The 271,719-nt window shown below is 40.0% G+C and overlaps 2 protein-coding genes, 1 long non-coding RNA gene and 1 other non-coding gene across 4 annotated transcripts; 3 read left to right on the top strand and 1 right to left on the bottom strand.

The window, feature by feature from the left end:
* The first annotated feature begins 12,847 nt into the window (after positions 1 to 12,847).
* LOC134478566 (uncharacterized) lies at positions 12,848 to 24,367 on the top strand. Its single transcript, XR_010051281.1, has 3 exons — positions 12,848 to 12,962; positions 14,920 to 14,977; positions 24,003 to 24,367. It is a non-coding gene; the product is annotated as an uncharacterized LOC134478566 (long non-coding RNA).
* Positions 15,624 to 99,004, bottom strand: Gxylt2 (glucoside xylosyltransferase 2). Its single transcript, XM_063260252.1, has 7 exons — positions 98,621 to 99,004; positions 79,238 to 79,430; positions 73,977 to 74,108; positions 36,926 to 37,177; positions 35,340 to 35,463; positions 26,869 to 27,041; positions 15,624 to 20,347 (listed from the first exon to the last, which is right to left on the bottom strand). The coding sequence occupies exons 1-7, from the start codon at positions 98,890 to 98,892 to the stop codon at positions 20,165 to 20,167; spliced, it is 1,329 nt and encodes a 442-aa protein (XP_063116322.1). The 5' UTR covers positions 98,893 to 99,004; the 3' UTR covers positions 15,624 to 20,164.
* Positions 47,072 to 47,208, top strand: LOC111757886 (small nucleolar RNA SNORA2/SNORA34 family). The gene has a single exon (XR_002792143.1). It is a non-coding gene; the product is annotated as a small nucleolar RNA SNORA2/SNORA34 family (small nucleolar RNA).
* A 33,389-nt stretch (positions 99,005 to 132,393) lies between the features above and the next one.
* Positions 132,394 to 253,972, top strand: Shq1 (SHQ1, H/ACA ribonucleoprotein assembly factor). Its single transcript, XM_003473366.5, has 11 exons — positions 132,394 to 132,634; positions 145,989 to 146,053; positions 147,877 to 147,999; positions 148,737 to 148,897; positions 154,471 to 154,583; positions 161,337 to 161,461; positions 171,920 to 172,074; positions 174,804 to 174,857; positions 179,809 to 179,932; positions 207,460 to 207,580; positions 252,653 to 253,972. The coding sequence occupies exons 1-11, from the start codon at positions 132,492 to 132,494 to the stop codon at positions 253,224 to 253,226; spliced, it is 1,758 nt and encodes a 585-aa protein (XP_003473414.1). The 5' UTR covers positions 132,394 to 132,491; the 3' UTR covers positions 253,227 to 253,972.
* Positions 253,973 to 271,719: the final 17,747 nt, after the last annotated feature.

Here is a 271,719-nt window from a genome sequence, read left to right as displayed (position 1 = left end):
TTTCAGTCTCCTCTTGTTCTCCCCAGCTCCCGAGGGTATCCGCTCCTCACATCACAGAGAATTTCTCATCATTCAGGAATTTTCCATGGCTTGTGCTCACTCATATGCCGCTCCTTCCATCTGCAACGTGCTTCCCCCAATACTCCCTTAGGACTCTGTTCAGCTGTTATCCCTGCTGCGTTGATGTCTCTAGTTCCTGACATCAGCTAGAAGACTGCTCCCTTTTCATTGGATTGCCTAAAAGAAGGGCTTGAATTTTTTTTTTCACTAGAACCTATAGTAAAAGATTCATTTTATATTGCAACCCAATAAACATGACATGCTGAAATTAAAATATGGGTTTATAAAATAATATTTATAAGAGAAGTTGAAGGGTGGCAGGGAAATGAGAAAAAAATCAAACTGTATCATGCACAGGTGCAAATTCTCTTAGGAATGGGGTCATTATATATACCTAAAACATACCAATAAATTTAATTAATAAAAAATGAAATAATATTTATTTTCCTCTGCATTTTGATTTAGTCTATTTCTTTTTTTAAATGTTGACTGCAAATTTTAAATTACCTGAAAGCACAGCTGTAATGTACTTTTATCATATCACACTGTATTATTTTTATAAATTAATTAAATAATTAAAAAATAATTATAAATTATTTTTAAAATTACCTCCATGATTCCATTTTAGAATTGCCACAATTGAAATGTAATCTATTTGAAGGCAAGACTGTGTCTTATTTATCATTACTTGTTGCCAAAGTCTATTGGAGATTCCAACACTGTTATTCACAAGCATTTTCTGAATTATAACGTATAAGGGCTGATTACCTTTGAATTTCCTTATCCAGTTATTGACTGAAGCATTACTACCTAGCTAAACAAAAATCACCTGGATCAATTGTTGAACCAACCAGGTATCTGTACAGAAATCTTTAGAAGATCACCTGGATGACTGTCCTTGAAATTTTGGTTTTAGAAAAATGCCACCAAGCCAGTATGGTATTGTACAGAGTAGTGATATGGTCATTTCATTACTTTGGTAGGTTGAGCAAGACAATTGTGAGCATAAGACCAAAACCGGGCAGTTCAGTGACTAGGAAGATCCTGCCTCAAAATAAAAAGGACTGGGTAATGATGAGAGTATTTACGTCACAAAAATTGGCAAATGCTAAAAACCAGCTTCAGTGATACAGAGAGCCCTCAGAAAGGGACTTACTAAAAATTTATGAGTACAAAGTTATTTATAATTTCTGTAATCTTAGGCAATTTGAAATGTTCAAGGTAGTTCACTGCTTTAAATTGCAATTTTTCAAAATGGGGGTGCCCCAAAGAAATGGACTGATTTGGAGGAACACAGGGTTAGATGATGGTAATTGAAGTCAAGAAACAACTTAATGCTTCTATTGTTTGATTGACTTTGCAATAAAATAAAATATTAAATTCTTAACATGTACTATATATTTAGAATAAACATCAACATTTTCACATCAGCTATGTATTTCCTTACGAAGCCTAAAAGATAACATCAGACATAAATTCCTGTGTGAACTACAATGAAAATATCAATAGAACTCTACAACAAAAATAATCTATGCTTCAACTGTCACACCCACAGCAGTCTTCACACACTACAACTAACATGTTTCATATACACATCCCATATGACAGTGCACGGCTTACTTTCCTTTCATGTATGGCGAGTCATTCTTGTCACCTCTGGGGGTGGTGGTCAACTTAAGCACCAGCTGAACTGGGTAGGTGTGGTGCTGAGAGTGGAGGAGAGTTGCCAGCATACAAAAAGATCTAGAGAGGAAGAGTAGCACTGTGACTTCTCCTAAGTGTTGTTTTTTGGAGCCATTGGTTTCCTGGAGGAGCTTGTCATGCTGATTTCCCTTATATGAACTCAGCTATTATCACCAAGAGCTTGGGACCTAGCTGCTGAGAATGGCTGCAGTTCCTTTTGGGGGAACTCTGATCCTTTGAGCATTGCTTCCCGGCTCTGGAGAAGATGTGTGCTGTTTAATCTCCAGAAGTTTGTTACACTGGCTTCCTGATATATACTCAGCCGTTCTCATTGTCAGAGGAGCTCATTACCTCATTGTTACCGAGGATGGCTGTGGTACTTTTCAGGGGAGTCCTGGTCCTAATTTTAAGCATTACTTTTTGGCTCCACTGCAGAACTCTTGGCCTGCTAGCACAGATCCTTTACCCCACTGTCCTAGACTTTCTAGCTCCACCATGGACCTTTGGGCCTTCCAGCGCAGATTCATGGGATGGACTTGCATGAATCATTGTCATGGGTTCGCGGTTTTCAGCTGACCTCATGCAGGTTGTTACCATGGGATCCAGGCCCTCAGCTGGATTTTTTTAGGTCTTCAGTGCTGTGCACAGATTTCCTGCACTTTATTTGTATTCTACTGCTTGCATTAACATTATAAATAATACTATAAATTCTGTATTGTCTTATTCATCTTGCAATCTCGGACTACAGCACCTCTCTTGTCTTCCTGTTTCGTCAGAAAATTCCTACTACACTGTACAATGTGCACTTAGCAGTAAAATAAGCTACCAATAAAGTAAAATAACTACATAATGACTGCTTAGAAAGATATCAACATAGGGATTTAGCTCAGCAGCATAAGTGCCTGCCTTGCAAGCGTGTGGTTGTGAGTTTGATCCCTGGTACTGGTTTAAAAAAAAAAAAACAGACAGACATCAACATTTTCACATCAGCTGTTTACTTGATTAAAAAATCTAAAACATCAGAAATAAGAATCTATATGAACTACAATATAAATACAAACAAAAGTCTACCACAGAAATCTTTGCTTCAAATTGACATTTGAAGGCAGTCTTCACAAATGAAAACCGTATGTTCCAAATACAAGAATCATTTACACTGATAGGACATATGTTTTGTTTTCCTTTCCTTTTTTATAGAGCAAAGTTGACATCTATTTGGCTTTTCTGTTGTAGTAGGTCTTTGTGATGTTGCACTTCTCTAGTTACCTATCAGATTGCCAGAGTGCGTCATAATTTTTTTGCATAGTTCCCTGGGCAGAAACATTTTGTATTTCCTTGTTGGAATTCATTTCTTATGAGTTCCAGTCCCAATCCTCTTGAGCAAATTTCTCCATACAGTTTTACACTTGGTATTTTTTTGTAAACTATCAAGTTATTTATGCCACATATGTTTAGGATCAAGTAAAACATGACCGTTGACCAATTCTTTCAATTTGGGTGACATCATAGTTGCTGCATAACTCATAACAACATCTATTCTGCCTTTGGTTTTGTTGTAGAAAGTTACCAACCCAGGCTTCTACTCTGTTGAGGTTTCCCTATCGGGTGTTCCCATCACAGTGCAATGTTGACATCAGCAGTACCAGTTTGTTTTTCTTTGCCATATACCAGGAGAATATTATATCTTTCTGAAATCTAAAGATTTTACTGTACAATTCTCTGTTTTGAAATTACAGTGTTTCATTTGGAATTTCTGCTTTCTGTGTACAGTTCCTGTGCTGGTCAACCTGTGCTCTGTTAGAAAATGTAACATCAGTTGGAAACTGATAAGTCAATTGATAAATATCACATTTCAGTTAGCTTGGGAAATGGGAGTGATAAGTCTGTTCCCAACATCATTTGGTTTACTATTATATGAATAAGGGCCTTGTGGCTGAGTTTCAGGGTAAATTTCTAAACTGAAAGCATAATAAGTCTTCATATATACAAGGACATAAATTTTTATGCAACATTTTGACAGATTTTTTGGCATATACTGCCTAAAGATATAGCCACCGTGAAACCACTGCAAGATGTTCATCAAGAACCAGGTATTTGGATTGTGTGTGAATTGTTGAAGAATTAACCACATACCTCTGAAACAATGAGCAGGATTATCAGTTCTTTTTCTTTCTTGGCCAGTGATTTTGTCATCAAACCTTGGGCAGTTTGGAAGGAAACCAAATGCCTCCATGTCATTTTTATTCTACAAACCTCAGATTCTCAACCATCATTTTTCTATAAGTCTTTTACATTACTATGGTTATCATGTGAAAACCCTGCTAAGTACAGTGCTAAGTATAGTACCTGCTAAGTAAGTGGATGCTTTTGGTTCATCTAAGAAAGTAGCAAAACAAAAACATTTTGAGTATTCATATTGGTGTACCCAGAATGTTTTACTTGTATTTCAGCATTTGTGCATTTCACTTGTTACATTTTCAACACTGAATGGCATTGCTGGCATTCTGTCCCATAGACTTCACTCTTGCCAAGATCCTTCAGAGCTAGTTTTAACATTGGATCATTCTGTTTTGTGTGTGATCATTTTGTATCATTTCAACTAGTCAAATATGCACACACATTTTTTTCTTCATTTGAATCAAGGAGGTCTGCATTTCCTCTGTCTGTATTGGTCAGTTTTTGCTGCATTTCACTATCATACGAACTTTGGCTTACGTGGTCAGTGACAGTCATTATTATCTTCGTTATCCATGCGTGAGTAATCTGATGATTCATTTTCCATCTACTCCAGAACTTGTAAATCTGGTTTTTCATGTGCCAGTGTACCAAATTGGGCTACTTCTTTAACCAATTGCTAACTCATTTGTTCACTATCTGGATGGGGCAACAAGGTCTTCTAATACTGTCCTTCTGAAACTGTGCACAGGGGTAATTCCAGAAGCTCCTGAGCTAGCAGTGTCTGGGATACTAAGGCAAAGCCATCTTCCAGGACCTCGCACAGCGCTCCCTTCCCACAGCACCGCTGGCACGGCGCTGCAGAGGCTTCCCTGGCCCCTCAGATCCAGGCCCTCCAGCACAGAGGAAAGTCCTCCCTGGGGCCTGGCTGCAAGGGGCAGCCGGGGAGGCCGGCCCAGGACGCACCTCACCGTGCCTCCTGTCTTGCTTTTGAAATCCAATATTGTTCTCGTTTGTGTGTGTGTATGTGTGTGTATGTGCCATTTCATTGTTTTGCTTTATTCCCTTTAAAATAAAAAAAAATTAAAAATTGGGAGGAAGCTGAGCAATCTTTAGATTTCTAGTCTGGAATTTTTTTTGCAATGTAATTGAGAGGTTAGTTTTGTTGTATACACTGATTTGTAAGAGTTCTCATATTTGTAATATCTTTAAGAATTAATGTTTCATCACAATTGTAGTAACTGTTTTTCTCTGATTTGCCTTTTAACTTTTTTTTAAAATAACTTTGTGAAAAAAGAAGCTGGAGACATAGCTCAGTATAAAGGCCCAGAGTTCAATCCCAGTACTGCCGAGAGAGAGAGAGAGAGAGAGAGAGAGAGAGAGAGAGAGAAACCACCCCAAAATCAGACAAGCTACAGACTAAAAAAAAATTGCAATATCAAAGAACTCATATCCAGAAGATGTAAAGACTCCTAAAGTTCAGTAACGTGATAACCCAATATTTCTGTTGGGGTGTGTGTGTGTGTTTGTGTGCTGGCCAGGCAGGCACCTATGGGCTAAATTCCCAGCCCTACAACCCAGTTTTTATTTTTATCAGTACCGGGGATCAAACTCACGACCATGCACTTGCAAGCAGGCACTTATGCCGTTGAGCTAAATCCCTAGCCCGTTTGCTTGTTTTTGAGTCTGGTTTGTTTGTTGGTTTGTTTTTGAGACTATTTAGTTCAGGCTGGCCTTGAACTCATGTTGTAGTAGGGATGGCCTTAAACTCCCAGCTCCTGCCTGGGTACTGGGATTACAGGAATGCACCACCATGTCCAGAGAAATACTTAAGAGATTCAAATATCAAAGACACAAATATCAAAATCAAATAAACAAGCAAAGGAAAGTGAACACCAGAGATTAAGAGTAGAAAGATTTTATTGAAAGAAAGCTTCTGTCTGAGGGGTTAAAAAAAAGGGGGGCCGCAAGAAGGTGGGTTGCTCCTCAACCCTGCTTCTCAAGGGTATTTTATTGAGCACAGCCACGGGGTGAGGTGGGCTTAAGGCGAGAATTAGTCAGTAAGGTTACTGAAAGGTTCTTGCCCTAGTACAAATTACTGTACAATTATGGCGGTGCTCTAACATGGCGGAAGGCCAAAGCACGAACTCTTACCACTTCCTCCTTCTTCTTCTTCAGCTCTAATTGCAGCTCCCTTTCCTGTTTGCATTCAAAGAAAATTCCAATCAGTTCCTCACACATCATCAATGTCTGCCCCATGCGCCACTTCGATCAGAGTCATATAATCTCTGTATCCCTTGGAAGGAGATAGCCCAACCTCCACAGGTTGTGTGCTCCTTTCCACATCCTCAATAAAACTGTTCTTTTCTTTTCTTCCTTTGTGCTTCTCTGTTGCACCAGAAAACTAACAGTTACATGTATAGTCACTTAGATAATATTGATCCAATGGCAAATCATAGGATGGATGTGAGTTGGGACAAAACTGTGGTCAATCAGTAAGTATACAAGAAATATAGTCACTAGGGTAATAATGATTAAACAGGCAAATCGAGAAACAAGTCACATAGCAAGTGCAATTGAGCAGACAAGGGCCTTCCTGGAAGCGCTGGGTTAAGGAGGTTTTGTCCTCTTCCCCAAGGTGAATGATGCCCACTTAGAGTATCAATCTCTGCCATTCATCCCTAGAGGAAGTATATGTTTGAGTAGTGCCTCTTTTCTAGTCTTCAGTGAATGTGCCTCCAGTCAAGGTTGCTATCTGCGTTGACTTCTCCAGGGCCCAGCCCTGTCTGAGTGCCTACAATATTTCTATCTCTAATTTAGCTATCTGAAATAAAAGGATGCTCAGCTTAAAGCCACAATGGCACGCCATGTCATTCTCATTGTTGGCTAAAAAATTAAAAAACACTGGTATGTGAAGCTACTGTAACTGTTTGTGAAAATGTAAATGGTACCACCAGTTTTTTTTTTTTTTGGTCTTGTTTTTGTTTTTAAACCAGGGATCAAACTCATGACCTTGCACTTACCAGGTAAGTGCTCGAGCCATTGAGCTAAATCTCCAGCTGTACCACCAGTTCAGAAAACAGTGTAGAAATTTCTGGAAAAGTTGCTCTCGGCTTTTGTGCCATCTTAGAAACCTCTGCATGATGAGAGCCAAGTGGAGGAAGAAGCGAATATGTAGGATGAAGCATAAAAGAAGGAAGATGAGACAGAGGTCCAAGTAATCTTATACACCCACGGAGGCCAAAGGAGCAGAAATAAGGAACGCTGGAGGCTGAGGACGCTGGTACAAGTTATTGGACTGCGTGCTGTCTAGAATGTTTCAGGGCATTACAAATTCATTGACATTGACAGCAAAGACCACCTCAAAGAGATCCACCTTGTTGATGACTAAAGCAGTCCCCTCCATCTTTTGCCCTGGAGCTGTGGCATTCTGGACTACTTCTGTTCTTACTTGCGGCCGAGTGTAACATGTGCACAATAAATCAATAAATCATCTCTTTTGTGTTAGCTGAAGAAAAAAAAAGAAATTTCTGGAAAGGTTAAACATATATCCTGTACTAGTCAGTCATTCCACTATGAATTTTATCCAAAAGAAATGGAAATACACATTCAAAGACTTGTTAACAATTGTTTGTAATAGGTTTATCTGTAATAACCAAAAACCAGAGATAAGCAAATATCCCTCAACAGAAAAATGAGTAAAGAAATTACAGCCTGTAATCCTAGCACTTGGGAGGCTGAGCCAGGAGAACTATAGCAAGTTCAAGACTAGCTTGGGCTATAAAGTGCGGACAAGGCCAGCCTGAACTGCATAGTGAGACTCTGCCTCAAAAAGAAAAAAAAAAAATGAAGAAAAACAAGAAAGAAAGAAAGAAAGAAAGAAAGAAAGAAAGTGAATTCTTCCTTTTCCTGTAAATGGTCTCAGGTGATCTCTGAAAATGCTTCTTTGTTCTCTTTACCCAGAAAAATCCCATAAAATTATGCAAAGCAAGAATATCAAATCTTGCTTTGCATCTTAAGCACACTTAAGAACACTTAAATCTTAAGAACACTCACAAAACTTCCCAGGGTATCAGTGGTATGCATATCCAAAAGGCCATCAAGAATCTGAAGGATGTCACTTTAAAAAAGCAGCATGTGCCGTTCTGGTGTTACATCATGGAATTGGTCAAAAGTGGGGCTGGATGCAGAGTTGATGACTATGAAAGAATGCTGAAATTCCATTGCGCATGCTCAAAAATGCAGAGACATGCTGAACTTTAAGCTTTAGGTGTAAATTTTCTGGATTTGAACACATCCAGGTGAACAAAGCTCTCTGTGCTGCCATATTTACAGAGCTCAGAGACACGTTAATTCATCATGAGCTGCCCTTGCCACAGTGAGATGATCCTGACTAAAAGGAGCAAATTGTTCCTAAAGCAGAGGAGAAGGTGAAAGGGTTTTGTCCTGGAATAAATTATAGGACATTATGGTGGTAGTTCTACATGGTGGATGGCCAAATTAGGGATGCTTACTCAGATGGCCACTTCTTCCTCCTTCCCCATTACAACTTCTTCCTTTCCCCTCCTGCGCAAAGAAAATTCCAGTCAGCTCCTGGCCCATCATCAGTGCCCACCCAAGTACCACGTCCAGTCAAAGGTCACATATACCCCCACACCCCCATATCTGGTCAGAGGAAATAGCCAAACCCTTGCTGGTTGTGGGCTCCATTCAACATCCTTTAAATAAAGAGGCCACTTTTACTTTTTCTCATATTCTGCTCCTTTATTGCTCAGAGAACCTAACAGGAGGTTGCACAACAGAAAAAGATATCCCAGAAGAAAAGGAAACAACAAAAACTTATGGCCTAGGAGAAAATTAAGCATAAAATAAATGTAAATAAAAGTTAAAAAAAATGAAATAGCTAATCCATGGGAAAACTTTATTACCTAATAATAAAAACAACTATTGATACAAGCAACAGTGTGGATAACATATGAAGCCAGGTCAAAAAACATGTAGTGTGTGACTCCACTTATGTAGAATTTTATAACACGCAAAGCTCATGGACAGTAATAGCAGTTTATGAGTTAGCTGGGAACAGATGAAAAGGATGAATTTAAACTGATATAAAAAGCCTTTTGTAGGTGATAGGAATATTTATTTTTAATGTGCAGATTGTTTCAGATAAGCCAAAAATTATCTAACCATACCTTTGAGCTCTAGGTAGTGCACTGTATTTCAATTATGTCTTCAAAAGTTGTACGAACATGTTAACAAGTAGCTAAACACAGAGCTATGTAAAGAAATAAAAGACACTCTAGTCTAGAACACAATGCATTTAAAATATATATCTTAAATCCAGGCACAGTGGTGCACCCTTGTAATCCCAGTACTTGGGAGGCTGAGGCAGGAGGGATGTTGTGAGTTCGAGACTAGCCTGGGCTACAAAGTGAGCTAAAAGCCAGCCTGACTATCTCAAAAAGAAAAACACCCACCCCAAACTCACATATATATGTACATATACATGTATATGTACATATATATGCCTTAAAGGGGAAAATAATGGACACTAGACCTTAAAATACTTGAGATTCTTTGGGCTGAAAACAAATCACCTATGTTGTTATTCAAAATATGGTTGAAATAATTGCTTTAGATAGAAGGGTACATGTTATAGACGTTGGATATGTAAAAGAATAATAATAAAATCCAGTGTCGAGAGAAGAATAAATAAGAGAGTATGAAAAGAATGCTGCTTCCCAATATTTTGTGTGTGGAGTAAATTTGGATTCTCCAAAATGGAAACATTTAGAATAAGGAGGAGGGCTGAGATGTAACTCAGTGGTACAGCACATGCCTGGCATGTGGGAGGCCCTGCATTCAATCCCTAGCACTGAAAAAACAAAATGAAGAGGAGAAATCCAAGGAAGGAGAAATCAGAGGGAAAGGCACGGAAAGGGGAGGAGGAAAATTATCTTCATAATTAGGAAACTAATATAGCCATATTACTTAAATTCAATCTTTACTCACATAATTTTACCAATAGCAGGCGATGAGATAAGGATCTGGTACATGCGTCTTCCTAGTGGTCCATCCAAATCTAGGGAAATGTTGGCAGCACAGTGTGGAGGAGAGGCAGGCAAGGCAAGAGGCCAGCAAAGAATGTACGGCACTGTCCAGGGAGTTGCTAATGAGGACACTTTGAGCTTCCTCCCACTGGGGAATGCTGAGACACAATTCAGAACCTGACAGCAAAGGAACCGGAGGTGTGTATTTACCAAGTATAGACAGTCAGTGGTGGAGGGCTGCTCTCAGAAAAGGTGTGAATTTCCCAATGCTTTCACCCTGCCCATAAGCATGTTGCAATTGAAAATGAGACCCTTCAGGCAGAGAGGAAGGAGCAGGGAATTAGAGCTGGAGCTGGTGTGCTTGGAAATATGTCTTAAGATAACAAGCAAGGACATTCTATGCTGATCATCTATTCATTATATGCTGGAAGTTGCAAAGTCCAAAAACACAGATGGCAGATTTGAGCAGCATAGACTCCAAAGTGCAACAAACCAACTACTTTCTTAATTAATTCTTGACTTCATCTAAATTCTTTTTTATTTTCTTTTTACTTTTTTTTATTTTGAAAGTAGTAAAATACAACAGAACAAGCCAATCGAGACAATGAAGTGAAATTGGTATAAAACTTCACAGCAGGTTACCAGGATAACAGTAACAAGTACCATAGTGTATCTCATTATCTTCACAATAGTTGTCCTTTCAATCAGGTATAGCAAAATCACACCAAAAACAGAACATTATAAAACCTATCAAAACAGAATATTGAATAGAGCAAAACAATTAATCAGAACAAAGCAAAACAGTGAAAACAATGTTGGCCTTCAAAGAGAAGACAGAAGGAAATCCCCCATATTTGCTATGTTGCATACTGTCATCCTCCCAAGAGATCTGGGGGATGGGATGTTTGATTCTCAGCTCACATCCTGGTAGGCTCACGGAAATGCTGACTGGTTCTCTTCCTGGCTCGCCCACCGCAGCCGCTTACCACGAAAGGAGGTGTGCGCTTACCAGGAAAGGAGGCATGGTGCCTTTTTGCTCAGCACTCTAAGTTCCTAAATTCTCTTTTTAGAGCACATCTTTTTAGTTTTGTTGTCTCCTATATAAACAGACACACATTCAGAGTATCAGGAAAATTTTATAAAAACTAGTGATTTTTTTTTTTTGGGTCTTTTTGAGACAGGGTCTTCCTTATGCAGTTCAGCCTGGCCTTGAGCTCACTTGTACCCAGGCTGGTCTCGATCTCACAACAATCCCCCAGCCTCAGCCTCCCTAGGGCTGGAATTATACAGCAACTATCGAATTTTAAAATCTAATACACCAAGGCGAATATCAACCCTTTTATTTTCCTTTAACTCTATGTACTTGTAATCATTTCTAATAATGACACTTTAAATGAAGAAAAATCCAATTTCCTAATATGACATTTACATTTGCTTTGTCATTTGAGCCAAATTAGCAATCATGAAAAAAGGAGGTGTTGCTGTTTTGATTAACCTTAACTGGTCGGCATGTAGGCAGACACAATCTGTATGTTATATACATGATATAAATTCTATTCAAACTAGGTGTGGTGGAGCACACCTGTAATCCCAGCACTTGGGAGGTTTAGGCAGGAAGATGGAGGATCACCATGAATTTAGATCCAGTCTGGGCTACATAGCGAGACCCTAACTCAACCAAAATAAAGAAACAAGGAAACAAACAAACCTTTTTGAGTATAGAAGTATGTAACTTCATGATTTTGACTATCATTTCTGGGAATCTATGGGAGTGTGGATCTGACTCTTTCAAGAGATCATGTTTACAATCTCGAATCCTCCATTTATATAGATCGCTGAATTATTTCCACTAAGGTCTTTATTTCTTTCTTTTTAAAAGTCGATGGTACTTCTCGAGAGAGAAAATATATATTATAGTTGTTTCAAAACAAACACCAGGAGAGCAATTTTCTTGCTGCTTTGACCCAATTGGCAATACAGTTTTTCATCTAAACATGGAGACAATGTATTTCTTCTAGGATGTAATGATTCTTTTGAAATGACATGGGATTTTAATAGCTAGAATAGAAGAATGTATAGTTTTAAATAAAACATTCATAGCCAGGCATGGTGGTACATGCCTGTAATCCTAGCACTTGGGAGGGAGGCTGAGACAGGAGGATGGCTGGGAGTTTGAGACCAGCCTGAACTACAGAGTGAGACCCTGTCTCAAAAAAGACTAAAACAATCATGAAAAAATTTTATTAAAATGATACTTTCCCTTTCCATCATCTGAGCCTTTGAATCCAGAACTATTTCTGGACTTTTCACTCATGAGTCAGTCCCCCTTTTTCCCCCTACACTAGCTGATCTGTGTTGTTATCATAATTTAGGCAGTTTAAGCTGTAGTAATTGGTACCAAGAGTACAGTGGTTTCCAGGCAGCCGAATTCCCAACAATATCCACCACAGAGCCATAAAGAACAGATTGTGGAAATAGTGTTTAAACACAGAAGAACTTAAATATCATCTGACCCAGCCATGGGTAAATAAATAAATCTCTAAGAAATTAAGTGACTCATTATACTTTCCATAAATGAAACTGCATAGGATATGCTGTTAGAGCTTAGTAACACCATTTACAGGAAAAATAGTTTTCAGGAATACTCAAGATCAGTATATTCTGTTATGAAGCTTCACTGATAAGCACTGGTCCTAGTTTGGGATGCAGTTGAATCATTTCATTTATACATTGTTATGGTTTATGTCTGTGGTCCCCAGGCCTCATGAGTTTGCATTGTGCATTTGTGATGATTCATTGTCTAGTGCTTGGATTGATGGTGTCAGTGCTCCACTCACAAAGGGGTGGAGCCAGGATGTGATGTAATGGCAGGAAGAAGGTGTGTCTTGCTCTTTGCTGGTTCCTGCTTGCTTTTTGCAGCCACCATGAACTGTGGCCCAGCCATGCCCGCCTGCCTTGGATCCAACTGAGTGTGGACTGAAACCTCCCAAAACTGTAAGAAATAAACCTTTCCTTTCCCAACTTGGGCTTCAGGTATTTTGTCTCAGCGATGAGTAAAAAGTAACTAAGACATACATTCCTTAAATATTCCCTGAAAATTAAAAATGTTAGTCATTGAAGCTTTGAAGTGTAGAGCAGAGAATAAAAGCGATGGAATTCTGGTGTGGCTGAAAAGATAAGAAGTATGAAATATAAATGACCTTTATTTTAAGAATGTGGGGAGAGACCCCCTGACCCTCCGGGGTCGCCGGGGGCTGGCATTCTGTCGGACACGTGGAGTGGGGGCATACATGTAGCTTAGGTTTGGGGTGGTGCCTAAGGGGCATTAATGATGCACAGGTAACCAATTGGTATTCATTTCGCGCCACAGGTGAATTCCTAGGGGCAGGGAAGATAACCTCAAGATAGAGCTTCTTGGTTCAGCCTCCAAGGCTTTACCAGCTACTGTGTCCCGTCTGGGCCAAAATCTTTTCAAAAAGATGACGACTGTACCCCGAAGGAACTTTGTGTATACTGGGGAAGGTAACCAATGGACTTAAAAAGTTTTATATAAATAAATAATGTTTCAATAGATAGTACCTCCAAAAGTAAGTGCAGGGAGACACGTACAAACAAATATAAGAGGAAGACCTGCCCTCAGAAGGTGGGCCAGAGGAGGCATCCATAAGGAAATGAATGACATTTACATTGGGACCTAACACAGAGTAGACATTTGCTAGGCAGAAGAAAGTAAATGGTGAGGTGAACCATTGCAGAGATGTGCAAAGCCCCGTTGTATGAAACAGCTTCATTTCATCAGGGAAGAGAACAAAAAGAAACCAGAATATATGGAAATCAGTGAATTGTGGCGGATGTGAGCTCAGACAATAATTCAAGATGTGGTCAAGGAGGTGGAAAGGAGGTTTTCTAGACATCTACAAGTGAATCTGGCCAGGGGAGGCAGTACATGCATGTAATCTCAGCACTAGGGATGTTGAGGCAGGAAGATCACTGTGAATTTGCGGACATCTTAAGCTGTAAAATGAGTTTGAGGTCAGTTTGAACTATATAAAGATATTCTGACTCAAAAAAAAAGAAAGAAAAAAGAAAAAAAATTAATTTAGCCAGTATTCAATATTCATTATTCTCCTTCATATGTATCACTATAAAGTTACAAAGGCAAATTTCCTTACTTCAAAATACAGTCTTAAGAAAACAATCATGGAATAGATATTAAGGACTAGTATATGTGACATTCTCCTACATTCTTAGAACCAAACTTCTTTTATTTTTTAATCTCCTAAACATTTTACCCTCACTGTAGAACTGAAATGAATTTTGGAGAATATTTAATCTGAACTCAAACACAAGGAAAAACAGATTCTCTACTATTCTGGAGGTTACCAGCCACGACAGGACCAGCATTTGTGGGATCTGGACTGGTCCAAGCCAACAGGTTTCACTGTATCACAGCTTCCCAGCATAGCAGACAGGTTCCTGTAGTAGGAACATAGGCATGCTCAAGCAACAAGTGACATGTATCCCTGGACAGCTGGTGGTGCAGCCCCACATCCAACACTTTTAACATCATCATGTGATATTCAGTGAATTTTTTTCATGACTCGATTGTGCAGGGCTCAAGCACGGACCATAGAGACAACAGAGTGCTGTGTGGGGAGGGCTCAGTGCACTGCTAACTTGGCTTTCCGAGCCTGCCCCACACATTTAGCCAGGCTCCTCATGTATCAGACACTAGTGCAGGTGGTGAGTAAAACGCAGTGATTGCTGATGATAGCATTTTAACCTACCTCCATGTGTGTGCATCTGTAAGTGAATGGCATTTATTGTTATGGAGTAGATGTGTGTTTTCTTTTTAAATGCTTAATCTTGGACTTGTATTTTTAAAATGCTATAATAAAATGTGAAACAGTTTATTCATATATGTTAACTAAAAAATATATTTTATATGCAGCTCAAGACAATTCCTCTTCATTCGGTGCAGCCCAAGTAAGCCAACAGGTCGGACACTAGTGAGTATATTGCGCATTTACCACATGTCAAACACTTCATAATGTCATTTGATTTATTCCTCATGTCTGTCTATGGAAAGGGTCATCATCAGCCTTATTCCAGCAGTCCAAAAGGGTCTGGAAAGGTAGCCTGGGTCTCACACTCTTAGAACACAGTACAACTAGGATTTAAGGTTGGTTTTGTCCAAATGGATGCAGTACCTTATATACACCTCCACAATAATCTGAGGTGGGACCAGTTATTCTAGAAATCCATTTTCAAATACCTTTGCATTTAAAGTTTTTGTTTTAATCGTATAGGAGGAAACACTGTAGATGAATTGAGTGACTTGTTCTGATTTAAAGAAAAGATTAGGGCAGAGAAGGCAAACTCTTTAGAGCTTTCAGTGATAACATATAGCCCACCACAGCATGTCACAGGTTTGCCATCACTGGACTTGGGATTTTGGGAAGAAACATTTATATCAATTCAAAAGTCTTGGCACAGTTTAGGTAGTTTTGAAAGTATACTAGCTAACAAGTCAGGCTTAATTTTATTAAACATAATGCAGGAATGGGGAGGACACATTTTCATATTCTTCAAACTTTTTATCTCAAACACAAAACACCATTAAAGCCAAATAACATAAACTTTAAAGCATAGTAATTTTAGGAACAAAGCAAAACTTTAATGATTTTTAAAAAATAGACTAAGCTACTTAACTAAATATTTATTCACTTGTCAGGTTTAAATATCACAATGTCACATTATAATTTTTTAAACTTGAAATCTTACAAAGAAAAAAAATACATGATTCCAGAACACCACCAAAAGACACATATTTAAAGCTTTTAATTAAAAAAAAAGACAAAAGGTAAAACAGGAAGTGACATTTAAAAAGACAACACAGTAATTAAATCATACTTGAGTTTCATTTCATTTGCGGTAGTAACTCATTCTTTGGAGTATTCTTTTTGATGCTTATGTTTTTGCTAACAAAAATCACAAAAATAAAGTTTTCCAACATAAAAAATGCAGTAAGGGTCTCCTTGGGAGCTATAAACATGGGTACAGTTTTTCAGTGACAACATAAACATGTAAACCTGATGAAGCAGAAACTGCACCTGATTCTTACATGTTCACGCATATGCTGATACAAACATAAGTGCTTTATCTTGAAGACTCAAGAGAATTTTTCTAGTTTTGACCTGTGAAAAATAAAAACTAGGACAAAACTGTGTCTCTAGCAAAGAATGCTCCAGCTTTAAATACAAACAACACAATTATGCAATGATTTGACTTAAAGTTTGACTATAACTCAGTTACAGGCATGACAAACATTTGTCCAACTTTTTAAAAAATTTATTTATTTTTCGTCTTTTTGAGACAGGTCTCACTACAGTTCAGGGTGGCCTTGAGCTTACTTTGTAGTCCAGGCTGGTTCATCTTTTAATAGGAATATGGTGTGTATGTATGTACTATGTTGATTGTTTTTTTAAACTTCTAAAATACTCATCATGAAAGATCTGATCTAAATAACAGAAATTAGATCTGGCTCCCCAGGGATTCTCCATGTTGTATCACTGTCACTGGAGCTTGCATTGTAAACAGAAAGAGAAAGGTGGAAATGAAAGGGGAATATGAAAAAACAGAAGAAAAATAGACAGACATGAAAAAAGTTGCCTGCCATTCTAATAAAAAGGAGATAATGTGTATTTGCAGGAAACTCAACATATTTCTGAATTCAATATATTTCTGAGTTTGGTCCTGACATCATGTTTACATTGATTTGCCAAATACATGCCATTTGTCTTTTATATATAAATATCAGGCAATATTTAAACATAAACCTAAATTTGAATGAATGCTGTCCTGTTTGCAGGGTAGATCAAAATGATCATTCAGTTACTCAATCATTATTTGGTAATCGATCACTGTAAATTATAATACAAATAGCTTGGTGTTATTTGGCTTGCTTATTTTTGCTTACGTTATTGTCACAATAAAAGAAAATCCTCTTCAACCTCCCTGAGTCCAAGTAAATACTCATTTCAGTATCAAATTCAGCAAAAGTCAAATCAGTTTGAGATAGAAGGGATGACTATGAAACAATTTCATATAAATAGTAATTCTTACAGTATTAGGCCCCAAATGCTAAGTTGTCATTTTGGAAGTAGAAGAAAAACTCAGGGCAATTTTGTAGGCATTTATTTTTTAAATATTATCATTTTCAATGGAAGTCACACAATTTCTCAGATTTGTATTAGAGAGAGACTTAAAAAGCTATCAGCACTTCTAGTGGCTCTACTGTTGGAAGTTTCAACCTCCATGTGTACAAAATTACCAGCACATTTTGCTATTAGAAACTTCTTTCATCTTCCAATGGCGCTCCATAGTTGTACGGGTGAAACAAAATCTTAGACCAAATGAAAATGAGAGGAGAGAGAGACAAAAGGGAGGAGGTTAGGGAGAGTAAGAGAGGGAAAATGAGAGGAGGGCAGGACAGTAGGTCAGGACAGAACTAGCTCTCATTTTCCTCGCGTAAATTCAATGCACAATCTGAGGTTGTAATACAGCCAACCTCTGGCAAACTTCAGACCACAAATTGCATGTTTTAAAAGTCAGTTGAATTAAAATTTGTGGCTCCCATTTCTCAAAGGTGTTACCTTCTAAAGGTGTTTGCTGAAGATACCCAAGGCAGGGAAAACAATGACTCATGTAGAAAATAATTAGCACTTCCATGTAGAAGGCGTTGGTAAAGCAAATTTTCCACCAAACTCACCTCAAGTTTCAGGACATAGCAGGTTTATGATTTATCATTCTAGAATGTTCCAGAGTTCTATCATCAGTTGTTGGCAACCTTGCCTGCATATTCAGTGTGAGTAATCCTGGCTCTCATTTTAAAAAAGGAAAAAAAAAAAAAAGGAATTGTATTTGAAGTCCTTAAATCCGACTCCAAGTCTTTGAATTCACCAAAGGATTAAAGGAAGTTCTTTAAATCAGCCAGAATGTCTGAGCAACATTTGTGGGTCACTGGCCATTATGGACAGGTGGAAAGAAAACCATGCTCATATCCTGGCTCTTTCACTAAAACCCCACTTTTGAATATGTAAGATATATTTTCTCACAACAAAAGATAATTAAAAATTGCTCTGTATCCTCTGTGCACATACCATGGACACAAGGTCTACCACAAAAGATATAATGGATGATGTCACTGGTATGAAATGAGAAAACAATATGACAGCAAAGTAAGTATTTCACATCATAATGATAGATTCATTAACAAAAATAACCAAACACAGGCCATCCAGGTGATCAAAAGGAAAGTATGGGCTATTACCCTAACATTTTAGATTTAAATTTGTCATAACCATAATTGTGCCACATAATAACATTAGCTGATATTTATACATTTCTATGTAGCACTCAGATTTTTATACACTGCACTTTTCTCAGAGTAAGAGATTTTCTTTAATACAGCACCTATGATAGTCTACTGTATTCTGTATATATATTTACAAGAACAAAATTGTACTTTTTATTTTATACTTTCAGATTGCTTTTAATGTATGATAAAACATATTCAATACTTTTATTTTCTGTAAAATAGGATGCATCTCACACAGACTTTATAAAAAAGCAATTATACTCCTATAATTCCAGTACTCAGGAGACTGAGGCAGGAGGATTCATACAAGGTTGAGGCCAGTCTGGGCTCCATAGTGAGTTCAAGGCCAGCCTGAACTACATGACAAGATCCTGTTTCAAAAAAAAAAAAAAAAAACAAAACAAAGAGAAAGGAAGGAAGGAAGGTAGGAAGGAAGGAATAAGAAGAAAGAAAGAAAGAAAGAAAGAGGCAGGCAATGGTAGAGTATGTTCAATTCTTGTGTTACAATTTCCTTGTTTACCTAATGGAGATGACATAGACCCCTGCTAAGTTCACTAGGCTGTCAGAAATATGAAAGAGGTCATTTATGCAAAAGTAATTTAAGATAAATAAAATATGCAAAATGCCCCTATGCTGTACCAACCTTCTGAGTAACTAGGGATTAAGTCAAGACCCTTTGGGGAATAGAATATAGAACTTCCTCTACTGTCCTAGGTGATAAGCCCTGCAATGTTTCTTTGCTAACAGCTCCTAGAGGAAAAAGACCTTTCTCAGGCTGGTAAGAAATTCAAGTTTCTTGCCAATGGAATTAGCTGTACTATTTACTTTGAACACATTAAACCTGACGTTAGTCTGTAGATTTTTTGACCTGTTGTCCAAGAATTCAAAGGAGAGAAATGAGTTCTCCTTTTGGCAGCACATTTACTAAAGGAGAGAAATGATCACTCATAGCAAGGACTTAAGAGATCAAGTGTTTTTGTGTCAGGACAAACATAAAATCATATCTCTTTGCTAAAGAAATTTCTTGGATTTGATAAAATTATTGAAATTTTCTTTCAGATGTTATTGTTGTATAGCAACTTCTGCTGAAATAGTCCTCCGTGAATTTAAACAATTTTCGTGAGAAATGCCCTCAGATACATGCTTTATCTTTTAACACTGTCCAATTAGCTGAAATTTGAATGCTTGTCCCAGATAAACATAAACATAATGATCTTGTCAAGCTTTTTAATCTTCTACGTAAGAAAAAATCTCAGTGTTGAGGCATACTTTTACTGAGACTGCCTGTTTTTAGTATGTGTTATAATAGGAGATACAGAAGGTAGGAAAAAAAGATGTGGGGGTGAAAGGAAATACAGTAAAATGGTAATAATCTTTTCCACAGATTGGTAGAATTATGATGGCCCTAATCTTGACTTTGGCCCCTGATCTCTTTGTATTGATTTTAAAACAAAGGTGGGAGAGAGCGAGTTGCACGGAAAGAGCCTCAGGAGTACTGGAGAAATATAACACCCTGGGTACGGGTGAAAGGGTCCCAACACTGAACAGGTTGGAAAGCTCTCAAAGCTTCCTTTTCATTGTGAGCATATCCTGCTGGAGCAATGTGAAATAGGTTCTTTAATTTTTTTTTCCAAAACAGAGTTAGAAAAAAATGAAGGGAAAACATTCTCTTCGAGGGGCAACTAATTCAGCAAAATTTTACCAGTCAGTACTCATGAACACCATAAAATATTCACACAGAAAGATCCTGGTTGCATAAAGATTAATGTTTCCTTGGTCACGAGATGTCTAATTGACTTGCAACAAGACAACATATTCAGTGCATGTAGTTGGGGCCGACGTGGACGATGACGTGCCTCTCATAGGCCCTTTTCATTGTTTTCTCAATTTGCTTCAGAAAAACCTGTGGGATTCGTCCACAAAGAGTGTGCACAGTTTCCAAAAACTTCAGCTGGAGAGGGTAATACATGGATTGAAAGAGATTGTCTTGAAAGGGAAACTGTATGATGATTAGAGAGAGAGAGAGAGAGAGAGAGAGAGAGAGAGAAATTTTTAGAAAGTTTATTTTACTCATTGAGATGCCACTGAAAACATGAATCACTTTTACTAACAACACAAGTGCTGACTGAAAGCATGTAGGCACAGTTTTGCATGCATTAATGAAAGGATTTCTAAGGACCTAACTTCAAATCTTCACCGGGCAGTACAGCCTCACACAGTAATTTAACCTCTCTGGATCTAAATTTGTTTACCACTTAAAAAAAAAGAAAAGAAAAGAAAAGAAAGAAAATAAACAAAGATGAAGCTGGGCATAGTGGTGTATATTTGTAATCCCAGCACTAGGGGGGCTGAGGCAGGAAGATCCCTGTAAGTTCAAAGCCAGCCTAAGCTACATAGTGAGTTCCAGGTCAGCCTGAACCACACAATGAAACCCTGCCGCAAAAAAGGGGCTGGGGATTTAGCTCAGCAGCATGAGCACCTGCCTTGCAAGGAGGCAGTCATGAGTTCCATCCCAGGTACCGATTAAAAAAAAAAAAGAGAAAGATGATGTAGTTGGGTTGTTAAAGTTCTTAATATCTGAAAATAATGATATCTCTAAGGGGGAGACAGTCTATACAAAACAAGTTTATGCTGAGCAGAAGCAAAACTCAGGTAAACACTCACTTGACATTGACTTCTTCCTATTTTTTGTTGCTGAGGCAATCTTTATGAAGCACCTTTAGGGTACATCTATGACTATCTCACAAAGCCCAGAGTTTAGCAATTGCTAGTGAAATTCATTGGCAATGATTTTTTTTTTTTTTTTTTTTTGAGACAGGGTCTCTCTATGCAGTTCGAGCTGGCGTTGAACACTCTTTCAGCCCAGGCTGGTCTCCAACTTCTACCAATCCTTCTGCCTCAGCCTCCCAAGTGCTGGGATTACAAGCATGCACCACCATGCCTGACTGGCAAAGAATTTTATTTTAGTAATTCTGGTGCCAATTTTTGTTATGTTTTATTTTGAGACAGGTCTTATTATTTAGTTCAGCCTGGCCTCAAACTCACGATGATCTTCCTGCAATAGCTTCCCTGAGGACTAGGATTGTAAGTGTGTACTTTCAAATCTAGCTTGCTGCCTCCTTCCTCCTAGCATTGGACATTTGTGGTGTTTTTGTTTTAATCCTGCTTTCTCATGGGCTACATCTATGAGGCATATTTTCCAAGACAAATTCCTTGTACTATTTAGTCATGAGCACATGTCAAAATTTATCATATTTTGGGGAAAAGCCACTAGGACATGAAGTCAAAGATTTTATTCTTGGCAAAGACATTTTACAAGGAAAGACCAGAGAGGAAAAAGAAAAAACAATAGTTAAAAAGCAGGACATACAATAGCCTGAGAGCAGAGTGGGTGGGTATCTGATTTCCTAGTGTAAATTTTAGGGCCTTTAAAGGTCATCAATCATTTCAGGAAGTTTAACAGAAATGCAAATTTCTTCCCAGAGATTATGTATGACTCAAGAAAGTTCTGTCTCCTGATTAGGACTGGGACACTTTTTCTTTTCTAGCACAATCTACCATTCATAACCTCACCCCACCCCTCACCCACTCAAACCAGGCTGAAATCTGTCATTTTCACCACTATGCCCCCAATAAATGGAATGCAATGAGTGGAAAGCACGCAGCCAACTCCTTTGCTCTCCTATCCCCAGCCCATGAGCAAGCCTTGGAAACTCTGCGACTGCCTTCCCAGAACTTGCTTCTCTCTCCTCTTCCCAGCCCATCTCCACCAGCACCGCTGCAATTAGTCTAGCAAACCCCCTCTTGCACCACTTCTGCCAAGTTATAAAGGGAATATTTTTCAAGCATAAACCAGAGCTTGTCACTCCCTCTCATTTGTTCAACTCTTTCCTTGTTTTGAAGGCTAAAGCGACCCAGAAGGTTCCCCTCTTTTCTTCTTACCTAGCCAGCCATTCCAGTCATGGTGGTCTCCACCAAGTGCTTTAGACACGACAAATTCATCCCTCCTCAAGAACTTTCTGAGGAGTTATTTCTTCTGCTTCCATGATCTTCTTGGGTTTCCTCAATGGCTACCTCTGCCTAAGTCCTAAACCTCCAGAGGTCTTTCTTGATGGCCCTCAATATAGGGACATGAGCTCTCCTGGCAATCCCAAGACTCTGCATCCACCCCTTGGCTCATCTCACTCCTCCTTAATATCTTTCACTATCTGGAGGGATTTTTGTTGTTCTTTGTTTATGAGTACCATCTGCCTTCCCCCACCAGCACATTCTTTCACGTTTCATTTCAAGAAAATGGGATTTGAAGTGAAGGCGTCTAGGCCCACAGCCAGGCTCTGACGGCTACACCACGGGTCACAGGACTGTAAAAGGCGGGGAAACATTTTGTGATGAATCTTTTTGTATTCACTCATATTTCAGTTTTGGAATAGCGATTTTCCTGATTGAAAGGCCTGAATGAAAAAGATCTTTTTAGGTTGATCTGAGGAACACTGATTAAGCAGAATCACACACATAAACATACACACACAAAGTTATTTGACCCTCTTTCTGATCCCACAGAAAACAAGATGAGTTGTATCTCAAGACCCACAATTGCTCAATTCCAAACTAGGGCTGACACATTACAAAAGAAAACAGAGAGTGTTTGACACACTCACAGCTGCTACACATTTACTTACCCTCCCCCTGTAGGCCTGAATGGATTTCCCCTAGAGTCACTGTTTTAATATTTAAATGTAAGAATACCACTGAGTACAGAACACATTTTCTATGCAATTTAACCATCTAGCCTTTGAAAATCAAACAGTGGGAAATACAAGAGAAGAAAGAACTGTTAGCATAGATGTGTACTTTGTTCTTTACCTGAACAAAAGACAACCCTGGGATTTCCAGAGCTGGAATCCCCTGGGACTCTCCCTAGCAAAATGTACACAAAAAATGTATTAGTAACCAAGGTATTCACCCCACGCCTCACTCAGGACAACCCTCCCTGTGAAACCCCTAGGTCCTTAAGAAAAAAAGTCTCTAATGAAGCCAATACTTTATGTTAGAGATTTGCAAACTTTTTCCATAAAGGGAGCCAGTCTAAGTACAGTGTGTTAGACTTTGTGAGCCCTCTAGACACTACCATAATCAATCATCTCTACTATTGCAGCACCAAAGCAGCCACAAAGAACACATGAATAAATGTGTCCCATCATGTTCTAATATGACTTCACTTATGAATGCAGAAATTTGTATTTATATCCTTTTCTCATGTCATAAAATATTACTCTTATATTTATTTATTTATTTATTTTTTGTACCGGGGATTGAACTCATGACCTCATACTTGCCAGGCAGGCACTTATGCCGCTGACCCAAATCCCTGGCCTTCTTCTTTTAATTTTTTCCGACTTAAAAATATAAAAAACATTTACGTCTATGTCTTGGAATTACAATTTGAAGAGAGTAATCAGTGAAAGTGCCTGCTCTTCATCTTCTCTCAGCATCTTAAGGGAAAGAGAAATGCTGCTGTAAGTGTGGGAGGCAAAGCTTCAGAGGTAGCACTTGACATGACTTTAGGTGGTAAACCAAAGTAAAGTTCTTTCACTTCCTATTTATGGCAAGAAGATATTTCACATATGTCTCTAACTCCTCCTTAACACTTGCAGGTCCGTTTCTTCAAAGAAGTAAGGGTGGCCCACGTTCTGAGAGGCCCCACTCAATGCCAAAAGTTTATACAACAGCCTTTCTCCATCTGTGGGGGATACATTTCCAGACTCCTAGTGGATGCCTGAAACCATGGACAGAAACAAATCCTACTTGAATGACTGAGAGGCAAGTAAATATATGCTGTGGATATACGTGACAAAGGAATGGTTGGCATCTTGGGCTGGACAGAATGGCTGGGGTGAGATTTCATCAAGCTACTCAGAGGAGCATAAATTTAAAACTCATTATATATTTACTTCTGGAATTTTCCATTTACTATTTTGGGCCATGGTTGGGCATGCTAATTGAAACTATAGAAAGCAAAACATGGGTAAGAGGGTACCACTGTATTTTATTTCCCAGATCCAACAATAAACTATTATAGGCCTTGTCTGGAAGGCCTTGAAGCTGCCCTTTGAGGTCAGATTTGGTGGCTAGCCAGTGTACTGCAGTTTTTTCAAGAGAGTTGCAAATGAGGACATAGGCCTCTGCCCCACACCAGCCACCATCAAACACAGATCTGCACTTCTAGCCCAGGTTTCTACATCTGGAAGTACTTTTCTGCACTTTAACTCAGTACTTTTCTCCTCCTATCCCTTTAGCCTCCTCCAACCCCAGCCTTATCCCATGGGTCCATAAAGATGCCGTGTAGTCTTTTGTTTGGGGCTCCTTGTCAGTAAGAAGATTCCCACAGTCTGTGCTGCATGCACTTGACCTCACCAGTATTCCATTGAAGGGAGATCCTGGAATACTGGTGTGATACTTAACTGTGGTGTCAGTTTGAATAAGAAATGACTAGCAGATTGGTTTAACACAGTTCTGGGTGAGTCTGGATGACTGACTGATGATGGAAGATTTACCCCGGGTACAGGTGGTATCAGCCAATAGGCTTGTAGCCTGGTTGGAATAAGAAAGGAAGTTTCACTTCTGCTTCTTTAGAGGAGTCCAGTCTTCACCACTGCCTTTGGATGTCCATCTCCAGGCTTCCAGCACAGGCTCTTCAGCCTTCCAGTTTAGACCCTTTGGCTTCCCTCATAAATACAGGAGTACCAGGTCTTCAACATTTGATAGATCCTCTGTGTCTTCAGTGTGCAGATGGCCCTTTTGCATTCTTCCACACTAACTCTGCAGGCGGCCAGTGAAAGGCTGCCTTGTAAAATTATTTATCTATCTATCTATTCATACATACATAAAAATATGTACTACACATGTAAATATATTTATAATATATATATTTTTAAAACATATAAAATAATGTGTATACATACACACACACACACACACACACATACACTCTTTTCCTCTAGTGAACCTTAACTGATCAAACTGTGGAGCAGAGTTTCTTTTTGTCTCATGCTGCACTGTTGCAGTTACACAGATAAAGACTTGATCACTAATTTCCATCTGGCTTCTTGTTCTAATTGGCCACCTTGACACCTGATATCTCAAGGGTTTGGAAGCTGGCAACCAGGCAACATCGTTAGCTTGAACAGAATAATCTCTTTTTGTTTTTATTGTGCTTGATTCTACTGTGGCAAATGATACTGTTCTCTTTCTGATATGAGATTTCCTCCTATTTGATAAAAAATGAGAGGTTGGTATGAAAATATTGAGTGGATTTACACTGGAGATGGTGGCATGTGCTTATAATCCCAACACTTGGAAAGCTGAGCTAGAAGGAATATGTGGTGGACTGATAGCTGGTGGTCAACTTGTAATGCCCAGCTGAACTGAATTGGCATGGTGCGGGGCGTGTAGGGCACACCTGAGGATTGTTGCCAGTAACATAAAAGGTGAACTGGAGAGGAAGAAGTAGGTACTACTGGTTCTCTGGAGGCCCCTGTTGTGCTGACTTCCCTGATATGAACTTGGCTGCTCTCATCCTTGGAGGAGCTTGGGATTCTGCTATCCCTGAGGATGGCTGTGATGCTTTTCAGGGGAGCTTTGGTCTTTACTTTGAACATTGCTTCCTGGCCTCAGTACAGACCCTTCAGCCTGCTGACACAGACCCTTCATACTGCTGGTACAAACTATCTAGTTTCCACCAGAGCAGAACTATGAAACATACTTGCATGAGACATTGTCACGGGCTTTAGGTTTTCAGCTGGACTCATACAGGACACTGTCATGGGATCTAGGCCCTTAGCTGAATTCTTTGAGTCTCCAGTGTGGAGACAGATTTCCTGCACTCTTTTCTCTTTGACTCTTTGGATGACTATTATAAATAATCCTATAAATTAGGTGTCCTATATTAAATTGTTCTCCTTGTGAAGTCAAGAATGGTCTGGACTAGGTAACAAGACCCTGTTTCCAAAATAAAAAACCAGGGGCCAGGGATTTAACGATTTAGCTCAGCAGTACAAGTGCCTGCCTGGCAAGTGTGAGGTCATGACTTCAATCTCTGGTACCAAGCAAAACAACAACAACAACAAAAACCAAGCCAGGCCTGGTGGCTCACACCTGTAATCCCAGCACTCTGAAGGCTGAGGTAGGAGGATCCTTGCAAATTTGAGACCAGCCTGGGCTACCAAGTGAGCTCTATGCCAGTTTGAGCTGCACAGGGAGACCCTGTCTCAAAGAAACAAAAACAAACAAAAAAAAACCCAAGCCAAAACCAAAGCGAACAAACCCAAAAATGATGAATGTAGGACAGAATTAGGTGCTAAGTGGCTCTAGTGATGATGATACAGGGGACTGATGATGGGCAAACTGGCATAGCTCATAGCTTTGGGAATATTTGGTCTTAAAAGGCTTGATGTTCAAAATATCCATACTGGTTCATGCTGGTAAGCACACGTGTGAGAATGGTCTCAAGGGCACACTTACGTCCCGAATGGCTTCATAGAGCGCTCTGAAGGTTGGCTGCTTGTCGTCATGGTACACGCCCCGGTTCCCGTGAAGGACAGACACGCCCTCCCGCTCAGCCTCCTTGCAGTTGCTCCCATACATGCAGTGATCGGGACGGTAGTTCCACTGGCAGGGGAACACATAGAGACACTCTGGGGGTGACAACACAAAGAGCCACAGTCAGCGCTGGCTCTCATTCGTATGTCTGGCAATCACACTTAATGTTTGCATAAACTGCACCATATGTGATTCCAGTGCACCGGAATGTATGACTCAGACCAAATGTTGTCACTTTTGCCAAAATTTTGGATGAAAGAGGATAAAAGGTAATCAAGTTCCCCCAGGAGAATATAATTATCATGTATCACGAACTTACAGATTCCTTTAAATTCTGAGATCAAGAACCTATTATTAATGATGTAGAGTTTATATTAAAATAATGACAACAGTATATATGACATGAACACAGACCATTATATTAAAATAATGACAACAGTATATAGAACATGAACACAAACCAGGGTTCAGACAGTCTGGGTCCAAAGCCCAACCCTCTCACTCAGAAACAGAAATCTAGGTAGCCACTTTGTGTTCTGTGCTTTCATTTCTTCAACTATAAAATGGGAATAAGAGGACTTCCCTCTTATTTTGATAATTAAATTTTAAAAATACGTGGAGAATGTAGCAGTGTGTGTAGCACACATTAGGGTTTAATAGTGTTAATATTCATACTCTGCAAGAATTTTATGAAATGGGCAGGGCTACAAAATAGGAGTCAAGATGGAAGCAAAGATTTGTGTTCAGATTAAAAGCAAAAATAAAAACTAAAACTAAAAACATTTATGATAGCAAAAGGAAAAATCCAAAGTGAAAAACAAAAAAACCCTCTGACATGGTGACTTATGCACTGTGCTATGTGTGTGCGCACATGTGTATACATATGTGTTTGTATCCCTAAACAAGTGTTTCTTTTCTTCAGTATGGAGTACTTAACCCAGAGTCCTTGTCAATGAGCATATCCATAGCTCAAAAGCCATATATGGCTCAAAAGAAACTATATCCCCAGACCTTCTTTTGAGCCAGGATCCTGCTAAGTCACAAAGTTGCCCAGGCTGGGCTCAAATTTGTGATCCTCCTGCCTCAGATTCCCAAAGTGCTGAATTACAGGCATGCACTAACTTACCTAGTACAAGAGGTTCTTAACCCGGAATGTTCCATCCCCTCACTCATACCCCTGAGGCTATTTAGCAATATTTGGAGGGGGACACTGTTGGCTATTGGTTGTTATACATGTGGCAGGCTGGGACTGGCACCTGGTGGGTCCCCTAAACATCCTAGAGGGAGCAGCGGTGCTCTCTACACCCTACCATGAACAAGACAGCACCCCAGGACAGTTGTGCTGACACAACTCTGCTTTAATCCTACTGGACTCGGAAGATGTCTTTGGTGACTAAGATTACTCAGCAATAAATTCACCCTCACCAACTGTTTCTGGGAAGATAATATGTAACCTATTAACTGGTGATTTCTTACTGTATATTTTTTTTCTTGAAATTCTCTATTACTTGTACCCTTTTACTGCTTTGTTTTTTCATGTCCTTTCTTTTTTTCTCTTTAAATAAAAAAAAATTCACCCTTACCCCAGCTTACTGGCTCTCCAGTTTAATAACTTTCAGGGACCAGAGGAGACTGGATCAAGGGTCTCTACACACATGTCACTGATCATGAGAAAGATCCAGTGAGAGAGTACAGGAAGATTACAGCAAAACAATCACACTATAGGAAACAGCGCTTCAAGATGTGCTTGTTTGCAGGGTTGCAGGGTTGCAGAAAGCTTCAAATGGAAAAAAAAATGACAAGATCATCACATTTCTCCACAGATTGCATATGATGTTTCTGTGGATCATTCTTTCACAAACCTGAAGTATCCAAGACCCTTCTATTAAATCCAAACTGTCCACAACACACTGAGATTTTCCTCTTCTTGGAAGGACTCCATCCCAGCACTCTTCTTTTACTTACCTTTACCTTTTCATTCAGAGACACATAACGTAAGTGGAACAGAGTAGTGGCCATCCTCAAGTCACACGAGCTAAATTTGAACCCAGCTGCTCTATTAGCTGTGTGACTTTTCGGCACAGGGAGTCAGTGTGAGGACTAGAGTATCTCAAATTGCTTTTAAACTGTCTTTTGTATGCCAGTAGCTTCTTTTTGCATCCAGATGGGTTATAAGACCCCTATATGATACTCATCTGGATACCTGCAAAAGTTCCCCACTAAATAAACTGTCTTGGAATGAATTTCTGTTTTTATAAATATATTGATAAAACCAAAACCATTTATTGAGTGCTGACTATGGGTACTATGTACAAAGCCAATAATGAAAAAGTCCAGTCCTTGCTTTTATGAAGCTTAAGGCCTGGTAATGCAGGTTTTTGTCTCTGGGACTGTATAACAGAAGGAGACAATTTCTCTTTCTGCAGCAGCCCTCAAGAAATGAGCCCAGTAATGGACATTCAATAACAGAGGACGAAGTAGAAATGGTGTAAGCATTGGAATCAAACAAATATAGGTTTTGATTTGGCTTCTATCCCTTCCTAGCTGTATAATCTTGGTGAGTTACTGAAATAATTGACCCAGATTGAGAAGCAGTACAGAAGGCAAATTCTCTAGACTTAAACCCCAACTTCCCCATGTGTTAGTTATGATGCAACAACAAAATGCCCAAGATGGCCAGCTCTAGAGTCAACCCGTTGGGTTGGGAAACAGAATGCTGTCACTACCTGAGTCTATTTAAATTAACATAATTTTTCTGCACTCCGGTGTCATCACCTATAGAATGGGAAGAATCAAACGTATTAGCAGTTCATCAGATCTGAAGAAGTATTAAGTGAATTCATTAACATACATACTTGGAAGAGTGCCTGGCACATAGAAAGCACAAAATAAATGTAAGTAATGATATTACTATACTTATAACAAGACTATTGCATTAGGTTGCTGAAAGGATACAACAAGATAATTTAAGCTAAATGGGTCTAGCATAGTTTCTGTGATAAATGTTCACTCTAATTGCTTCCAGACATGCAGGCAGCCAGTCATTCTGGGCTTTTTATGGGTCAGAGATCTCCCTGAGAATTTAATAAAAGGTTTAGACCTTGACTTTAGGAAACTACTACTGGGAGCATATAAAGACCTTCAAAGAACATTTGCCTACAAGTTCAGGGATTTATAGATCCCCTAAAGCCCAGCTGAGAAGCTCAGCTGTTGAAACTCAAATATGAAATAGAATTCAAGACAATTCATTTTCACACCCCCTTCTAAATTTCGCACAGCAAGAATGCAAGCTATATAATCAAAACAAGTATTTGTTCACCACATTACTGCAAGGTGTTGGTGTCTCAGGTTGATAAGGTGCTGCCCAGCCCTCAAGGGATTTACGCTTTTGTAAGGGAGATAGTATGAAGTGTGGCCAAAATGAACATGTATTATCAGGGCTCGGAGGAAAGAGAGTTCATTACTGCAGGTGAGATGTAAAATTTCATTTAAACTCTGAGTTTTAGTAAGGGCGAGGTTCTGACAGAAGCAGAAATGTGGAAGAACATTTGGGGAGGAGAAAATAGCCTGATCAGGGTAAAATGTCTGGAAATTACAGTGTCTTTTAGAAAAAATAAGCTATCTTAGTTTTGCCAGAGCAAAGCCAGTCTCTTCAAAGAGGGTATAAAAGTTGACCTATATTACTTTGGCTTAAAATATTCAAGACACAGAAATCTCTATCTGGTGGCAAGTCATTAACTCTGGTTCTAGATTATGAAGAAAAAAAAAGGTGGAGGAGGTTTCTTTTTTGAAAGAAGATGGGATAGCTCAAAAGACTGGAAGTACAACTGATAGGGGCAGGAAGCAGGACAGTTCCAGAGCTCCAGGGACCTGGTGACCTCATCAGGAGCCTCACCAATGTCAACTTTTCAGTGCTGCTGTCTGCATGAACTACCCTTGAAGTCCACTTTCTGCTCTTGAGCTCCCAGACCTAGGCTCCCAGGAGATGGTCTGACTGGTTTAATAGGAGTTATGGGAGGGCAGGGCCCAAGATTACTTCCAATGGGGAAAAAGTAATTTCCCTAAGGACAATGGGGCGCTGCTCGTCAAAGACAGGAAACCAACAATGCATAACTAAATGTGTCTGATATGACTTTAATTCACAGATATACCCTGCATGGGATGGCCTTTGAAATCCTCATTTTATGAACATGTTTGAGAGGTTGGGCAGAAGATGGAAACCTATACAGATCAGCTAATGAACATGAAAGTGGCCAAATGATGGTCATTTGGCATATGATCTATTAACCTGTTTTGAAATGAATCTGTTTTAAGCACGATTGTCAGGGATGCCAAAGCTTGCTATTTATTTTTATTTTACTGTATTTGTTTTCTCTTGTTTTTCAAGATAGGGTTTCATTAGTTAGGCAATTCAGACTGGCCTTGAATTCATTATGGAGCCCAGCCTGGCCTCAAACTCACTACAATCCTCCTGCCTCTGGCTCCAGAAGCTGGGATTATAGGCAGCTGTGCCTTACCATGCCTGGCTAAAATATCTGTTTAAAAAAGATAGCAGCTGGGATCAGTGGTATACACTTGTAATCCCAGAATTTGGGAGGCTGAAGCAGGAGGAGGATCACTGTGAATTAGAGGCCAGCCTAGGTTACATAATGAATTCAAGGCCAGCCTGAATCACACAGCAAGCCATTGTCTCAAAAGAAGAGAAAAAGAGAGAGAGAGAACACATGGAATTGTTCAGGTTGTTTTACTGCCAATGAAATAATGGTTTTAAAAATTCCCAATCCCCAAAATAAACCACTACAATTTCTTAAAAAAAAAAAAAAATGAAGTCAACCCCTTTTGAGGTCCTTGGTCTTTGCTATTTTTCTTCCAGTTGTATATAAAGAAACTCAGCTGATTATCTGTATGTCTGAAGTTCCTCAATGAGACCTGTAGCAGTCTACATTTATTTCTAGAGTTTGCTTGCTAACTGCAAATGTGAATTCACTGCTCCTTACCTTTCTGATTTTTTTCCACTCTTGGTGTATCTGAGATTAAAGAAAGGGCGCCAATGATCATGAGAGAATGAGAACAAGACCATCACGTAAGGCCATGGCAGAGACTTGTCCCACCACATGACTGTGGGACCTGCTGCCTGTGGTCCCTGGCTCCCGCCTCCCCTGCCCCCGACAGAACTTTACTGCTTCTACTTGGCCTCATTATCTACACTTGGCTGGCTTCATTTTCTCCCCTACCCACAGCCCATTTTTCTAGAAATTGCCTCTGAAGAAGAAGCATATGTTCATTTTTTGAGAGAGGAAAATGTTAAATAACTTTGCCCCTCTGGTCCCTTATGCCTAGGTGAGGATGGTCTTCACAGTTGTCCTGAGCTGGGCCAATGGGTCTGTCTTTCTCTTGCCAAGAATATGAATTAGGAAACATCAGTGCACTATTATTATTGGTTATGGACTTGCACAGTTGTATTGACTTGGGACTGATAATTGGGCTAGGTCTTGGGCAAAGGCTGAGAATGCTGAGAGAGACAATGGAATCAGTCATTCAGAGAAGCAAGGAAGATAGAACATGATGTCTCTGAAGGCTGAAGAAATTGCTTTAGTCCTGAGCACCTTCCCATGACCAATTGTCACAAAGGTTGGCTTGGCCTGATTGGTCATGTGTGATCCTAGACTCTTCTATCTAATCTCGCTTAGCTGGTCTGAATGGAATTTGGATCCCTGAAACCTAAGCACATTCATGCCAATATATCTTCCTAGAGAGAGTTCTTTCTGGGCTCTTGTTAGATTTACCCCTTTTATAGAACTCTGATCTTCATTCAATCTCACCTGTCAAAATGTGAGCTCAGAATTTTAGCTTGGGTGAGATTCCCTGGGTTGCCTTCCCAGAAATATCCCACAGGACAAGCTACTTGCACAGCTCTCATAGGCTTTTCCTGTCTCCTCTTGAGTCTGTCTGTCGCCTAGCATTGCAGTTGTATACCCACACGCATTTACTACCTAATTATAGCAAGAGTTTTAAAACATTTTTTAGTTAATGACTTTTAAACACATTTTATGAAGCAGTGTTAGTGGCTACAGAAGACTAATAATAACATTCCAGACATGTGCTGCAGGTTTTAAGCACATTGCTTCATCCATAGCAACCCAAGGAATCATAACAATAAACATGTTTATGTCCTGTGTGCCAGCCAATATTGACTCCCGCTCTCCTTGCCAAGGATAAAGGTGACAAATCTTCTTTTTTTTCTTTTCAAATATAGGTGGCCCTGGGTTACAAAAAGTGCTCAAAAAATATAAATGAAGAAAAACTTTAAAATGAGATGGTATCACTGGCTTTTCAGTTCCAAAGATTACACATTTAATAAACTACCTGGATAAAGTGTGAAATAGGAAAATCAAATATAACCATACAAACAACAATTAGTAAGTTTACCAAAAGCTGATCTAAAATTTGGTTACTTGCTTGTTACAACCATATAATTATTTTAGAATATATTTTACCTAGTAGGTGCAGAAGCCATCAAACTCAGCAGAGGTCAGCCCCAATCACAGGCAAGGGCTTGTGTCTAATTGTAAAGCTGCCCCAGAAGGCCTCTGAGCATTATTTACTCACTGATAATGTCATCCTCCAATAATCTGCAACAGCCTAAGAGGATTTCTGAGTAAGCAACCGTGCGAATCTTTTGAATGCCTCAGTCTGGGAATATGGATGGCAAGGCTTATATCAGGTAGCTTTAGCTATACAACAGAGAGAAAAATGCAACATTAAAAAGAAAGAAGGACTGTAGCGGAAAGCTACACAACCAGGTACCTACCTGGCTCTCTGGAATCCCCCTTTTCATCTCTAAGTTCCCTGTTCCCCAATTTGGGCAGGAGGTGGAATGTTCTGGATTTATAACCCTGCTTCAACACTCATTAGCTGTACTGCAAATTATTTAACTCTTTGTCTTGGTTTCTCTGTCTGTAAAGTGGAGATATTCTCAAGGTCATTATGAGGACTAAATAAAAGAATGATTAGACTGGTAGCTGCCACTTAGTAAATAATAAGCATCAGCCATTATTTCTGAGCACGTGCTCCTGGCCTAGCTGAGCTTTGCTGGAACTGTACTTCTCCCCTGGGAATGTGGGAACTGGTTGTTCTTTGTGGCTGGACTAGTGGTAGAAACCTCAACACTGTGCTTCTAGACCTAGTGGGCAGAGAACCACAGTCTCCAAAGAGAGAAACAAACATCTTCAGTGGGAAGTAAATCCCACTCGCTTGCCATTCTCCACTTGTTTGCTTATTTAAAAGGCATCCTTTGTGCTTAGACTAACACAGTTCCCTCACTTTTGCAGCCAAGGATCCTAACCAATATACTTATACTTAGAAAAATGGTGAAATTTGCTTAAGAAGAAAAGGAGGAGGCGCAGACTAAATTCCTTGTTACTGTCAGAAGAAAAGAGATGAAAATACACCAAAATGAACATCTCAGACATTCTCTTTGTCTACTTAATTAGTGTTGAGAGTCTTTCCCAAAAACTTGGTATCAACCTGCCTCTTTTCCTTTTGATCCAGAGACACACGAAATTAGGTGTATAATTATAGCAGAATTTTTGTGTATGCGTTTTTTCAAAGGTCCATAATAGATACTTCAAGGGTGACATGCCACTGCAGGCAGAAATCTTTAATCAACAGGAGTCTCTCACTTTTAAAGACAAAAGAAAAGTCTGAATAGAGTAAGGATTACTTTTTTTCTCTCTCTAAAGATTTTTCTCAAGGAGAAAAACATGGTTTCTATTTTAATGATATTAAATAAGGTTTTAGCTAAGGAGGAAGTTTTCTTAGCTTCAGGTATTAATATGAAAGCATAGACCAGAACTTTTCATCTCCTGCCCTCCTTCAGCCTTACCAAACCACCAGCTTAGCAATAAAAACACTCCTTTTGTTCTAGATAGAAAGAAAAAGGGATTTGAAGACCTAGCTCTTTATTCTAGGTTTCTCTAGCCCTGTCCCAGTAACTTGACTCCAAGGACCCTGTGAACCAATTTCCTTCAATTTGGCAATTGTCTAGGCTATGAAGGGTCTCACCCCTAGATTGTACTATTTGCATTGAGTTTGTGCCTTATATCAATTTTGACTCTACTTCTTGGAAGAATAGTATGGCAAAATTGAAAAAATAGTCTCCAAAAAATGGAGCCCAGTGTTGGAGGTTTCAACATTTGGCCTTTTGTGTCAGTAGCCAAGGAGCCGCCTCCATCAGATACCCAGGGCTGTGGATAAAAGGGCACGGGGGCAGCAGAACACAGGGCCTCTGTGTGTCACTGAGGCCCGTCAATAGTAGCCCAAGTCTGGAATGTGCTCTGTGCAATGAGGTGGGCGTACTCCCACACAAATGGCATTCTGGAAAGAAAACCTACCTGGGTTGAAGTAAAAAATAATATTTAATAAATCCTGGTCTCCCCACGTGATGGCATTCTTGTACTTCTGGTACAGAGGGTACAGCATGTCCTCCCAAGCCAAGCCTGTTGGACCCATGCTGTTCTGCAAAAGAGAAAACCATCAGCACAGCCAAAGTACAGCAAGTGCCTCCTGTCTACTGAGAAGCAGGGAAGGGGACTGGTTTCCTTGTCTTCCAGAAGAGGAGCTGGTCCTGCTCCTTTGGTGCATAGGACAAAGCAAACATTAGGGTTGCGGGCTGAAGAATTTTTCTGGGTATGCCTATCTATGGATGCTGGATGAATGCAAATTAGTGGTTGAACCTATAGTTTCTACTCAGAAAACTATGCCCCAAAATAACTTCTTTGTTAAATTTATTTCTTATCTAGAAAGTGAAGAGATAAAACATAGAGAGCAGGATTAAGATATCTTAGGGGAAAACATATTTCCTTGTCTTAAAACAATGAATTACTTAAAAATAAAAGTGGCTGGGAGTGGTGGTGCATATCTGTAATTCCAGCACTCGGGAGGCTGAGGCAGGAGGATCCCTGCAAGTCTGAGGCCAGCCTGGGCTACAAAGTGAGTTCAAGGCCTCTGAACCATATAGTGAAACCCTACCTAAAAAAAAAAAAAGTGATCTATTGATAGACTTAAGTATTCAATCAGTATATAAACATAACAAGTTAAAAAACAAAAGTATTTCTTCCTCCATCTTCCTCTAAATCTCATTCTCAATTTCCCCAAAAGCATCTAGAATGAACAATTAATTGTCTTGTAGGTACTCCTCTGGAGATTTCTATAACACAAAAGGGAGCACATTACTGCATCATATACTTGCTTCACATACTTTTTTTTGGCTTTGAGACAGGATCTCACTATATAGCCCATATTCATGGTCTGGCCTCATATTCATGATCCTCCTGTGTCAGCCTTTCAAGTGCTAGTAGGATTACAAGGTATGTATCACCACACCCAGCTGTAAACTTTTCTTATTAAAATATTTTTGAGATCTTATTATCTCACTTACAGATTAACATATTAATCTTTATTGTTTATTTTTTTATGTTCCTGTAGATCAAACTAGGGCCTTGTGTAGTCTAGTGAAACACTAAGCCACTGAGCTACACTCCAACCATGACTAGCTTATTTTTACTATGAACTGATGTTCTTTCAGGATCTTTCCATTTCTTTGCTGGAGTAAAAAATGAGACCCATGAATGTCCTTGTACCAATATTTGTGTACTTACATAAATACATTTCTAAAGTACTTCCAAGAAATTTTACATGGTATTTGAAGACTTAAGAGATTCACAGAGTTAAAACATTTTGGAATTCAGAAATGCCATGTAATATTCCTAAATGGTAACTCTCCAAAACTTTAAATTGCATAACCATCTGGGGTTTTCTTGAACAAATGAATATTCCATAACTTTGCAAATGTTGTCCCCTCAGGTCCTTCCCTCCTCACATACAGACCTCCACTGCATTCTCTAAATTTATACACATCAACACTCTAGCCGTATCGCTGTTGAAAGCACTTACACAAGGATTTAAAGCATTTCATTACCTTGAACTGGGTGCTCCTTATCCGAGTTAAATTCATTAACATGACTCCTGAGTTAACTCCTGCAGAGCCATAGAAAGGATGCCGGGCAAAGCGACTGTACCAGCCGATCTTTGGGATTTCGTGCTCGGGGGCCATGGCTGCAAGCTGTGTAGAATTAAACTGCCTCAGAAGCTTCCAGATGTCATCCACAGGTCTCAGAAAAAGAACGTCGGTGTCCACATAGAGAAGGGAGTCCACATCCTTTAAAATCACCTTGGTGTGCAAGGGGCAGCAACAAATTAAAAAAAAGCAGGTCAGAAATAAAGGCACTGGCCTGATACGAAAATAATGCCACTAATTTTCAATGATTAAGGTTAAATTTTAGAAAGGAAACCATTCATAGCTCCCAATCTTTCCTTTTTTGACCTAACAGATGAGTCAATCAAAAAGTACAGATTTCAAATGAATCGACTAAATTGATCCAGTCCCAGGACTGTGGACTATACCTGATATTGGTCAAACTTTCCAAGGGATAAAAAGAGCAGTGAATTGCAATCCCTCTTTTTTCTTCCATCCTCTAAGATGAACACCTGTCTTTCTGTTTTGGTTTGTCCTTGGAACAGTCAGACATTAGAAAATTTGAAGTGGACTCTCTCTACCTCAGGTTATGTTGGGCTGGGGCTTTGGCATCTATTTTTTCTTGTGTTGATGGATATGGTTTAGCATCTTGCTAAAATGGCATAAAAATTTTAGCTTAAAAGCTACAATTTGGGCTTGAGAATAGGCAAAGTAAGTCACTGGCCAGCTTTGCCTGCAGATGAGACCTGCAAACTTTTTCCTGTGAAGGGGCAGACATTAAATATTTTCAGCTCCAATGGGACTACCCAACTCTGCTGCTGTAGTGTGCAAGCAGCATGACAACACGAAAATGAGTGAGTGGCTTGGTTCCAACGAGCTGCCCTAAGGACACTGAAATGTGAATTTCATGTCATTTTCAGATGTCACAAAATACTCCTGATTTTTTTTGCCAACTATTGGAAATGTAAAAGGCAATCTTCACTCACAAGCTTGAGTTTGCCAGTCGGGCTGTTCCAGATCGCTTTAGCCAGCATCGCTAAGAAGAGGACTCCCTGCTAACTGCAGGGTTTCCATGGCTGTGCCCTGTGTTTGACACCACAAACCCTGAGTTTATAATAATGTTCTTCACCTTGTTTTGCCTTGGTTTTTGAAACATAGGAGTAGTTTCACCAAGAAAGAAACTGAATCCCCTTGAGTCTCTGGCCTCACATCCTGCTGATACTATAATAACACACGTTAAGAACTATTTGAGTTCCCTCCAAGTTCATACGTTGAAATCCTGACTCCTAAGGCCAGAGTTTGGATGTGGGGCCTTCAAAAGACAATTAGTTTTCGGTGCAGTCATGAGGGTGGGGCCCTTTGGATGGTGTTTGTGCCTGGTTAGAAGAGGCACCGTAGAGCTTTTTCCCTTCCCTGTGGCATGTGAGGTCATAGAAGGTGGGCAGCCACGTGCAAGCACGGAAGAGAACCCTTCCCTGGACCTAACCCTGCTGGCGCCTAGATCGCAGGTTTTCCGCTTCAGGAACTCTAGTAAAATAAAAATTTTGTTGTTTAAGCCATCCTGTCGATTATATTTTATTATGGTAAGCTGAAAAGATGAAGATAATACTTCAGTGGGTAGCAGATTAAGATAGTATTCCACTGAGATCCTCAATATTTAAAACTAATGAACGAAGGTATCACAGCACTTCAGACTGGAGTAATTTTAAAGCCTACATGATTAGCTGTGGAGTTTAAATTTCTTATCTGCTACAGGAATGGACTTTACAAATCAATAAGATAAAATTAAAAATAATGACTACCAATCATTTCATAAAAGAAAATTATCCTTACTGAGGATTGACTCTAGAGTCTTTGCACTGAGGTACATCCCCAGCCCTTTTTAAATTTTTTGGTTTGAGGCAGGGTCTTGCTAAACTGCTCACTGAGTTTGAATTTTGTAATCCTTTTGTTTAGTCCTCCAGCCCCACCTCACCAAGTGCTGGGATTATAGGAATGTTCCTCTACACTCAGCTAAAAACATTATCTTGATATCTATTTTAACAATTTGAATATCTGAATTCCAGAATAAGGATGATTTTTTTTTTTTTTTGGTCTTTTTGAGACAATATCTTTCTATGCAGTTCAGGTTGGCCTTGAGCTCACCTTGTAGCCCAGGCTGGTCTCGAATCTGTAGCAATCCTCCTGCCTCAGCCTTCTGAGTACTATGATTACAGATCTGTGCCACCATGCCCGGCCAGAATGAATTCTTTAATTGAACACATAAATCTTTTTAAAAATTACCACATTCTCCTTGTTTTTTCATCTTATTTGAGACAGGGTCTAACTACGCAGTTGAGGCTGATTTTGAGCTCACTTTGTAGCCCAGGCTGGTTTTGAACTCGCAACCATTGTCCTGCCTCAGTCTCTCAAGTGCTGGGATTATAAGCGTGTGCCACTATGCCCGACCTTCCTATTTTTTTAAATCTTGTCATGGAAAGGTAAAATCTTTGTCAAAGATCAAATAATAGAATGTACTTGTAAATATTTCTGCTTCCTTTATTCTGCTTCACTGATTTTCATGATATAGGGTAGAAATGTAATTCACAATCTGCTAAAGGTCAGATCCATGGAGTTCATGTTCCCCAAAGTCAAAGAATGAATACAAAGGAAGAAGGGAGGTCAAAAGTAGGAAAATTTACTAAGGAATAGGAATAGCTCCTGAGAGACAGGAGGGGTCCTGAATGGGCTGCCAATGATCCCACTTCTTTGAGAAAGTTTTATGGAGCAAAATCACAAGGTGGGTACAACATGGCTAAAACTATAAACTGATAAACTACAGTCAACCTAATAAGATTTACCAGTATAACCAGTTGGCTATTTTATTTATTTACTTATTGTCTTTTTGAGACAGAGTCTTGCTATGCAGTTTAGGCTGACCTTGAGCTCATTTTGTAACCCAACCTGGTCTTGAATTTGCAACAATCTTGCCTCACCGCTTGGCTGATATTGATCCAATTGTAGCAAGGGCATATGGATTTCATTATTAACCATGGTGGATAATCTAGTCTTGTCTTTAGTCTTAGTGTCTTTTTGATAGGGCCTTGTTATGTAATGGAGACGAACTCACTACATAGCCCAGGTTGATCTCAAACTTGTGGTGATTCTCTTGCCTCAGCTCCCTAAATGCTGAGACTACAGACAGAACCTGACTAGTTTTAAGTTTTAGTAGCCTTAGGGTTTTTTTTTTTTTTTTTTGTCTTTTTCCTTTTTATTGGTACCAGGGATTGAACTCATGACTGCCTGCTTGCAAGGCAGGCGCTTTATGCCACTGAGCTAAATCTCCAGCCCCTAGTAGTCTTAGTTTTAGTGAGTGGGAGAAGATGGCCTATCTCTAAAAAGATACTGGCTTATTGTATGGGAAATTAATCTCAAATTTCTGTTTATCCCCTAGGGAAGTATGTAAATCTGGCCTGTTGGAGACCACTATGAAGCAGCTCTGAGCAGGATCTGAAATTAACTAATTGGTTTTCTATGTTTATCTGTGAGTCTGTCCTAGGCCTCGGCCCCTTGCCTGGCGATGGGAGCCTCTATGAATCACTGGTCCTGGCTGAGGACTGCAGTGGCCTCTGAGGCCAGAGATACCTCAAAGGGCAAGGTAAGACCACAGCTGCAGACACTTGGCTCAAACATCCACTAAGTAGATAGAGACTGCAACTGCAGGAATTACTCCTACAGTCTCACTTCTACCATGTCATCATGAAGACGGTTCTATTAAGACGATTCATTACTTGGAGATGTCCTTGAAGTGACTCCCAAGGTCCGGCTCATTGCCTGCACTTTCCTCAGTTTCCCTGCCCCTTGTTGTTGGACGTAATAAAAATGGGCAGTCCAGAGAAGTCTTTGTCGTAGCCCTCAGAGTCTCGAGCTCAGCTAAAGGGTTTTGATTCTCCTGGAGCCCTAAAATCACTTGTCTCATTTTATTTAAGCCTTTGCCGTACACTTGTTTGGGAGATTGGGGATCTAGGTCAGGACCCGATACTGGCCATTATGATTTTAACTTTCTTAAGATGCACCTCCAGCTACAGTTTTGATGTATTCTCATCTTTTGTACTGATTTCCTCAAGGACCTTGAGGACCTAGCCCTGTTTGACCGCCTATAATATTTTTATCTAACTTTGTCTACAACATTCATGTCTGGTTTTGTGCTTGCATGCTGATTTTTTTTAATCACTGTAGCTTTGTAATACGACTTCAAGTCCAGGATTGTGATGCCTCCCACTTTATCTTGTCCCCCAGAACTGCTCTTGCTATTCTGAGTCTCTTCTGGTCCCGTATGAATTTAGTGACTGTTTTCCCCACTTCTGAGAAGAATGCTGTTGGAATTTTGTTGGGATTGCATTAAATCTGTTTATCAGCTTTGGAAGTTTGACTATATTTGTTTCACCTATCTAGATATCAGACTAGAGTAACAGGGGATATCTTTCCATTATCTGATGTCCTCTTTGATTTTTCATAGCACTGTAGTTTCCATTGTAGAGGTCTGTCACTTCCTTACTTAGATTAATTCCTAGGTATTTAATTTTTCTTGGAGATACTGTGAACAACATTTTTCCCTAACTTCCTTCTCAGTGGGTTCATTATTCATGTATAGGAACACTATTGATTTTTGCGGGTTAATTTTGTATTCTACTATATTATTGAATCTGGTTATTAATTTTGAGTCTTTTGGTGGATTTTTGGGATCATCTATGCAGAAGATTGTGTCATCTGCAAATAATAATTTAAATTCTTCCTTTCCTGTGCATATCTCTTTTCTTTTTCTTGCCTAATTGCTCTTATTAATGTCTTGAGTTCTATGTTGAACAAGAGTGGTGAAAAAGGACATCCTTGACTTGTTTCTGGTTTTAGATTGAAAAATTTTCCCATTAAAATGGCACTAGATATTTTTGGATATGAAAATGGATGTGTGTGTGGAATTCCTTTTTGTATGTGCACGATGCCATCAAACTAGTTTGCTTTTTAAACTAATTGTAGGATCTCCTCCACATCAATATTATAAAACTATTCAGATATGACTCTTCAGCACCTGTCTGCCACTACAGGCATTTTTCTCAACTCAGCACCAATGTCCTTGGCAAACACAGGTGTTGTAAAAGAGATAATTTGGAGTAGTGAATCTCCCCATACACCTGGACATCTGAAGACACCCAAACATTTACATCAGATACCTGAAGAATTTTGCTCAATGAGGCATGAGTCATCCAGAGAACTCTGACACTGAGGGTTTCTAAGATCTTCCCACTTAATGTTCCTTCAGACACTATTTTAAAAAGCCCACTTCTCTTTGCTCCTTATAGATGGCCTATTCACCTTCTGTCCAGATGCACACAGGCACAGTAAATTCCATATTCCATGCTTATGGCCCTTACACAAGCCTGGTCTCTGCAACATGTCGTTACTTACAAGTATATAGAGATTTGATTTGTTGTCTTTATACTTATATAATATTCCATTCTGTGTACCTATTATATATATATCATATATATGATATATATCATATATATTATATATAATATTATAATACTATATATAATAGTATATATGCATATATATATATATATATATAAAATACTATAGCGCCCACATGGGCTTTCCCCAGCAATGGAAGGGAGAGCCTCTGACTTGTCACTTTCACTAGCGCAGACAGTCCCACACTCCGGAGCCTGCTAACACGGAGGCACACCACAGAGGATTCTGGCCTAGAGTCATTTCAGATAACCCCTGGCAGTCTTGTCCTGCAGTGTAACTGGGGGTGGCCCAAAGCTGGCAGACAAACAACAAACACTGAACCTAGAATAACAGCGCTGGCTCTTCCAGGAGGGCAACCACAGAGCCCCAGAAATCCAATAATCATGGGCGGAAGCACTCTGCACCACCTCTCTTGAACTGTTCTCATTCCCTCCTCTGGCAAGGTTCAATTCTGGAGACATACTTTTCTGAAGGAATAAAGAAGAAAAAATTTAGGGCTATAGCTTTTAAAAAACCTGTAAGTCTTCGTTTAAGGTGGTGTTATCATTGCCATGTGGTTTGTCTCCCCTAAAACTCTTGTTGAAATTTGGTCCCTAATGTAAGAGTGGTGAGAGGTGGTGGGTGAGACCTTTAAGAGGTCATTAGGTTCCTAGGAGACAGTAATGCCCTTCTTGAGAGTGGGTTATTAAAAAGCAAGTCTGGGGCCGGGGGTTTGGCTCAGGAGCAGAAGTGCTTGCCTGGCAAGCACAAGGTTGTGAGTTTAATCCCCATGCCAAAACAACAACAACAACAAAAGTCTGTCCCTCGTGCTCTGCCTCTTCTATATGCTTTCTTGTCTTTTTTTTTTTTTTTGCTTTTCTGCCGTAATGATAGCAGCACAATGCCTTCCCCACGCTCTTGACATTCTAGCCTCCAGATCTGTGAGCCAAAACAAACTTCAGGTCTGTAAAAATTACTAAGTCTGTGGCATTCTATTTTAGCAACAGAAAGCAGACTAAGAGAGATGTGAAAATGGCAAATTAGGGGCCCGTGGGTCAAATTCAGCCCACAGATTAAAAACATTTTGGGGGAATACACAGCCTATTTTTAAAACATGAGTTAGTCACTAACACTTTTTCCAATTTCTGAAGAGTTCATACAAGTATTAGAATTTCTATCCTTTGTGCAGCCTGCATACAACAAGAGAAAACTCTGCTGGTATTGGCCACAGGCACCCGATGTGTTCTCTGTTCAGTCTATGTAATAAAAATTTAGGGAGGGCTCTCAGGGGCCAGATGTGACCAGTGGTGACTGAGACAAACATGTCTGCCCTTACAAGAGTTAGAGAATAAACCAGAAAAACTTACTGATTACAGAGTATGTAAAGAGGTGGACAACTAATGCAGGGCCTTCACAGTGAGCTACATCTTTTTTATTTTTTGAGACAGGATCTCAGTAAGTCACTAAATTGCCCCAAATGGACTTGAACTCACAATTCCTCTGCTTTACCTGGCACAGATTTGTAAAGCCTGGGATTAAAGGCCTATGAACCACACCCGGGGAGGTTGTGATTTTAAGCCGCACTGCTGGGGAAGTGCTCCCTCTGGAGGAGGTGGGAGCTTTGTGGCTAAGGCAGGAGAGTGCCTGGAAATCTCAGAACAGCCCAGGGCCATGTGGCTAGGCCACAGGGACCAGCAGGAAGAGGAGCTGGAGGGGTAAAGAAAGGGGTAAGGTGGGCAGGTCACCTAGAGCTTTGTGTGACCTTGAAAGAGCTTGAACTTTCACTGTGTGATGGGGGCCACTGGAACCTCTTTAGCTGAGGAGTGGCATCACCCTGTTAGGTCACTCTGCTGAGAGTAGACTGCTGAGGGACACGGAAGAAGCCGGGAGATCAGTGAGGATGTGTCTTTAAAATCCAAGTGCGATGGAATAGCTTGGCTCAGTAGTTACAATCCAGGGAGTGAAGAGTGGTCAAATTCTAAATGCAGTCTGAAGACAGAAAGGCAGGATTTCCTGATGAACTGAACATGGAATGTGAGTGAAAGAGAACAGTCAAGGGCAGCTCCAAGGATTCTGAGCAACAGAAAAACAATGGAGCTGCCGTTAAAACAAACTGAAAATGCACTCGGTCTCTCCCATTCCTGTATCCGTTCATCCTAGAAGGTACTGGAGTTTGCAGCCAGCAAAGCCTGGCTCCCTCCTTTCTTCTCTTGTTCTCTCCTTAAAATATGAAGATGTTCAAGGTGTTGTCAGATGGTGGTGCAGTGATCAGTAATTTCAGAGTTTTTGTTGTTGTTGTTGTTCTGCCCAAGGATTGGTCAGGACAAGCAATGAATAGGAAAATGAGACTTTTATTTAATATGAAAGAAGAGGGTGAGGGATAGAAAAAAAGAGAAGCTAAGACATATCATGGATAGGTACAAATTCTCTATGATGAATGTGATCATTATGCATATCTAAATTATACCAGTAAATTCTATTATAAAACAGTTGTAGCTTGGCATAACTGATGCCACCTTGTGCCCTGTATTCGACTGGTGCCCAGTATTTGACCCAGAAGAGTGAAAAAATTATTCAGGGTACAAATCCCATGAGAAAAGCAGAATGAACTGCACCCATAAGAGAGAAAAAATAACCTGCTCAACAAAGAAGCAGGATACAGATGTCAACCAAAATTAATGTAAGATTCCACCTAGATTGTTTCCAACAGGATGTCTTGCTTTGCGGCTTTTTGCTTTGAATGCCCTGTGACCCTTCAGTTCAATGCCACTGGGTGGGATTCTGAGACAGCGGTCTATGCAAGTGGTCGCTGAGCTCAGCTAATAAAATTCCAAATTTATCAATTGGGCTGCTTGGATTCCTATATTGTACATGAACCCACTTCAAAAACAATAAAACAAAGGAAGAAAAAGAAAGAGTGAAGAAGAGAGAAGAGATGTCTCCAGCAAACAGAAAGAGGACAGCAGAACAGGAAGATCTTGGTAGTGGCGAAGTCAGTGGCTGTCCGTTTTTACACCTACTCAGGTCTGGTCTGTTGGTGGTGTTCTGTCCTCAAATCCAGGCTGTGATTGACAGGTTACATCTTGTTATCAGTCTCTGATTTGGATCAGGTTACATCTTGTTTTCTATCCTCTGCTCCAGATCTTCATGACTGACAGGCTCGGGCTTGTTTTTCAGCCAGTCTGTGATGTCTTCATCTCCTGTCTCGCTGGGGTGGGACACCCTGATGGGGAGGTCTGACGTAATGGCTGTACAGTTTAGTTTTTTCTCTTTTTTTCTCTTGGTATTAGGGATTGAAGCCAGGGCCTTCGCACTAAGCTACATCCTAACCCTTTAAATTTTTTCTTTTTTTAAATTTTGAGATAGGTCTCACTAAGTCACTAAGTTGCCTTAAAATGGGCTTGAACTTGAGACCCCCTTGTTTCAGCTTTCCAGAGCGCTGAGACTGAAGGTGTATATCGTTATGCCTGCAGTTTAGTTCTTGGCCTTAAACCTGCTACACAGGTGTGAGCCTGTTAAACTAAGCACATACATTTTCAGAATGTTCTTTATGCTTCCCATATTTCAAAAGAAATACACAAAATTAGCTCTAATGGTATATCACATCTCAGAGATGTGAGAGAAGACCCTGCTATTCCTTTTTCAGGTATCTTCCTAAAAGAGTTAAAGATGTCACACTCCAGTAACACAGGCGTGCCCATGTTTATTTTATTTTATTTTGTCACGGCAATTTTTTGTCAATGGATAGTTTTTCTCAAAACACAAAAAACTTAGGTAGTGCACTTTTCTTTGTGGTTTTTTTTTTTTTTTTTTTTTTTTTTTTGAGGCAGGGTCTCACTAAGTAGTTCAGGCTGGCCTTGAACTCACCATGTAGCTCAGGCTGGCCTCAGACTCATGGTGATCCTCCTGCCTTAAACTGTGGGGTTATAGTGCTGGGATTACAAGTGTATACTACCATGCCTAGCCTGGGTACATAATTTTAAATGGTGCTATCAGCAATATTTGCAAATAACAGTTTCCAGTGTTCCAACTTGGGTTTAATTCACTTTTACCCAGAAATTGGGACTGGAGCCTCTCAACATATGTTCATGTTTATAACCGCATAAATTTTTCTTCGCTTTTTTTTTTTTTTTGAGGCAAAGTTTTGCCTTGAACTCACTGTGAGGCCCAGGCTGACCTCAAACTTGTAGCAATCCTCTTGCCTCAGCCTCCCAGTGCTGGATTACTTGCATGTGCCACCATGCCCAGCCTATCTGCAGCACAATTCATAAATCTAAATCTTGGAAGTGGACCATATATCCATCAACAGATGACTGGATAAAGAAAACGTGGTATTTACCCACAATGCAGTACTACTCTGCCATAAAGAAAGATAAACGAGTCATTTATAGGCAAATGGATGTACCTTGAGACAATGACATTAAGTGAAATAAATCAGACACAGGAGCTTAAATGTCACAGGATTTTTTTCCTTCTTTTGTATGGGTATCAAACTCACAATCTTAGGCTTGTCAGACAGGTGTTTATGCCACTGAGCTAAATTCCCGGCCCTAGGATTTCTCTTATATGAGAAATTCAAAGTATAAATAAAGAACAAATCTGGCCCTGAATCAAGGCCGGCAGCTTTCTATGCTGTTGGTTTTAAGCAGGAGCGTAAAGAGATTATCTTTCTATGATTTGTTGGCCATTTCAGAAGTTGGGCAGTGAAATGGTCAATTCATTAGAAAGAAGCAGCTTGAAGCAACCCCCACCCCCACCCCCGCACTGGTGAGTAGCTGTGAGCGTGACAGGCTGTGGCAGCCCAGAACAGGAGCCACTGGTGTTTACTGAGACCCATGCCATGCTGGGACCTGGAATGCTGCAAAACCAAGCAACCCCTCCCCCCTTGCCTGTTTTGTTTTGTTTAACTTAATATACATGAAAGAAGGTACAGCTATTTTGAAGAGAATGAGAGACTACGACAGTCATTAGTGACTTCCCTATTGTCTGGTTTTGAAGACCTAAAATGCCTTCCTCATTCTGTTTGGATCAGTTTTATACTATATTGTTTTGTATGAATTCTCTGTATGCAATGACATGGACAACTATTTGGAAGAAAACAAGAGACAATATGATAGACAGTGAAGATCTCAAGTCATCTAGCTTTGAAATTTATGTGTCTTACATTGCTTTCTTATGTCCCATTTTGTTCTGTTTTGTTGTGTTTAATTTTACCCCCTTTAAAATAAAAAAATAAAGAGCAAAACAAAAGATAACAGGAAGTAGGGAGACATCTTTTTCAAAGGGGAAAGGGATCAAGAGAGGGAGACAGGAAAGAGGGAGGAGGGAGGGAGGGGGATGAAAGAGGAATTGCATTGTGTATGTGGACCAACTCCACACAAGGAATGTAAACACGTACTACAAACATTTCAATAAAAAAAGACACAAAACACTTCAAAAAAATCTCACGTCTGGTGTTTCTGAGACCAAATCCTGGCAGCACGAGGCACCATTTTTGTCACTTTGGCTAAGCCACCCAGCCATTGGGGCCTTGGCATCTCATTTGTAAGCAGTGGGGATCACAAGGATGTAGTGGGCACCCGAACACACAAGCTATACGGCCGGCAGGGCGGCTGTGTAAGAACTCAATAAGCAGCGGTTTTGGCAAGTGGCTGCAGAGTTTCCTTTTAAGGCATCACGTGTCAGCAGTTACCATGGGCTTCAATGCCCACCGCACTTTGAACCACAGTAAACCCTTTACGTAGTCAGTCAAGCAGAGAAAAAAATGAAGTTTTTGAACTTAATATCATAATCCACTTACTATCACCACTGGAAACAAGTACATAAGGCTCTTTTACTTTTTATCTGAAAAAACAAAAGAAGAAAAAATCACTGTCTATAAGATCGCATCTCTGGAGGCTAATTATGTAGCAATTATTGCTGGTATTAATTTGAAGAGGATCATTTTGGCTACATTTTAATGGGAAGAGGAATATTTACCGAAAGGATAATAAATGTAGCTATTCTGATTCCTTTATGTAAATTAATTAGCACTAGAAATGAGGCCTTTGTTTTCTTAGAGGTAGGGAGGGGGCGGTGGCACACAATGGTGGTCTATTTCGGGAGGCTGCAATGGGTCTTCACGCTCCTGTCCCACCCACTGGCCCAATCTGGCAGCCACCTCCAGGGAGACCTGCTCAGAGGTGTGCACGTGGCAGATGGACCACAGCCTGGTAAGGGGGAGCAAGATGGTGTGGGATCACCAATTCACCTTCCAGCTCACTGGGTTTCAATCCTGGCTTGGCTTTCGTAGTTCAACTTCCTGCTTAAAAATTTGGGGTTTGGAATCTGACAACCTGTGTTCCAAGTCCATTTCCACCACTAACTGTGTGACCTTGAGCACAGTGCTAAAGCCTCCTACACCTGGGTTGCTTCACCTGGAAAGGGAAGTTGGAGCCCATTTCATAGTGCTGCTGGGACGATCACATGAGACTCGGAGGGTGAAGCCTTGGTGCACCCAGAGCAAGGGCCTGGTAATGGTGCTCATTATCACCCCTGCCTCCTGAGGACTGACTCAGGGCCAGCTAGGCAGCGATTGGCTATAGCAGGTGGTGGCAGCAGCAAAAGAACAAGACGCACTTTCTCTTCTCAGAAGCTTTGATAGGGGAGAAAGAAGAGTGACGCGAAGTGGGGTGCAGGTGGTGATAGGTAGTACAGCATGCACAGAAGGGCCCCTAAACCATCCAGGAGAAATAAAGCCAGGGAGGCTCTCCATAAAAAGCAGCATCTAAGCTGAGGGGAAGTGAAGAGCAGGGCCAAAGTACTGCAGGTAAGAGAAGCAACATGAGCAAAGGCCCCCAGAAGGGGGCTGAGATCAGGAGAGGACTATGGGTCCGTCGGCAGGCTGGAAAAGGATGACTGAGATGCAGGGGCAGTGAGAGGTTCGGTGAGAAGCCCCCCAGAAGCTAAGCAGACAAATCTGGACTTGTGCCTGGGAGTACCGGGAGCTTCCGTGAGACACTGAATAACTAGAGCCAGAAACTTCAAGGTTGTCCCTGCTTCCTCCTGTCCACGTCAGCCACATGGGTCCTCAGCAGGCCCCACAGGTTCCACCTCCACGGAACTGAATCTGTCCTTCCTCTTTCTCTCTGAAGTCCTCACCCGGCACTAATCTACCCTGACTGTTTCTCCAGAAGCTTGCACAGTCCTGTTCACTGGGCTCCTTGGGTCCACACTTGCCCCTTCTAGCCCACTCCTCAGAGAGCAGCTGGAGGGAATTTTAACTGCCAGGGTGATCTTGTCTTTGACCCACTAATTATTTCCAAGTCTCCTGTTTAATTGCTAAATATTTGAGATTTTCCAAATGCCCTTTGGTTACTCATTTTCATTTTTTTAAAAATCCATTTTATTCAAACATAAAAGGAAAGAAGAAAAAAAAAAACCTAAAACTAAATTTCAAAGCACATCAACCAGGGCTTAACAATGGTACACACAAGTGCATTGTCATCCCCAAATTATTCACTCAGAACACAAGACATCTGCATTTAACTGTCTGAACAATACCAGTACAATGCTTTCTCTTCAGTGAACTTAGAGAAATCAGTCGTATAACTATCTTAAATATTTTTATGTACATAGACATACACATATACATGTTTTTTCTTTCAGCTTGTACAATAATGAAACAATATGATGTTTACACGTGTGTGTCATATTTATTTCACTAATGAGTATGTTCTCAAGGTGCATCCAGCTTATCATTCATTGAGGCTTAGTAGTACTCCATTGCATAAAAATACCACATCTTTTTTATCCATTCCTCAGTTGATAGGCATTTAGGTTGTTTCCAAGATCTGGCTATTATAAACTGTGCTGACATAAACATGGGTGCATATATATCACTGTGGTATGATGTTTTTAATTCTTTTGGGAAGATATCCCGAAGGGGAATAGCAGGGTTGAATGGGACCTCCAATCCTAGTTTTTTAAGGAATCTGCACACTGATTTTCACGGTGGTTACACCAGTCTGCATTTCCATCAACAGTGGAGAAGCGTTCCTTTTTTCTCCACAGTACCTCCAGCATTTGTTATTGCTTGCGTTCTTGATACTAGCCATTCTTTCCAGGATAAGGTGAAATCTCAGTGTTGTTTTAATTTGCGTCTCTCAAATGAGCAGTGATGTTGAACATTTTCCCACCATTTATTTTCTGTTCATATTTCTTCATCTGAGAAGTGTGTATTCATCTCAGATGTCCACTTTTGGACTGGGTCTTTAAATCTGGGAGGACTGATTTTTTTTTTTTTTTTTTTTTTTTTTAGTTCTTTGTACATTCTCAATAGTAATGCTTTGTCTGAGGAAGGGCTGGCAAACATTTTCTTCCACATTGTGGGTTGTCTCTTCACTCTGTTGGTAGTTTCTCTTGCTGTACAAAAGCTTTTCAGTAAGGTAAGATCCAAGTTGCTGATTGTGATAGTTCCTACAATCTGGGTTTTGTTTATAGTCTTTGTCTTCAAGAATTTACCTACTCTATCTCTCTATCTTCTAGAAGATTTCATGTTTCTGTTTTAATATCAAGATCTTTGAACCATTCTGATTTTAGCTTAGTATATAGTGACAGATATGTCCAGTTTTAATCCTTGTAGAGACAGTTTTTCCAGCACCATTTATTAGAGACTCTCTTTCTTCCAGTGAATGTGTTTGGCACCTTTGTCAAAGACACCTTTGTAGTTGTTTCTGCATCTTCTCATCTGTTCCACTGATCTTTGGATTGTGTTGTTTTTATGCCAGTACCACACTGTTTTTTTTTTTTTTAATCACAGTAGCTTTATAGTATAATTTCAAGTCAGGAATTGTGATGCCTCCTGTGTTGTCTTTATTGCCCATGATTGCTTTTGCTATTCTAGGTCTCTTCTGGTTTCAGATAAATTTTAAAGTTGTTTTCTCTAATTCTGTGAGATATGCTATTGGAATTTTGATTGTGATTGCATTGAATCTGTAAAATAGTTTTCAAAGTACGCCCATTTTCACTGTACTGGTTCTTCCTACAAAGAGCATGGGATATGTATCTCTCCATTTTCTAATATCCTCTTCAATCACCTTTTCCAGAGTACTATAGTTTTTAATGTAAAAGGTTTTTACATTGTTTGTTAGATTGATTCCTAGGTGTTTCATTTTTGGGGATGCTTGTAAAAGGTATCATTTCTCTGATTTCTCTCTCAATGAGTTTGTTATTCGTGTACAAGAAAGCTACTGATTTTTGACTGTTAACTTTGTAACCTGACACATTATTGAATTTGCTTATAAATTGGGAAGTCTTTTGGTGGAGTATTTGGGGTCTTTTAGGTAGGGTATCATTTCATCTGCAAATAACGATAGCTTAACTTCTTCCTTTCCTATCTTTATTCCTTTTATTTCTTTCTCTTGTCTAATTGCTCTTGCTAAAGTTTCCAGGGCTATGTTGAATAAAAGTGTTCCTGATTTTACAGTACTCATTTTCATTTTAATTCTCTTGTAGACAGGCAAACATTCTTTGAGTGATTTCAATGCCTTTATGTTTAATGAGTCTTGTTTTATGACCAATCAGATGATCTGCCTTGGAGAATGTTCTCCCATACAATTGGAACAAACATTTGTTCTTCAGTTGTTAGGTGGAGTGTTCTATATATTTATAGTTGTCCATCAGTTCATCTGGTGAGAGTCTGTAGTCAAGGTCTTCTATACTCTCATTGGCTTTCTATCTTGTTATAACCACACAAGTTCCATGGATATTTGTTGCCACACACAAATAAAGTGAGGTGAAGGAGACATGTAACATGACTCCAAATTCACCTGCAACACCAGATATGATTAACATTGTTAATTGTCATATTTCTTTGCCTTTTCTTTGTGTCTGAGAAGAAAGCTCCCCAGAACTTATATGGTTTATAAGCAACTTCCCAGGGCTGTTAGTAAAGGCTACTTAAGGGTTCCCACACTCAGGCAGAGTCATGCACTCACCATTATCTGATACCTAGTTCTGACTCATCCTTTCTCAGAAAGGTTTTCAGGAGGGCCCCTCTCTTTCTCCTCAACAGTCTTTGTCACACCACAATTTCCTTCTTCTGCAGTTTCACACAATCTGTGGTCTTGTAAAGTTACTTTCTCATTTACTATTTGCCTCCCTTAACTAGAATAGAAGCATCACAGGAGCAGAGACCTGCCATATCAGAGTAGCTTGTAAGGGCTGTATGCCTCTCGGGCTTCTAATAAATAGCAACATAAGCTAAGGAATTCAACCAGTGAACTGTCTCAGAACTACTGTAATTTTAAATATATTTTAGGATTGATTGTAGAAGTGAAAGACAGGACTGAGCTATGAGGCTGGTGAACAATTGAAATATGAGTCAAAGTCCTGAATAAAAACCAGTATAATGCCTGCCGTACAGAATATCCTTTCATTTGTGTGTGCCTGCACATCACCCTCTAAGCCTCATAGGTCTTAAGAGCATAATTTAAATTTCCTCAACTCTTGATATGCTATAAATACCCCCCCCACACACACATACCAGGATGGCTGTAGTGGGATTGTTACAGTTTGTGTCTGGATGGCCCCCCAAATTCTCATACAGCCATGGGGAAAGGCTTCTAGAGTTTGTGATTAATTCATTGTCTAGTGCTAGTATTATGGACGTGAATGCTACACCTGCCCTGGGGTGATAGTCTGCACGTAATATGAAGGAGAGAAAGAGGCTTGCTCTCTCTCCTCCCTTTTTGCTCTTGTTGCTTTTGCTGTCTTCTGGCCATCAAGAACTGTGCTCCTCTGCCATGCACCCTTCCCTGGAGCCAGCTGATTATGGACTGAACCCTCTCCAAATTGTCAGCTAAATAAATTTTTCCTTCCTTAACTTTGAGTGTTGGGTATTTTGTCTCAGCAAAAAAGTAACCAACACGGGTAGATAAAAGAACTTTTAGGAGACTGGGCCATGTGGGTAGTCCTTAAATCATGGAGGCTGCAGCCTTGAAGGGGGTTGTAGGAATTTGGCCTCTTCCTTTTCTCTTCTGTTACCTGGTCATCAAATGAGCAGTTTGCTCTATCATGGTACATTGCTGTGATACATTTTTAAACCAATGGGCACACACTATCTTGAACTGGGACCTTTAAAACTATGAGCAAAAATACGCCTTTTCTCTTTATAGGTTGACTACTTCAAGTATTTTGCTATAGTGATGGAAAGCTAACTGACACTCTTATGCTTTTCTAAAATATTCTAAAAAGTAAAACAATGAAAAGCGAGCTTGGGAAAGGAGAGAACAGAAGTAACAACAAAGGAAGCATTCAGGTCCAAGGAGAATTGATCTCCAAAGTGAAGAATGCTAATGATAACTAAGAGAAAGGGAAAAATATTTATGGAGATAAAAACAGGAGGTAAAAGCAGGAAAAAAGACAGGACAAGGTTTCAGAAGAAAAAAAGAAACATTTCCTTCTTGCCAAATAAAGACATTTACATGTATGAAAGACTTTTTGTGCAGAAAATGACTGGGCATTCTGTGGACCAATTTCAGTGGACCAGTCTCTCTCTCTCTCTCTCTCTCTCTCTCTCTCTCTCTCTCTCTCTCTCTGAGACAGGGTCTCTATGCAGTTCAGGCTGGCTTGATGTCACTCTGTAGCCCAGGTTAGCCTGAAACTCATGGCAATCTGGCTGCCTCAGTCTCCTAAGTGCTGGGATTAAAGGCTTGTGCCATCACATATGATTTGAAAGACTTGAATCAAAGTGAAGTAACAATAATTAATCTATAGATAATCAGAAAGTCATAGTTTTGATATCTGCTCAATCATATTATGGCTAAGGAAATGATGCTGCCAATAGAAAAGTAAATACAGACACTGTCTCAGCTTGGGAAGATGAAACCATCTAAGAGAGTGATGGAGCCAGTCACGGGATAGTGTGAATACGGTTAAAGCCATAGTCTTCAATGCTTTAAAAGGGGGAAAGTGGTATGTGTTATGTGCTTACACTTTGCCACAATAAAAAATGAGATAAAAGAAATATAAGCATCATCATTAATTTTTCATTTAAAATAAAGTTTATTTTACACAAATATATTCCAGAGAACTATTTCAAGATAATCTTTAATTTCCATACAGTGGGCTCTTGACTTACCAACTCAATTTGTTTGCAAGAGCTGGTTGCAACTCAAGTTGGCTGTAAGTTAAGACTGTTTTTCCCATAAGAAATAATGGAAATACCCATAATGCATTCCAACCCGCTTTAAGCACTCTCTGTTGTTACTAGCCTTTTCAAATAAAAAGGAGTTGTATAATATATGTAATTTACCAGAAATACCAATAACCTTCCTAGTGTATTCAACAAAATGTTACAAAATGTTCTTATTTTACCAGAAAAACAATTTCATATTGTAGTCACCATTCAAGGTGAATCTTTGGCTTGTAGGAAGGGAGGATGACATGGAAGGTGGTTACTGTTTGGAAGGAGAGTCCCCTTCCATAAGAACATCAGGAATGTGCTTATGTTCTTTCTCTCCTCGGGAGAGTCTGTAGCCCATTAGGACCTGCTTCTGGATCAGTATGTCTTAACCTTTTCAGAACTAAAAACTGGTATAAGATTTCCATTTCTGTCTTTTCTTTAACATTATTCTGTAGTATGACCTGGCACCTTCATTAAGCAAGTGAATGCAAGATTGGCTTTTTCTTTGTCCAGGTGAGTTCTCTACAAATGTTTGTAACTCTGTCTACTTTTTAAAGATTTCCAGAAGATTTCAAGATTTTCTAGAAGAAAAACTTTGCTTCACTGATTGCTGAGATTCCCCCTCCTCTTCAGAAAGCTCCTCAGCTGGCATTTGCTGTTACTCAGTCAGAAATTGCTGGAGTTTCTCTGTAGACAGTTCCTCTCAGTGTTCCTGTACCAGTTCCTTGACATCAGCACTATCTACCACCATGGACTCTGCTATCGTGGCCATGTCATTAACCACAGGATCAACTGAAGGCTCAGGCTTCTCTATATAGCCTTAAAAGTCTCTCTTCTGGATAATGTTTGGCTGTGCTTTCTTCCAGGCAGATTTCAATGTCCTTAGAGACACATCAGTCCAGGACTTCTCAATTAACCCCACACAGGAAAGGCTGTTGTAACGTTCCTTCCAGAACACTCTAAAAGGTTAAATCTGTACCTGAGACCATCTGAAAGCACTTCAGGAACTTTTCTCTGGGATACAGCTTCTTAAAGTTAGCTATAACTTCCGGGTCCACAGGCTGCTATAGAAGGGTTGTATTAGATAGGAGAAACTTTACTGAGAGCCATGAGAATTCTTCAGTCAACTCTTCTTTCAAATCTCATGGGTGAGCAGAAGCATAGTCTACGATGAAGAAAGCCCTGAGTGGTAAACCTCTGTCCTCTAGGTATTTCTTAACAGTAGGACATAAACTTCCCTGATTCACTCAAGAAAAAGTACTCTGGTTACTCTGGCTTTTGGGTTAGATCTCCACATGAACCCTAGACTATTCTTCATGACTTTATGTTTTATGAACACTTGAGGGGTCTCAGAGTGACAAACCAAGAGAGGCTTTATCTTGGGTCACCACTGACATTGGCACACAGCAGTAAGGTTAGCCTATCCTTCCTAGGCTTGTGGCCTGGGATTTTCTTTTCTTCCTGGGTAATATTTGTTCCCCTGGGCATTTTCTTCCAGAAAAAGCCAGTTTCATCAGTTGATGAGCATAAAAGTCATTTCTCGGTGTCATTGTTTCAAAGTGGTGCATGTCATTTTCAGCACCCTTTTATCAGCAGGGCTGTATCACCATGACTAGTTACGTCATGAACCCCAGTTTCTAATTTAAAATTCTGAAACCTCTTACTGGCACGAAATGTCTCACCATTAACACTCATTGATGGGTTAGCCTTTATGAGATCTGCATTGATAGCCCTAGCTTTTTCACAGATTACAGATTCAGATAGGCTCTAACCTGTCATCTGCCTTTCATTTATCTACACTAACAGCCTTTTTACTTAACACTGTTGATTGTGACTGACTAATTTGAGTAACACCTTTAACAACACTAGCTTCCTTATACAAATCTTTTCTTTGTAAGATTGTCAAGATGGTAGATTTCAACATGCTGTACATATTAGCAAAATGGGTCACATGAATGCCATTTTTATATTTCTTCACAATTTTCTTCTTTTTGATTATGATTGCTTTATTTTTCTTTCCTTCCTTAGCTTCTTTTCTAGCTTTTTTTGGGGCCATTCTCATAGCAGTAATCATAGCAATTATATAAAGCACCGATTTAAATCACAACCAGAAACGTGCTGCTGAGTCCTGATTGACGGTTATGTGGGCTTACATACACTTTTCTGGCACTGCAGGCCTTTGTTAACAACTGCAAAAGCAGCCAGCATTATGGGTCGTAACTAAGACTCGTCATAAATTAAACCTAAATTCTGGTTATAATCCAAGTTGTTTGCATGTGAGGCCAGTGTAACTCGAAGGTCCACTCGTAATTATAGCAGGTTCTTGTCATTTCTTCCTCCTTTTCTTGCTTGGAAGCACCAATACTTCCCGGCACACACCAGCCTCTAAGAAAATGTCTGGCCCAAGCAGACAAGGAGACAGTGCTTGCCAACAGAGATGGAGATACAACATTCCCTCTTCTAACCTGTTTCCTCCCTGACAGAGCTTTTCCTGTGGGAGGTTCTGGGGAAAATGTTCAGTGTCCCCTGCTCTTTCTCATCTACTAAAGGTCACAGAATGGGGTAGGGCTCATAAGACAAGGTAGACTATTCCAGAGGTAATAACTACTGAGCAAAGGAAGAAAGCCAGGTGGAAATGTGCATTTCCATGGGTGGTTGGGGACCTTTGAGGTCCTCTAGTAAGCAGATGAAAACTGGTAAGATGGAAAGCTAGAATCCAAAGAACCAGTAGCTCAACTCTGCAGCATAAACAATAGTCCCATAAAACAATTAGGCAGGGCCAGGGATTTAGCTCAGTGGCTAAGTACCTGCCCAGCAAGTGTGAGGTCACAAGATTGATCCCTGGTGCAAAAACAAAAACAACAACAACAACAAAACATCAGGCAGTTGTTATGGTTGGCTCTTAAGTTGTGCTTTAGTAGTTTTGTCCCCAGCTGTTGGCATTATTGGAAAGTGACAGAAACTAGCATGTGGGCCTGACACTGGCGCATGCTCTTCAGGGCTGTATTTTGTCCCCAGTCCATGGTTCTTTCTTTCCGCCTCCTGTTCATTGTAAGGGGAGCAGCTCTGCCTCACCACCTGCTTCCTGCTGTGTTTACCTCACCACAGGCCTCAAAGCAATAGAACAAAGTCACCCTAGACTGAAACCCCAGCAACTGTGACTCAAAATTAACCTTTGCTCCCTTCAATTGTTTTTCTCAAGTATTATGTCACAGCCAGGGAAAGCTTCACAGTAGATAAGATACTATTTCAACCAAATAACTGTACTGATTTTAACCACTGGCATGGAACTTATGTGCAGCTTTGTCATATTAACTCATCCCGTCCTCACAACACCTTCATGAGGTAGTATTACTGTTATCTCTACTTTATAAAGAAATGAAGATACACAAAGGTTAAATAACTTGCTCGAGGTCACACAGTTACACTAATATATGCACTCATCAAATGATTTTGTCAATAAAATCTTACTAATGTAAACCAATAATAATCCCTTTCATTTATTTACCATCTGCTATGTGTGAAGCACAATCCTTGGCATTATCAGTGCCCCTGTCATCCTGCTAGGGTGGTACCGTTCCATTCATATAGGAGAGGAACCTAAATAGCTTGCCCGTGGTCACCCCCGTAAATGGCAGCACCTGGACAACATCAGGACTCTGTGACCCCAGAGCACATGCTCTTTCTGCTCTCATTCCCACCTGTTCTCCAACCAGGGACAGTACACACTCACTGTGTGAGTGACAAAAATGTGATCAGTGTCAATGCGATTGTTCTTAAACTTCAGTGGACTGGAGACTCACCTGAGAAGACACCTAGGCCCTTCCTCTAGATCTTCAATTATGATGTTTGGCATGGGCCAGAGGAACCTGAAAGCACTGTGCATGTACACGATTTCATGTTTTCATTGTGAGATCACTGTGGTTCACAGAAGACTGGTAGACAGTCCCCAGCATTTTGGACACTCATCATCCTGCTTCTCACATTACCTCCTACTTAACCACAGAACAGTGACCAAATTGAGACCTACCCTGCTGCGATGCTAGCCCTACTCGACTCACGCGGGGGTCACCAGCACTCTCATTAACCTCTTCCTTCTGTTCTAAGGCCCACTTGAGGATCTCCCCAGGCACCTAACTGTCAGGGCTCCCTAGTTTCCTCCCATTTGTGCTACTCAGTTATTTGAACCAAGTCCTTCAATTTGGGAGTCTGATGCTTTCTAATGATTACACGGAGGCTGTGCATTATCAAGAAGCGCTCCATTGTGGGGAGGCACTTGTTGCCATGGTTACTGGTGACAGCAGCTCTGATCCTTTGTGAAGGGGATGACTACCAGTGTATACCATGGTAGACTCGGTATTTTCTCCTTTGTAATTACTAATATTTTGGAAGAGATACTTAGAAACCATGCAAATATCCTGCTTCTGGTTAAACCTTCATGTACTAATTTTAGCATTTGCAGAGAAATCTTACCTGGAGTAATTATTTCTACTGTGTTGTAAGGAAGATTTCTCTCTTTCTACATGTTTTAATTTTTTCTGTAAAGAAGTAGTGTTGCCAGGTATGATGGCACACACCTGTAATCCCAGCACTCATGAAGCTGAGGTAAGAGGACTGCTGTGAGTTCAAGGCCAGCCCAGGTTATACGATGAATTGAAGGCCAGTAAAACCCAGTCTCCAAAAAAAAGGAATAAAAAGTGATGTCACTTATCCCCATTCATTTTTTAAGTTTATATATTTTTTTGAGTCCATTTTATTCAAACATAAAAAGAAAGAAGAACAACAACAAAGAATTTCAAAGCATATCAATTGGGGATATTAAATTTATATTAGTATGGACTTATGAAAATGATTTTATTTGGGGGATTTATAATCTAATACACTACTATAATTGTGAATTTTCCTGCTCAAGTTGCTCTAGATCTAGCTCTTACAGTTTGGCCTTTCTGCCTTTCCTGTGTGCCCCACCATCCTTTAACAAAGATGTTTCAATCCTTGTTTTTTGTTTCTTTGCTTGCTTGTTTGGTACTGACAAACTCCCGGGCCCTTGTGCTTGCCAGGCAGGCATTGTGCCTCTGAGCTATTTCCCCAGCCCTTTAACAAAGAGTTTCGTTGTTTGAAAAAGATTATTTTAAGCACATCCTTGGCCCTGATATCCACAAGTCCTCCAAAGGTCCCTGGCTTCTTTTATTGAAAGATAGTTCACAAACCAGAATCTGCACACAAAATGTGCTCATTCTGCTGGGCTGTCACTGCTTATAACCTCTCTTGGTGGACAGAGCTAGGAAATATGTGTGTACAGACACATTGATAATTATTCTTAAATCTATATGTACATATTCTTTAAAATTTAAGTCTATTTTGGTATTGATGTCAGGAGCCTGTGAGTGTCTTTGACATATAATTTATTAAAGAGAAAGAAAAATGTGGCCTTAGATTATTAGGGTATTGGGATAAGTTTTGGTTTTAATAAGTGAGCTGGAGACGGGGGAGTGGCATGGCGGGTACTGTCTATGAATGACACTGTGGAGAGGATTTATACGTGTACAGAAACAAGAGAAGACAGTGGCCAACTGGCCTGGTCCACAAAAGAACAGGGCTTCAGGAAAATTCTGGTCTGACTCACCTGCTAAGAGTGGCATTCAAACCTCCAAACTCCAGGAGTGGCACACAGAAGGGAAAGGACACAGGTGGAGAGAGATAAGTTAGCAGGGCGGTACAATAATGCTTTTCTCTGTTATCACCATGCTCACTTTTTATATTGATGTCAACATCCTGAGACCCAGCACACTGCCCTGAGAAAGGCCTGTGCCTTCATGGATCTGTATTTTGGTCTATCTGTGTGTCCCTGCAAATGTGAACAGAGAGCTTGCGCATATTATGAAAGAGAAACTATTTAAATTCCCAAACACACAAATTAATGTTTTGGTGTTGTGAAAATGAACAAATAGTTCAGCAGCTGACAGAGTCAGAAGCAGAGGTTGTTATCTCCAGCCCATTCCCGACCACCACTCCGCCCTCAGCCCTCTCCGTCTCCCTAACAGTTCCGTGCACACCACCCTGCCTGTTTCTGCACACACAGCCACACGCAGAGTGGCCAGGGGGTCAGATCTCAACTCAGAGCTGCCTCTTTGGAGATCTTCACTCCTATCATTCTACACTCTTGCATTTCCCTCATTATTCTTATTACTACCTGAAATCAACTTACAATTTACTTATTTTGTGTTATTCCTCCTTAACTTGGGAGTGACTGGGGAATTGGGGTATCTTAATCACAGTTGCATTTCCAGGTCAGTCACATGCTTGAGGCTCAATCAACAGCGCTGAATGAATGATTCCATGTAACTTTTTTTCTGGCACTGAAGACTGACTCCCACTGAGCTAAGTGCACAGTCTTTTTAATCCATGTCCTGCTGAAGCAAGCACAGCCCACAGTCTTTTTTTTTTTCTTTCCTTTTTTGAGACAGGACCTCAAATCTAGTCTTTTTTTTTAAATGTGTTTTTTTATTTTTTAAATTTTGAGTCAAATTCTCATTAAGTTGCCCAGGCTGGGCTGAAATTTGTGATTCTCTTGCCTCAGTCTCCCAGACAGCTGGAATTACCAACATGTGACACCATGCTGGCCATGTAATTTTACAAAAATACATACTATGTATATTACAATATATTACATACAACATATGAATATTATGTTACATATATTAAATATACTAGACTTTTAAAAATGCCAATAAAATCATACTATGTATCCTTTCTAATTTTCTACTTTGAGATATTTTAATATGTGAAAAGAATAAAGAACTTTCTACATATTACTGTATATCAAGCATCCTTTTTGATACTGTTAAAGCCATGTAAATGAAGAGAACAATGGAAAGTTGGATTTGTATCTATATAATGCTTTCTTTCCTATCTTTTAAAATACATGCAAACATAGAGAATTTGTATGAAAGTAAATATGTATTTTTGATTAAATAGTGTTCTACCATGTAAACTTTTGATTTGAGAGTTTAGTTATTTCATTAAATTAGCTTAAAATGAGGTGGTACAGGAGAGAAATTAAAGCACACCAGTTTTTATTTTTGCTTCTATTGTGCCCCCTTGTGGAATTATATATAATTTACATACTCATTTTTGTGACTAACAGTAGTCTCCCAGCGTCCTGGCTGTATTTTATACACGCTCCCATCTGGTTTGCAAAGATTAGAATAAACTCTTAGTAAACCATTCTAATCCGTTAACCTTTGCAAACAAGATGCAGTTCGTCTCTCAGTTTGGCATATCTATAATGGGTTTATTCAAAATGCTTTTCCTAAAATTTTGGCTCATCAAACTTCTGTTTGGTCTTTGATTTCATCATCTCAGCTGTGTGGCCAACTGTTGGGTCTTCATGAGGGATGTTTTCCGCAGGGCTTGCATAACTGCAGGTCTCTGGTTTCTCTGGCATGTTCTGAGAGAATAGTTCCCTCAGCTCTCCACCTGCTTCCATGTTCCCTTTTGGCTTGTGTCCTCCTCTGATCAGGTGTTGCAATCCCAGCCAGCAAGTACACAGTATCTTTCCTTGTTGGCTATAGACATCGCTTTAGCCATGACAACTGTCAGTGTAAGCAGGCTAGTGTTTATTCAGATGGTGCCTCCCCAGAGAATGTGTTTTCTGCTAGAGAGCTGCTGAAAACCAATAAACTGATTATAAGGAACTGTAACCCTTCCCTCTAATTGGACTGATTACTAAAGAAGGTTTCCCTTTTCTTTATATTTGGTAATGAAATCAAACTAACATTTACTGAGTAGATCCCTGGGTTCAAGGCTTAAAACTTTTATTAGTGTTACATCTTTAAGAAGGAAAAGATGGAAACTAAGCTTCTATATATAAGGACGAGAAGAGCAGCTGAAGGGAGAGTAGGATAATGGGAAAAAAAGAATTAAGTTATAGCATGTACAGATACAAATTCCATGTAACAAATGTGATCATTATGTATACTTTAAATGTATCAATAAGCATAATAAAAACATATAAGCAAAAAAGGTGTTATATTTTTAGATCCTCTCTGCCACCATTTGAAGTAGTTGTGAAGTCCTTTTATAAGACCATCCATCTGTCTGTGTATCCATCCGTAGTCCCAAAATATAAAACATAAGTAAACTGTGTACAGCCTGACTTAGAAGGTAGCAGAATAAGTGATAAATGAAGCTGAGAGGGGAGCAATTACATCTACAACAGCCACATTAACATGGGGAGCCTGAGCAAAGACAAACGCTCTATTCTATACCCACCTAAGAGGAGAGGAGTGGGAGGTTCAGAGAAGATGCTGGGGACACGTTAAGAAAGTTTCCAACAAATATAGGAGAAAATGGTAGAACTAATAAACGCAAAGAGTAGGGCAGAATGACTGTACTACTGGAAAAACTTGGGCTCCTATCCAGGCTGTATGATTTACTCCAGGAAAATGATTTGATTTCCCTAAACTTCAGTTTTGTCATTGATAAAGAGGACGCAAGTGAGCACATTCCTCACTGTCAGGAAGAGTTAAGGAACTAAGGGATGCTAGGATGGGATAAATGTGTCAGACTCTCAGGGGTCTTTGGCCACTCACCGTACATTTCCCTTTGCGGTGGTATGTCTTGAAGATATATTTTGTAGCAATGCTTCCTAAATAATTTTCAATTATACTTCACAACAGGAAATGCATTTAATCACAGTTTTAGTACATGCATAAATACAGTGGTACCCTGGTCCACGAATTTAATTTTTTCCACAATTCTAGTCCTAAACTGAATTGGATAAGAACTGAATCAACACTGGATCTAACCACTGAATTTGATTTGGTCCTCATCCAACTCAGTTTGTGACTAGAATCATAGAAAGAACTGAGTTCATAAACCTAGGTACCACTGTATATAGAACAGAAAAAATACAAAAATAGCATTTCTCTTTATTATGTGCAATTTATATCCATTATTTTCTATCCTATTCTGTTTATTTCAGTTTCTAAAAACTGACAGTAATTCACTGAAGTGATTTCAAGAGTCACTGGTGGGTTATTCTGCACAGTTTTAGAAAAACAAGATGGTTAACAAAATCTCGGTTCACAGATAGGCAGATATGTGGACAGATAAGCAGAAACAACTCTTCTCCCGACTCTCTCGTGTGGTATTCCCTGCTTCCTGGATCCCAAGGCCTCATTTTTCTTAGTGTATTCAAGCACATTATCCAGTAATTCCTTGATAGAGGACTCGAAGGAGGAAAATATTTTGAAACTGTGCACATCTGGAAAAATTTCGATTTATACATTTGACTGCTAGTTTGGCTGGGTATGGAAGTCTGGGTTGGAAATCATGTCTGTGAATTTTCAAGGCATTGCTCCAATATTTCAACACTTCTAGCACGCCTGTTGAGAAGTTTGAAGCTCTTTTGATTTCTCGTCTTTGAACAGGACCTCTCCTGTGCCAGCTGTCCCCTCCCTACCTGATTTGACATTCAATAAAATTTATCGTGTTCTGAAAGTTAAAGTCAATCTGAGGATCTACAAGGCTTTCCATCAAATGTGATACACTTTTGCGGAGTCTGTCAAGTCAGAAACATGCCTCCTTGTTTGCAGACATTTTCTTGAATTAGATTGACTGTTGATTTTGTAACTTTCGGACTCTATTCTCTTTCCAGAATTCCTAGATTCAGAATTTGGACCTGTTCTCTCATTTCCAATTATTTTATTGCTACTTTTCATTTCTCTGATGTATTTTTCTTTACTTTCAGAAAGATTTACTCATATTTTGCAATTCTTCTACTGCATCATTCATTTCTGCTATTATTTTATGAATTTATAGTATAATTGTTATCCTCTAAATATTTCATTTCTTATAGAATCCTTGCCTCTCTCACACAAGTAATATCTTATTTCTCTGGGAATACTAATGACAATTCCTTAAAACTTTTATCCATCACTTTTTTTTTTAAGGCAGGGTCTCACTATGCAGTCCAGGCTGGCCTTGAACTTGCGGTGATCCTCCTGCTTCAGCTTCCCATTACAGGCATGTACCACCAAGTCTGGCTTATGTTATTTTTTTCTAGGTAGATGCTCTCTCTTTGTTTTGGGTCTTATGTATCTTATTAGAGGATTTCTTCCAATGTTCAGAGATTGCTAGATCTCTGATTTTATTAGAGTTGTTTGGAAGTATCTCCTCAAACTCCCATAGATTTTTCTTCCAAATTTCTGTCTGGGGTATACAAGAGAAGAAAAAGGCACTGGATCTGAACATTCACAAGTAAGTTTCCGATTGAATCTCATGTTTTCAACATGATGTCCTACACTGTGCCTAGATATGCTTACTCTAAAGACCCTCCTTTTACCTTCTTTGGACAAACTACCAACATTTCCCCTAAGGAGGACAGACGGAGATTTCCAGTTAAATGGTATGAAACAGGTAAGTTAGGAGTCCAGTTGCTTCTCAGAGATGCTGGGCTTGTCACAATTGTTCTGTGTTGATTATGGCTTATTGCTGTTAACCAAGATAAATTCCTTTTTGGAAAGTGATCTCAGCACTTTCATGCCACATGTCAGTTCTAACAAAAATAGAAATCATAAAAATAGAACTAATGTTTACTATGTCCCAAGCACTGTTTCTTTTTTAAAATTAATTTATTTTTTATTTTTATTAGTACCTGTTTGCAGCACATAAGGATTACATTCTCCACGGGGAGCTGGTACATCTACCTAGCATTTTAATTCTTACTTTCTCTTCCCTTCCTTTTCCCTCCCCTCTCCCTCTACATCTTGGTCCCCTCTCATTTCCTTTCTTTTATTTTTTAACTTTTTAATTAATTAATTTATTGGGTGGTACTGGGGATTGAACTCAAGGGCACTGTACCACCAAATTACAACTCTAATCTTTTTCTTTTAAATTTTGAGACAGAGTTTTGCTAAGCTGCCCAGGCTGGCTTTGAACTTGTAGTCTTCCTGCCTCAGCCTTCCTCAGTTCTGGGATTATAGGAATATGTCACCCTGCCTGGCTCAGGCACTATTTCTAAGGGTGCTAAGTGTATTAAACTAATTTGAATTTTCACAGCATTATAACATAGGCAATGCTTTTATCTCATTTTAGAGATGAGTAATTTAAAGCAAAGACAAGTTGTTTTCCCAGGTTGTAAACGTTAAGCAGCAGCAGCAAGGTATGAACATACAATATGCAGGCTGCTTCCAAAGTCTATAGTCATACCTACTATACCCACACTGCCTCTACAAGGCTCTAACGTATGTCTCCACCAAATGTTTCCTAATACCATGGCTATTAAAATTGGAGGCTACACTTCATATATTATCTTATTCTCCTTGCCTAAACATAAAGGGCTTCTGTGAAGGCTGAGAAGAAATGTTAAAAACCGTTCATTGTCAAGTCTATTATTTGTCCCCCCCTCCCCCCAGTATATCTTCTTCCATCTTCTGGAAAGTGCGAGTCGCCTTCCTGTGGCAAAAGTCTAGCCATGTGGCTCAGATTCAGTGGGCGTTATCCTTTGGAAGAGAATGTTGGTTGGTCTGAACTTCCTGCCTTAATGATTAGTGCAGGGCTGAACCATGCCCTTAGGTTATGCAATGGTTTCTCAGATACGACATCAAAAACTCACAAATAAAAGACAATATCTGTTAACCAGAACTAAGTCAAAATTAAAAACTGTTGCATTTTAAATGATGCCATCAAGAAAGCAAAAATATAATTCACCAAGTCCAAATTTGCCCATTTCACCTAAGTGATCTAACTTAGTGGCACACGCTGCTTTGTAACACTTTTATTTTGGTGATGTTAGTGGTCATGTCCCCACCTGCCCCTCTGGTTTTAGCAATCTGAGTCTTCCTCGTTTGTCCATTTTGTTGATAATTTCAAAGAACAACTTTTGGTTTTGTTGTTATCTTCTATTGTTTTTCTTTTTTCCTCCTGATCCATTTTATTTCAAGGATAAAAAGAAAAAAAACTGAAAAGAAATTTCAAAACACATCAATCTGGGGGCAACAATGTGCATACATTGCATATTGTCACCCCACATTTCTATTGCTTTTCTGATTTCTATTTCATTACTATTTAATCTTTTGTAGTATTGATCTTCTGCTTGCTTGTATTTAGTTCATTCTTTTTCATGTGTCATAAAGTATAAGGTAAAGTTATTGATTTGATATCATTTCTTATTTGCACTATTGCAATTTACAAGTGTAAGTTTTCTTTAGAACTCTAGCTGTGTCTCACAAGTACTGATATTTTTGTGTCTTCATTTTCATGCTAATTTTCCTGTAATTTCTTGAGTTATTGGTTCTTTAAGAGTATGTTCATCAATTTCCATATAATAGCAAATTTTCTTCTAAAATTTTCTCTATAGCTGACTTCTACTGTTATCCTACTTTAGTTAGAACATATCTTGTACCACTTCAAACTCTTTAAGTTTACTGCGGCCTGTTTTATAGCCTATGAGGGCCTATTCAGGACAGTGCTCCACATGCTCTCAGAAGGGTGTGGCTGGCGTCTGCTGGCATGATTGTAGATCACGTTAGTTCATTTGGTTTAGAGTAGTGTTCATGTCCTCTATGTACCTGTTAGATCTATCACTGAAAGTGAGGCACTGAAGCCTCTTACTATTGATGAGGTGCCTAGTTCTTTTTGCAATTTTGTCCATTTTTTCTTCATGTAGTTTGTAGCTGTTTGTTGGACATACGTTTATAACTTTTATACATTCTTAATACATTGATGCTTGTATCATTATAAAATTTCCACATTTTTGTCTCTAGTAATGTTTTATTTCTTCTGTAAATTTCTGTCTTCTCTGATACTAGTACAGCCAGCTTTCTGTGGTTGTTGATTGCATGGTGTATCTGTTTCCATCCTGTTACTTCCAACCCATTTGTTTCTTTGACCTTGAATGTGCCTTCAGCAGACAGCACACAATTGAACTGTATTTTTTTTTTCTTTGTTTTTTTTGAGGTAGGATCTCACTATGCAGTTCAGTTTGGCCTTGAGCTTACTTTGTAACCCAGGCTTGTCTTGAACTCACAATGATCCTCTTGCTTCAGCCTCCCCAGTGCTGGGATTACAGGCATGCACCACCACGCCCAGCTCTTGAGCCACATTTTTTATCAAGTGCCTCTAACAATCCCTGCTTTTTGAATAGGCTGTTCCTTTGCTGTCCTGAGCTAATCCCATTCTCTGTACATCATACAAAAGAACCTGGAAATTGTCCCAAGACTCCATCGAACGTGCTAACAGAATGAGGGTTGCAAGGGCCTGAGAGACATACCCTTGATGGCACTGAGGGAGCCCCTAGATCTAGCCATGTTTGGAATCGACCATCTCACCTGGACTTTTCAGTTAGATAGGCCAATAAACTAATTTCCTTCTTTGCTTTGCTGGAGTCAAGTTTCATATTAACCAGGAATTATAACTAATATTTTGAATGGCAAATCTTTACTAGTATGTGAGTAAATGACAATACTGTAGAAATCCTGTTCAACCAAATTGTTAGCTAGGGTCATTTCACGCAATCATTTGGGTAGCTAACATTGACTCAGTCATCATATAGTCAAAAGGAAACAGAGAATCCTGGGGCTTTGCCTGATACTCATTAAAAGCATATTTGTGTTTTCTTCTGGGATATTCAGGGATTTAAAAGCTATTTTTGCTATAAGCCTACAGGGGTCCAATAGTTAACTAAAAGTAAAACAAAACCCAACCTTCATTTTGTATGCTTGGTTGTTATAAACCTGGGATCAGATCTCAGCTTTGCATAGAGGTATGTTTAACATTTAGGGAGCATTATCTAGAAGCTGGCCAGATTGGGTTGTTTAGTCCTCAGTTTACATGTTCTCTTCCTCTTCAAGACCTTCAAAACTGAGGACACCAAAGGTAAGAAGTGACACATACAGTTACATCCACATTCCTCCAGCCACTGTCCTAAACCTGTAATCACCTGATTCTAGGAAAGCCAGGAATCCCACATGATTGAGATGACCACAAACAGAGATGAGCCTTACCTAAAGGAGCCTTCTCTCATCTGTGAGGATTCTAGAGCTATGACACTAGAACTAACAGAATGAAATGATCAACTGGATCCCAGTCCCCCAGCTAACCATTGAAAGTAGGTCTCCTGCCTTACTGAGTGGGCTGGTCTGAACTCCTATATCAGAATGTGTCCCCTCCAGCTTAGGTAAACTCGAGTCCTTTCTTATCTTTCCTCCAGTAGTTCAACTGAAGTTTTTTCCCCTGTAAATTCATGTTTTTTTTTTTTTAAACTGGGAATTGAACTCAGGCAGGCACCATGCCACTGAACCATACCCCTAACCCTCATGCTGTAGTTTTAATTACCATTTCTATTGAACTGAAGATCCAAGATAGCTGGCAACATAACTTATGGCCTGTTGATGCTTGATGAAAATACAGACATCATAGCCAGGTATGGTAGTGCATACCTGTAATCCCAGCACTTAGGAGGCTGAATTAGGAGATCACTGGGAATTCGAGGCCAGCCTGGACTACATAGAGAGTTTAGGGTGAGCCTAAACTACAAAATGAGACCTTGTCTCAAAAAACCAACAAGCAAACAAACAAAAATAAAATATAGACATAATTTATGATTATTCTAACTAGTGTTCTTCTTAATAAGGACTATATATATCTATTAATATTGGTTGATATCCAAATGGTTGATTCCAAGGATTTATCAATGTTAATTACCAATGCTAAGGTGCAATATTAGCAATAATGTAGAAGTCAGACTTTAATTATAAACAGTTCTTTAAAATTTGGATATGCTACACCTTTCCATTAGCGTACAGCTAACTTACTACAATGCCTCTGGTAAGCATGTAGATTTCCAAACACTTGAACCAGTTACAAGGCCTGTTAGCACACTGTAAGTGAAAAAGGGAAGATTATATATATTGTGACATATAAAATGTGATATGCAAAATAGATTTTTTATTTGGTAAGGGATTGCTTTGAAATGGTAAAGGATGTGATAAATTTCTTGGAAATAAAAGTCAGAAAACTCTGATGATAAATTTACTGATAAGGCCGTAGGCAATTTTCTTCTGTCTGTTGATAATATTCCTCCCTAACTCCCTCCTTGAAATGGATGTTCTGTGGAAAGTAATGGCAGCAAGAAAGACATTAGACATTATTATCCTTTTGGAGCTCATTAAACCTTGGTGACAAACAAAACTGTTCTCTCTGCTGAAGTCTGTGTAGCAACTAACTCCACCTATTGTTACCACCCACATTCAGTGACACTGGCCAATAAAGTCTGAAAATCCTGCAATGCAGTGATCTCCATCACAGCTTTTAAAATCTCTAAGATCTTCAGGTACTGAGGAGGGAAGTCTTCATAATCAAATAGCACAATGTGTGGCAAAATATAGAGATCGATTATACTGTCTCACTGGTAAACAGTGCAAAGGTGAAATCAATTCATAGAACTCAATTATTCTTGTAGACGGAATGGCTTCTTGGCCTTTCCTAAGGAAAAAGTCTCCCAGGACCCATTTACATGAACAAATTTGATTTGTTTGTAATTGGCATATTGCTTTAAATACTTTAAGCTTCTGAAGCATCTGAAAACATGCATCTTACAGAACTTAAGCCATCTGCACTATAATTTACACTAATACTAGTCCTGGCTCCTAGGACCAGTATGCACAGAAGTAGAGTAAACATCCAGTGGTTTCTAGGACTTCATAAACCATGCACTGGTGTAATCTAAATTCCCCTCACTGTACTTGAAAGTCTGATTAGGCCGTCAAGTGGAAAGATGTGTGCCGAGATACCATGGTATTCTTGTGGTAAAATCTTAGTTAAGAAAGAGTCTCTCCTGCATGACATCACCATCTGCTACACTGTTTGCATTTTAGATTTCCATTATCTCCAAGCTATACACTTGATTTTGTTTCAGAGAGGTGAAGTTTAAGGAAATTATGACCTAGATCTTATTTCCAATTACTCTGAAGATCAATGCATCTCAGGCAATGCCCCTGAAATTTCATGTTCATAAGCTGCTGTTGTGATACAGGACTGGGAGAAGGTAAGCGTTCTGTCATCCACAATCTCTCTTTATTATTTTTAAGGAGGGTTAGTTTCCATTATCGGAAGCAGATAAGGAATGCCAGCTCCCATTTATCATTCAGAACAGAACACTTACTTAGTGGGGAATGAATGAAAGCCATGTGGTGGGTGTGTTTTTTATAATAGTGATAACAAAGTCACAAGCCAAGGTCAGGAAAAATTCAAATGGGATTCCACTGGGTTACCAACATTTTATATAGGTTAAGGAATTTCCCAATATGAGCTTTAGCTTTCTAATATTTCTTTTTGTCTAAAACAGAGACCAGAATCAGAAACCTGACCTTTTCCCCTCACCTCAAATGATAATTAATTTTTACATCAACAACTTAGAGATTTTAGTTCCATTTAAAGGAAGGTAGTCATTTGCTATGCCCATTTTTATGCAATTAATTCTATTTTATTAAGACAGACACTGCCACTGGGGGTTTAGCTCAGTGGCGTAAGCACCTGCCTGGAAAGTACAAGTTTGTGAGTTTGATCCCTGGTACAAAAAAAGAAAAAAAAAAAAAAAGACATTGCCATAAAGATAAAGGACAAACTCATAGGCTCTCAACCTGTTTCTCACTGAAAGCATAATTTGTGGTTTTCCCACCCCTGGGATTGTCAGGGATTTGAAAGCTGGTTTTGCTAAACAAACAAACAGCAGTGACTCTTCACATGAACCTATAGATGTCTATTCAGTTTTTCTTTTTCAATCAGTTTCTAAGAGCAGAACAAAGATTGCCCTTGACTTTGTATCTGTCTCCTTCACTGCCTTAAAATTGAGTCAGATCTTTGCTCAGTTCTGTACACAGCATCTTAACTATTTATAGAATGTCTGCTTAAAAACTTAAGATTTAGTAACCCTAAATACATATAATCTATCAAGTCCCCCTTCAAGATATGTCTTCAGTCATTTTCTTAAACCTATAGTCATCCTCAGAACCTCTACAAAACTGATACTGCCCAAGCAGAAACAATCATCTCAGGGAGACCCAATGGTTCTCTTAAGCAGTAAGTATTTCTGCAGAGTCATCATGCAAATTCAGAATTGAGATTATAATCAACCAGATGCTGTCCCACTCAACAACTTTTTAAAGCTGTTCCTTCCAGGCCAATTTGATCTTTTTCATCAAAGTGGTGCCCCTTCACCTCCTCAAGCTGAAGTCCTTTCCTATTCTCTTTTACTTTCTAACTCTGCCTAAGGAGTCAGCCTCTGCCTCTCACTGATGTGTCCTGAAATGCTTTTCTACAACCATACATCAAGAATCTTCCAGGGTCGAAATGAGGTCCCCATCCTCTCTTTAGGGAGATAACCTGGTAACATTATAACATATCAAAAACAAAAAAAGTCTGCAGCATGCGAAAATGGGTCATTAATAACAGAGCAAAGCTGGGTGTGGAATTCATAATCGCAGCACTCTGGTAGGCAAAGGCAGGAGGATCCAAGGGTCCACCCGACCTGGGCAAAGCAATTTACCAAGATCTTGTCTCAAATAATAAAAGGTGGCCGGGGATTTGGCTCAGCAGCACAAGGGCCTGCCTGCAAACTCAAGGTCATGAATTCAATCCCCATAACAACAACAGAAAGGGTTGGGGGTGTAGTTCAGTGTGAAGCCCCTGGCTTTCATCTCCAGTGCCAAAAACAAATAAACAAACAACCTGAAAAAAGTAAGTGAGACTGGGCTGTTCTATGTGTCAGAAATGCTCAAAGTACTACTCACCATAGGCTTTCCAGATCAATAGATGGTAAGAATCTCCCTGCTTGGCTGTCCCCAAGCATTCCAAAATCAAACATGACCAGAATTAAACTCATCTAGGCAAAACATTTCTTCCTCCAGTCTTTTGCATTGCTAAATGACATCATTAATCACTTCTAAGTTGAATCATATAAGAAATTGCATTTGCAGGTCATAAATCGTTAGATCTGAGTAATTTAAAATGGATCAACCTTAACAGTGGCTCAGATCAGAAACACAGACGAATCAGAAACAGATGAAATCCTTTTATCTCATCCCCTTCAACTTTTACATGGAGCCGACCATGAAGGCTGGTAAGTTCCTTTTCTCAGGAAACTGAGAAACTGTTCAGGAACCCTGAAACTGTTGCTAAGACCACCTTCACAGCCCAAGCTGAACTGTCCACACTTAACCAGTAAGTCCTCTTTCAAACACAAGTCAGGCCATCACGCTAGGAATCATCCAACCACTTCCCACTTGCCCTTAAGACAAAGAGCAGATGTCCCAATAGTGCCTACAGAGTCTATAGGCTCCTTCCCTTCCCACCTCCCTCTCTATTTCTCTAGTTGCTGTGACCTTGCTTTATTTCCTCAAACATGCCTCATTCCAGCCAAAGGCCTTTGTATATACCATTCATCTACTTGAACCCTTCCTGTCTCTCTTAATCCCTTGGTCCTTGTCATTCAGTAAATTCATTCATTTATGTCCTTAGCTTAAATGCAACTGCTTCAGAGAACATTCTGTGACCTCTCTCAGGCCACACCAAACACCACATTACATATATCCATTTATTCTCCACCTCAGCCCTGATCATAGTTTAGTTACTTGCTGAATGCTCTTTCATCCTCAAGGCTTAAGGGAGCAGGACCACAGTCATCTGAATAACCAACTATCACCATTGCTGGTCAAGGGCTTGGGACCTGACAGGTGTGCAACAAATGTTTACTGAAGGCACTGATATGAGGTTGCAATTCATGATTCATGGTTGCCCTCCATGCTCAATGATACTCTATTTTGTTATGCCTTATTTTACTATTTTAAGGATTTTAAGAAAGAAAACAAAAACACATAATTTAAAAATTCCTAACTGACAGAACTCCGATCCCTTTCTGAATTATATCTTAGCATGGTTACATCTAGTTGTAGTTATTGTTAAAAGCAACAATAATGGAAGATAACATTTATTGAGAGCTGACCATATGCCAACCCTGTGGAGTTAAAGTGAGAATTTTGGAAGTTGGGGTATTTTTCACATAGATAGAAAATGGTGGAGCCATAGCTACAGAGATCCTTAACCCAAGCCATGATCTGGCTGCTGTCAGACCCTCACTCTTAGGGGATAAAACTGTGGGAACACAGGAACCCTCTCTCGCTCCGCACTGCAGTCAATGCATCAACTACAGAATCCAAGGAAGGCACACTTCTTAGCTGTCTGGAAAGGTTTCTAAAGACTTTTCTCAGCTAATTTCATCATGCTTCCATGAGCAAGTCTTCTAAGGTGCTGCTTACAAAAAGCAGGTGCTCCTACCGGGAGAAAGAGTCTCTGGGCAGCACAGGGTTTGAATAATTTCTTCCACTCTTGAGAGTTTCCAACGGAGAATGTGATAGGGTAGATTCTGTGTTCAAACTTCTTCGTGTAAGAGTCAGGCCACTGTCGTAACTGAAAAACACCAAAAACATGGAAGGGTGTTTAGACATCAAGATGTATAGAAAACACCCGGGAGGCTTCTGGACAGTCAAAGGAAAACTGTTCAGGCAATTTGCACAGCAAATCTAACTCCATCACCACTGTTAATGTTCACTAAATGAGACCATTTTCTCTTATCACAATTGCTAGGATTTGAAACACGAGGCGTTCACAGTTGGCAAGGGGTTTGAGAAGCTGACACAGACACGGAGTCACCAGGAGTATGGATTTGAATAAATTGCCAAGAGGGTTATTTGGAAACTAGTTACAGCAACAAACCCCAAAAGACAGAGGAACAAAGCATGACCTAATTCCCAGTATCAAAATTTGGGAACAGTCATAATATCCAACTTCACGGAGCTGGGAAAATAAATCATGATAGTTATACCATGGAAAAGTGTATGGTTAGTCTGTATGGAGATGTGATTATGATGCACACTTGGTGTTCAAGAAAAGCAAAGTACAAAAATGTTTATAATATTACTCTGACAGGAAAAATATTTGTACGAAAAGAAAAATGTGGACAGATAGATATCCAACTATTAAAAGTGGGTTCCTCTAGAGGTAGTAGTGGTGATTTAATTTCCTAAATTTTCTTTTTGTATTCTGTAGAATTTTTTGTGATTATAGATATTAAGTTTATAAACATCGTTAGTAAATTCTATTATTTTACAGCCATTTTCTGTTTATAGAAAAACTGGGCACAAAGCATCAACAGCACCCATCTGCACTTCTCTTTCCCTGCCCCACAACTGCTTCTGCTGTTGCTATCTTACAGTAGTGTGTTCAATGCACACGATGAATCAATACTGATATACTATGATGATGATGATGATCTTTTGTTTTGTTTTGTTTTGTTTGTTTTGAGACAGGGCCTCACTATGTAGTTGAGGCTGGCCTTGAACTCACTATGTAGCTCAGTGATGCTCCTGCCTTCATAGCGATCCTCCTGCCTCAGCCTCTGAAGTGCTGGGGTTACAGGCGTGCACTATCACGCCTAGCTTTGATACTCTATTATTAACTAAATCTTTACAGTAGGGTTACATTATAATTTATATTAGGTTTACATTAGGGCTAGCTGTTTGTGTGGTATGCCTCTATGGATTTGGACAAATTAATGTATCACCATTATGATATAATACAGAATAGTTTTATACTAAAAATTCTCTGTCCCACCTATCCAACCTTACCTTTTTCCATCTTCCTCAGCTCTTGCAATCACTGGCCTTTTTATTATCTCTTTAGATTTGCTTTATCCAAAATATCATATAGTTGGAATTACATAGAGTATAGCTTTTCAATTATTTTCTTTCACTTAAAATTTGTATTTAAGCTTCACTTAAGATTCTTTCTGTGGCTTGATAACTCATTTTTTTATCATTTAATAATACTCCTTTTTTTTTTGTACTGGGGATCGAACTCATGACCCCACGTTTGGCAAGCAGGCACTTAACGCCACTGAGCTAAACCTCGGCCCCAATAATACTCCATTATATGGATATACAATGCATTATTTCTCCATCCACCTACTGAAGGACATTATGGTTGCTTGCAGTTGGGGAAAATTATGACTCAAGTTGCTATAAATATTTCTGTGCAGGCTTTTTAAAGTTTTTAACTCATTTGGGTAAATGCTCAGAGTTGCAACTGCTGCATCAAATGGTAAACCTACATCAAATTCTAAGAAACTGCCAAGAACTTTCAGTGTGGCTATATCCTTATATGTCATAATTTAAAAAGCTTGTGCTTTTAAATGTCTTTTTTTTTTTTTTAATCGGTACCGGGGATCAAACTCACAACCGCCTGCTTGCAAGGCAGGTTCTTATGCCACTGAGCTAAATCTCCAGCCCCAAAGCTTGTGCTTTTAAAACCTTCTTCTGGCCTTTGACACTCTGGTTTTTGCGCTGATATGTGTACTTGTAGATTTTTTCCGATTTATCCTGATGAGGATTCATTAGGGTTCTTGAGTCTGTAGACTGGCCCACCATTCCTGTGCGGTTCTCGCCAGTCACGTCTTTACATACCACCTGCCTTCTGACTCTTCTTTCCTTCTAGAACTCATTTGCAGTGCACTGCCTTTTGACGGTACCCTTCATATCTCTTAATTCCTAGCTGATATTTTCCATTTCTTTATCTCTCCCTGCAGCATTCTGTGTAATATCTTTCAGTTCATGATTTGTTTCTTCAGCTGTCTTTTCTGCTGATTAAGTTTCACAGAAGCCGTATAGCAGGCTCATAGCCTGGTATCACGGCTCCCAGAGATGTCAGACTCTTGTTCTGACTTAATTATGCAGTTCTATGTTCAAGAAAGTAGTTAGGCTCACACTTGTAACCCCTGTACTTAGGAGGCTAAGGCACAAGGATTACAGTAAGTTCAAGGTCAGTGTGGGCTACATAGTGAGTTCAAGGCCAGGATGGACTACATACTGAGACTGTCTCAAAACCAAAGCAAACCAAACCAGATAAACAAACAAAAAAGAAAGTAGATCTCAGCCTGGGGAAGCCGAAGGTGACAGATACCTACTGCACTTTGTAGAACTCTGTACTACACAGAGCTGACCATGCACTCCATTCTGTGTACCAGAAAGTGGGCCATCACATATGCACTGCATACTGAGAACCATCACACACTAAGAGGCCTTTGTCTCACACAAGGTGCTCTGTTGGCCTTGGAGGATTTTTCAGACTCATCCAGGTGTGTCTGTGCGTGGTCCCCCTCCTATTCACTTGTCAACTTGATGGCTGTACAGTCTTTAGGGAAGTTTTTGAATTTTATCCATTATATTTCATTGCTAAAGATTTCTGTCTCCACCCTCACTCCCTGTGCCTACTCAAATTTTCTCTCTCCTGCTATAAACACACTGCATCTGCACTCAATCAGCTCAACACCCAAGGTTCACTTGCTCCTGCCATCTCTCCTAGTGCTTGCTTCCTTCCATGACACATGACCTTTGCTCACAGAAACTACATGTTGGGGATTTTTGCTGCCTGGGTGGAGAGAGTCCCTCCAGGGGTATGTGCTTTTGTCCCTGGAGGTGGGAGGCCCAGAGGCACAGCAAATGCCCTGGCTTACTTCGTTCCAATTCTCTGCTTGTATTTTTTAAAAAGGCCCCCACAGATACTTGAGTTTCAAGTTCTGAATTCATCTGAGGAATGATAATGTTCACATGTTTTTGAGGGAGAAAAGACTAAAAAAATAAACTCGTTTAAAACTTAAAGTCAACATGCCGTTTCTTGTTCTCAGATGCTGGGAAGTTTTTATTTTTTAATTTGGCACATCTTTTCCCTAAAAGAGTAGACTTTAATAGGTCCCAGCTTTTTATGAGGGAAGGTGGTGCCATGGGTTGAACCCAAGGCTCCATATGTGCTCAACAAGATGCTCAACCCTGAGTGGCACTCCGAGCTGTGCAAGGTGTGTGTGTTCTCCACTCAGTCTGTGTCTGCTGCAGGCCTTGAGCCACTCCCAGGACCAGGGGCCCAACTGAAGAGGACTTAGGGCCACTAAGCACCCAATGGTACAGGGCTCACTTACCTAGTCATCTTGTGCTTTCGCCATTAGCAAGTAGATGCTGACACTATGCCCTTGAATCTCCAGAACTGTAAGTTAAATAGACTTCTTTTCTTTATAAAGTTACCCAGCCTTAGATATTTCATTACAATAATGAAAAACTGTCTTAAACAGGAACACAATGGTCCCCTATTGCAAAGGGATGTTTTGAGAAGTAAATGAAATGAAATCATTAATTATAAGTTCTCTGCATATATTACATAATTTATTTTGCAGCTATATATTACCATCATTATTATGCTGCAGTTAACTCAGAGTGTTTCAGTCTTCTTCAGTCCCCTTTTTAAAAATTGAGGATTTTACAAAGCATTTCTTGAATCAATTCCAAAGCCCTAAGATTGTTGGTTTCTCTGGCTTCTCTTGGTGAAGATGCTAAGGGTTTTTTGCCTTAGAAAACATACCACACTTTCTGTTTTCTGTTGTTAGCCTTTCTTAGCAAACATGCTGCTCTTGGCATTTTTATTAGCACAGCTGTCCTGGTGACAGCACACAGCACTGTTGACCAAGTCAATAGGAATAAAGCATATTTCTCTCTGCATCATTCAAGAAGTTTCTGCAAGAGAAAACTTTCAAAGAAAACAGAGCTCGGTCTGCCAAGACCATGTATGCACCTCCACTAGGGGAAAAAGCCTTTCCGGAGCTCTTCTGATGTACTGGTAAAATTCAAGATGGGAATAGTGGAATAAATTGTGACCCAGAGCTGGGGACATAGCTCAGCAGCACAGACCCTGCCTGGCAGGTGCAATGTCATCAGTTTGATCGTCGGTACCAAAACAAAACAAAAATTGTGACCCAGCTACATAATAAAATATTATGTCATCACCAAAAAAGGATGAGGTAAGGAAGCAACAGAGTGCTGACCAGGATACTGCTGAAGAAATGTTCCAAGTGTAGAAAAGTAAGAACCACACCATCTACGGTACAACTCTGATTTTGCAAAAGAAATACATTTAAGTCTGCACATGTACACACATGTCTATATAGGTATATGTAAATGTAAATGTGTACATGACTAGACACATGTCTGTATATGGGAACATTCAGACACAAGCACACCCACCTGTAGATGCAAAACCATATGCAAAAAGCACTCAAAATTACTAACTCTGACCATTTGTTATAGGAAATGAAGGGTAGTGAGGAAGTCTATCCTTTATCATCAGTATCACTGAATTTATTTCAATGAATGTATATTGCTATTTTATATACATATACATGTATGTGTGTGTGTGTGTGTGTGTGTGTGTATTTTTCTCTTATCTCCAAAAGACAGAATAATGTTGATAACCCTAACAAGGATTGAGTTCTGTATCAAGTGCTTTAGGGGCGTCATTTCATTGGAACCTTACAATATCTTTCTGAGGTGGGCATAATTTACCTCTATGCATGAAAATGATAAAGCTCAGAGTCAAGTGTCCAAGGTCACATAACTGAACATCAGTAAAACACGGGTGGGAGCAGGTTGTGCAGTGTGTGTAATGCAGTCTGGGCCTGCCCTCAGTAAACGCTGTGCCATTCACTGTCGCAAATTCACCTGCTTATCAAACTCCGACTGCAGAGAGTCTTCGGTGAAGATGTGAAACTGGATCTTCCTGTGGCTGAACAGCACGGCCGACTTGAGCATGACCAGCGTCTCCTCCAGCCGATTGCCACAGGCCACCACGGCGAGGTGGATCCAGAGCTCGGGTGGCAGCACAGCATGGAAATGCCTAGGTTCTCCAGGCCTCCTAGAAAATAAAAAGCAAATTAAAGCCATAACAACAAACAAAAAGCTAGTGAATGGTTGGAACATTTCAAAAATATGAACAGGCACAATCTGTTATATTTTATAAAGTGATAAGCATTTTGACAATTCTTCCTGCTCACAGAAAAATACCATTCATCCCCATATTTATCCTGGCAACAGCGGGGTGAGTCACTGTTTGGACTGCTATAGGTGTCTGGGACTTTCTCTGCCAGCTTTTAGCTGTCTAGTGCCTGCTGGCTGCCTGCTGGCCCATGTTTGGAAAAATATTGCTAAACTTCAACAGCTGACACAGGGTTGTGGGGCTCCCACTTGCACAGGCCATGAAAATTAGATTTGAGTGCAACTTGAACAAGAGGAGGGTGGGTTGTAGCTTTCCCATGTGAAATGGGCAACATGATATTGCCGTCATCTGGATGTTTTTAGGTTGCATCGGAATGCATGACTGCCGAACCAAAGGAATATCACGCTATGTGGGGGGTGAGCAAAACAAAACCTGGGCCTCCCTCCTCCCTCCCATCTCAGGGGAGTTGTGAAGAAACAGGTGTTAATCCTAACTGTCTCGCCAAAGACTGGTGGAGTGATGGGCATGAAATCCAGCTTCCAGTATGAAATTCCTATGCACGAGAAACAGGCAGGAGAGGGACAGGTTAAGCTGCAAGCAATCAAGGTATCAAATATTCAGTCCACAGCTGGGAAGGGAATAGGGTCCAAGAGTCCAGGATTACCATCCAACTATTTCCTAGCAATAAAAGATTCGTTCCAGACAAGGAGACACAGCCAAGCCTCAAACACACCACTGAGAAACATTAGCAGGCAAGTTGGAAGAAGTTGGCCTGGAAAAGATGTCCTGAGACAAATGAAACTAATTTACTTGCACAAAAGATCTGGAGACCAGAGGAACTTGGATGTCAAGTGCTATCTGCCTTCCAAAACCTTCGAGTTCAGTCCCCACACTGCTCCATTATTCTCTGCTCTGGTGGACAACGGCAATCTTGCTCTGGATTTCTTTCACCAGGAGGAAAGCCGAAAATGTGGGTGGAGCGCTTTGGAAAGCTTTCAATTTGATTATTTCAGATCATGCTTGATAGAAGCACAGCTTCATGGTTCAGCCAAGGCCAGATGCAGTGAATTATTTGGTTTCTACTTGGGGGATCAAGAAAAAGATGGTACCTAGGGGAAATGTCCACTTCTTCATCCTGCCACTGCCTGATGTGGCTACTGTCCCCCTTCACTTCACTCCCTGTGACAGTCCTGGTGGTCCCCTGGCTTCTCATCTCATCTTTAATTCCCACCATATGTGTTCTCTTGATTGGCGCCCGAGCGGATGTTCTAAAATGCAAATCGTGCTATTCCTTGGTTAAAATCATATAAGGTCTTGGCACTGCCTTCAAAGTCAAGTCCAAACTGCTAATTATGGCTCCTGCTTTTATCTTTTGCAACTGCCCCCAATACTCCACTGCCCAGATGCATGGCCACCCACAAGCAGACTCACTGTCACACTGCATTCCCAATCTGTTTCATTTCTAGTTCATGCTGTTGGTTCTAAGACTTGACACCTGCACATTCATTCATTCGTTTTCACTTCTTACCTCTATTTCTCTCTGAAATGCTCTTTTCCCTCTCTTCCTTGCTAACTGCAGCCCAATTATTAATGAAATTTTTTACTAAAAGCCAATCGTGTGCCAGGCACAATTTTGGAAAAGACAGCAGTGAACAAAACAAAGATACCTGCCCCTGCAGAAGTCACACTCGGCAAAGGACGAAGGAAAGACAGAAATAAGTAACAGCAAAAGGGGTGGTTCCTAACTAATTCACACAGAAGATGTGAACCTCATAGGTGCTATGAAGGAAATTTGTGGCTGGGTCCCAGGGGCGGCAGTGGGCTGGTGCGGGATGCTATAGTACAGAGTCTAGAAAGGCTCCCCCAAGAAAGAGAGCTCTGCCAGTGGCTTGAAGGAGTGAGGGAGGGAGCCATGAGCATCTCTGTGGCAGGAGCCCAGCAGAGGGCACAGGCACTGAATCAGGGTGAGCCTGGAAGCTCCGGGAACCCCACTTGCAGAACTCACCTGCCCATTCTCTCCCTAGGATTCAAGTGTGTGCTTTCATTCCCACTACAGAGCAACTCTCGTTTAACTGTTAAAAGGGGAGGAAATATTAGAAATAGTGCTGAAGTGACAGTCAACTACCAAATCATGGTCGCCAGGTGGGTGGCGCATGCCTGTAAGCCCAGGACTGGCAATGGGGGTAGGACTGAGGCAAGAGAATCTCTGTGAGTGCCAGGCCAGCCTGGGCTACATGGTGAGTTCAAGGCCAGCCTGAAATGTATCGTGACAAGCTGTCTCAAAAAGACAAAAACAAAAACAAAATCAAGAGGACGGCCAAAATATGCTACAAAAAGATTCAGCGTTTAAAATTTTGCCTGATATTCAGGAATACAAGTGTGATTCAAAGGTACACACAACTCAGACTGGGAATGTAGCTCAGAGATACGACACTTGCCTAGCATAATGGAGGCCTTGGGCACAGAAAAACATACAACATAAAGCAAAGCTGTTCATAATGAATCCAATCAGTTAGCTATCTTTTTTCATTCTGTTAGTTTTATTTTGGTTTTTTGGTATGGAGGATCAAACTCATGATCTTGCACCTGAAAGGCAGGCACTGTGCTGCTGAGCTATGTCCCCGGCAACTTGGTTATCTTAAACAGGGACATTTGCTCCTGCCCGCTAACAGACCAGTCCACCTAGTTTAGCTTTACATATTGAGCTTCTGGATGAGTAACAGATTTAAACTTCAGTAATAAGGGAAACACACATTCAAACAATAAAAAGATTTGATTTTGTCCTCAGACTAGCAAAAGTTACAGAACAAGGTAAAAGTGTACCTACAGTGTGCATATGGGGGAGGAGACAGCTCAGGTACTGCTGGGGGCAGTGGAAATTGGCCCAAACACTTGGTGAGCCATCAGGCTACCGATGCAGGAAGACAGTGGATAACATGTGCTCCATCCCTCCGCGTCTACTTTCACATTCAGAATCTGAGGAAGCTCTTGCAATTTTGCACCAGTTCCATCAAGAATGCTTATATAAGCTCTCATTATGATAATGAAAAACTGGAGATAAACTTTGTCTGCAATAGAGAAGCATGAATATATCTGACCCATTTAAAGAGTGAACTACTATACAGCAGTGAAAAGGAATAAACTACAAAGGCACATACCAACAAAGAGCCAACCAGGAAAAAAGGGAAAAAAGCAGCTATAAGGAAAACAGCAATAAAAAAATTAAAAGAATTTTTAAAAGAAAAACAGCAATCAGATCATATTATTTAGCTAATGTTAAAGAGGACTGTACTGAATTTTTTTGGTGGGTATATGCAGTAAAAGTCAGATCTACACATAAGAATGAAAACCATCAATGCAAGATGTAGTTATTTCTTTGGATTTAGAACTGTATTCCTTTAACTGAGTGCTAGGTATGCAGAGATTAACTTTATTGCAATCTATATTTTGTCCAACTATTAGACAAATATTCTTGTTTCCACTGAAAAGATTACAGGCTGTGGTTGTGGCTCAGTTGTAGAGTGACTGCCTAGCGAGTGTTCCATCCCCAGCGCCAAAAACAAAACAACAACAACAAAAGCTTGCATTCTGCCGCAGGTCAGAAAACCACCTCTTCCTTTAGTTGCAGGCTCCAGTGATTCAGAGCTGCGTGGCAGAAAAAGCAAGGGCCAGGTAATGCAGCCTTTCAGGGTGTCTGGTGACAGGTACTAAAAAAGAATCGCCTCTCGGTGCCAGTTCAAGTGTCAGGGGTTGGGATTTAATGAGGACTTTGCTGGCCCCACTGTGCTCCCTCTCACGTTACACTAAACCCCCAGGCTGCAGGTAACACAAGTATTGCCGTTGTGCGGGCACATGAACAATGAAGCTTAGGGTGCTGACTCGGTGGGCCTCCCACTGGCTCCTACCAACGGCACACGCAGCATCTCTCAAATGTCACCCAAGACTGCGAGAATCCAAGGAGCCCCATCTAGAACCTGGGGCTGTTAACTCCTCAAACCCCTGGGCTAGGAAAGGGCATGAATCCTTATTTAGCCGCGTTGGTATTTATACTTAGAAAGGGGGTTGGCACACACATTTGCTGTCCAGGGTTTTTAGAGACTGTGCTAAGGACAGAGCTGATGACAGCTATACTGGCGACCGAGCTGGTACCGCCCAAGTGGGAGTCAGCTCTGCAGCAGGAGGCAGAGCCAGAGACGGTGGGTCAGCTGTTTGGTGACATTAGCTGGATGCAGGAGCACCTGGCCTCAACTTGGACAGTGCTGTTTTTAAGCCAACAAATTCCCTTTCACTTGAGCCAGTTTGTAACAAACTTCCAACCTGGCAACCAAAAAAGGGTTTCAACACAGATTCCAAACGCGATGTTTCTGATCGTCTTGGACTCTTCCTGCCTCGCTTGCCTTCGCCTGGGCCAGCCTTTGAAACGCATCCATTCCTTCCACACTCACTGCTACCGCCCTTACTGAATCCTCATCACAAGCTGGAAGGGATACCACGCGCCATGCGGGACACCAGATGCCCTTCCTAACCACGCATGTAATCATCTGCAGTGCTGCCTGATATGCGGACTCCCACCACCCAGGACCAGCCTGAACTACCTGTACAGCGGGACCCATCTCAAAAAAATGTCTTGAGTATCTGTCCAATCATCTCTTTTTCAGTGGGAAAGACAGCAGACCAGAAGCACAGAGAACCTTAGCAGGCAAAAGGACCAAGTAGAAAGGGCAACACTGTTTAGTTTTTCTTAGTGTTTGACAATCACTTTTTTTATTGGTATACGTTAGATGTACATAATGATAACATTCATCATAAGGAATGTGTACCTGTACATGATACATCTTGATTCTTTTTGTTTTCCATGACAATTACCTTCATATTTTTAATGATAATTTCTGGCATGGACATAGTTTCTTTAAAAAAAATAGTGTAGAGGAACTACACTCCTGATGGGATTATAAATTTAGACAGCCACTTAGGGAAAGTTTGGCAGTTCCCAAAAATGTGAAATACCAAAAGGACAATATGACCTAGCAATTTTACTCCAGTGGTATAAAAAGATTGAAAACATATGTCCCCACAAAATTTTGTACATGAATATTGATACTAGTATTATTCATAATCACTGAGAAGCCCAACCTAAATTTCTCCCAACTGATGAACACATAAAAGGAGAAATAGCATGTAGTGGACTATTATTTGGCAATAAAAAGGAATGAAGGGGCTGGAGATACAGCTCAGTTGAATAGCCGCCTGCCTGGCAAGTGCAAGGTCCTAAGTTTGATTTCTGGTACTAAAACAAAGAAACAAATGGTATGAAGTACAGAGATGTGCTATAACTTGTATAAACCTGGGAAACAGAAACTTGTGAACCTTGTGAAATGAAAAAGGTCACATAGTTTATGTAAAGGGTCTAGAAGAGGAAAACCTCAGAGTCAGAAAGCATATGAGTGGTACAGGAACAAATGTGGAGGAACTATTTAATAGGGAGAGGGCTTCTTTGGGGGGGTTATAAAAATGTTTTGAAATTAGGGGCAATGATTGCACAGTTCTTTGAATAAAAGTCAAGGAACTATATCCTTTTTAAAAATGTATTGGAATTAACTCGTAAGATTGCTGTCAAGAGCTGGGCAGGGTGGTGCATACCTGTAATCCCAGCACTTGGAAGGCACAGACAGGAGGGTTGCTGGGAGTTTAAGGCCAACCTGGGCTACAAAGTGAGTTCAAGGCTAGCCTGAACTGCATAGTGAAACGGTCTCAAAAAGAAAAAAAGAAAGAAAGAAAAAGAAAAAAATATTGCTGTCAATAAGTAAATGTATGAGGGGCTGGAGGTTTAGCTCAGCGGCATAAGCACCTGCCTTGCAAGCAGGCAGTCGTGAGTTCGATCCCTGGTACCGATAAAAAGGAAAAAGACAAAAAACAAAAAATGTATGTCACCCGGGTTTATATTATGGATTTTATTTTTAAAAATGTAAGTAAGCAATCAGGCATGGTGGTGCATGCCTGTAATCCCAGCACTTGGGAGGCTGAGGCAGGAGGATTGCCATGAGTTTGGAGGTCAGCCTGAGCTACATAGAGGGTTTGAGGCCAACATGAACTACATAGCAAAACCTTGTCTCAAAACACAAAATATCAAAAAAATTTTTTTTCTTTTCATGTAGGAAATGGTAGCAATACTATAAGAATGTGGCACCCCAGGGGGATGACTGAGTCTGGAATACGCTACCCCATCCCGATGTCTTGGCTCAAGGCCTCCTCCAAACTCAAATGAAAACCAATCCTCCGAACCCCAGGGCTGGCTCAGAGGGAGAAGCAGCGCCCCGCCTGGGCCTCCATACTGCCTCAGATGAGCATCTCCTTAATCGCTTGAAAGTCTCAAGCGTGTGACTTAATTAAACTTCAATTTCTGGAGTGTATAAATAATGAAATACGGCATTTATATGGAGTGCTGTTTACTTTGTAGCCTATTACTGCAAAGCAGGCTGAATTATTAAAGCTGGTAATTGTTTCTTCCTCGACCCTCTTTTCTGCGCCCTCCTGCTATGGTCTTATCAGTGCTTCCCTGGAACTGACGCGAGGAATGAACTCAGGTAACCCTGATGCCTGGGGTCCAGACTAGCTGTGTGAGTTGGACAGAAAATAGGTCTTGAAAATACAGCCCCAAACTGTACTGGTAGCAACTAGTTTTACGTAGGGAAGGAAATAAACAGGTATCTAGAGGGGCAGTAAAGATAATTTTAAGAAGCTGAATACATTTTAAATGCCTTAGGGAAGGAAGAGATCAGAAGAGTCGCCCTCTCTTACGGAATCTTTTGCAGGATGAAACCATTTAGCTATTTTAACACAGAGGAGTCCTGCCAAGGAGGCCAGACGGGTGTTCAGGAAATGGAAACACCTTCATACAGTCCCCTAGAACGAGAGCCTGCGGATGGGTAATTATATCCACATCCAGTGTTGGCAGTGACAGTCACTCATAAAGTTCCCTGCAAACCATTGTCCTAGGAGGCACGAATCAATTGACAAAAGAATTCCCCCACTGAAGCTGTGATTAGACCCTTCACATGGAACCCAGACACGACACTAAGAGTCTTCTAACAGTTAAATTACTTTTAATGATCCGTGGTTTGGAGCTAAATCAAGTATCATTAATCTTTCAAGACAGAAAAGCTGACGTTTGTCTAGAAGTCACGGTATCATATGAATAATGTCAACAGCATGCCAGAAACTGCTGGGGAGGGGTGCTTAATAACAGTACTTCATAAATGCACTTAATTATTAATAATTCATATTTAATTTGGTTCTGAAGTGTGGCTATGTTCCTAGAGTCTAGGTCTAATGCACTATAGGTGTTTGATTGCTACATTTGATAACTGTGTCTCAGCGTGTGGATGTGGGTGTGTGCTCGAGTTTAGGCATCACTGTATGCATAATGTGCATTGTGATTAGTAAGGATCACAGCACCAATTCAAATTCAAACTCTGGGAGCTGCGTCTAAGATTCCTCCCCCTCCATCTGTCTCTGTCTCTGCCTCTATCTCTCTCCTTTCTCTCATGGTTTAACACAATGGAAATTTATCCTCCAGCACTTTTAGAGGTTAAAATCATGGATTGGCCGAGGCTCTTGTAAAGGTCCTAGGGAAGAATCCCTCCTTTCTTCTTCCTTGCTTCTGGTTCCCAGCAATTTTGGAGTTCCTTGGCTTGTGTGGGTGCCACCCCAATCCTGGCTTCCTTCTTATGGCCTTCTCTTCTCCATGGGTCTCTTTTGTCCTCTCCTCTCCTACAAGGACATCAGCCATCAGGTTTAGGGCTCACGCCTATTCTATCCAATCTATGATTAATTTCATCTCTGGGTCCTTGCCTAACTGCACTTGTAAAGATCTTGTAAGTAAGATCATATTGTGAGGTTGTTCCAGGTGGCAGAAGCCACACTGTCAATCATTTTGCTGCATCTGGGAGCACAGACAAGTGAGTGAAAAGCTCTTAGTGGGTGGAAGAAGCCTCTACTTGGGGCTTCTAGCATGGTCTGGATTCTAGCCTTCCACTCCCAATGTCCCAGTTTCTTTTTTGCAGGAAAGATTCCCACAGCACACCTTCACCAACTCTTTACCATTGGCTGAGGTTATTCACAATTGTTTATTTATTCTCTTGAAAAATCTGTGATGGTGCCTGGAAGGATTTCATTTCATTTGTTTCCTCTTATGACATATAGGACATTCTAGTTCTCCATCTCCCTCTTCCTTTCAAATTAAGATGTTATTGAGATTTTAAAATAGAAACCAGTAGTGTTAGTTTGAAATAAATGATTGTTGACATGCAAGAAAGAAGAATTAAATAGGATCCACATATTCTGAAAATAGGCATTTTTATTTGATTTCCAGATAAAGAGTAAGAATGATTTATCAGCTGAGCGTGATGGTGCATGCCTGTAATCCCAGCAATTGGGAGGCTCAGGCAGGTGGATTGTTACAAGTTTGAGACCAGTCTGGGCTACAAAGTGAGCTCAAGGCCAGCCTGAACTTCATAACAAGATGCTGTCTCAAAGAGACAAAAAAAAAAAAAAAAAAAAGAATGATTTACCAACTTAAAGGGAGGCAAAGAGGAACAATAGCCTCTCCCGCTACTTTCCATCCTTAGCCTTAGCAAAACTGGGCACAACCACTCATAATTCCAATTCCATGATCACATTTTGGTACACCATCTTTCAGAATTATAGCCAAATACAAGTAAGTGAATATATATATATATATATATATATATATACAAACTTTTTAAAAAACTAGCATGATATAATTTTTTGTCTGTGCAATAAGGCCCTGTAATAAGGATCGAACTCAGGGCCTTTATACTGAGCTACATTCCCAGATTTTTATTTTTTATTTTTTTTATTTCCAGACAGGGTCTTGCAAATTGCCCAGGCTGGGCTCGAATTTGTAGTGCTGAGATTGTAGGTGTGTACCACTACCCCTAACTATATTGGTACTGTTTATATAAATTGCTTATTTCCTTAGAAATATGAGCAACTTTCAATTACCAAAAAAGGGTTTTTGTTTTGTTTTGGTTTTGTTTTTTGTCTTTTTCCTTTTTATCAGTACCGGGGATTGAACTCACAACTGCCTGCTTCCAAGGTAGACGCGCTTATGCCGCTGAGCTAAACCTCCAGCCCAAAAGGTTTTTATCAAAGAAATCTTTTTAAAAGGGATTCTAGGATATGATCAAAGGGTTCAGATTTTGAGATCTGTTCCCACGTATAGTATTGCTTAGCAACTTTGCCCTTCGAAATAAATGGGCTTGCTGGGTGGGCATGGTGGTGCATACCTGTAATTGCAGCTCTTGGGAGGTTGAGGCAGGAGGATTACTGAAAGTTCAGACCAGCCTGAGCTACCAAGTGTCTCAAAAAGACAAACAAAACAAAACCCACTTGCTTTTAAGTTCTAGATCTACCATCTGGCTGTCTTTGGCCCAATGCTTCAACCAACTCTATTCAATGAAAGTACCAATTGCTAGGTTATAATAGAGATTAAATGAAACAATACAGCGAAGCTGGTACCTGGCGTATCTTAAGCCATCATTAAGTATTATTTATCATCCTTACTGTATTAAAACGCTAACTTGAAACTCTTGAGATGCATTCATTTTTCTCTGCATATGTTATGTCCACGGCCAAATAAGGTAGGGAGGCAGTACAGCAAAGAAGTACCCATTATTTTAAAAGATCTGTACTCCACCTTGCTGCAAACCAAGGGTGTACTTTTTAACTTTTTAGTCTTAGCCTCTAGTTTTCATTAGCTCATTTTCCTTGGGGGACAAAATCTGATACTTGGATGCTAAAGTTTGTGACTTTGAGTCAGTAACCAATGACTGGGTTTTGTGGAATTCTCAAAAAACTGGGGAAAGAATATGGAGCACAAAACCTCCAGCCTGGCCAGACACTCAGGCCCCTACAGGGATGCCACACACAAAATCTGTATGTTGGTTCCTTGAGGGCACCTAGCTCCCAGAGAACTCTTAACCCATTCTCCAGTTTTCTAAGGTGGAAAATATCCGTTTCATGCCATTGAGTTGACTAAGTTTCAGCTGGCCAGGACAGCAGGCTGAAGCTCTCCTGAGTGGCAGCCTAACTTTCCAAGAGGCAGGGCAAAGGGTCCTGCTCCTTCCTTCCTTCAGCCTCCCCTCGTCTTCAAAACACCCATGTGCATACTGGCAAGTGCTCTATCACTGAGCAAAAGTCCCACCCCTTTTTATTTTTTTTATGTTAGTGAGAAGAGGTCCCCCTCAGTCGTCCAGATTGGCACTGAATTTGCAATCCTCCTACCTCACCCTCGCAAATAGCTGGGATTACAACATATGAGTGCCAAGACACGGGGCTTAGTATTGTCTCATGATATCTGGAAGCTGAGTCTTGGTTTCTTCCAGTCCTAACACATCTCCCTGCTAAAGGGCCTGTTTGCATATGCACGTTAGCCCTCACTAATATTGGCTGAGTTTCTGGTGTGGCAGGGACTGGGCCAGCATCTTACTTGCACTGTCTCATTTCAGCACTGAATTTATGAGAAAGCAGAGATTTGCTGAGGACAGACTGACTGCAAGCCACACAGGCAGTCAGCGGGGCTGAGTTCAGCTCCTAACGACCGTGACAGTGATCGTGCTCAGCGCCACTCCCGTGTGCTCGCCCTGTTCTGGGTGCTTTATGAACACTGTAATTTACCTCTGTAGACCTCAGTTGCCCACCCATAAAAGAAAACCATGTTTTGGATTATGCAATTATCACTTTTTTAACTTACGTAATGCTGGGATTCTAAATTGTTCAAAATGGATTTTTACTAGATTATGGTCTTTTATGTTGCTAAAAATACAGGGTCTCCAAAATACCACCCGTAAGTACCTCCCAATCACTCTTTGCTGGCACAAAATCAAGGACTCCTAGTAAAAGTATCAAGACACTTTTGCTTTACAGGAACAGTTTTCAGAATTTCATAATCTAAAATAAACCAGATGCTGGGGAATATTCAGAAGGAACACAAAATTTACTCTATTTTCAAAGGACTTCTCATATTTTCTTTTATAATGTGGAGATTGTGGATTCCCAAAGAAAACAAGTGTCCTGTCACATTTTCTCCCACAGACACTCACTCTGTGTAAGTAGGGGGACAGAGGTCGCCACGGCCACTGGTTACTGACCTGAGTAAAGTTGCTAGAAGCAGGTGCTTGTGTCCAAGTGAGCTAGGATTCTCTGATGGCAAGTGACAGGAATACAAGTCAAACTAGATTAAGAAAATGGGAACCATGACAACTGGAGTCTAGAAAAGGATGGGATAGCACAGCCAGGAAAAGGCCGAAGCCGGGCTTGGAATGGGCTCTGGTCCCTGTCCCAGCCCTGCACAGGGCTCTGCGCCGCCTCTCATCTCTCACCTCCTCTTGCCTCTACGGTCTCAGCTTCCTCCAAATGGCAGAAACTCAGCTGCCATTCCTAGGCTTCACAGCTTGCCGCTCCAGTCACGAGGAGCAGTTCACCCCATGCCATTCCTTTAGGTCTCTGGTGACAATTTTTAAAATATCCCTAAGAAAGGCTCTAATCTGATCTACCAGGTCAGGGTTAGGGGGTAAATCACCTACATCCTGAGACAAATTCAAGAACCCAGCCTGCTCCAGAGCGCTGCGGATGCCCATTTCCTGTTCCCCTGCCACTGTTTCCCTTTGTCCCCATCAAAAGACTCAAGATTTGATTTAAAAGATTTATCTGATTCCACTAAGATGATCCCAAATGCAAATAACAGAAAACTCTATTCCAAAACTATAAAACAGGAAACCAACGTAAGGGTCTCAGGATGTTGATTCTGGGGTTCAGATGTTTCTTCAAGAAGTCATATTCTCTTTCTTTCTCTATTCTACTGCCCAAAATAAAGCCTTCATCTAAAATTGGGTACTTCAAGATCATGGTAACAAGGTAGCTGGGCATGGTGGTGCATTCCTGTAATCCTAGCACTCAGGAGGCTGAGGCAGAAGGATCATTGCAAGTGTGAATCAAGATTAGCTTAGGATGAAAAGTGGGCTGAAGCCAGCCTGAACTGCATAAAGAGACCCTGTCTCGAAAAGACAAAAACAAAACAAAACAAGAATCATGGTAGCATATGGGCTATTTTCTTGGGTGTATTTAGAAAATGGAGTCTTTTGTCCAGTACAATAAAATAAGTCCTTTCCTTCTGTCTGATGGGGCTTTGGGCTTTCCTGGGTCAAGTGGTACCTGAGGACCAATAACTATGGTTAGAGAAACGAACAGACTGATAGGCTTAATCTTGGATACCAAGGGGTGTGCTATGAAAGTGACGTACTCCCTTAGGGGTTGAGACTGTTCCTTCAGTGTAGGGGTCTAAGAAACGAGTAGGGGGTGGAGGTTGGAGTAGAAATGGGAGTCAGGAGACAACTACAACATCACTCACGCCACATTCCCCCAGGTAGCCTGATCTGTAGTCAGTTAACTCTTCTGATCCTAATAATCTGCTACTTCCTAGTCCTGCCTCCACATTATAGGGGGTTTTGTTGTTGTTTTGATTTTATTTTCATTTTTGAGACAGGGTCTCACTATGTAGTTTAAATTCAAGGGCTTAAACTTACTCTATAGTGCAGGTTGGCCTCAAATTCACTGCGATCCTCCTACCTCAGCCCAAGTGCTGGGATTACTCATGATCCAAGTAATGCCCAGTTAAATTACAGTCATTTAAAGAAATGAAAACCAATGTGATGGAAGAAAACTTCTGTTAGGGCTTCTGGAGAATCTAAGTGGTCCTTATTCCAGATAAATGAGGGAAGGAAGCTAAACTGATCCATGTGATAGTAGATTAGAGCTGAAGACATCAGCTGGAACCTACTTAATATAGAGATGGATACATATGGGAATATATATAGATGTGCATATATACACAGGTTTTACACCCACAGATGTGTGTACTCAGGTGTGCATACACACATATATACGTAGGTTTTGCATGCACAGATGTGTACACACACACACACACACACACACACACACACACACACACGGTTTGCTCTGTCAGCTTTGAGGGCCTCAAAGAAATGACGCTCCAGCAGCACGAGCATGCCCAGTACCCAGATTGTACCTTCCAGTACCATTCTCAAAAGGGATCAGGGCTCCTTGGAAAAGGACTGGGACACAAAATATCCAACATGAGCCTGGACCAAACTGCTGACAAAAGACAAAAACACATCCAGAGAGATATAGCAAAGGTATACAGAAGTCACCAGAAAGAGCCCTAATGGCCAAACTGGTAACAATTTTAGCAACAGAATGGTTGTGTTGAACATAATCCAAAAATAAATATCCCCAAGTCCACACTGATATAAATAAATGATTTGATTAATTAATTAATGGGAGACAAGAAATACATCTCCTATGCTGAGAATTTCAATTTCTGCATATACTCAATCTTTAAGGAACAAAAGCATAACTCTGCATTCCTTGGGTGTGGGCTGCACCTTAAGACATTTCCCCACAATTACAGATGGAAAGGCAGGCAAAAAGTAACCTTCCAGTGCAGGAACCCAAAAACCACTATGGCAGTCAGGGGACCTCAGTCAGGGAGCAAGGCCAAAATTCACCGTCACACACAATGCCGAACAACATGATGCGAGGAAAATGGCTCTCCTTCCACCATACCTACCGCAGGATGACCATGAGTAAAATGCCACACACATTCCAATAGCGAAGCATACTCCAAAATAGCTGGCTAGTACCCTTTAAAACTACTAGGAGCCTAAAAAACAGAAATAAAAACAAAAGCAACCAAAAAAGAAAACCCTGTCAAAATCATCAGAAACAGAAAAACCTGAGAAAATGCCAAAGCCATGAGAAAGCTAAAAGACAGGTGCAACTGAATGTCACGGGGCCTCCCAAAAGGGATCCTGAAACAGAAAAAGGACACTTAATAAACAAAAGAAATATAAGTAAGCTTTAAGTATATCTATATTAGTTCATTAATTGCAACAAGTACATCATTAGAAAGAAAAATAACTCTCTCTCTCTCTCTCTCTCTTTGTCTTTTTCCTTTTTATCGGTACTGGAGATCGAACTCATGACTGCCTACTTGTAAGGCAGGCGCTTATGCAGCTGAGCTAAATCCCCAGCCCCAACCCTCTCTTTTTAACAGTGTTAATACTAAAGATTTTCACTATGTTACTAGGAGGCATGCAATTATTTTGAATAGTATTAAATAATTTGTCACTTAATACACATAAAGTCAGCATTGAGAACAGACAAGGTGGGTGATGCATTCATTGATTCAAAAATACTTATTGAGTACTTACTCTGAGACTATCTCTGTCCCAGATCCCAGTGATACAGTGACCAAAGAGGCAGGATGTGTACAGAAGTGGGAGGAACAAATACAATCCAGTATTCATTAATAAGGAGCAACAGGGTTTAGCAGGAGTAGAGGATGACGGGAAGGGACCTGATTGCTGGGCAGCCAGGAGGACTCCTCTGAGAGAAGAGGTGAGGATGGACCTGATGGAAGGGGCGGGGGAACTGAGTGAGGTTGTGGGGGGCCGGAAGGAGTGACAGAAAGGAGAGGGGTAGGAGAAGAGGCTAGAGGACCAAATGGGGTTGAGATCAGGCAAGGACTCGTGGCCACATTTTATTCTCCGTGTGACAGGAAATCAGTCCTTGGAGGATTTACCGGTGAAGTGATCTGGTCCGCTCTAACCACTAAACCTTAGATCAGCAGCTGTGTGAAAATGGACGTTAGAGGGCGCTAGAGTAGAACCATGCAAAGCCGGAAGCGGTAGAATGGTGGGCCTGGGGATCTATTTTGAAACAGAACTAATAGGACTTAACTGAATGTGTGTAGGGGAGCGCGACAGAGGGCACTCCTGGTCTAATCGACAAAAACAAAAATGGGGGTCTTACAGACCAAACAACAACGAGGAGAATCAAAACCCATAGCTACATGGCATCATGGTTGGTACTCCAGAGAGCACCGTCCTCGGAGGTTAGGAGCTAATCATGGCACGGCTGCAGGCAGCATTTTGTTGCACAACGTCATTCCTGTTTATTGAGACTTTTGGCTGGGAAGACTTATCTCAGAGACCAAAGGGAACTGCAGGAAATGGTGTCTCTTGATGAGCAAGGATGTTCACTTCCTCCCACTGGCAGAGTTGGGGAGGCCGCCAAGTGCAACAAGTTTCGGTATTGTCCTCCCCCAAATTCTGGGAGGGCAGCAACTCTATTCACCATTGTACACTGAGCACCTGGCAGAGGGTATGTGCAATAAACATTTGCTGAACAACTGGAATATAAGAACAAAGGAACACCACAGGCCTAGAGGTAGCCTAAGCCTCCCTGAGAAACCGTATGTTAAGAGAAAATAGCAAAACCCAGGCCAATGCAGAAAAAAAAAAGAATCAAGTTCAGGAAAGGGTTGGGGTTGAGTAATCAGTAAGAGCTCCAGGATGAAGCCAAGAAATGAGAAACTGATTTTGCAAGAGACAGCTCAAAGAGCTACGGAACACTCATTGTTAGGATCTTGCTGCTAAACTTGATGATCTCATCACAAGATCATCAAATGTCAGAGCTGGAAGAGATCTGGAAAGACTTTTGGCTGGAGTTTGTTCATTTTACAGATGAAGAAAATAAGGCAAAATGAACCCGGGTTGCTGGACTCCATCTGCCACGTTCTTTTTCATACTGTGTTGATTACCAGATACATTAAACTTCCTTTTTCATAAGTAGGCTCAAGGAGGAGATTTTAGGGGCAAAGTGGAAAGATGGTCCTTTAAAAGTGTAAATCTATTCTCAAGTAAAAATTCTTATTTTAGAATTCAGTTTCATAAAAAAAAGTCATCTGTTGATAAATCCTTTCTCTTATCAGCCAGTGACAATCAGGCAGCCCATCATGGTGCCCTTTTTTGACATGGGTACCAACAAGCTTTGAACTAAACTGAACACTTAATCTTCCTAATAAGAGTGGTCTTAGTTTTTGGCAAGCAGCACTTATTTCCCCTCTTTATGATTTTTCTTTATTTTGATTGCCTTATTGTATATGAATATTTTACATATATTTTACTATATTAAGTTCATTCTAGAAGTCAGCCAGGTAAATCACCAATAAACCAAAACAGAAGGAAGATTTCTTTCGTTCTAGGCAATGAGATTGCTCCTTCCTATATGGTATCAGTTTTCAGATCCCACTCTTGACCTGAAACCTCAGATCTTACCTCCTGGCTGCACATTTACAAAGAAGCAGGCTACTGCAGGACAGATTGCATACAAATGACTAGTTAGAAAATTGTAGGGTCTGCCTACTAAATAGGCAAGTCCTTGGAAACTTCTCCAAAATGAAAACAAGATGTGGAGGGAGAGAGCTATTTCCTGCATTGACGTGGCAGAACTTTGCTTAAAGTGGGACCCCAGGAGGCCAGGCAGCCCAAGCTGTGCATGGTCAGCAGGTGCTGGGCTGTGTCTCTTCCAAATCTAAGCTCTCTGCTAACTTCAGCCACAAGGTTGATCCTCTCCAGGCCAGAGAAATGAGATCACGTAGCCTCCATCTCTTCTGGATTCTGGCCACATAAAGAGATTAAAGCACTCATTTTCTGAAGCCACGAGGCTTTCTCTTCCCTCCCTACATGAAATTCCTCCTCAACCACAAAAATTTAACCCAGGCAGAATTAGGAAAGCAATAAAGGAGTCCATGCAGAGATCTTTCTCCCTACTCCCTCTCTGCTTCAGAATCTTCTGTTGCCATTTCTGGGTAGCAAAAGAAACAATAAATAAGGCTCAGAAAATGTCAACTGTTTATTCATTGGAGCTTGAGATTTCCTGTGACTTTTTGTCTTTTATTCTTTCCTGAGTTTGTAAATTTTGTTCTTTATTCTTATGGTGTTAGGCATGATTTCCTTGATCATCTAAGAGATATGTTCAAAAGAAAAATGGTTTTGAGGGTACCGTTGCTCATGGAGAGTCCTCTAAGGCACCTATTTGGATTCTGCTCATGATCTCCTAGTCAGAGCCAATTTGTTCAGATTCAGACAAGAAGCTGCTGCCGCAGGGTTCCCAACACCTTGAAAAATGAGACAGTTCCAAAAATCTATGGCACTTCTTTAGAAAGATCTCAGCAAGATTATGAATCACAGCTAAGAGTGTTGTGGGACCTCATCATGGCAGTGAGAGCTTACCCTTATTCCACCCTGCCTGGCCCACTATCCCGATGTACCACATGTTATCTATAATCCTTGGGCAAATTGCTTATCTTTATGTAATACTTTTCCCATATGTAAAATGGGGATAATATGAATTTTTATGCCACAGAACGGATTCTCCAGCACTGCTGTGTGCAAAAGACAAAGAAGCAGGTATAAAAACACAGATTATTGATACCACTCCAGTAGGTTTGGACTTAGGGCCTAGGAATCTGCATTTTTTTCCTTTTTCTAAAGATTTATAATTTTTTATCTTTTCAGAGGTTTTACTCCATGATCGGTCCTGTTTTTCTGGGCAAACAGCAGCCCAGCATATTATGGCAGAAGCGCATGGTGGAGGAGGGATCTTCAGGACTTGGTGGTCAGAATGCAGGAAGATAGACTGTCAGTTCCCATTATCACCAGGAAGGGCATGACCTAACTTTCTTCAACTGACGTGTCAAAGTTCACATGATTTTGCACTAAAATATAATTTATCTCATCTTCCCTTCTCATGAACTTTACCAGGAATCTGTATTTTCAAGTTTTTCAGATGATGTTGTTGCAGCTCTATCACATCGCTGAGAACTACTATCAAAGGGTTATGGCACTGCATATATAACTGTTAAACACGATTACTTTTGCATACTGCTGTTATCACTGATTAGCAGTGATGTTAATTACTGGTGTTAAGTACCACTGATTAAGTGGTGTTAGTTATTATCTTACAGGTTGCTCCCATCACTCTTATAAATGATAGTAAACTTGCAGTTAAACCTCAATGTAATATAAGAAACCTCAGGATATAAAAGAGAAAATCTTAAGTTCCTAGTAAAAATATCCTTATTTAGAGCACATACATTGAGAATGCCTAAAATCAGTTCCATAGATCGCGGGGTCTCCTAAAACCTGTCAGCACCCATCTGTACATTTACGATCTGTACTTTCCTCAAGAGGAACAGAAACTGACACAACGACTTCTTGAGGTTTCACGTCTTTTCTCTTACAGTAAAAGTGCCAAAATAGACTTAGTCATATGCTCACAAAGAATTCTTCAACTCGGTTCAAGTAATTAAGGCAGTTGGAAACAGCAGCTTTGAAACAGCAAAGAAAACACCCACTGCAAGAAGGGAGATGGTTAAAAAGCTCTCCACAACAAAGGAACGGAACGTGAATCCCTAACCTGCGGGCACTCTAGCAACCTTCAGGCCAAAGAGAAAACGCTCCGTTGAAAAGCTGAAGCCTGTTAGGCTTTGTGTAGGGAGAGACAGTAATCAAACACAGTGTCGAAGGTTAAGACGTTTTCCTCCTAGGACCGTTGGGCAGTACTGGAGCCCAAAACAGAAAAGGAACAGGAAAACCCCAGTCTCCTTCCCTTGCCACGCGTCGCTCCTTCTAAGAACAAAACTTCTTTTTAACGAACTTAAGTCAAACGCCTCTTCTGTTGTGAGCACCCGCGTACTGGGGGCGCGCGAGAGGTGTGTGTGTCGCGGGATGGGGGTGGGGGGTAATCAACGGCAGCCAGCCCTCGGCAAACATCTAACTTTTCCAACTCAATCGGATCTGTTTTCAGCATGAATTCTCCCGCGAAACATGAGAATGAGATAAAGCATTCTTGCTACGCGATGGCTTTTGAAAAATTACACAAGGGTGCATGATTGCAGGAATGCAAAAAGACGTCTCGCCTTGACAGTTACCGAGTGTAGGGTGCAAACCACTTTCCCTGACATTTCTTTAACAAGGTCCGTGATTACCCTCCGCACTGCGCCGCCAGGAGGACTCCACGAAGGTAGGTCGTCGTTTCCGGGGGTAAGGCGCAGAAGTGGGCAGCCCCTGGGGGCTCCAGTCCAAAGCCTCCCCAGGCTTTGGCATGAGGGGTAAAGATGAGACACCGGTCCCCAGCCGGGATCCTGGACTGCCACGACTCACCTCGCCAACTTTTCCAGACTCGCTGCACCCTGGCGGCCGGCTCCCGGGCGCGGACGCTGTGGCCGGCGCCTCCGAGCGCCGGGGACCCCCGGGAGGGCGCCCGGGCCTGGCAAGCGCGCGGGGACCGGCGCAGGGTGGCGCTGCGGGACGGACGCGGGGCGCGCGGGCGGCGCGGGGGGCTCGGCGCGGCCGGCGCGCAAGGACAGCAGCACGAGGAGCAGCGCCGCCAGTGCCAGCAGAAGCAGCGCCGCCGCCTTGCTGCGGAGCCTCATGGTGCGGCGCGGCCCCTCTGCGCATCGCGGCGCGCCGGGAGTCGGGGCGGCGGGGCCAGCGCAGCAGCGCGCAGCGGCCGCCTCCTCCGCCCGCCCGCCCGCCCGAGTCTGGTCGCCGCGCGCGGCGGGCGGCGGCACGGAGGAGGTGGCGGCGGCTTCGGAAGAGGAGGGGTAGGAGAGGAAAGGGAGGAAAGGAGTTAGGGGAGGAGGCGCCCTCGCCTACCGTACTGTGTGGAATAGTCGCCCGTCCGCCCACCGGCTGCCGCCACGCGCGGGGATTTCGGTAAGCTCGGGCTCACACCACTTCATAGGTTCATCCACTCAGTTACTTCCTTATCCACTTGCCCACCTCTTCCATCCGCTCCTGCTTTGGTTCCCTCGTGCCACGACCCGTGCGTGTACTCCATGCGTTTTCCTATCGTTTATTTTATTCGCATATCTGTGCACCTATGCATTTATCCACACATCCTCTAAGCAGGGATATCTTTGTCCTCTGTTTGCACAGGGGGCTCTAGAGCACATAGTAGCGCCCAATAAAAATCTTTTGGAGAGAATCACTTTAGATCATGCAGTCTGATGAAACTATAGCATGTGTTTCAAAGTCTCCATTGTAAATCTATCACTTTCCTGAGCAAATTACAGAACTTACTTAAGCTTTAATTTCCTTACTGCAAAGCAGAAATGATAGTGCTGTTCCACGAATTGGCGTTTTGTGAGCATCGAATTAAATAACATGTTTGAAGGAACTAGCACAGTGTCTGGTTCATGGGCCCTGATGAAATTTTTATAATTAATGCAATGGGAGATAGTTCATTGTACACATGTAAGTGCAAATTTTGTTTTCTTTCTGGCAAAAATGTGAGATAGAATAATAACTTCCCATCCAATGAATCAGTGGATTCTTTGAAGCCTTAGCCACAACCACCAAATCAATATCAGAATTTCTTACCAATTCTTCTGACTGTCCCCAGGCACAGATCAGAAACTTTAGGACACATCCTCTTACTCTTCATTACTCAGTGATCTCCAGCATTCTATTAATTCTCTAAAGTGAAGGTGCAGAATACTATTCGTAACATTGCTTTTAGTTTCTACAAGACCCCAGTGCACTGACTTATAAGTCAGCTAAGATTCAATTATATTATGAGTCTTTCTTATTTGAGCACTGTGGGAACTTACTGTAAAGTTCCAGGACCAAGAATATTGAATAACAGGAACCTCTTGCCAAGCAAGCATCTAGGAAACTCAAGATGGAGGCAGCGGATGTGGTAGGTGAACCAACAGGTCCAGTTCCTCATGGGGACAGAGGAAGGGGAAGCATCCATCACCCACTGCGAAGCATCTAGGATTGTAGGAAGCATGTCTGGGTTGTCTTGACGGCTGACAGGTCCTACTGGCACACTGCTAATCTCATTGCAGTCTCAGGACACTATAGCATAATAAAAAATGGTCTTGAGCCAATGGCCAATGTCGAGAAACATTGGTGCAGGCTGAGATCAAGTGTTTTGGCCTTTCAAGTTTAGACACGGCTACTTCTATTTTGGGACATGGTCTGGTGAAGCAAGAATCTCCCAAATCTGCCTTCCCATCTCCACAATAGGACGTATGCAACTGGGTTAAGTAAGGCGAACCAAGTGTATGTGATGATGGCAGCTGAGGTCATTTGGCTTTAAACAGAAAATTGGATTTTGTTTGTTTATTTATTTGGGACAGGTAAATTGAACCACACAAAGGATTTAGCTTTCTTAAAGTCCTCTGGAGCAAAATGAAAGTCCTGCTTCCCTCCTGGGTCCAAATCCAAGTGTAGAAATCACTGCTGTGACCGGTAGAAAAGTTTGAACTCTAATGTGGTGGAAAAGCTCTTCCAGGCTCTGGCAACCATGCTTACTCAGTATCTCAGGTGGGTATCTACTAGACAAATGTTTATTTTTGTCTAGCGCCCAAATCTATTTCTCCTCTTGGAATCTTGACAGACCTAGTCTTAGGGGGGCCCCATACTTCTTGTGAGGTTATCCCTAGTAACTCATCAGATTATCACAGTGCCTGATGGAGGAGAATCCCCTCCTGCTTCCAGATAGGATGGGGAAGGGAGAAGTAATCTGGAAACACAAGGCCTGCTCCCAAGAGAAACTGTTTTCTTTCAGTCGGAGCCTAAACTATTGGGTTTTAGTGTAGCTTAACTGACCTAGGGGGAAGGGCGTATCCAACTTCAGCCTCTTCTCATTGGCTTCTCCTACCTAAGGAGGGAAGGCTGGGGACTGAGAAGCACTTTGTGAAGTTTACAGCTAAAGAGCACTTAAACTCACTAAAAGACAGATTTGGCTGAGCATGGTGGTCCACACCTATAATCCTAGCACTCTGGGAGGCTGAGGCAGGAAGATCACAAAGTCCAGCCCAGCCTGGGCAACTTAGTGATTTAGAGTCGGGGAAAGAGAGAAAGAGAGGGAGAGAGACAGACACACAGAGAAAAGTGCTGGGAATGTAGCTCAGTGCAAGGGCCTTGGGTTTGCTTCCCCCAAGAGATGGAGACCTAGTCACAGTACAATAGACCATTTCCCTTCTCCCACATCTTACCACCCTATCCTTGAATGCTATTCACCTTGGTTCCTTTTTGTTTAATCCAGCATGGTTGACATTCCACAAAAAATTACAAGATGTAACAAGCAGCAATCCTCTCCCCCAAAATAGATGGTGGCAACACTAAAACAAAATTTAGATATAACTGTGGTGTTAGGATGATTGGATTATGAAATTAAAGCAACTATGATAAATATGCTAAGGGATCCAGTTTATAAACAAACAAGTCGACATGCAAGAACAAATGGATATTGTGAACTGAGATGGAAATTGTAAGAAAGAACCAAATAGGCTAGAGATCAAAAACATTGGAATACATGAAGAATGTCTTTGATGTGCTTTTCAATGGATTGAACATAACTGGACAAAGATTCTTTGAACATTAAGATGTACCATGGAGGCTACCAAAGGGCAAAGAGAAGAGAATATCCAAGAAGAGTGAGAGAGCTACAAAGATTTAATGCATATATACTGACAGTGCCAGAAAAAGAAGAGAGTAAAAAACAGAAGAAACACTTGAAGTGATAATGACTAAGAATTTCTCCAAATTAATGTCAGGTCATAGATTAGGGAAGTTCAAAGAACACTAAGCTAGATAAATGGAAATATAAGCAATGGCAACTGTATTTAGGCATGTTAAATTCCAACTGTAGAAAATCAACAGTCAGTTAAAATTCTTGAAAGAAAAGGAAAAAACCTTTAAATACCGAGAAGCAAAGATAGGAATTACATCTGACTTCTCCTTTGAAACTATGCCAGTAAGAGTAAGTGGAATGTTTAACTTGTGAAACTTTCTTATAAAGCCAGATCCCACCTTGTCTATTTGCTGTTTGGAAAGGTGAGTCAGCTAAGTAGGTAATAAGAAAACTCTCTGATTTTCCAATATCAGCTGAGTACAAGATTCTGCTGACTATCACAAATCAATCCCTGTCCAACCTCCTATCTGCACTCCATTAGCCAATCCAACAGGGTTCAACACAAATGTTGCAAGATCAGACTACCTCTGGGCATCGTCCCTCAAAGAACCTTCTCCCTTTCTCTTCTTGGACCACAGCCTGGGTCTGCCATTTGTGATGTGTCTACATTTTGATTTCCACTCTTAAATACTTTTTTTTTTTTTTGCTTATAGCTTGATTCTTTTACAGTCTACCAAGTATTGAAAGAAAAACAAAATATCATAAAATTCTAAATTTTAAGTTATCCTTTAAAAGGGAAGGTATGAAGACTATCCTAGAGAAATAAAAACTGAGGTAATTTGACCATATTGAACTTAAACCAGAAATCAGTAATAGAAAGCTGAACCCCATATCACCACCTATCAATGTTTTCTGTTGCTAATAAAATATACAGACTGTGTAAATATAAAAGAAATTCTGGAGATTGGAAAGTCCCAAAGCATGGACACAACATCTATTCTTGATACTTTTGATTTTGGCCCAAAATATTTTTGTTCTGCATTCTCATCGCAGAAAGGCATTAGGGCAAGGAGCACACATGGAAGCGATAAAGCACCCAGGGTATTCCAGCTTCTTAATAACCCATTTTCACAGGAACTAACTTACTCCCATGTTAACATTAATTCATTCATGAGGAGTTCCTCTCCATGACCCAAACACTAGACCTGATCTCTCAATACCTTCACATTAGGAATCAAGTTTCCAATACACAAATTTGGAAGACACATCCAAACCATAGCACTCCAAAATACTTAGGGGATAAGCAATATATTTCTAGATAACACATGGACTGAAGAAGAAATCTTAGGAGACATCTAAAATTCTTTGAACTAAATAAACATGAAACAATATCCTATCAAAATCTATGAGATGGGGGGCTGGGGATTTAGCTCAGCGGCATAAGCGCCTGCCTTGCTAGCAGGCAGTCGTGAGTTCGATCCCTGGTACCGATAAAAACTAAAAAGATAAAAAAAAATCTATGAGATGCAGCAAAAGCAGGGCATAAAGGCAAATTTATAGCATTGGGTGCATACACAGTATTAGAAAAAAAGAAATTTGTAAGCCGGATGTGGTGGCTCATGCCTGTAATCCCAGCACTCGGGAGGCTGAGGCAGGAGGATCGTTGTGAGTTCCAGACCAGCCTAGGCTACAAAGTGAGCTCAAGGCCAGGCTGAACTGCACAGCAAGACCCTGTCTCAAAAAGACAAAAAATAAAAAAAAAAAGAAATTTGTAAAAATAAAATCAGGTAAGCTTCTACTTCTACCTTAGGGAAGGAAGAACAAATAAAATATACATATAAAAGAAGCTGACAAAATAATAAAAATTAGATAGAAATCAGTTGAAATTAGACAGCAATCAATATAGAAAAATCAACAAAAATAAAAGTTGGTTCTTTGAAAAGATCACTAAAATTGATAAACATCTGTATTTGTCAGCTTTTACTAGAGAGAACAGATATAACACGAGACATACAGATGTAAAAGAAACAAGATTGGCTTACAATGGTCAGCCACAGGGTCCGATGAGGAAGCATGCAGAGGGTGTCTACACACTGGAGGCCAAAGGATTCAATCCAAGGTCTGGAGTTCACCCCAGTGTCTTGTGCAAGTCCACACCAGCAGGCAGATGGGTCTGCGACAGAATGCCAAAGGCTCTATGATGAAAGGCTGAAGAGTCTATACTGGAAACCAGGAGACAACGTCCAAACCAAAGGTGAAGACTGGAGCTTCTCCCAAGATGGAATGCATTCCTCCTTTCTCCTTTCCTTTTATACCTCCAGGTGATGAGCCACCTTAGGATGTGTCTTCTTCTACATCTTTGGGTGTAGAGTTGCTAAATCCTTTTAGTTAAATTTTTAAATATCTCAAGTTGACACAATCAATCAAGCACTACATCTGTCTGGGGTACAAGAGAAAGGGGAAAATTATTAGTATCAGAAATGAATAGGGGACAGACTGGACATTAAAAGAATCATAAAGGAATACTATGAATGACTCCTGGCCTCTGTAGCCACAAACTTGATAACGTGAATTAAATGGATCAATTTCTTGAAAAAAACAATGTATCAAAACTTACAAAAGAAGAACTACGCTGTAGGTCCAGATATTTACAATTGTTATACTAAGATGCTGAAAAATTAAAATAATTGATTAAAAGGTAATTAACAAAAATAGTTAGTTAAAAGGATAGTTATTAGCAATATTGTCATTCTGTACTGAGCTTGTTACCCTAGTAACCAAGCACCAACCACATAGTTATAAATTAACTGACCGCATCTTTATGCTGTTCTGTAATGCGTCATCCCCCCCCCCCACCTTAGTAACCTGTGTGCTATGTCAACTTTTGTTCCCCTTGTAAGAGACAAATATGCTGTGTCAACCATTGTTCCCTTTATGAGAGACAAATGTTCCTGGAATTGGCAGACCAAGGGCTATGAGTTGGCTAACCACCCACTGTGAGATGCCTCTTACCTCAAGCAAAGGGGAACAAAGGCCCACCTTGTTTCTGTTTCTCATCACTATGTACTTAGTGATCAATGAGCTAATCATAAATGAACTATAAAAATCAGTTAAAACTCTAACTCAGTTGCACAGCTTTGCAAATTCCATCTGGACTGTGTCGCTGGGCCAGCTAAAATAAAAGTGCTTCTTCCTAAAAATGACGTCGTTCTGCCCCGTCTTTTCCATCTCAGGGCTTTTCCCCATTTTTCATCTCAGGGGCTTTTTGGGGAAATACAACAACAATCAAGATTTTACATAAATTTTCTACAGTCTCCTCCAGAAGATGGGGTCAAAATGAATACTTTCTAACTCATGCCATAAAACAAGTATTACCCTCTAAACAAACAACATTATAAAAAGAATATAGATCAATATTTCTCATGAACATAATGCAAAAATCCTCACTGAAATATTAGGAAATCAAATTCAATAATATATTAGAATTACACACTGCAACCAAGTGAGGTTTATTCCTACAAAATACAAAAAATTACCAAAATTATACAAAAATTTTGACATTCAATAATAACTTAATGTGATTTATCATATCAATAGAATAAAGAAAAAACTCAATAGAAATAGATACAGCCCAGTGTGGTGGCACATACCTATAATGTCAATGCTCAGGAAGCTGAGGCAGGAAGATTTTTTTAAAATAGATTTTAAAAACAGTTTATTTTTATTTTTATTTTTTAAAATTTTATTTTGAAAGTAGTAAAATACAACAGAATAAGACAGAATAAAGCCAACTAAGATCGTACAGTGAAATTGATACAGAACTTCACAGCAGGTTACCGGGATAACAGTAATAGGTATCACAGTATTTTTCGTTATCTTTACAATAGTTGTTCTTTCAATCACGTATATCAAAATAAAATGAAATACAGAACATTATAGAATTTATCAAAACAGACTATTGAATAGAGCAGTACCATTAATCAGAATAGAGCAAAACAGTAATAAAAATATTTGCCTTCAAAGAGATGGTAGAAGGAAATCCCCCCTATTTGCTATGGTTAACCTCCCAGAAGATGCTCAGATTTCTGGTTCCCATTTGCTAACGGAGTGGGGTGGGCAGGAGAAGGGGGTTAGGGGAAGTGGGATGTTTGTCTCTCGGCTGTGTACTAGTAGGTTCACTATTGCTTAGCAGAGAGGCAGGCTGACTGCTTGGTTTTTCAGCTTCGTAAGTTCCAACATGGTGTGGAGCTCAGGAGACACCGGTGGTTTTCCCCCTGGAGGGGCCGTAGTCTGCCACACTGCCGCTGCTTACTGGGAGGGGAGGTGCTTGCTTGGCTTCCCAGCATACTAAGTTCCAACATGGCGTAGATCTCCGGAGCTGCTGGTGGTTTTCCCCCTGGAAGGGCTGGAGTCGGCCACCAGATCACCATGATTTCAGTCAGCCTGGACAACATAGTGAGATCTTGTCACAAAAACAAAATAAAACAAAGCAAAACAGAAAACCCCACAAAACAAAACCAAGTAGATGCAAAAAGAAGTTTCATAAGAACAACCATTTATGGTAACAACTCTTAGAAAAACTAGTAATAAAAGGAATTTCTCAATTTGATTAAGAACTTTTGTACAATAAACCTATTACTCATATCACAGTAGTGAGAAACTAGCTTTCCTGATAACATTAGGAAAAAAGCAAAGATGTCTTTTCTTAATACTTTATACCTGCAGTTCTAGCTAGTGCAGTAAAACCAGAAAAGGAAGTTAGAGGTATATAAATTGAGAGGAAATATATAAAATTATGTTTCCAGAAAAAAATTCAAAAGAATATACACATATAATTTTAGAGCTAGTAAAAAATTTTAGCAAAGATTCAAGGCACATTCACATACAAAGTGAATCCCTTTATTTCCAGAAATGAAAAAGTGGAATTTGAGATTAAAAACATATGCTTTATAGTGGCACCTCAAAAAATAAGATAGTGATGTGTAAATCTAATAAAATATGTACATATGTACAAGAACTATACAGTATAGGGAAAACTACAAAGCTCAAATGAAAGATATCGAAGAAATAAATAAATGGAGAAATAGTCTATGTTCATTGATAGGATGACTTAGTATGAAGATGTCAGTTCTTCTCACCTGGATCTAAGGATTCATATCATCAAAATTAAAATTCCAGAAAGTAATTTTGTGAATGTAGATAAACTGATTCTAAAATTTATGTGGAGAGGAGAAAGACCCAGAATAGTCAATTCAACTTTGAAAAAGAAAGTTGGAGCATCAATATCACTCAAATCTAAGACTTACTCAATAGTGTTGTACAGTATTGATGAAAGACACAAATACTGCACATCAGTGGATGTACAGAGCCTAAAAATAGACCTGAAAAATACCATCAGTTGATCTACAGCAAAGAGCAAAGGCAATATAATGGAGCTTTGACACACTGGAACCACTGCACACACAGAGATACACACACTCACACGAATGTAGTTACAGATTTTACATCCTTCACAAAAGTAACTCAAAATGGATCATGGACCTAAATGTAAAGCAGTATTATAAAACTCCTGCAAGATAAAATCAGAGAAAAATCCAGGTGACCTTGGGTATAGTGATGATGTTTTAGATGCAGCACCGAAGGTATGATGTATGAAAGAAATTAATAAGCTAGAACTCATCAAAATAAACACTTCTTTCTGTGAAGGGCCATACCCAGAATATGAGAAAGCAAGCCCTAGATGAAAAATATTTGCAAAAACACAGTTAATATCAAAAATTCAGCAATAAGAAAATGAACACCTGTTTATAATTGTCCAAATGTTGGTGAGCTGTGGAACAGCGACTCTCATACATTTATGGCAAGAGTGTAAAATCTTATGACGGTATATAAAGAAAAACTGCAGCTTTGGAAGACAGTTTGACAGGTTCTTACAAAATTAAATGTTGGCTTGTTATACTTATCTAAAATCGTATCCCTGAATGTTCCTCCAAATGAGTTTGAAACTTAGGCTTACAGGAAAAACTTGCCCATGGAATTTCATAGCAACTTTATTAATAATTGTCCAAAACTGAAAGCTACCAAATTATCCTTCAGTATGCAGATAAATAGTGATACATACAGATAGTGATATATTATTGAGCACTGAGGCTAACTTATACATTACTTTATGAAGAGTTAAGATTTTCTTTGAGCCAGGGATTTAGTTCAGTGGCATAAGCACCTGCCTAGCAAGCACAAGGTCGTGAGTTCAATCCCCAGCACCACAAAAAAAAAAAAAAAAAAAAAGATTTTCGCAATGCTGACTTCTATGCAATATGCCTACATGTTCCTTCTTTGCTCAAATTTCATTTAGTGTCCATTAATGGCATAAACTTCTTTTGACATGCATGACTGAGCTGGTGGGAAAAGTGAAGAAACTCTCTGAGGCCAAGGACTGCAAAAAAGTTAGAAACCAGAAAGGTTACTTACATCGATTTCATAGCCAAACAGAAAACAGAATTTCCCTACAAAGAGACGTACTTATAGAAAACAACTTTCATCACAGAGTTGGTAGAGTTATTGACTGTTTCAATTATGTTCCTCAGAAGAAGGAAAAAGGGAAAAAAGACTGGGAATTCCTAATAACGCTAATAATCCTAATATGCATTTGTCTTCTTTATCTGGGGAGGGGAAATCAAGGTAGAAATTTTAGGTTAAGTCAATCCTAAAGTGATAGTTCCTCGAATTTCCAAAAGTAAAACCAAATTTTCATTTGCCAGACCTATCTTCATTCAGGCTGAATAGTGTTTGTTTCAAATATACATCCACTCAGAACCACAAGAAGTGATTAGGCAATAGCGATTTTGCAGATATAATTAATTAGGTATATCAGAATGAAATCATCTTGAATATAAAGTGTGCCCCCAACCAATGCCTGGTGTTTTTATCCATGTAAGAGGATGAGAGGACACAGAGAGGCACATACATATGAAAGAAGGCCGTACAAAGATTGAAAACAGAGACTGGAGTCATGGTGCCACAGGCAAAGATTGCCATGGGCCAGCAGGAGCTGAAAGAGGCAAGGAAGGTTCTCCCCTGTGGCCTTCAGAAGAATGGTTCTGCTGATGTCACAACTCCAAGATTTTGGCCTCCTGAACTATGAGAGAACAAATTTCTACTGAGCCATTCAGCTTGTGCTAATTTGTTATGACCACCCTAGCAAATAAATATACCATATTTTAAGGAATCTACACATAATTATTTTTGAGACAGGGTCTCACTATGTGGTTCAGTCTGGCCTTGAACTCACTACATAGCCCAGGCTAGCCTCGAACTCAAGGTGATCCTCTTGCTTCCGGCTCCCAAGTGAGAGATTACAGGTGTACCCCACTACATAAGCCCACTTAAAATTTCAAGGACTTGATTTTATAATCCCAAACCATAAACACATGAGGAAATAAACCACAATAAGTGAGAATTGGCATGAACAGCAAGCTGCAGAAAACTTGCCATGTAGGTACTGGAAATAAGAGAGGCTATAGAAACTATGATGTAGATACAAAAGACTACCAATGAGTGAAGATTTGAGAGAAAAAGAAAGTGTAACATCTAGAAATTGAAGACACATAATGAAACTAGAAATTCAACCTGTGGGTTAAATGGCATGAAAGATCTAGCTTAGGAGAAAATAGAAAAACTGAAAGACAGATCTAAAGATAATTATAACACTGATGAGGTGTCATTCAACCCAAACAGTATAAAGGTAAAAAGAACCTAAATGTGAAGAACAGGTTTTAGAATTGGAGAACAGATTTAAGAGGTTTGAGGCACAAGATAGAAAAAGATGTTTTCCCTGTGTGGATTATTGTTAGAAATACAGACTTTAAAGTTGTTGCACAAGAGGGCTCAGTGTAAAATGTAGAGCATGGTAGAAAAGTACAATATCATTTTAGAAAAATACCTATATTCCCATTGACAGAATGTAACCATCCAAGTTATTAAGGAGAGAGGCTAGAAGGTAAGAGAAGGAAGGAAAAAAAAATGATGGAAGCAAAAGATTGGAATGATTCCAGTAGGATCCTGCGCAACAGCAAGCATCAGCCTCTGCATGCAAGAAGAGGAGGTGAAGGAAGAGAAAGGCAACCACGCTGGGAAGTCAGAAAACAACAAAGAATTATGTCAGAGACTCTGTCTCAGAAACAGGAGAGTAGATAAGACATGTTTTTAATTAAAATCATACTAAGTGAAATCAAATGTGTAAAAGAAAGTTCAGAGCACCTTTATTAGTAACAGCTAGGAACTGGAAATGGTTCAGATGTCCAACCAGAGTAGAATATTTACATGGTAATATAAACATATGATTATACGTCAATGACACTGGGAATGTAATTGCTATGGGATGACTATGAGTGAACTTCATTAACTTAATACTGGGGGAAAGAAGAAAGATATGAAAGAGTACAAACTATTTTACTTTATTTGCATAGGCAAACTAATCATTAGAAACTGGGATATTGATCTCCTCTGAGAAAGTAAGAGAGGCAGTGTTGGAGAGAGGGCTAGTGGGGGCCACGCTTCTGTGGGTGGTCATATTCTATTTCTTCTGGGTGATGGTCTGGGCATGTCCACTTCTATTTTTTCTTTTGATTTTCTTTTTTTCTAATTTTGTAATAATTCATCAAACTGTGAACTTGATATGCTTTCCTATAGCTAAAAAAGATTATTACTTTAAAACAATTATTTTTGTGATACAGTACTTCAGATTGAACCCAGGGCCTTTGCACTGAGCTGCATCCCCAGTCACTTCATTGTCTACTTTGAAGCACAGTTTTGATAAATTGCTAAATTAAATTATCCAGACTGGGCTTGAACTTGGGCTTGAATTCTCCTGCCTTGGCCTCCCAGAATTCTGGGATTAAAGATACACTACAATATCCACCCTAAAATTTTCAAAATTACTGAGTCAATTAGCCCCTGGTAATTTCAGAAAAGACACTAGTATTAATTCTACAGTAGGAAGAAAGATCTTCCAGTTACTGAGGGGAGACTGAGGCAAGAGCCTACTTGAATCTGCTCTACAGCTGGAGTCCTGAAAAGCGGCAATCTCATAGGGGTTCCCTGGGCTCCAGAGCAAGAGCAGAAAGGCAGAGTAGACGGCTGACAGCCTCACAGTAGAAGAGCTCTGAGGTGGCCTGTCATGGCCCTGGAGCGAGTCACAGCATGTCCACAATTTCTGTGGTCCAAAGAGAGTGTTAAGTTTGCTGAATGACAGAGTCCTATCACGCCTATGACAGGTGTTCACCAGGTTTGGGGCAAGAGCACAAATGGAGGCCCACGTATCCTATGTTTACATTCTTAGGAGTTATAGATTAGACTGAGCACTGTGCTCCAGTTTGACAATATCCCTATACAATGACCTTAACAGCCAGCATGAACCTAAAAAGGCCCACACTAGTAGCAGGAGGCAGGGAAAAAGCAGTTTTCAGTCCCCAGCCTTTGGTCCATCCCATTTTCCCTTTATCCCTAGCACATTCCTGAACATCTTGCCCAAACGAACAAGTTTTATCCATGTCCTTGCAAATAGCTGCCCTTGGCCACTGTTTAGGCTAAAATGTACCCCCCCCCCCAGTCTCATTTTCAAGGGTGGGCCTTGGGAATTGAGTCACTGAGGATGTGACTCAGAAAGACGTATTCTTCTTCCTGGCTCCTCCTTTGTCTCTGCTTCTTCGCTCCCATGCTGTGAACAGCTTTCCTCCACCATGCTGTTCTGCTACGCAGTTTCTGTCTTGGAGCAAGCCGACTGTGGGCCGAATCCACTGAAAGTGTGAGACAAATTAAACCTCTACTCCTTTAGGTTGTGGGTGTTGGGTATTTTGTCCCCTAAGACAACCACGCCTCAGGATATAAACACCAGAGGTACAGTTTGCCTCTGAAAGACCACTTGGCAAAAAGGCCCATGCTAATTTGGAAATACATTTAGGATCATTTGGACAGGGAATTTTGGGTTCTTGGCTGTTCAGAGTGTGTTTGAGGTGAGGAAGAGGCTGGGTTCTAGAAGTCATTGAATGAGGAGGGCTAGGATGGGGGTTCTGGAAAGCATGAAGTCCACAGGGGACCCTTATAACTAGGGTATAAGGATAACATAAATTCTTATGCCAATCAGGAAATGTCTCAGTGGAAACTGGAACAGACAGACAGTATGGCCATGATATAGGACTTTGGATACCTCGGCAGGTACTAGTATGGAGAACTGAGCATGCTTGCGTACCAGATAGGATTGGGCATTCCTGCACAGATCCATCCGAGAGAGGACTCCAAGGATCAGTTGTCTCCTCCACCTTCCTTACTCCACTCAGTAATGTGATTCTTTGAAAACTTCCTAGAAATTAACTGATGCCTTGAGACAAATTAAAAGGAAGATACTATTTTGAATTTATCCCACTGAGATTGAGAAAAAACTTTGAAGAGACTGAGTCAGTATGGGTTGACTAGAAAATTACATCTCAGAGAGGAATTAACTTCAGACATGGACAGCCAGAGTCACCTTTTTGTGTAGACTGAAATTTCATACCCACGTTGATCAACTTTCTGTTATTGTAACAAATACCTGTGATAACCAGTGTATAGCAAGAAAAGGGTTATTTTGGCTTATACTTTTTTATAGACTTTTTTGTTCAACTGACATTGGCCCCTTGATTTTGGGTCTGTGGTGAGGCAGCACATCATGATGGGAACATGTGGCAGAGTAAGCTACTCACCTCACAGTGGCCAGGAATCAAGGAGAAAAACAGGAAAGGGTCAGGGTCCCCCAGCTCCCTTTAAGGGCAATCCCCTGCCATGACCTCCTTCCTCTAAGAGGAAAGGTTCAATCTCTGAAAGGTTCCACCACCTCCCAAAAGCACCATAGGCTAAGGACCAATGGTTTAATGTATAGGTCTTTGGAGGACACTCAAGATCCGAACTACAACAATACCTAATACCCACATGAGTAGTATTGTTGAGGCAAACTCTTAGGACATCGACTTTTTAGAACTACCTCCTATTTCATGTTCATCCCATCACAGGAACAGGTGAAGGGGAAAGAAGTTTGGCAGTCTTGTCAAACAGAACGTGATAGTCAGGAGCTGGATTAGAAGGTGATGGAACTGGTCATGGCACACCCATGTCATTCCAGCCATCTGGGAGGCTGAGGCAAGAGGTATTCACACATTTGAGCCTGGCCTGTGCAACTAAGTAACTTAGAAAAAAAGGAGGAGTTGCTGAGAATGGAGTTCAGTGTAAAAATTCAGTCCTCATGTGCCAGGAAAAAAAAGATTATGAGGTAAAAGAAAGAAGCAACATGATTCTTTTTTAAAAAAATCTATTTTATTTCAAAGAGAAAAAAAATCCCCAAAATTTCAAAACAGGTCAATTAGGGGGCAACAATGGTACCTACTTTGTGCATTGTGGTCTTCAAATGATTTACCTAGAATATAAGATATCTGCATTCAACTGTCTGAACAATGCTAGCCCAAATCTTTCTCTTCAGTGAACTCAAAGAAATCAGTAGTATATCTTAACTATTTTTATATACATATGTATACATACATATACATGTTGTTTCTCTCAGCTTCTCATACTAATGAAACAATGTTTACGCATGTGTATCTGATTTATTTCACTTATGATTATGTTCTCAATTTGCATCCATTTACCTACAAGTCTCCAGTTTATTATTCTTTATGGCTGAACAGTACTCCATTGTATAAAAACATATTTTCAAAATCCATTCTTCAGTGGGTGAGCATGTAGGTTGTTTCCAAGATCTATCTATTACAGATTCTGCTGCTATTAACATGGGTGCAGATATATTGGTGTGGTATGATGTTTTTAATTCTTCTGGGAAGATACTCAGGAGAATAGCTGGGTTGAATGGGACTTCTAGTCCTAGATTTTGAGGAATCTCCACACTGATTTCCACAGTGGTTGTACCAGTCTACACCCCCACCAGCAGTGGAGGAGGGTTCCTTTTTCCCCACAATCACTTCAGGATTTGTTATTGACTGATTTCTTTTTTCTTTCTTTCTTTTTCTTTTTTTCTTTTTTTTTTAATCAGTACTGGGGATCGAACTCATGACCACCTGCTTGCAAGGCAAGTGCTTATGCCACTGAGCTAAATCCCCAGCCCCTACTGGCTGATTTCTTGATAATAGCCATTCTTACTGGGGTAAGATGGAATCTCAGTATTGTTTTAATTTGCATCTCTCGAATGACCAGTGATGATGAACTTTTTTCATATATTTATTTGCTGTTTGTATTTCTTCATCTGACAAGTATATATTCATCTCAGACGCCCATTTTTGGATTGGGTCTTTAAATCTGGGAATAACTTCTTTTTTTAAATTCTTTATATGTTCTTGATAGTAATCCTTTGTCTGAGCTATAGCTGGCAAACATTTTCTCCCACATCATGGGTGATCTCCTCACTCTGTTAGTGGTTTCTCTTGCTATATAAAAGCTTTTCACTAGAATGAGATCCCAGTCTACAGCCAGACCACCCTGAACAAGTCCGATCTCATCTGATCTCAGAAGCTAAGCAGGGTCGGGCCTGGTTAGTACTTGGATGGGAGAATGAGATCCCAGTTGTTGATTCTTTGTGATAGTTACTGTGCAGTTGAGGTTTTGTTCAGACTCTTTGCCTTCACCAGTGTCTTCAAGAGTTTTACCGACTCTATCTTCCAGCAGATTTAATGTTTCTATTTTAATTTGATACATTCTGATTTTAGTATAGTGCATGTGGAAAGATACAGGTCCAGTTTTAATCTTAGGTATGTGCAGAGCCATTTTTTTCAACACCATTTATTAAAGAGGCTATCTTTCTTCCAGTAAATGTGTTAGTCAAAGATAAGGTGGTTTGGTGTGTTTGGAGTTGTTTCTGTATCTTCTAATCTGTTCCATTGATCTTTGGATCTGTTGGGGTTTTTTTTTGCCAGTGCCATGCTGTTTTTATCATAGTAGTTTTATAGTATAATTCTAAGTCAGGGATTGTGATGTCTCTGTCTTGTCTTTGCAACCCTGATTCTTAGTGTTAAAACACTAGCAATGATTACTTCAACCAAGAGTTCTCAGAACACAATTTTGCTATTAAAATGTGTGAGTTCTATCAATAATTTCCAGGACATACACATAACTAAAATTAAACATTTTGGGTAACTTAGGAACTAAAGAATAAGAAAGAAGATAAAGTTGAAAGAATATCACTGCTAGGCAGTAGTAATGCATTGGCCAGCTATAACAATTAAATCAGGATGCTACTGCACATTCAAATAATTTGGTTGAATAGAGCATAAAGCTAGGAAAGGATTCTGCCCAATATTAATCTTTACTGTACAATTAAGGATATTTTTCCAGACAGTGTAGAGGGATAGCTTTGGGACAAACAAATACAAAGGACACTTATGGCTGGGCTAGAGCTATCCATAGCTTAGTGGTAGACTGTATTAGCAGGCATGAGGTCATGGATTTTGTACCCAACACTGAAAAACAAACAAATGAACAAAAACATTTAGGATAGAATAAAAAGTTGGATGTAAAGAAAAAAAAACAGTGTGAAGATATGGAGAACTATTTTGAAGAAAATGTTAGACATTATGGTAGCCACTGTTGATTTCCCGTTGTCTTGTTTTGAAGTTCTATGTTGCTTGCATTGTTTTGTTTTGTTTTATTCTCTTTTAAAAAGCACAAAGAAAATATAGTTTCATAATGTTGCTGCTAATAGCAAACAAATTTGAGATAAATGAATCATCTGATAATTGGTACTCGATAAATCATGGTACATTAACGCAATAAATTCATACATTTTAATAGCAAAGTTGTGTAACTAGCATAGACAGATTTTTATGCTAACAGTATAAAAACAAACTATTCAAAATGATACACAGTTTAATTTTATAAAAACATAGATGCTCAAAAAAGAAGTGAAAGATGTTAAAATTGCAGTTATCTGTCAATGAGAATTTTATTTTCTTCATGTTTCTGTATTTTCTTATTTTAATAAGCTATCCCCTCAGAAAACCCAAAATTCCCTTAATTTCTCTTGTTAGCAATTCCTACTGCTTTTAAAACTTAATGGATGCAGCCTTATTCATAAAACCCAACAAGTGAGAATGTTCCAATTATTCTTTAACTGGTAAACAGAGAAACAAAATATGGTGCTCCCATAGCAATGGGATGGTGTTCATCAATGAAGGGAGTGAGCTCTGGTACATGTTGCAACATGAATAAACTCCAAAACATTTATCTAGGTGAAGGGAGCCAGACACAAAATACCATAGTATATGATTATGTTTATATAAAATGTCCACAAAGTGCAAACCTGAAGACACAGTATATTAGAATCCTGCAGTTTCGGTGAGAGCAAGGGTTAATGTAAATGGCCAGACAGATTTTATTGATGTGATGAAAATGTTCTGGATTATGTTGACTGCATAACTCAACACTAAAAATCACCACATCATTCACTTAAAATAGAATGTAAATTGTAAAATAGAGTGAATTGTAAATTATACCCCATAAAGTTGTTTTTATAAAACCTAATGGAGAATTTGGTGAAAGTTTTGCTTTATTTTTAAAATGAGGGAGGAACATGAGGTAAACAAATGCAAGAATGCATTCAGGATTGGGTTGGAGATGTAGCTCTTCAGTAAAGCATTGCCTACCATGCACAAATCCCTGGGTTCAATCCCTAGCCTTAGGGGGAAAATCCAAAAAGCAAAACACATTCAAATGGAATAAAAAAATACAAGCAAAAATTATAAAAGAACCGAAAGACAATAGAAGGAGATAGTTTTGCATTTTTAGTTTGTAGATAGCTTTTGTGATACTTTGTAGGTATAAAATTAGAAAAGTTGACTTTAAATACTACCATCACACCTTGTGAGGCCTAGGCAGGAGAACTGGCAGTTCAAACCCAACCCTGGGCAATGTAGTGATTTAGTGTGAGTTTTTCTCAAAATAAAACATTTAAAAAGGTAAAGTGCAGGTGCTGGTAGCCCAGCTCAGTGCAAAGCCCGGGGTTTAATCCCCAGCACCAAAACTGAACAAAATTCAATAAAGCACAAAACACGATCTTAGATTTACAAACACATAGGATGGATATGTCATTGGGTTTCTGATACTGGATGAAAAAAGTCTGTTTGGATTTAGACCCCAAACAGTGACCCTGCCCCCCTTACCATCTGTGTTTTCCTAAAGAAAAGAAACTAGGGGGCTAAGCTTTGAGGGTTCCTGTCTGCCACAGCCAGCCACATCAGCCTGCCAAATCGCTTCGCTTCTCTAGCTTTTAGGCTCCTTATCTGTTCTGTAGGGGAAGGAGGGGGCAGGGAGTGGGCTCCTAGATGGTTTTGATAGTCATGCTCAGCTGTAGAATTATTTTCCTTGGCATCAACCACCCTCAACAACTTGTGCCAGACTCCTTTCCAGTCCTGTTGTGAGACCTTGGTGCCTTCGTGTCTGATAAGGTGACCCAGAACCACTCCCTTTATCTGCACTTCTTCTCCCCAGAGCCTTTGTTCAGCCCCAGACGTGCTTATCAGAAACAATACTTTTGTAATTGTTCCAACCTCAAGCAGTTCCCTATCTCTAGATCTCTGACAATTTGTGCATTCGTTGTTATTTTTAACCACAGTTTCATTTATCAATTTCTATATTATAAACTCACGCCAAATCTGTTGAGTTAATGCAACAGCCATTTGGTTATTTTCACAATTCTATGAATGGGAATTGGTGCCAACACAGGGCAATGTGAGAGGGATGATTGTCTGTTAGCTGATATAACTGGAACCTCCACTGTGCACCTCAGATGACTGGGATGGGACCATGATCTGGAGCTTGCTTTTGTCCCCTGTCCTCCACATGGCATCTGCTAGGCCTTGTATCCAAAATATATTCCTTGTTGATGCCAACAGCACCTAGGCTGGGATGGCTGAAACACCTGGGGTGGCTACCCTGCCTCGATGTGTGCCTATTCTGGGTGCCCCTGCAGCATGGCGACCTTAGGGTGGCTGGATTTCTTACACAATGGAGCACACTCTCCAAGAGTCCAGGGTGGAGCCTGCAATCTTCTGTGACCTGGCTTCATTTGGCTAACCTGGGTGCATTATGGGAAGTAATTCAGCAGGACATAATTGTTGGAAGGATTGGTGTGTGATGGAAGATGTCTTTGAAAATAGTATTTAGCTAGCATGACTACTAATTCATCTTATTTTCATAACTAATATCTAAAGTTTTTGAAGTGAAAATCATTTTCCATCATTTATTATCCTTATTCTCTTCTTTTTCCCAGAGCATCAAGAACAGAAGCCTGTGGAGGTTTTTTTTGCTATGCTTTGTTTTGTTTTTTCGAGGCAGAAACTTGCACCATAGTTCAGGCCAGCCTTAAACTCACTATGTAGCCCAGCCTGACCTCGAATTTATGGCAAATTTCTTGCCCCAGTCTCTCGAGTGCTAGAACTACAGGCATATGTCACTATGCCCAGAAAGTCCACATCTTATAGATAATAGTTTGGAGGCACATTAAGCTCTCTGAGCTTAGTCTCACTAGCTGTGTGATTTGAAGGACAGTCTCTTAACCTCTGGAAGTCTCAGCTTTCTCATCTGCACAACAGTGGTGGAGGGTAATACAACAGCACTTTCTTTGTACAACTTACAGGTAAATGATAGGATATTGCTTGCCAATCACTTAGGAAAACAGTTGTTTAAAATAAGCAATCCAGAAATATCAGATATTAATTTTAACTTAGTTTATACCACTGTTCTATCATGTCGTGGTAGCAATGTTGTACAGAGAAAAAGGGAAGAACCCAACCATTATTTCCCAAAATGAAGAAAATGCACAATACATGTTCCATAAACCACAGTAAAGGAGGCATCTGGCTCTACAATATCTATTCTGTTGCGGGCCTGTAGGGTGAAGCCTTCTCCAATAGGAAAGCATAATTCTAAATTTTCATGTTTCATCATGTCTTATCTAAGGAGAGAATATATCTATTAAATATGAATTATGATTGAACAAACCCAACCAAAAAGCTGCTAAAACTGAAATGACCACCAAAAACAAGTAAGTAAACAAAACTTGTGAAAAATAAATCATTAAAAAATTTCCATGAAACAAAGAAAATGTCAGGGTAGGAAAGGAAGTGTAAGCAAAAAAGGATGAATGAACGCTTGCAGAGAAGATGCAAAAACCAGGATTATGCAGTAAAAAGCAAAACAAGATCAGAAGGAGCTAAAGCTGTGTTTTGATTATGTACAACTGACAATAGTATAATTGCTACCTGCATTTTAAATATTTGACCATCTTGTTGAAGGGATTTGTCTTTATTTCAGAAAAAAGTGACTAAAGTGAACTCTCCTGGGAAAACAGTATAAAATAAGCTAGTTACATTATTTTAGCTTTATAGAGAAGTGCCTATAATGAATTTACTCTATGTGTAATCGACAGAAATAGTTTCAAATTGCAGGAGGACTCATTTTTCTTGTACGTAGAGCTCATACTTCTGTTGTAGAGGAGTTTTTTGCTCAGATGGCTGAAGTACTCAAGAAGGCTTTTAGTGCAGTAGGGGTTGTAGTTCAGTGGGAGGGTATTTTCTTAATGTGCGCAAAGTCCTGGGTTCCAACCCTAATACCACACATGTGACGCACACCCACACACATTACACACACACGGGTGTGCGCGTGCAAAAAGGTATTCAGCAAAATAGCAGTAAGTTTTTAAAAGAGGCAAACTCATGGCTTTAAGATTCCTCAGGGAAGAAATGGAAGATAATCAAAAAGAAGACATTTTTGAGAAATTTTTGAAGACATTTTTGAGAAAGAAGACATATTTTGCAAATTTCACTGTGGAGAAGATCTGTAGCACAGGTAACTTGTTTGGGTTTTGCTTCTTGTGGTTCTAAGGATGGAACCTAGGGCTTCATGCATGCTAAGTACATCCTCTGCCATTGAGAAATATCCCAGAACCAAGACAGTATTTGCTATGGCTTGTATCTAGATATCCTCCCAAACCCTTGTGTGTTTAAAGGTGGGGCTTTTTGGAAGTGACTGGAGCTAGAGTTTGTTCTGCTGGGGTCAAGGACGTGACTCTGGAATTGATTTTCAGGGTAATGCTGGGATTAAGGGTATGAATGCTACCCTCAACCCCCTGGGCTGGTAGCCTGGGTAAGATATAAGGGACAGAGATAGCTATGGTAGGAGCTTTGTCACTGCTTGTTTGCTTGATCTTGCAGTCTTTTGTCTGTCATGAATTGTTTCTCCTCTGTGATGCCCTCTGTCATGCCATCCTCTATAAACTGTGAGCTAAATAAACCTTTCCTCTTTTACTTTGAGTGTCAGATATTTTGTCTCAGCAATGAGAGAAAAGTAACTAAGATAAGATTTTAGATAGGACTTCTGGAAACAAACTCAAAATAGAGTCGAGTGCAGATGGTTTGAGGAGATACTCTTGAAGAGGAAGGTGGGACTGGATGATAAAATTGCAACCAAGGCCTTAGTTAATTCTAGAGGGAGCGGTGGAGTTGGGATAGCTGTGTGTAACATGCTTCTTAGAGGTGTCTTATTTGAATCAAGGAGTTGAGTGTGTGTGCTGCTTTAGCCCTCACAGAGAACAAGATACTTCTGTGCAGCCCAGGGCAAGGCTCTGTGTGAAAGGCAGCTGTGAGCCAGAGGCAACTTATTCTTCCATCATCCAGAGTTTTTTTTACTGTTGTCTAGTCAGTGAAGGATCCTTTTTGAAATTGAGTTATTATGCAAAGTGCATAAACATTAGATATATGGCTATATGAGTTTTTACATACTACAACTCCCATCCAAATCATGATGTAAACCAAATTCTCAGTGCCTAGAAGGCTGTCTCATTCCCTTCCAGTAAATAGCCATTTCCACAAAGGTAATCACTCTTCTGACGTCTTATGGCTATATGCTACCTTTGTTTGCTTTTGAATTTCATGTAAATGGAAACATCTACTATATACTACTTTGGATTTGGCCTTTTTGTTTGATCTAGCTTTTTTGATTTAATATGCCTGTGTGATTCGTGTGTGGTGTTATATACCCAGTGATTATTTCCAGATGCCCCATGAACAGCAAAATTTTGCAATGCTCAAGTCACCTATATAAAATAGTGCAGTATTTGCATATCAGCTATTCATATTATCTTGGAACACTTTAAATTAGGAGTCCCCAATCCCAAGGACATAGACATGTACATCTAGGACCTGTTAGGAACCAATACACACAGCAGGAGGTGAGCAGGAGGCCACTGAGCAAAGCTTCATCTGCAGTTTGCAGATTTTTTTGTTTGGTTTTTTTGAGACAGTATATTTTGGGTCTTAATATGTAGTTTAGGCTGGTCTTGAGCTCACTATGTAGCCCAGGCTGGCCTCGAACTTGCAGTGATCCTCCTGCCTCAGTGTCCTAAGTGCAGGGATGACAGGCATGCACTACCACGCCTGGATGTTTCATCTGTATTTACAGTACTTCCATTGCTCATATAACTCCTTGACCTCTGCTTCTTGTCAGTACAGTTGGTGCATTATAGTCTCATAAGAGCAAGTACCTTGTGTGTACTATACATTTAAGAGATCTAGATTGAAAACTCCTTGTAAGAATCTAATGCCTGATGATTTGAGGTAGAGCTGAGGCCATCATGCTAGCCCTGGGGAGTGAATGAAAGTATAAATATTAGCAGAGAGGTTTGACAGTATAGAAACTATCATAAATCATACTTATATCAAAACTCTATCAGTGAGTGGCAAGTGGCAAGGTGCGTTTAGTGGCAGGTTTTATTGTGGCAAGTGAGTTAATGTACTTCAGTTGTACAGTTGCATCTGGTGGTAGACTTTAATACAGAATCTAATACTTATTTTAGTCCATGCATAGTCTGCCCATTATTTTATTTACCACATTTATCTGTCCTTCTTTCCCACACTGTGCAGGCTCAGTCACAGTTTTGGTAAGCCCACAAGTTAATCCTAGCCAAAACGAGTAAAAAATAAACATCACTAGAGAGCTGCTTTGAAAATAGGGCACACCCAAGTGATGAGATAGCAAAAGACACTAAGATTGCCAACAAAAAGAAGGCTGGATTTCAAAGAGGACTCAAAAACCTTCCTTCAATTATGGAATGTCAGTAGGTGATTCACATCCATCCCTGCTTTGAATACAATAGCTATCCAGTGAAGTCATGAAATCTACAAAATGGCTTTTCCACCTGGACACCAAACATCCTGCATTAAAAGACAAGCCTGTGGGGTTTTTTCAAAAGAAAATAATGTGAACATAAGAAGCAGAAGCAATTATTGAAAGTGCTCACTTTGTCGAATTTGTCTGCACTGAGAGCATCATTCTTAGCAGGTAACTGCATTACTAATGCTAGGAAGTCCTTTACTTATGATGAAGAGTCAATCCTATCTGTTGGTAAGGACATCTGTCATGAACTTTTAGGAAAGGCTGTAGTTCAAAACTTGGCATGTCTTCCTCTTTAGACTAGCGCCATAGTGAGACAAACTGATGAAAGCTGAGCATATTGAGGTGCAATAGTTAGGATTAGTAAGTCACTGTGGTACCCAATCCAGGTTGAAAAGTCTACCAATCCTGAAAATAATGCAACAATTCTTGTTTTTGTGTATTTTTTCAGGAGAATATGCATGAAGATATGTCACATGCACAACTATTCAAGTCTTTGAATGACTATGCATCATTTTGTGTCAGTATATTATAGGTGGAACCATTGCCATGACTGGATGGCTTTCTCATTTCATTGTTTTGGTTAAAGAGGTCACTTCTGAATATGAGTCTAGGCATTGTGTCATCTATAGAGAAACACAGCCCAGCTGAAAAACTCCACTTGAACTTAATGATGTTTCACAGGATATGATTAAAACTACCAACCACATTACAGTACATACCTTTAACTCATATCTGTGCTTTGTGAGGAGATGGATGTAGAGCACACATCTCTCTTGTACATAGGTGATAGCTTTCTAAATGTAGATTGTGACCTAGAGTTTTTGAGTTAGGAGAGATACTCCAGAGATTTCTTTTAGAAAAAGAGTCACCACTGTCAGACCATTTCAGTGACAAAGAATGGGTCTTAAAACTTGTTTACTCATGTGAAATATTCAACCTGCTCAGAAAACAATCTGTCACTTCAGACTGACAAATGTGAATGACAAATGTGTTCAAATTGGCAGATAAAGTGGATGCATTCAAAGTCAAACTGGAATTACAGCAGTGATGAGTGACCATTCCAGTTTTGGGGTGGTGCGTACAGGGAATTGAACTCAGGACCTTGCATTTGCCAGGCAGGCACTTTTGCCGCTGAGTTATGTCTCTGGCCCAACAGTCCAATTATTGACATGTTTCAAATAAAAGCAGAGATTTTGAAACAGACTAAGTCAGGACCTTCTTTCTTTCAATTGGTACATGATCACCTATCTCAGCTTTCAGAAGCATTTGAACATTACTTCTCAGCCACAAAACAAGAAAGGGATCTGTGAGCCTTTTATGAATAAGCCAGGTGAATCTTGTCTATGCTAGGAGAGGATAAAGTGCTTGAAATCGCAAATGTCAGTGGCCTTAAAATTATGTTTGAGGCAATTTAAACCTCTATATTTTCTAGATTAAAGTCAAGGTGGAATATCTTAATATTGCTTCAAAAACACTGAAAAGCCTGCTTCCATTTCTACTTTTTTGTGAAGCAGGGTTTTCTGCAGTGACAGTAACCATGATAAGATTGGGGAATAGACTGGATGTAAGCACCACAGTTGTGGGGGGACTATTCCCCATCACCCCCAGAAGGAACAATCTAGTTAGAGGAGAATGCACTCTGAACTTCCCATGATTCTGCATTATGGTAAATTGCACAATTATTTCACCACATATTACAATGTAATAATAATAAAAATAAATGTAATGTGCCTGAATCATCCTGAGCCCCTGTCCTCCAAACCACAGAAAAATTGTCTTCTAAGAAACAAGTCATTAGGAACAGAAAGATTGAGGACCATTGCTTTAAATAATATGGATTAGTTATATTATCTAGTGCAATGTAAACAATATGTTAATAGGAAGAACTGTGGAGTTTCCAGCAAGCAGGCAGGTGGACACCATCCCTGGAGCCCAGCCTATTTGGGAATCTTGCACTGTCTGGGTGCGGAGTAAGGGCTGGGCGGCTCTGGGGCTCCCGCATCCACCTCCCTGTGTGTCTGGAGGACTGTGGATTTCTCAGCAAGCAGGCGAGCATCACCAGTTCCAGAGGTCCTGCGGCCTGTGGTAAGTGCCCAGTGCACTCTGCCCCAAGCCCAGATTGTTCGGGACCCTCGAGCCTTCCGGGTGCAGTGAAGTGGCTAAGTGGGCCCCAGGCACCTACATCTGCCTCCCCATTCCGGCTGCACTCGGAGAACTGTGGAGTTTCCAGCAAGCAGGCAGGCGCACAGTGTCCCTAGAGCCCAGCTTATCTGGCACTATGGAGTCCTAAACAGGCAGAAGAGGGCCAATGGTTCTAGAGGCCCAGCGGCCTGGGGGAACTAGGTGCCAGAGTCCCAGGAGCTGCGAACATAGAAGTGGATTTCCAACAGACCCTGAGGAAGCTTTCGAATAACACTTGAAACACAGAAATATAGGAAAATGACAAGACGAAAGACCAAATTACAACCTCAAACCTCCAGCCCATCTCAAGAAACCCTAGGAGCGATGTATATAGCAGAAAATATATGCCATACACCTCAAATATCGCACATAATAGCTACTCAAATAAACAAGCAACTCCAGGAAGCTTTAAAGGAATTCAAACTTGAAATAATCTCCCAGGTAAAAGAAGAAATGATAAAAGAAATGAAAGAGATTCTGAATATATCTAAAGAAAACACAGTTAAAAAATTGGAGGAACTAAACAAAAAGATAGACTCCCTAGATGAGCAATATAAGAAACAAACACAATAGATAAAGCAGATGCACAGAGATATACAGGAAATAAAAAACTCCACTGAAAGCTGTAAAAACCACCTCAATGAAAGTGAAGATAGAATTTCAGACCTTGAAGACAGGATTGCAGTTAGTGAACAGGATAGGAAAGATCTTTTAAAAATAACAAGGGATCAGGAAATAACAATTCAAGGACTTCCGGGAGAACATGGCGGACAGATAGCAGCAGCTACGGAGGCTCTCTGAAAGACCCAGCTTAGAATCCAGGAATGGTGCAGAGTGAGGAATCCTAAGCAAGAGAGGAGATATGCCCTGCTGACCCAAGAACGAACTGGGCTGAGAGAAACGAGCTAGGAATGCAATCCTGGTGCTATAATAGGAACAGATAAAGCCTCAGCCTGGAAGCTGGAGCCTGCGCCATTGGAAACCATGATTTGGGTTTCCTGCTGCCGCGGCTGTGTCTGAATCGGCTCAACAGGGAGACAGACGCGCGAAAGCTCTGGGAATGGGAATCGGTGAACGGAGTTGAGAGCTGGACGGGCGGGGAGCCGGGCATCAACCTGTGGTGAGTGAGAGAAACTGGGACTCTTCCACAGTCTAGGAGGCTCCAACAGAGGACATTCTGGGACCAGGCAGACTTGCGGGAACAGGGCACTGTAGTGACTTCAGTCACATATCCCTCTCTCAAGCGGGACTGGTGAGCAGTGCCTAGCCTATGTGATGCTGCTGGCTGAGACCCAGTAGGCTAGCACAGCCCAGGTCCCATCACCTAAAGGTGACCTGGAGGGGTGGGCCCCGCATAGGCTGCCTGGTCCGTAACTCCCTGGTGCGCTGCAGTGGGCGGGAACACCTCGCCGGCGCAATTCAATCAGACTGTGGCCAACAGGGAAGGAAGCTGGGCCTCCTATATACGCTTGCATATATAAGGAACAAAGAATATGGGAAGAGGCAGCAACAAGAAAGGGTCCTCGGCCCCCAATCCTGAGAAACAGGCAATAGTAGACATGGCACCAATAGACATAAAGCACCATCTCCAGAGCCTCATAGACAAGTTCAGAAATGAAGTTATTAATGACCTGAAGCAAGAAATAAGCAGAATAGTTAGAGAAATGCTAAGCACCACCCAAGAAAAAACAGATGGTGGAATGGAAGAACAGAAAAAGAGGGGAGAATTGTTTGATGGAGAAAATAGAGAAAGCATAGAATACATGAAGCAGGTTCGAAGAGATTACCAGGAAACTAAAAACTCTATTGAAAACTGGCATAAAAGCTTGAAAGAAACCAAGGATAGACTATCTGAACTGGAGGGCAGATTTGTAATATGGGAGCATGAAATGAAAAACTTCTTAAAAGTAACAAAGAAACAAACAGCAATAATACGAAGACTAGAAGATGATAAGAGGATCTATAACTTAAGAATTAAGAACATAAAAGAAGAAGTAGGGACACAAACAAATGAACTACAAAAGCTATTCACAGAAATAATCTAGGAGAATTTTCCTAATTTAGCAAAGGTAAAGATACTCAGATGTATGAAGCATTCAGGACCCCAGCCACCTACAACACAAACAGAGCAACACCCAGGCATGTAATAATCAAAATACCAGAAATCCAATATAAGAACAGAATATTAAAAGCCGTCAGAGACAAAAAACAGATCACTTACAAGGGAACACCCATCAGAATTCACAGCAGACTTCTCAGCACAAACCATCAAATCATGAAGAGTGTGGGGGGAAATAATTCAAGCTTTGAAAGATAATAACCTCCAGCCAAGATTGATATATCCTGCACAACTACCCCTAGAAATTGATGGTAAAACAAGGTGCTTCCAGGATAAAGAGGAACTAGGGGAATATGCAACCACCAATTCAACTCTACAGAGAATACTGCAGGATATTCTAAAAAAGAAAAATATGAAGAATCCAGAAATAGTGGCAGAGAGGCCACAATGAATGGAGCAGAAAACAAAATGAAGACAAACTGACAACTAATGACAGGAAAAGAGCTCAACAGAAATGAGGCAGAGAAAACTGGATGATAGAAACAGCTATTTTGGAAAAAACGATGTCATAATAGGTAATGCTGATATAGTATCATCTTGTTTTGAAGTCTCATCAAGCTTTTGCTCTTCTGACTCCATTGGTCTTAGCATGTTGTATCTTATTGGATTTTATTATATGCGATAGTATAAACAAAAACTTTGTAGACAAGGAGATTATACAGAAACAATTGTTCATTTTCTGTTAGTTGATTCTAAATACCCTGTAATACTGTCATTCTCTTGAATGATTTTACATTGTTTTGATATCTTTGATGCTACAGTATATGAAGTTATACTCAAAGATTTCAAGGAAAGAGACAATATGGTAACTACTTTTATGTCAGGATTATCTTGTGGTAAAACACTATTTTGCTTAAATGGTTATGTTTTTTTCTGCGCTGTTTTGTTGTTATGCCCTCTTTTATCTCAATTTCCATTTTATTATTTACTTTTTTATTTTTATCCTTTTAATTAAGGGAAAAATAAATAAAAAATAGCAGTATATATTATAGTAACCCACTTTGATTTACTATTAACTTGATTTGAGACCCTGTATTGCTCTCACCATCTTGTTTTGACTGATATTCCTCCATTCTGTTTTGCTTGATAGTACCAGATTCGAAAGTATAGGCAACAGCTGTAAAGATAGTGGGATTCATTATGACGCCCATTCTGGTTGACTATTATCTACTTTTGAAGACCTGTAATGTCTCTAATGTTTTGGTTTTGTTGGTTTCGTTCTTTACTGTTTTGTTCAATTTTATTATAACCGATGATATAGGCAATTCTATTAGAGATAGCAGGAGGTATTATGGTAACCACTGTTGATCACCTTGTATTATTGTTTTTACATTATCTGTTACATCCATCCTTTAGATTTGACCTACTCTGTTCTGTTATGTCATATTTGGTTTTACTCTCTTCCAAAAAAAGTAATAAGAACCGTGGGAGCAATAAAACCCCAAATGTGTAATAATCATTGTACAAAAAGAGGAAAAGAAAGTGCTCTAAACAATATAACTGCATGTATATTTAGGTGTATAAGATAGACAATGATATTACTGAGTTTTGTTGGATCATTGAACAGAACTGTTTGGTCTCATTGTTTGAATGTCCACTATATAAGCTTTAATTTTGTAACTTGAACAAATATTTCTAAGATGACAATATGTAATCCATTAACTAGTGATTTCCTACTGTGTATTTTTTTTCTGAAATTCTGTATAACTTGTATCCTTTTTCTGCTTTTTTTTCTTTTTCTCCTTAAATAAAATTTTAAAAAAACCCAATTCAACAACTACAAGATGACGCAAAGAAAAACAACATAAGGTTGATAGGGATTAATGAAAAAGAAGGGGACAACATAAAGGATGTCAAGAGGATATTTAGAGAAGTAATAGCTGAAAATTTCCCAAGCATGAGATCAGAAACTGACATCAGGTTCAGTGAAGCATATAGAACTCCAAATAGTCATAACCATGGAAGTATCTTATTTCACCATTGATTTTGAATGATAGTTTTGCAGGGTACATCAGTCTAGGTTGGAAATCATTTTGCTTTAGGATCTGGAATACTTCACTCCATGCTCTTGTTGACTTTATTGTTTGTGCTGAGAGGTCTGCTGTGATTCTGATAGGTTTTCTTTTATAAGTGATCTGTCTTTTCTCTCTGACAGTTTTTAATAATTTATTCTTGTGTTCAATTTCTGGGATGGTGATTATTATATGTCTGGGTGTAGCCTGTGGTTATGACTAGTCTGACTTTTTTATTCCAAGCTATAAGGTACTCATAAGAGGGTTTGGGTTAATTCAGGAATAGCCATCAGACAAATGTAGGACTGTTCAAGGTGTTTCAGGAATTGTTCAAACAACATGTAGAATAAAAAAGTCAGACTATCTAATGCAATGTATTTATTACTGTTATGCAAATATACACACATATATTCAAATATGTAATCTAGTTTACAATCTAACTTTTGTGTTATTTTAGTTTTGTAATTTATGCTTATGATTCTAGTATTAGTTCCATTTTTCCTCTTTTCTAAATAAAACATCAACTTCAGTTTTGTGCTTTGACTTACAATACTAATAAGCAGTAAAGGTACATTTATGGATAAATTTATTCATAACAAAAATGTAGTCAAATAGATAGTTTAGTTAAGTGAGAAAACTAAACGATATTTTTTAACTGAACTAAAGAGTATGGCAGTATGTTGATTTAAAAAACTTCACATAGTTCTTTGAGTAAGAATCTAGAAAGTTCTCTATAAAAATAATAACAGTGCTCAATGTGTAGTTTGCAAGTCCTGTATAAGAGTCTACCACCTCCAAAAAATGGCTCAGAGAATGGAAGAGAATTGTAATGGATTAAAAACTGGTGGTCAACTTAAACACTAGCTGAGCTGAATCAGCATGGTGCTTAGTATAGATGGCCAAACTGAGGCAATCTGCCAGCATAAGAAGGAGACTTAGGAAGTGAGAAGCATTGTGGGTTCTCCTAAGTGTTGTGGTTTGGAGCTATTTGTTGTCGTGTTGGCTCCCCTGATATGAACTTGATTGGCACAGCTCCTTCACCCTCCTGGCACAGACTTTCTAGCTTCCACAGCTTGGGCCTTCCCAGTGCAGATCTGTGAAGCAGGCTTGCATGAATCATTGTCATAGGTTCTGGGCCTCCAGTTGGACTTGCCAGAGGTACTGTCATGGGCTTTCGGTTTTCAGCAGAACTCATGCAGGATATTGCCATGGATCTAGGCCCTTGGCTAGATTTTCTAGGTCTTTGGTGTGTGTAAGATTTCCCCCACTTCTTGTATTTGACTCTGGGTGACTAACATAAAATACTATTATAAATTATGCGCCCTGTATGTAATTGTTCTCCTGCAACCCCTGACTACAACAGAAGTTATACATAGCTTATTCAGGAAAGTATTTTTCAATTTAAAACTCACAGGTTAAAACTGTTGCAGTAGAATTGCCTTAGCTTCCAGTGGCATGCCACCTTCTGGAAGCAAGGAGTATTTCACTACTAAAAGACTAGAAACTTGGTAAGGAAGCGTAAATTAGAATTATTTAAAAACTATTCTTATTTAGCACTTAATTTTGAAGCTTATGGATTAATAATTAAAACTGAAGAAGAACCAATTTAATGTAATAAAAAAATCATCAGGAAAGATCACCCGAAAGTAAGATTATTTTTGTCTTTTGGTCTTTGTGAGAGAGGGTCTCACTATACAGATCAGACTGGCCTTGGACTCATTTTGTAGCCCGGGCTGGTGATCTTCCTGCCTCAGCCTCCCAAGTGCTGGGATTATAGGAGTATAACACCATGCTCAGCACCAAAAGTAAGTCTTAAGCAAATAGAAAAATAAAAATTCATATTAATATTTGGCTCAAAAATTCTGAAAATTTTCATTCTGTTTTTCTGCTTTAAATCAGAGTTAACATAAAATTTCAAGAATAATGTCTTTATTCTGAAGCAATGCTTGTTTACAGAAAGAGGAACTAAACTTGATGTATGAGTCCATACAGCTATATCTCAAAAGTGTAACAAAGTAAAAAAAAGTCAGAAATACATTTTTCATGTGCTAATGCACCACTTAAAGTGGCTCTAAACATTTAAAGTCACAGAGTACTTAAAAATATACGTAAAAATGTATGTCTCCAATGATAGCCAGAAGGATTATAAACATTACTTACAAAAATAAAAGAAACTAAAAAATGTTCCCTCAAACAACAAAACCTCATTTTATTTAATTACCAATATTTTCTTATATAGCTGGTGTAATATGTATTTCCTATAAGTAATAAATAATAGCAGCACTGTAAATTACACCATATTATTGTTTTTCTGTGTTGTAGTTGTGTGTGTTGCCAAATACAAAATGAACTACGTAGGTTAAGTGAAGCTTTACAGTATAAAGCACTTTTAATTGGAATTTCATTATGGATAGCATAGCATATTTCTGTTAATTTGCTGGCATTAATAATTTAAAAATATTAATGCTTGGGACCTACAGGAATGAAGTCATCTGGTAGATGTAAAGCTTCTTTCTAGAGAAGATAATTTGGAATAATTTAGCCAGAGGCCTATCGCAAGGGACCTTTCAAGAACTTTACTAATTCTAGTGCAACATCAATTACTGTGTCAATATTGAGTGCCTGTTATTTATAAGGATCACTGTGTTTAAAATCAAGCAGGTGGCCTCAGACTGTGAAACAAAGGGGTAAGTGGTTTTATCAGAGGGAATTAACTCTTCAGTGGTTAGATACAGAAACATACTTGTTAGGATTTCATTTCTCACAAAACTGCTTATGAACTCTACAATGCTGTGCAAGTGAAGGGAATATATAAAGCCTTCAGAGAGCTGTTAGGAAGGGAAAATGAAATTATATAAAGGGCTTGCTGGAGTTCTGGAATATAGTAAGTATTCAGTTAATATCAGCACCTGTTAATATTTTAATCTGAATCTTAACTGTTTCAAGAGTGTTTCCTTAAAATCACTAAAAAAGCTTTTGAAATTATCTATAGTCTATATTTCTTAGAAGACAATTTTCAATCTTTCTCTATTAATATTTAACATCAGGGAAAATACCACAATTGCATCAAGCTAGTTACTGATGGAATAACAGAAAATAAAGTGAGTAAGAGGCAAAGAAGTCCAAGGGAATATATGGGGGAAGAGAAAGACTGGTGAGAGACTGACACTGGACAAGTACAAGCAATAGAGGCTAAAGGGAGAAAATGCAGAGAAGGCAAAGAAAGAAAAGATAGTCTCTAACAAGTGTAAGAAGGTAAGTGAGAAAGGAAACGGGAGAAGTTGCAGTTTGTCAGTTTAGGCACTGACGCTGTTTTAAGAGTCAAATGGTCTGGGTTCTGATCACTGTGAAATTCATGATTTTAGAATATACTGCTTATCCTCACTAAAAGCATTTTTCTTTGGAGTTTGTAGGGCGCATTATTAGATGTGACTAGTGGAGGTATGCTATGTTAATGAAAAAACTATTTCAATAAGGAGTTAAGATGGAGAGAGAAGGGGAGGGCACGTAGGTGTGGACAGGGCAGGCGAGGACTAAAGGAAACCGCGGGAAGGACGTCCCTGAGGCTACCGCAGTACCTGCTCCAGCGCCGAGCTGACAACTTGCCAGGTACGTTGTTAGAGCTATACGTGCATAATTTCATTTTATCCTTATGGCATCTCTATAAACCTAAATTACTATTACCCTCGTTTTATAGAGATTTCGGAAGCAGAGGGTTTTGAAATTTCCTAAGGGAAATGGCTGAGAGGGGATTCAAATTCATTTGACTATCTGCAATATCAACCCCGTTAAAACCACCTCTATGAACCTCCACAGATACTTTGTGCGTGTAAGGTGAGTTCTGGTTCTGGTTATTTCAAAATTTCTCAGTTAAATGTCAAGAGCCGCTCGCCACACACTTTCCTCAAAGCTCCGCTCCCCCATCGAAAGCGTCCAGTCTCCAAGGAGATCGGCCGGGGCTGGACTTCCGGCTCACGCGCAGGCACTTCCTCTTTGAGCCGGAAGCGCCGGAGTTAACTACGCTGGTGCTTGTGCTTGAGGATTTTTTGGAGAGTTTGTGCCCCTGAGACATCTTTGTGCGGCGCGGCGATGCTGACCCCCGCGTTCGACCTCAGCCAGGATTCCGACTTTCTGACCATTGCCATCCGCCTGCCCTACGCCCGGGTCTCGGAGTTCGACGTCTACTTCGAGGGGGTCGACTTCAAGTTCTATGCCAAGCCGTACTTTCTCAGGCGAGTTCTGGGTGTCTGGTGACGGGAGCGCGTCTGTGGGGAGGGAAATCATTCATTCATTCATCCATCCGTTCATTCATGCTTATTGAGGTAGATGAAAGTGTGAGGGAACAGTTCTCAATTTAACGGAGGTTTCCATGGTTTCTTTGGCCATGACAAAGTAACCTTGCCGGGCACGCGTCTCACTTGCTGCAAAAGCTTCTTTTCCGAAACCTTGAGCCTCTGGTTAAAGAGTTTTCGGAACCATTTTGCAACGTGACGTCTAGACCGTGTCACTTTTGCACGCTCTGTCGCCCGAGTTCTCAATCCTTCCTGATTATTTAGTGATTTTTTTCTACCGTTTGCGTTCGTGCTCCCCGCTTCTCTCCTCCACGAGCACCGCGTGCGCTGACCTCCGCGGTGACTTCCTTCCTTCCCGTCCACCTTCTGTTTGTAGACGTCTTGACTGCGTGCGCGTGGTTCCTAAAAATGTCACTCTTCCTTGGTCCCCTTGACAGAACTGCCTTCACGCTTACTGCTCCTCCACGGTTTGGTTTAGCTCCTTCGTTGTGGTTTTCTCCAAATCTTTGTGAGGGTGGACAGCATTTGTCTGTTGTGATCTTTCTCCTTACAGAACTATAAGTACAGTACATAGCACGAACTCAGATCGCTTTCAGTTGGGTGGGCAAGTGAGCAGCCTGTAGTGCGCTACGTGCTTCTGTTATTTAAGTTGACAATTTCAGGAGATGGGCACTATTCTTGGCTCCATTCTAAAGGCGTCTTTCCTAGGTTATTCTTTTTTAAAAATTTTTTTTATTTAAAGGGGAAAAAGAAACAGGATAAGGGTACAAGTAATGCAGAATTACAAAAAAAAACGGTAAGAAATCACTAGTTAATAGATTACATATTGTCATCTTAGAAATAGTTGTTCAAGTTACAGGATTAAAGCATACAAAGTGGACATTCAAACAGTGAGTCTGCAAACAGTTGTGTTCAATGATTCAACAAAAATTCAGTAATAATGGTCATCTAAACACACCTAACCACACTTGCAGCTGTATCCTTTAGAGCATTTTTTTCCTCTCTTTTTTACAACAAAATTTACATATTTTGGGTTTTATTACTCCCATAGTTCTTATTACTTTTTTTTTGGAAGAGAATAAAACCAAATATGACAAAACAAAGCAGTCAGTCAAAACAAAGGATAGACATAGCACATGATGTAAAAACAGAATTCAAGGTTACCAACAATGGTTACCATAATGCCTCTTGCTTCCTTAAAAAGAATTGCTTATATCATTAGGTATAATAAAATTGAACAAAACAGTACAGAACAAGACCAATAAAAGCTAAACATTGGAAACATCACAGGACTTCAAAACAAGATAATAGTCAAACCAGAAGAATGGGCATCATAGTGAATCTTATTGCCTTCAAAGTAGTCGTGTGTACCCTCAAACTTGATCCTATCGAACAGAACGGAACAGAGTCTAATAAGTCAAAACAAGGTAATGGGAGTACTGCCGGGCTTCAAATCAAGTTAATAGGAAATCAAAAAGTTACTATAATATATCCTAATTTTAAAATTTTTCCCCTTAATTAAAAAAAATTAATAAAAAAAATTTAATGAATAAGAGAATAATTAATAATAGATTGAGATAAAAGAGGACATAACAACATAACAATACAGGTCAAAGCATGACAGTTTCAGCAACCTAGTGCTTCACCACCAAATAACCCGACTTAATAGTAGTTACCATAGTGTCTCTTTCCTTGAAATATTTGAATATAACTTCGTATACTATAGCATCAAACATATCAAGACAGTGTGAAACCATTCAAGTGGATGGAAGTATTACAGGATATTTAAAACCAGCTAACAGAAAATGAACAATGGTTTCTATATTATCTCTTTGCCTATAACAATTTTTGTTTATACTATCACATATAATAAAATTCAGTAAGATACAACATGATAAAACCCATGGAGACAGAAGAGCAACAGTTTGGTGGGACTTCAAAACAAGATGATATTAAATCCTCACTAGCTATTATGATGTCTTGTTTTCTTCAAAATACCTGTTCATTTCATCACAGGCAATAATATCAAATAATAGAATAAAGCCATTCCAATTAATGAGTGAAAACTTTATAAGGTTTCAAAGCCACATAATGGGGAATCATGATTACCCACATACTTTTATATATTTCAATCAATTCTTACACTAGGGAAACTATTTGGTATTCATACATGTGAATTTGATTTATTTCACTTATGAATATGGTCTCAGGCTGCACCCATTTATATATAAATATCTCAATGTGATCCTTCTTTAGCTGACTAGTACTCCATTGTATAAAACTACCACAACTTTTTTATCCATTCCTCAGTTGATGGACACTTGGGTTGTTTCCATGATCTGGCGGTTACAAATTGTGCTGCTATAAACATAGGTGCACATATATCACTGTGGTATGATGCTTTCAGTTCTTCTGGGAATATGCCTAGAAGTGTAATAGCTGGGACAAATGGGACTTCCAATCCCAGATTTTTGGAGAAATCTCCAGACAAACCTCCACAAAGGTTGTACCAGTCTACACTCCCACCAAAAGTGTAGGAGAGTACCTTTTTCCCTACAGCCTCTCCAGCATTTGTTGTTGTTGGTTTTCTTGATCCTTGGCCATTCTTTTAGGAGTGAGATGGAATCTCAGTGTGGTTTTAATTTGCATTTCTCTAATGACCAATGACGATGAACATTTTTTCATGTATTTATTTGTCATTTGTATTTCTTCATCTGAGAAGTGCGTATTCATCTCAGATGCCCATTTTTGGATTGGAGCTTTGAATTTTGGGGGTCTGAGTTTTTAAATTCTTTATATGTTTTACACAAAAGTCCTTTGAGGGAGAGTTCACTAAGATTTTTTTCCCAGTTTGTGGGTTTTCTTTTCACTATGCTGGAGATTTCTTTTGACATGCAGAAACTTTTTAATAAGAGGTAGTTCCAGTTATTGATTCTGGGAAGTATTTCCCATGTGGTTTGAGTCCTGTTCATGAATTCTCTACCTACCCCTATGTCTTCAAGGTTTCTACCCAATTTGTCTTCCAATAGATTTAGTGTTTCTGTTTTAATATTCAGATCTTTGTGATCCATTTAGATTTTAATTTAGTACATGGTGATAGGCATAGGTCTAGTTTTAGTTTTCAGCAAGTGGAGAGCCAGTTTTTCCAAAACCATTTATTAAAGAGACTATTGTTCTTCCAGTGAACCTGCTTGGCCCCTTTATCAAAGGTAAGGTGGTTGAGTGTGTTTGTAGTTGTGGTTGTATCTTCTAATCTATTCCATTGATCTTTGGCTCTGTTTTGATTCCAGTACCATGTTGATTTTACTACTGTTGCTTTGTAGTAAAACTTCAAGTCAGGGATTGTGATGCCTCCTGCCTTGCCTTTGTTGCTTAGCACTGTCTTTGCTATTCTAGGTCTCTTCTCACTCCAGATGAATTTTAGGAGTGATTTCTCTAGATCTGTGAGGTATGTTGATGGCATTTTTATTGGGATTGCATTGACTCTGTATAAGAGTTTTGGGAGAATGGCCATTTTCACAATATTTATTCTTCCTGTCGAGCAAGGGATGTCGTTCCATTTTCTGAGATCATCTTCAATTTCTTTTTTCAGTGTATTATAATTTTCCCTGTATAGGTCTTTCACTTCTTTCATTAGGGTAATTCCTAAATATTTTATTTTTTTGCTTATTAGTGTGAAGAGTGTGGTTTCTCTTATTTCCCTCTCTGTGATTTTGTTGTTAGTGTATTGGAATGCTATTGATTTCTGAGTATTGATTTTGTATCCAGCTACATTACTGAATTTATTTATTATATCTAAGAGTCTTTCAATGGAGTTTAGGAGGTCTTCTATGTAGTAAAGTATCATGTCATCTGTAAACAATGATAATTTAACTTCTTTTCCTATCTTTACCCCTTTTTATTTCTCTGTCTTGTCTAATTGCTCTGGCTAGTACTTCCAGTACTATATTAAATAGGTGTGGTGATAAAGGACGTCCTTGTCTTGTGCCTGATTTTAAAGTAAAAGCTTTCAATTTTTGGCCATTTAGTATGATGCTGGCTGTTGGTTTGTCCTAAATGGCCTTTATTATATTGAGGTAAAGACTATCCCAACTTTCTGTAAAGTTCTTATCATGAATGAGTGTTGGACCTTATCGAAGGCTTTGTCTGCATCTATAGAAATGATCAAGTGATTCTTACTTTTGGCTTTATTGATACGGTGGATTACATTTATTGATTTACGTATGTTGAACCATCCCTGCATTCCTGGGATGAATCCCACTTGGTCATGGTGTATAATCTTCTTGATGATTTGTTGCATCCTATTTGCCAATATTTTATTGAGGATTTTTGCATCTGTGTTCATTAGGGAGATCGGTCTATAGTTCTCTTTTTTAGTTGGGTCTCTCTCAGGTTTTGGTACTAGAGTAATATTTGCTTCCAGGAATGACTTAGGAAGGATGGCTTCCCTTTCAGTTTCATTGAAGAGTTTGAGGAGTGTTGGCATTAGGTCTTCTTTGTATTTCTTGTAGAATTCTGCAGTGAATCCATCTGGGCCTGGGCTCTTCTTTGTAAGAAAGGACTTAATTACATTTTCAATTTCGTTCATAGACATTGGGTTTATTCAGCAGTTTTACATCCTCTTGACCTAGCTTTGGTACTTCATATGTTTCTAGGAATTTGTCCATTACTTCTGTGTTATCAAACCTTTGAGAGTAGAGGTTTTCGAAATAGGTGTTGACGATCTTCTGTATTTCTGTAGAGTCTGTAGTGATTTCACCTTTTTCATTTCTTATTGCATGAATTCGAGCTGTTTCTTCCTGTTTTAAAATAAGGTTGGCTAGGGGCTTATCGATTTTATTATTTCAAAGAACCAACTCTTTGATTCATTGATTTCTTGGATTGTTTTCTTAGTCTCTATTGCATCGATTTCTGCTCTGATTTTTATAATTTCCTCTTTTTTTGGCTTTGGGCTTGACTTGCTCTTCTTTTTTTAGCTGTATGAGGTGTAGCATCAGGTTATTTATTTGTATTCGTTCTGTTTTCCTGATGTGGGAACTCAGTGTAATAAATTTTCCTGTAAGGACGGCTTTCATTGCATCCCACAGATTCCTATAAGTTGTATCTGTATTTTCATTTTCTTGTAGGTATTGTTTAATTTGTTCTTTAATTTCTTCTGTGACCCATTGATTACTCAAGAGTGTGTTATTCAGTTTCCATGTGTTTGTGGGATTTTTGCAGTATGTTTTATCATTATTTTCTAATTTCAAAGCGCTATGATCTGATAACATGCAAGGGATAATTTCAACTGTTTTACATTTATTTAAATATGTTCTGTGAGCTAATATATGGTCTATTTTAGAGAATGACCCATGTACTGCTGATAAGAATGTATATTCTGATGTTGTTGGATGGAACACTGTATATGTCTGTCAAATCCATTTGTTCACAGGTGTGATTCAGTTCTGTTATTTCTTTGCTGATTTTCTGTCTCGTTGATCTGTCCCTTGGTGTCAATGGCGTGTTAAGGTCTCCTGTTACAATTGTGTTACTGATAATTTGATTTTTCATTTCTGTTAAGACTTGTTTTATATAACTGGGTGCTCTTGGAATTTGGTGCATATATATTTAATACAGTTATCTCTTCCTCTTAGAGTTTTCCCCTAATGAGTATGTAGTGACCTTCTTTGTCTCTTGTGATTATTATTGGTTTAAAGTTCACATTGTCTGCAAACAGAATGCCTACTCCTGCTTTTTTTGGATTCCTATTGCGTGAAGTATTGTTTTCCATCATTTGACTTTCAGTCTGTGAGTATCCTTCTGGGTTAGATGGGTTTCCTGTAAACAGCATATGGGTGGATTTTGTTTCTTGATCCATTCTGCTAGTCTGTTTCTTTTAATTGGTGCATTGAGACCATTTGCATTAATGGTTATAACTGTTATGTATTGGTTTATTTTTGACATGTTATCTCTCTGCTGTTGCATCTTTATCTTTCTGTTCTGTTTAATTATCTGCTTTGCTTAGTAGTTTTTTCCTTTGTTTATCTAAACTGTCTTTCAATATTTTTTGCCGGGTTGGCTTGGTGATCATTAAGTTCTTCAGCTGTTCTTTGTCATGTAAGTATCTTATTTCACCATTGATTTTGAATGATAGTTTTGCAGGGTACATCAGGCTAGGTTGGAAATCATTTTGCTTTAGGATCTGGAATACTTCACTCCATGCTCTTGTTGACTTTATTGTTTGTGCTGAGAGGTCTGCTGTGATTCTGATAGGTTTTCCTTTATAAGTGATCTGTCTTTTCTCTCTGACAGCTTTTAATAATCTATTCTTGTGTTGGATCTCTGGGATGGTGATATATGTCTGGGTATAGCCTATGGTTATGACTATTTGGAGTTCTATATGCTTCACTGAACCTGATGTCGGTTTCTGATCTCATGCTTGGGAAATTTTCAGCTATTACTTCTCTAAATATCCTCTTGACATCCTTTATGTCGTCTGTTTCTTTTTCATTAATGCCAATCAATGTTATGTTGTTTTTCTTTTCATCATCTTGCAGTTGTTGAATTGTTATTTCCTGATTCTTTGTTATTTTTTAAAGATCTTTCCTTTCCTGTTCACTAGCTGCAATCCTCTCTTCACGGTCTGAAATTTTATCTTCACTTTCATTGAGGTGGTTTTTACAGCTTTTAGTGAAATTTTTTATTTCCTGAATATCTCTGTGCATCTGCTTTATGTATTCTGTTTGTTTCTTATATTGCTCATCTAAGGATTCTATCTTTTTGTTTAGTTCTTCCAGTTTTTTAACTGTGTTTTCTTTAGATATGTCCCGCATCTCTTTCATTTCTTTTATCATTTCTTCTTTTACCTGGGAGATTATTTCTATTTTGAATTCCTTTAGAGCTTCCCAGAGGTGCTTGTTTATTTCAGTTGCTATTATGTCCGATATTTGAGGTGTATGGCATATATTTTCTTCTGTATACATCGCTCCTAAGGTTTCTTGGGATGGGCTGGAAGTTTGAGATTGTAATTTGGTCTTTTGTTTTGTCATTTTCCTATATTTCTGTGTTTCAAGTGTTATTCGAAAGCTTCCTCAGGGTCTGTTGGAAATCCACTTTTATCCCTGCAGCTCCTGGAACTCTGGCACCCAGTTCCCCCAGGCCTCTGGGCCTCTGCAACCAGTGGCGCTCACCTGCTTGCTTAGAACTCCACAGTCCCAAACAAGCTGGGCTCAGGGGAAAGTGCATGGGGCACTTACCCCAGGACGCCAGGCTTCTGGAACCGGTGGTGCTTGCCTGCTTGCTTAGCACTCCACATTCCTCCAGACACAGGCGGAAGCCGATGCAGGCACCCCAGACCCACCTAGGTGTTCCACTGCACCCAGACGGTGTGAGGGTCCCAAACAAGCTGGGCTCTGGGGAAAGTGGGCGCCTGCCTGCTTGCTTAGAACTCCACAGTTCTCCAAGCACAGCTGGAATGGGGAGGCGGATGCAGGTGCCTCATACCCACCTAGCTGTTCCACTGCACCCGGAAGGCTCAAGGGTCCCGAACAAGCTGGGCTTGGGGGAAAGTGCGTGGGGCACTTACACCAGGACACCCTAGGTTATTCCTCCTAAAGCATTGCCAATCTCTTGTCTTTCCCTAAGTAAGAATAAAATCAGTTTTCCCAATTTTTCTTAGGAGTAGCACCCACTTACCTTTCTTAAGTACTTTTTAAATTTTAATTTTTATTAGTAGGTGTTTGCAGTACATAATGATTACATTTGTTGTGGGGAGTTGGTATGTGTACATAACACATCTTAATTCTTTCTTCATCCTCTACCCCTCCAGTTTTCCATGCTCCTTCTGTCTCTTGGTCCCCTTGCCATTTGCAAACCAAGTATTGTACAATACTAATTTCTTCACTGTGTTTGAACCACCGTTAGATCCTAACTTAACCACCAAATTGCATATACAGTTGTAGAGAATTAATCAGTGTAATAGGCAGCTGAACTAAAACAGTGTGGTTCTGGGTGCGAAAGGCCCAGCTGAGGGTTATTGCCAGGAGCATAAAAAGAGAACTGGAGGGGAAGATGGTGTGCTGTTGATTCTCCTGGAGAAGCTTGTCGTACTGGTTTCCCTGATACGAAAACCATCATCAGAGGAACTCAAGATTTTGTTGTCATTGAGGATGGCTGTGTTTCAATTTGTGGGAGCTCTGGTCCTTACTTTGAGCATTGCTTCCTCATTCTAGTGCAGATCCCTCAGGTTGCTGGCGCAGATCCTTTATTCTGGTGGTGCTGACTTTCTAGCTTCCATCACTGACCTTTCAGCCTTCCCAGTGCAGATCAGTGGAGCAGACTTGCATGAGACATTGCCATGGGCTCTAGGTCTTGGGCATGACTGGACTCGGGCATGACATTGCTATGGAATCCAGGACCTCAGTGGAATACTTTGGGTTTCTAGTGTGTGGACAGATCTCTTGCACTCTTTTGTATTTGACTTTTTTGGGGAATATTATAAAATAATCCTTTAAATCATGTGTTCTATAGTAAATCTATCCTCTTGCAAAACCTGATTACAATAGTAATCTACCCTTCCGTATGGGGAATATGTTTGAAGAGCTACTTGTTTGAAGAGCTACTTGCCAAACTGCAGCCACTTACCAGGGAGGCGAGCTTCTTGCTTGGTTTCCCGGGGTCCTAAGTTCCAGTGATGGCAATTCTTTTAGAGCTTTTAGTGTTATTTTTTAAAATTTTATTTTGAAAGTAGTAAAATACAACAGAACAAGACAGAATAAAGCCAACTAAGATTGTACAGTGAAATTGGTACAGAACTTCATAGCAGTTTACCAGGATAACAATAATAGGTATCACAGTATATTTCATTATCTTTACAATAGTTGTTCTTTCAATCACGTATATCAAAATAAAATGAAATACAGAACATTATAGAATTTATCAAAACAGACTATTGAATAGAGCAGTACCATTAATCAGAATAGAGCAAAACAGTAATAAAAATATTTGCCTTCAAAGAGATGGTAGAAGGAAATCCCCCTTATTTTCTATGGTCAACCTCCCAGGAGATGCTCAGATTTCTGGTTCCCATTTGCTAACGGGGGATGGGGGGAGGAGACAGGAGAAGAGGGGTAGGGGAAGTGGGATGTTTGACTCTAGGCTGTGCACCAGTAGGTTCACTATTGCTTAGCAGGGAGGCAGGCTGGTTGCTTGGTTTCCCAGCTTCGTAAGTTCCAACATGGTGTGGATCTCAGAAGACACTGGTGGTTCTCCCCCTGGAGGGGCTGTAGTTTGCCAAACTGCAGCCACTTACCAGGGAGGCGAGCTTCTTGCTTGGTTTCCCGGGGTCCTAAGTTCCAACATGGCACAGATCTCAGGAGCTGCTGGTGGTTCTCCCCCTGGAAGGGCCGCAGTCTGCCCACAGCGCAGCTGCTTACCAGGAAAGCAAGCTTCTTGCTTGGTTTCTCAGCATCCTAAGTTCCAACATCAAGCTTTTAGTGTTATAAACAGCCTTCTGTAGCACACCTGCCATAGGTTTGCCAACATTGCAAGTAGATAGATTCCTCTGAAACTATGGGAGGTACTGAATCTGGAATATGCTGTATTTTTTCTGTGCTTGCATACCTAAGATGAAATTTAGTTTATAAGTTAGGCACAGGAAAAATTTAACAACAGTAGCAAAATAGAACAGTTATAAAATGCACTGTGCTAAAAGTTTTATGAGTGTAATCTCCTTATCTTTCAGAAATATCATATCTTGTAGTGTATTTTTTGGACCTTGAATAGAAAATGAAATAATGAATAAGGGTAGACTATTGCACTATTATTTTACTGAAGGTTCCAAGTACCAGTTGTCTTTTGCTTAATAACCAATCAAACTGAGTGATGCAAGAAACATTTCTTTTTTCTTTTTTTATTTTTAGTACTGGGAATTGAACTCAGGATTTTGTGCTTTGAACTCAGTCACTTGTGCCACTGAGCTATATTCCTGGCCCCAAACTGAAGGTTGTAAAACAGCAATAGTGATTTTGTTATCTGCCCTGGCTTTTGTGGACAAGGAATTTGGTAAGAGCAGGCTTTGGGGAGCCACTCAGACTACTTCAAAGCTCAGGGCCATCTAAGGACGCCTGAGGTTGTGCCCCCACTTGTCTATTGCAGGTGTGCGGTAGGATACAGTTGTGTACCCCTAACTCAGCACAGGCAAACATGCATGCACTGGTTACAGTACTGTACCAGAATGTGAATGTGACATAACAACCTGAATAAGAATTATACAGCCAAGGCACAGGTGGCTCTTGCTCTTGGAGTCTGCCCTTCTCCATGCTGCCTGCTGTTGTTGCTGATGTTTTGCACATATTTGTTCTTTTACTTTGGGACCTCACCTGTGAAAATCTCCCTTTTGCCCCTAAGCAGGCTGACAATCAAAATTCCTAGGCTCTTGTGGCTTAAAGATTCTAACGCCACTGTGATGAAATGATGTCTAGACTTGGAATGTAACATACGGGCTAAAGTAGCTGGTTGGACATCTTTCTTTATGTGATATGAGGGCCTGCCTATGTGGCTTTTTTTGGTACTGAGAATCGAACTCCAGATGTCATGCTTCCCAGGCAGGCGGGTGCTGTGCTGCTGAGCTAAATCCCATTCTACTGTTCTGCTTAGGCTGGCCTCAGGCTTGTGGGCTCTGGTGATCTTTCTGCCTCAGCTTCCCAACTAGGTGAGACTCCAGGTGTGTGCCATTGTTCCTGGCCCTGTGTAATTTTATTACTTGGTCTGTTTTGTGTTTCTTTAGGCAAAGTTGAGGTGAAGCCAGAGTGACTGGTGTTTTCAAAAGCAAGTATCCAGCAAGCAAGGCAGAATCTGTGTCACTTTTCATAACCTAAAAAGCAGAGACTTTTATTTCTGCTTTGTCACATTGATTGAAACAGTCCCAGAAGCTGGCTGAATTTTAAGGGGAGGTGACACAGACTGGAGTCTTGTGTTGCCATTAGTGATGTGAGATGGCAGTCTTTGAAAATACAATTTGCTACAGTGTTCCGAAGATAAATAAAATCTGGGTCCTCTTCTTGAGGACTTGAGAATCTTTCTGGAAAGGCAGGTCTATAAACCTGATTGATTCAGCGACTGGTTGATGTCTTTCTCTTTTCCTTTGCTTTCCTTTCTCTGCTCTGTTCTGTTTTGTTCTAGTTTCTTTCCTGGGTATTTAGTTTCTTTTCTGAGTATTTGCATTGGGCTCTAGGGCCCTTTTATTTTGTTTGTTTGTTTTGTATTTTGTTTTTTAGACAAGGTCTCACTAAGTTACTGAGTTGCCCAGACTGGTCTTGTGATCCTCCTGTCTGCCTCCCTGGGATTATGGGTGTGTACCACCATGCCCTGTTATGATTTTATTCTTACACAGTAAGAATTTAGCTCTATACTTGCAAAGAGTTTAGGATAAGGGAGTAATAATAACTCACATTTTCTGACTGCTTACTCTACCAGTCAGTAAGTCTACATTCTTTTATTCTCTCAATAACCATCTGTTACGTCTTGTCATTTCTTCTGTTTTTACAGATGAGATATTGTGATTCTTAATTAACTTGTCCAAAGGAAGTTACATAGCTGGTAAATGGCAGGAAAGACAATATAGATCGTGGCACTAAAGTTAGTGTTTGTAGCTACTATAACAAACTAATTTATCCAGTAACTGGTTCTTTATTCTGGGATTAGAAGGGCACTTGGTTCTGAAAATTCATTGTAGTTTGATCAGCAGCAACTGAGTTGTGAAGACCTGCGTCTTTGGGTGTGTGCGAGGTCTTTCATTTTTAATTGTATTTAGTTAGTTTAAGTCAAGGAAGTGGGGAATGGGAGGAAAGTGGTTCGGAATTTAAGTCTGGAATGGTGTGGAGTAGACTTGATATGCCATGCTGATATGTTTATTTTGTTAATGCTAGGTGGCTAAGAGGATTTTTCACATAGAAGAGTGGCAGTCAGATTGCTGATTTGGGAAGATTCTTTTGGGGCCTTAATGGGAGACTTACCAAAGTAGGTTATAAATGAAAGTGGGGAAATCAGTTCATTTCCTTAAATAGGGAAGGGGGAAATCCCTATATAGTAATAATGAGATTTGGTTAAAAGCTTGTGCTTGCTACTTTTTAAAGTAGTAATTTGCCTTATGTAGGCAGTTGTCTTTATTTATTGTTTCCATTTTCTAACCTTTTTAAAAAGCCAGTTAGTATACTTTCATTGAGCACCTGCTATGGAGGAACTAGATACATAAGTGATTCTTTTGTTCATTAAGAAGGGAAAGCACTATCACCGTAGTTGATAACTAGTATTTAGTGTGGTTTTCTTCTCTGTTTTATTGATGACCGGAGTATGCAAATAGAAAGATGGGCCATCTCTAATTTTCACTTCCTTAGTTGGGAAGGGAGTCATTTTATAAAATTTGAAGGAAATGCTGAATATTTTCCTTTTTGTCCTTGAAACTTCTTATTAGTGTGTCAGTCAATGTTTACTAGAGAAATGGACATAACATCAAGATATATAGATATATAAGAATTTACAAGATTGACTTACAGTGGCCACCCACAGAGTTGAATGTGGAAGAGTGCAGGCGGTCTGTCTGCACACTGGAGACTGAAGGTTTCAGGTGAAGGCCTGGAGCTCACTGCAGTGTCCTGTGTGAGTCATATCAGTAGGCTGATGGGCCTGCGGTGGAAGCTGAAGAGTCTGTGCTGGAAGCCAGGAGAAGACATCCAAGGTGAAGGTGTAAACTGGAGCTCCTCCAAAGAAACAAACAGATCCAGAGGCAGACCTGCCCTTCTTCATTTCCCTTTTATACCAGCCAGGCGACAAGCGGGTTTTCCACATCCTAGGGTGTAGAACTGCAGAGGCAGTGTAGTTGGGCTTCACTTATTCAAGGTGACAGACTCAATCAACCATCATAATTAGCACATATTAATTATACAGAATGCGTTTCATTGGGACGTTTTTGTGCATGCGTATAGCATACTCCTGTCATAGTCTCTTCCTATTATATCCTGCCTTTCCTCTCCTTCCCTTGATCTCTGCAACTTCCTTCTATTTTCATCTCAGAATGCACCGCCCATTCCACTAATGAGCGAAAACGTGTTCCTTGTCTTTTTGAGTCTAGCTTATTTTGCTTACCATGATGATCCAGGGTTCCATCTATTTTTCTGCAGATGGCATGATTTTGTTGTTTATGAATCTCTTTTATGAATGACTGATAGATTTTGGTGGGTAAATATATACTGTTATTGGTGCCTATTTATGCTGTGCTATAATTTAAGTGTTTCATGAGACCTTGTTAAATTTTCAGGTTAACCCTTCCTGGAAGAATTGTAGAAAATGGAAGTGAGCAGGGATCCTATGATGCAGATAAAGGTACCATCTTTAGAATTTTTGATAATGTTTTGTTTTGATTGTTCATGTTAGAGTATCTATATAGAAGTTTTTCAAGATATGGTGAGGACCATTTATATGTCTTGCAGTTGTAGCCTGCTCTGTGATATTTTTTTTGGTTCAGGGCCTGTTGTTATGCATGGATTTTTGGACAATTATAATTTCCTCAGTTCTTTAAAGTATTTCACGATGTCCTTCAAAATAAGGTTGAATTTAACCTTTGTGTCCATTTTTTAGAAGTACTTCCCCTACATTCCGTAGGTGTTTCAAAGTAAAAGTTAGAATGTGTAAGGTCACTAATTGTAGAAAGTGTGGGTGATTTATATGCTTTTGAATGGAATTTTGTGCAGTTTTCAAACTTGAATTTTAATTACAGCCAGATTCATTGTGATATTTAAAAGTTAACTGAATTTTCTTCATATGATTGATAAGTCCCTCATTTTAGCTAGCCATAAAACTTTTTCATTTCTAGAACCCACTGGCTTTTTCCTCTGTCACAAGATGTGGAGTAAGAGTGCCCATGTACTCTGTGTGTAATTTGTTTGGTGAACTAGGATAAGGGACAGAGAGTGGGATAAAAAAGAGTTCAGTGATACAGTTTTCACTCATAATGCAGGCTAATTGATATAATAATGAAGTATAATGATACTACCATCCTAGCTAGTACATATGCTTTTAATTACAAATATATTACATACTGAACTAAAATTATTAAATTTTGATAGTACATGGAGTTTGTGCATATGTAAGTATTTGGGTTGAGTTATATTTGCTATATTGGGATGCAGTTTGATACATCAAAGAGTTAGCATGTAAAATGCATAAGAGCGGCAACTACTGTAATAAGTTTGTAGGAATCTGGATAAGGCAGATAAATCCAGTGAAGGAAAGAAGAGACATGTATAGATAGAATTGCAAAGTGCTGTGTACATACTGTAGGGAGATTATCTCTTGAGGTATCTCAGAAACTTTAGAAAGCCATAATTACTTTGCTCAATATTTTGTGTATGTTTAAAACTACTGCTACACTCTGTTGGATTTGATATCCTGATTTTCCCCCCAGTCCAGAAATGTATTTTATAAATAAGTTAAGCTACTATTGGCCAATTCTTATCTTGATTTTTTTTCAAAACATTAAAAATGCATTTATTTTACACTTACTCAAATATATGTGCATTAAATGAAAATATTGCACAAAATAAAAATTTTAAATTGTGAAATTTGTATTGTTCTTAATTTTTTAAAAAAATTGATACATTTTCTGGTAGTACTTAACTGATTTTTTCCAAACACCAGCAACAGAAACTTAAAATGAGCAAGCTGAAACAGTCAAGAAAGTTCTTGATGTTTGTTTGTTTGTTTTAAAAATAAGGCCAAACATGTGCTTCTGTTGGTCAATGGCACAATTGTTTTCAGTAACTATTTGGAACACCATAGGAAATGCTCATCTAAGTGCTATATTTAAGTTATACAATCAATTTTTAGGTGAATAAAATATGATTTCTAAGTGGTTTACATGTTATCTGGGTTTTTTGGTTTTAACTTGCATTTTAATAGGTTAAAGGTACTATTAGTTAAGACTAAAGCATTCTTTAGCTTTCTTAAGTAACAGCTTCTGAAAACCCTGTTTGAGCTTTTTTCTATCAACTTAATTCCACCTAGTCTACAGGCGTTATAATTTCAGGGCTTTCCAACATAGAATTATTCCAACATAGAATATATTGCCAAGATATATTTCTTAGCTATGTTTGTGAAATTTTGGAGTATTTTGATGTGTGTAAGCATAAAAGAAATTTATCTTTTAGGAATTTTTACCATTCGACTGCCTAAAGAAACTCCTGGTCAGCATTTTGAAGGGCTGAACATGTTAACTGCTCTTCTGGCACCAAGAAAACCCAGGACAGCTAAACCACTTGTGGAGGAAATAGGTATGTTTATTGTGGCTGCGAGGAAATCAAAATAAAATTACTTGCAATGATTTGTGTTTCCAGAAGAAAGAGGCTTGGTGGACAAGTCTGAAGAAAATGTTATACATGACAAGATAAGATGGTCATGTGAAGATAGCTCATTTGCTGTTATAATTAAAAGACATTAATAGCTCTTCTGAACCACAGATCCACCCACATTTTTGGGCCAATTAAAACTGTTTGTCTTTGGCAAAGTGTTAGCCTTTTGCACTTAGATAATTCAAAAATTTAATTCAAATCTTACAATTCAAAGATTTAAATAACACAAGTACCGGTTAGGTCACAAACCGGAATGTTTATTTCCAACACCCTAGAAATCCCATCTGTGTCTTCTCCAGTTCTTCTGCCCTCTCTAAGGTCACCACCACCCTCCCTTTGTCCATGTTCTTTTTTGTCTGGCTTCTTTCACTCAACAGTGTTTTTGTGAAGTTTATCCATGTTGTAGCAGAAGCCCATCTGCTTCCACTACTGGGTAGTGTTCTGTTGTAGGGATACCCTACAATTAGTTCCATTTCCTGCTACTGATGAACATTCGAGGTGGTTCCATTTTTTGACTGTTGCAAATAGTGAAACTGTGAATATTCCTGTACATGTATTTAGTGCACATATGTGGACACTTTTTCCTATACTTGTTCTTCCCTTAGTTATGCCTAGGAAATTCAGTGCTTTTAAATAAAGAATATGTTTAACACGTGTAGGTGCTTTTGAAGTTTCGGAGGAAGTAGTAGAAGATGACGATGAAGAGTTTAACTGGGAGATTGAACAGACTCCCTATGAGGAGATGTCTGAAAGTGCTTTGAATCCGCAGTGCCACTATGGATTTGGAAACTTGCGGTCAGGAGTGTTTCAGCGATTACAGGTATATTGTCTTTCTGAAAGAGCTTGGGTGTTTCAGTTTTAATTTTGCTTATACTGGGTGATTATTCATAATTATAAAAGGTGACATATTTAGAGCATATAGCACATTTCCATGCATATAACCATCCCACACATGTTCATTCCTCTGTGTTTTGTTGGACTCTGTTCTTCCAGATGCTCTGATGCTGTCTTTCTCCTGCTTCAGTCAGTACTGTAGATGTGAAGTCGCCAAAATACAAACCAGAGCACACTGTCCTCATGCTTTCTGGAAAGCTTTATGTTTTATATTTCTGAAAAATGGAGCTCATGCACTTTTTTGTTTTAATTATAAATGAGACAGGATTTTCTAGTGAGATTGAAATTGTGTTTTATCAAATTACTCAGTTCTTCTTATATAGTAGATCTCTTTATTCTTAATGAAAATCAAATGAAGGTCTCATTTGAATGCTGCTCCAGAAACTTTCAAATTTTGGAACATTTTAGATGTTAGAGCTTCCAGTTAGAGATACTCAATCTGCAGTAAGATATATAAACATTCTTTGTTTAGTGAGCAAGCTCCATTCCTGCAACTAGGTCGCTAAGTGGAGAGTTATATATAGTATGTACATTATAATATTCAGAACAAAGAAGTGGTCAGAAAAACTAACTTGATGACTTTGGTTTTATTTGCATAACTCTTACATGCTGTATGCTGATGTATAACAACATTAGTACCGTACTGTACAGTGAGAATTACAGTCAGTGAGAATTACAATAGCATATAAATAAGGTGTACTTTATAATTGATTTTTTTTTATAAAACAGGATACACAGAACTGTACAAAAGAAAAGATGTGTCTTAAGTCCGAACAGTCCTTAAATAGACTGTTATGTGAGGAATATCTGTATTTGAATCTATCAAGGACCTAAGTTCTGGTTCCGTTTCTACCTCTATTTAGATTTGAAACATTTATGTCAATTGTAAATTTTGTCTTGTCTTTGTAATGTGGGGATAAATTTGTTTATGTATTTTATAACTCTGTTTTGAAGATTTAAGATGATACTGCATGGGAAAACTAGGCAGTATAGAATGTTATAAAGATCCCTGTCCTTCAAAAGTACAAAATGTTCTCAAGATTTTTACCAGAAAACATTGGGATTTACTTAGGAACAAATAGTGCTGGAGAACTACCTCCTTCCAAAAACTCGGTATCTTTCTGCTGAACTGTCCCCTGCCTATGTTTTCTGCCTGCTACGTTCCCTGGTAAACTCTGAGGTAGTGAGAACACTGAAATTTATCTGCAGCAGGAGCTATAGTGAGTAGATCTCAGTTGTGTAGGCAAGAGCTGATGTGTGTCTGTCTGTTTGTGGCTTGCCAGTCCAGAGCTAAAAATGAATGGAGACTATTGTCTTTTCTTTTTTTTTTTTCCTTTTCATCGGTACCAGGGATCGAATTCATGACTGCCTGCTTGCAAGGCAGGTGCTTATGCCGCTGAGCTAAATCTCCAGCCCCAAATGGAGACTATTGTAAATGTCACCCAGGCTAAGTACAGATTGTATATTCAGGTTAGCAGTGCTTCCCGAGGCCAGGGACCTTGACATCTGCATTTCTGCTGCTGTTCAGGGAAGATAGATGCTTGAGGGGTTTGTGACACTGTGGAGCAGATGCTGGAGCATAGTTACAAGAGTTGAGGCTGAGTCTCTTTTAAGTCAATTTCTTGTATCTATTGAAAGATACTCTAAGAAATTTGGATTGAGTTTAAAAGATTGTTACTATAAGATATTCTTTTTTAAACTTGTTTTTTAAAAACAAAAAATTGTACATATTGATAGAATAAATTTTACGTTTCAATACATGTGTATGTGAAATATTCTTATGTCTTTTTGAATGGCTTAACTAAAATATGAAATTCCTAAATTCCTATCACTCAGCTGAAAAAATGAAATAAAGTCTTCATATCTTAAATGAATGAGCATTGCTTTTTAAAACAATTTGAACATACATTCTTTAAACCTAGGACAAAGAAAGCTGTGCATGAGCGTGAACTCTGAAGGGTTTTGTAAGTATGGTATAATGCTAGTTGTAGAGGCTTACAACACTTTTTATATATAACACAGGGACCCCTAAAAAGTGCTGAAAATCGGAAGTTTTAAAAATATTTAATCTGATAGCAAAACCATATCTAAATCAATGTAAGCTTTTTAATGATTATCTTTTCAATATGCACTTAGTGTTAATGTTCAGATTTTTTTCAGTAAAAGTAATAATTCTTAGGGGTTAAGTAAAATACTGCATATATCATATACCTTTCTAAACTCTGAATCCTGAAGTTTACCTTACTTGTGGGAGTTTGGCTGGCGCTACTCTGAGCATGCTGTATTCCTCAGCTCAATAGCATAGTCCCACATCACCCTGGCATCGTTACTGTTCCGTGTGCTCATTTGACAGGTAGACAAACTGATGAATGTGTATAGTCCTTAAATAAAGTTGTATTTGCTTACATGAATTAAATTCGAGGGATAGCATGTCCTATTTGACAACTAGCAAATAACTGTGCTTTGAGAAATCATAATGAACCACGATGCCAAGAATTAAGAGTAGTATTTCCACGTATTAAGACAGATAATTTTATGAGCTATTGTCACAAAACTTATGTCATCAGTATTACTTGTAGAGTTGTTCTGCATTTACAGCTACTGTGTTTGTGACAGTAACACCAGATAGTTAAAACAAAAGAGGCATGGAGAGGTGAAGGCCCTTGGTTCAGTCCCCAGGATGAGGTGAGGGTGGGGTATCTGTTTTCTTGAATACAGTGTTTTCTCCCAAGTTTAGTTTCTCTAGTTCTGCCATTGGATGAGAAAAACAAATCCATAAAGTTTTGTTTGCTACTCATGTTAGCAATGCTTTTACAGCCTTATATATGGCCTTAATCCTACATTAATGAAAAATGGTTTTATTTTTTGAAGGATTAAAGCAATATAGATTTATTTATTAATTCAAAAAGAAGTAAAAAGTCATCCATAATTCCAAGACCAAGGTATTTTGTCTTCATTGAATAATATGACCTTCTAAAAGGGAAGTAATAAAAGAATCAAAAGTGAGCAGGATATGTGGTATACCCATACCAATTCCCGAAAATTAGCATGACCATTATGTGTTGCAAACATACAGTAGTAAAAAATGGGGGATACAGTCTTCATACTTTTCCCCTGCTAGCCTTTTAAAGAGGTCTGTGAATGAACTTCTGTATTTTATGCTGGAGACAAGGAAAATATTTTTGCAGAAATGGCTTTTTCAGCCCCTCCCCACACACATGCAGACACACCCCCTTTTTTCTTTCTTGCTGAAATTGCTGCCAGGCAGCGGGCACCTTTGGAAAACTGCCCTGGCGCTGAGAGTCAGGGCTGCACAGCAAGCTTTGGCTCTGGTGGCTGCCAGCAGCCACAATCCTAGAGTCTCTGGTGCCAGCCCAGCAACTCCTGGGACCCCCACTGCCAACAACTGTGGGATGCCAGGCTCACTGGCCCTTTGCTTCCCTCGGCTGCGCCGAGACAGGAGGTCTTTGTTTCCAGCATACACACTGGCCAGATGTGTACACAGTTCTTCATTCTCTGTCTGATTAGCTCTGCTTTATATATGGCTAAGCATCCATAACCCTGACTGCAGTCCTCCATGACCTTTGCTTGGCAGTACCCATCTTTAAAGAGCTAAGATGACGAGGGACCACAGCCGTTTTTCCCAAAAAAAGAATCCTTTTTCCTTTTGTAGTTTAACATTCTCATCCTCTCTTCTATGTTCTTTTTTTTTTTCCCCCCCTTTGGTTGATAGATACTTTAGACTTCACAGATTCCAAACTAACTTTACCTTTTCTTCTGCTTCAGTTTGTTTTGAGGGCTCAGTTGGGCAGGATCTCCGTGTGCAGCTGTAGGTAGAAGAAGCCTGGGCAGGGTTGGTGCTGCTGTGAATAACCATGTGCCATCTTGTACCTATAGCAGGCCCAAAGTCAGCAGACCAGAGGAGAGAGGAAGGGGCAAAGAAGCTGAGCTACTTCCTCATTGGTCGGTTTTCCTTCCAGCAAGTGTAGGGACGTTTGTATGGGTTCCTTGCTGAATTGCCCCTCCTGTACCCAGCACTGCCTGACCCATAGCAGTTCCTCAGGTTCTGTTTGCTGATTAAGAGTTTAGTACTGAAAACTGGGCTCAGTGTTGCAGATACAGTGAAAGGAAGATGACCAGCTTCCTGCTTTCCAGGAGATTTAACAGGGAGACAGACAGTAATCCTGCAACTAACAAATAAATGACAGATAGTGACAAGTGAAGGAAAAGGATGAGGTGCCGTGACATGCTTAGAATACTCAGAGAAGGCCAGTTTGAGAACAGGACATTTGCACTGAGTTCTGCGTGACGAGACAGGTACTGTAAGTGGAAAGGCTCAGAGAGGGAGACTGAATTGTGTTTCAGAATGGAAAGGTATCTAGCATGTGCCTTGAGCATACTTGAATCAAAAAGGAAGGGTGGTGTGGGATTCAAAGGCACGACAGGTCAGCAGATGCAGAACTGTGTTAAAAGTCTGGGTTTATTCTCAGTGCTGTTAGTGTTTTGAGTGCTTGTGGTTATGTGAGTCCCTTTATTCTCTGAAATGTAAGATTACCACGACTCATTAGTTATACTTTATGACCTCATATCTGATCCAGGTGAAAAAATGAAATAGATGATTTAAATTTCTGCCCTTCCCTTTTAGCTGCTCCTCCCAAGGGAGGAAACTGAAGCAAGGAAGGAAGCCAAGGAGTACAAGGAAGTAGTCCTTCTCAGTTCCGGTCAAAAGAATGAAGCCTATATAGTACTTTAGGCAATTTTCCTAATACACATCTATGTTTTTTTTTTAAGACAGGGTTTCACTTTGCAATTCAGCCTGCGCCTGAGTTCACTTCTGTAGCCCAGGCTGGCCTCACACTCACAGTGATTCTCTTGCCTCCTTACGATTCTGCTTGAAAAACATGCTACCTACTAATATGTGTATATATCAGTAAAGACAGTTACAATAAAGTTGAAATTTTCAAATGGAAAGCCATGAACATCAAAATTGCCACCCAAAACTTAGCTCACTAAGTAGAATGTGTGGTTTTGAGTGTATAGATAAGTCCTGTATGGTAATTGAGGAAGAAAAAGTCTGTTGTGAACGTCTGATCTTCAAACTGCTCTACCTTCATGAGCTTTCAGGTCTTTAGAGGGAAATGGATGGCGAATTAAATATCATGTACTTACGGGGCTTACTCCATTCTACCTTCATGTAAAACTTTTATAACCTTAATATTTGTTAATCAGTTAGTTTGTTGTAAGGATTAAATGAGATAATCTATGTGAAGATTGCTAACAGGGCTTAGGGCAGTGATGATGAACCTGTTTGAGACCTTTCAGTGATACAGCAGCTTAATAAGCAGTTCCTGATGTTGAATCGAAATGCCACAGATGATACCATGTTTTACTGACCAGTTAGATTCTGCTTGTGCTTTAATTTACTTTTTCTTGGCCAAGTTGAGTTTTAAATGCCCAAAACAGGCAGCAATTATTCTTTCTTTTTCTGGGCACTCCTAGGATGAACTGAGTGAAGTTATTGATATTAAGAATCCAGATTTCACCCCTGCAGCTGAACGAAGGCAGAAACGGCTTGCTGCTGAGCTGGCTAAATTTGATCCAGATCATTATCTGTGAGTATTGAGGTTTCTGATTTACTCGACATTTATTCAGAAAAGTTGAGAGTGTCTTTGCCTATATCGACCATATACATTTGGGATATTAGAAATTTAAGGATGGCTCAAAGCTTTGATCTTTGAGGTAACTTAGACGTGTGCACTTCTGTGATCTTTTTAAGTATTGCTTCCTAGTCGTTCATCCAAGCCGCAGAGAACTTGTGTAATGTACTTTGAGTTTTTTCTCATCAGACTCAGAAACAAGACTGCATTTGTGAGATTACTTACATTTTTTAAAGTAGGCCTTTTTTTGTAATTAATGGTATACCTAAATGGAAGAGTGTCACAGTTTTCTAAGATTTTGAATCTACATGTGCCTCATTTCTGCTGATCCAGGGTCTTCTAACACTTTCATACACTTGCACTTATAATCAGCAATCTTTTTCAAGTGAAGAAATAATTATCTTGTGTGGTAGATTATATTTAGAATCTAATTTTGAGTTATGTTGTATTTTCTATTTGCATTAATTAGGTCTTTAACTGAATGTGTTTCTGCGAGGGTTACATATGCATAAGGAACTTACCTAATTAATTTCTTGCTTGAGAGATTGTGATCTCTCTTACTGGTCATGATACAACACTTTTTCACATTGTCACCTGAACTCTCTTGGTACATGGCTCTCCTAGGATGTATGGAGAATGGGTATTAGATATTGATGTTGACATCACTTTTTATTCTTCCCAAGCTCTGGGCCAATAATTTCTAAGCTATTATGTATACAACTATCACAATCACTTCTCCTTCTGTTTGTCAAGTGCTTTCAGCAGGTACTCTCATAACAGATGAGGAAGGAGGTTAAAGGACTGGACCAAGGTCACACTACTGCTAAGCGACCTGGCCAGGATTTGAAAAAGTCTCTCCATTTGTCATTTTGTATTTTCTTTTTATGTACACTGTTTCAGTTTAATTGCTATGGCTCTTGTGATTAGCATTCTATCTCCTGTGACACAGTGGGATACTAATTGGAATGGCAGAAACATATCTTGTGATGTACAAATGGAATGAATGATGTATAATGATAAATGGTTGAATTATTCAACATCCTCAAGGAAACTGGATATGAGCAGGGTGTGTTACATTCTGAGGACTTCTGAGAGGTTCAACTCCATTTGCATTGCCATTTCTAATTACCTTTATCCAATTGTGATTTTAAAGGTCCACTGAAGAGTAATTTGAAGAAATCCACTTAAAATCAGCTGAATATTTAAATTTCACTGTCAGCAAATTTCGCAGTCTAGCGTGAAAACAGAATGAGCTTTACAACACTGAAGATTTGAGTGGGAGGGGAGCTTAATTAGAAGAACTGCCTATCGCTTCTAAAACTAGAAGAATAAGTGTGTGGCCTGAGAGAATGAGAAAATTGAAATTTATAGTTGGCAGTATAATATTATAAGCCACCTAGACTTTTTTTCCTGTCTTTTTTGTTTCTGTATCAGTGGCTCATTTAATCATATGTATGAACTGTTCTATTATTGTAGGAGTGGCTTAAATTTAGTCTTGGTCTAGGTCGGGAGAGCAGGTTCTTGGTGACTTTTGCTTTAGAAATAGAGCTTTGGCTAATTGTAATGTTTATGGAACCTTTTGAGCTATATCCCCACTCCTTTTAAAGCAAGTGCTCACAGTGAGTATCTGGCATGTGCCTTTGTGCTTGGCTGTTACTCATTATTTATATTAACTATATTAACTAATATTAACATTTATATTGACATGATTCACCCAAATGTATTAGTATTATTTCTTTCTTTCTGTTTTATTTTTTTCCCTTTGGTACCAGGAATTGAACTCAGAACCTTGTGCTCGCCAAGCAGGCACTGTGCTGCTGAGCTATATCCCTGGCCCCTAAATGTATTTGTATTAGATGAAGCATAAATTTAAGTTTTCAATAAAAAAATTGTTTTAGCTTAGTGCTTAACTAGTAATTAAAACAGTGGAAAAACAGCTCACTTTAAATTTATTATAATTTGCCATGCAGGTAATTAATATATCATTTTAAACAATTACATGTGTACATGTAATATTCACATGTAGTACTACTATATATTAGTGTAATATGTCCTCTATTTTTAAGTTGGTTGACCTGTCTTTACAAATTGTTAATCACGAGTCAAGACTTTTGGGGACTTGATGGATACTAATTTTGATTGTAGCTTAAAACCACAATGAAGTAAATTGGTTGTAAAGAGAAGTTTATACATTTGACTGCAACTGTATTTGGATCATTACTATTTTAGAAATCTTGTAAAACAATATAAATGTGATGTAATTTATTTTGTTTTGCTAGTTTTATAGCTCAGCACAGGGGTAGGCATATAATAGATGACTCATAAACATTTATTGTTTTGATTGTCTGTTTCTTGTGATTTATAAGTCCTTTTGGATATTTTTGCATTAAAATATGTTGACAACTTCTTGAAGCATTCCTTTGTAATTGTTCTTTTTTTGTTTATAGCATGGCTTTTCTGATTCTCTGGAAGTGTTGGCTTATTTCCTTTCTCAATTTTTAAAAAAACTGTTGACATTTTTAAAATTAACTGATTCATAAATATTTACCTATTAGGAAAAGCAGCATTTATTCATCATTGTAACATTCTGTGTGATAAGAAAAGGCACGAAAATGATCATATCCATTTGGGGTGCCATTTTAAACTATGATTGTTTTTCATTCTAAATTTATATACTATAGAAGATGTTATATTGATTAGACCTTTGGATGTGTTGAGTAATCTCAAGACACAAGTAGTAAATTGGGAGGCTGGGAGGAAGATCATATGTTTCAAGGTGCCTTTCTATTCAAAACGCTAAGCATAGGCAAAAAGCATTAAAATAAGATATCATAGAATCATTTTTTGGTTTGTGCATTTATTTGTTCAACTAGTATTTGTCTGAGTGAACCGTGTGCTAGGTGGTGCTAGGATACCAAGATGTGTACATCCCGATCTCTACCTCACAAGGCTTATTTCTTGTAGGAGGTAATATTTCTGTTGCGAAAAAGACTGAAGAATAAAGTGGATTGAAGGGTTTTGAGAGTGGCTGAGTATCTCACGAGCTCTTCTATTTCAGCATGTCCAAGATTGAACTCATCATTTAACTTCTAATTTGTCCCGAGTGTTCTCATTTGGTTGAGTGCCCCACTTTTTACCCCAGCCATCTAGGTTAAATGTCTCCACATTCGTCTCTCCATTTGTCACTCATCTTTGACTTCTTTCTTACCTTGCACATTCCATCAGTCTGAAGTTGTACAATTTATGTTTTCCTTCTTTCACTTCATCTGTTTCTGGCCCTCATCTCTGTCTGGCTTAGTGTAGCTCTCTTCTAACTGCCCAACTGGCATCTCTCTTGCTAGTTTGAACTTCTTGAAATGTGTCAACCATAAGACCCCCAGCATGATGGCTGATGCTCTTTTGCTTAAATCATAAGCCTCTCATTGCTTAACATGACGGAGAGGGTTCTGTGATCTGGACCCGGCCTATCTCTGATGTTTCACTTTTGTCATTCCTGCCCATGTTTTTATATTACGGCATTAATGAAAATTCACATTTCCCCTGTTCATACCCTGCTGCTTTACTTCTGGTATCCCTTTGCCCGAGTAAGTATTACTTATTCTTTGATACAGACCACATCATCCTCATGGACGCTCGTTGGTGTGTCCCTGGTGGAACTTGTGTTGTTTCTACCGCGTTTTTGTACAATGTTCTGTTTTGTATCCATGGTTCCCATTAAATAGTGGCATCCTTATGGTAGGAAGTGGATCTTATTAATCTTTAACTCCTTCATACTGCATGTAGAGGACATTCATTCATTAATTCATTTTGAATTAATAGCATTTAGAAACTTGAAAATAATTTATTTTGGGAAATATAGTGCTGGTCAACAGTAAATCTTATTCATGAAGTTCTTATCTTATTTCACAATGATGTAAAGAATAAGCCATTGCTTATTGAATATTGGAATTGGATCAGTGAAATTTTAGTCAAAATAATCAGTTAAACATTTCAGAATGCTTTAGAGGTTAAATTAAGAGGTGGAAATGGTAGGAATGCTGTTCTGCTTAGCCAGTTTGTTTTTTCCCATCATGTCCTCCCTGGGAGGCAAAGCAGTAACAGCTTTTCAGGTAGGGTTCTCTGCCCTGGCTTTATGTGTCCTTAGGTTCCTGTGTCCCGGACCCTTTTCTGTCACTGTGCCTCTTCTTCCTGGGGCATTCTGTCTTCCTTGATCTGAATATCAGATGCCTCTAAGGCCTGTCACTTGATCAATTATATGTCCAGCTTCCTACTGGACAGGTCTCTGTGTATTCCCAAAGGGCACTGCCACTGTCACCAGTTCCAAGTAGTAGTTGTTATCTCTTCCCCATGGTTAACTTCCTGTCTCGGCGAAGACATAGTTATCCACTGAGTTGTCTTGGTCAGTCCCGAGCATCTAAACACTGCTAGCTAGTCAACCCCTCCTCCTGAGGTGCTAGCTTCTAATGTAGGTCAGATTCTGTCCTCTGTCCACCACCACTCTCCTGTTTTAAGCCACCATTATTTTTACTTCTGCACATTTGTCCTTTAACATGTCATTCTCCTGTAAAAGCTTTTAAATATTCAGTTGTCTATCACAAGTTAAAATTATTTTAAGCCTCTCAGCAGTTTTTCCTTAAATGTGTAGCCTTATTTTGTAGACCTTGCTGTCCCTTCAGCCTGAAACACTGTCTCCCACCCACTTAATATGATTAGCTCTTAATTATTTGGCTGTTGACCTGTATGGTTTCTTCCAGGGTCCTTACCTGTCATCATCCCATGGATTTTGCCATGGAATCTTACACTGTTATGTCATAGCATTATGCCATATGTTAGGACTTGACTCTTCCATGGACTGTAAGGTCTTCAGAGGTCAGGACAGTCTACATCTTGTTGGCAGTGGCACCCCTGTGCCTAACAGGTCTAGGAACATGATACAAAGTCAAGACATGTTGAATGAATTTTTAGCTTTTCATCCAATTACTCTGATTGCTTATGCTGTTGAAATTCATTTCCTAGAAAAAGCTCTCATTTGTGGATGAATCTGTGGCAGAAACTCAGTTCAGAGAGTTTACCTTCACTTTAAGAAAAAAGAGACAACATAATTTAAAAAGCAACTATTTTATCCTAGTCATGTGTACCTGACAAAAGTGAATATTGAAATTCCCATTTCAAGATACTGGTTGTTTATAAAATATGTATTTTATTTTGTCATGCATAAAAATGAAATAGTTATGTGTGTTTAAGAGCTTGGATTCTGGAGCTGGATGTGTTGACACATACCTCTAATCCAGCTAGCTACCCAGGGGGCTGAGACAGAGGTCTACACCTGGGCAGTTTAGTGAGACCCTGTCTAAAATAAAGTGACTGGAGGTACAGTTCAGTGATAGAGTGGCTGCCTAGTAGTGCACATGAGGTGATGGGCTCCATCTCTAGGATCGGTTAGTCAGTGTGAAAATATAACGACAGAGCTTGGCTTCTGGAATAAGGCTTAAGTGGGTCCACATCTAGGCCACAGTTCTTCCTGGGCCTCAGGACCTGGGCAAGATACATTAAAATGTGGGCTTTAATGGTACTACCCTGAGGTGGGAGGGAGGCTGGGAAGGGGAAGATAATATGCTAAGACATGTTGTATACACATACCAATATCCAGGATGAATGTAATTACTATATACTACAGACATATACTAATAAAATAAAAATTAAATAAATTTACATTTTATCCAAAAAAATGATACCACCTCTTTGCATCCTAGTCGCAGGATGAGGAATCAAGAAACTGAAAAGTATTCAAAACACTTAGTGCAGTGTCTGGAACAAAGAACCCAATAAGTTGTCTTTGATTTTTGTAATTTGGGTAAGATTTCAGTATTCCAGGTAAAAGAAGAAAAAGTAACATAAAACTATCAAGTAGAAAATTCAATTTGTCAAGGAAACCAATTCCTTGAGATTCCAGTTAACTGAGGTGTAAGTGAAAATTTTCACCCTGAGTTGTACTTTTCGTGTTTTTTTCCAAGAGTACCAGTTTCCAATCTTGAACACAAAATAGTGAAATTTCTGAATATTTGTCCTTCTAGAGTGAGAGGTATATTAAAACTGAGAAACATTAGTTTTCTGTTCTTTCCAAGAGATTGTTTTTTATCTTTTACAGTAGTTTAAAATCAAGAAACTCTTCAGGTTAGCATAGCTAAAAGAAATAACTTTTATCTAGTGTAAGTATTGGTACACATGTTAAAAAATGGTTGCTGTGTGTGTGCATGCGTGTGTGTGTAGCCTTCTTTAGCTCCTTTTAATATCCTGAATTTCCTGGTGATTTATTTTTCTTTTGTGATGGATTTGGAAGATTTTGCCATTATTGTAACCTTAGCAAGATCAGTGGCACTAGCAAATGTAATGTAAATTACATGTATGTTCAGATTCCATGCCCACTAGCTGTAAGGTGAGACCTTAGATAAGATTGGTCTCTGTGTACCCTCTAGTTAAAGAGATCACTGGTGTCAACTACCCCTCTTTCATTAGATGGTGCTTCTTATTTTATGATGATTAGTAACCACAAAAAAAGTAAACACAGTGCCCAGACCTTCCTGGGAAATTACTTTGAATTAATAATCTATATTTTTAGTGTGAATGTGATGAGTTAAGATAAAGTTTTTAAAATGAAAGCCAAACTAATCTGGTGTAATAAATCCATGCACTATTTTTTTTCTTCAGAGCTGACTTCTTTGAAAGTGAGGCAGTTGAACAGATTTTGAAGTATAGCCCTTGGTGGAATGATACATACTCCAAAATGATGGCCTTGGAAAATAGTCCAGAGCAAGAAAATCATGCTGCATTAGGTAAGAAACTGAGAATTAGGTTCATCTATTTAATTTTAAAGTCTCACCGTGTACCAGGTTTACTGCCTTCCCTGTTGATAGGCTATGGTTTTAATTGCCTCACAACATGAAAATACAATTTGAATCACTATTTTTGGAAATGAGTTCTTCATCCTCAACTGAAAAATACTAAATCAGTTGACTTTTTTGGGTTGAATACATATATATATATATTTGTAAGTAGTGAATGTATTAGTTGATTTTTATTCTTACTTTCAGTTTTTATATTTTATGCCCCAAATTGTTTACAGTACATAAGGGTCACATTCATTGTGGGGAGTTGGTACAGGTACACAACACATCTCAGTTCTTACATCCTCCCCTCCTTCGTGCCTTCTCCCTGCCCTCCGTCGCTTGATCCCCTTCCTTTATGTAAGAGATCCATCTCCCTACTGCCCATTATCTTTTATTTTTGCTATTTATTTATACTTATGTAAGCTTGTATGTCTGATTTATTTCATGTAATGTTATGGTCTAAAAGTGCATCCATTTTCATTCTTTTGAAGTATATTTTCCTCACAACAGCAGGAATCCTTTTAACATTTTTTATTTATGTATTTTTAGTGAATTTAGGAATATTAACAAACAGGATATTTGAATGTTTTGAATAACCTGCTTGAGAGGGATGAGCATTGTGTGGTGGTGGGGACATTTGAGTAGCAGCTGGCGGGAAAAGGTGGGAAACTTCTCTTTGCCTGTCTGCTGAATGAATTTGATATGGCCTCTCCAGTTTTTTTTATAAGCAGTTTTATGAAAAAGCTGGACTAAGCTGTCCTCATATCCATGCCTTCCAGAGACTGGGTAGGCCAACGTGTGCCAGTGAAAACCATGCCTGGGGTTCTCATGATACGCAATTAATGACTGCTGTATTTTACAGTAAGGGCCCTTTCTTGGGTACATATGCTGTAACCGCCTTCCCTAAGTGCAAAGTGATGCCTTAAGTCTTACCCATTTCACACTGATCAGGAATAAAAGTCCTGTGTTGCCATGGTGATTGACTTGTTTACATAGTAAAAAATAAAATTTCATTGTTTAAATGAAGAAGAATACATTTACAAACACATATGGCTAAAGAATATTAAGTGAAACACAGATTTCCTACTCCAAGTCCTTTTTCTTAAAAGTAACCATTGTTAACAATTTGGCCTTTAAAAATTTTTTTATTTTTGTCCGCAGTGCTAAGAATATGTGGTAAGCAAATGCTGTACCCCTGAGCTACATCCCTAGCTCTGTGTGTGTGCATGAGAATGCAGGATCCAACGCAGGGCTGCACTGTCAGCTTGGGGCAGTTTTAAAATATGTGTATGTACATCTTCAGGAATTTATTCACATTGATTCTGTTTTTAACCTTGCTTTTTTCAGTTTATGATTGATAGGCATTTGTGCTGTTTATTGTTGATGAACATTTGGGTTGTTTGCAGTTGTCTGCTGCTGGAACCATGTGGTAGCCCTCTGATCATACCATGTGAAGTGACTCCAGGGTCTCTGTAACATCAGGAGCCCCCACCCCCGCTTCATAGCAGTGGAATTCCCTGGTAGCTGCTCTTTTTTTTTTTTTCCCAGTGTATACTATACAACTTGTTACTTAACAGACACTAGTAAATATTTATGGAAAAATATTGCCATAAATATTTTTATGGTTAAGTTTTGTTAATGGTTAGGTGATTTCTACCAGGTCAGAAATTGCTGTAATCCTACAGAAAGTAGATGATTGCATAATAGAAACTCTTGATACATTTATCATTTTCAGCAAACCCTGGATTTATATTTAAGACTTCAGAAAGTTCCCACATAACGCTGGTAAATTTTCAGATACAGGATTGCTAACACAATTTATTTAATTAACTCTATATGACATGTAGACCTTAGAAAGTTTGTATAATCTTGAATCATGAGGGCTATCAAGTAGTCTGAATCAGTTTCCCCAATTTTTGTACAGTATGAGATGATACGGGAGGAAATTGATATTTGTGTAGTTGAGCTTTCTGTCCACCAGGGTGAGCTAGCTGCCCCCCAAAATCAAAAGAAGGCATTGCCTTTGATTTTAATTCTAGCTTGCTCTCCTTTGATAAATGAGACCTTGTTCTGGGTCCAGTTTTCTGTGTCAGCAGTGCTTTGAGTTACTTCTCTCTGTAATTTTAACAGCACATTAAACCAGTGGCCCATCCTTTTAACTGCTAGCTCTGCGGACCTTTCATCTGACCCATGGCTTGTCACCTGGCTGTGCGTCAGGCAGATTCATAGTCTGCTAAGCCATTGTGGAGATTCATTCTAAAAGGCACCTTTAAAAACAGCAAGGGCACGAGATGTAAGGTAGATGAACTTGAGCTGTATTGACTAGAAAGTACGTTCTCTACTATGCCAACTAGAAAATTAAGCATAGGATATAAGCTAAATATTGGGCTCCACCACATGCTAATGATATGATCTTGCAAATGTAGGTATCTGTGGAAATCCTACACATACCTCAGAGTTAGCATAACGATTGAATGAGGTAATATGTGTAAAATTTGAGAATATTGTGAATGCTGGAAATTATTACTAAAATAAAATCAGTGATGAGAGACCCAGGAATTGAATGGCTTCTGTGTGAAATGACTTTTGTTTGTTCGTCTTTTTGAGACAGAGTTTCATTGTGCAGTTCAGGCTGGCCTTGAATTCACCTTGTAGCCCAGGCTGGCCTGGAACTCCCAGAAATCCTTCTGCCTCAGCCTCCTGGGGGCTGTGATTACCAAGGTGCAACATCGTGCCTGGCTGAAATGATCAATTTTGAACACTTTTGCAAAGCTTTAACAGAACGTTCTTTGTTAATGAGGTTTTTCTGTCATTTTTTTTATTCAAATGTTTGAGACATCCAGAATTGGAAGAGTCAATTAAAGTATATTGAACTAGGTAGGATAAAAATGGGAGAAAATTAATCAAGAAATAAGCCTGCATCTACCTGGTAAGTATGAGGTAGTGAGTTTGATTCCTGGTACAAAAAAAAAAAAAAAAACCAGAACAAGCCTTGAAGTTCTGCTTAGCCAGGGTCCATTATACTACCGACCCCCACATTGTCCTCTGCATCTCTTGCCTTCGACCTCTTTGTCAAAGCAGTGAGATGCTGCCTATTGAACAGGAGGTGAAAGGTACATCTTTGATTCATGCTTTGTTATAAAATATTCACCTTCATCATTTCAAATTTCAGATGAGCCTTAGGCGGCTAACTTTGCTGTGGTCTTTGCTTGAATTTTGATTGTTGTTGTTCATCATAGTCCTGAGTTATAGCCAGGAGACTTGAGCTTTATAGTGACCCAGATTCTCTTCCCCATAGGTTTGTGAATGGCAGTGTTAAATGGTGTGCTCCCGCAGAGCACGAGGTTCACGAGAATGAACTCACCACATTTCCCGTGTGAATTTCAGTGGTTAGTCTTAGCCCAAGAGTCTTGGCATGTAATTGCTTGTTATGATACCACATAACATTTATAGACAGTGAGCTTCCTAGCAGGGACATCCTGTTTGGCACCAGCAAGCCCTTCAGTGTTGGTGGAGATAACTGTTAGTGTCAGCTTTGAAAACTGTAGCACTGTGTGGCTGCCCATCTAGGCTGAAGGCTTGGATGCAGCACATTTTCTTCTGGTTCTCTTGATCTATTTCCAGTAACTGTACAGTGTCATAGACAGCCTGTTAAAATTGGGAGATGGTCTTGGGATATTGGCTTCAAAATCCTAGGGCACTAGTTGCCTCAAGTGTGTTGAGCTTTCAGCTAGTTTTTGTTTCATTATAGATTATTTTTAGAAGTATAATGAACTGAAATGTTGTGAACTATATAGCAAAACTGCTCTGTAGTGTAGCTAAGTCATACAAATGCTTGACAAATGTTACTCATGGTGGCAGAAATCCAAGGATTGTTGGCACTGCATCTGTAAGTATTGTGTGCAGACCTCCCCAAGATCCCCTGTGGGTGATATGATGTACAACTCTACTAAAAATGGCCTCAGGGAGCTTAGTTTTATTTCTCTAGTGATTTGCTGGTTTGTTGTTATTTATTCTCATAGTTTCTTTACTTAAATTTCAGATTGCCAGTGTATTTATGTATTATTAATTAGCTAAGTAGGCCAACATGGAACTTAAAAATGCTCAGAAAAAATTGACTGTGTTATGATTTAGACCTAAAAATGTACTTCCAGAAACTCAGATTTGGAGGTTAGGCCTGGGGGCGGGTCACGGGTCATAATTAGAAAGGGTGCATTCTTGTCCCTGGCTCTTCCATTCTCTTTCTCTCTGCTTCCTGGCTGCCATCATGTGAGCAGCTTTCCCCCACCAGGCTGTTTTTTTGCCTTGGTGAGCTCCAGCTGTAAACTGAACTAAAATCAACTCTCCTTCTTGAAGTTGTAGGTGTTGAATATTTTGTGAGCTGAAATAAACCTCTTCTCCTGTAAGTTAGGGAGGCTCAATGGCAGGAAAGTGACTTATACAATACCATTGTATTTTAAGAAAACAAGAGACACCTAGCATCTAAGAATTCAGTAGAGTGCAGTCAAGTAGGCTATCCTTATATAGCTATTGAAGGTGATGTATAACAGGTGTACACCCTTGCTCAGGGGGTAGTGTAACATGAGAACCTACAGCATCCAGGTTGACTTTTTCAGGTTGTTAAACATACACAGGTATGATTACTTAACAGTGATGGTAAGGCCTGGGGATTTTTTTTAGCTCAGCGGCATAAGTGGCCTGCCTTGCAAGCGCACAGTCCTGAGTTCGATCCCCAGTACCAAAAAAAAAAAAGAGTGATGATAATACCACATAGAGTTGTTGTGTTAAGTGATTCTGGGCACACTTACTTTGAGATTCAGAGTTACGGGGAAGCAGATCTGTTTATTAGTCAACTAGGGTATAAAGGCTTTTCTCTAGTGAGAGAATATTATCACAAACACCTGGCACTGTGCTCTAAGGTAAATTAATGAATGTCTGAAAAACTATGCTTAGGGGAATACTGCCTCAAGTCTTGTTACTAAATGCAGGAGGTATTAAAAATACTTTGTCAAGTGGGCTTTTTTTATGCATTATCTTTCTTAATAGTTTCTTTAAATTGAATCACTTGAAGTAAACTGAGAGCTTTTATTTAAATTAAGGAATCTTTAGATTAGCTCTTTAATGAGGCAGTCAATACCCAGTTTATCTGTTGTAGTTCATTTTTAAATGTTAATCTTTATAGAATGCTTCACTTGGTACCTACCTGTGTTAAGTTTAAAAAATACACAAATCTTTATCTTGCTTAGCAAGAAATTAAATACATTTTAAAAATTACCAACTATGTAAGCAATGATCATACAGATATATCCCTTTTCTTTTTTTTTTTCTTACATAAGGTTGCTTATGTGGTTGAAAAATAGTATATAAGCCCCTTTTTAAACCTGGGGTTGTGCATATAACTCAGTGGTAAAGCATAGTGCTGGGGATTGAACCATGCCTCGGTTTAATCTGCAGCACTACCAAAACAAAAAAAGTAACACACACACACACACACACACACACACCCCTTTTTTTGTTGTTGTTTTTTGGGCACTTTTTAAAAAAGTATTTTAATGAGTAACATATTGCTTCTGGCAATTTAAAGTGTGTATTTTCTTTTTTCTTTTTGAAATAAAATGGATTACAAAAAAAAGAAAAAAATTGAAAATAAGTGTATTTTAGAGCCTCCCATTCCCACTGAGGATAAGTTGCAAAACCACCAGAATTGAAAGCCTTTAACTATTAAAAAAAAAAAAAAAAAAAAAAAAAAACAAACTAAGCATGCTAAGCATAAGTGTTAAGAAAAGAAGGTTAGAAAATTGTGACTGGGGCTCTATTAGTCAGTTTTCCACTTCTGTAACAAAATATAAGAGACAATCAAAATAAGAGGAAGGGTTTATTTTTTCCTCATGGTCTTCGAGATTTTAGCCCATGATCTGTTGACCATGTTGCTTTCAGGTCTGTGGTGAGACAGCCGTAAGTTATGGCAGAAGTGCGTAGAAAAACCATCTGTTCCACCATGTCCAGGATGTGAAAGACGGGTAGGAAGGAGCTGGAGTCCCACTCTTCTTTTTTATCTATCTATTTATTTTATTTTTGGTTTTTTTGAGACAGGGTCTTACTGTGTAGTTCAGGCTGGCCCTGAACTCCTGGCGATCGTCCTGCCTTAGCATGCATATGTGTGTACCACCATGCCCAGCTCCACTATCCTTTTCAAAGACACACCTCCAGGAAAGATCTCTCACTGTACCCTAGCTTCTAAAGGTTCCACCTGTTCCTAGTAGTGGTAGGGAATGGAGACTAAGCCTTTATCAAGTGGGCTTTTGAGGGATATTTATCTGGACCAATGCATGATTCAGTGTTTATGTTTGATCAGATTATCTTCTGGCTCTTGCCAAGTTGTGATGAGCAGAAAAAAAAAGTCTTGTTGAACAGAGATAGAAAAAGGACTAGGTGGCTAGCTGTCTACTCAGGAAATGGTTTGGGTATACTGAAAAGGCTTTTTGTGTGTGTGTGTGAGAGGTCTTTTTGAGACAGTTCAGGCTGGCTCTGAACTCACTTAATAGCCCAGGCTGGTCTTAAACTTGCAACAGTCCTCCTGCCTCAGCCTTCTGAGTGTTGGCATTACAAGTGTGCACCACTATGCCTGACTGAAAAGGAATTTTAGCAATTCTTCACCTCCAAAGAGGTGACAGTGGGAACCAGGTGTTTTTCATGGTCTTCCTTCTTTTTAGTAAAAGGCTTCCTTGGATTACAGCTGAGTAAGTGACCAGTGACTGTAATTCCTTTTGTTTTCCTTGCAACTGTCTGTGGTCTTGTGCCTGAGTCCTAGGTGATGGGAAGTGATCAGAAGTGATATGTGCATTTCCTGGAATAAGTCCCAAGAAACCAAGAGCTTGCCACCCTCCTCTTGTTTTTTTGTCTTATTTTATTTTATTTTGTTTGGCTAGGAAGTTATAAAAACCCCAAGAACATATCTAGGACCCACAGATCGAGGTCATATGATGGGGAAACAGATGCCATCCAGGCCTGACTCACCAAGAGAGTAGCATGAGAAAGACTAATTTTGTCTCATTTAAGCCGCTGCTCTTGGATGTTAGGGTTGTGTGGTCCCTGTTCCAGTAGGCTAGCTTCTATTTATCTGAGTATAATGAGTGATACTAAAACCTGGAGAAACAGATGTAGAGGTTACTTTGACGTGGAACACCAGAATGGAAAAAGGATGCACTTCTTCAACTGGGTTGAAAAACTTTTTAAAGTGAATTTGAAGTGATTGTCTGATTAGGGCTGGAAGGAAAATTACAAATTACTTCACAAGATGAGAGATTGGTAACACCATTACTTAGCCATATCTATATAAATAGATGCTTAGGTTTCTTAAAAATTTCTCATAGACAAATGCTAGAAAGTGTTTTACTTATAATAGCAAAGAGCTGAGTAATGCATGTTTTTAGCTGTTATTTTTTCTGCATCTCTTGCTCTAGGTTTATGAACACTGAGATATATGAGAATGTAGTAATGCTTACGTTTTATCAATGTGGGAAGGTGCACAATTGAATAGAAAAATGTGTTGTATAATTTTTTTTTTTTGAGACAGGGTCTTATTATGTAGTCAGGCTGGCCTTGAACTTGCTTACGTAGTGTAGACTGGCCTCAAACTCACAATGATTCTCCTGCCTTAGCTCCCCAAGTGCCAGGCTGTTATATGATGTTTTGTCAATAACTGTAAGAAGACTTGATGGAAGAGACTACTTTATGATAGTTTGCCTACATTTCAGGAACCAAGGGAAACTTAGGAGCTGTGGTCTTATACTTGCCATTATGTAACAAACTTATTTATAATAAGTATACCATTGATAAGTATTATAAGTTTGTCGTTTTAGACTACATAGCCAGTATTTGGCAAAGTGGCTGATAAATGAAATAACCAGGTGATGCACACCTGTATTCCCAGCTACTTAGAGACCCAAAATAAAGGCCAGTCTGGGCAACTGAGACCCTGTCTCAAAAATAATCCAAGGGTTAGGGAATGTATCTCAGTAATAGAAAGCTTGCCTAGTATGCATGAAGCCTTGGGTTCAATTTCCAATATCAATAAATAAATAAGTAAATAATTAAATGCCTTTTTTCTGTTTTAGCAAGAAGTTCTGAGTAAAGGAAATGGCACAAAGTGCAGTGTTTACCACAATGAAAAAACAAATGCTTTGAAGTAATTCTTAACTGAGCAACAGATCTATTTGACAGAGTTGATAACTTAATATAGCAGGAAAAAGTGCCTTACTGGCCAAACTGTGGTTGCCCAGTTAACTATGCAGCCAGAATAAATGAAATCTTTTCTCTTTTTTTGGGTACAAGAATTGAACTTAGGACCTTGCGCTTCCCAGGCAGGCACTTGTGCTGCTGAGCTAGATCCCTGGCCTCTGTTAAAAACCTTAAAACATATGAAAAAAATAGCTTCCAGGTGGATGAAGCATTTAAACAGAAATTAAAACAATAAATTATAAAGAGACTGTGTACAGTTCAGGGGAAAGAAACAAAGCTCTTAGTCCAGAATCTATTTTAGAAAAAAAAAAGATAGATTTACTTAGCAACATAAAAAATACTTTAATGACCAAAGTTAACATAAACAAAATCAGTGTTCCTAGTGCGGAATTAGAGGGGTAGTTAGGATTTCTATTTCTAATATACCAAGAGTTCTTAAAAATTTGACATGTTATCCAATAGGGAAAAATGGGCAGAGCACATTCCAGGAGCTGATCTTCAGGAAAGCAGATCCAGATTGCCAGCAGACATGGGAAGCAGTGCTCAGAGTTTGTGGCAAGAGAGATGCTGTGACAGATTCACACAGTCACCTTCATGACCTCACCGCTTGTGTGCATGCATCGGGGCTCACGCCTGGCTCTGAGTCTTCTGCTTAGGCTCTTAGAAGGCTGTAGCTAATTTTTTTTTTTTAAATAGGTGTTGATGGCTGCATTCCTTTCTGGAGCTCACAGGCCTTCCAGACTTGCATGGTTGGCAGAATTTTGTTCCTTGATACTGGATAACTCAGGGCCCTGGTCGGTTGCTGGCTGACAGTCAGGGCCAGCAACAGAGCTTAGCATTCTCCACAGGTGCTTTCACATAACCTTCTCAGGTCACCTCGCCACTTGGCATCTTTCTTATTCAAAACTGTCAGGCGAGGTGCTGGCTCTCCCCTGATAGTGATGGGGCAGATCATGGCAGTGACTGTCATTTCCCTGTTGCCATATTCGGTCCGACAGAAGCAAGTCTCCAGGTGCATCCCATGTAATAATGTGATTCCTTGTTGATCATCTTAAAATTCTTACCAGAGTCACGTTAAATCTATGAAGCTGGAAAGTAGTAGGAAGAAAAGCTACTACATTTAGTATCAGACAGGGTGGAAGGCGTATTTAGGAAAAGGAACTTCTCTCCATGACTATTAGAAAAGAGTGTCTTTATAGCCTTTAAATAGAGTATGTAAAAAACTAGCTAAACTTTGGAGCCAGTAAATGTACTCTTGGGAATCTTTTATAGAAATAAAGCTTCCAGTATCCAAGGACATATGGCAAGGGCATTTTTTGGTAGCATTATTAGCAGTAGCAGAAAAGTTGAAGCAAAGTGCATGCCCATCAGTAGGGGGAGTGATTGGATAGAGCGTGGAACATCACAGACTGTTCCTCTGTCGGAAAATTAGCCCCAGACCAGCTGCATTAGCGATGTGCCAGAGGTCGTGTTGAGGGAGAGGTATGTGCGTTTGTGCGTCCCCGTGTGATCACACACGGCTCCAGAGACACTGGGGTGTGATCTGCACTAGATTTTCAGTGTGGGGAGGCTGTTGATGAAGACAAAGGTGAAAAGAGAGTGCGAAGTCAGCGATGCAAAGGCCTCAAAAAACCATCTTGACAAGGAATATTCTTTTCTCACAAGTCTAGTGTGTGTAATATAGTCTCATTTGTACATTCAGTGAAACTTTATATGGATAAAGAGTAATAAATCTTATACCCTTAATACTGATTAGTATATGAGGATGTCCCTGTACCTTTATATAGAACTTTGTAAGTGGATAGTGAGTAATTTTATCTAGTGCTTTATTTGGAATTCCTGCTGTCAGAATGTATTTATTATCTTTATTTTAAAGTCAGTAACTGTGGCATTTCAAAACCGTAACTACAAGGCAGCGTAACCTAAGGGGTGGTGCTAACAGGAAGAGCAGCTATTGTTTAGAAGTGTCTCTTTTAGCTCTACTAGGATTTGAATGGTATTGTCCTTGCCAAAGTTGTGAAATCCACTTTTTAAATTCTAGAGTTAAGTAGAAATTACTTTTATTTCAGTTTCTATATGTAGAATTCTAACTTTGGCAAGTCTACTTTGGCAGTTTTACAAAACTGAGTGGGACACTTAAATTTTAAATACATTTTCTTCTAGTGTCTTTTTCTGAGGAAGAGAAGTATCAGCTGCGAAAATTTGTCAATAAGTCTTACCTGTTGGACAAGAGAGCTCATCGTCAAGTGTACTACAGTTTAATTGATATCCTTCTGGCCTACTGCTATGAAATCCGTGTCACTGAAGGAGAGAGGAATGTAAGTGCGAGTATGCCTGTGTGTCCGGGTAGACCAGCGTGCTAGGGAAACTGCGTGACAGTGCCAGCCCTCTTGTCCAGAGCAGAACCTGTTGTGATTAGTTTCTCTGTGGATGCCCCGGGAAGAGGAGGGTAGCGTGGTAGGTGGTGATGGCAGCCCCTGTGTGAACAGTGCTTACGTGGTCTTTTCCTCTCGTCTCGTGGCGTTTGCTGCCACCACGTGCAAAGCAGGGATGTTTAGGGAAGGAAAGCTGAGGACAGAGAGAGGCTGCCTGCGCTCTCATCTCTTAGGCCGCAGAAGAAGGCCGTGTCACATGACACCGACACTGACAAGGGTGTCAACTGCCATACTCATTTGTATTCCTTGTCCAAACCATTGATCATCACATATACATTAGAGCATTTTACCCAGAGGAAAGGAATCTTGCAATTCACCTGCAAATGTCTCACAATTTATGTAGGATATGTGCTGTTAAAAAACTATGTGAATCAGATTTTTAAAAAAATTTTGCTGCTAAAAAGATAAACTATAAAGTTAAATCCTTTTGTGAAATAGATTACTTCTTAAATGATCTTCTAAACATAATATAGGCTTTATCTCTTAAACCAAATTGGATTTTTCAGATAAAAAGTTAAACTTCTTTCTCACCTGTGTGACGGATGCTATGTTACAGAAGATTGGAAAAGTCTTTCTTATTAGTGTGGCCCTGCAGCTGTTTATGATTGTGTGCTCAGAGAGCTTTAACCTCGGCAGGTGCTTCCTTGCTGTTGAATTACAGAGTTACTGTAGTTTATATCACTTAAAGAAAAATATACACATAAAAAAATAATTAAAATTTCCTGTAGTTTCAGTTTTCAGCGATAACTGCTGCTAGAAGGTGACATATCTCTTCTCAGTCTTCTTTCAGTGTTTCCGTGTGTGTATATGTGTGTGTGTTTATACTGGCTCATGACACGTGTTCAATCTTTCATTCAACATGCTAGCACTAGCATAACATTAGAGTTAGAATTTGACTTGTGCCTTTTTTATTGTCATGATTCTGAAAATTTTTATAAGTTGATACTTGAGGTTTGCCCATATTTCCAGAATGAGTATTATCGAGGGTCTCAAGAATATAACAATCTGAAAATACTTTGTTTTCATTAATCTCTTTAAGATACTATAAATAGTTGGATAGCATGTTTTCTTAGACAGAAAAGTATATCTACATATTACTGAGTTGGTGGGAGTATACTTGATAAAATTTAACATTTTTTATTCTTCACTTCACATGTTTGAGATTGCTTCACCTTTGAGAATTTCTCTAGAATGTCTTTAGTCCCAGAAGTATTCTCTGAAAGGCCACATTCTTGAGCAGTTTTTTTTTTCCAAATCTATTTTATTTCAAGAATAAAATGAGAGAAAAAAAGAAGAAAAAAACTACAACAAAATTTCAAAACACATCAGCCAGGGGTACATACACTGCTCACTGTCATCCCCAAATAATGCATCCAGAGCACAAGACATCTGCATTCAATTGTCCCACCAATACCTGCACAAATCTTTCTTTCCAGCAAACTCAGAGAACTCAGTAATACAACTTTTTTATATACATATACATACACATACACATATACATGCTTTGTCTTTCAGCTTCGCATACTAGTGAAACAATATGATGTTTACATGTGTATATTATTTCACTAAATATCCTTCTTTTTGGCTGAGTAGTACTCTGATGTATAAAAATACTATATCTTTTATATCTATTCCTCGTCAGTGGACACTTAGGTTGTTTCCAAGATCTGGCTATTATTACAAACTGTGCTGCTATAAACATGGGTGCACATATATCATTGTGGTATGATGTTTTTAATCCTTCTGGGATAATCCAGAAGGAGAATAGCTAGGTTGAAAGGGACTTTTAGTCCTAGTTTTTTGAGGAATTTCTACGCTGACTTCCACAGTGCACCAATCTGCATTCCCACCCACAGCGGAGAAGGGTTCCTTTTTCCTCACAGCCCCACTAGCATTTACTATTGGTTGATTTCTTGATAGTAGCCATTCTTTTTGGGGTGAGGTGGAATCTCAGTGTTGTTTTAGTTTACATCTCTCAAATGACCAGTGATGTTGAACATTGTTTCACATATTTATTTGCAATTTGTATTTCTTTATCTAAGAAGTTTTTATTCATCTCAGGTGCCCATTTTTGGTTTAGGTCTTTATATTTGGGAGGGCTGACTTTTTTGATTCTTTATATGTTCTCAGTAGGAATCTTTTTTCTGAGGTACAGCTGGCAAATATTTTCTCCCACGTTATGGGTTGGTGGTTTCTCTTGCTGTGCAATAGGGTGAGATCTCAGTTATTCTTTGTGATAATTCCTGTGCAATTGGGGTTTTGTTTCTTGAGCAGTTTTTAAAGTCAGTAGGCAGTTGTTGAATAGTAAATAGCAGTGAAGAGGGACAAAATTGAACATCATTTCACTTTATTTTTAGTTTCAAAGCCCTGCTATTTGCTTTTATTTTCTGGTGTTCTTATCAGTAGGAAATTTTTATTGTATCAAATCCCAAGTAAACAGGAATTTCTCTCAAATAGACTGCACATCAGTAAAAACAATTATTTTTCTACTGTTAGCAACACTTCTTAATGCTTGTATGTGTCAGTACTACTGAGACACTAGGTTAAGTAGATACCTGCGTTTAATTTTTAAGTGACTTTAGAGTGATGATACTCTTTTCTCCAAAACACAGGTTGAATCCGCATGGAATATTAGAAAACTGAGTCCAACACTGTGCTGGTTTGAGGTATGATATCTAGTTGCAATTGTTTAGATTTTTGTTGTTCAAAAAGTTACTTTTCTGCTGTTGTTACTTCATTTTGGATAATTTAAGCAATTCTTAATTTTTAAAATTGGAAGCTTTATTATGTACTTTGGTTTTTGTTTCCAATGAATTTATGATAGTGAAGCTAGGTAAATGTTTTGGTAATTGCAGGGAGGAAATATACTTTAAAAGAACAACGCAGGCATATTTTGGTGGGAGACAATGTGTAGTAGACTTGTATTTGCAAATTGGCAGATACTGGAGCTCAGAGCTCAGGATGCAGAACAGTCTAGGTGGTAGTGGACCACCAGGGCCTGTGCTGAGCATTTTGAATCCATAACTTTGCTTGCTCCTCCCAACAAGTTTGGAGGTAAGTACTGCTGATTTTACACATGAGGAAACTTTGATCAGATAGCTTAAATAACTTATCCTATAACTGTATGGTTAGAGATGATAAATATAGTAATGATTGTTTTTATATTTGTTTTCCAGAAAATAGTTGTATGAGTCTCAACAAAAACATCAAAAGATGATATCTTTGAATTATCTAGATTTGAACAAACTTTTACACATCACAACAATAGTTTACTAAGCGGTATCTTTTATACTATAAGTGGTTAAAATCTGTAGAAATTATCTTGTTCCTTTAGTATTAATTTTATGTTTTGTTTTACATATGATTGCCCGTTGTGGTGTGCACACCTATGATCACAGCACTTGGGAGGCTGAGGCAGGAGGATAGTTGCAATTTCAAGACCAGTCTGGGTTATGAAGTAAGCTCAAGGCCAGCCTGAGATATATAGTGAGACCCTATCTCAAAAGGACAACAACAAAAAAAAGAACAAAAACCCATATGATTTACATTTTTATTCTTTTGTTATCAACAGCCAGTTAAATTGCATAAAATTTCCTTTAGCTAATGTATTTTGGGGGTAGGGGATTGATGGCAGTCAAACCCAGTGTTTGTGCATGGTAGCAAGTACTCTACCACTGAGCTATACCACCAGTCAATATCTAGTGTTTTTATTAAGTTTTGAAGTGCTGATGGTATCTCTCAAGATAAAATACCTTTCCCCAGAAATCAGTTACAGTATTTTCTCTTTGATAAATAAAAACGAATCACTGAAGTAAATAATCATATATAGGTGATGACTAAAACGAATATTAAAAAATTTAGGATCAGACACAGTGGCACATGTCTGTAATTCCAGTACTCGGTAGGCCAAGGCAGGATGAGTGCTTCGAGTGTGAGACCAGCCTGGGCTAAACAATGAGTTCAGGGCCAGCCCGACCTGTGTAGCATGACCTTGTCTCAAAGCAAAGCAAAATAAAACAAAACAAAAATTAGAATTTTTCAAAAAGGAGGGCAGAGACTGTCAGCACACTTTACTAAATGCTCCATATGTATCATTGATATGTGCCATCTTGATTACCTCTAAAAGATAAAAATGTGAAATAGGTATCTTTTAAAAAATGTTTTTTATGTATATATGTGGTTTGCTAATGGCCATGTGTTTTAGATTATTTGTTTTTTTTAAATTTTATTTAAGGAGAAAAAAAAAGCAGAGAAAGGGTACAAGTTATACAGATTTACAGAAAAAAACAGTAGGAAATCACTAGTTAATGGATTACATATTGTCATCTTAGAAATAATTGTTCAAGTTACAAAATTAAAGCTTATAAAGTGGACATTCCAACGGTGAGACGGCAAACAGTTCTGTTCAATGATCCAACAAAACTCAGTAATATCATTATCTATCTTATACACTTAAATATACATGCAGTTATATTGTTTAGAGCACTTTCTTTTCCTCTCTTTTGTACAATGACAGTTACATTTTGGGTTTTGTTGCTCCCACAGTTCTTATTACTTTTTTGGAAGAGAGTAGAACCAAATGTGACATAACAGAACAGAGTCAGTCAAATCAAAAGGCTGGACATAATAGATAATGTAAAAGCATAATATAAGGTGATCAACAATGGTTAGCATAATGCCTCCCGCTATCTCTAATAGAATTGCCTATATCAGCAGTTATAATAAAATTGAACAAAACAGTACAGAACAAAACCAACAAAACCAAAACATTGGAGACATTATAGGTCTTCAAAAGTAGATAGTAGTCAACCAGAATGGGCATCATAATGAATCCCACTATCTTCACAGCTGTTGCCTAAAGTTTCGAACCTGGTACTATCAAGCAAAACAGAATAGAGGAACATCAGTCAAAACAAGATGGTGAGAGCAATACAGGGCTTTAAATCAAGATAATTGAAAGTCAAAGTGGGTTACTATAATATATCCTGCTATTTTTTATTTATTTTTCCCTTAATTAAAAGGATAAAAATAAAAAAGTAAATAATAAAATGGAGATTGAGATAAAAGAGGGCATAATAGCAAAACAGCGCAGATCAAAACATAACCATTTAAACAAAATAGTGTTTCACCACAAGATAATCCTGACATAAAAGTAGTTACCATATTGTCTCTTTCCTTGAAATCTTTTGAGTATAACATCGTATACTGTAGCATCAAATATATCAAAACAATGTAAAACCATTTAAGAGAATGACAGTATTACAGGGTATTTAGAATCAACTAACAGAAAATGACCAATGGTTTCTGTATAATCTCCTTGTCTATAAAAGTTTTTGCTTATACTATCATATATAATAAAATCCAATAAGATACAACCTGTTTAGACCAGTAGAGACAGAAGAACAAAAGCTTGATGAGACTTCAAAACAAGATGATACTAAATCAGTATTACCTATTAAGACATCATTTTCTCCAAAATAGCTGTTCCTACCATCCAGTCTTCTCTGCCTCATTTCTGTTGAGCTCTTTTTATGTCATTAGTTGCCAGTTTGTCTTCTTCATTTTGTTTTCTGCTCCATTCATTGTGGCCTCTCTGCCACTATTTCTGGATTCTTCGTATTTTTCTTTTTTAGAATATCCTGCAGTATTCTCTGTAGAGTTGAATTGGTGGTTGCATATTCCCCTAGTTCCTCTTTATCCTGGAAGCATCTTGTTTTTCCATCAATTTCCAGGGATAGTTGTGCAGGATATATCAATCTTGGCTGGAGATTATTATCTTTCAAAGCTTGAATTATTTCCCTTCACGCTCTTCGTGATTTGATGGTTTGTGCTGAGAAGTCTGCTGTAATTCTGATGGGTGTTCCCTTGTAAGTGATCTGTTTCTTGTCTCTGACGGCTTTTTATATTCTGTTCTTATATTGGATTTCTGGAATTTTAATTATTATATGCCTGGGTGTTGCTGTTTGGGTTGTAGGTGGCTGGGGTCCTGTATGCTTCATACAACTGAGTATCTTTACCTTTTTCTAAATTAGGAAAATTCTCCTGGATTATTTCTGTGAATAGCTTTTGTAGTTCATTTGTTTGTGTCCCTACTTCTTCTTTTATGTTCTTAATTCTTAAGTTATAGATCCTCTTATCATCTTCTAGTCTTTTGTATTATTGCTGTTTGTTTCTTTGTTGTTTTTAAGAAGTTTTTCATTTCATGCTCCCATATTACAAATCTGCCCTCCAGTTCAGATAATCTGTCCTTAGTTTCTTTCAAGCTGTTATGCCAGTTTTCGATAGAGTTTTTAGTTTCCTGGTAATCTCTTTGAACCTGCTTCACGTATTCTATGCTTTCTCTATTTTCTCCATCAAACAATTCTCCCCTCTTTTTCTGTTCTTCCATTCCACCATCTGTTTTTTCTTGGGTGGTGCTTAGCATTTCTCTAACTATTCTGCTTATGTCTAGCTTCAGGTCATTAATAACTTCATTTCTGAACTTGTCTATGAGGCTCTGGAGATAGCGCTTTATATCTATTGGTGCTGTGTCTGCTATTGCCTCTTTCTCAGGATTGGGGGCCGAGGATCCTTTCTTGTTGCTGCCTCTTTCCATATTCTTTGTTCCTTATATATGCAAGCGTATATAGGTGGCCCAGCTTCCTTCCCTGTCGGCCACAGTCTGATTGAATTGCGCCGGCTAGGTGTTCCCGCCCACCGCAGTGCACCAGGAAGCCTTATGCGGGGCCCGCCCCTCCAGGTTAATCTACCTTCAGGAGCTGGGCCCTGGGCTGTGCTAGCCTACTGGCTCTCAGCCAGTAGCGTCACATAGGCTAGGCACTGCTCACCAATCCCGCTTGAGAGGGGGATACGTGGCTGAAGTCACTGCAGCGCCCTGTTCCAGCTAGTCTGCCCGGTCCCAGAATGTCCTCTGTTGGAGTCTCCTAGACCGTGGAAGAGTCCCAGTTTCTGTCACCACAGGTCAATGCACAGCTCCCTGCCCGTCCTGCTTTCAGCTTCGTTCACTGATTCCTGTTCTCAGAGCTTTCACGCATCTCTCTCCCTGCCGAGCCTATGTAGACGCAGGAGCAGCGGCGGGAAATCCAAATCACGGCTTCCAATGGCGCGGGCTCCAGCTTCCACACTGAAGCTTTTCTGTTCCTGTTATAGCACCAGGATTGCATTCCCAGTTGGTTTCTCTCAGCCCAGTTCGTTCTTGGGTCAGCAGGGCATATCTCCTCTTGCTTATGATTCCTTACTCCACACCATTCCTGAATTCTAAGCTGGATCTTTCAGAGAGCCTCCGTGGCTGCTGCTATCTGTCCACCATGTTCTCCCGCCAAATCCTAGATTATTTGTAATATCTAAGACTCAAAAACTTTCCTGCTACATATGTGATTTTTATGGAGCTTTTGAGATAGGTTTATAATGAGAACTTGCAAAGACTATGTTAAAATATTTATACTAAGGTGTACAAAAAGAATCTAATTTTCTGGTTTTATATTTCCATTCCAGTTGGCTTCCTGATGATCTCAGTTTATTGTTTTTAATTGAAATTAGTTTCCTGTTTCACTGTGCACTTTTGTTTGTGCAACACGTTTCATGGAAATGACTTCTTATTAAAATGACATTTCACAGAATTGGACTAATGTTCATGAAATCCTGGTGGCTTTTGGAAGAAGGGTTTTGTGCTACCCACTGTATCGCCATTTCAAGCTGGTAATGAAGGCACACAGAGACACTGTGAAGATACTGCAGCTTGGTAAGATATTCTGCTTGCAAATTTGAGACTGAGAAAGTTGTAACGTTTTAGTATGTAAAGACATAATCATAAGTTTTGCTTTTTTTCTATATATAAGTAAGTAATGAAAATGATCAAATCCAAACCTGTCCCGTAACCACATAAAGTAATCATCCCTCTAAAGAGATATGAGCACAGAGATGTGATACTCAGAATTCTAAGAGAAATGGTTAGGATAAATAGAGGAAATACATACAGTGTTCCAAACTGCTTTATTTTATGGTAGATGACTTTGTTCAGTATTTCTTGGGTGCCTATATTTTTTACGCACTATGGTAGGGCTATGCGTATAATAATAGAGTCGATAAGTTCCCTGCTCTGAAGAAGTCAATTTTATCAGAGAGAGAAATGATAAATAAGTAATACTTCTAGCATAGAGTGAGTTGTAATTAGAAGGGAAAGTTTAGGGGATCAGTTAGGAGAGAGCTTCTCACCTCGACTTGGATGTCAAGACTTTCCAGAGAAAGCACCGCTCTCTGAGGCCTTTTGATTGTTATTAAATGCAGCCTGAGAAAATAAATACTTGTTAACCTTAAAGATGTGGAAATTCCAGGGTCTGAAACAAATTCCAAAGTGCCCATAATGTCGTCATTAGAATAAGTATATAATTTCTAAGGTAATGACTTTGAAGGGGGCAGCGTCCACATGTGTGTACTGGCTCTGGCTCATGTATTTAAAGGTTACTCTTGATGTCTTACAGTCATGCTTATTTCCCCCCGGGGAGTCTTGTCATTCTTTTGCCCTTAGATAAAAAATGTTTCTTGGAGCTTTGTTTTCAGACATTAGGATGAAAAAGGGAAAGAGAGAAAGTTTGTATTTCTATATTTAGGTGACTTCACGGCTTAATGGGGAGAATTGCATCTTTAATGTTTGGCCTGCCTCAAGGCGTATCTAGTTTTTTCTTCTATTTGAAAGTAGTTTTCTTGCTCTATGGAGGAAAAGTCATGTTTGAAGTGGATTTCTTTTAAAGTAGACAATAATTGTAAAAATGAATCATAGTTAAATGAAAGATGCCTCTTTAGTCATCGAGTTGATTTAGAACAGCTGCATTTTATTGTGAACGATCATTGGTTATAGGATAAAAGAGCTACTATCATCAAGAAATCTGTCATCTTTAACTTTAGCATTGGGAAGCAAACTGATTTTTTTTTTTTTTTTGGTGTGTTATTTCTTCTTGCTTTCCATATAAGATATTTCTTGAATTGTGAAAATTACCTTGAAAAATCAGTGTACTGTAAATAATTGTTAAGCTTGAGCTACACATCACAATTAACTTTCTTTATGTCACACTGGATCATATAGGCATTACTCCTGGATGTCAGCAGTGAGGATGCAGTTTGTAATTCTCCTGTTGCATCATGGCTTGCAGGGAAAAGCTGCACACTGCCCTCATGTGCACTTTGCCCGTGCTGTCACTCACATGTGTGAACTACTACTTGTAACCTTTTGTTTGGGGAAATGATCTAGTTCTTTGGAGTTTTATTTGAAAAATAATCGATTCTGTGATTGTATAACCAAAAATAAATTTGATTACCTTGACTTACTCGCTAATCAATTATTCAAACAGTTCTAGGGGGTCAGAATTGCAATTGAGACTTGACTATATACATCATTATCACTATGACAAGAAATAGTCTTATCAGCTGTAAGCAGCTGATAGCAACAGAAAACTTGAAATAACACCCTATAGGTCTTGATACTAAAAATGAATCCGAATCATCTCTAAGCCATACACAGTAGCTTCTGTGACTAATTTGGGTTGTGGTTAGTGCAGAAAGCTGGAATGTCTAGAATTCATGCCATGAGCTATGAAGATGACACACTCTGCGTGAGGGTTGGATTCTGTATTTGTACAGGTGGATGGCACAGGGATGCCATTATTGTCAGTGAGGAGTCTCACTTGTTTGAACACCCCATAATTTCAGTGCTGGTAGCTGTAGCTTGGCATTTAGTGTTTTCCAGCAATAAATTCATGTCTACTTATAATTCAGAATCACAACATTCAGTTTTTATTACAAAGGTCAGTATAGTGCTTCCATAGTTGAAAGTAATGAATAACTCATTTTCCCTCAAAGAAATATTGATCTGAAATGGAATGAGTTCCCAAAACCAAAGTAAAATGCTTCAGAATCTACAGAGTATTTCATTGTAATTGATAGACTAAGATGGAGTTTTCAAAGGGCTATGGATTTGCTTTATCTGACTTCATGGTAGCCCTTACGAGGATCCTTTACTTGACCTTTGGCTCCTCTCGGGTTTGTGTATTTTCCTTTTCTCCTCCCCTCTTCCAGAGGCTGTATTTATCTTTTGTAGTCTCTTTATGTTTCATCCAAACTTCTTTAAGGGCAGGAGATGCTATTTTTGCAACTTAAGTCCTGTTGTGCTCAACCAAGTTGTTTCATCAGTCATCTTGGGGCACATGATTCCCCCCTTTTATCTTGTGTCCCTGTGTCATCAACAGCGTTAACTACTGTCTTAGTCACTTTCTCACCACTGGGATACAATCCCTGAGAGCTCAACTTAAAGAAGAGGTTTATTCTGGCTCCCAAGTTTAGAAGGTTCTGTCTGGAGCTGGCTGGCTACAAGGCAGGAAGGGCGTGGTGGCCAAATCTGGTGGAGGAAAGATGCAGAGAGGGGAGGGAGGAGTCAGGGAGGGAGAGAGACCCTTCTAGGTCCCAGCCCCGGTGACCCACCTCCTCACACCAAGCCCAGCCTCTTAACAGCACGTTTCTTGGCTATGCCCTGTGATCCAGACACTTTCCAGAAGCACCACCACTGAACCCTTGTGCATCCCCAAAGCTGGGGACAATCTAGAGCTAAACCACAGCAGTGGTCTCCTCCTTTTTCCATTCTTTTGTGAAGAATGGATAGAATCCTTCATGGAAACATCCCTTAACTGCTCTTAGCCAATTGAAAGGAAAAGGAAAAAGAATGAAAAGAGAAGGGCTTCTCTAGTGTATCTTTAGAAGTCTTATTCTACTTAAAGGTGACAAGTTTTATAGCTTAATAATTGATCATAAATTATTTATGTAATTTACTGAGTATCTATACTGATACCTGTTGCTTGTTAATTTTATAAGATATTTGACATCCCACTTCTATTGGAAGGGCTGATGTGATGAGCTGGGAGGGAAATAATGGTTTAATTTTCTTCCACTTTCTGTTTTGAGTTCATTTTTATTTTTTTGCTTCTTGGATTGAATATATATCATATGCCTCCAATAATAGATACCCTATAACTTTTCTATCACTTTAGATTACAAACAAGTTTTCTCATCACTTAGAGTTTCAAAAAGTACTTAAATTAGATTTTAGTACTTAAAAATATTCTCTAGGAATTTTATTTAAAAAGCAAAACCTTGGCTTCCTTGGGTTAGGAAGCTGGCAGTAAGGAGGCTGTGCTGTGTGTGGTGAGAAGTACCAGCTGCTTCTAGAATATTCCCTTTCACTCAGCCACAGTACTGCAGACCACTGTGTCCCTCCTCTTGATGGGGTCACCCACCAAATTTTGTACCTGACAGTTAAAATGTCCATGGCAGGTAGATGGTATTGGTTAACTTTCTGCATCTGGGATGAAATACATGACCAACACAACTTTAAAGGAAGAGAAAGTTTATTTTGGGTCACAGGAGTTTTAATCTGTGATTGGATGGCTCTAAGAGGCATCATGGTAGAAAGATGGGGTGGAAGAAAGATGCTCATTTCGTAGCAGCCAGGAAACTGAGAGCAAGGGAAGAGTCAGAGAGAAGTCAGAAACCAAATATAGTTCCCAAGGTTATGCCCTTATGACACACCCAAATGTATCCTTTACTAACATCCTAGGTGCTTCTCAAGCCAATCAAGTTGATAGTCAAGATTAACCATCATAGAGATTGTACTCTTAGTTATCTTCTTGTTGATGGAACACAATACTAGAGACCAACAAGTTAAAGAAGGAAAAGTTTATTTCAGCTCATAGTTTGTAGAGGTTTCACTCTATAGTTGGCTGGCTCCAAAGCAGGGTGGTATGGCAGAAGGGCATTGCAGAGGAGAAGCAATTCACGGCATGACATGCAGGAAGCAGCCGCATTTCTTTTTCTTTTTATTCCATCCAGGCTAGAAGCCCATGGGTTGGTATCACCCACACCCAAAACTATGCCAAACCAGTCAATTGACTGATCTAGTGTCTTACATCCATGATCCAGTCACCTCCCAAAACCCTGTCTATGAATGCCTGAGGCTTTGTGAGGACATCTAAATATAAGCCATGGCATACTTGTTTAGGGCCTCTTTCTAATACTGTATATCTTTGGTACCTGTTTTTCCTAAGCCTCATTGGAAATGAGTCCAAAAGTGTCTTGTCTTCATACTTTAGTACAGTAGTAATAACCATAACTGCCATGTATTAGCTACATTCTGTATCTTAGCATTTTTTTTAAACATTTCCTTATCATGTTTCACTTCTAAAGCAGTCCTGAGAAACAAGAATGACTGTCCCCTTTATTGCAGAGAGAAGGCACTCTAATATCCAAGGGCAAGGCATCTATAGTTAGATATTAGAGCCTAAATGTAACTCTGCATCTGTCCCACTCAAAGTGTTTGCCCTTAGATCAATTGAAATCATTATAAGTGGAATTATATGAAGTCTGAAATTTGCCTCAAAATAGTCTACAGTGGGCTGTAGCTTAAACAAATTTGGCCATGAATTGATACTTACTGACTGGGCATCCAGTACATAGGATTCAAGGTACAGTCCTTTTTTATTTTTTGTATATTATGATTTTCCTTTGTAAGATGATGTTCCCCTGTTGGTCCCCTAACTCTAGGCTGTTAATCACTATACTACCGTGTTTCAAATTTAAATTTATTCGGGGCTGGGGATTTAGCTCAGCGGCATAAGCGCCTGCCTTGCAAGCAGGCAGTCGTGAGTTCGATCCCCGGTACCGATAAAAAGGAAAAAGGAAAAAGACAAAAAAAAAAAAAAAATCTCATAAATTTATTCACCATAATGTGGAGGGCATAACTTAATATTTGGGTAGTTGTATAAATTTTTTGACAAATAAAAACCTACTGCTACAACAAGCAGAAACACTGAAATGACACCCAGGATTTGGAGGCAGATTTATTTATGTTGACAGGCACTGATTGGGATCATTCTCAGAATATCAAGCCCCAATCTCTGGTGATACAGGGTTTGTATGGGATAAGCAAACAGGAAGCACAGAGGTAGAATGGCTTGTCATTTGGGGATTATTCTTATATTGTGCATCATAGTGACTAGCCATTTCTAAGAACCAAAAGTGATAGGATCTGTAACCAGAACTATTATCTGGGCAACTAACAAACTGAAGTACACTGGCTGGGGGAAGCACATCTTCTGCTGCCTTTGCCCACTCTTTTGGTTTCCCTGGCAAATCTTTGCCAGTCATGTTCCATGTGATCTGAGACAAGGCCCAACTAGAAGCAGTAACATTAGGGTTGTCAGTAATCCCAGGATGAGCCCTAGCCAAGTTCTTCATGTCTGAAAATTCCCACCAGGAGTTTGTGGGTTTTTCTCTAAGTTGACTGAGAAAGGAACGAAGGAATTAATCTGATCTGTGAAAGTATCCAGTGTGTCTTGGATGCTCATCAAATCTTGGGCAAGTGTTTGATTGATTGTTCTATTCTCTTGGATCAACTATTCAGAGTTTAAGGCAGAAACCATAACTAGCAGAGATGTAGGGGAGCAAGGACTGGGCAGGGGGAATAGGTATGGAGCAGTCCTGTGAACATTGTCCTCGAGCTTCAGCTGTATGTGGACTGGTCAACGTCTGGAGTGACCAGGACAGGGCCTTGAGTGCTTCATCTGAACCCCAGAGGAGGTGTCCAGCTAAATTCTGGAATGGTATATCAAAGGCTGGATTTCTGAAAATTTAAGAACTCTAGAAGTAATTAATATGTACCTGGGTTATATGTATGTGCAGGAGTATCTACAGGTATAATTGGTCTTTTATCTAAATTTTTATGGAGCTGGTTACAAGCTGTTCCTGAACTTTTTTAGAATTTGTATGATTTTTTTGTGTAGCAGGACCCTACACGTTTGTTGGGTTTTTAATGTGGGTAGGGAATATCTTGGGTCCACCCGACTAGATGCAGACAAGCACTAGTAGATATTTGTAACCCCTGTAACACTGTGAAGTCTGTCTGTATATCTTTAAATGGGGAGAGTTCACTATATTGTATGAGGTAAGGGCCAGTGAGATAGGTGCTGAAGCCTGACCTGGCTGCAGGGGAATGGATGCCAGCACTGCAGCTTGAACTTTGCAGAACAGACAAGTGTGGCAGGTCTGGACTCTGATCTGGGAGTACTGGGTAAAGTGTTTTTGACTGGGTTGAGTTGTCAATCAATTGCATCCCTGGAGGGGGCTTAGGAGTGTAGGTTTGGTGTTGTTGGAGGCAGGTTTCCAGACAGCAGCAGGAGTTAGTTGCAGGAGAGCTTTGGCCAGAATAACTTTGTTCAAAGTGACTATAGCATTACACAATGTGGTACCTGGACAGTTAGGTCTTGGTCTAAGATGAGCCTTGTTAGGTTTCTTGATCAGAAGGACAGTGGCTATTAGAGCATGAAGGCAAAGGGAGGAGGCAGCCCTTTGTGACCGGATCAAAGGTTTTGTACAGGTAGACCACTGGACACTCCTAGGGGCTGACAGCCTAAGTAAGCATCATTGTTTTTGTGAACTCAAGGATCCAGATTCTGTAGAAGCTAGCAGCTCAAGAAATTTGTGGAGTTTCTTTCCTATAACCAGTTTCTGCCAGATATTGTAGCAGAGTTTTGTGTCTTTCCAGCAGGGAGCTTGGGTGTTACTAATCATAAGTGCAGTGTTACTTTGTGCTGGGAAACCAGTGAGGTCAGCTATGAGGGTTCTCCAAAGAACATAAACAAATTTTTGAACCTTTGGGAGGTCGAGTCCAGATCTATTGACTTTTGAGTCCAGAACTAGGGTCTTTCCATTTAAATGCAAAGAAGGGCTGGCTGACAGGAGCTAACCAAAGGAAGAAGAATGCATTCTTTAGGTCCAGGCAGGTGTACCAGCAAGCTGTGGGTGGCAGAAGACTGACGCAGTATATACAGAGGACAGTGTAGCCACATTGGCAGCTCAGAGATCTTAAACTGGCTTTATTACAGACAGAAGAGGTGTATTTTAGCAGTTTGACAGTCTTTTAGATATTTTACAATTTTGAAATCTCATTTTTTCCTTCTTGGGGGACTGTGACAAAGTTGGAAGGCCCAGAGTAACAAACTATCACAGAGCCTGATCTGTTGCTGGTGCCTCCTTGAAAACAGGCAAGAGTTCCTGTTGTGTCAGTTTAACAGTCCAAAAAGAATGTATGGTTTGGAAACTGCAGAATGCAAGGTGATGGCTGTGTTGTTGACAGCACAGAGATCTTGCCCAACAGTCTATCATGCTGATGTGTGGCTGGATGCCTGTTTGTGCTTCCTGTAACATCTGACAGCAATGGAGGTCCTGTGGTGAGGCGGCATGGTTAATGTCCAGGCCCAGAAGTCTTTAGTCCATACCCTAGGAAGGAGTTTTCAGAACTTCAGGATTGTGGTCATCTGTCTCCGGCAGATGGAAGTGTCATCTTCCTCTTGGGTAACAGTCAAAGTTGAAAGTGTAGGACTAAACAAGAGGGAGGCTGATGGGCTTGGTGCAAAGGAGACAGTCGCTTCTAACCTGAGGAGGCGATCTCTTCCCAGAAGCACTATGGAGACTGGCTTGTGTAGGAATTCCTTTTGGTGAGATGTTCTCCCAGGCTGCAAGTTTGAGCCTGGCAGAAGGGGTGAGAAGCAGCTGGGCGTGGTAGCTCACACCTGTAATCCCAGCACTCGGGGAGGCTGAGGTGGGAGGATCATTGTGAGTTTGAGACCAGCCTGGGCTACAAAGTGAGCTCAAGGCCAGCCTGAACTGCATAGCGAGACCCCGTCTCAAAAAAGACAAAAAAAAGAAGGGGTAAGAAGCAAAAGTCCCAGTTGCCCCAGTGATGATAACTTTTTGACAAAGGGAACTTTTGAAGGCAGAGAATTCTTTTCCATTATCTACCAGGAAATTCATAGGTTTGCCCCTGACTTTTGCAAAGACTGTATGCTCTCGGGGCCCCAATTTGATAGAGCTTAGTTTGTCTTATCCATCCAGGCCCAAGAGGGCAGTGAGAGGTTCAGATTGAGGTGGGCATGGGTAGTCAGGTTTCTTTGTCTTATAGGCAGGGGATAATTATTTTTGAGTCAATAGCCTTTATAACTTAATAGCCAGAGGGTATGGTCATCTATTAGATTGAATTGTCTTATGGACATTTGGTACTTTTATCAGGTTTCTGTGTAACACTGGTTGATGGGCTTTTTGTCCCCCTCTTTGAGTTCTTTGAGAAGAACTCAATTATGTTGTTTCTAGGCAAGGGAACCTTTTGAAAAGCCATGGTAACCTATTTGTTGGGGCTGACAGTCCAATTTTTTTTCAGTCAAAATGTGGAACTTGAAATTGCTGACAGTCGTTATCGGTAGACATTAGATGATGCCATCTGACCAGATAGGCATATTTCCGGGTGGGGCGGGGCTCTGTAGCTGAATGCAGGCAATGACTGATCTAACTGGAACTTGTTCAGTTGGCTGGAAGTAGGTGAGTTGAGAACAGGGGTTAAAACTGTGGCTGATGGGTGCCAAGTTGGAAATCAGGAAGAATGGGCCACTTTTTTTCCTGTTTTTTTTTTTTTTTCTTTGAGATGCAAGGAGCAGTTTGGTTTCACTTTTAATTCCATAAAAGCCCTTTTTACTGCATCAGGTTTTGACTAATTAATTCCAATCTCAAACTTCCTATGTGCGTTGTATAATCTTGAATTATACCACAGACAAAGGCTGGGCACCCCTGGAGGGGAGAGAGAGAGACCATTAGATGCCTGTCTGGTTGTGCCCCTTGTGGGGACTTAGGCACAACTTTGCTGAGCAGGTTGTGAGGCCTCCGTTATGCCATATGTTGATTGCTGTGGAAATGCAGGTGAGGGCTCAATCAACTACCATGACACTACTTCCCAGTGTTGGTGCATAGATGGAACATGGCTTATGGTGTCCATTGCACTCACACATTCATTCAGCAGGCACTTGGAGGTTAAACATTCCAGCCCTCTGCCCTTGAAGGTGGTTCTGACTAATGAGCATTAATCAGACTCTCCTGCTTGAGCTGAGCAGAACTGACTGACAGATTGACTGGGATAACCAGAAGCAGGCAGGCAGACAGACAGACTATATCTCCTTCCTTTGGGATCTGATGTGAGCCTCTCAAGTGGGAAGCCAGGAATCCTCTTCAGACCTTTGAGGGGATCAAGAAATCTCAAGGGCGTGCCTTGTCATCGGGACCTGAAGAGGTCCTTGCTCCATCCATGAGGGCCATGACCAGTGACCAAAGAGGTCAGCATGGTCAGTCTTGTTGGCTGACTCACCAGATGCAGTGGCAAGCAGAATCACTGAATTTGGAGGATTTGGAGGCAGATTTATTTATGTCGACATGTGCTGTTTGGGATCATTCCCAGACTATCAGACCCCAATCTCTGGTGGTCTAGGGCTTATATGGAGTAAGCAAGCAGGAAGTTCAGAGCCAGAATGGCTTGTCAGTTGAGGATTTGCATCACAGTGCCTAGCCATTTCAAAGAAACAAAAGTAACAGGAACTGTAACCAGAACTATTAGCTAGGCATCTAACAAACTGAAATATATAGCTATACTTCTGCTACTATACAACTAATTATTTTATTCTGTCTTTTGTTTGCTTTGTTTTGTTGAAACAAGGTCTCACTGTGTAGCCCAGGCTGGCCTCCAAGTTAAAGCTGTCCTTCAGCCTCAGCCTTCCCAGTGCTGGGATTACAGGCATGTGCCACCCTGTTCAGCTATTCTGTCTTGTTTTTAAGGCTAATACAAACCTAGTTTTTGTAAACCCTGTGAGTTAAATGGTAGTTGTGGGGCAAGCCATAAGCCAAGAAATAGTTTTTTGGGGTCTAGTTATTGTCACCAAACAAAAGCCAGTTTTATTTCAGGTAATTAATAGCCCTTACATGTTAGGCATTAGCTGAGCTCAATAATAATAATCACTTTTTCAGAAATTACTACTTTATAAACCTCTGTCATAGATATACGGGCACAAGAACAATGTAAAAGAAAGAACTAGGGCACAAAACCAGGGTTTGTGAGTGATCTTTTTTAAAGAAAAGTTACTGTTCAAGAAACTGAGGTATGGCAAGTTTATTATATGAGTTCTAAATCTGATGAAGGCTTGACCTTGTAAGTGAATTTCTTTCTTTTCCTTTTTTTCAAATGCTTGGGACGAGACCAAGGACCTTGCGTGTGTTAAGTGAGTGTTCTATTGAGCCACATCCTCAGCCCTAGCAAACACTTTTTAAAATCGAACTGAGATCCCAGAACTGGAATACACAAAGCTGAAGTCACTAAGATTTTCCAACATTGACATTTACTTGTTTTTAATTTTTTTGATTTCCCAGTTTTGGTAATTTTAAAGAATTGTCTGGCCTTAAAAATTTTACCCTTTAAATATAGTCTATGAAATAACACTGAAATTTATTCAGAAAGTATTTGTTGAGTACTTGCCATCTCAAGGCAGTGGGCTGCGGCCTGGAGATGCAGTGGTTCTCATGAGGTGGGGGCACTAAAAAGAAATGTGGAGAATGAAAACAGAGAGCCAGGAAAACGTCAGTTTAAGTTTAGGACATGTAACCTCCTGCAGAGTAGAGCCTGTGATTTATTTGACTTCTCTTCCTCAGCTCTTACCATTTTCCTAGTGCTGTCAAGTACATGTTGATTGGTTGACAAGCTCATCTATTAATTGATTCATTCAACAGATATTTTGAATGAATGCCTGCTCAGAGGCTGAATGCCTCTTCAAAGGCTATACCGTGCAAAGCACCCAGGAAAGGTAATGAGCAGGAGAGCGAGGAGTAAGTTAAGTATTCTGTGTGTGAGGAGCCTGTGCATTAGGGAAGCTAATATGTCCCTCAGGAATGTAAAATACTAGGCAGTGTAAGAATGTTACGAGAAGTGTGAATTAGGTACTTCCCAAAAGAAAGAAGTGATGTTTCTCTAAGGCTCAGGGAACACTTCGTAGAGGCATGAGGTTTGAATGGGTACTTGAAAGAAAAGGGTAGCGTTGGACACAAAATGAAAGAGAGTGAGTGATCTCATCATGAGGGGACAGCAGGAGTTCATGGAAGGGCAATGTCTCGGTGAAGACTCATGCAAGGTCAAGAAAGTCCGTGTGCCACCTGGTCCTGACGTTTGTGACAGGCTTCTGAAATAGTTAATAGTCTCTGGTCAGCTGGTCAGAGTTTGTGTCTGCTTCTTTAATTTATCACTGAGTTGCCTTCTCGGGAGGAGAAGGTAATCCTTCGTTTTCTTCTTCATATTCCAAATTGTTCTTGAAAACTTTGTATTTCCTACTGAATCCCCCAGAGTAATTGGTTTTTCTAAGAACGGAGTATGCTACATTCAGGAATCTAAAACGCACAGAATCAAAGGCAGACTTTGAAGGAGCCCTTGTAGCTGTTTTTGCTGACCACATATATGCTAGCTAATCCCAGAAAAGAGGGAGCCACTCCTAGAGAGCAGGGAGCAGCCCCCAGCCCAGGAGTGGAGAGGGGAGTGGAACTGTGGACGGCAGATGCCTTTCCCCCTTGGCTCCTCCTTAGAGTGCAAATGTGTGTTCTGAATCCCTTAAATGGGCACAGTTATTTCCATTCATATATGTTGACTATCCTCAAAGAATTTGTGGGTTTATACATATATTTCCCTGTAGAAAGACACTATATGTGATCTTAAACATTACAGGGAAGAGAGGGCTGGGGATTTAGCTCAGCGACGTAAGCGCCTGCCTTGTAAGCAGGCAGTCGTGAGTTCGATCCCCGGTACCGATAAAAAGGAAAAAGACAAAAAAAAAAACATTACAGGGAAGAAAACCAAATGCCAGTCATCTCCACAGTGTCCCTACAGAATTTTTTTATTCACTAAATACACTTTAACTACTGAAAATGCTTAGCTTGTTTTTAGGGTAGTTTCTAGGTTACATTTATGTGAAGATTCTCTCATTCTTTTAAAGTATACTATAGGGGGCAGTGTTTCCTGTGTGGTTTACAAATAATAAATTACTTTTTAATTGCTTTATAGCTATTTGGCTATAAAACGTTGCTTAAAGTATTTTTTAAATTAGTTTGCTTTTTTATTTTTATTTCAAGAAAAAAAGCAAAACAAAAAGGGTAGAAGTAATACACAATTTTAAAAAACAGTAAGAAATCACTAATTGATACATTACATATTATTGTCTTAGAAGTAGTTGCTCAAGTCACAAAATCAAAGTGGACAATCAAACCATGACAGTACAAACCATTCTGTTTGGTGAACTAAGAAAAACATAGTAGTATGGTTGTCTATCTTGCACACTTAATAAAATATTTTTAAATGTTCTTTGAAAATTTGGATTATAGTAATGCTTTGGTGGGTGAAGTTCAAAGCCAGCTAACCTCTGAAATACTAACATAATTTAAATTTGCATAGCACATTTCTGTACTGTTTATTCAAGCTAGTTTTATGATTTCTAGGCTGAGCAATATAGAAAACAGGATGCTAGTTTCATGATTTGATTGTGATTTTTTTAAAAAAATCTATTCTTAGTGCCTTTTAAAATAAATATAAAGTCAATTTTGAGATTCTTTTTGGTGGTGAGATTTTTTTCTGTAATTAAGAAAATAAAGGCAGGAAATTGTATATTTATGACAAATTTGGATAAAACCTTTTGTAAAGTTCTGTTGCATATTAATATTGGGACCTAGATGAAGTAAATTGAACAACATAAGGAACACCGTGGTTGCTGAAGAGCTCTAAGCTTGAACTTTTCACTATTTGAACAGCAAAATTTGAAAAAAATTTGCTTGGTGTTTGGAACTTTGCTTGATAGTCAACCGAAAATTTGACCTGAAAACTGAATGGGCTGAGAATGAGTCACATGCCATATTTCACCGGGACATGAAGGGGTGACACTGCAGTCGAAGTGCCACTCTGGCCTGGATAGCATATTGTGCTCGCATTGGTGGGTTACAACACTCATCATTGTGGGGGTTTTTTGGTGCTTTATTTGCATAAAATGTTGTAACCATCACTCGAAGCTCAGAGGAAAATCCATCCTGTGTGGCCCTTGAGCTAGGAGAATTTACATTTTTAAATAGCTAATAAGAATCAAAATAAATACAGTATTTCCTGAGGTATGAAAACTTATGAAGCTGATTTTAATGGCCACAAATAAAGTTTCATACAGCCATGCTCATGCACATGTTATTTGTGGCTGCTCTTGTGATGTAATAGTGGAGTTGAGTGCTTGCAGCAGAGGTTAAATGGCCTACAAAGCTGAAATATTTGCTTTCTAGCTCTTCATTGAGTAAATTTACCCGTACCACTTCAGGTACATATGAAAGAATTGGAACTCTTGCATAGTGAGCTGAGAGGTCTTTGCTTTCCGTCTTCCGGGATGGCCAGTGTTGAAGTGGATCACTTTAGCGGGTTTCTTTGCTCTCCACTGGATGACTTGTCCCTGCCGAGTTGGTTCACATTTCAGCAGGCCTCTCCACCCTCGGAGAAGCAAATGGAACTGATTATCTGGGTTGGTGGGGCAATCACTGAGGGGTGCAGGGCCTGCCAGACAGGGAGGAATGAAGCCTGGATGATGAAGAAATGTATGGCCATCTGTAACCTCTGGTGCCCATGTGAATATGTAGTATTGCCAGTTTGGAGAGCTTTTTAAAATAAAAGAAAAAAATGATCTTTAAGCAATTTTAAAATGTTAAGCCACGAAGTTAAAAGTCATAGCATGTCAGAGAGCACAGGTCTGCCTAGGTGGGTCCCACTTTTCAGTCTGTGCTGGAAGGCAAGGTAAGTGCTAGCCCATCTTTTCCCCACCCCTTAGACCTGCCAGTTTCTAGGTCCTGTGAAGGCTGTGCCAGGGAGTCTGTTGCTTTTGCCCCAGCTGGAGCCCCAGATTCTACCCTGTGCAGGGCTTGAGACTCAGTCAGGTGAAGGAACAAGAAAGTGTCTTGTGTTGGTCAGGCAGTAACACTGGAAGCCTGAAGAAAGCGGCCCCCTTCCCTCTCTCCATGGCTTTGTATCGTTATTCTTGTCAGCCTGAGGCAGTCAGGGTGGAGGGGGTGATCCCTGTGCACACTACCCCCATAGGGTGCTGTGAGGGGGAGGGCAAGGAGTTGACTAGAAAGAAGCAGACAGCACAGACTTAAATGCAGTGGAGCGGTAGTTACTGCTCAAAGAATGTATAAGGTTTCGAAAAGAAGTGGAGGAACGGTATTCCCTGGGAAAGTAAAAGTTAACAAAAACCCCACATGAAAACAAGAGTTCCTTGTCCAAAATGAGGCAGATTCTGCTGTTTAGAGCCCTGGGCTTGAGGGGGTGGGTAGATAAAAGTGGGACCTATGAGGGAGTTTGCTGAAGAGACCAAGTCTTATTCAGGAGGAACTCATGCAGCCCAGGTTATCTGGTGGTAACACTTAGGAGAGCATCATCCGCAGGGGCAAGGCTGATGGTGTGCAGGGCAGAGGACTGTGTCTCCTGTAGGCCTCCAATATCCCAGGCCAAGCAATATGGCCTGCAGTAGAGCCCTGCCACAGTGGCCTGCAGGAGGCAGGATAGGTGGGCAGATGCTTCCTAGGCTGTGGCAGGGGAGGAAGGGGAGTCCCAGGACCTTTATCCTCTGTGACCTGTTGTCCTGTGCCTTGCATACACACTGTCTTGTTAATTCCCAAAGAAGTTCTTAGTAATTTCCCTCTCCATTTACTCCTATGGAAACAGATTAAGTCTTAAATAGTTAAGAAATGAGCAAGCCAATTCGGGGCTACACACTGGTCTGCAGTGCAACAATTACGATTATTTTATTCTGTGGAGAAATTAGCTAAGAACTGCACAAGATTACGGGTAACTTTTTAATGACCTTTCCTTGGCTTTTTAGAATTGGGGAGCAGAACCTAAGAACTTACTCTGATAAGTCTTGTGGAATCTTAATATAAATTAAACTTGAATATAGAAATAAGTATCTGATCACTTTTACTAAGTGGTATTGACTATAAAATGTGAAGATATATAACTTTAATCCTCTGTGCAAATCAGGTAGCAGTAAGCAGATACTTCTGTGATTCAGTAAAGGTTTTGTTGTTCTTTTTACCTTGACATTTATCAGTATTTTCATATCACCAAGAGACTTCTAGGTGGTAGGACTGGGTGGTCTTTTTCCTTTTATGAGCCATTTGAAGTCTTGTCTTTTTTCTTATGTAATTATATTTTTTACTTTAAGTTTCATGCACCATTTTAATTTTCCCAATTTGAAACCAAACTAATCCCAAAGAATCGAAACATTTAATATTAAGTAACATCAGTTGCAAATGAAGGATAATAATCTTAATTAAGATAGGAAAATAATTTTCACTGGCCATTAAGGTATACATTTTAGGGTAGAATCATTGAATTACACTATTGCACATGGAATTTTGCAGGTTTTGAGGCTCACAGTTTTTTTAAATCCAGGTTGCAACTGTTTCACGAGCTTTGTTACATGCATATCAGTTTCTTACCTACCTTTGTTGCTTACCATATACAGAGGGACTTTTTGAAATTAACCAGGCTGCTGGTAGGTAGCATGATGGCATTTGATCAAGTATTTTTAAACTGAAGCAGTCTCTGCTTTGACAAGTGACATGAAGATGGAGTTAATGTGAAGATTGTCTTCAAATCAACAGATTTTATAGGGATCATTAGAACAGAAAAGGCAAAAAGTAGCATTTGTACTTTTCATGGTGCAGTTATAAAAGAAAGCTGGTCTGGTAAAGATACATTGACATTGTCATGATGCAAATTACCTTAATAGTCAATCCACAGAGCACAAAAGTGTTTTAACTAGAACATGTTAATGAAGTAGTTTGCCCATGTGTGTTTAAAGTTAGCTTCTGTGTTTTCCAGACTGCAGATTAATACCAGTCTTTATTGAAAAGGATTGCTTAATTTGTTAGATATTATTCTAGACCAGTGGAGAAAGATGAAAAGTCATGTCCTTCCCCGTCAAAGAGTTCACCACACAAGGTGATGAATACTGACAGTGTATTTATTGCATAGATGCTAAGAATCAGACATACTTATTTTCTTTTTTTTTTTTTTTCTTTTTTTTTTTTTTTAATTTTATTTAAGAGGAAAAAGAGAAAAACACAAAACAAAACAAAGTGGTGTAAGGGTACACGTAATACAGAACTACAAAAAAAAAAAACATAATAGTAAGAAATCACCTGCTAATAGATTACATATTATCATCTTGGAAATAGTTGCTCAAATCACAGTATCAAAGAATACAAAGTGAACATTCAAACAGAGAGACTGCAAACAGCTGTGTTCAATGATCCAAAAACATTAATATAGTCAGCTATTTAACACCCCTAAACACAATTGCTGTTATATCCATAGAGCTCTTTTTTTTTTTTCCTTCTCTTTTTTACAACAAAATTTACACATTTTGGATTTTATTACTCCTAGTCCTTACTACTTTTTTTGGGGGAAGAGAATATAGTCAAATATGGAAAACAAAGCTGCCACTCAAAACCAAGGATAGACATAGCACATGATGTAGAACAGAGTACAAGGTTATCAACAATGGTTATCAAAATTGTCTCTTGTTTCCTTAAAAAGAATAGTCTATCTCATTAGATATTATAAAGTTGGACAAAACAGTAGAGAACAAGACCAATAAAACTTAGGCATTGTAAACATTACAGGACTTCCAAAGGAGACAACAGTCAAACCAGAATGGGCATCTTAGTGAATCTTATTGCCTTCAGAGTAGGTGCTTATACCCTCAAACTTGATACTATCATATAGAATGGAACAGAGTCTAATCAGTCAAAACAAGATCGTGGGGGTATTACAGGACTTCAAAACAAGTTAACAGTAAATCAAAAAGAGTTACTATAATATATGCTAATTAAAAAAATTTTTCCCCTTAATTAAAAAACATAAGAAATAACTAAATAATTTTTTTAAAGAATAAGGGAGAGATTGAGATAAGCTCCAACATGGCGTGGATCTCAGGAGACACTGCTAGATCTCCCCCTGGAAGGGCTGCAGGCTGCCACCCTGCCTCCACTCACAGGGAGGGTGTCGATGTCCGCTCCCGGCCGGCAGGAAGGACACACGACAAAGTCTGGTAGTGGACAACCTTTTCTTTTTATTTTCCTTCTCCGTACAGCCTGCCCTGGGATCGCTCCCAGCCGAAGCCTCCTCTGGTCCGCTCCCCGCGGCTCCTTCCGGGCTTCGCTCCGAAGCCTCTACCGGTCCGCTCTCCGCGGCTCCTTCTGGGCTTCTACTTCCGGGCTTCTACCTGGCTTCTTCTTCCGCCCAGGGGTGGCACCGGTATATATACGGGTACAGTGTCCAATCATGTTAAAGTAAGCAAGGCAAGCTGATTGGCTAACATCATCAGTTGCCAGGCAGACTATATTGTTGAGCGGGTTGTTTACGCGGTAAGCAGGAAACTAACATATTCGATGGGAGGGGTAATCTACCTCAGGCTTTGCTCTTTACCACAGGCCGCACGTCCGCCGCGCAAGGCGAGCTATCACAGACGCGGCTCCCAACAGGAGGGGAGATGCTGGCTTGGCTTCCCAGAGACCTAAGCTCCAACAGGGCTAGGATCTCAGGAGACACTGCTAGTTCTCCCCCTGGAAGGGCTGCAGTGGGCTAAACTACTGCCGCTTACCAGGGAGGGGAGGTGCTGGCTTGGCTTCCCAGAGTCCTAAGTTCCAGCATGGCGTGGATCTCAGGAGACACTGCTAGTTCTCCCCCTGGAAGGGCTGCAGGCTGCCACCCTGCCTCCACTTACAGGGAGGGGAGATGCTGGCTTGGCTTCCCAGAGTCCTAAGTTCCAGCATGGCGTGGATCTCAGGAGACACTGCTAGTTCTCCCCCTGGAAGGGCTGCAGGCTGCCACCCTGCCTCCGCTTACCAGGGAGGGGAGATGCAAGCTTGGCTTCCCAGAGTCCTAAGTTCCAGCATGGCGTGGATCTCAGGAGACACTGCTAGTTCTCCCCCTGGAAGGGCTGAAGTGGGCTAAACTACCGCCGCTTACCAGGGAGGGGAGGTGCTGGCTTGGCTTCCCAGAGTCCTAAGTTCCAGCATGGTGTGGATCTCAGGAGACACTGCTAGTTCTCCCCCTGGAAGGGCTGCAGGCTGCCACCCTGCCTCCGCTTGCAGGGAGGGGAGGTGCTGGCTTGGCTTCCCAGAGTCCTAAGTTCCAGCATGGTGTGGATCTCAGGAGACACTGCTAGTTCTCCCCCTGAAAGGGCTGAAGTGGGCTAAACTACCACCGCTTACCAGGGAGGGGAGGTGCTGGCTTGGCTTCCCAGAGTCCTAAGTTCCAGCATGGCGTGGATCTCAGGAGACACTGCTAGTTCTCCCCCTGAAAGGGCTGAAGTGGGCTAAACTACCACTGCTTACCAGGGAGGGGAGGTGCTGGCTTGGCTTCTCAGAGTCCTAAGCTCCAGCATGGTGTGGATCTCAGGAGACACTGCTAGTTCTCCCCCTGGAAGGGCTGAAGTGGGCTAAACTACCGCCGCTTACCAGGGAGGGGAGGTGCTGGCTTGGCTTCCCAGAGTCCTAAGTTCCAGCATGGTGTGGATCTCAGGAGACACTGCTAGTTCTCCCCCTGGAAGGGCTGCAGGCTGCCACCCTGCCTCCGCTTGCAGGGAGGGGAGGTGCTGGCTTGGCTTCCCAGAGTCCTAAGTTCCAGCATGGCGTGGATCTCAGGAGACACTGCTAGTTCTCCCCCTGGAAGGGCTGCAGGCTGCCACCCTGCCTCCGCTTGCAGGGAGGGGAGGTGCTGGCTTGGCTTCCCAGAGTCCTAAGTTCCAGCATGGCGTGGATCTCAGAAGACACTGCTAGTTCTCCCCCTGGAAGGGCTGCAGGCTGCCACCCTGCCTCCGCTTGCAGGGAGGGGAGGTGCTGGCTTGGCTTCCCAGAGTCCTAAGTTCCAGCATGGCGTGGATCTCAGGAGACGCTGCTAGTTCTCCCCCTGGAAGGGCTGCAGGCTGCCACCCTGCCTCCGCTTGCAGGGAGGGGAGGTGCTGGCTTGGCTTCCCAGAGTCCTCAGACATACTTATTTTCAAATCCTGACCTTTTTCCTAGCTGTGTTCTGGGCCAATTCCTTCGTATCCTTGAATCTCAGATTCTTCATGTATGAAACAAGAAAGAAACACAGGGAGAGTAGCGATGTAATGAGAGTAAAGCTCCTGGTGTGGAGCCAATGGATAGCTCCTGCTGACTGCTGCAGTGGAAGGGTGTACTGCGTGTTAGGATGGCAGCCAAAATTAGTTTGGAAAAAGGAGAGTTGGAACCTTGTTCCCAGTAGTAGTGCTCCATTTGAGACTTGGATGGTGAATGAAGGATGAGATTGATTGCTGTGTAACTGAGGCAAAAATCGATGTCTTCAAAATATAGATTTGCTTCACATTAATTTTGTTTGTGAATATAGAGTAATTTTAATAACAAAATAAAAATTGGCATAAGATTGTAAATTTGTGCTTAAAAGAGTAACTTACTGCTTCAAGTGTTTAATTATTACAGTGCAGAAATATAATAGCTTAAATGGCACCTGGACAATCCCAGAATAAAAAACTATACAAATAGAAGCTTCTTATCTTTTTTCTCTGTGCTGTGAATTAAACACAGGGCCTTGTTCATGCTAAGCAAATGTTCTCCCACTGAACCTTCCCTAGCCCAAGGTAGTTTTTTAAATGCTGAATTTAATGCTTCTGGTTGTGTTAATTATTGGGGACTTACTTTTCTTCTGTGTCCTAAGAGGATATTAGCTTTGGATCACTATGACCTTAAAAACCCAAAAGAGGAAAGGTTTGTTTTGGATCATGGTTTTGGAAGACCCAGTCCATGGTGAACTGGCCCCATTGCTTTCAGACCGGTGGCACAGTAGAACATTATAGCATAAGAGCATAGTGGAAGAAAGCTGCTCTCTTCATGGCAGCTTGAGGGTACAGAGAGGAACAGTCAGAGAGGATGGACATGGGACTAGATATAGTCCTCAAGATTGTATAGTCCTCATGATCCATACTTTTCAACTAGACCCCCCCCCCCTTTTTTTTTTAAATCATACAGTTTGTCTCTTTTTGTTTAACCTTGGCTGTACACTTGTTTGGGAGATCGGGAATTCAGGTCAGGACCCGATAGCACCTAGATAGTGTAGACCCCCCTTTCTGTCTCCATCACTTTTCTAGAATATTATGATCCCATTATGCATTACTACTGATGAAATTACAGCACCACAGTCCAGTCACCTTTAGAAAGCTCTACCTAGGAATATGTGAAACTTTGGGCGACTTTTCAGATCTAAACTGCAATATAGGGCCTGATGTTAATTACTCCCACTTTGATTTTCTTTTTGGTACCAGGGATTGAATTCCCAACCTTGCGCTTGCCAGGTAGGCCTTATGCCACTGAGCTAAATCCCTTCTACTTTGACTTTCTTAATTTTGATTAATTTGATGCAATTTTTCTGTCTTATACCTTGTTATGGTCAAATAACCTCTGAAAATTTATGTTAAAATAATTCACTAGTTATGCCTTTTGATAATATGGCCTTGATGAAATCTCAGAAATATAGCCAAGTATGTACTAAGTTATGTATGTTAAGATGATAACAACATTGGCTTTTATTTTGAGATGATTTTATAAATAAAGACTGAGTTATGCTTTCGTTTAGGTGTTTAAAGTAACCTCCTTTTTCTGTACTTTTTTTTTTTTTTTTGGCTTCTTAGCTTACATCACTCAAAACTTTAAAACACAAAATTAAATAGCTGGAGAATCTCAGCCACCCAGTGCCATGATGTATTAACAGTTAAGAATTTAGCCCTTACTGTTTAGAGCTAGAAACGTGCATTATTTTTCTTTATGTTGGCTTTTAGACAAGAAAAAAAATTATCCACTGCCCCAATCATCTTATAGCGGTAGGAAACATTTCTTTTTAACTGCCTTCAACCTTGAGCTGATCTGTCAATGAGAGATTGTTGCCAAACCTGTTGTGCTAATAGGAGGATTTCCGATAGCTCAAGGATTCTAATTTAGAACAGCTCAATCTTGTCTTTGTTTTAAGATGTATTAACCTGAGATGCCACATCTGTCCAGACAGGAAGCACATTATTCTGATCCTACCTTGTCTTTAAAGGAAAGCCAAAAGATGTGTTAAATCCTGTTTACTGCACACCTACTTATTATTGCCATCCATAGTTTCTTTATGTTATCATTATGTTTCTCTGTATTGTCATTAAACAATCATTTCCCTGAAGTAAAATATCCATGGCTCTTGTCATTTATAATACCAGGACACTAGTATTAAAGTTTCTTCGCGAATAAAAAAACATTGCTCTCCGAGCCATTCTTGTATGGACACAGCTGGCTCAGGCAGCTAAGTCAACCCCAGAGAATCCCCGACTGTTGGGAGATTTGACATCCTGCAAGGAGCTGTCAGTGCCTTCTGGCAGTGAAAATTGTTACTGTGATTACTGTGCAGATACCTTCTTTTTGTCTGCTATGAACCAGGTAGTGAATTGCTTGAAAATGGTCACTTTACTGTACTGCCTTTGAGCAGAAATAATTGTTTTAGATTTAAGGCCCTAGCAATTTTTTTATGCTCATCTGATATGTGACAAGCCTACAACTGTATGAAGCCCCACGGGAGCCTTGGAACTCTCTCCTCCGTAGGGTTCTGGCCACTGGCCATGTGACAGCCTAGAAGAAGGCCAGTGTTTTCCTTTGCTGATAACTGCTAGATAAGTGGAGAACCTGACAGAAAGAGTAATAGATAAGGGGCTTAAAAAAAAAAAACAACAACACCAAAATACCCATATGCTTGTGAGTCCCCTGGCTGTGAGGCCACAGTCAACTCATGTTGGTAGAGACAGAGCCAAAGAGATCAGTGTGACCTTCCATTCACAATACATGGTGATGGAGGGAAGATGATTTTAACAAAATTTTGTTCTGGTGCCCAGAGCTCAACTGTGTTTTACTGTATTTGTCACACAGGATAGTATAAAAATAGTTTGAGTTTTTTATATTTAAAACTCAGCTTTTGAAGAAAGTGCATAACTTTTTTTCAAAGCTGCCATGCATGTGATTTTTTTTTAACTTTTTTTTTTTTTTTAACTTTTTATCGGTACCGGGGATCGAACTCATGACTGCCTGCTTGCAAGGCAGGTGCTTATGCCGCTGAGCTAAATCCCCAGCCCCCTATACATGTGATTTTTAAAGAATTATCTGATCTAAATTATTGCTTCTCATTTAAAAGAAAAAAAAAAAACAAGGAGAAAAGAAGCAAGATGTAGTGGGATTCAGTGGCCTTCATTCGTAGTCATAGCTGTGTACTAGGCTGAAGCAGGAGGATCTCTTGAGCCTAAGGAATTTAAGGTCCCTCTCTGCAATGTAGTAAGATCTTGTTCAACAATATAAGAAGAGCTAGGGATATAGCTCAATGGTAAAACACCCCTAGGGTCAGTCCTCAGCATTACAAAAAAATAAGTAAATAGAAGTGAATTAAAATTTGTTAACATTTATTTGTCAGTATTTCAGGATTGGCTTTATGGTAAGTTTCAGTTTTTTTCTAAACTAGTAGTAACTGTTTCTTTTGGATTGATAATAGAGGAATGTTCATGTAAAGAATAAACAGCTGTGTTTGCTATGTGGTACATTGCTGGGCACACAGTGGGTTCTCGTACAATTGTTCAATAAATGTGGAGACAGTTAATACTATCATTTGAGTATGTCTTTAGGATTTTTTTCATATATATTTTTCTTTTCCTGAAAGAAGCAACATAGGGATCAGAATATGTAAATGGTGTGTTATTTGTGGTCTTTAAAGAAATACTAAAAGTTTTTTATTTTTACTTTTTATTTTCATAATTTTTTTTTTTTTTTTTTTTTTTTGGGAGACAGGGTTTTGCTATGCAGTTCAGGCTGGCCTTGAACTCACCATGTAGCCTAGGCTGGCCTCAAACTCATGGTTGTCCTCTTGCCTCAGCTTCCTGAGTGCTGAATTAAAGGCATGCACCACCGCACCTAGCTTCATTACCATTTTAAAACAATTGTTGTTTCATAGTAGCTGGAAGATTAGGATTCTTCTGAGGCTCTTGGCCAGACACGCCTGACTTTAGGCATGTCTTCCAAGTGAAGCATAGGTAGTGGTTGATAATGGACCCTCTAAGTATATGACTCTTTATACCCTCTTCCTGAAACTCTGCAACAGTGTCTTTTATCCCTGTGGTTCTTGTCTGAGTTGAAGTCTTCTCACTTAGTCCTAATCATCTCCTCCTCTTGTCACTCATTCTAAACTCAACTGTGTATTCTGCTTGTTTCCCTACATGACTGTTCCTGCAAGTCCTGCGTCTTCTGTTAACTTGCTTATATTAGTAAGTGTCGGGTTTTGGGAGGCAGTATTCTGGGGCTGCTATACTGTAGAACAAATTCTTTTTCTGGTGAAGCCCTACTATTGACTTTTAAAACTTTAAATTAGTAGATTATCATAAACCAAAATTAATTAACTGTTATAGCTGCATGCCTTCCTCCAAATCGATGGAGAAAGCAAGAGAAAAATTTATTGGCTTATGTTAGTTTAACCATTTTCTTCTCTGTGACAGTAGAAACCTTCTAATAATTCTTTTTTTTTCTTTTTTTAAAAATTTTATTTAAGGAGAAAAAGAAAAAAACCAGAAAAAGGGTACAAGTTATACAGAATAAAAAAATAAACAGTAGGAAATCACTAGTTAATAGATTACATATTGTCATCTTAGAAATAGTTGTTCAAGTTACAAAATTAAAGCATATAAAGTAGGCATTCAAACAGTGAGACTGCAAACAGTTCTGTTCAATGATCGAACAAATACTCAGTAATATGGTTAGCTATCTTATATGCTTAAATATATATGCAGTTATATCCTTTGGAACACTTTCTTTTCCTCTCTTTTTTACAATGACAATTACACATTTTGGGTTTTATTACTCCCACAGTTCTTATTACTTTTTTTTTGAAGAGAATAAAACCAAATATGACATAACAAAACAAGAGTCAGTCAAATCAAAAGGATGGACACAGTACATAATGTAAAAACAGAATACAAGGTGATCAACAATGGTTCTCAGAATGCCTCTTGCTATCTTAAAAAGAATTGCCTATATCATCAGTTATAATAAAATTGAACAAAACAGTAAAGAATAAAACCAAAGCTTTGGAGACATTACAGGACTTCAAAAGAAGATAATAGTCAAACCAGAATGGGCATCATAGTGAATCTTACTGTCTTCACAGTTGTTGCCTATGCTCTCAAACTTGGTACTATCAAGCAAAACAGAATAGAGTAAAATCAGTCAAAACAAGATGGTGAGAGCAATACAGGATTTCAAATCAAGTTAATAGGAAATCAAAGTGGGTTACTATAATATATCCTGCTATTTTTTATTTATTTTTCCCTTAATTAAAAAGATAAAAATTGTGATAGCTCGGACACCGGAATATAACCCAAGGAAGCAAGAAATTAAAATTTGGGGAGCAAAGGCTTTATTTTAGGCCAGGCCTGGCGATGCAATCCCTGAGAGCCAATTTGGAGATTGCGCACCTTACAGTTGGGGAATTAGGCTTTTAAAGCTGAAAACCACAGGAATGTTATAATCGCTGACACAGTTAGGTAGCATCTGGGCTTTACAGAACTTCCTGTAATTTCCTTGAAGTTAAACATTTCTTAAAGAACAGCATTTTTTATTATAGATAACCGGATGAGGGGTAGGGAAGGGGGTTACAGGAAACTGATACCTAAGGCTTTTACAGTTTTCTCAGAAAATTGAAACTTAACCTAGAAAGATAGGAAGGGAAGCGAGGGGGCTGAGTGGCGCATACAGAACAGAAATGAGGTGCAATGGTTACAGCTAGGCTATAACAAAAATAAAAAAATAAATAATAAAAAACGGAGATTGAGATAAAAGAGGACATAACAACAAAACAGCACAGGTCAGAACATAACCATTTAAGCAAAATAGTAAACCCGCTAATAGTTCTTACAATTTAAGCTCTCCCTTGGTTCTTTGGATAACATTGATCATGTGGCTAACTTGGTTTTATCGTATGTGTCAGTGCTGATTATATTTTTTCCTCTTTATGAAATTCTGCCTACAACATTACCTACTTTATAGTTAAAAATAGGTCCATGATAGAGAAATCCATACCGACTGGCATGATTAACCTGGCCACTTTCATAAGCCTCAGCCCCGTCCTTGCATAGTACAAATAAACTTGGCATCTTGTAGTTTCAAGCCTCTTGAATATTATGTATTTCTTTTGACATCCAATCTAGCAATAGAGTTTTTATTGGTATTCTTCCGATATGCATGTAAGGAAGCCACATGGTTAACATTTATTAAAAGATACGACCTATTTTGCAGGACTTACTGCCTACTTAGCTTGTGAGTAATTAAAATGTGATGTAGACTGATCACTCCAAGAACATAAAGCTAGCATAAAGTGAGCAGGAGAGGTAATGGAGGAGAATGTCTAAACGTTGTGGACTTAGTAGAGGGCCCTGAGGACTAGGGAGTCAGCCTAGGGCTTCCTGAAGGGACAGTGACTTGAGCTAGACCTTTGCAACAGACTGAGTGAAGTGGAGGAAAAGGAAAAACAAAACAAAGCAAAACAAAACAAAACAACAGTCGAGCAAAGGCCTGGAGTCATGTCCATAGAGAGCCTGGTAGGCACGTGCAAGGAGGGGACTTGGAAAGCAGTGGGTCACGAATGTCAGAAGGGAAACCCTGGAATGTGAGAGATAGGAAAGAAAATTCTTAAAATCCGGGCGTGAAATGATTGTAGGAATATGGATGAGGAGTTCAGGCAGGTGTTCAGGCAGCAGTGGACAAAGGAACATTTCTAAGGAAAAATCGTCAGAATTCATTTTATGGAATTGTGGAGAAGGCATGGCAGGAATTTACCCCTGGTGAATTGTAGTCATTCATTCTTAAAATGGTTAGATCAAGACCCAAACCACAAGGCTCTTTTCCAGGTATTGGGAATTAAACATATAGACATTCTGCTCTTTGATATTTCCTTGCTAGTGTTAAATGTATTAAAAATTTAATGGCAACAATTTATAGATCATGGGACCTAATCATCTAGTTCAAGATTCTTTCATAATCTAAAAGTCAAGTGGGACACATTGATGCCGACTCATCTGATGTCTCTGTGAAATCAACCTGCGGTATTTTCTTATTTCAGAACTAAAGATAAGAATGAAACTGTTAAATGGAAAATGATGTATTTTACAGAGCAAAGGGAGTGATACTACTCTAGATTTTGTCTTTTACCTCATAGCTAATAACTTTCAGAGAATGCCATGGAATTTAAAACAACCAGGGAATTCTTGAGTCGTGAAGTTTCTTTTATAAAGAGATTGAATTAAAATTAGGTGCATTTAATAACCAGAAGTGAGCCTGAAGATTTAAAAAAAAAAATCTTCCCGATTCTTTTCTCTGGAAATGTCCCCTTTCCCACCACCTGAGCATCTGTCCTTACTCTTCCTCCCGTCAGCTCATCCGTAGGTTGAACAAGTCTTCAAAACTTGATGACTCTGTCAGATATTTTTGTTAGCTCAGTTCTGAAATGGCATTATCTTATTTTACTTTCCAATCTTGAGTTTTCTTCAGGTTTTTATGTTTTACACCGGGGATCAAACTTACAACCTTTCGCTTGCCAGGCAAGCGCTTTTGCCGCTGAGCTAAATCCTTGGCCCTCTTCAGTTTTTTAAGGTGAAAAAATTTGTCACATAATTCCTTGATGAAAAGAGTTGCCATGAAAAATAAAGACATTTAAAAAATAAAGACATTTGAAAATTAAAGTATGATTTTTTTCCGTGTCATTTTCAAAGTTTGGATTATAAGAAAATTATCTAATTAAAATTTGATGCACTTAAATATTCAGTTAGTTTGGAAAATTTCCTTTCGTTTAGTTGACAGTATATTTCATATCATTTTTATGGTAGCCACAAATAATCTAACTGTAACGACAGACTCTTAAGGAAAGAAGAGATTTGTGCATAATAAGATTGGTATATTTTCATGTACAAAAGGAATATTAAAAGTATTTTTAAGGAATGATTAAGATCTGAGCTACCTTTTTAGTTTTTGAGACAGGGTCTCATTATGTAGTTCAGGCTGGCCTTGAATTCACTATGTGAATTTGTAAGAATCCTCCTGCCTTGCCCTCGAGTGCTGGAATTATAGGTGTGCACCTCCATACCCGACAAGATCTGAGCTACTTTAAATGTATTATCTCTCAGGATCTGAATTTCTCAGTTAAAAAAAATTATATGTCTTAAGAATGATTTGACATTTTAAAATTTCTTTCAGGTAAAAGTGCAATTTTAAAGTGTCTTCTGGATATCCACAAAATATTTCAGGAAAATGACCCAGCTTATATTCTAAATGACCTCTACATCTCGGATTACTGTGTGTGGATTCAGAAAGCCAAGTAAGTTTGTATTACTAAGGAATTTTTATATGTTCACATTTTTGAAGCACCACTTACCAAGAGGAAGAAAATAAAAATAACCTAGGTATGTGGGGGTTTTTTGTTTTGTTTTGTTATCAGGGATCGAACTTACAACCTCACAACCTCATGCTTGCCAGGCAGGTGCTTATGCCACTAAGCTAAATCCCTGACCCCTAGATAAAAGTTTTAAAAAGAAAGAAACCCATTTAGCAACCAAACACTGTAGAACTAGACTACATTGAGAAGCTAGCTGAATTTGCTTAAGGAAGAAGGTACAGATAGGGAAAAGTTGATTTTTATTAGAAGCAGTTGGTATTGGTATAAACTGGAAAATAGTGCTTTAACGGAAAGTTTTGTATATTCGTTGCTATACTCATGCTGTCCAGTATGAAATCTCAAGACTGAATGTCTGAACCTGCACCTGTAGTTTAGTGGGTAGGGGGGGTTGTACATTCACATTGATGTTTGTAAACCTGTTTGGGTGCAAACCCAGTCCCCACAAGAGCTGTGCATTCACTGACTGGTCTTCTGGCATAGGGAGCCCATATTTCAAAGTAAAGAAAATACAACAGTCAGAGCCTAAGAGCGTGATTCTTTTGATCACATGTATTGATACATGTGAATACTTACAAGTGGCCTGCAGCGCTTGGCATGTCAAATTTTCAGAAAGCTTTTACATTGCCTCAATCAAGAAAACATAGCAGGTTAACTATAAAATTTTAAAATTTGGTGAGTTTTTATTTAGTGAAGGGATTCTGTAGATCTAATTCTTGTCACATGTGGCCTGGTTATCCATTTCAGTAGCAAAAAGTGTTAATTGGAGGCATAGAGCTTTTGGTAGGAAAATGATGACGAATACCAGCCATGGCTTGGAAAATAATCTGATAGGATTTTCAGCGCGGTTAGAAGACAGAATATAAAATAAAGTGGCCTTTATTTTGAGGATGTGGAGAGAAACTTCATGACCACTGGGGTCTGGCTTTCCCTGCCGTACACATGGTTTGGGGGTCATACATATAGATTTGATCTGGAGTGGTGCCTAAAAGGGCATCGCTGATGCCCAAGCAGCGCATTGGAATTCATCTTGTGCAGCAGGTAAATTGCCTAGGGGCGGAGAAAATGACCTCCAGGTAACTTCCCTTGGTCCCGCCTCTCACTGCTGTAGTGCACTATCTAGGGCAAAATCCTTCCAAATTATGTTTTTTATTATTATTATAGTGATTGGTAAATGAATGCCTTGGTATGATTTTTGCAATGGTTGTTTTGACTGAACTGTTATATAGAATTTATTTTTAATTTCTGTTCATGGGAAAGGAATTATAGAGTAAAATATGAAAAATGAACAAACAGACCAACTTGAAGTTATACGTGTTGTATAGGAAATGCTTAGGGATTGCTCAAGATATTACTTAATAACATACAGCAGGTGGTGTCAGAATTTGTGTTGGAAATCTAGGTTTGGCCAGATGGAAAACTGAATCTTTAACCCTGAGTTCAGAATGGCATGTCATCACTTCATTTGAACCTCCTGCTAATTGAACTTATCACATGCAGTCCCCTGCTGCCATTTCCTGTTGTTACTTCCATTTTCATTATAAAATTAAATTGAAATAGCCTATCTGAGAGGGTTTTTTTTTTTTTTGAGAGTAGGGATTTTATAAACACGCAATGAGTATCGAGGTTTGTAGCAGGATCCCATCTCCATAAGTACTTATTTTTCTGTTTGTCACCTTCCTTACTAACAGAGATCATGTTTCATTAAAGTAAAAGGATATAGGTCTTCAGATTGATCTGGGGATTATCAGACTCACTTTCTCTTAAGAATTTTGTTTTTCTCTTGGTTTTAAGTTGTGGGAAGTAAGTGAAATTCTTAGGTTGTTAACACTTCTGATGAAGGTAATTTGTTTTTGAAAAGGAGTGATACGTGTGTTGGAGAGAGAAATAGGAGAGAGCAAACCACTGGGAGCTCTTTAAACAGTTCCTTTAAAAGCGGATTCTTCAGGTTTACCAATTTGAATGTAACTTTTTGTTTCTCTAAATGGACTGCATTGTTTTTACTTTGTGTGTTGTGATTTATTTTTTCTCTTCTTTTGAAATAAAACTTTTTTGTGTAATTTTTATTATAATTTTTAATTTCATCCTTAATTTCCTAAGCGCAACAAAATTGGACTATGTAACATCATCATGCTGTGAAGTTTCTCAGCTCTAAATCAGTTTTACTAAAGAGTATGTTCATGATCTTCACAACTAATTTTCATCACCTTTTGCCTTCTGGTTTATTTCTTCTTATACCACTGAAATGGAGTACCTTATTTTCATGTTTTAAAACAGTTGTGTATTTTCTTTAGCCTGTTTTTTGATAGTTTTGATTATAATAATAAAAATTGTAAAATTTTATTTGAAATACCAGACAGGTGCACAATTGTAATAGAATTCCATTTTTACAGTCAGACATTTATTTTGGCACAAACTTGTTGGTCTGTAGGTAGCAAGATCATTCCTACATGAAATTAATGACAGTAGAGCAACAGATTTCTTAGATATCTGTGTCTTATAAAAGATATTTGCAAATCTTAAAAATGCTATAACTTTTTTTTAAAGAGATTAAAGCAGAAGAGGACAGAACAAAGCAGATCAGAACAGAACAATGTAAGCAACACAAGACAATCCAATATTAACAATAGCTACCATAATGTCTCTTGCTTTGAAATAGTGGAGCGTTACCTTCACATACAGTAGTATCAAACATAACAAAATAGTATAAAACTATTCAAGAGAATGAAAGTGTTACAGGGCATTCAGAACCAAGTAACAGAAAATGAACAATGGCTACTATGTTATCTCATTTTCCGTAAAAAATTTGTTAATACTATCACACATTAAAATCCAGTAAGATACAACATGATAGAACCAATGGAAACAGAAGAACAAAAACATGGTAGGATTTCAAAGCAAGACAATATTAAATGAGCAATGGCTATCATAATGTCTTGTTTTCTTCAAAATAGCTGTTCATACCAACACACATAATAAAATCAAACAAAACAGAATAAAACCATCCCAACTAATGAATGAAAACATTATAAGGCTTCACAGCTATGTAATGGGGAATCATGATTCCCATAAAATCTTATGTACTCTTACCATTTCTTACACTAGGGAGACTATACTGTATTTATGCATGTGAGTTTGATCTATTTCACTTATGAGTATGGTCTCAAGTTGCGTCCATTTTTCTTTATAGCTGAGTAGTACTCCATTGTATAAAAATACCACAACTTTTTTATCCATTCCTCAGTTGATGAACACTTTAGGTTGTTTCCAAGATCTGGCTATTACAAATTGTGCTGCTATAAACTTGGGTGCACATATATCACTATAGTATGTGGTATGTTTTCAGTTCTTCTGGGAATATGCCTAGAAGTGGAATAGCTGGGTCAAATGGGACTTCCAATCCCAGCTTTTTGAGGAATCTCCAGGCTGATCTCCACAGTGGATGCACCAGTCTACACTCCCACCAACAGTGCAGGACAGTTCCTTTTTCCCCACAGCGTCTCCAGCATTTGTTGTTGGTAGTTTTCTTCATCTTGGCCATTCTTTCTGGAGTGAGATGGAATCTCAGTATTGTTTAAATTTGCATTACTCTAATGACTAATGATGATGAACATTTTTTCATTTGCCATTTGTATTTCTTCATCTAGATCTGTGTATTCATCTCAGATGCCCATTTTTGGATTGGGTCTTTGAATTTTGGAGGTATATGTTTTAGACTGAAGTCCTTTGTCTGAGGGACAGTTCACTAAGATTTTTCCCAGTTTGTGGGTTTTCTTTTCACTATGCTGGAGATTTCTTTTGACATGCAGAAACTTTTTAGTAAGACATGATCCCAGTTAATGATTCTGGGAAGTATTTCCCGTGCAGTTTGGTTCCTGTTCATGAATTCTCTACCTACCCCTATGTCTTCAAGATTTTTACGTACTTTGTCCTCCAACACATTTAGTGTTTCTGTTTTAATATTCAGATCTTTGATCCATTTAGATTTTAGTTTAGTACATGGTGATGGGTCTAGTTTTAGTTTTCAGCAGAGCCAGTTTTTCCAACACCATTTATTAAAGAGACTGTCGTTCTTCCAGTGGACATGTTTGGCCCCTTTATCAAAGAGAAGGTGGTTGAGTATGTTTGTAGTTGTGGTTGTGTCTTCTAATCTGTTCCATTGATCTTCAGATATGTTTTTATTTCTGTACCATGTTGATTTTATTATAGTAGCTTTGTAGTATAACTTCAAGTCAGGGATTGTGATGCCTCCTGCCTTGCCTTGGCTGCTTAGAACTAACTGTCTTTGCTATTCTAGGTCTCTTCTGGATTAATTTTAGGAGTGATTTCTTTAGATCTATGAGATATATTGATGGTATTTTCAATGGGATTACATTGAATCAATAACAGTTTTTGGTGAATGGCCATTTTTAAAATATTTATTCTTCCTATCCATGAACAAGGGATGTCCTTCATTCTGAGATCCTCTTCGATTTCTTTTTCAGGGTATTATAATTTTCCCTGTATAGATCTTTTACTTCTTTCATGAAATTAATTCCTAAGTATTTCAATTTTTTGGATGCTAGTGTGAAGGCTGTGGCTTCTCTTATTTCTCTCTCAGTGATTTTGTCGTAAGTGTATAGGAATGCTATTGATTTTTGAGTATTGACTTTGTATCCAGCTACATTGCTGAATTTATTTATTATATCTAAGAGTCTTTCAATGTAGCTTTGGGAGTCTTCTATGTAGAGGATCATGTCGTCTGCAAATAATGATAATTTAACTTCCTCTTTTCCTATCTTTACCCCTTTTATTTCTCTCTCTTATCTAGTTGCTCTGGCTAGTATTTCCAGTACTATGTTGAATAAGAGTACTGATGAGAGATATCCTTGTCTTGTGCCTGAGTTTAAGGTAAAGGCCCTCATTTTTTGTCCATTTAATATGATGCTAGCTGTTGGTTTGTCATAGATGGCCTTTATCATATTGAGGTAAAGACCATCTATTCCAATTTTCTGTAAGGTTCTTATGAATGTTGACCCTTATCAGAAGCTTTTTCTGCATCTATAGAAATGATCATGTGATTCTTACTTTTGGCTCTATTGATATGGTGGATTACATTTATTTATTGAGTTACATATGTTGAACCATCCCTGCATGCGAGTTTTGCATCTGTGTTCATTAGGGAAACTGGCCTATAGTTCTCTTTTTTAGCTGGGTCTTTCTCAGGTTTTGGTACTAGAATAATATTTGCCTCCAGGAATGACTTAGGAAGGATTGCTTCCCTTTCGATTTCATTGAAGAGTTTGCATAGTGTCAGCATTAAATCTTCTTGGTATTTTTTCTAGAATTCCACAGTGAATCCATCTGGGCCTGGGCTCTTCTTTGTAGGTAAGGACTTAATGATATTTTCAATTTCAATAATAGAAATTGGATTATTCAGCAGTTTTATATCTTTTTTTTTTTTTTTTTTTTTTTTTTTAGTTTTACATCTTCTTGACCCAACTTTGGTACTTCGTATGTTTCTTTTTTGGGGAGGTTACTATAATATATCCTGCTATTTTTTTTTTTTTTTACTTTTCCCTTAATTAAAAGGATAAAAATGAAAAAGTAGATAATAAAAAGGAGATTGAGATAAAAAAGAGGGCATAACAACAAAACAGTGCAGGTCAAAACATAGCCATTTAAGCAAAATAGTGATTCACCACAAGATAATCTCAACATAATAGTAGTTACCATAGTGTCTCTTTCCTTAAAATCTTTGGGTATAACTTCATATACTGTAGCATCAAACATATCAAGACAATGTAAAACCATTCAAGAGAATGACAGTATTACAGGGTATTTAGAATCAACTAACAGAAAATGAACAATAGTTTTTGTATAATCTCCTTGTCTATAAAAGTTTTTGTTTATATTATCACATATAATAAAATCCAATAAGATACAACACGTTAAAACCGATGGAGACAGAAGAACAAAAGCTTGATGGGACTTCAAAACAAGAGGATATTAAATCAGCACTACCTATTATGATGTCTTGTTTTCTCCAAAATGGCTGTTCCTACCATCCAACCTTCTCTGCCTCATTTCTGCTGAGCTTTTTTTCTCTCACTAGTTGTCAGTTTGTCCTCTTCATTTCGCTTTCTGCTCCATTCATTGTGGCCGCTCTGCCACTGTTTCTGGAATCTTGGTATTTTTCATTTTTAGAATATCCTGCAGTTATCTCTGTAGAGTTGAATTGGTGGTTGCAAATTCCCCCAGTTCCTCTTTATCCTGGAAGCACCTTGTTTTTCCATCCATTTCTAGGGACAGTTGTGCAGGATATATCAGCTTGGCTGGAGGTTATTATCTTTCAAAGCTTGAATTATTTCCCCCCACGCTCTTCGTGATTTGATGGTTTGTGCCGAGAAGTCTGCTGTAATTCTGATGGGTGTTCCCTTGTAAGTGATCTGTTTCTTGTCTCTGATGGCTTTTAATATTCTGTTCTTATATTGGATTTCTGGAATTTTGATTATTATATGCCTGGGTGTAGCTCTGTTTGGGTTGTAGGTGGCTGGGGTCCTGTATGCCTCATACATCTGAGTATCTTTACCTTTTGCTAAATTAGGGAAATTCTCCTGGATTATTTCTGTGAATAGCTTTTGTAGTTCATTTGTTTGAGTCCCTACATCTTCTTTTATGTTCTTAATTCTTAAGTTATAGATCCTCTTGTCATCTTCTAGTCTTTGTATTATTGCTGTTTGTTTCCTTGTTAGTTTTAAGAAGTTTTTCGTTTCATGCTGCCACCACAAATCTGTCCTCCAGTTCAGATAATCTATCCTTAGTTTCTTTCAAGCTGTTATGCCAGCTTTCAATAGAGTTTTTAGTTTCCTAGTAATCTCTGTGAACCTGCTTCACGTATTCTATGTTTTCTCTATTTTCTCCATCAAACAATTCTCCCCTTTTTTTCTGTTCTTCCATTCTACCATCTGTTTTTTCTTGGGTGGTGCTTAGCATTTCTCTAACTATTCTACTTATTTCTTGCTTTATTTCATTAAATACTTCATTTTTGAACTTGTCCATGAGGCTCTAGAGATACTGTTTTATATCTATAGGTGCCGTGTCTGATATTGCATGTTTTCTGTCTTCATTCTCTTTTGCTTTTACCTTTCCTGGATCAGTGTTCTCAGGATTGGGGACTGAGGAGCCTTTTTGTTGCTCCCTTTTCCCATACTTTTTGTTCCTTCCATACAAGTGTATGTAGGAGGCTCAGTTTTTTTTGTTTTTTTTTTTTTTTTTTTTTTTTCCTCTCTTTGTCTGTGGCAGTTTGTTTGAATCCGCTGGCTAGGTGTTCCCACCCACTGCAGTGTACTAGGGAGACACAGACCTGGGCAGCCTCTGCTGGGCCCGTCCCTCCAGGTCAACCTACTGAATGCTTCACTGCTAGGGTGCACCGCCAGGCACAGGGACCTGATTTGGGCTAGCCTATAGGATCTTAGTCCACGGCATCACCAGGCCAAACGCTCCCCACCACTCCCACTTGAGAGGGGAATATGCGACTAAAGTTACTGCAGGGCTGTGTTCCGGCTAGTCTGCCCGTTCCCAAATGTCCTCTGTTGGAGCCTCCTAGTCTATGAAAGGGTCCCCATTTCACTCACTGCAGGTCGAGCCAGTCCTGCTCTCAACGCTGTTTGGGCCGATTCCGTTCTCAGAGCTTTGGCGCGCCTCTCTCCCTGCCGTGCGGGTTGGACGCAGTATCGGCAGCAGGAAATTCAAATCATGGCTTCCAATGGTGCGGGATCCAGCTTCCGCACTGAGATTTTATCTGTTCCTGTTATAGCATGAGGATTGCATTTCCAGTTGGTTTCTCTCAGCTTACTTTGTTCCTGGGTCAGCAAGGTACATCTCCCCTCGTGTGGGACTCCTCACATGGCACCACTCCTGGATTCTAAGCTGGTAATCTCAGAGAGCCTCCGTGACTGCTGTTATTTGTCCGCCATGTTCTCCCGGAAGTGGTACTTAATATGTTTCTAGGAATCTGTCTATTTCTTCTGTGTTATCAAACCTATCAGAGTAGAGGTTTTTGAAATAGGTGTTGATGATCTTCTGTATTTCCACAGAGTCTGTAGTGACTTCACCTTTTTCATTCCTTATTGTGTGAATTTGAGCTTTTCTTTTTTTAAATAAGGTTGACTAGGGACTTATCAAATTTATTCATTGTTTCAAAGAACTAACTCTTTGATTCATTGATTCTTTGGATTGTTTTCTTAGTCTCTGTTGAATTGATTTCTGCTCTGATTTTTACAATTTCCTCTCTTCTTTTGGCTTTGGGCTTGACTTGCTCTTCTTTTTCTAGATGTTTGAGGTATAGCATCAGGTTGTTTATTTGTGTTTGTTCTGTTTTCCTGATGTGGGAACTCAGTGCAATAAATTTTCCTCTGAGAACTGCTTTCATTGCATCCCACAGATTCCGGTAAGTTGTATTTGTATTTTCGTTTGCTTGTAGGCATTGTTTAATTTCTTCTTTAACTTCCTCTTTGGCCCACTGATTGCTCAAGAGTGTATTCAGTTTCCATGTGTTTGAGGGGTTTTTGCAGTTTCTTTTATCATTGCTTTCTAGTTTCATGGTGCTATGATCCGATAACATGCATGGGGTAATTTCAACTCTTTTGCATTTACTTAAATATATTCTGTGGGCTAGTATATGGTCTATTTTAGAGAACTCCCCATGTACTGCTGAGAAGAATGTGTATTCTGATGTTGTTGGATGGAATACTCTGTAAACGTCTATCAAGTCCATTTGTTCACAGGTGTGATTCAGTTCTATTATTTCTTTGCTGATTTTTTTGTCTGGTTGATCTGTCCCTTGTTGTCAATGGTGTGTTAAGGGCTCCTGTTAAAATTGTGTTATTGCTTATTTGAGTTTTCATTTCTGTTAGTATTTGCTTTGTATAACTGGGTGCTCTGAAATTTGGTGCATATATATTTAAGATTGTTATCTCTTCCTCTTGAAGTTTTCTCCTAACTAGTATGTAGTGACCTTCTTTTTCTCTTTGGAACATTCTTGGTTTGAAGTTCACATTGTCTGCAAGCAGAATTTTTTGGGTTTCTGTTGTATGAAGTATAGTTTTCCATCCTTTGACTTTCAGTCTATGAGTTTCCTTTTGGGTTAGATGGGTTTCTTGTAGATAGCATATGTCGTAGATAGCATTGGATGTTGTTTCTTGATCCATTCTGCCAATCTGTTTCTTTTAATTGATGAATTGAGACCATTTATATTAATGGTTATAACTGTTATATACTGTTTTATTATTGACATGTTATCTTTCTACTGTTGCGTCTTTACCTTTCTATTCTGTTTAATTGTCTGCCTTGCTTAGTGGTTTTTTCCTGTGTATCCAGAATATCTTTCAGTATTCTTTGCAGGGTTGATTAGGTGATCATCAAGTTCTTCAGCTGTTATTTGTCATGGAAGTATCTTATTTCTCCATCCATTTTTAAGGACAGTTTTCAGGGTACATCAGTCTATGTTGGAAGTTCTTTTCCTTTAGGATCTGAAATACTTCACTCCATGCTCTTCTTGACTTCATTGTTTGTGTTGAGAAGTCTGCTGATTCTGATAGGTTTTCTTACATAAGTGATCTATCATTTCTCTCTAACAGCTTTTAATATTCTATTCTTATGTTGGATTTCTGGGATGGTGATTTTTATATGTCTGGGTGTAGTTTTATTTTGGTTATGGCTATTTGGAGTTCTATATGCTTCACTAATCCATATGTCAGTTTCTATTGTCATGTTTAGTCAAGTTTCAGCTGTTACTTTTGTAAATAGCCTCTTGATATCATTTGTGTTGTCCCCTTCTTTTTCATTTATCCCTATTAATCTTATGTTGTTTTTCTTTGCATAATCTTGTAGCTGTTGAATTATTTCTGATTCCTTGTTATTTTTAAAAGATCTTTCCTATTCACTAGCTGCAATCTTGTTTTTGAGGTCTGAAATTCTATGTTCACTTTCATTGAGGTGGTTTTGACAACTTTCAGTGGAATTTTTTATTTCCTGTATATCTCTTTGAATATGCTTCATGTATTCTGTTTGTTTCTTATACTGTTCATCCAGGGATTCTTTTTGCTTTGCTCCTCTAATTTTTTAACTGTGTCTTCTTTAGATGTGTTCAGCATTTCTTTCATTACTTTTATCATTTCTTCTTTTACCTGGGAGATTATTGCTTATTTTAATTCCTTAAAGCTTCCCGGATTTTCTTCTTTATTTCAGTCACTATTATTGCAGGTATTTCAGGTGTATGACACATATTTTCTTCTATGTACGTGGCCCCTAAGCTTTCTTGGGATGGGCTGGAGGTTTAAGATTGCATTTTGGTCTTTTGTCTTGTCATTTTCCAAATTTCTGTGTTTTAAGTGATGTTCCAAAGCTTCCCCTGGGTGTGTTGGAAATCGCCTCCTATGCCCTTGGCTCCTGGGACTGAATGGAGGTTGCTGAGTGTGGTCCAGTCAGGCCCACAGAACCTCCCTTGCTACCTCCGGTGTTCCAGGAATCTGGGTGGGCTCCTAACCATTGTGGGTGATGGTCCAAAGCTCTCCCTGGGCTAGCACCAATGCACTGGAACTCACCTCATGTGCTCTCAACTCCTCTGCAAATCTTAAAAATGAAAGCTCTTGGATTTTTGTTCTAGTTACAGATTTTGCACATAGTTTTCTGAAAAAGTACTCCTATTACCCTTTTCTGTAGCCCTACCAGAAGATTCATACAGTGCCCTTAACCACACATATTCCCTAAATGGCTCCAAGAGGAGGAATTGATTTGTTTGAGGTCATGGGTTATAAAAGTTTGGTCTGCCTTACTGTCACATCGTCCAGTTCCAGGTATTTTTCCTCATGTGCCATATGTGTAACTAGTTGTCTTCTCCCACGGAATGTGGGAGAGAAAAAGACAAAAGCCTCCCTTCAGAGAAGTTTCTCAGAGGGAAAGGAGTTTGTCTCCTCGTAGATGTTCTCGTAACACTTGCCTCTATCATATTGTACTAATTTATATGCCATCTCTTTCCCTCTTGTGTCACTGTAGGGAGCATGTCCTGTCATACCAGTTCCTCTCACAGTCCTTGTGAGCACACTGAATTGTAGTTAAAATTCAATAGTACCTCCTAGAACCAATTCAAGGAGCATTTTCCATTGTTTAAAGAAAATATAGCTTTTAAAAATGTGAATCAGCTGTAGCTTATTTTTATTGAATTGTTCAGTTACATTCAGAATCGTGGGGGGAAGACCTAGGGATTTAGCTCAGTGCCATAAGCATCTGCCTGGCAAGCGCAAGGTTGTGAGTTCAATCCCTGGTACCAAAAAGATAAAAATAAAAAAAGATAGTTTGCCAAAGCCAGGCATAGTGGTGCATGCCTCTATTCTCAACATTTGGGAGGCTGAGGAGGATCATTGCAAGTATGAGCCTGGGCCACAAAGTGAGCTCAAGGTCAGCCTGCACTGCACAGTGAGACTCTGTCTCAAAAAAGACAAAAAATAAACAAAATCCAATTTCCTTCGATTCTACCCTGGTGGGCAGCCATCATTAGAAACATTGATAGTTCTGCCCCTCAAAAATGTAGCTTATATACCCTTTGTATGAGCAGGTTGGAAAAAATGAAATGTAATGTGTTCCAGCTATACTTCTTATTAGCCATGTGACCTCAGAAAGTTACTTCAACATGCAACCATTATTTGTATTTTAATATTTCGTCTGTAGTTAGCTCATTGTTAAACCAGTGGAAGTTACACTGCACCTATCATTTTCTAACTTGTTTTATACTTATAATGGTACCCAATAAGTCATCTCCTTTCATAATACAACATCCATTAGGTATATTTTAACCAATAAATGAAATATTTGTCATTGTAAAAGGAAAATATGCTCATTAAAGAAAATTTGACATTAAAACTGTTTGATTTTAACTCATGGTCTACTCTGAAATGACAAGGGACCAAGTAAGATATTTTGGTTTTGTAATTTTAACATTTTTATTTTATTTTTTAAATAAAATTAAAATCTTAAATCCTGGCTTTTTTCAGAACAAATCTGAGGTTATAATTAATGTGTGAAATCACTTTTTTTTCTAGTGCAGCAAGATGAACATTCTACAATTGAGTACACTCCCATTCCATGAGTATAATTTTTAAAAGTGAAGTAGTCATGAAAGAAAAAAATTTGTCTCTGAAATACTAACTGTATTTGCATAGAACTGACAAATAGTTAACTCTTAATTCCCTTGTTACATTTACTTTTTCATTGCTTTGTAGTGTTCTTTCCCCCTAAATAGGATTTTATGACCCTTTGGACACTAACATGGGAAATTTGTAGCGGGAAACAGTTTCTCACTAAATAGTTATATCTATTTTATAAATCTTGAGCTTCAGTTTCTTCAGTTGTAAGTGAACCTAAACTAGTTCAGCACCAAAAATCTTACAATTTTTGATAATTTAAGGTTTTACATTGCTTTAAACTGTTCTGTTTGCTTCCTTTATACTGATGATGTGCTTTGGAAGGTGTTATGGTTTATGTTCAAATCCCCTCTCCCCCAAGCCTCATGCAATTATGGGGGTGGCCAAATCTAGCATTTGTGATTGTTTGTTGTCTAGTGCTCAGATTGGGATATGAGTGTTACACCTGCCCAGGGGTGGAGCCAGCATATAGTGTAATAGTGGGAAGAAGGTATGTTTTTCTCCTTGTTGTTCTGTTGACGCTGTTTGTGGTCACTGTGAACCATTGCCCCTCAACCATGCCATTTTGCCTTTAGAGCCAACTGAGTGTGGACTGAAACGTCCAACCTATAAGAAATAAACCTTCGGGGGCTGGGGATTTAGCTCAGCAGCATAAGCGCCTGCCTTGAAAGCAGGCAGTCGTGAGTTCGATCCCTGGTACCGATAAAAAGGAAAAAGACAAAAAAAAAAGGAATAAACCTTCCCTTCCCAAACTTTGGAGGTCAGGTGTTTTGTCCTTGCCATGAGAGAAAAATAATCAAGATAGTAGGGGATAGAATTGTGCTCCTCAGAACCACATGGATATATGCATGTATCTCTTTTGCTTGTTGTTATTTCTGGTTATCTGCCCAAAACACAGAGATTGGGAAGAGAGATACAGCATCAACATTAAAAAAACAAGTGGAATAATGCAATTCTTTTTGAGCATTATTTAGCCATGCAGTGTGCCAGGTGACACACAACGTTGGTGTTGGGGATGCTCTTATGAGTAACAGAGACATACCATTGTTTGTTTTTTCATTTTGTTTTGTAGTGAGGTTCTCACTGTGTAATTCAGGCTTCTGAGTGCTGAAATTATAGAGATGGCACCACCACATTTGAGAAATGTCATCTTCAAGGTGAGCATCCTTGTGGAAAATATAGGTTTAAGCAGACTGTTGTGCTGAACCTGCTAGTGGCTCCAGTAGAGATGTGCAGGGACTGAGGAAGCACATCAGAGTGATTGCTTTGTGGCAGAAGTGAAGGGTGAGACCCAGGGTTTGACTTGGCTACTCAGCTGGGCCATAGAGGATGCATTTATTGATATGTCATGTTATTGCACAGGGTCTATAGGTTGGGAGAGAAGATGAGTTCAGTCTTGGAAATTTGACTTGAGGCCTCTAAGGAACATGCAGAAAGAGGAGGGCAGGAACATTTGGGTCACAGCTGGGGAAGATGTATAGAGAAGAATTTGGACAAAGAAGGGATGTACATTAAACAGCAAAATGTAAAAATGCTGTCTGGTTGCATGGAACTGTGTTACCCATATGAATATAATAATAATCAGGAGTGGGTGCATTCCAGGCTAGGATAATAATTACACAGAGGAAAAGACAAGGAAAACATGGGTGCAACATGTTGAACAGATTTCCTGGTTGCTGTGTTGTGCTGGAAGGACAAGAGTGAATGTGAGGCTGTTTGTATTTGGATCATAGTTTATCCTCAGAGTATCCTTTATTGCTGAATAAGAGTGTCTCCTGTTAGCCTTGGCCATGAGGTTTTAGTAACAGGACCAAATACAAAATCCTTATATCTCTGGTCTGTGTGCTAGAAACTGTCAGGATTATTGACTTTGAGCCAGTTGGTTACAATAAGAGAAATTCGTTCAGACTTTGATGGTAAAAGAGTTTTATTAGGAGACTACAGGATATCTTCTGGAACTCAGGAGTGGGAAACAGCTGGGCCTGAAGAGCTTAAGGTGTGTGCCCTCTACCTGTGGTCAGATGTGGCTGCTTTTTGCAAGGCATTGGCCCTCTACCCTGTCCCTCTGGTGGAGGAAGGGACAACTCTTCACAGTTCTGCTTTGATGTATCCGTATACTCAGTAGAGATAAACCAAGCCTCTGGCTTAAATTCCAGGGCAGGAAGACTGTGGGCCAGTATGTGTCCTTGTCTGGTTGCCTTCGTCATGGTGGGGTGAAAATGTTCTCTCTACTGTAGTACACATTCAACCCCAGGGTCCACTTGGGCAAGAGTGATTGATAACTTGTCAGAGAAGAGTATGTAGGGACGTACAGTGACCTTATAAGGACATTGCTGTAATTCCACAACACTATTTTGAGCCAAAGCTATGATATCTACTGTTGTCACCCCTGTCACTGATACTCGTCTCCAGCAGTTTCAGGAATCTGTTCAATTCAGCCTTGCTTTGTAGTAATCAGGTCCTATAGGTGGTTTCACTTTTGTATGGGAAGTTACTTCTCTGACAAACGGTAAATGTTAAGTGTTGCATTTGCTATTAATGAGTTGCATGTAGAAATTTCAAGAAACAGTTGTGCATAATTTCAAGTAAGTTAAACCTTCTTTGAATTGAAATCATTCTTGGTAAGGTACTTATTCTGGCATGTCAGGTTGCTCTTTAGTTTTACTGTTTATTTTTAATTAAACCCACAAATTCATCCTGTATGGAAGTGGGTTTTATCTCCATAAGAAAAGATTAGTACAGCCAGTATGCTCTCACTTGGGTCTATTTGGTGTGGCTTCACATGGAAAGGATTTACTTAATGGCTCTTCACCTTATCGGTAGGAGTTCAGTGGTGCCCACCAGGGACCGTGGTTCTTCATTAGACTCCTCTTACAGGAAATGTGCCAGTAAATCATGGGATTACAAATGTTCCTACAGGTTTAAGACTAAAATAACCCTTTATAAGATATGAATGTGCCTTGTAACTAAGTGTTTTAAAAAACCTAACAATATATATCTGAACATTAAAGCTTTATGGGGGTATTTTTCTTTCTTTCTTTTGTTTTTTTTTTTAATTTGTAATTTTATTCTACTTGGTTTTTTTTCCAGATAGAATTGTTATTTTTGAATAGTTTTAGGCTTACAGAAAAATTGCAAAGGTAGTACAGAGAATTCCTGAATACCCACACACTTAAGTTTCTGTAGTACTAACTTTCTCCATTGGAACGGTGTAATTGTCACAATTAATGAATCAGTGTCAATACTTTTTTTTTGAGACAGAGTCTTGCTGTATAGGTCAAGCTGGCCTTGAACTCTCCACAATCTGCTTACCTCAGCCTCTTGAGTGCTGGGATTACAGGCATGCGCCGCCACACTCAGCAATACATTATTATTAATTAACGTTTATTTATATTTTCTTAGTTTTTAATCTAATGTCCTTTTCAGTTCTTGGAGACCATGTTTTGTTTTTTAACTGGAACCCAAATCAGTGATGCTCAGTTTCTTAGACATTTTGATTATTCAAGAACCTAAAATGCTGCTGAAAGATAATGAAATATTTTCAAGATATTCAGAGGAGCTTAATATACATAGGCATTCTAATCATTATGAATCCAGGCATTGGAGAATCAGGTGGTTGGTATATTTGAGAGTTTTTTGGAAATTTCCAAACAGGTTTCATTTGTCATTCTTTCTTATACGTGTACCCTAGGTATCAGGATTTTAATATGTTGATGAAATAGAGAAGGTTTGTAAAAATAAGTTGGGTAAACCTTTACATTTTTACATTACTTTTTTTTTTTTTTTTTTGAGGAAAAGCAGTTTAAAGAAGAAAGTGTGATTGGTAGTTCTTGTGAAAAAGTCACCATTTCCAGAGGCAAGTCAGCACTGAGATCTGTGCCTCTGTCTGAAGGACCTCCTATGGATCAGGTCCCTCTGTGGCTGGGTGGCTGTGTTAGATTGGTTTCTCTTCTTTCTCATTTTAGTCTCTGGTAAGTGGCTCTGGACTTCTCAGGCTCTTAGTTTTGGCTTGCTTGAGCTGTAATTTACAGAGTGAACAAATGTTTTACTTCACTTCCTTGTTCTTGTGTTTTTTTTTTTTTTAACCTCAAAGCTCTTGAGAAGAGACCCACAGGATCAAGGCAGTGTGGGTGGTGATTGATTTACCAAGGTTTTGTAAACCAGTGTTGCATACCTCATGCAGGATTTCCCCGTGCTTGGATGTCTTCAACATCCCATTCAGAGGAGAAGCTTACATTGATTAATGTGGCATATAGTGGTTATCTCACTTAGAGAGCGTGCTGTTTAAGGAGAGCTTTGTCAAGAGCGTCCTTTGAATGGAGTCGCAAGCAAGCTCTTTTAAAAAACTGACAACTTCAAGTACAATTTCCTTTTTCTTCTGCCTATTATGATTGAAACCCAACACTTGTTATAACATAATTATCTCAGCTGAAGCCAGCAGGGAGTTGCTGTCTTAATGTAAGGGGTGTGAAGTCCCCTAAATAAATACAGGATTAATTACAGTCACAGCGTGTTGTGAAGGTGATGAGATTGATTGTGAGCATTTGACTTGTCCCATTTCCTGCTCTGACCACTCTCTTGAATAAATAGAGCTGGGAAAACAATAAATAGAACTCCAGAGTGTGTTCTTGGCTATGGGGTGTTTGGAGAAGGGCCTCCTTAAGGCACATTTCCAGATTTTAAGTGAAGTATATGATAGTTATTGTAGATAATTTATTACTGATTATTCATTTAATGTTCTCAGCTTAAATACTTTTCCAGGAAATCATTTTTATTTCAGAAATACCAATAATAGCAGTGTCGAAAGAATTCAATAAATTGAATTTTAGTGGATGGTTATCAGCAAATTTCTGATCCCATATTTAGATGTTCTCATTTGTGTGGCCGTTTAAGTAGTTTATACTAAAGAAAATGTTAGCAATTTGATATTTCCATTGTTTTTTTTTTTTTTTTTTTCTGTCCAGGAGTTTCTTGCTTTTGTGAAAGTGATAAATTAGTACTTTCACAAGGCAGGTCATGTTTTTCTGTACCTGTCTTACCTCCTTTTTCTGTAAAGCTTTGTAATATTCTAAGCTGTGATTTTGATTTATACATTTATTCTGTTGTCATCACTTCCTAAGTAAGATACATTTACCACAGGGAGCCCATAAAACAGTTGTTTGAGGGTTCAGAAAGACCGTAATACTTCGGCTTTATTTTTAAGAAAAAATTTCAGATTCCCTAATAATTTAGAGATGGCAAAATGTTTTGTTGGTACACGCCATACATTTTTTAGCAGTGGGATACTTGATTGGAAGCTTAAAAGGCTGCTGCTTCAAAGAATTACCCTCCTTATCTTTATCCTTTCCAAGAAGCATATTGGTTATTCTCAAGGCCTGAAGGAAGGTTGCCTGCCCTGGGACATTAGGGTTGGACTTCAGGCGCTCTGGGCAGTCTGTGCTGCTGGTTTAGCCTAAATTGAACGCATAAAAACTCCCACTGGAGCTTGAGACTGCCAGATACAGGGGCTCACTCCTTGCTTCCCCGGGTGTGTTCTCTGTGCCTAAGGGAGAGAAAGAAGCCTGATTGGAGTGCAGAGCCTTTGCCATGAAGGCAATGCATGTTTCCTGTGGACACACAGCTTTATCTAATTGTTGCATGGGGAATTCTTATGTAGTATTTCTGAATATTAATAAGAAAGCATTAAAGAACCAAAGCCAACTCTCAGTTTGAGAAGAATTTGAAATAGACAATTATATTATTTTAATGTGTTGATTTAAAATAGTGAAGAAAAGCCAACTACCATTCTGAGGAAAAAAAAATACAGTTTGAAGTGAACAGTCATATGTGGGCTGTGATACAGGTTTAATCTCAAGATATATGAATTTGTGAGGCATAATTGTGTGATTTCATTGTTAAACACTGATTGAAGGAAAAAGACCCCCAAAGAAATCTGAATTGTGAATGTCCTAGAGAGCAAAAGTCTTACTCAGTTTGGCACCCCAGCACTTAGCAAAATGACAGTAATGACACTCAGAAAATGTTTATTGCATGAAAAGTTTTCTAATTCAGTAAAGGGTTTCAGTGAACATGAGCAGTTTAATCTCTTTACACAGTGCAAATTTACCTTTTGTACAACCCTTTAATGAACGTTCTCATTATATCGTGGTCATGGTACACATGCACTCACACAGTTGTTACATATCCAGTCAATGACAAAAGAAGTGTGTAACTGGGTTGTGTACGAACCTAGGAGTGAGACAGGTCCATGGTTTGGAGGTGTATGGGTTCTCCATCATGTGAAAGAGAAGCGTGTGGGAGTGTGGATGGTTGAAGGTATTAGGTCACTTGCTCGAGCTACTCATTGAGCAGTGTCATCCTGGAGTGTGATATTGAGGCTGGCTAGCAGGATCCATGGGAAAGATTTGACCATGTCAAAGCCTATACCTGTGTTTCACAATGTCTAGGGACAGAAAATGGGAGCCAGTTCAATTCCAGGGTGTATCCCACACCCTTTTCTTCTCCAGATTATGCGTCTAAGCAGGGACGATGGAGTGATCTGTGATATAACTTAGGAAATGACTGTGTCCATTGATTCAGCCCTATTTCCAATGGGCAGGCCCCTACATGGCAACTTTCTTAGATCAAACCTGTTTATCTGAAATATTTAGGTTGTAAGTAGTTCTGTTCTTTGTGCTTTGTTTAAATCAGTTGAGAATGTGGTTGAGTTGTGATTGTACTTGGCACCCGCTAGGGCAGGCATGGTCCTCAATGCTGGATGTACTGTCACTGTCAAGGTAACTCCATCAAAAAGTCCACTGTCAAGGGCAGTGAGTTAGAATTGGAAGAATAGGCGGCAATACCAGACTGCCATGAAAACATCAACTAGGACACTGAATGGAAAGAGCAGAATTCATGAGCTGTAGGTGCCCAACAGCTCAGTCACATTAGAGAAATATGTTCACAGATCAGAATCCTATAGAAACATATTAATGTTGATAAAAGATTTCTGGTTTGGAGGAAAAAAAAGATTTCTGGTTTGGGGACTCCTAGACAACTTTCATATTTTTTACTTAACTTTTACAACTTTCATATTTTTTACTTAACTTTCTAGTATGGTGTATAGCAAATACCCCCCCCCCCGTGTATTTTCTTATATGTGCATTTAAGAACTTACAGTAAATGGATAATTTTTTCCCTCCAACATTGCAGAATAATTCATAAGAGAATAAAGCAAAAAGTGTGGTGGCTTGCACCTGAGGCCCATCTGAACAAATAAATGAGAAAAAGAAAGTTTTTAAGCCCTGAGTGAAATGAAATAAGCCTTATAATTTGATAATTCAGTTAGTGCTTGAGTTTGTCTAAATACAGACTTAACATTTAAATTGAATAGTAACTCGATATTAGAGAGTTTCTCTCATTGTTTTGGTACATCTTTTTTTTTTTTTTTTTTTTTTTTTTCCTGTACTGGGGATCGAACTTACGACTTTGTTTGCCAAGCAGGCACTTACACTGCTGAGCTAAACCCCTGGTCCCTATACCATTTTTTTTAACTATATAAAATTACAGACCCAACCTGTTGGGACACACCTGTAATCCCAGCACGCAGAGACTGAGGCAGGAATATTTTGGGTTTGAGGCCACTGAGCTACAGAGCAAGACCTTGTGTGATCCTGCACCAAAAAGAGAAAGAGCATACCATTGGAAGTCTGATGTACACGTGGTGAGGTGTATGCCAACACAACGAGTACTAGAACACACTTGCAGTGTCACGGCTGCTTGCCTTTGTTTAGCTGGCCTGCACTTGGTTTTGTACTGGATGAGATACCACTTTACATCACAGATTTATAATTGTGTAGTGTACCTTACACGACAGAGTAGCAAGTGAAGAGACATGGCCTTATTTTCTCCCAACTCTTCTTGCAGAATAAACCCAGGGCATATATACACCCAGCATTGTCCTTTGGAGATGTCAGTTTTATTTCTTCCTAAAACTCACGGTACTTTTCTTGCGCGAAGAATAAAGCACCTTGTCACACAGTGTTAAATACCACGTGCTATTCCTAGTAAACTTGCCAGTCAATTTAGATTTTATTTCCATCTTTAGCATATCTTAGTGCTTAAGAAAATAAGCATTTACTTCTTACTGGAAGAAACTGACTTTACTTTCAACTTTCTGCTTAGAATTACAGTTGTCAGCATATGTCCTATCTACTTGTCTTAATGGACACACTAGTTTAAAGGGCTCACTTATGCTGTATAAGCTAAAGTGATCTGAATAAAACTGTTGGTAAAAGATCTCCATTCTGTTAAACACTTGATTGAAAACTGAGCTTTCAAAACTCCAGTTGTGAACTGTGTATTCTGAGTGCCACGGTGCTACACATTCTTATTTTTCCCAAGTGTTTCTGTGATCTGTGATTTCACATGTAAATTTCAAATTTCACATCTTCACTTGGCAAGTCCTAGGTTTATATTACATTTTATTATAAAGATCCAGTCTTGTTCATGGTTTATGGGAAAGGAGTTTTGCTCTAGTCTTTAAACAAATCTTCCCTTTACCTGTACAGGTTTTGTTCTAGTCTTTACACAGATCTTTCCTTCACCTGTACAGGTCAGTGTAACCTGCTTCCATTAGTCATCTCATTTCAGGCATAATCTGCCAGGATAAGAAGGGCCGTGCTGTTGCAGTGCGGCAGTGAGTTCTGCCTGAGGGTGCCTTTGTTTTGTGTCACTGGGGGGGTTTGTTATCCTAAATGGCAAAAACACTGGCTTTTAAATGGATGAGTACTTCCCATTCGAGTAACTATACATCAGTCCGTTCCTTCAAGAGAGTTAAGGTCCCTACTGTGTGTCAGGTTCCCTATTAAAGTACTGAAGCCTGCAATGGTAAGCAAATTGAGACATTATCCCTGTGCTCATGGTACTTACAATCTCAGGAGGAGGAAGATATTCATCATACACTCATACAGAAAGTAAGACGCTGAAAAGTGCTGCGCAAGAAAAGATTCACACTGCCTGGGAAGCATGTGATGGGTAACCTGGTGTGATGGGGGACGGGCGGGGATATGTCCGAGGAGAATTTCCTGTGTTCCTCAGTGTTGTGGGTACTCGTGTGCACACAGGAGTTAACTTGGGAGGGGTCACCACTCCAGGAAGGTGGTGTGGATCCACCATGTGCAAAGGTCCAGTGGCGGGAGGGGCTTCTCTATATGTTCCAGAAATTGAAAGCTGGTCAGAGTGACAGAAACACAGCGAAAGGGTGTATATGTATGAGGCAGGGTCAAGATGAGGATGGTAATGTAGGTTGGACTTACATTGTACAGTACCTTCTAACCAGGAATGTTAAGGATTTTTATCCTTATTTCAAAAGCAGTGGCAAGGCAGTGAAGGATTTTAAATGTATGGTGTAAAATCACTGGGGTTGCAGTGGGAATCGTTTCTAAGCCAGTTTTAGGCTATTAACAGTTACTGGCAGAGGATGAATGTAGCCTGTATAATGAAGAAGGATTTAGGAACAAAACTGGACTGTGGGGGAGTGAGGCAGAGGCAGCGTGGAAGACGATACCTGCATCTGCTGTTCATGGCTGTTTGAAGGATGCAGCCTCACTTTGAAAAACTAAATCTCACGGGACTCCTGTTCTTCAAGGAATTCCATCTACAGAATTTAGCCTCTTTGTAGATGATGTAGATCATAGTTCTGCATGATGGTCAGTTTTCTTTCTTTGCCTCTGCTACTGTTGCCTTTATTGCTTGAAAGGACTGCTGGGCTCAGTTACTTATTTAGGGTTTGCCTTTTGTATGGTTTTGGTATGTTTACAGAGTGTACTTATTTTCTTAATATATTTCCTTTGAAGTACCATAATAAATGTAGCAGTCTGTAACACATGAGTGCAGATTAAATGTGGGCATACCTACCATTGATCTTAGGGTATCGCAGTTTCCCAGAGGTTCCCTGTGAGACTATTCTCGTCATGTCCTCTCCTTCCTACCTGGTTACCACAGCCTAAATTTTGTGGTGATCGTTACTTTGTGGTTTTATCATTTATATATGTATTCCAGGTTTACTTTTTAGTTTTACTTGCACTTGAACTTTGTGTAAATTGAATTGTCTTTTATATGATCTCCCATTAACTGGTTTCCGTTCCATAATTTTTTTCAGATTATTTCCAATGATGCATAGATTGTGGTTTGTCCCTTTGTTTTCCTGCTATCCGCTAGACAACTGTCTAACTATGCTGTGGTGTATCTGTTCTGTAAACTGCACTGTTGAGGGTTTCCAGTTGGAGTCAATGGTAATATTGTTATGAACATCACTGTGCGTGTGTCATGGTGGGCTTATGAGTTATTTGGGTCAACCCTGTACGTAGTAATCCAAGTGCTGGCATTTTGGGAACAATTCTGTGTTGATGTTTCCGGATCATGTTAAACCATTTCCCAAGATGATTGTACCAATCTATTCCAATTGGCACTCTCACTGACAGTGTAGGAGAGTTTTCCCAGTTCTATTTTTATGCCAGTACACTTATATTGTTCATATTTTAACAGGGTGGTAGGGCATGGTGGTGTACTTGTGTAATCTCAGCACTCCAGAGGCTGAGGCAGGAAGATCACTGCAAGTTCAAGGCCAGCCTAGAAACAGTAAACTCAAGGTCAGCCTGAACTAAACTTGTCTCAAAAAAAGAAAAAAAAAAAAAAAAGAATTTGACAATGTGTAGAGGAAGGAAATAATTTCTTTTATATTAATTTACATTTTCTGATTGTTAATGAACTTTTTTTTCCATACATTTTTGAGTTAGTGGTGATTCCTCTTTTATGAAATGTCTCTTTTATTCCCACTTTTAAAATAGAGCTATCTCTCTTTTTGATTTGCAGTATTACAGTATGCTGGATACTAGCTCTTTATTAGTTAAATGTGTTGCACACATTTTTCTCCTAGTTACAGTTTATCTTTCAGATTCCTTGTAGTGTCTTCATAAACAGAAGTTTTTAATTTTAATGTTGTAGAATTTATAAATATATTCCTTTATGGCTATGCTTTTTGTTTCTTGTCTAAGAAAATCTTTATGATTTCAATGTCATAAAGATATTCTTCTATAATATCTTCTAAAATTTTTACTTTTTGCATGTGATTAGCATTAAGCTCTTGGTCCACCTGGGATTGATTTTTTATATGTTATGAGATAGGCGATCGGTTTCATTTTTTTCCATATGGATAACCTTATCCCAGTTCGTTTATTAAATAGTCTAGCCTTGCCTCATACACTGTTATAAATCAAGTTTACATGTAGACATGGATCTGTTTCTGGGTTGTCTATTCAGTTGTACTGATTTACTTGTCTGTCATGTGCCAGTACCATACTTTCTTAATTACTGTAGCTTTATATCTTAGAATCAGCTTGTCAAATTCCATGAAAAACATTTTGATTAGAATTGCTTTGAATCTGTTAATTTAGGGAGACTAGCATTTGGACTCTTTCTAATAAAATAGTATGGCTCTATATTTAAAGTTTTCTTTAGTGTCTTTCAATAAAATTTTGTAATTTTTTTCCATAGAAGGTTTAAACATATTCTGTTAGGTTTATTGCTTTACATTTTAGTTGCAATTGTAAAAAGGATCTTTCTTTTTAAACAATTACTTTCACACTGCCTGTTTAATGTATAATTGAGAAATGCAGTTTTAATACTGATTTTTGTATCCAGTTGCCTTAACAAATCTGCTTGAACTCTTACATATAGTTTCTCTTTAGTTTTCTTATAGGCAGTATTAGTAATCAAATACAGTAAGAACAGTTTGGTTTTCTTTCTTTTCCAAACTTCATATCCTTTATTTTGCTCTCTTTTCTTCCTCATCTGACTGCTGTGGTCTAGGATTTCTAGTACAAGGCAGAGTAGCTCTGGTGGTACAGTATTTTTCTATCTCATTATTCATCTTTAAGAAAATGCCTTCAGGGGCTCATCATTACAGTGTTAACTTCAAGGTTTTGTAGATAGTCTTTATTGAGTTAAACTCTTATTTTTAATCCGTAGAATTTCTGTTTTAGAGACAGGCTCTGTAGTTCAGACTGACCTGGAACTCACTGTGTCACCCTGGCTGGCCTCACACTCATGACAGTCCTCCTGCTTCAGTGTCCTGGGTGCTGGATTAAGAACATGTACCAGGGCTGGGGATTTAGCTCAGCGGCATAAGCGCCTGCCTTACAAGCAGGCAGTCGTGAGTTCGATCCCTGGTACCGATAAAAACGAAAAAGACCAAAAAAAAAGAACATGTACCACCACACCTATTGTTTGTAGAATTTTCGATCCAAATGGTTACTGGATTTTAGCACATGTTTTCCTTATCTTTTGAGATGGTCTTAATGTTCCCTCTTTTGGTCTGTTAATGCAGTGAATTGTATTTATGAAATTTCTAGCAAATTAGGGTCCTTACATTCCTGAGATTAAATCCATATGATTGTTTGTAGTAGTTGAATATGATGCTGGATTTGGCTTGCTGTATGTAAATGTTCGCACTCAAGGGAGAGTGAGGAGGAGGAAAGACTGATTATATGTTTTCATTCATATGTCATCTTTTTCTGGATTTGGTATCAAGGTTAAAGAGCCTGATAGATCAGTTGAGGGTATTGCTTTTTCTGTGTTTTGAAATAGTCTTGTCACTGGACAGGGTCCAAGACAGTCCTCCAAAGGAGAGATGGAGACTTCACAGAGTAGATTGTAGGTTCACTGATTTGTGGAGTTTGATGACATGTCAGTGAGAGACACAGACAGATTAGGCAGAGTTTAAAAAGTACATGGTGAGTAGTTTGAGCCCTCAAGTGAGGTGCTTGGCCTGGAGTTGGGGTTTCTTACACATAATTCTTAGGGGTATAAGTGATCTAAGATTTCTGCTGTCAGTCAGATTATCCTTTAGTGGACTGGGTTAGAATGCAAACTATTTACATGTGTTTGAAGTTTCGAGATGTGTCCTCCACTTCTTCCTTGTTTTTTCCTTTAAGATAGAAGTCTCTGGGATTTGCAATTGTGGTATAATGTAAGAGGGCTTATTGTATCTTTAACATTCTTAGAAATTTTATGGAATGAGTTTACTAGAAGGGAAAAGGTATTGTAACTTTGGGAAACTTTGTCTTCTGAAACTGCAGTTTCTCTTAAAAACACAATGTAAACTTTTTTTCATTGTCACCTTTCTACTTACCTTTATTTCCTCTGTCTTACTTTACTTTGTAAAAGATGGAAATCACGTGGTCTTTTATCTTTGTGGGTTTTTTTAAACTATTAATTAAAATTTTCTTATTGTTATAAGGCTGGGTTCTTCATTTCTCTTGGAGTCAGTTTGACTGGTTGTGTTTTTATAGAACTGTATCCATTTCATTTTAACTTTCAAACTTCTGGCATACAATTTTTATTTACTTTTCTCCATTTTTTCCTCCAGGGCATCTGTTATTGTCTTATTTTACATTTATAATACTTATACTTTTCTCTCCTTGTTTTCTTTTAAAATTAATTTTTCCAGGAAATTGTATTTGATTAGTTTATTAGTATTTTGCTCTCTTGGTCCTATTTTTTTTTTTGTCTCATCTTTGGATGTTTGTTTTTATCCTTTTCTGTTCCATTTATGTTTTGGGAATTCAGTACGCTTTTCCCCCCAGCTTCTTTTGTAGGTCTATGACACATTAGCATTTCTTTATTTAAGATTGTAAATTTTCCTTCAAGCAGCTGCTTTGTATGCGTATCACAGGTTTTGAAATGTACTCAATTTTCATTCATCAGATGTTTTCTGATTTTACCTTTTATTATTTGTGACTTAATTGCATTTTGTCAAAGAATTAGACTGTTCTTTAAAAACTAGTTGATATGGGGCCAGGGGTTTAGCTCAGCAGCATAAGCACCTGTCTGGCAGGCACAAGGTCATGAGTTCAATCAGCACCCCCCCCCCAAAAAAAAACTAGTTGATATGAATTTTGTGTCTTGCATATAATGTTTGCATACATTTTCAGTTTTATTTTTAAAAATAATAATTATTTTCTGTTAGCTGCTATGTTCTGTACGTCTTACATGAAGACGAAACTTGTCAACTGGGCAATTTAGTTCATTTATATCCTTACTGATTTAGTTTGTTTTATTTATATTAATTCAGGTTTTGCCACTTTTGAATGAGATGTGTGGAACTCTTCTACCGTGTTGGCTACCTTGTCAATTTGTTGCTATAGGCCTGGCCTCTCAGTTGTTACTTTATATAGGCTTGTTATTTGATATTACAGTGAATAATTGTTGTATCTGATGAATTAAAGTTTTTATTATGTAGTGATCTTTTTATCACAAGCGTCTTTTGCCTTTTGGTCCATATTGTCTGATATTAACATGACTGTTGCAGTGTTCTTGTGATTAGTATTTGCCGCTTTCTGGCCTCAGAGGATTTAATTTTTTAGAATATTGCTTCAGCAAACTTTTGGTGGCTGATTTTCAGTGAATTCAGTACATTTTGTTTATGTGAAGAGTATACTTTGAACCTGTGATGTAAAGCTGTGATTCATTGGTAGTTTGGGAACCAGCTGTTCTTTTAGATGCTTTGGGTTTTCGGTCATGTCTATATGTAGGTTATCTTGTCTGCGTTCCCTGAGTCAAGTGTTTTGTGTTTGATTCCCCACTCAATGTAGTCATTCCCCAAGTCTTTCTAGTTCTTACGCCACCTTTCTCGGATCAGTCTCTCTGGTTAGACTCCCTGCCTCTGCCTTTCTGTATTTCCTTCTTTCCATCAGAGCATCCCCTCTCTTTTCCACCATGGTTTTATCCCCATCCCGTGTGCTCACACCGCCATGCTGGTCGGCTTACTCTCACACGCTACTTTGACCACACCTGTCGGTTCAGAAGTGCCTACGATACTCCATGTGCAAGGTAAATCCTGAGCTGGCTCATGATGCTCCATGTCATTTTCCTCGTCTTCTCAACTTTGTCTCCTGCAGAGTGGGCGCCTGCTGACCTGCTAAGTGGATATGGGATACAGTACTCACAGTTTCCCAAGTTGCTTGTATACTTCAGCTTTTCATTCCTTTTGTGCCTTCCCCTTTCCCCATCCAGAAATGTCACATGTTGCTTTATCTTTCTCCCACAACCCAACAGAGTGTTCTCACCCCCTGAGACTTGAAGCTGACATTGCTAGTACTTTCCTTGGTGATGATCATGTGTACTGTAACCATGCACAGAACTGAAACATCTGGTGAAATCTTTCTTTCGTACCCTTTTATTTTGTTCATCAGTTTTCTCTGCAGCATCACTGCTATGCAGGATGCTGAGCCTCTGGCAAGAGTGACTTCAGTGCCTGGAAACTCTCAATGAATGAGAGAACCCCTCGACTCTGAGACTACTTTTAAAGTGTCCCTTAAACTGGATTGAAACATATTTTCTTCACATTTGCTTTGGTTCTGGGCCTATTTAGAATAAGTCAGTGCCCTCTTTAAATGTTTGTACTGAACTATTCAGATGATTATGGTCGTATTTCTTCTGGCTCTTCCAAGTCAATCTCTTCTACCTTTAAATTACCCTTGCAGGTCCCAAGTTCCTGGCCCTTCACCCATCCAGACCTCACTAAGCAAAGTGTGCCTTGACACTGCCCTTGTCCTTTTTTAATTAGTCAAAGCCTTCTCGAAATATGTGCTAGTTTGATCAGAAAGGAGCTGCTGCTTCTGTTTTCTATGAACTTTACTTTTTCAGTGTAGTTTACCTAGTAATTACTGGAAACCTTACAATATTGTGATTAGCTGAGATTTTTTAACTCCTTTCTCTCAGACATTCTTCTTTGATTATTGTCTTCTGTCCTAGCCATTGAAGATCTCTGTACGGGATCCTGTTCAGTTTCCCCTTGTTGGATTAAGGGTATTCCATCTACCTGTACTAGTCCTTTTGGAGCAAAAATCTGTCATCTGGGTTATTTCCTGATTTTTCTTGCTTGTTGTTTTGGTATCAGAAATCAAACTTAGGACCTCGTGCTTGCCAGGCAGGCGCTCAGGCCTCTGAGCTATAGCCCCAGCCCTATTTCCTGATTTTTAACTTTTTTGATACTCTTTCTAAACTTGACTTGTGAAATTCATCAGTAACCATTTTTTGGAGAGTTTACTGTATGCCCAGACGAGACACTGGAGAACTGAGGAAAAATTAGATATGGCTTCTGGTCCTAGGCAATTAGAATGAGCTTTCTCTGTTCACCTAAGAAAGCAAATAGAATATCAGATGAGGAAAGCTTTGTCCCTTTCCACTGCACACTTTTCCTCAGGTTGAAATTGATCTTACCTGTAGGGTCCAATGTGAGTCCAGTCACCTTTACAGTCACATAACCCTTGCTCTGTCCTTGCCCATCCAAACACCACAGGAGGCTGCCGTATGCCCTGTTACGCTCTGCGGACAGGGTTGCTGGCTCGGCTCAGCCTGAGTGGTAGTGTCAGTGTTGTAAAGTCACAGCAGCTCCTGAGGATCACTCATGTCATCTTAACCTCTTCCTGCAGTTCATAGATGTTTGCCCATGGACTGTGGTCTCATCACTTTCCTCCTTAACCTTTCTGGAAGGCAAGCAAGACACACAGTTGTCTCTTTCCTACCTACCACATGGATACTAGAGGCTAGACAGAATGGGTTTTTTTTTTTTTTTTTCTGTAAACAGTAAAATCCTTTGCAATCAGTATTAATCAGTATCACAGTTTTTGCATTCCACAATAATAGGGCTTTGTGTGCATTTCTCTCTTCATTATTCTTACTTTGTTGAACACACTATGATGAAAGTCTTTGGTCAAACCGACAGAAGCAGAATCCTTCTTGGAACATTCAAGTTGTAGTCTGTAGCAAGCCAGGCCCTGATTATTTTCTCATCTTAAGCCATAGTCCACAAAGCCAAATCCTATTTTCAGTTTTGGATGGCTGAAGTCAGAAAGTTGTCCCCAGCCATTAAAAATGTAGCAAGGCCGTGGATGCCTTGGTTAGTCACATGCATTCTGGAGCCAGTTGGCAGCTTCGGATCTGTTTGTATGTCCTTGGACAAGACATTTAAACTCTGCTTCAGCTATGTATAAGAATTAGGAAAATAGATGATCTCACACATGCAGTATGTTTCAAACATGTTAACGTGGAATAAGTAAGTAGTCAATAAATGTTGGCTAAGAACAAAGCTCCTTTGATACAGTGCTGGTTTAACAATAGAATCAGCTCAATCAAGGAGTTAGTCTACAAGAACAATAGCTAGCATTTATCAAGTGCTTGCTTACTGGTGCTGGTCATTAATTATGCTAAGTGCTTTGAATACATTATCTCTTTTCATTTTAAAGGTTGCATATCAATCTGAGTAATCTTCCCATTTTATTGTAGCTCCAGATTACAAGTAGGGAAATTGAGGCACATGGCATGAAGTAACTCTTCATTGCCTTGCTATAATCAGTCCTGGGTCCTCTTGCAGCACGTGACCCCCAGTAAACACTACATGTTCTGGTGACAAAGTATACAATGTGGTGTCTGTTACTGAGCATTCAGATCAGGAAGACGATACATGGAGCATATCGAGAGGGGACTTCCGAGTGAGCCTCCACCCCATTACCAAGATTACTTGGTTATAAGAGAGGCAATGATTTGTAGAGGAGGAACTCAGGCCGGCTGCAGCACTTGGTGGAGTGGAATCTTGAGCAGGCACAGGAGGAGAGGGGGCGATGAACTCGGCAGGGATACTCCCCGAGGCAGTTACACACAGGGTGCAGGAGCAGTGATGTGGTGTCATGCAGCTGTGGTCAGTTTGTTGAGTACATTGAATACGTTGGCTTGAATAAACTGGCTTGACGGGACTAAGCCTTAAATGTAAAAGTTGCAAACTAGTGGCCCTTGGGTCGTATTTGTCACCCTGAGTGTTTAAAAGGTTTAAATTGGTTGTCAACACTTAAGAATTGGAAGACTTTATGCAGAAGTCTGAATTTATCGCCACTCTTAAAATGAAGGAAGTTCTGGCAGTTGCTGGGCCGGCATCTCCACATGGTCACAATTGGCCAGAGCTGGGGCCAGCTGTCACCATTATGCAGGACAAGTGCTCTCCAGTCTGTCACAGACCCCCACCTGCCCGCTGTACTCCATCTGTTCAGCTTCTGTGGGCCTCAGAGACAGTGCTTATGGCCTTGCCTTGTGAATAGGAGTACTGATACTGGGTCAGAGGCGCCTCTACTTTTTTCCTGCCAAATGACAAGCCCCGTGCAAGCAGGAGCTATATTTTTCTTGTCCACTGCTGAATTTTGAGGGCTTAACAACATGGCCAGCAAATCAACATGGACACCCAATACACATGGCACCTGGATGGCAGACTGACCATGTCACAGTGAAATAAAATTTGGAGACTGCAGCAGGGTTCTCCAGAGAGCCTAGGGGAAAACAGGCACACACCAGTCAGGCTGGCTGCTCATGCTGAACCATGTTCTAAAGGCACCCTGTGGATGATAGGCCGCTTACCCTGGCAGAAAACAGCCTGTGTGTTAATGTCAAGGAAAGCAGCTGCGAATGCGTTGCTGTTCCCAGCTCCCCTTGCAGACGTGGGTAGCAGCCCTATTGTCTTCTTGGCATGCACACTGAATGACAGGAATAGCGCATGCAGGAGTGAGGCTCATGGCATCATGTGACAGGACAACAGTGTGACAAAGATCACAGGGTGCAGGAGCAGTGATGCCAGTGTGTAACTGGCATCATGTGACAGGACAACAGTGTGACAAAGATCACAGCCACAGTTCCAGGCCCTGTATGTTTTAGCAAAAACTTGTAAAACCTGGTTGCCTTTGACTAGGGCTCTGATCTTTCTACCTGGCTGCTGAGCGCAGCTCTCCACCTCGTTTAGCCTGTGTTTTTGTTTTACTTATTTATTTCCCTTTCTTCTGCACTGGTATTCCTCCAGGCACCATGTGAATGCTCCTTGCCATAGGGAGCACTAGGCAAAAAGAAAGTCAAACTGCCTCTCCCTGAGGCTCAGGCTTTGGAAAATCAAAGCAGAGCCAAGGCAGGCCTTCTCTGCCTGCAGCAGGGTCAGCAGTTTGTGTAATGTTTTCCCTGTCAGCTTATCTCTGCTGATTGCGTGTTTTTTGAGGAAGGCAAGGAAGAGCTGTGTCTTTGCTGCTTGCCTTTTTAAGCAGGTGGGGCCTGCAGTGATGATCAAAGCCAAGCCCTGTTCTCCCTGCCGGCGTTCCCTGCTTTTTGTAAACTGCTCCATGTAAGCTGGGATTTGCCTCTGTGAAGCGAGGTGGCTCCAAGAAAAATCCCCATCAGAACCCCTAGGAATGAAAGGAAAAAAACACTCATGTCTCTCATCCCACGCAGGAAGCATTTTGATACCACAGTCTGAATCAAATTCTAATTAGGCTTTTGCATCCAGTTCTTAAAAGAAGGTGAAATCCTCAAGCCAACAGGTTTGGTTCTAACCACCATCTGACTGGAGATTCAAGTTGTGCAGTATGTATTTCTATACTTAGTAAAGTAATATCTCCAAGCCCCTTCTTTATTCTTATTTTTAGAAGTCAGTAATTTTGTAGATAGTAATTTTGGTCTGATTAAGACATGTTGGCAGCTCTTCAATTCTAATTTTAGATCTTTTGCCTGTAAGTCTTGAGTACAAAAAAGACAAAATTTTAAAGAGATGTCCCACAAATTAGTGAAGTCCTAATAGCTAACAATCATGATCACTATAATGAAATATGATAGAGATAAGTTGTAGTTTCTAACCTGATAAAACTATCCTAGACTTAATTTTCATAAATGTTTTGTCAAACCCTGGGTCTTACAGTAGCAGACAGATTCTTTTGTGGTTCTGCTGGCGAGTGTCATCTTTTCCCAGCACCTCAGTCAACCTTATTTTGTAGATAAGTTGCCCAGGCTGGCTTCAAAATTGTGATCTTCCTGTCTCAGCTCCTGAGCAACTGGAATTACAGCCATGTGCCACCTCACCCAGCTTGTTAACTTTACGTAACTGGTAACTTGTTGCTCACCCAGAAGGTGAGCCAGCACAGTATAGTGCTTCTCAGGCTGCTACGGAGAATCTTCAGGTGTTGGCCAAGTCATTGTGTGAGCTTCATGAATGTGGAAAGTCATACCTGTGTGTCTGATGGAAGAATCAGACAGGCTCATGCGGATGAAAGCAGTTCGAAAACCCGTAGGCATTATGCCAGTGAGAGGGTATGAGTACTTTAGATTTGTGGCTAATCTGTGGTCTTGCCTGTATCTGAGTTCTCTGGGCTTATCTTTATAAAAAAAAATAATGAAAGCTTTAGATTAGCTCTGTATGGTTTGATTGGTGTTCATAGTCACATGTGGCTATTTTTCATTTCAGTTAATTAAAGTAAATAACATTTACACTGGCAGCATATCAAATGGACATTAGCTACATGTGGATAGTAGCTACCATCTTGAACAGCACAGATATGTATTTCCATCATTATGTAAAGCTCTATTAGACAACCCTGGATTCACTTAACTGTTGGGTTTCTCCCAGTCTAGGACTATTATGGACTTCTGCAGAGTGGCTCACTAAGTTCTTAAACGGTAGTTTGTGCTTTTGAGTGCCCCAGCCAGACCTGTCTCACAGGATTAGATGGTCTGAAATCTTTTTTCTTTGTCTTTTGGTAGCTGAGCATGAAGCCTTGGTGTAGCATCTTCATCGATTTCTTAGATAAGTTAGTTATCAAATGACATATTCCTAAGCTCTCAAATAGTTCTATCTTGTTTATATTTTATGATGTAAAAGAATTTAAAATCCTAACAAGATTTGCTCCTGTCTTCTGCTAAGCCTCTGGGTCTTTTAAGAAACAAGGTGACCTGTTGTCATGTTCCACTTGTAGGGGGCAGTACAGGTGGGTCTCAGGCTCAAGCATTGATGATGGCCATAAATTTGGCCCACTGAGATGACTAAAAGGCACGAATGGTAATTGAGATAGGTGCAGATACACAATCCCGAGACCACCTGGAGCCATTTAAGAGTGGCTTTCGGGACCAGGTGCAGAGAGTAGATGTCCTGAACACTGCAGTTAGTAGAGCAGAGGTAGGGGCAGGAAGAAATGAAATAATTTAGGTCATTCACAAATGTGGTACTTGATGTTACCTTTCTGTGAGGCTTTCCCTACGCAGCCAGAAAAAGTCAATCATCCATATCCAAAGCACTTCCTGACCGTTTCAACTGTTTTGCCATAGCACATATACCATCTACCGCACTATATTTCACTTTGTTTTTTGTTTTTTTGTCCTTTTACATGACAGCTAAACTTCCTGGGCACAGGATTCTTGCATTTTATCCTTTGCCCAGGCACATTGTACTTTGAGGCAGTATTTACCAAGTGCATCAGCAAAAGTGCAGGCCTGTTGCACTGTTTCTGAGTGATCTGGAGGTATTGGTAGCTTGTAGGCAGGCAGGTGGCATCTAGGTGAACAGGAAAGAGGTCAGAACAAGTTTCTCTGTGCCCAGGCCTCGGGAATGGGGCTCTGGAAATTGAAGATTTTTGCAGAAGAAGTCAGTTAATGGACAACGTCTTCCATTCTGCAGGGTCAGAATTGTGGGCTGATTGTCTGAGACTGGGCCTCACGGTCAGTCTAGGTTGGAATAAGAGCCTGAGAAGAGAACTCATGAGCTAAGGAAACATTGTGGCGGGAGTGGGGCTCCTGCATCCTTTGCCTCAAGCCCAGATTGATGAGTGAGTGTGGGCTGGCAGTTCAGACCTGTGCTCCAGTGTGAGGGAAGTGTGATATGAAGTCATAGCAAATGTCCATCTCAACAACTGACCTGGGAGGTTGCAGGGCCCACACTCCATTCTTATCTCTCCAGCCGTTTGATCACATAGATGAGCCCACAATCAGAGTCAAAAAAGTGTTGTGACCACAGTCACAACTGCCTGGAGCAGCACTTGTCAGATGTCCTTGTGTAGAGCAATTACCTAGGAATCTTGTGGGCCTGAAATTCAGCCTCAGATTCTTTATTTCTGGCAAGTTCCAGTGTGATGCTGCTGCTGGTCCAGGTGTTATCAGAGGACTCATCCAGCTTAAACCAGAACCCCAGTCATCTGAATTTCCAGGTTCCTTTGCCTGCCCACAGTCAAGAGTTCAAGAAAAACCCATAAAAATGGAAAAATGAGTTCATTTTCAAGTTGGCAGAGCAGTTAGTCCCTCCTTCCCCTGCCCAGGCACAGAAATAGTTCAGTTTATAAACAGGTCCCAATGACCTCAGCTGGGAGCATGGGCATTGGGGAAGTCACATTTGTCACCATTCTATGTAGGTCTTTGAGTGGCCACAAAGACACTGTGATGCTGACCTGAGGCTTACAAATAATTTAATTCAAATTCACATAAAATTTGTGAATAATGTGGCTTGACTTTGCCTTATAGATAGCTGAAACTAAAGACCATCACAATATGGGCAAACAAACAAATAAATAAAGATACTTTTTTCCTTAAAAGAATCTCATAATTGAAACTTTTAAAAAAAAAATCTCACCCTTGGAATAGTTGACCTGAGAAAAGTAGGACTTCAGTGGCCTTCTTACCCTCACAGTAAGATGCACAATAAGTTTCATTTAGTTATTTACAGGTGAGAAGATATTGTCATCACAGGGCCAGGGCCTCCTATTCCTCATGTTTTTCTGTGCCCCATTGTGCTGTGGTGTCCTGGCTTGTTCCTTGCCCACCTCTCCTGTAAATGATGTGGTTTTTCGAGTCAGAGATTGTATTTTGTATTTACTGTTACTTCCACCAAACCTAGCTTGTTGTTGATGGTCAGTATTTATTTGCTGAAAAGAATGGTGGCCTTGGACCTTTAATGCGTGAGCTGAAAAGCCTGTCAGTCCAATTGCTTCTGATCCTAGTCCACAATCTCTGAAATCCAGGAAGTCCTGAAGACAGAACTATTTGTAAAGCATTTGGCAAGAAGCTTGACTGGAATGAACCCATTTGGTGACATGAGGCTCTTTACAATCTTGGGATGACTAACTGTATACCCAGCCTCTGAAATAGTGCACTTGATTACAGAATGCTGCTGGAGTGAGTCATTTATGACATATGTACTGAATTACTCCCTTTTGAAAATGAGAAGGAAAAAATCAGACTCTGGAAACTCAGCCATGCCCAGGTTCAGATCCAGGCGTCAGTCCAGGCATCATTGACCTATTGGAAGAAGTAGAGATTTTCTATAGAAATTTTAGAGAATTGAGAAGTTTAGAAGAAAAGTAGCTGGAGGCATTCTTGGTTGTAGCCTCTGGTTGATGAGAATAAAAAAATAAATGACATAATCTGATGGCACAGCTCCTGCGGGGACAGCATGCAGAAGAAAAAGCCCCAGGGTAGGCACAGAGTGTGCTGAGAACAGCTGAGAGGAAGCTTAAGAAATGAAGGTAAACTATTTCATTAATATCGTCGCATATATAAAATACATGTACTTTAAGTCTGTCTACATATGTATGTGTCAACAGGTACGTGGATAGAATTTATTAAATAAACTGATCCCTTAAATTTCAGATTTCATTTCAAAAATACTTATTTGAAAAGAAATTTTGACTGTGTCCAAACTGTTATTTCACAGATAAATATAATAAGATTTGTTCTTCTGTTAAAGAAATAATAATAAAAGTGCTAAGAATCACATTAAAATAAGGCCAAACAGCAAGGTCCTTACAGCCGTGATAGTAGCAGTGCACCAAGTACCTGAAAAGTTGATGTAGCTGTCTTTTTTCTTCCTGAGGAAGGGCAGGTTTGCTCCTGTAATTGTGTACATTTTAATTGCAATTATACATGAAGAATGGGATCTTACAAGCTCTTAGGCCCTTTGTAATAAAAAGGAAGGAACTATTTGGAAAATGGAGGCTTTACTTCATAGTATACCAATGAGAGAAAGTTATTCCCTTTCAGAAGTCATAAAGGTGGCATAAAGATTTGTAGTAGCTCATTTTTAGATTTTTGTTAGATAAGAGGAAATATCAGAGGCGTGGAGAAAGATTAAAAATAATAAAAAGCAGATGTGGTAGCACATGCCTGCAATGCCAGCACTTGGGAGGCTGAGCAGTAGGATCACCGTGAACTCAAAGCCAACCTGGGCAAATAGTGAGTTCAAGGCCAGCGTGAATTACAGAGTAAGATCCTGTCTCAGAAAAACCAAAAGAAAGAAAGAAAAAAGGAAATCTCATTTTAGTTCGGGAAGAACTGACACAAGTTTGTAGATAAAAGTCCTAGTTGCCCTAAATGCCTTTAAAAATGATATTTAAAATGACCTATGGACAGTGATTTAGCCATAGAAATTTTGTGGCTTAGGTTTTAAATGTCCCGGGAAGTCTCACGTGTTCAGAGACAGAACTAACTTTGGAAAGTGATCAGATCATAAGGTTGCTAACCTTATTAATGGTTTAATCTACTGAATGAACCGATAGAGGTGAGGCCTAGTAGGTCACAGGGGTGAAAACTGGGAGAGAGTATCTTGTCCCTAGCCCCCTTCTCAGCCTCCCTCTCTCCCTGCTTCCTGGCTGCTGTGAGACAAGTATTTTCCCTCTTTATGTCATGTCCTCTGCCATATTGTTTCTTCTCCACAAGCCTAAAAGTGGTGGAATCTGCAGACCATGACCTGGAAACTCTGGAACCATAAACCAAAATAAACCTTTCTTGCTTTAAAGTATATTCTCAGGTACTTTGTCACTGTAATGCAAAGCTGACTGGTGCAGGAATAACCTCAACAGCTCTGAGCTGTGTGCTGGTACAGACAAAACCTTTCACATCTGCACATTGAAAGAAAAGGCTAGTGGTACTTTCTTGAAGCAGAGATTTAAGATTCTTGTTGTGTCTGCTGGAACATTTCTTGCCTTTTAAAAATAAGTTTGGCATGAGGACCATAGTATTAGAAATCCTGACAGGAAGCTGACTCTGGGATCCCATCCATCCTGAAGACTCCCCTTCTCTCTCAGGTTCCATCTCCTTTACAGAGCTTATCTCCTGCAGGAGCCTAAAACTTCTTTTCTAAGATTCATGGGGTTTTAAGTTAGTTTTTATTTGAATATGCATAGATTATAAGTATGCAAATGATGAGTTAAAGTGAAACACCATGTGATAGCAGCATCCCAATTGAATATTGAGCCTTAGAGACACTTCGTGTAGCCGAGATAATAAACATAGTAGTATGTACTCTTTTGTGTGTGGCTTCATTCATTCAGCATTACTTTTTTTGGTAACTGAGGATCAAACTCATAACCTTGCCCTTGCCAGGCAGGCGCTTACGCCATTGAGCTAAATCCCCGGCCCTCAGTGTTACTTTTGCAGCACTCTGGCTCACAGCATCGATTTCTAGAGATCTCTTAGGAACCCTTAAACAAAATCTCCCAATAAATTGGCACAGGAGCATTAAGCCCTCCAAAGGCACACAGGTAATAGCATTGCTGCTTAGGGAGTACACGACGATGGGAACACAGTGGGAAGTTGGATGCTGGCTCACTGATAGGTGGGCATAGTTTCCTAGCACTTTCCTCTTGCCCTTTACCTAAAGCTAAGCCTCTAGGAATCTCTCCCAACTCCCCATTCCAGCACGGGCAGAAGAACTCTGTCAGCAGGGCCCAGCTGATCCTTTGTCCTTTCATCTTACACTTGACTACCTCTGTTTCAAAATACAGTCACATTGGCCAGTTCTAGGGATTAGGACATTAACATGCTGGGCAGGGTTTGAAACACTCAGCACCTTTCTCCTTCCTCCTTCATAGTAATACCTTCTCCGTCTTGTTGGTCGGCCTCCATTCAGTTTAATTGAATCCAAGCAGCCATCATTAAGTAACTGCTTGCCCTTTTCACATAGGCAAAGCATGGAAGTGTTTTCAGCATTGTTCAGGGTTGGCATACCCAAATAAGATGCTTTGTGGGATCACTACAAAGGAGAGAGTACTCTGAAGAGCTTTGTCTTGGCCGTAGACCAGTGGTGAGGAACATACGCATGTGTGCTGCAGCAGGCTGTTTGTACTGTGGAGAGCTCTAAAAGGTTTGCCACCGTTGCCCTTCATTTTTAGTTCCCAGTTTTCCCATACCCTTTCCTACTCCATAAAATGGTTTTGTTGCTGTTTTACTTAGCCAGCAATTTGGTTTCACTTAGGAGTTATCCTCTTCTTTTTACCAGAAATTATGTAGCCATTTCTCTGGATGTGTGAATCTACGTGTAAAACAGGATGACATAATTAAAAGTGAGGATAAGAGGCTGGGTGTGGTGATACATGCTACCTGGCAGTTGGGAGGCTGAGGTGGGTGGATTGCTGCAGGTTCGAGGCCAGCCTGAACTACATAATGAAACCCTGTCACAAGAAAAAAAAAATGAGGGTAAGAGAAGAATAAAAATGGTAGAAACAATGAAAGTAGAGGTGAGAAGCAGCAGCAGCAGAAAAACTCCAGCCTGCTGTGTGGATTACCCTTTGATTTCCTCACAGCTTGCATGGAAAAGGAGCCCTTAAGAGTCATGTGACCCAGCGGCTGGGGATTTAGCGCAGCAGGCATAAGTGCCTGCCTTGCAAGCAAGCAGTCGTGAGTTCGATCCCCAGTACCCATAAAAAGGAAAAAGACAAAAAAAGAATCATGTGACCCAAGAGAGTTTAAATCGGCACCGAATGCCAGTGAGGCGCATTTCAGTGAAAACAGCTCTGCTGGAATGCGGGGAGCAGAGGGAAATGTGGCCAATTTGTGAGACCCACATTTCCCTTTTTGTTCATTTGATCTGGTCTAGTGCAAGTGTAAAACTGTCTCAGAGATGGGATAGGCTACATTTGTTCCGAACAGTTTCGTATGAGCACTGCACCTTTTTTAACCTGTTTGTCACTCTTGCCTTTTTACTTCTTGCGTAGCTGTCTGTGAAGAGGCAAATGATGCTTCTCTGGCTGGGTGCATAAACTGACTTTATTTATTCAGCCAGCTGAATGTTCAACCTCCATGTTCAGCATTGTCATGGCATTTTTTTAATTTATTTTGCAGTAAAAATGGGTGTGTGTGTAGAAGGGAACGTGTGTGCATATGTGTGTACATGTTTATGTACAAACTGTTTTTAAAAGGAGCCACAAGAGCCAGAACTGACTCCTTGCTCTCAACTCAGCCCCTGCTCTGCCATCGACCTTCTGGAACCTCCCTTTTAAACATGAAGCCCAGCTGCTTATTATTTGAAGATTGAAATCAACAAGTTTCTATGTAATTTTGAACTAAGAGAAAAAGAGTTTACAAACATATTAACAAATAGAAAATGAAGTGGCTTAAAGTTCAGTTGACAGTTGGAAGAGCAGTTATTTCATTGGCCCAACTGAATATGGCTTAAATAAATCAGTCTCTCCTGTGTCAGATTTATCATATCTTATTCAAAGGGATTGAATGATTCTGCTAATGTCTGATGTGGAAATAGTCTTCTCCAATATAGGGTAAGAGCATCAATTGGTATTTCTTCTTCATGGCAACTCCCAGAGCCAAGATAGAAGTTTCGTCTGGGCATAGTGGTGGTCACTTGTAATTCCAGCTACTCTTACAGAAGCCAAGGCAGATGGATCACGAGTTTAAGGTTAGCCAAGCAACTTAGTAAGGTTCAGTCTCAAAGTAAAAATTAAAAGAGCTGATGTTAGAGCTCAGAGGTAAACTGTCTCTGAGTTCCATCCCCTCTGCAGGCTGCGAAGCAGGGGAGGGATTTCTCCTTACAGCCAATGTATTATCTTTTGGACCCAGCTATAAAGTTCTGTTTGGAGTAGAGGAGGACCCTGAGGTCTCAGGAGACAGAAGTAATAGTATGCCATTATCATCAGTGCCATTTCCAAACAGTTACTGTTTGGCTTCAGATTTGGCCTGAGACTGTTTTGGATGTGGAGTAGGGGAGAGCCTATGAAAGTGCAGTGTCCTGGCCAAATTAGCCGGTAAACTCTATCACTCAATATGAAAATATGTAATTCCTACATTATCAGTTGCTGGAGTATGTCATGCTTGGCAGGCTCCTGGGTTTGGGCAGAGGAAGTGAAACCTAGTCATTTAGGATGAGATTTATAGGAGATCTGCTATTGCAGGAAGCGCTGAAAAGTTGATTGATAGTTTAAGACAAACTATAGCAAGAAACAGGATATATGCTCTCCATGTATACCTGGGATTTCCCCCTCTCTACATTTCAGGCTCTTTTTGCATTTTGTTTTGGCTGTTTCATGAGGCTTTAGATTCCTCTCCTTCCCCAGACTCAGACACCAAATGCAAAATGACTGAGGGCATTCTAATTTCGGCCTAGCCTTGGTCAAGGATGTATTTTCAGCTGTGACTATAACTCTTTCACATAAGTTACAGTTACTGTAACTTGTCAGCAATGTTCCTTTAAAAAAGAAAAGTCCTCGGGGCTGGGAATTTAGCTCAGCAGCATAAATGTGCCTGCCTTGTAAGTGCGCAGTCAAGAGTTCAATCCCTGGTACCAATTAAAAAAAAAAAAAGTCCTCCAAATAGGATATTATTTCACAAATGCAAAAATAATGAAAACCCTTTTTAAAAAATTTACCTGGTAAGATTACATTTCTAGTATTTTCTAAGAAAAATTTGTTTGGTGCATAACTTTATTAAAATATAACTTGTTGCTGAGTGTTGAAGCAGGTCTTCACATATGCTAAACAGGCTCTCTACCACTAAGCCATATCACCAGCCCCATGGTCACAAAAATAATTGAAATTTTTTCCTCTAGTTAAAGCTGCATTCAGTGTTGCTGTGCTAAAGGTATTAGTCACATGTCTTTGAGACTTCTAGGCCTTATGTAAGTCAAGACTTGCTCATTTGGAAAATACTGAAGTTCACACTGGGGAAAAGTGAAGACCGTGGCCTTATGAAACAGAACGTCGCTGGTCCTGGGTGTGGTGGGAGGCCCTGTGGTAGAGGGGAAGAGCTCAAGGCCTGCAGTCCGTGTTGCCCTGGTTGCTGGGACCTGCCGCAGCACTTTTACCTCCCGCCCTCTCCCCAGCTTCTGCTTTCTCACCTGTAACAGGGAGAATGCTGAAACCCATTGACCAGGTGGGTATTGGGACCAAACACAATGATGCTTGTGGAACATTGTTTTAATCAACTTTCCATCACCATAATAAAACTCCTGAAATAAACAGCTTTTAAGGGGGGGAGGGTTTTTTGGCTCACAGTCCGTGATCACTTGAATGTGTTGCCGTGGCCTGTAGCAGTCCAGACATCATGGTGGGGTTGTGTGGCAGGAATTGCCTGTTTTCTTCATAGCGTTCTGAAAAGAGAGAGAGAAACACAGGGAGGGGAAGGACATAGGGTCCCCAAACCCCCTTACCCCCTTCAAGGGCACATCGCACTGCTCATTTCTTTCATAAGGCCCAATCTAGAAGTCCCTCTGTTTCCCAAGCAGTCAACAAACAGGTCTTTGGGGAACATTCCAGATCTAGTCAAGATTCTTACATTGTGTTTTGTGGATTTTTGAAAATAGTAACAAAGTGGGATATATGGTCATAGAAGTAAAAACTTTTACCTTTTTATTTCTAATGTTGCAGTTTAATAAGAGGCAGAACCCTCTTTCTGAAGCTGGTCATTTTTTTATCCATGAGAGCTACATGTCCCTACCCAGAGAGCATTCCCTTCCGGTCAGAAGTATGGTGGGAAACCAGTTCCCGGGCTGTCTAGGCCTTGGGCGTGAGATGGTTTCTTTTTGTTTTGGGGGATTTTTTTTTTTTTTTTTTTTTTGGTACCGGGAATTGAGTTCTGGACCTTGTACTTGCCAGGCAGCTGCTTATGTCCTGAGCTGTATCCCTGGCCCAAGTCATGAGGTGTTTTAAACTTAATCTCCACCTCTGTCTGGTAGTTAAAATTTCAGAATAAATGGTAGATATAACCAACAGTAATCAGATGGATACAAATGGTATGATATTCGTCTTACTCCAGCTATATATACTTTAAAATGCCTCAGACTGACAGAAATTCTCCCTGTGCTGGATCACTGCTGGACTCCACCTGATCTTACTCTTCACTGCAGCCACCTTCTTTTTCTGAAGCTTCCTGAAATGCCAGCGCTGGCACCCACAGCTTTCCTTGCATAAGGGAAAGTTGCCTGTCAGTGCTGGTACTGTCCTTGTGCCATTCCCCTGGCTCTGCCTGTCTCCCATTCTTGGATGCCACAGTGGTGTTTCCATATCCTCATTACCCGGGGAAGGGCAGTGGGGGAGAGGAGGCGACATGGCACAGCTCACTCTTAGCCATTTAAGAAACCAGGGCTCAGATACAGGCAGGCACACAGGTGGCAAATACCATCTTCGTTCAGTGTTCCTCTGCACCATCCGTTCACATCAGCCCTGCCAGAGTGAAGCCAGGTCCTCCAATATGATGAGATAGCGCACAGTGTTGCTAGTGAATTTATCCTGTGAACACCCTTACCGAGTTCTCAGAGCCACTCACTGCTTTGTACAATCATTTAATTTTTGGACTTAGGGAAACATGAAGGCTTGTCAGCATGTTTATATTTTCATATTAACTATGTGTTTTGCATTTGTCACATCCGATTTTCCTCTTTAGCATAGTAAAAGGGCAGTCTTTGGAGGAGTGCAATCTGTATTAGGTTGGTTCTTTTTGAACAAAAACAATTCAGTGCATCCAAGTCAATGAAAAAATTTACCTGTCTAATGTAATATTACAAACTTCACAGATAAGTTAGAGAAAAAAGTTCTCTGAAGCAGTTCATAATGCTTTCTGGTACTGCTTTTATTTGGTTGGTTTTCTCTTATTTGTACATTTTTAAATAGTGAGCAAATATTACATTCACATGGGTTTAAGAAAACAGTATACAGCTGAGCTTGATGATGCACACCTGTAATCCCAGAACACTGGGAGGCTGAGACAGGATAGCAAATTCAAGCAAAGACTTAGCCCCTCAGTGAGACTCTGTCTCAAAAAAAAAAAAAAAAAGAAAAAATTGAAAGAGCTAGAGATTAGCTCAGTGCAGATGCCCTTGGTTCAATCCCCAGAATCACCAAAAGGAGAATGAGGAAAACCAGTAACAGATCCAACAGTGTGCAGTGAAAAAGCTCCTCTGTATTTTCTATCTTTCTAGGCCTACCCCTCTATATAAGTTACTGTTTTCTGTCACTTTCCAGCATTTATTGGTATGTCTTAGTCACTTTTCTTCTTGTTGAGACAAAATACCTGACACCCACAAGTAAAGGAGCAAAAGTTTATTGTAGCTCACAGGTTGTAGAAATTTTAGTTCATAGTTGTTGACTGGCTTCAAGGCAGGGTGACCTGGCAGAGGGGCATCACAGAGGAGAAACAGTTCATGGCAAGCAGGTAGGAGGCAGCAAGCAGCAGGCCTCCCTTCTTCTCCCTTTAAATTCCACCCAGGCTCTCAACCTATTGACCCCCAGCCAGGGTGAGGGGTTCCATTATCCATACCCAGAACTATGCTAAACCAATCAGTGTACTAATTTAGAACCACACACCTTAAACCCAGCCAGGTCTGAAAAGCCCACCTATGAGTGCGTAACACTGGGGAGGGGGGTAGCATCTAGACACAAGCCGTGGCAGATACATATCAGAAAAGCAAATACGCTACTGTACCTGTCCTTTTTAAAAAACTTACTCTATAGCAGAGGTGGCAGATATGCATGGTGTGCCTTTGCTGTTATTAACCAGCGCTCATAATTGGTCTGTGGAAAGCTATAGGCCCTGCTCAACTGAAGACCTTCTTTTGTATGGACTTGCCATGATTTATTTAACCAGTCTCATATCAGGGGCCTTCGGTTGTCTCCCATTTGAAGGTATTAGAAATAATGTCACAGCAGGTAACCTCAGGCCCATGCCATGTAGCATATATGGTACATGTGTTTAATTTTCAGACATGCATCTGCTGGGCAGTGATACAGACGTCTTCAATTCTGAAAAGTATTACCAAGTTTTCTGTTGTGGCGGTTGTGATTTAGTCTCCCTCCAAAAGCATATGAAAGCTCCTTAAGCACCTTTCTCCTCAGACCTTGTCAAAAAGAATGCTATCAAATGTTTGGATGTAAGTAGATCTGTGATCCGATCAATGAAAAGTGTATCCCAATGACTATTTATTTATTTATTTATTTACTTGGTACTGGAGATCGAACTCACGACCTCACACTCGCCAGGCAGGCACTTAAGCCACCGAGCTAAATCCCCAGCCCAATGACTTTAATATGTGTTTCTCTCTCTTTTATTTTCTGGTGTTTTGAAACAGGGTTTCACTATATAGTTCGGGCTGGCCTTGAACTCTATGTAACATAGACTGGTCTTAAACTCATGGCAATCCTGCCTCGGTCTCCTAAGATTACAAATGTGTGCCCCCATATCTGGCTCTGTATTTCTGTTATTTGAAGTTAAACATCATGTGTTTAAAATACATCATTTGTGTTTCCTTTTATGACAGTTATCTGCTTGTATCATTCATTTTTCTGTTAGAATGTTATATCAGTTTCTAGGAATTCTGTCAGGGAACTAAACCATGGCCTGTGACATGAATTCTAAATGTTTTTTGTTGATTTTGTATTGACCTTACTTATGATGGTTTTTGTTTTCCCATGCAGAAGTTGTTGGTTTCTATTTAGTTGAATTTATTAAACTTTTCTTTTGTAGCTTCTGTATTTTGAGCCGTAGATAGGCTTTCCTCATGCTAAAATAATAAAGAAAATCTAGGTGGTTTCCTCATCATGCTTTAAGAGTCATGTTTTAAAACATACTACATATCTTTGATTGGGGGGAGGGATTTATCCTGGTGTGCCATTTGAAGTATAGATTCAGTTTTATTTATTTGTTTTTACTCTGTTGCTCCTAGACTAATTAATGAATAGTACTAATATTTCTTCTTAAAATAATTTTCAAGGTCTAAAAAATTGAGCAGTCTTGCCAAAGCCTTAAAAGAAGTCTCTCTCGCCAAGACCCAGCTGGGGTTAGAGCTGGAAGAGCTAGAAGCAGCAGCCCTTCTCGTCCAGGAGGAGGAAACCACTGGAAACACCGCCTGTTCTGTGTCCACACAAACTCGTAGCTCCAGTCTTGAGGCAAGTGACTCAGAGGCATCGGAATCGGAATCAGAATCGGAATCGGAATCGGAATCAGACAGCACTGCGTCATCATCATCATCATCATCAGGCACTGAAGACTCTGCTTCAGAGCATGAGTTGCTCAGCGGGAGCCCGTCTGCACCTGTGACTTCTCTGCAAGGCCCCCTTCTCCAAGGGAGCAGCACCCTGCTGGCCAGGGATGGTGCAGCCCGCGTACATACCACTGGTCAGACAAAGCCCCAGGCCTTAATCCAGGCTTCTGGGGCCTGCAGACCTCTGATAGAGGAGCTTGGGGAGCAGCTGGAGACTGTACTTCAGGTGTCCCAACCTGAGGGCGCCATTGCTGGGAGCCACAGCAGTGTGCAGGACAGAGAGGGGGCTGCAGATGCCAAATGAGTGACTCACACGGTTTTGTTTCAATTAGATCAGCTGTGGTTTCAGCTGCTGAATTAGAACTCATTTTTCCTCTGTGCTTTTTTCTTTTTTTATGTAACATCATTTTATAGTTTGTAGTTGTAGTATGTTTATACCTTTTGGTTTCCTTGTTATAACCTGTAAAATACAGATCTAATGTACTTTTTCCAAGTGCATCTGATACTTAAGATGAAAATAACAGTTCTGCCAGAATCTGTAGACTGTAGAGATTAATATGACCTCACTAATATTTTTATTTTAGCTTTATGAAGGTGTTCGTGATATATTGGAGAGTGGTCATACTTGAAATGTGTAATGTGATAAGTATTGACATATGACTACAGCAAGTGAAACCACCTCCAAAGCCAGGGTAATGAGCTTTCCCCATCACCCCCAGGTGTCTTTGTATCCCTTTGTTATCCTCCCCCCCCGCCCCACCTGGCCAGACGCCACCCACCTACATCCCAGGCAACCATTGAATGGCTTTCTGTCACTATATAGTAGTTTGCATTTCCTAGAATCTTATATAGATTGAATTGGGAAATCTGTACTCTTTTTTTTAGATTAGGCTTACTTCACTCTATAAATATTTTGAGATTGATGCACATCAAGGGTTCTTTTGTTTTCCTAGTCAAATACTATTTCAGTGAGTAGATTTACCCATTCACCTGCTGATGGGTATTTGTTATTTCCAGTTTAGAGCTGTTACAAATAAAGCTGTTACAGAATTTTGTGTATAAGTCTTTGTGTGGACATGCGCTTTCCATGCTGTAAGGTAAATATCTGGAAGTGTAATGGTTGGGCCACACGGTAGGTTTTTATATATATGTGTGTGTGTGTGTGTGTGTGTAACATTTTAAAAAGCTGCAAGGCAAGGCGTGGTGGCACACACCTGTAATCCCAGCACTGGGGGTAGGGAAGGGTCTAGAGTAGGGGGAACATTGTGAGTTCAAGGCCAACCTGGGCTACATAAGCAAATTCAAGGCCAGCCTGCACTACAGAGTCCCTGTCTCAATGAAATAAAACATTTTAAAAGCTGTAGAACTGGTTTCTCTCGTGACTGTATCAAGTCATATTGCACCAGCGGTGGGTGACAGTTCCAGTTCTTTCCCATGCTTGTTGTCACTTGGTGTAGTCTTTCGTCTTCACCATTCTACTGGTGTGTAGTGTTAGCTCATTGTGGTCTTGATTTGCATGTTCCTAATACTTACGATGATCTTTCATATGCTTATTTGCACCCACATATCTTCTTGAAGTATCTGTTTGAATATTCTGCCAATTTTGTTGTGAAAGTAGTTTGTTTTCTTATTTTTGAGTTTTGAGAGTTCTTTATAAAGTCTGGATGCAAGTCTCATTATGAATCATGTTTTCCTGCTTCTTTGTATGCCTGGTGGCCATTAAAACTCTAAATTTTATCTTGCTAGATATGTATTCCTACCCATCTCCTTGTTTTAAGTGCAGCTAAGTGACTTAAACTGGTTTGATCCTTGCAGGTCCTTGTTATGCAAGTTTAGAGTAGGTTCAGTTTATGGCATTTTAAATCAATGTTGACTTTCCTGAGTATTCTACCCAAACTCCAAGAAGGATGAGTTTTCCTGTCTGGTAATGGAAGTAGTGTTTCTTGTGTGTGTGCTGTTTTGACTTTTTATCTAGATGTCTCCCAAAAGTTTCATGCAGTATAGGTGGGGAGTTTCAAAGGTGAGTGGGTCTAGGGTATGTGATGCTGTTTAAGGATGCCTCACCCTGGGTATGGTTGGTCCCATTCAGTAGGTACCACTCACGGCCCGGCTAGAATTGAGGTGACTGAAGACCTCTGTTGCTTCTGCTTCTCCTGCTACTTTATTGCATTGTGGCCTTCTGCCCTCCATGAACTTTGTCTCCTCAGTGATGCCATCCCGCCTTAGTTCCAGCCAGCTATGGATCAAAACCTTTACAAACTGTAAGCCAAAATAAAACTTTCTTCCTTTAACTTTGGTTGTTGGGTATTTTCTCCTGGCAATGAGGAAAGTAATTAAGACAAAGTGCTGAGTGCTGTCCTTCTAATCCTGGCAGATGATCCCAGGCCTCATCACTAACCAGTCTCTTGAATACTTGAGGTGTATTCTTTCCTAACCCCAGATATCCCGGGTTCCCTGGGCACCTCTCCTCTCAGTAGCCTCTCCTGGTCCACAGTCACAGCTGCGTTGGTCTCTCCAAACCATCAGCTCTGTCTCTTGGACTCCAGAGTTCACTGGTTCTGCCTGGATTGTCCCTCCTGCTTCTGGGACCAGTCTTCCATCACTGAATGGTAAATGTCTTGAAAATCACTGTTTCATATATTGGTCCTGTTTGTCCTTTTTGGTTATGCTGGCCTGGAGAGTAAACTTGGCCCCTGTTCTTCCATCTTGACTGCAAGTGCATTTCCCCCCGAGTGTAAGCTCCTGGGAGGTGGCGTCTTGTTACCCCTGAATCATCAGTGCCATATTCTCCGCACTCTATGGTGTGCTCTGAATGAACAAATGAGATGAACCAATTTGCTTTGGCAGGAAATGAAATGAAATCTAATCTGCATTAATTGCAGCAGAATTTTTTATTTCAAGAATTTTTATTCCCTTTTACTTGGAGCTAAGACTGCAAGAATTTGTATTTCTTATATAAATTCCAGTTTGTAGTAACATGACCATTGGGGTGACTATGCCATTTGACGTGCATGTTAACTCCTAAATACTGTATCAGCTTGGTCACAATGTGCTCCAGACCTTGTTCGGGCTCCCTGGAGAACTTTGAAATTTCTATGACCATTGAAAATGCATTTCTCCTCAGTAATACATTACCTGCAGCCAGTTTCAAAAAGCATTATGTGTTACTCCAGTCATTTACCTCTACTAAAATCGAGCAAGTTGAGCAAATACACTCTTGTCTAAAAGTTTAAAGCCATGGAAAATTTCTTCCTTTCATCAATTTCTGTCCTAAGGAGTCTTGACAGAAGGTACTTCACCAAGACTTTTCTTGTAAAAATTCCTTTTCGCACAGAATGAGCAAATGTGATCCTCCCTGGATATCCTCAAAGCCAAGGGCTTTGAAACAGCTCTTAGGAGTATTGAAGGTGATGTGAGTGAATGCCTGCGCTTTAGACTCTACGTCCAGAGCAGATTTTACACCCTCTCTTTGTTCACAGGGGGCTAAAAGCTTTCTATCACATTACCCAGTCTTTGTCTAGTGTAGGCTGAGAACACCATTCTTCACTCCATCTGTAACCCAAAACACATCCAAAGGTACCGGCTTTTATTTTTTTTAAATAAGACAACCTGCCAGGCAACTTTAGGGATTTCCTATAACCACACATGCTTCTTTCCCAAGAACCCTAGATGATGAGAGAAAAATTTGGGGAAAGAACAAGGAGAGCCCAGTGCCCACTTAGTCACAGGTAAGCAGGAAGAGCCCAGGCTTTTAGTTTGACAGGACATACAGTCCCAGAGCTTGCTTCAGCTATGGCTGGCCCACCAGGGTCCCAAACCTTTGCTTTCATCTCAAGAATGAAGTAGAACTATAGTCACAAGTCGCTTGATGTGTCCTGAGACCTTGATGTCCTGAGAAACGCATCAGGTGATTTTCTGATTGTGTCGGCATCGTAGAGTATACTGGACCACCATCATGCATGCAATCTATTGATCAGATGTTATGCAGTGCCTGGCTGGAAGACTTTTATGTTCAAAACCCTTTGTAAACTGGAAAGAATTAAACCAAATAGGGTTATTATTGTCTGACTTTACAGAGCTGAACCGGGTGCTATTTAACTACCTACCAACAGGTCGCTGGGGGAAGCGCTCTGTGAAATGAGTCAGCCATGCTAATCGCTTCAGAGACAGGCTGCTGGTAAAAGTCTACACAGTTCAGCAGATTAGATAGAAATATTAATTATATCAATGAATCACAGCACTGCCTCATCTCGGTTTGCATTATCATTGACCTATTTTTCTGTGTTCTGTCTCTCCTCTCCCATTATCCTTGAAGAGTAATGTCGGGCCTTGCTGTGGGCATGGTTGGTTTTAGGTGCTGTAACTAAGCTGGTATCATCTTTCACTGGCACAAGATTAATTTACCTATGAGACAGGGCTGCTCCCTACCACATGCCAAATTGGTTGACGGCCAGGGGGTGGTTTTTACACCTGCTAATAAAAAATCCACTGTGGTTGTGTGGATCAGATTCTGTTACAAAGCACTGGAGAGAATAGAGACAAGGTCACATTTTCTTAGTCTGAAGACTGTAAGTTATTTTAAAATAGAAGGACTTCTGCATTTTTATTATAAAGAGATTTTTTGTTATAGCTGGAAATGGATTTCTATACTCAATAGTTTCAAGACAGACATCTCCAAAAGAAGAATTAGGTAATAACAATATAGGGATAAACCTATAAAACTATGCCAAATGTTTAGAATATGTTAATTATAAAGTCTCTTTTTGTGCTGCAGAAATCCCCAGATAAAATGATCTATCATTTAATGTCCTTGTCAGGAAAATTCAAGTTAAGCTTCATAAACATAAATCATTGTGACTGTTTGGTCAGGGGTCTCCATTAAAGCAAATCAAGGATGCAAATGTTTCTTTAATGTTGCTCCATCTAAATCCCTAGTGGAAGTTTTGTTTGTGATCCGTTCTGTGTCTTGCCTGTTTTCTGAGTGTGTTATATATAGTTTCAGCTAATACCAAATGAAGACAGCATTGATTAGACCTGATTTAAGGCAACAAGTGATAAATGCAGCTGGGAAATTGATTCATGTCTCTCAAGTGACTGGGGCACAGCCTTCTACAGTTGACACAACTCTTGTCTCAAGGCTGGAGAAAACAAACAGGGAAACACATGTCAAACAGATAAATGACTTCGCTGATTCCAGCTCTCCGTGGAGGCCATTTGTTTCCGAGATAAGGAAGACTGCTCTCCAAAGTCATGAAAAGATAAGCCAGAGGAAAAGGATGAATGTGAAACTAGATGTCCAAGCACTTGGAAAACAACAACAGGAGAAAAGATTGAGCCCTGAGCTGGATCTTGCAGCCCTCGGTGCAGACACGCTGTGAGCCGCACAATGAAAGCTCTGTCTCTGGTGTGCTGTTTTTTGCAGTATGCTTTGTCTTTGAAGATAAGTCCAGATACTACTTTTTGTGTGAATCTGTGTTGCTGGGATTCAACCCAGGACCTCACAAATGCTAGACAGCACTTAACCACTGAGCTACACTCCCAGCCCTTTTTGAGACACGGTCTCTAAGCCACTCAGGCTGGCCTTGAGCTTCTGATCCTTCTGCCTTAGCCTCCTGAGTAATTGGAATTAGAGGCCCTCCAGCTCCAGGAAGACCTTTCTGGCTGCTTGTGTTGGAGTGAGCATACAGAGGAAGTATCAGTAGGACCCGCTAAGCAATATGAGAGCCCAGCTCACAGTCCTAAGTACTGAGACTTCCACCAGTGTGCCCACCAGCCCAGAAGCCCGCTAGCATCCAGCACCTAATTCTCTGGAGCCTTACCCACCGTACACAGTTCATGCTTTACTGTGTTTGTTTCCCACACAGGCTGTGTGTCTTCCCGTCTCCATGTGCTTGCTCCCCAAGTGCTGGCTTCTCCCTTCTTGGTGCTTGGCATGCTTTCAGTCTACCCAGACTCCAAGGTCCTGTTCAAATGCCACTTCCCACAGAATGTCACTCTTCATTCCTCCAGACTGGAGCTTCTCTCCTCCAAACTCCTAGAACAATTTCTAATGGTCTTAGATTACTAACTGCTCTCTGCTCTCTCCATCACTGACGCAGACTTGATTATCTGCCTTGACTTTGGATCTCCAGCACTTACATAATGCCCTGTCTGTGGAACACTTTCAGATGATATCATCGAAAGAGAAACCAACCAAACTAGGAAACTAAGTGGCTTACAAAAATACATGGCATCAAACCCTTGGCAGCGTTTTATCATCAAGTAATCCCCACCTAGCACTACATGTTGTCCTTTTTTGTTCTGTTACATGAATCTCGATTCTCTTATTGAGTATGTTTCTGCCAACATTCTAATCAGAAAGATTGAGTGTGTCTCTTCCCGCTTCAGTTGGGGCTCTTTATCTCCTGGGCATAATCAGCACATATGTTCCGTCTTTCCCTGCCACTGTCTCGCCAAACATGATTCCCAGCACACTCCCCCCACTGCCCCCAGAGCAGCAGGTGGGTACCATCACAGAGTGGGTGAGCCTGCTGAAGTCATAACTCAAGGAATCACAGGAGTAGGTAGAGATTCCTCCCAGGCTACCTCCTTGAGAGTGGACTCCAGGTTTTATGTTCAGACTTCTGCAAAATCAAAATTAGAAAAAGAGAAGGCAAAACAGTGCAGTGTGCCGAGGGTCTGATTTAAGTCTGCTAACTTTTCACTTCGTATACATAGGTACCCACTCTAGGCAGTGTCTCTTCAAACCATTCTGTCATAAGAGCATGTTAGTATTGGAAACATAGAATATTATTTCAATATAAGTAATAGTCCTTTAAACACATTTAGCTTTAAGAAAAACTCATCACCCAAGGATCAGTTACCTTCATACTATTCCCAGTCTTTTTTCTGTAAGACATACACATATTTTGTTAACAAAATTGGAAACATGAACTACATGAGTTTTAGATACCTTTTTTCCTTAATCTGTATTCATGAGTATTTTTCCATGTCACTGAACAGTTTTCCAAAATAGAACTTTTTGTAGCTGCAGTTATGTATTTGGAAGCAATTACTTGCAAATGTTCTTTTTAATAGTATATTTGAAAAGCATAAATGCTACTATGATTTGGATATGATTTGAGCATGTTTTCCAAAGGTTCCAGGGTAGCAATGTTCAGAGGTGGGAAAAAACCTCTTAGAGATGGAGCCTGTTGGCATGTGATTAGGTCACTGGATGCTGGCCTTGGGGTCGGAGTTAGCTGTTCTTACAAGAAGGAGTTATTATAAAAGAGTAAGCCTAAGGCCTCTCTCTTTCTCTCTCTCGCTCACTTTTGTCTCATTAGTGTGTGCTCTTGTCCACACTTCTATGATGCCCTCCTAAATAAACTTCTTTTCTTAAGAAAGCAACCACTTTTGGGTATTTGTTACAGCAATTGAAAACTGACTAGTATGGATGCCTGAGTGCTTTCTCAGCAGTTCTTCCCCTCTGTGCTACAGCTGCATGATTTAAAGAGAGTGCCCTTGAGACCAGAACAGCTATTATTTGTTGAACCTCTGCCTTTGTGCAAAGTACTGTGCTTGGTTTGTCTTGTGAACGGGCCAGGAAGGGGCCTGTCTCCACTGCAGTACTTCTGTGCCCACAGACTCCGCTAGTGGAGAGGTGCTTTGGCTATGCTGAGACTGTGGCTCTGGTCTTAGCTAACTGGACTGCCACTGAGTTTGACCCAAGAGCAGGCTGTGGTGTCTGCTGTCTAGAAAGCTTCACCAATCTAGGGGTTCATGACCCTGGCTGCACAAGTGCACCATACAAGAAGCTTTAAAAATGACCGATTCCCAGGACCCTCTGCAGGTGGTGGCATCTGCAGGTGGTGGAGGGGAGGAAAGACATCTAAATGGGCAAGAGCTAGCTTAATCCAATTCCTGGAACTGGAAAATGCAGAAGGGCGCAGGTCCTTGGCAGGTGCTGAGGGTGAGAGACGCAGCAAGAAAGGTCATAAAGTGCATCTGGACTCAGTCCTGCAAACTCAAGCTAGGAAGAGAAAAGGATCAATGCAGTGGAGATAATCATTGAGGAGTGGTACAGATGCCAGCAAGGTGTGGAAGAGGAGTTGCTGGTAACAAAGATGGAGACACACGTGCCCGTGGGTACCCACAGTACCCTTTTATCCAGCCCAGTCTCCATGAGTGCTGACCCATTGCCTGTGACAAGTTCCAGGGCATCTGCTTGGTATTGCTGATCAAACAAGAGGCCTTTCTTCTAAATATCATGTCTCCTCTTATGCATAATTTCTCACCCTGTGGTTATACATGGCCTGGAAGTATTAAATGAAAAATTCTAGAGATGATTCGTCAAGTATTAAGCTGCACACTGTCTGAATGACATGATAGAATCTCACCATCCGGTGTCACCCCTTCACCCAACCGTGTTCACTACCTCACTGACCTGGTTAGTTGCTGTGGGCTTATGGTGTTGTGTTCAAGTACCTTTTATTTTACTTGGTAAAATAAAAAGCCAAACCATAATTCCAAAGCATAAGGGTAGTGATGGTGCTTGGCATTCTGGATATGCCAGACAGGCTGCAAGTAGTCAAATGAGAGAGAGAAAATTTTTTGTTGAGCTTACTAGGATCCTCCGTACAGTAAGGTCTTTTCAGAAGAGATCACATTCATGTAACCATGTCATATGACTGTCATATTTTGTTTTACTATGCCTAATGTATAAATTAAACTTCATAACTATGTAGCTATAGGGAAGAAATATATGTGGGGTTCAATACTATTCCTACTTTAAAGCACCCACTAGGAGTCTTGAAGGTATCCCCAGAGGCTGTAACAGGAAAATTGAGCACAACTACTTCAAATAATGAAGATTTATCAGCTCCTGAACTGGTAAGTCCGCAGAATGGATTTCAGGAGAGGCTCACCCCAGCCACCCAGCAATCAGACGGAAGCCCCTGTTTCTCCTGGCTTGGCTGCTATACCCCCTCTCAGCGTTGACTTGGGACACTTCCTACAGCCCACCATGACTGTAGTATGGGACTCCAGCAGCCCCTGCTGCTGTTTATTTTGTTAAGGTTTGTCAGAAGCGATTATGTATGTTTCAGCCTCCTCAGCAAACAGTCTGTCTGGATCTGTTTACTGATCCAGTCACACTGGTATGAACACTGATTTGTTCACAGCCACTGAAATAGTGTGCTGCTGGACTAATGTCTTAGTCATGTGGCTGGGGGACAAAGGAGAGCTTCTCGGAAAGGGGATGCAGGGCAAAATCTGGAACCCTTTTTACCAACCCTCAGGGTTCCTTGGGACACTGCCTACTTGTGCCTTCAGGAGACCGTTGGCACTGGGAGTGGAGCTTAGAGGTAGAGCGTGTACCTAGAATGTGCCAGGCCTTGATTTCATCCACAGCACGGAAACAAAAACCTGTTGACTATGGTGAGCCGATAGCTTTCAGCTATCACACCTTGTCACAGACTACTTTCCCTAAGCTGCTGCCAGCCCCTGGCCACCGGGAGGGGGCCTCCATCAGGCAGCCATGCCTCTGAATACCTGCTGGTTCTGAAGCTGTGCCAAAATGGGGGCTCTCTTACGGCTCTCCCCGACTCTACTTCTTCATACTGGTAAATCCTCCCCTCAGCCTGAGGCCCTGCTTGCCCACACCTGTCTCCTCTCCCCTGTAGCTTGGAGGGTGCTGCACTTCCTGGTTTCTGTTCCCCAGAGGAACAGACTGTCACATTCTGGTTGTATAAATCACCACGAGTGACCCCTCTGGTTTTCCCAGGCAGCTAGGGTCTCACTTTGCGTTACTAGATGTGTAGACCCCACACACAGCCTTGGCGCGTGAGTAACCTGCCTGAGGTTCGCCTGGACTCCAAACCCAAATCTGCATGCTGGGCAGCATGCTCTTAACTGCCTGATAAAGTGGTCAGCGTCCGTCACATCCCAGCGCTGGGGAGAGGTGCAGACGAATCCCAGGCTAAGTCCACGATGGCGAGCCTCTCGAATGGCTCACAGCTGGAGGAGGTTCCAGGTGAGCAGCTGGCGTGCCGCGCACATGGAGGGCTCCCTGCGGAGGCAGGAGCGACACATTAATCATCCTGGCGGGGCGCCTGCGGGAACGGGCACCGTCAGAGCTGCTTGCAGGCCGCAGGGACCCTCAGCAGCGGAAGCTGCCCTCCCCGCCCGGCCGGCGACGGGCGTGAGGCTGCCTGCGCGGATCCTGCAGCCCGCCCCCTCTAATCCGCCGCATTGTCCCCTGCCTTGTCTAATTATGTGTCTTACAACCGCAGGACTCTCCCGGAGCTGCGGAGGGCCTGCGCGCAGAATAAGGGGAGGGAGGCTCCATCTGGTCCTCGGGGCGCCGGGCGGGCGGGGCCGCGGGGGGGCGCCTGGCGCGGGAGCGGCGGGCACTAAGTGCCGCTGCGCTGCGGGAGCCCAGCTCGCCCAGCTCGCCCAGCTCGCCCAGCTCGCCCAGGCGGGGGTGTTCGTTTAATGACAAGCGACCGAGGGGGCTGTTTTATTTAAGAATTACAGGAGGCAGCCCTAGATGAAGTTGTGAGAACCAGAGAAGGTGGCGCTGGAAGCTGCTGAAGAAAAAGGCTTTAATCGGGCAAGTCACGCTCGGAATGTTCCGAGGTGAAAATAATCGCCCAGCGCGCAGGGGGCTTTAACCTGGAGCCGGAGGCCCACGTCCCACCCAGCCCAGCCCAGGGTGATGAGAGTCCCCATGACAAGCACCCCCGTTCCTGCCAATCACACTGCACGCTGAAGTTCACCTGCAGAGGATGGACCAAAGCTGAGCAAAATGACAGGCCCTTACTGCACCCAGGCAGCAGTTAAGAACCCTCAGACCTTCTCCCCTTGTTTTCAACAAGGACCTGCAGGTGATGTCCCCCACTCTTGTGCTGGGGATTCAACTCAGGGCCTCCAGGATGCTCTGCAGAACTCTATCATTGAGTTACTCCCTATCCCCAGATCTCGTGTGAGCGGGTGCGTCCTCAATACTATGAACTGAACCCAGAGCCTGCCTCGTGAGACACGGTCTCTCTGGGTTGCCCATGCTGGGCTCAAACTTTTTTTTTATTTTGGTATCGGGGATCAAACTCAGGATGGCGCGCTTGCAAGGCAAGGCAGGCGTTTATGCCGTTGAGCTAAATCCCCAGCCCCTGGGCTCGAACTTTTAATTCTCCTACTTCAGGCTTCCGGAGTGCTAGGATTATAGGCATGTGCCCCTTCACTTGTGGCAGGTGCTATTTTAAGGAGAGAAACCAGAGAGGGGCTCGGGCTTCCCACCAGAAGCTGCACAGTGGGAGCTGAGACTATAAATAGGAGTGATAGAGGGAGACACCTGAGATCTTGAGAAGAGAGGATGGGCAGGAAGTGAGAGACAGGGACTGCGTTCAGAGAAAGGGTGGGAGGAGTCAGCTTAGGTGAGAGGAAGCCCATCTGGTTATGGAATCAGGCTGCTCAGGGAGGTTGGGACAAAAGGGATCCAGTAGTAGATTGGGGCAACCCATAGAAACCCATTTTCATGTGGGCTGGGACTCAGCAACAGTTGCAGAGAAAGAGACAGAAAAACAAATCAACCCAGTGTCTATCCTGGAAAGGCAATTGAATATATGTTGTGGGGCCTGGTGCAGTTCATCTGTAAGGCCCAGTAAATACCGTGAAATCTTCCTCCTTCCCCCTTCTGTTCATTCATTCTCTAGCTGTTGTTCACTATTTTATAGCCACTGCTCCCAGACTCGGGGGTTTCGTTTTGTTTTATTTGTCTTTTTGAGACAGGGTCTCACTAGCAGTTCAGGCTGACCTTGAGCTCACTTTGTAGCCCAGGCTGGTCTCGAACTTGCAACGATCCTCTTGCCTCAGCCTCTCAAGAGGAGGGATTGCTAGGGGTGTTTTGAAGTGATTCATGACAAATATTAAAAATGCTGTTACTGATGACAGTTCACTTTCATGAAGTCCATAGCACCAGGGTGAGAGGTTTGATCTCCTCTCTGATCCTTACTACCAGAAGGTCATTACCCTCAGTCTCATCTCACAGATAAGGGAAACCACATTCCTTGCCCAAGGGTACAGAGTTATTGAATGTTATTTTAAAAGGAGGGAGAATGTTACAGTTTATATCTCAAGTGTCTCCCCAAAGCCTCAAGTGTTTAGAAGATGATGAGGTCATGGGGGTGAGTCAGTGGATTCATACAGGTCAGTGAATTCATCCACTGATGAGTTCAGAGCCGAATGCTGTTAGGAGTTGGGACCTGATTGGAGGTGGGTCACAGGGTATGTGTCCTGGATCCTTCCTTCTCTCTTTATTTCCTGGCTTCGAAGGACTGAGTACCTTTTCCTCTGCATCCTGTTTCCACCTGAGAACCAGCCAACCGTGGACTGAAACTGAGCCAAAATAAACTTTGCCTTCTTTAAATTGCAGCTGTTGGATATTTTGTCTCATGGCTGAAAAAGTGACAAAAACAGAAACCAGTAAAATGGGCTAGGAAAATGGAGAGGTTTCATGAAAGACCTATTTGACCCCTTTTGAAGATGGACCAAGATTTCCTGCCCATACTTCTCTGACACTGAGCAGGTTATAAAGTTCCCTGAACCTCAGTTTCTTCTTCTGTGAAACAAGGGTGATAATCCCTCCTTTTAAAGTGGCTGGAAAAGAATTCAGTAAGAACATAAATCTCCCAGCACAGCGTTAGGCCACCCTGGGAGCTCATTTTCTTTTTCTTTCACCACAGTGAAAGAGTACCAAACTGATTAGTACCCAAAACTGTTTTCAATGGAAAGGGTAGCGTTATGGTTTCGGTCTAGATGTCCCCCTAAACTCATATGGTCGTGTTTTTTGGAGGTGGCTAAATCTAGAGTTTGTGATTGATTCATGGTATAACACTGAGATTAAGAGTGCTGGGGTTAAGGGTGAGTGATTGCTTTTATCAGTCTACCAATTGGATTGACACCACCCTAATCCTGGTAGACTGGATACAATATATGGGACAGAAAGAGGCTCATTTTGGCCTTTGCATTGAATTTTGCTGTCTCCCTCTTCCATGCACTGTTACCTCTCTGCCTTGTGCCACCCTGCCTTGGAGCCAGCTGATTATGGATTGAAACCTCTACAAACTGCACTAAATAAACCTCTCTTCTTTTAATATTGGGTGGCAAGTATTGTGTCTCAGCAATGAGAAAAGTAAGACAGGTAGAATTTGCAAGGCCATCAACATCAGCAATTTCCTTGTGTCCTGAGTATCAAACAGACTGCTACAGCAAACAGAAACACCAAATGATACTCAGGATTTGGAGACTGATTTATTTATATTGACAAGCACTGATTGGGATCATTCCTAGAATATCAGACCCCAATCTCTGGTGGTCTAGGGATTATATAGGATAAGCAAGCAGGAAGTCTGGAGGCAGAATGGCTTGTCAGTTGGGGATTGGTTCTTACAGTATACATCATTGTGACCAGCTATGTATCACAGTGAGCAACCGTTTCTAAGAAACAGAAGGAACAGGAACAGGAACTGGAATTATTACCTGGGCAGCTAACAGACTGAAGTATACTGACCAGGGGATGTGTGTGTGTGGGGGGGGGGCATTTTCTGCTACAAGACAATGAATATTGGTGCAAAGCTTTCACATCACAATTTGTCCAGTACTGCCCTGGTGACCAGTGGCTAAAGGCTTCTTCCACCCTTTTTCCACCCAGTGCTCTGAAAAAGTTGGAAGAAGCCTAAATTAGGATGGGAATCAGCTGTAGCATGGAAGGGCTCTCAAACGTGGCTTCCCCAGGAGCGCAGCCTTGGAGAATCAGTTTGGAAGATGGAGGCAGCCACTCCTGGTGGCTACTCAGAGAGGACTCCTCCCAGAGAGAGGTGGTGAGACATCAGGGCCTTAAAAGTGGGCCAGGCTGCCTGTGAACACAACCACCTTCTGAAATCTGGAGGTGTGGCAGCAAATCCGTAGACAACAGGAATGTATTCTGGGTGCTACTCGTGATGAGGTCTCTTAATTCTAAATGAAAAATGCTCCTTTTCCTCCATTAAAAAGAATGAATAATTTATATACTTGTACAGTTGACCGTTGCACTGACTTTGAAGTCAGCATCACTAGGAAAGAAAAACAGGGATTTCATTGGAGCAGGTGTGTACTGTAGTAAAGAGTTAACCAAAATCAGTAACCATGGTGAGTACTGTCCTAATTTTAAGATCTTCATTGAACCTAGTTATTCTTATCTTTAAAAGCCTCATCTTACGTTACAAATTACAGCAAGTATTACAAGTCACATGATATTATATGTATGTGTTATGCTTGTGTCTAGATGTTCCCCCAAAGCCTCATGTAGTCACAGGTGGGGCTTTTTTAGAAGCAGTTGGATCTAGAGTGTGTGATGCTGGGATCAAGGGCACTAATGGTTCCCTAAGTAACCTGGAAAAGATGTAGGACATGGATCTGTGGCCATCCCTTGCTTTCTAGCTTTGCCACCTTATGCCTGTCATGAACTGTTCTCCTCTCTGATGCCTGTCTGCCATGCCTTGGAGCCAGCCAATTATGGACTGAAACCTCCACAAACTGTGAGATAAATAAACTTCTAACTATGGATGTTGGATATTTTGTCCCAGCAATAAGAAAAGTAACTAAGAAAGTGTATATATAGTTTAAGCAATCTTTAGAATTTTGCTTTTGAACATCCTTGGCAAAGAATAACAACTCATTTAATTGACTAGATTGGCTCTGCTTTCTCATGCAGACTCAAGTTTTTGCAAAGTAAAGCCACCAACTTACACATTGTTTTTAAATACAATAACCTTATGAAAACTAAACTTGACACCAAAATGGGCCCAGTATTTTGTAGGCATTTAATTAAACATCAGTTTTAATTTTTTGCCTATTTTCCTTTAAAACTTTCAAGTTAATACCTTTTTAGGTTTCCCTGATGAGACCTGGACAATGTGGCTGTGTTGTGTGCTCTTAAGGACAGACCATCCTTGCTTGGGCTGGTGGCTGTGCCTAGAGGAAGTAGGCACTGAACAGCTCCATGGATCAATGGCCTTATGTCTTTTTTTTTTTTTTCGTTTTTTTTTTTACCGGTACCGGGGATCGAACTCACGACTGCCTGCTTGCAAGGCAGGTGCTTATGCCGCTGAGCTAAATCCCCAGCCCCAATGGCCTTATGTCTTGCAGATCCTACTGGCTTTTCCTGTGGTTGAGATCAAGAGCCTGGCAAGGTTTGTGCAGAGGTAAGGAAATCTGTGACTCACATTCAAATCAGCACCCCCAGGTGAAGAAGGCCTGAGATAGTTAAAAGCCCAGTAGCTAAGAAATCAGTCACAAGCAGGCATGGTGGCACATGCCTACAATCCCAGTGCCTGGAAGACTGAGGCAGAAGGATCATCACAATTTTGAGGCCAGCCTGGGCTGTATCTTGAGACCCTGTCTCAAAACAAAACGAGAGAGAAAGAGAGAGAGAGAGAGAGAGAGACAGAGAGAGACAGAGAGACAGAGAGAGAGGCAGAGAGAGACAGAGACAGAGAGACAGAGACAGAGAGAGACAGAGAGACAGAGAGAGAGATCAGTGACAACCATGAATATTTACTATCATGGTATAAGAATCAAGCAATATAGGGTAGAGCATTCTCCTGCATGGAGGTTTCTTGGGGGTTCTATTTGTTAACATGTCAGTTCATTCAGCAAGGAGATGCTAGGGAGCCATTTTTATGCCTAACCTGAAGCAGAACGAGGGGATGAACAGATGGGACATGAGCTTTGTCACCATCACAGAGTTGGCTGGCTTCCTTTCCCATTAGCATTTTATTTCCTGGCACATAGCAGTAGCAGCAGGAAGCTTGTAGCATGAACACGGGGCTGACTTGGTTGGGTGACAGGGACCTCCGGGATTCATGTCCATGGGTCCCATGGGGTCCTGGCCAAGCTGTGAGGCTGGCAGGCCACTGGGGAAGAATGGAGGGTCCCTTCTTGGCTGCATGTCTGCTCTAAACCTGTGCTTCAGAGAGCCATGACCTCTTTCCAGCTGAGGCCACAAATGCTACAGAGTTAAACTGTCTACCCTAAATCACTTAGAGGGGTGGGGGGTAGAGCAGACTTACACTCCACAAAGTTGTGCTCTCACAGTTCTGCTTCCCCTAGACTTCCAAGGATGGTTCAGCCCCTCCAGAGGCTATTGGTGAAATTTCTGGTATGCTTCAACAATGGATAGAGTCTTCCTTCCAGATTAATTGTTCCTTTCCTGAAACATAGAAGAGAGAAGTGGTGACAATGTCTGTGGCTGCCTTGGGATCTCTAACTATAGCAGATGCCCAGAGAGGAGCCGGGTGGCTGCCAAAAACCAGCCCATGTATCAATTCCCTGTTGATGCCCTCAGGTTGAACTTGGTCAAGCTGGAGCAGAGTTACTTGCCAACCCCTGAAACCGAGGATTAGTCATTTTTCTGTCACTTTTCTGTTGCTGTAACAAAATACCTGAGCCTGGGTGTACTGTATAAAAAGATGTTTATTTAACTCACATGTTGGATTGCATGGTGCTGGCATCTACTCAGCTTTAGTAAGGGCCTTCTCACCATACCACAATGGGGGTAGCATCATGGTGGAATCTGTGCAAGAGGGAGTGAGCCCATGGTGAGAGAGGAAGCAAGAGAAATGTAGGGAGGGTGCCTGGATCCTTTGAAACAATCTGTTCACAGGACTCCCTGTAACAGCAAGAACACACTTTCTTGACAAAGCATTAATCCTCTAAAACCATTACTTACCTCCTACTAGGCTCGTCCCTGAAAGGTTCTGCCATCCTTGAACATTCCAGCATTGGGGTGCCAAGCATCCAGCATGTGGGCCTTTATGGGGCACACGCACACCAGATGCACTCCATAGCAGATCCATGTGTCCGGTCGCCATCTCTTGGTAAAGTGCACATGGCTCAGCCTTGGCTTGTCTTCCCTGGGAGAGACCTGGAAACAGATATTGTAGCACATGCCCTTTGTCTGGGAGGTGTCCCAGAAAGCATGGCGGCTTGGGGTGGGGTGAGGTAGATGCAGTATTAGGTGCACTATTACTGTGGCTACTGGGGAGCTGTAGGGTCCAAAGGTGGTTGTCCTGACAGCCACTGCCAGGTGCCACCACTGGGGCTCCCTGCTGCTGAATGACCTCCTAAGAGTTCAAGGTTGTTCCAGGGAGCTGCAGGGTCACGGTATGTACTAAGGGCATGCGGGCAGCACCTAGCATCTGGCGTGACACCATCACAGCTTCTGTTCTGGCTCGAGGAATTGCCTGGGTCTTGTTCCCCCTTTCACTAACTGTAGGAGAAATGTGGACATTCACCTATGACAGTGTCCCTTCATAGGCTGGCTCAGGATTGCTTCAGAAATAAAAAAAACCAAGCCCCCTGCTGCTCATACACCACCGTGGGTGTAGTTGGACTTCCTGGGATGTGTTCTGACTCTGATATGTGGCCATTTCCTTTGGCCTGTCTTCGTTTTCTCCTTTCTGTCTCTCTTCCTCCCCTTGGTCTTCAGAAGCTAATAAGGAAATCCTGTTTCCTGGCTTCCTGCCTTCCTGTTGTTAGCCCGGAGACCTCTGGAGGGCAGTTTGGCAGAAGCAAAGCCTGTGTGAGGCCAGGGAGGAGGCTGCAGGCCTGAGAGAGGTGGCTGGGCTGCAGGCCTGATCTTGCAGTGTGTCTGCAAACCTCAGAACTCTTAAGAACCTCCTCAGAGCCCTTCCTGGACTACCTGGTTCTGCGGTTTCCCTGACTGGGTTTGGGTTGACTCAGAATCCCCAGCACAACACTGTTACTGTTTTAGTTTCTGTTTCTCCAGCTCTGCTGCTGTGGTTCCCTGGAGGTCTTAGGTTCTACTTTCCAGTTACCCTTTCTGATTTTGCCCACTACAGAGGCCATTCTGTAAGGGAGGGACGTGGAACACTATTGCTTCATTTGGCACTGACAGTCTAATGAGGTGTAAATGTCACGGAGGCCGCTCAGAGGGCACAGGGTGATTGATATCAAGGGGGCTGCCAGTCATCTGCAGTATCTCCCTGGCACAGCTGTCATCGTCCCCAGCAGACGGGCTTCACCGGAGTTTGCACTGGGGTGAGCGGTGCACACTCTTCTGAGTGGCCCCCCTGCTCCAAAGCCACCAGAAAGGTTGAAGGACACTCTCCCTGCCCAAGGACAGAGGGTGCACTCTTCCTGCAGGCCAGGAAGACAGCCTGGCTGACCTGTCACAGACGACGCCCCTGCCCTTTGTGGGGTGATGGCCACAAACAGCTCCTTCACCCACAAGGCTTCAATTTCTTCACTTGTAATATACAGGGACAGAAAGGCTACATTCTTCACGTGGTCAGAGGAGGTTAAACAATATTGGTACAGTGCTTAGAGACATACTTTACATGGCATTTGTTACATAAGTAAATTCTCTTATATTTTTTCCTGCGGACTCCAGAAAGGCTCTGGGGTGGGGGTAGGATAGGGGTAGGAATCTTCCAGGAAGGGGTGAGGAATGCAAGAGCCCTGTAAGGAAAAGGGTTCGTACCTGATTATTAAGTACTCTGGGCTGCAGGGAACTTTATTGTTTTGACAGTTATCTATAGAGCACCTACTATGTGCCATGTCCTGTACACATGGCTAATTGCTAGGCTTATTGCGGTTACCTAGTTGAGCTTACACGTGAGTGTTGGCTGTATACAAAGCCCAAGTGGGCAAATAAAATAATTTCAGTGTGATAAAGGCTGTGAAGAAAACGAGCAGAATGCAATGAAGGGAGGAACTGGGTGCAGGCAGTGTCAGGATAGGTTGTCAGGAAAGGAAACAGC

The sequence above is a fragment of the Cavia porcellus genome, unplaced genomic scaffold, assembly GCF_034190915.1.
Source record: "Cavia porcellus strain 051 isolate PalLab524CR breed Dunkin Hartley unplaced genomic scaffold, mCavPor4.1 scaffold_13, whole genome shotgun sequence".
NCBI classification, from domain to species: domain Eukaryota; kingdom Metazoa; phylum Chordata; class Mammalia; order Rodentia; family Caviidae; genus Cavia; species Cavia porcellus.
Note: the sequence above shows the minus strand (reverse complement) of the source record. Positions and strands in the feature narration are given on the sequence as shown.

Excerpts from the sequence above, each read along its gene's own strand:
- Gxylt2 (XM_063260252.1), bottom strand. The coding sequence starts at position 98,892 with ATGAGGCTCCGCAGCAAGGCGGCGGCGCTGCTTCTGCTGGCACTGGCG. Across the intron at positions 74,109-79,237 it reads AGTCGGAGTTTGATAAGCAG|TTACGACAGTGGCCTGACTC; the intron begins GTGAATTTGCGA and ends GGTGTTTTTCAG. Across the intron at positions 27,042-35,339 it reads TATTTTTTACTTCAACCCAG|AGTGTCTCTATGTGTTCCCC; the intron begins GTAGGTTTTCTT and ends TGTCACCCCCAG.
- Shq1 (XM_003473366.5), top strand. The coding sequence starts at position 132,492 with ATGCTGACCCCCGCGTTCGACCTCAGCCAGGATTCCGACTTTCTGACC. Across the intron at positions 174,858-179,808 it reads CAACACTGTGCTGGTTTGAG|AATTGGACTAATGTTCATGA; the intron begins GTATGATATCTA and ends GACATTTCACAG. Across the intron at positions 179,933-207,459 it reads TGTGAAGATACTGCAGCTTG|GTAAAAGTGCAATTTTAAAG; the intron begins GTAAGATATTCT and ends AATTTCTTTCAG.